The sequence below is a fragment of the Gambusia affinis genome, linkage group LG20 (genome assembly GCF_019740435.1).
Source record: "Gambusia affinis linkage group LG20, SWU_Gaff_1.0, whole genome shotgun sequence".
Classification (NCBI taxonomy): domain Eukaryota; kingdom Metazoa; phylum Chordata; class Actinopteri; order Cyprinodontiformes; family Poeciliidae; genus Gambusia; species Gambusia affinis.
The window spans coordinates 4,616,984-4,832,258 of NC_057887.1; the positions used below are offsets into that span (position 1 = coordinate 4,616,984).

A 215,275-nucleotide genomic window follows, 5' to 3' on the forward strand; every position below is an offset into this window, starting at 1 on the left:
TCACCCTTTCTACTGCAGATAACTCTTCTGTTGAGTGTCTTCTAAAGACGGTTTAGTGCCGCCCTCCCTTCAAACAGTTCCCCCCCCTCTCTCCATTCAGGGTACAGAGAAGGGTTTCTATGGAAACGAGGAAGAGACAACGGCCAGTTCCTCAGTCGAAAGTTTGTCCTGTCGGAAAGGGAGGGAGCGCTTAAGTACTTCAACAAGCAGGACGTAAGCGATGTCAAAGTTGTGACTTGGCAGTAAATTTTTGAAAAAGCGGTGCTTGTATAAAACCTTTGCAAACTGTTCCTGCCTCCATCAAGGCCAGAGATCCTAAGGCAGTGATGAAAATCGAAACGCTCAACGCGACCTTCCAGCCGGCCAAGATAGGGAATCCCTGCGGCCTGCAGATCACCTACCTGAAAGACAACAGCACAAGAAACATCTTTGTCTACCACAGTGACGCTAAGGTACAGTCTTATAATCTCACTCTGATATACTTGTGTCCGGTGAGTGAGTAATGTACTAGAACTGCATTGATTGGCTTTTCAAAGGCTCTGGAAAATCTTGAAGAGCAAAATGGGGAGAACATAAATGTTGTCTGCTTCATGAAAAACACTGAGTCATCAGCGTAACGACAAATTTTGGGTCCAGTCTTTTCCGCCATGGTCTAGTAGGAAAATGAACTAGTTGTGAAATGTTTTTGTCTTGAGCCAAAGGTTTTTACAATATTCTGCTGAAGTTCCAATTGTTTTATTTGTAAATGAATCACATTTATAGTCAATATTTAAATATTTATGTGAGCATTCCCATTTAATTTACCTTACTAACTACCACATTCTGGTCTAAATCCTGACTGATGGTGATCCACTGACACAGGTGTTAAGGACAGTTTCTTTGTTTCTTGACCACAAGTTCTCGGTCTGGAGAGTTATCTGACCATTGGTCCAAAATGCAAAAGAAACTACTACTACTCTTGTCAGCACAATTAAAATAAAAACAAAGCTGGACAAAACGAAATATCTCGACAGATTAAAGTCGGAGCAAGAAGAATGCTTGAGATAATTTATTCCTGGCAAAGGTGTTGTTCCCTGCAGGGTTGTTAATAGCGGATGCAATTTCCGGTATGCTTCATCGAGTTAACGCATTACAAAAGTCACAGACAATTGTTAACGATTGGGTAAAATTCAACAGAGTCCATGCCTCCGTCTAGCAATCGTTTCTCAATAGATGAAGGTCCAGACTCTCCGTGTGAGGCAAAGTGTAAACCAAGCAGATGGTTTTTACTAAGCTACCAAAGTGCACCATAAAGTAAATGTTGCGTTCTAAACATGAGCGACACTGAGATTTATAAGAGCCAGGAATAAATAGTGAGAATATTAGTCAACAAAAATAATAATACTCTGTGATCAACACAACAAAGAAAGTTTCAAACTTATTTGTTAGCTTTAGCAAACACTATGCTGGATGAGAGACTTGAATCCTGAAGCTTTTGCACCTAGACTGAATTAATTTTACTCGAGGAGTCAGAGTTTAGAGAAAACAAGGAAGGACAGACATAGGAAACATGTTGGGTCCAAAATGTTCAAACTGATATATTTGAGCCAGAATATAACTCTAACTTGTTTGCTCTAAACATTTTTAGCGTTTATTAGCATCTGTTCTGCTCTGTTTGAAAGTAATCCCTAAATAAAGCATGATTAAAATTGATTATTGAAGGTTTTCAAGTGATTGATCTCCTTTCATGTTTGCCGCTTGTAAACGGCGCATTCTGCTGGTGTTTCCTCAGCTTGTTATATGGCATACCAGCCCAGCTGTCGTATAAGTGACACATAAATCCAATGTAATAAAAAAATAAAACATTCTCCAAAGTCCATAAACAGATTAGAGGATTTTGTTTTGTGACTTGTTCAGAGCAGAATCTAAACGGGAAATGTATTTGCTGCTGTTTTTATTGTGTCTCACTGCTGGTTTTGACTAAAATCATGGCGATGGTAAAGCTTGTACTACTGGTAAAGACTTTTTCTGGAGCTTAACAAACTATTAGAACACTAATCCATTGGAGAAAGTAACTATTCTAACTGAAAAATATATTTTTCTTAAGCTTTCCTTCAATTTATTACGATACTCAGGGATCCTTTAGACTAGCCAGCAGCAATTAGCAAAGACCTGTTGGAACTGCGTATCTGCTGAGCTCATAATACGAGCTACTTCTCGCTGAAAAGCTGGTAAAAACATAATTAAAGGGTTAGCAGAAGAGTAACGATGTGACGACTTCCTGACGGCGGAGTTTCAGAAAGAGCGGGAGTTTCTTAAAGAGACAGATGCCCAATTTCAAAGCGTTCAATCGTGAAGTAAAATTAATTTTATTTCATATATTAGCTGAAGTTAACAGAGATACTTGATTATGCTATAAAATGGCACTATGTGCCTGGAAAACGTATAATACTGCGCCTTTTATAAACATGATGTTGAGCCAAAGTTATGAAGAGACATTTTGTAAGATCCAAAGAGACACTTGCAGCTCCGGAAGATCACTTTATATGAGATGGCGGTGAAATACGGTTGGTTTTTCTGCTCAACATCAACCCTTTTGGAGCAGAACTTTAAAATGCCAGGCTAACTCTTGTTATAGGAATCCCATGACGTCCGTGAAACCGATTTGAAAACGTCTTGCCAAATGTGCTCTGAATTGTGTGGAAAATAAATTGCAGAGTCATGTAAGCCAGTGAGGTTATGAGCTTGCAGACTTTTGCAACATTTATGAAAAGGACAGACAGCTTTCCTAATGTATGAACATGTATTAGTTTCAAATGTCCTTCATAGAATTAGCTGAATCCTGTTAAAACTCATCTACATAACAGCAAGGCGACCTAATGATGGTGTGTGCTTGGTGTAGAAAAATCAGAGTAGTTCATAATAAGTATGCACAGTTATAAAGATAAATCTGAAAAGTTTCTGCGCCAATGATTAACAGATTTGGAACATCAATTTTGTTTTGCTGAGACTTCATAAACCGTTTTATGTAGTTTATTTCTCTGGGATATTTAAAATGTCTTCCAGCTCCCGTGTGAAATGTTCTTTGGAAATGAAACGTTATTGATCTTTGTGAGGACCATCTTGCATTTTTAGGTCATTATTGTAAATTGTTTTTGAAGAAAAATTCATCTTCACCCTGTTCTCATTGCTGAGAAAAGCCTATCACATTAAGGGCCCAAAAATAATATGCATTTCTTTAAATGAGGCTAAGAGACGAGTCTGATCGAACCTGAACTGCAGATCCGACTACTTCATTTCCTCTCTTAAAATATTTCATCTTTACGTAATCGTTAAGCATCTAGAACAAACTAAGAATTCCAGTGGAAGTAGTTTTCATATTTTTGTTTAATAGTGAATTTACTACTTAGTTGAGTACGTTCAACTGCACAGCTTCGGCCTGGATGGCGAAACATTTGCACACCACTGGTCTTAATTAGATCATACATTTTATCTTCAGGAAATGAAAACATCACTCTGACTCTGTGATTATTCATCATCAATATGTGAAGAGAAATCTTGAAAATTACATAAAATTTTCACTTCTGTTGCAGCTTCTGGTTTAATCTTATAAATGTATCAGCTATTAAAAGATCACTGACTAGAAAAATGAATTTCAGAGTGAATGGGGAAAAAAAAGCACTGCCCCCTCTGCTGGTAGAGTAGGAGTACTGAGGGGTTGAGATAGGAAGAGTTCACTGAGTTCAGTCTGTCTCAGTCTGTGGTGGAGCTACTGATGGAGACAAGAAGTCAAAACTCGTATTTTTACATCAGAAACAAAAAAACAAACAACAAAAATAAGTCCTCGTTGGACTGGTGGAATGTGCTGTCGTGTCGTGCAGGTCGTGTTCCTAATGAGAGCGTTTGTTTGTTTGGCAGGAGATGGTGGATTGGTTCAACGCCATCAGAGCGGCCCGGTTCCACTACCTGCAGGTGGCCTTCCCTGGAGCGAGTGACGAGGAGGTGAGAAAGACGCACTTTAATCCAACACGTTTCTGGGAGCCAGACTCGTGGCTCCGGTCGCTGCCTCGGTGATGTTGGTTCATGTTTTAAATTCAGACTGAGTTCCCTGTTAAACCTAAAATGAGATGATTTTTCCTTGACACACATTTTCTCTACCAGTTTCATCGTCTGTTTCTAATCCTTCAGAAACATTCCAGTTGGGCATCTTTGTTTGGTTGTTGATATCTAGATTAATTTGCTTATCTTAAATAAAAATTGTGTATTAATATAATAATTATTATTTTTAAGACCACCTACCATTATATGACTTTAAAGTTACTCATACTGTTGTTGGTATTAGTTGGTAGGTGTTAAAAAAACCCCAAAAAAACCCACACACGCACACTAAAAAAACGCATCCACAAGCATGATTTACAGCGCTAGAACCCTCCTCCTGGCTCTGATTGGTTGTTTCTGGGAGAGGTGTATGTCTGCAGATGGCAATATAACCACAGGGAAAAGGCAGAGGAGCTCAATTTTTCATAGACTATCTTTCTCATACTTTACTCTCAGGACATAGTGACAGCTTTAATATGTAAAATAATATTTTTTATAAAAGATGGGTTAAACCTAATTCAGTTTAGGTTTTTTTTTATTATGATACTTCATTTGCGCTTTCTAATATTTCATGCAAATCTTGAATGTTTTTTGTTGGTTCTTGTTGTAGCTGGTCCCCAAACTAACACGGAACTTTATGAAAGAAGGCTTCATGGAGAAAACCGGCCCAAAGGTTTGTATTGAACCCACTGAAGAATAAATAAAGTAAAACTGAAAGTAAATCAATAATTTCTATTCAAGACTGTGTTTATGGGTGCATATAATTGTATATGCACCCCAAGAAAAACTGCCTAGAACATAACTCCCTTCAACTGAACTCTAGGAGAACCAATCTTCTATTTCTCAACCTGGAGAGCATGGCTCCTCTGATCAGATGGATCAAGTTTCTCATCGAGCCAAATCCAAACATTTTCCATTGTTTTCAGCCACCAATGTCCCTTGAAGGTCCCTCAAAACAAGTAATCCAATACTTAAATTTTTGGATCATTTTAGAAATAGTTAATGTCAAAACAGGAACTTGAGATGGTTATTCATGCTTTTCATTCTCCTTGGTCTAGACTTGTTAATTTTCTTACTAATTTACTCACTCATTGCCTTTCCTTTATTCTCTTCTGCCAAGCATAGCTGAAATTACTATTTTTCATGTTGGGTCCAAACTGCAGTTCAAAAAATGATTTTTCCCTCCGTTTCCCTCTGTAATTTCTCCGTCTCGCTCTCCTGCAGCACACAGAAGGCTTTAAGAAGAGGTGGTTCACCATGGACGACCGGCGGCTAATGTACTTCAAAGACCCTCTGGTGAGAAGAGACCAGATTCCATCCCGATCCTCTAGAGGCCTGATATGTTGGACTAACGCGACCCTCTCTGTCCCCCACAGGACGCCTACGCCAGGGGCGAAGTGTTCATTGGCAGCAAGGAGAACAGCTACACCGTCCTGGCCGGCTTGCCCCCGTCCACGCAGGGCTACCACTGGAACCACGGCATCACCATTGTCACGCCCGACAGGAAGTTCCTCTTTGCCTGCGAGACGGAGGCCGAGCAGCGCGACTGGATCGCGGCTTTCCAGAGAGTCATCAATCGACCGATGAGGCCACAGGAATACGCAGGTTTTTATTTGGAATGTTGGGACAGGTGCAGATAGGGAAGCGGACCGAAACTGATTCTGATTGATTACATCATCAAGTCCATCTACAGTGGCACATTGTTTCATTTGCTTCCATTTCCTGTGGTTGCATAATTTATTCCTTCATATTTCTTTAGTTAATTGTAGGTTTTGCTTGTTTTTTTTTTCTGATTGCAGCATTTTTTGTTTGCATCGTTTTGGTATATTTAGAAGTTTGCCTCTCAGCCGCCGTAACATTCACGCACTAAGGAAGGCTAAATGTGCATCGGTTTGTGTCCATACCTAATTTCTGTCTCCTTCATTGTTTTTTTTTTAGTGGAGGCCCATTTTAAACACAAGCCTTGAAGCCTACAGCAAGTCTAAAGTCATCTGGACCGGCCCAGTCAGAAAGGTCAAAGACAGCCCCCCACCCCTCACAGCACAACTAATGGGGAGGCATTGGGGTCCCGTCTGGGTAAGGAGTAATTTTTTGGAATGGGCCAACATTGGAAAAGAAAAGGAGAACAGAGGACTCCAGTCTATGTTAAAGATGATGGTTGGTATGATCTAAGGTGGAAGGGTAGAGATGATGTCTTTTAATACTGCTCTTACCAACTTTGTGCTGTACATTGTCATACCAGACCCCACCCCCTCTCCCTGTTCTCCTGCCCCTCAGCAATGTGGACCCCTAATCTGCATTAAGCTACCCTTACACCCTTGGATCTCATCTTGTGAATGGTTCTTTCTGCCTGTGATCTAATGTAGCTATGTAACCTGGTCGCTTAACGAAGACTAACGCGTTGTTAATTTATTGAATGTACAGTTTTAGACCACAGTGTCTTAATCGTGCGTGTGGAATTGTCATGTTTTCATCGAGGACTCTTGCGAGGTCCAACCTCTGGCGCTGAAACCCTGGGAAACCTGAATTCTACAAAGTGCTGTTAACAACAACCATGCCTACAAACGAAACTTGCACACAAACGCTCAGTGAACTCCACCTGCTGTTAACGATGGCGGAGCATGCTGATCCTCCGCGTCCAACCAGGGTCCCTTTTAGAAAACCTCCACCCCAAACAGAAGCCGCGCCCTTATTTATTTGTACTGTCGAACATACCATGTCATCGTGGGATGCTATTTTTTTGCTGCTTTCTTGGATTGTAATGTGACGGGATTGTAATTTGTAGAACACTTCTACAAATGTTCAATTTGTTCTTTGTATCTTGATTCAAAGGCACACTGTTTTGTTGATTCTTGCATCGTCGTGGGAAATAAATTTGAAAAATTAAAATGGAGGAACCAGAGACAAGATTACAATATTTATATGTTCTGTGTCTCATTTGTTGTTTGTATGGTGGCCCAGAAGGGACAACAACAGGCAAAAGTCACAACGGAAGTTATGTTAAATATGCTAGCATGATTTCTGTTTTAGTCTAAAACAGAGCTGCTAGCCAGTTTAGCATAGCTTCCTTTGTGGTTTCTGCTTTTTACTGACCCTTGTGGGCCACCGCATATTTGACAGTAGAAGTGTGTAATACTCCATATTTTAATATTGATGTAGATTTTTTTCTTTAAAGTATTTTGTTAAAACTACTGGAATCAACTGGAACGCCCTCCGTAGTCGAATTTCCGAGATTTAACATTCGGAAGGCGTATTTCGTGTTTCAATATGGTCACTCCGCATAACTGTAGTAAGTTATGATCAGTGACGTGCGGTGAGGTTCATAGCTGGTGAGGCACTGACGTCATCAGAATCAGATTTGCAAATAGATGCATAGATTGACAGCAGTTTACAGGTTATGTTTCACTTCTGCATCCTTACACATACAAACTGTAGCTCACAAAACACACATTTCCTTAAAAAACAAAACAAAATAAATGTCAAAAGTCGGGATAAGCGAGAGGGAAAAAAATCACTATCTCTATTATAATCTACCGCTGCACTTGACTTGCTTCCCGAATCGTTTAGCCTAGCTCGCTGTCACTTACTCGGCAGTTGAGGAGTGAACAAGACGAACGTCTGGGATCTTGAGCGCCCCCTGCCATGAGGCAAGAGAACTGCCTGCCTCACCTCGAACCTGTTCTCTGCCGTTTATAATCGCTCATTACACGAAACACGTTACACAAACACAGTTGGTGACAAAAAGCACTGTACATTATATACATAAGCTAAATTATTGGAAATAAGTTCACATATTAAATTTGTTTAAACCATTTTATTGACGCCGTACAGCAACATGCTCTCTCCGCTTAGCAGCCAGCGCAGAGCCAGGGGTTGCGCAATCCAAGGTGAGGCAGAGCTCGCTGCTGCCTCACCGGCATCGCTTCCAAGCATTTGAATGAGAAAATAAGAAAATTCAGCGATTTTGAACAAATAAAAATCGAAATTGGTGAAGCTACATGAAAAATAAATATTTTTTAGTACAAACCACCGGATGAATATAACAATTTAAATTACTTTATGATTATATATTTTCTTTCTTTCCATGATGGCTGGTGAGGCACTGCCTCACCTGCCTCCCCTGACCGCACGTCACTGGTTATGATGATGACGGGTTTACAAGACATGTAAGCATGTTTAAAATAAATGTTACGTGTAGCGCCTGAAACTAGTGTTTGCTTGTGGAAAGTAAAGCTTAAAATGAGGTTTGTAATACAATGTTTATGCGCGTCGCCATGTTAAAATCCTGACTTCTAAACTGTAACGCCGTTACCTCGGGTCTGACGTCAAACCCAGCTCCCACGACCAGTGCGGTATGGCCTACTATCTACTGTCTGCAATTGTAAATTGTTATTTGTAAATAAAGTAAAAAAAAGAAAAAAAAAAGGTATGGCCTCCTTATACCGCTGGTTCTGACTTCCGGGTTAAATAGATGGCAGCATCACACTCACGATGGCTGTGATGACCAGGCCTATCACCATCACAGAACCCCATTTCTGCAGTTAAAATTAAAATTCACCCTTTATTCAGGTATTGGCATTTTTGAGAAATGATTCCGAGGACATTCTGAATGTTAGGTTAATCCTTAATTTGTCCAGCAGATGGCGCCATTAGACTGTTTACGCAGTTACTCCTCTAGTTTTAGAGGAGTAACTGTCCTTAAAACATCGCTTACAATGGTGTCCGAATTACATTGCTGTAATTGTCACAAACAATTTTGCTGTATAAAAATCAGAATTTCAATGTTTAAAGTTGGAAACATTAAGTGCATTGTCCCCTGAAGTTAGAAAGTTAGTAGATTACAAGAACCCAGACATATTCATTTATCTAGGTGTTTTGAGACGATGGGTTTGCAATAGATCCACCAACCCCCTATTAAGGATCACTTGATCTGTTGACATCTTCTAAGTAGATCTTCGAAGATCACAGACCATTTTCAGGTCATGCAGCTGGTGTTGTGGAACCGAAGGTGCTGCAGCTCTTACAATTCATAGGTGTAGCATGCATTAGATTTGAGCAATGGGTTTCTAACCCATATATTTGGTTGAGCTTTGTGTTGTGATCCTTATACAAAGTAGTCTTGAGTTAATTTGGTGTTTTAAAGCGAGTCTTAAAACCGAGACATACCACACCATTCCTGGACCCGTTTCAGTTGTAGGCTTATACAACCTGCATTGTATAGACTTACAACTGTGTGCGACAAGCACAAGATACACTAATCCTCATGTTTGTCGTCGCAATAGTATGGAGAAATGTTAGCAGGTCGGGTTTCACCCTATCTCACCAACGAGAGTCCAACTGGCAGTGGAATTGCTTTCCTGAGTACATTGGACCATAAATAGTGTGCCAAACAGCATCAAACTGTGCCGTACTGCTCAGTGGAAATGAGCCAATAGGGACACCCACTCTCCACAAGTGTGATAACATAACAAAAAGCAGTAACTCAAAGCAAGTGAAATATATCTATTTTTCAGCTGAGAGCCATTGATAGATAATTACCTTGGACGGTGAGGCATAATATCCATCACTAACCCTAACTCATTTCTCATCAACAGCTATTTGGTTGAAAACTGTCTGGCAAATTTCTGGGTTTCAAGTTGCAAAGACCCGTCATCTCATAGTGGGAAATCTACTAGACGGTGGTCAATGTTCTTTTTCTTAAAGTCATGATGATTTGGATGTTTTCCAATAGAAAGAAAAGTGGGCTAAATAACTGCCAGTGTACCTGCAACCTGATGATCTCCCTCTCTGACATAACCTTCCACAGGATTCCAGCCATTGCAAACATAAATTTGTCAATGCTTCTTCTGTCTGGCTGCGCTGTTGTTGTTGGCTGCCAGGTTCTCATGGTAAACTGCTGAGACAGAGAGCCAGTGAGCAGTACGTGACAGGCAACAGGAAGTGTTTAAAAGAAGGTGGGACCTTTGGGTTCCAGCATGAACCCCAGGGTTCATACTGGAAGTAATATGTCCAGTCGGTCATTGGAACACTGAACAAACATCTGTTACCAGGCAGACGAACCTTGGTGCAAGAGTATGCAACCAAAAAGGGGACATAGACTTTTTTTTTTTTTTCAAATGCAAAAGTAGGTACTTGACCAAAGAGACCAAAATCTGAAAACATAATCAAGCATTTTTTCTATCCACATAAACATTATTATTAGATGTGCTCAATCATATCGCTGAACTGCTCCATTTAAACCTCATAAGAAATTCTAAACAAATTGTTTCTTTTAGTGCTTTTATTTGTTGCCCCCAGTTGTAAACAGATCTTCCGAGCTAAAATCTACTGTGTCTGCACACCATACAAAATACACTATAAAATGTCTTGTATCTGTAGAATGACTTTAACAATAATATGTGATTAAAGCCTTTTGGATGCATAATACTTTGCAATAAGCCACACCCTCTACAATCAACCAGAACCATTTTATTCAGCTCAGGTCCCACATTAGATAAATCATCTCACAAATTGCGCAAGTTACAAAAAATAAACTCTCAGATTATTTTTTGTGCAAACTGGGAAACCTTATAAGCAAAAGAGCAAGACACAGTAGACAAGAGTAATTAAAACATTAATTCGATAAATACCATGAGATTACAGCAGGCTTACAGAGACTCTTGTGGGACTGTCACCAGGCAGCTTGTGGATTCAAACTTGCTTTGAGTTTGAATGTTTTCACAACGGTAGGTTGAGTTCCCTCTGCATAGGTTTCTTTCCGCAGTCCAAAACATTCATGGTAGTTTACCTGGGCAGTTAATATACATATAATTAATTTAAAAATACCTGCAAACAGGTCAATTTGTAGTGAATGTTTCACTTTTAGAGATGTGGAAATTGTTGGGAGCCACGTCCCAACCGACAGATGGTTTTGTTGCTCAAGTACATTTAAGAAACTGTCCTAAACTACTGCCACCTGGACTGGGTTAAACTCTTCATTTGTTCTCCCCATTTTGTACCCACACTATGCTGTTTTGTTGCTTCCTGTCTCAATTTTATAACCCATAAACAAAGTTGGTGCCCATCAGGGATAGAAGTCTCGAGACCGGTCTCAACCTGCTTTTCCTGATCTTGAGCTCGGTCTCAGATCGTTATGTCTTAGTCTTGGCTCAGAAGATCTGCTCTTGCTCTTGGTCTTGTAGGATGCGATCTTGGTCTAGCAAGAACCCTCCTTGGTACCCATGTACTTAAATCATGGCATATCTGAGATATTTTCATGAATTTTTCAATAAAATTGTCTTTAAAAAGCTTCAATCTTACATATAATTTCATTGTACATTGTACAGTACTTTAGACCACCTATTTGTATGTATTTTACTTTTAAACTCCATTTGAACCAGTTGACTCTTATCAAATATGTCATACTATGGCTATTGATAAATTAATATAACTATGAGCTACCTCCATTTGGCAGATATTATTTATTAGAATGACATCATCACATTGCCAAGGCCGGTTGTCAGAGCTGATATGAAACATCCCTGGTGCATGGTGGGTGGTAGCAGATGTCTTGACTGTAAGGATTTTTTTAAGGTTCAGCTAAAACTAGAAAGACATGGAATGCCAAATGAATTTGAGTTTGGAGAATTTTATTGATTTGCCCTTTCAAGATGTCCAATTTTAAACATATTTCTAAGTCCTTGTCAGTCTTGAGATTTCTTCTGCATGACAACACAGGCCCGTGATGTTTTCTCACAGAAACAGATGAGATTTTGTTTACTGTCTGTCAGCTGTGGTTGAGTCTGAAGGCAGACTTCAGCCCCTGTCAAGGCCTGGAGAGTGACGCGTAGACGGGCTGCTCCCAGACAGAGGGAGGACTGCGTGGAGGCGGCGCCAAGGCCAGGCTGTTGATGAGCGGAGCGGCGTACGACCTGCGAGATGAGTGAAGGTACGGATATTGGTACAGGCCGGCGGGGTAACCTGAAAACGCGCCGTAGAGGCTGGCGTTCTGAAGGTCAGTGTAGTCCGGTGCATTAGGAGGAGACGAGGAGGTGGAGGAGCTAAGAGAGGTGTACTGAGGTTGGTATGAAGGCGAAGGAGGTGAAGTAGAAGAGGAAGCTGACGAGCTGCAATGGCCCGGGCTCATCTGCTCCATTTTGATCTGAGGTTTTTGGCCAGTGTCCTCCTGCGGTACCTCCGCTGATGTCCCTTCAGGTGTTTTGAGGGAACAGTTGACTGTGCTGTTGGAGTGTGCTTGGGCGCTTTGGGGGACGTATGATCCATTCAGGCTGCTGGGTTCCATCTGGGCTGGAAGAATTGTGCTGTGGCTGTTCAGGGGCAGGTACTGGTCCAGCTCGTGCACATCAAAGCCAGCTATGGTGCCGATGACCTCGGTGCTAAGCTCTGAAATGTCCATGTTGCTGAAGTCGATGTTTCGGTTGGAATGAATAGCGGAGCTACTGTCAACAGGACGATGGGCATCATGCTTGTTAACAGCGTGGAGCTCAGTTTTGGGGGTAGTCGGGGGTGTTGGAGGACTGTGTGGTTGACCTAAAAGCAAACAAACAAACAAACAAACAAAAAAAATTCAGTTTTTTTCACTTTACATAAACATTTGTAATTGCTGAGATTTTGTAATCTTGTCACCTGGATTGTAATGCTTGGGGACCTCTCTTATACCACCTAGCCGGGTCAACCCAGCTTCCGTCTTATAAAAGCCCTGCTGGGCCTGGTGCTGGTGTTGTGGTCTCGGGTCCCCTTGGCCCGGTTTAGCACTTTTGCGTCTTCGAGGTTGGTATTTGTAGTCTGGATAGTCTCTCTTGTGTTGCAGTCTCAGCTTTTCAGCCTCCTCTACAAATGGCCGCCTTTCTGTTTCAGAGAGAAGTCTGGAACAAAAGGCAGGAAGAAGTGACTGGACAGAGGCATTCTCTCTTCAGTGTGGGCTAAGCATTACCTCTTATTTAGAAAAGGCAGAGACTGGTATCAGCACTAGTGTTTGTGATTTAAAGGTTGGAACATTTTCCCATCATACCGTTCGAATGGTTTAAATCCTATAACCGAGGTGCTAAGAATAAACTCCAAAGTATTTCTGTTTTTATTTTTTTCATCTGTACGTAGCATTGAGTAGTCCTGCGCAACCCCCAACTCACTTGTTGCTGTGCACTGCTAGTTAGCGGTTTTATGTAAAGTTAGTACATTGTTCCCTAGCTTAACACAAACATCTTGGAGCAACACCAATGCCTCTTATCAAGCTAACATTATAGCCTGATAATGTTAGCCTGATAAGATGGCAACGAGCGACATGACTGTTAAAAAGTAGAGTGCAGAGTCTACCACAGTAGCATTACTAATTAACTCTGGGTTAATTCACTTGCCTTGATTTATTAAAAAAACACTGAAAGACTGTGACTCAAAAACAGCTGAAAAGAGCAGAATATTAAAATTTGCAAGTAGTTGTAAAATGTTCCACATATAATCGTTGTGGCTCCTTATTGGTTGGTGAGAAAATAGAGTCTTTCATTTGTAATAGTGCTTTTATTTCAGCAAAACCTATGTCACATAGGAAAAAGCTTAAAAACAGAGACTGAAACACTAGACTGGGGTTATTTTTCAATTGAAACCTTATAGTTAAATTCTGACATTAAGATATAAATTACACAACCATTTGATGGAATGACCTCACAGGAATCATGCCCTCATATATGAAATTGGTTTTTAAAATGTGAAAAACAGACTATTGAAAGAAATGTTTTTTTTCCTTTCTTTCTTTTTTTTTTTTTTACATTGCTTTAGTTTGATCTCAGACATATTGTTATATATTAAATAGGGATAGTTATTTATGTAAATCTTAATCAGCTGCCGTGTAAAATACAGCTCAATGCAAATGTCACAACAATTCAAAGGCCCATAAAATAGCATTTACATAAACAGCAAATATGTCTTTTTAGATTTAGATTTTAGGTGGTAGAGATCCATTTATGTCTTGATCTCCATGATTGTGTCTTCCTGCTGGCTTCAGCCTCTGGGTCTAACTAATCTAAATTAATGAAAAATGAAGGAACCGGGAAAGTAATCGATTAAATTTAAGACATCAACGGACTATAATCTTTTAAAAGAACCTCACTTCAAAAATTCTAATCTAGCTTTTCTCATTGTTGTGTTTTACTGTAGCCTACTGTGAATCTTACCCTCCTTATATTTTTGCTCTGTCTATAAAATCAGCCACTCACCTCCACAGCTTCCCCAGCGTCTTGCTCAGCTCCGCGTTGTGGAGGTGCGGGTACTGGTCCGCCAGCTTCCTCCGCGCCGCCTGCGCCCACACCATGAAGGCGTTCATCGGCCTCTTTACGTGCGGTTTGCTCTTAACCCCCCTCTCCCCGTGATTCGGCACGGGCACCAGCGACCAGTCGTACCCTTTCAGCACCTGCGACACCGCGTCCCGGATGCAGGCGGGGAACCGCTCGTCCTCCGGGGAGCTCTCCGCTCCTGCTAGGGGACATGCCGCCGCCAGCGACTCAGGTCTGGCGGGAGAGTTCCCGAGCTCCCGGTCCGGTTCGTGAAGGGGCGTAGAGCCGCCGCTGCTCTGTGGACTGCACGGATCCTCAGTAAGTAAGCTGTGCGCTTCTGCCATAGTTTGTTACTGGGCTTATTTTAGCGCCTCCAAAGTTTGCGAAAAGCTCTCCAAATGCGTAAAAGCGCGCGGGTGTGACTGGATCGCCACGAAAATAAATGAAGTTCTCTCACTGGAAAGATCTGGCACGGGGCTGCCATTCCCCTTCACATTCTCCCCAATGTATGACAACTTTGACAAGCTCATCGAAAAGTAAACTCTGCAGTCTCTCCACCTCCATCTGCTATTGGCTTGCACGAAATAAAAAAATAAGAACATTGGGGACCTCCTTCCCCAATTAATTGGAAAATTCAACGTCAGATAGAATTCCAAGTTTAGAAAGTCTGTAATTTTGAAAAGTGTTAAGTAAAAACAAATAAAAATAATTGCAGTCAACTTGGACCCTTATTCTCTACTAGCCTGAAGATGCTAGCCTTTCTATTGAGATCCAAACGTGCCTCAAAACAATTTTGGACCTTCAGATGTAGAGACTCAACATGCATTAGGACCTGTATATCACTAATAATATTTTTCTAAAGAAGAACAAATGGACATTTTGTAAAATATGTGATAGTAATTATTATTATAAACACATTTCTGCCACATTTTTTTTCTTCCACTGAATTTTACCTTATTTGCTTTGTATTCAGGATCCTGCAAACAGCCTGCATCATTAAACATATCAAAACAATTTGGTACAAAACGACATATATAAGCACTTAAATGAATTCTAAATCAAAGCAAATGGGCAGTTTGTGAAATGTATGGTAGTAATTATTGTTATTACTATTGTAAAAAAAAGTTCTGTCACACTATTTCTTCCTAACCTTAGCTTATTTGCTTTGGATACAGAACTCTGCAAATAATGAGCTTCTTTAGCAATAGACCTTAGTTGATTATTCTCCTTGAGGAAGGTGTCAATGCCTGTCCTCTGGAAAATTGTCAAGTCGGCAGTTTTCCCCATCAAAACTCTTTGTGGTGCACTGCAGCAGCACAGGAACCATAAGTGAATTGCACTGACATAATTATGAAATGTAGATTTAGCAATATAACTACTGAATTTCACACTTACAGTTGTATTTTATACACGACTTGTCTAAATAACTTGTGACACTTTTAGCAGTCAGTGTACTTCAATTTAACCTTTTGTAACGATCTGCCACCAGAGATCTGCTACCATCTGTATATTTCTATATCCTGCTATAAGGATATACAAACACACAACTTAAAATGATTTTTCAAAATCAGTTTTCTCTTTTATTTCACAGATACCTTATTGTTTCCTTTTTTTTCTTTATTTAAAATATTTTTTCTTGACTTTTTTATGACGTAGGTCTGTTAATTGTCTTATTATTGTCTTTGTTTTTATGGTTTACCTGTCCAAATAATTTATATTAAATTTACAGTTTTGAGGATAATGTTATTTATTTATTTCTACTACTACTACTACTACTACTACTACTACTACTACTACTACTACTACTACTACTACTACTAATAATAATAATAATAATAATAATAATAATAATAATAATAATAAAGCATTTTGTCTTGTTTTACTTAGATATATTTTTCAGAAAACACGTTGTTTTTTTTGTTTTTTTTAAGTCATTGTTATTCACTTCCGGATATGTTTTTGTCACGTGACGGAGAGCTCCGTAAACATGGCGGCCAATGCTGCAGCTGCAGAGAGCTCCGTGAGGAAGAGGCGCGTGGACAGCAGGAGGACGGAGACGGAGAGAGTCCCTGGCGGCTCTTCAGACGGAACTGCCACCAATGGAAACTCGGAGAAAAAGAAGCAGTTCGTGTCCCTACAACCCGGAACTTACTGGCTCACTCGTATTGTGCTGCTGCGCTCAGTCTCTTTCATTTACTGTGAGTTTCTCTGACTTCTCCAGAACCGAACCGTGTTCGCTGTTTCAGTACTTCCTTTTCCAACCCAAAGCTGCTCAATAAATATCTTCTACCTATTAGAACCACGAGCTCTGTAGTTTTAAATCCTACTGTATTCTGGCCTCAATATCACAGCTGTCAGCATCTGTGTTGACTATGATGAACACAGAACCCTGATTACTCCGCAGTTAATGTGTGCGGGTTGTAACATTGTGATACACTTATTGTGGTCATGTTGCTAATGGTGTATCTTTGAAATACTAAATTCATAGTTTACAGTTTTGGCAGCAACACTGGTGTTTTCTATTGTAGCCTACATATTGCGGGGTCATTGTACTTAAGGACGATCCATATTGCTTTTAGAGAGATTTAATGTGTATTAAAACATTTCTGCACTGGAACAAAATCGATCAGCTAACTTAATGTCAGTGCAATGATATCATCCCCATAGGTGAAATTGTGAAACTCCAGCTTGAATGAATTGATTGATTGTGAAAAGCATGAAACACACGTGCTTGGGTTGGAGATGGGTCAACACTGCAAATATTGACTCTACACACAAAAGACATTAATGCTAAGGTTTTTCTTTTTTATTCTAGTTGTGGCCTTCATGGTTGCCTACAACCAGAACAAGCAGCTGATTGGAGAGAACGGGCTAATGCCTTGCAAGAACTATCTGAACAGCGTCAAGCGCTACGTCGGAGGAAAGATCGGCATGTCGGCCCTGGCATACACACCTTCCGTCCTCTGGTTCTTAGACTGGACCAGCATGGACGCCAACCTTGACTGCATTGCCTTGCTTGGGATGGCGTTGTCAGGGTTCGTCCTGGTGACAGGGATGGCCAATATGGTGATCATGGTGACTCTGTGGGTGCTTTACCACTCTTTGGTCAACGTGGGACAGCTGTGGTGAGTGTATACGCACACAGCGGAGCCTTTATTATCTAAAAAAACAAATATTTTTCTCTGAATGTGGCTAATAGACTTGACTGTAAATGAGACGGGGGTGTGATAAAGTCTGCTGGACTTGAACCACATTGAAGTGCTGCTGCCAAAAGTGGGTAAGCTTTGCACTGGTGGCAGCAGGATTGTGTCTACAGATAAGTGTAGGGTTGCTTTTTGTAATATATTAAATTATATGTCTTGATTCATTTTAGAAGGTTGCTTTGTTAAGGTTTATGGTTTACTTGATCTACCATTTAAAATGGGCTATGATTTAGTGCCATCTAGTGGCAAAACCTCAGATGACATCCAACTAAGTGTGGTCCAGTTCCTCCTCCTGATGTGGTTCATCTAATCGGGTGTAGAACATACATGTGTGTGGGATGAAGTAAGAACACAAACAGAATTACACTAAAAGAAACAACAGTTTTGAGGATGTAAGGCATTTTGTCAATGGAAAGCTCATCAGTTAACTGTGTATTCACAGTTCCCTCCATAGGAAAAAAAAAAACACATTTGGTTATTTCAACACATTAAAATTTTACACATTTTTCAAAAATGAGAGCAAATTCTGATGTTCTTGTTTGTATTTTTTCTTTCTAGGTACTCCTTTGGTAAGTGAACGTCATACTAATTCGACCAGCGCTACCTTTGTTTTTCCTTCTCCAAACAAAGACGTGGATTGGAAGCATGAGAAGGAAGGTCCTGATATAATTTATAATCTAAACATCATAATGGCAAAAATGTGCATACCTAAAAAGAACCCCTTCCTTTTAAATACAGTAATATTTGTTCTGCCTTTTTTGTGCATCTCTTCAACTGCTTCATATTTTCTCAAACTTACCAAATATTCAGTCTCTTTTTAGAAGTTTAACTCTTTAAATTGCAGCTTGGTTGTTTCTGTTTTAAGTTATTATATTATTTATTGCACAAAAAAATCATAATAATTGAGATTTGCTTCATTTACTGTACTCCGTTACTTTAAAGTTCTCTTCCTCGTTGTAGTCCGGTTCATTAAAGTCTTGGATTTCCCCTGGAGGAACCATATGAGACCAAAAAAAAAAAAAACTTGAGGTCTGATACAGTAGCAGGTTTTAAAATGTGGATATTTTTGGTGCGAAGGTGTTTAGAGGATGCAAATTCCATCACTTAAAACGTTGGATTTCTAAAAATTGAAAAAGGTGGAAAGAAAAGTTCTTATAAAAAAGTTAAAAACCAAATACAAAATTATATATATATTTTTTAATGAGCAAAAATTGCCTGGTGGGTATAGGGGCTAAATCATTACATTTTTGTAAGCTAACTGCTATTGGAAACAGATGTTAATAATTATTTCCTTGTTTCATTAAATTTGTAGTGGCGTTCAGCCTTTTTTTTCTTCCTTTCTTTCCTTTTTTTTAATACCCAATTATTTTGTAAAAATCTTGCACCCAATTTCTTACGAACAGCTGATTTTATGGTAAAATACTAAACTGAGAAGAATATACTTGCTAAGGATTAGTGTTTCAGTTAACCGTGTCTCTCTAGGGTAGAACGGGTTCATGCTTGTATTTTGTAGCAAAAACAAATGCAACAATTCAAAAGTTGTGTTCAATTCTCAATGGAAAAATACTCCTCTCCAGTAGAGAGTTAACAATCGTGAGAACCTGTCAGATAGGAGTGTAAACTACAGACCATGGAGTCTGTGGCGCAGCCGAACCAAAGAAATAACACAAACACGACCAGGTTTGCATCGGTGGCTCTGATTTCTGTCCTAAGTGTTTAAAAGAAAAATCAAGACTTCAGTATAAAAAATAAATAACACTGTGGTAAATTTCTTCACCGCCTGCATAAAAAAAAAAGTGACATCACAACCAGGCCTGGGCAGCGTCGTCTGCTTTACTGCATGAATGTGCTTGTCTGTGTAGGTTGGGAGAGCCAGCTGTTGGAGACGGGCTTCCTGGCTGTCTTCCTGTGTCCGGCGTGGACTCTGTCCCAGGTTCCCAGCAGCTGTCCCCCCTCCCTCGTCTGCATCTGGACCTTCAGGTGGCTCATTGTTCGCATCATGCTGGGAGCTGTGAGTCAAAGTCACAACTATTCAGTCCTTCAAATCGATCGATCACGTGGAGCTCCGATAGAAATCGATAAAGTTTGTGTTTTCAATTAGATTAAAATATGGGAAAAAGCTCATGCAAACGGTGAGCAGATGGAATCCTTCTGGTGTTTGTCCTCCTAATTTTAAAGCGAGACTTCTGAACCGCTGTCCTGCTCTGGCACTCTGCCGGTGTTTGGTAAAGCCAAACCAAATATGTGATCGACTCAACAACACAGCACCTCGTTTGTCAGATTTCACGGGGGATTACAGAGCACAGGGCTGGGGTTTATTTGACAAGTCGCCACCGGCCGAGTGGATCTCCTCCCAGCAGGAGCATGGAGAAAACTCAACACACCTCCACTACGCTGAAACACACAATCTATTTCACATATAAACTCATCGGTATATTTAGGGTTCTCTTCCAGCCCAACCCTGCTGAAGTCATGTCATATTTTAATGACATGGTGATGTACTCTATAATATCTACGGGGTTTGCCTTGAAACTGTTCAGACTGCAAAGAAAGCGTTTGCAACAAAGTATCTGAAACAGCTTGTTGCATCAGCAGCAGGCTGGGATGGTAGCAAAAGTATAGCGAAATGGCTTACTGAGTAATACTGCAAATATGTGTGGTATGTTCTCAGACTAATGCTGAATTGCGACACGTCAGGTTCCACGTTTTACACGTTTCCTTTTCTTTTCTCTGTTTTTAGATTTTAAAGACGCGCTTAGCTTTGTTTTCAATACAGCCGGCTGGTCCAGATACAGTATTCGTCCCATTTAGAGTCTATAGTTGGTGTTTTTATAGATGGATGCAAACGTTTAATTGAGCTAATCTACTGAAAGGCTACTAGATGATTATTTTTTTAAAAATAAAAATGCTAGCTGATTATAAAAAGTCTTGATTAAATATATACTGTACCTGGAAAATGTAGTGTTGCAACCCAAGGCTTCATTGTAACTCAAAGCCATTTTCCCTGACAGAGTTACACAAATATTTTGTGCTTGTGAATAGGAACAAAAAGCAATCAAAACATAAAACAATACAACATTTTGAAAGGTATGGTGTGAATTTTTATGCAGCTGCCTTTCCTTTACTCTGTTAGCCATTAGGGGTTCACTGATTGATCGTCCCCAAGTTCCTTCATTTTGGTTGATTAGTGATCAGCCTTAAACACACACCTTGAGCTGTACAGGAAAGGCTTAAAGGTGACGTACACCCCTAAATCTAATGGAGAATCTATGATTATAGTGGAGCCAGGCTCATGTTAGTAGCTTTATTATAATTGAACAGCATCATGTTGGTAGAGGTTGAAACCTCAGAGTGTAAATGCAGCAGTTTCCATCGCTCCATGCGGTTTCTTTAAAGGCCCGTTGTTCCATTGAAAATGAGACTAAATGTTTTTTTGGAAGGTGGTACAATCCTTATTTTAGTACTTCTGAAAGCTCCTGCCATGGTGCCCTATTGGTGTCACATGCTGACAGATGAGATTATTCCATTAGTGACATTTCTAAGTCTTTTATAGCTTCTAACGGGCTTCCTGCCAACATCGCCCGGGGTTGAACTTTATCCATCTTCCCAAAATAAACTCAGGTGAACTTTTGTGTCTCTTTTGAAGAAAATAATGTTAGGGTGATGCTATGCTAATGTGTCCCTGGTGTTTTCAGAGAGAGGTTCAGTAGTATTCCACTGTTAGTGGTTAGTTAGGTTTAGGTCCAGCTATCTGTCTACCTGGTGCTCCATTTTTTTCAATCCAGTTGTAATTGGTGAATCGTCTGCGTCTCATGACTGAAGAGGATAAACAGCATGGTATTGGACCTCATCACCTCCACAGCCAAGCTCCTAATCAGAGAGAGATGTTCTGCTTTTTCCTAAATTCAATCAAACAGGTTAGCCGGCGCCTTACTGTGCGTTCATGCTCAGCCACATGACCAGCTGATGTGTCAATATCGGCGGTCTCATGTTTTGGATAAGACGTTATTCCCTTATCTGTTTGGATGGAAAACAGCCACACAAGTGAAGATGCCTTTATGTATCCCTAATTTGTTCATACAGCGTGAATCTCGCAAACTGGTATGGGGTGTTTTGCAGATAAGATAAGAAAAGATTTATTTGTCATCATCATCAACAGATTACAACGAGATTGAGACCGTGCTTGACTCGAGTTAAAGTGCAGGTTATATACACAGACACAACACACAATTTAAATATACATACATTAAAAGATGAAGAAACAAACAGCACAAAACGAGAAATAAATAGACATCAGAAGATGGTTGCAGCGCCTGGAGGTGTCGCAGAGTAAACAGAATTTACATTTTTAACAGAGTGGTGTGAAGAGCAGAAGTTCCTTTGAATTTAGTGCCATGATTGCCATCAGGTAGAAACTGTTTTTTAGGCGATTTGTCCTGGTTTTTATTGCTCTGTATCTCTTGCCTGATGGCAGCAGCTGGAAGAGACCATGGCCAGGGTGTGAAGAGTCATTTAAAATGTCCAGAACTTTCTTGCGGAGCCTGGAAGTGTAAATCTGTTCCAAGGTGGGGAGGGGGGCAGCCTATGGTTCTCTCTGCTGCCCTGACAACCCTCTGGAGCGCCTTCTTGTCCGAGGACGTGCTGCTGCCGTACCAGACACACAGACTGTACGTGAGCACACTCTCTATGGAGCAGTGGTAGAAGGCCTGCAGCAGATATTAGATGAGATCTGATGAGAATCTGTCCCATTGAAGATTGTATTGTCAGAGTGGTGAGATGTCCTTTGTCTTGTGGTAGTGATGTCTCTTCCTACTGATGTGACTACAATCCACTTTTCTGTGGTGAAACAGTTTCATTTGGTGGGTACTTACAAAGTCACATGTTTTGGTATTTTGGAACTGCCCTTTTGGGTGTTTGTCATGGAGCTCAACCATGAAATCCTGACTGTGGAAACTGAAACCTTAGTAGTTCCTGCCGTCAAGTGTTTTTGCAATCAGTCAAGGGTTTTTACCACATGTGTCCTCAGGAATATGGCAGCAGTTGTTAATGGAGTCTTTGTTCTCCCCCCAGGTGGTGTAGCCACTGTTATCTCTTAGAAGATTTAAGCCATTTGCCATCTTTTTTTTTCTTGGTTTTGTAAGACAATGAGCTCATCTTTGAAATTTTTGGATAATTTTCTTTGCTTAGAAAGGAAACTCTGACGCAGACCAGAAAAAAACAAAACTCTGCCTACAAGCCTTGGTTTTGGCTTAGTAAAATTGAACTCTGGCGTGGTTCGATTGCCAAGCGGACCAGGAAGTTGTCCAAAAGCAGGAAGAAAAGTATAGCACAGGGCATTCTGGGTAAATGCTACCAAATTCAATGCTAGAGTCTAATACTAGTGGGAGAAATAGCTCATGATCTTTTGCTAAAAACAAAAGAGAAATCCTATCCACTATATTTTGTAAAGAAGAAAGTTGTGATCAGTGTCTACTTTGGAGGTTTTTGTGTCATTTCCATCTGTGGTTCTTTAAATAGCGCCACCACTGGTGAAGAGGTGAACAAGTTTTTCAAGGGGTTTGCTTTGTTTGACAGAGGCAGTGTGAAAGCAAAACACACCAACTGATAATGTAACAATTTTGGTCCACAATCAAACAGAGTCTACCAGACTATCAGGTGTGAAAACACTTCCAGTGTTTAATTTGAATAAAGCCCATGTAACATTAGTTTTTATTACGTATTCAAACCCCCAACTGTGACTTTGCACATTGAGTTCAGTGCTTGTTTTCTCTCTTTGTTCAGGGCCTCATTAAAATCCGAGGAGACCAGTGCTGGAGAGACCTGACCTGCATGGACTACCACTATGAGGTGACTCTTTATTTGTTCCATTAACTCATTGCACAGCAGTGTATATAACATGGTGATGAGACTTGAATGCATGCTTTTACTTATTAAAATAATTCAATCAATATTTAAAAAAAAATCATATTTGGTTTCATTTTGTGTTTAAAATATTTTCTAACGTGCATAAGAAGATATAAAATTGTTTCCTGGGCTTTTAGTCACACCCAGGCTGCTCACATTTCTGCCCAGTCATGATCTGGCCCACACCATTCTGTATGATAAGGTCTCAGATGGAGGCAGGGTGCCTTCTGTAATGATCACATACACACAAGGCCAAAGTCATGATACCACTTGTATCATTATGAAAGATTGTTGCTTTATTGAACATGTTAATTAGATTAAATGTATCTCAGTTAAAATACCCGTGCTTGTTTTTCTGCAAGCCTTGATGTACTATAATGCATGAATGTTTTGCAGTTCAACTCTCTGGGGATTCCGCATTTTTAGGCCAGAAGTCAATGATGAGTGAAGATTTCTAAAACTTGTAATTGTATTCAAAGCAACACGGTCAGAACCTGTGATGAACAGTTCCACTGGTTCCTTCTGAGTGAAACAGAATGAATCTTTTATATCTGTCACGTAGCAGTAAACATTTTGAACGACCTCATTGCTTTGTGGATTTTACGTCTTGCTGGGTCAGTTTCCCTGGTCCAACTTCAGCTTTCGACGCCCTCAGTGCTAATGTTGATTTACACACACACACCCGCACACACACTCATTCTAAGACCGGAAGGCCATGGCGCCAGTTGACGCCGCGTTAACCCCTTTGACACACTGCTTCCTTTCAGACCTGCAGTGGGACTGCAGAGTTCCTCCTGTCACGACTCTCAGGGGTTACCGTGGCGATGCATTGCAGGACAGTTAGTACTTTGTTCATTCAGGGTGGGTTGTCGTTAACGCACCATATGTAGATTTAGGTCCCCCACCTGTTAAATAATCTAAATTTTCCTTGTGTTTTATTCAAAAATACAATAAAAGTATTGATCTGTTTGACAGCTGCATTTTTTTTTCTCCCTTTCCACCTATATTTGTGCTATATTTATTTTTCCTGACCTACCCTGCGTCTGTTTGCCTGTTCAGCCAAAGCACATTTTGCATGGACAAACACTGAGAAACCTCTGAGTGTTTGCCTGGGTGAAGGTGCGGCCGCCTTCATTAAAATAAGGTTCCATCTTTATTTAGTCTCGGAAAAGTTCTCCTCGAGGTGTGGTGCAGAAATGACTCCCCTGACTCACTCTCAGATGAGCGCCAAAGCAAAGCAGTGAAAACGTTCATCCTTAGCGTCAGTACTCCTCACAACTTGAACATGTTGGCTGTAAACTTTCTATTGATCATGCACTGATTCACCATGACTGATTCTTGTAGCGTTCTGACCTACCAGTATAATTTTTTTTTCTAATCATTAGCTCAGTAAATCTTACAGATACATGTCTGATTGCCTCATAAATATCTCTAAATGTCTTTGGACAACATAAATTAGGCTCTCTCCTTCGGTCCTTTACAAGACCGGATTGTAGCTTACCGTTGTTATAATGGAGACCTAAGCAGTTTCCCTGTGATTGATCATAGTTTATTCACATTGGGACCAGAGGCGACGTCACACTGTGTGAGCAGCAAAATAGAATTTCTCTGTTCTTGAAGTTAAAATGATCAAACAACATTGTAAACTGTCTTTAGCATCTTTCATTAGCATTTAGCACATTTAGGACTAATCTCAAACATTAGTTGACATTAGATTAGTTTATTCCTTGTAAGATGAGTAAACCTGAGATTTCCAAAGAAAAATGGCCAATATTTTCTCACCCAACTTGTCTTGTGACAGATAGTTGGAGGATACAATGGAGAGACTTCCTGTTGTTTGCTTGAGGCATGAGACTGTCATACAGTAACTGTCACAAGAACATTTAATTTCACTCTGAGATAAAGCATGATTGAGCCTACGTTTATTGAATTGAATTGAAATGTGTCTCCAGACCCAGCCAGTGCCAAACCCCATGTCCTATTACATGCACCGCTCTCCGTGGTGGTTCCACCGCTTCGAGACTCTGTCCAACCACTTCATTGAGCTCATTGCTCCCTTCTTCACCTTCCTGGGCCGGCGGCTGTGCATGGTGAACGGAGCCATCCAGATTCTCTTTCAGGTAGCTCTGTGGAAGACTAGCAAACACAATCAGTGTTTTTTTGTTTTTTATTTTATTTTTTTCACTGAACATTGTACCCACTCTGTTCTGGGGCTTTTGTTTCCTCTGTCACTCCTTCCTGGCCTGCAGGTGGTCTTGATCATCAGCGGCAACCTGAGTTTCCTCAACTGGCTGACCATTGTTCCTAGTTTGGCCTGCTTCGACGACGCATCTCTAAGCTTTCTGTTTCGCTGCGGCTCCAGAGCTAAGGAAGCAGCGCTGGAGATCCAGAACAAGGAGGTGACCGGACAAGCCCCCAAACCCACAAAAGGTATCTTTACGCTTCTTTTTTAAAATTATTATTTTGTATAATATCCAATAGATGCCAGAAAAGGCAGTGTGTTTGACCATGGTGGAAAGAGAGCTACAGTAAAATACAGTACAAATAAGTAAAAGGGATTAACACTACAAAAAATAATTTAAATTTGAAGGATTTTCTTATAACCCAGGCTGTCATGTATGTAAGAAAACCCCACTCTTCTATAATTAGACTTATTGTAGGTTTACTGCTTTTACTTCACTCAGTTTAAAATAAGCCTATATCTGTAGGTTTGAACTTGCTTTAATAACTCAAGCAGAACCAGAGTGGGATTTTGTAGGAATAAAACCAGTTTCTGTGGATTATACAGAGGAGTTGAACATGCAGGAGAGGGAAAGAACCAACATAAATTTGACTACTGCATTGTGTCTCTGTAACATCCTGCCAGGCTGTCAAGATTCAGACCCAGCAACAATAAATGTGCCCGTTTTCCATTGTTGGACTATCATTCCCACATATCCCACAAGACACCCTTATTGATTCATCCTGTTCCTGTGTGTGTGTGTGTGTGTGTGTGTGTGTGTTAGGCATGTTGATACGGCGGGTGGTGAACATTTCTTTGGGTGTTCTCATTGGCGTCCTGAGTGTGCCAGTGGTGATGAACCTGTTGAGTCCGCGGCAGGTGATGAACACTTCCTTTGACCCGTTGCGCATCGTCAACACCTACGGGGCTTTTGGAAGGTAGAGCTTGGAGGATTTCATTACATGAACACTCCAACTTGAAGAGAGGCCACGTTTATTTGTGTGGAACATCTTAGCAACAAGGCATTTCAAAGTTTGTTATACCGTAGAAATATCATACAGTCACCAATCATGAAACAAGAAATAAACATTAGTTTGTGAAATGCCATTATCAAGCAAATATACATCAAATATATTGATCAATGTTCCAGTTATGAATCAAAGGTAACTCTAAACAGGTGTGTTTTTTTATTTAAATGAACTCAGTGTTTTGGGAGTTTTGAAGTTTTCTAGACATTTGCTCCAGATTAGTGGAGTGTAAAAACATAATGTTTGGTTCTGGTCGTGGTGATGCAGAGTGAACTAAAACGAGGAGACCTGAGTGATCTGGAAGGTTGCTACGACAACATGTCTTTAATGTAATTTGGTGCCGTTAAAGTATGCCCTGTTAAAGAAAAACTCATCTTTATCTCATTTAATCTTTTTGTTTCTCTGTCCTCTGGGAAGCATAACCAAAGAACGGACTGAGGTGATCTTCCAGGGAACTCTGAGCCCAGACCCCAAAGACCCTGAGGCGGTTTGGGAGGAGTACCAGTTCAGGTGTAAGCCAGGAGACGTGTACCGACGGCCCTGCCTCATTTCGCCCTACCACTACCGGCTGGACTGGCTCATGTGGTTCGCTGCCTTCCAGGTGCATTAACAACTTCTACCTTTCAATAGTAGGTATTTTTCTGTGCTGAGTCTGGAATAACCTTGTGTTTGCGCAGACTTACGAGCAGAGCGAGTGGGTCATCCACGTAGCAGGACGCCTGCTGGCCAACGACAGCACTGTCCTCTCACTGCTCGACCACAACCCCTTCCAGGGCAGAGACCCCCCCAGGTAAACACACACACTGAGCATCACCAGCTTTGCTTTCAAAATTCACTTGTAAGTCAAACTACCTCTGCTGAGCAGAGCACTTTTTGTCGTAGGGCTCCCCCTGGTGGAACAAATAGCAATTATTTAAAAAAATATGGATTTATAATAAAAACCCTGGGAATTTGTCTTTATCCTAACAAAAGGCAAATCATTACAAGGTGTGAGAGTTAAACTGCCCTCCCCAGTTTATTTCAAATGTATTAAGATTTCTTAAACTATTTGGTGTTCTGCATTTTTGAGATGTAGTTACAGCCGTTTTCTTTGCCAACGGAGTTAACATTGTAACATAGTATAGCTTAATGTTAACTGCAAAAATATCCATACCTCTTGAACTATTTTCAAGTTACTCACGTAACATTCACACAGTCATCTGTGTTTTATTTGGATTGTATGCGATTTACCTGTAGAAAGTAGCATTGTTGTAAAGTGGAAGGAAAATGACACATGCAGTTGAATTCAATTCAGAAATACTTTATTTAGCCCAAAAGGAATTTAAATGTTGTTTGCAGTTATTGCTAATCCACCTAATTTGCTTTTGCAGCTCCTCTTAAAATCTTTATCTTTGATGTGGGGTCAAAGTTCAGCTGTTATTTGAGCTTTTGAGATTCTAATGAGCTGATTCCAGTTATAAAAACAAAAAAACATCACTTGGTGACATGGTTGCACAACAGAACTATCAGTAAGAGCAAAACTCCTTCCAACTGTCCAGCATCCAAAACCAGAGGGAATAATCATCCATACAATCAATTCCTCAACCACAAAAATTATTAAAAGTCTATAAATCAGAACTCAAGTAACAGAGAAATTGCAACGGCAACTTTCTAGACGTGAATAAAATACTGATATGATAACTCCAGCAGGTATTATCATATTGCAAACAATTTTTGGGGAAGATGGAATGTTACCTGTTTGCGCCACAGCAGGACTCAAAAACATGACTACATCGGTGACCGTTCTATGCTTCTACTTTGTCAGATGGGTTCGGGGAGAACACTTCAGGTATAAATTCTCTCAGCCGGGCAGCACCAGCGCAGCACAGGGCAAATGGTGGCTGAGAAAACGCATCGGACCCTACTTCCCTGCTGTAGACCTGGAAGGACTCAGAGGCTACTTCCAGTCCAGGAACTGGCCTCACCCACACATCCCACCAAGCAGGAGCTGAAGTCATTTCAAAGCAGTTTGGAGCCAAGGTTACACTCTATGCAGATGACATCAAGTTTCTCAAGAACTGCTTGATAAAACGTCTCATTATTCAGAACACCAGTACAACCATTCCCAATCAATGTGAAGGTTTTGAAGCTGTCAGTTTTGAACGATTAAGCTCTAAAAACATGCTGAGGACACCTGAAAGTAAACGTACTAACCAGATGAAAATGTAAAAAAATGAAAATTGCCACCATGACAGCTGTCAACTTGTATAATTTTCTCACCAAGTCTCTGTGGCTTCCTGTGTGTGTCTGTGTGTGTTTTTCAAAACTAGCTTTAGCTTGGCTGGATTTTGAGAGCCGAGTCACGTTAGCATGCTATCTGGGGCTGGAATACAGTGTCCAAACAAGCTCACTTTCACTGGAGCACATGTGTAAATATAAAAAAAAACAACAAAAAAACAAAACACTAAGGAGGTCTTCTTTGTCAAGACATTGTCGAATCTAAATATTTTTCTTTAAAAAATCTCTATCAGGGGTGCTGTGGTGGCGCAGGGGCAATGCATGACCCACATATTGAGGCCTTATTTGTCGTGCCGGTGGTCGCAGGTTCGATTCCCAGCCTGGCAATATTTGCCGCATGTCTTCACTCTCTATCATTACCCACTTTCCTGTCAGACTACTTTAAAATAAAGGCCTCTAGAGCCAACAAAATATTTTAAATTAAAAAAATCTCAAATTCACAGGAGAAATACTTGGTAGACTGAAAAACCTATTTTGAATACATTTGGACTAAACAGTGTTTAAAGAAGGCAAATGGGCAAAATTATTTTCTCTGATGAATCAGAGAAGATTAACTTTTTCTTCTTCTCAAGCACTTCCAAAGAGTGAGATCTAAATGCATACCAAAAGTATTTTCCAGCATGGTGGAGCACATGCTCCAAATGTGAAAACTATGTTTCCAAGAGCCTTCCCAGATCATAACAATTCTGAAAATGTGTTGTCAGTAGCAGGTTAACCAAAAGTATCCAACAAACCTGATCAACTCTGAGCTCTGATGACAAGAATAAGTCCTTATAAGTCAATAGTTGGTCCAGAACCTGCAGCAGGGAAAACATGAGTTTTAAAGAAGAAACATAAGCACTGTAAGTGTTAATTATTTGCATACATTTTAATAATTTACACATGAAATCCTTAAAACGTTTGATAAGTTTGAATCATCCACCATTAATCCACAGAGACATGGAGAAGAAACTTAAAAGCCACAGAACAGACAGCGCAATACCAAAGAAAGACCTGTAGATGGTGCTGTTACTCCAAACAACCCGTCTTATCTGACCCCAGCTGAACCTCTACAAATAAAAATATGTGGTTAGAATATTTTTCAGGAACAGCTCAAGTACAACCATGGGTGTCATAAAATGGAAGATGTTGGACAACCAATTTTGGACTTCTTAATCTGGATGAGAAAAAGAACGAGATGGGTGTGAATGCAGCTGTAAAGCACGGTTGGGGAGCTTCATGCTGAGGAATTGTTTCACTGGGACTTAATTACAAAAAATAAAAGTATTAACAGTGGACTTTGTTGAATCCTCTTCATTCCTTGCCTCCCTCCCTTAGTTTGGTCCGTCTTAACTCTTTCTGTTGCCCTTCTTTTTACCTTCCAAAAAGGAAGGCAACAACATATATTTATGTCTTTGCCTTGTATCTTTCCCTCCCTATTTCCTTGTGTCCTTCTCCTTTCCTTCATTGCGTCCTACCACTGTTCTTCCTTTCTCCCTTGTGTCTTCCTTTCTTCCTAAATATTCCTTGTGCCATCTCGTTCCCCTTGTGGCATGCCTCGTTTCTTCTACCATAACTTTATATCCTTACTTCCTTCTTTTCCTCTCCCTCCTTTTTCCCCTTATTCCTACTTTGTATCATTCTCTCCTCGTTGCATTCCTACCCCCCTTCATTTCTTTCTTCTACCCTTGCGTCTTTGTTCTACATTGCGTCTTCCTAATCCTAACATTATTTTCCACCTCCCCTCCATTAATGGCCCTTCTTTTCTTCCTTCCTTTGGGATCCCCCTTCCTTCCTTGCACAAACATTTACTATGTATTTATAGAGATTTTTATCATTTTATATTTTATGGTGAATGCAAAGACTGTGATTTCTGGAAAGCTGACCTGCTCTGGAGCAGGTCAGCTTTCTCAGAAAAGATTTCAAGCTCCACATGTTTACGTTAGTGATGGTAGGTCATGAAAGGCTTTATTTGCTTAACCAATTAGCATGTGGGTGGTGTCTAATGGTTGATGCCCAGAAGATAGTTATGGTCCACTAATTAGAGTTGACACATTCTGATCAACTTCAAGTATAAATAAATAAATTTTAAGGGATACAACCATGTATTTTTCTTTTAAATGTTATTTGAGCTACTGCTATCAATAAAATGACACATTTTTCTTTCCGTAAAAGAGTCAAGTGAGAAAAATTTATATACACCAAAGCTAAACAGGCAGCGTTCCTCGGTCCGTTTGCTTGGAAGTCCGTCTTTCTTACAGCAGCAGTCATGGATGGGCTCCACCTCGTGTTTTGAAGCTCATTGGTTTTGATACATCAGTCGCACAGCAAGGGTGTTTTTAATAGCCTCGCCTCTGCATGCTTGTTCGCTGCAATCCCCGCCTCCAGACTGCAAATCAATTTCCTTGTAGCCTTTCTGTCAGGTTTTTCCTTTATGGGGACTTTGATGGTTTTGCTTACAGATTGCACCCTCTGTCACACCACTATCTATTCCAGGCCCCCACCAACTGTGTAGTGTGTCGCAGACATTTCTCACCGTCCACCAATTTAGTTTTGAGATATTTCCAGTTGGGTTGATGTTAAAGCAAACTTGCCAAGATTAGGAAAGATTACAGGAAAGGGTCCCACAAGGAAACTCTGTCCTCAAGAATAAATATTAAACTGCATCAAAGGTTTTTAAAGAAAATGATGTTCTGCAGATTTTGGTTTAAAGTAGCAATAATACATACACACACTGTAGATGTCAGAAGAATGAGTCTGCCATGCTGTGGACAGCACATCCCTTGTGCTCATGGTTACAAAAATGGCATGTGCAGCATGCATTAATGGGTTCCTAAGAGATGTGAGCCATTGACTAAAACGTGGTGACATATGCTATATTTTCATCCAGGCTGGAAGTTGGTCCAAGGCCTTTATAGACAGAGAATTTTTTTTTTCTCCACATTTTGTCACATTTTGTCATTTTTCCACCCCCTTTTAGTCAATACTTTCTTGTAGTGGAAGTCTTTTGGGGGTATTTCTGCACATATAGAAACTAAAACCTTTACCCATAAAATAGCTCAAGCTCGGTCAGTCTGGATGGAGAGTTAGACTAACCCGTTAAGTTTATTATCTTAAAAATTTATCTCTGCAATCAGAAAAGTGTGCAAAATGTCAGGTATTTTTTCTTATCTTCATAAGGTGGCTTTTTATTTTTTGTTTAATTTTAGTTGCTCAAAACAAACACTGGAGAAGTAGTGTCAAAAAAGAGAAATCGTTTGAAACCAAAAACTGTGGAGAAATTGTTGTTTCTTAATAAAAATGAATGAAATCATCCAAGTTACACAAGCATTAGCCTATTCACTACACCCTCCCTAGTTCCACAAGCACTTTCACTGTCCTCTGCCTGATTAAGCTCATGCCATTTTTCTAGAGTTACAGAAAAACATTATTACACAACATGCCATATCACAACACTACTATTTTGGGAATAATTACACACAGAGAATACATTCAAACAATATTTTATTATACACATATGTGTATACATAATTTATGTGGACAAATGATTTCGTCCTACACCTTTTGTGAAATCATTCCCAAGAGCCATATTAGATAAAAATTCAATGCATCACATGTGTTAAGATACAGCTGGCTGTGATTATACACCTGGCCAGTAGGTGGTTTCGTGTGCACATGAAGCCTCAAGAAATGAACCCTTTCTCGAACCATTTGGCTCAAGTGGTACAATGCCTCATGAGGCTTCATCTCACCATCACTAATTGTTATGCACTGATAAATGCCTAATTTAGTTAAAAAGGTTGAAGTCATTTTTATATTCATTAGACAGAAATATACACACAAATATATAATGTTAGTTTTGATAATTTTGGCTCATTGTATTTTCTACCATTTTTTTTCTTCCACTCAACTTTCCATAGCGCTTGGATACACAGTCGACTTTTTTCAGTGGGTTAATGACCTACTTTCTCTGCTTTGGAATCTGTTGGACAGCTGTCAAGTCAGTAGACTTCTACCTGACCTTGTAGCCCTTAGCTTAACATTTCATTTAGAAAGTCTTATTTAATTTGATATGAAATGTTCTATTTTTCTGGAAAACTGGATTTTAGATTTTCGCTAAGCCTCAATAAAATAAAAAATGAAGGAGTTCAGACGTTAAGCTGAATTACGAAAGTAAAGGCAAGTCTCACTCAGGGCGCTATTAATGACAGAACTACCTGCTTTGATGATGAATAGGATTGATTTCGGTATTCCGAACTGCATTCATCGGTTTTCTTAAAAAGCCGAGACATACAGTATTCTTGCCTTTATGTAATGTCAATGCGATTTATTAACATTGAGTTGTTCTATTGTTTTATTATTATTATTTTAAGTCTTTCGCATCGAGGCGATGAAGCAACACACTGCGAGACAGCGCGAGCGTAAACAGTCCTCAGCTTTCTCACATCCAGCTGCACCAGCGGGACAACAGCCGCCCCTCCTCAGAGCCAGAGCGCTGACGCTTTTCTTCTTCTTCTTTTTTTAATTTTACGCACAGCCATGATTCTGACGCACAGGTGAACTTCTCTTCCCTCAACCGCGCAGCAACAACAACTTAACGTGGAGTAAAGTGTTCTCCCGTCTAACCAACCCGAAACTTCACGCGCTCCTCACTTGAGAAGCTTTAAAGTTTAACCCAGAGCCATGTCCAGGAAGAAGGCAGCGAAGGGCAAAGGGACCTCCAAGAGCCCAAAGGCGTCTCCGAGCAGCGGGCGGACGGCGAAGGGTCTGGCCGCAGCCGGCGCTCCGTCCTCGGCTCTGGTCTACCCGAGCAGACCGTCCATCAGTAACAGCGGCGAGTTTTACGACATCGCTTTCAAGGTAAGCAAAGCTGGTATTTTTGAACGCCTCCCGAAACGCTCGCGCGGGTGAACCTGTCAGTCAAGGAAAGCACGTGCAAGTTTTCCCAGCTGCAAATCCCACTAATTCGGCTTCACGCGCGCTGCTTTAATTCTAATGCTTCTTATTCCTAAAAAAAAGTGAACTAAAGCGCCTCAGTGAGATTTTATTAGCTATTATTTGAAACCTTTACAGTATTTTGGTGACATATGGGAGCGTATGTGTTGTACACAAAAGTAAAATACGAAGAGTTTTGAAAATGCACAAAAACAAGTTGCATTCATTCAACCACATTACTTCTATGTGGTTGAAGTAATGTGTTTTGAAGAAATACCGTAAATTAGTTGTTTTCACATCCTTTGAATGCCATTCATGGTGCTTGTAAACCTAAAACGGTCAGTATTCTTTCTTTTGGATGCGGCTTGTCTATATAGTTTAATCTTTGAGTAGTGCGCCACAGTCCAGTGCAATAACCCAGAGGAGATGATGGAGACAGGTTTCTATAATTAATGAGATCAATTAACTGCAGAGCAGGAGGAGGCTTTTGCTGGAGCAGGAGTCCAGCTGATAAAATATGTTTATTGCACCTACACACCCTGCAGTAGTAGAACATAATCATATATCTTTGAAGTTGTCATCATTAAAGCATATATACACAAATTAGATGCAATATTTTAATGCAGTGAGTGAGGTTCATGAATGGATTTTATATTTCAACTTTGACCTGAAATGAGACATTTAGCAATGCATTATATATTGTTTAACAAAAATAATAACAAGAAAAATAAAATGGTCAGTATTTTTTTTCTTTTTTTTTTTTTGGTTAAATGGTGATTTGGACCAAAGATGAGTTGACCTGGATTGTTTCTAATCCAAATAGATGTTTTCAGTCTTTAAATGCGTAAAAGAAGAGCAAACATTGTGGACATTCATGCAAAATCTAACGATCCCATGCTTTTTTTTTTTTTTCGCTATTGCATAATAGTGAGATTATAAATTTAATATATTGGGTTTAAGTGACAACTATCTGCAGGTAGCAGTGTTTCCCACTTCTTATTTCACAAAAACATTGTGCCAATGGAGCTCAGTGCTGCCCCCTATCAGCACTGATAGGGCACAGTACTTTCTTCCTCACCATGCACATTTTCACTATGTTTTTATGGCCAATCAGAAGATTGACTCAGTTTATTCATATAGTGCCAATTTACAACACATCATCTGAGGGCACTTTTCAAAAATCAACTCAATCATGCACACTGTCACTCACGTTCATTCAGGAGTGGATTAAAAGTGTAATCAAACATACATATTGGCAATACAAAGAGAAATGGCAATGGCCGTGCGTGACACAGAGCCACAAGAGATGAGGTAAAGCCCACCATTGCCTCGCCTCGCACTGCTTCCAAATATTTGAACGAGCAAAATCAGCAATTTTGACCACAAAAATGTTTCATTCATGAAGCAAATTTCTAGAACAGTCAAATGGACATATTGATTCTTCTCTTGTCACTGTTGGCATTTGACTTGTCATAGTGACTCACCTGCCTCCCCTCACTGCACGTCACTGCACAATGGAAAGCCAAATCAGAGGCTGGTGATGAATTATGTCCAGTTCCTGAATAACCTGGATTCCTTTTAATTCTTTGGAAATGCTGGCACCATGTGTGGATTAGCTTTATCGTCACAGTGTCTTGCTAGGGAGGTTTTTTGCCTCTTAATTTTTGTTTTGTTATTTTGTTTTTAACTCTTGAGGCATAAGGATTAATAATGGTTATTGATGTGTGTTTCTTCCAGAAAACCTGACAAGCCCAGTGGTAAGGGCTTTAGGGCAGTCTACCGCTGCGTTTTTGTGTTCAAAAATATGAAAAGTTACAAAAATATGAAGGTGCATCATAATTTGGAAGAAAAAGCGTGTGAGGCCAACGGGCAAGTGCAAGGACGAGACAATTCATTGCATCAACTACAAACCTAACTTAATCTGTTTTTACTGTTACTGATGAATAAAAAAAAAAAAAAAACCTATTTAAAAGTATATAAATGACACTTAGCCTGGTGGAGGGCAAGTAAAACCTAGTGGCCCGCCAGGCTTAAATTACTCTGTGGCTCTACATAAATCACTTCATAGGCCGACACAGACGAAGAAAAGCTGAATGGAAATGCAACAGTTTCAGAATTTTGTTTGCAAAAGTTTTACACCACCTACCATTTCCCTTCCACTATAAAATTACAAACTACTTTGTGTTGAAATCCCAGTTAATCACATCAAAGTTTGTGGGCTGACATCATGACAAAATGTGGACATTTTCAAGCGTCAGGGTACTTAAATAATTGTAAACGGTTATTACTTGAGGGCCAGTTTTATGCTAATGCTAATGCTCTGCTGCACTCAGTCTCCACATGCTTTAGACCGAGTCGTGCATAAGGTGATGTAATTACTGTTAAATGCATGCTGGTAATTCAGCAGTTCACAGTAGCTTTCCAGTGAGATGCAGAGATATGTTGAACATATGAGTGCTCGTTATATTTAGGTTTTTAGAATTTATATTGGACTCTACAGGGCTTCCATTCAAACATTTATGTAAATGTTTCACGCAAAGCCACAGTCGGTTTCCTTTTTATGACAAAAGCTGTTGAGTTGAACAGTGCCTACTAGGTCACACCTAACAGTAAACATATTCTTGTGATCCATGCCACCATTACTGTTTTAATAGGCAGAGTGTTTCTTTTGGTGTTTGTTTGTTTTGGGTTTTTTTTTTTTTTACACCAAGAGAAACATGTTTAAACTTTCTTTTGAAAATCCAAAATGTCAGTCATATGACACGAGGAACAACTGAGATGTGGACTGCATGTGAACAAAGTGAGATCTGGGAACTTTATCGACCGATGAAGTTGTCGGTGTTATTTCCAATATCTGAGCAGGGCTTAAGAGATTTAAATATTAAACACTTAATAGATTAAGCGATGGATTATCAGGGACGACGGACCACAGATGGAGAACGGGGAGGTAATTAGAATTGTAAAAATGCAAATGGAAGACTTAATCATAACCTGCGCTGAGGAAATGTCAACCCAATCTTCCATCGCTCATGTACTGATTTGAACTCTGTCATGGACAGCCCATCTCTGCATTAAAGCGACACATTTTGAAACTGTTCACTGTTTTAAATGCTGCATCTAGTTGCTGAAAATGAATGATTACATTTAAATTTCATCAGGTGGGTAAACCATATGCTGTATTGTTTCTGCTTTAGGTGATGCTGGTGGGGGATTCAGGTGTGGGAAAGACCTGTCTGCTGGTCCGCTTTAAAGACGGAGCCTTTTTAGCCGGCAGCTTCATCTCCACCGTCGGCATCGATTTCAGGGTATGCACTCACACACGCTCACATGAAGACATTCTGAAGGTCAATGTGTTCAGAGGTCAACACCTTGGGATTCTTGTTTTACAATGCCATAAAAAACAACTAATAGATTTTGAAGGTTTCTGTATTTTGTCATGTTACAACCACAAACTGTCATGGATTCTATGTGACAGACCAACGTGGTTTTCAATTTTTTTATTTTTTTTTTTACAAAGACGGATCTGAAAATTACAGCAGGCTTTGTTTTACTTTCAAGTTTTGCCACATTGTAGTTCTTGCTGTTTGTTGAGGGTCCTGCTGGAAGGTTGATCTCTACCTCGGTCTCAATCGTTTTGCAGCTTCTGACAGTTTTTTTCTGGGAATGGCCTTATTTGACTCCGATCAGCTTCCCTGTTGAAGCATTCCCACAGTATGATGCTGCTACCCCCGTGTTTCACTGTGGAGACGGCGTGATGTGCTATAGTAGATTACTGTCACACATTGCAAGTTCAGTTTTTTTTCTTCTAATGCTATCCCCTCATCAAAAACATCCCGGGATTGGTGCTTTGATTCTTCCTTGCATGTTTTGAGAAATCCTTTAACTTCCTGTGGTACCCATTCAGCTCTGCTAAACGCCTGGGTAGACATGGCTCTGCCTTCGAGAGCTGCAATTTCAAAGCGACTCCCTTACTCAACGCCTTCAGACTAGTGGATCTGCACATATTTAAACATTGTTAAAGGGTTAATAGAAGAGCGATGTTGTGATGACTTTCTGAAAGCGGAGCTTCAGGAAGAGGAGGAGTTTTTAAAGAGATAGAGGCCCAATTTGAAGGCGTTAAATTAGGAAGTAAAATTTCTCTTGAAACCATATTTGATATACATAGCCCTTTTGTAACAAAGTTAACAGTTAGTTGATTATTTTACAAAGTGGCACTATGTGCCTGGAAAACGCACAATACTGCCTCTTTAAATATAAAAATAAAAGCTTGGATTCGTCTGATTTTCCGTTTTTGTTGTGGCTGCAGAAAGAACATGGCAGTCAGGAAAAATAAGAACTTGAACATCAAAGCATATGAGTTGTGCTTCATGAATCCCTCTCTGTGTTAAATATTTCTGCTGTATTATGACTGAGATTCCCTTTCCTCTAAGGTGTCACAGATGAATATTATAATGACATCCTCAGAACTATTTATAATTACCTTCCTTCAGAAAAGAACCGACCCTTAAATCTAGAATCCGTTAAAGTCTGAACATTTCCTAACATCATTAGTAGTTAATCAAGAGTCTTTCCCTTGAACCAGATGTTTTCCACACCCAGCAACACGTTTGACCTGAATAAAGCAAACATATTAACAATAGTTTAAAAAGACTCTGTTTTGATGGGTGAATGGATTGTTATTTGTTTTACTGCTCGTGGCAAACCAAAGTACTGGCTACAGTGCCTTGAGGGATAATTACAGAGCGGTGTCACAATGGCAATAAAAAAAACTAACCACCCATTAATCGTGGCTGCTGATGACTAGGAGAGGTGACCGGTCTCTGTCTTTTACTGCCTTGCTGCTCCCTGAAGCAGGACAGCCACAGAATCTGACACAGCGCTTTAGAGAAACCCACCCCAACACCACCACCACCACCCAGGAGGTTTCTGAGCCCCGATTCACTGATGCTGTCAAGCAGAGCTGCTTCTGGGGGAATAATAGAGTAGAAAGATGATCAAATCAGGTCAGTAAACACAGAACTGAAAGGTGGGATTCAGCAGCGCAGCAGACTGCTTCAGGATATGTAATAATTGACATGTATAAGTTTGGTTAATCACAACTAAAGAAAGGTTCTGGCATCTCTGTTAAAGTCATCTTATAGCAGTATTTCAGTAGAACATTGTTTTGTCTCAATATGTCAGGGAGACTGATTACCCAAGTGTAGTTTTGTGTTCCTGCTCACACCATTGATTGCTTCCTATTTTAGATCCAAACTCCTCTAAATATATTCTTTTTCATCTGCAGAATTTGAAAGTTCTTTGATTCTTAGTTGTTTTTTTCCAGGCTGGAGTTGCTACACTCCCACTCACTCGCTGTAACCGAGTCAGCCTCCGTTGCTACGGCTGCGTACCAGTTCTCTATTCCCAACGAGTTCAGCTGAACAAAAATGGAGTTTGCTATCGCACACGGTGGCCCTCGGGTAACAGAGACAAGAAATGCTTTGTCAGGGTTGAACAGTTAGTCCTGACTGAGATTTCATGTTGACTAGCAAAAATATGGAACATTTTTATGTTATTTTTTATCGTTTTTATTAGTTTTGCGTTTTTACAAACAGAAAAAATAGAAAATTGTAAACTGTGCTGCCAGTCACCTTACATGAGTATGGGATACGGAACAGAAAGGAAAAAAAAAAAAAGCATAAAAAAAAAGAAAATAATTGAAAAAAGAAGCTTTTCCACCTTTAAGGGAGGTGATGGCTACTCTGACTTCTTTCTGAGAGACTGGAGCACCTTAGACTTCTTGTTGTTATATGGAAGATTTTAAAGCTGTGGCCTAAAGGCAGGTCACTGCATAACAACCCAATGGCAAATATTATGCAAAGAGGAAAGGTCAAAGGTTCCTTTCTCTCCATCCTCCAACCTAATGAAAGGGTGTAACAGTAGGGGATGATGTGGCAGTAGTGGTGCCCAAAGTCGGCCCTTAAGGGCCAACATCCTGCTTGTTTCAGTTCTCTCCCTGAACTGGGAGGGAGAGAACAGGGAGAGAACTGAAACAGCAAGTCAATGTTCTTCTTAGGCCTGTAATGAGCCATCATTGGATCCAGGTGCGTTAAACCAGGGAGCAAACTAAAACATGCAGGATGCCGACCCTCCAGGACCGACCTTGGGCACCCCTGAGTCAGAGGGTCCTGTGCCACTGGTGACTTTGTTAAAAACTAGGCAGCTTGTTTTTTTTCCCCAACACCAAAAACATGCAGACATTTCCCACACAAAGAACAGAACATTCAGTCTGTTACAGTTTTATGTTTTCAGGCCTGATGTTTATCTTACAGTTATTAATAAGTGACTGCTGTGGTAGATTAGCTACCACCTCATTTAAACCTGCTGTACTGATGATCTGCCAGAGAGTTGGTGTGTGGGTTGCCTTTTTTTAGTTTTATCTGAACTCAAACACCGAATTCTGCAGCACTTTACATGTTAAGGTTGTCAAAGTCAAGTTAGCATAACCAACCTACTTCCTTCTTCCTCACTAATTATTTTTTAATTGAAACTTTTTTATGATCTGGTTATCTAGTTGTTGTAATGCTGACAATTAGTAGCAAAGTACTGTGTCCCTTTTTCTTTTATATTTCAGGGATTCATTTAAGATTTAAGGTGTTGTGTTGAGAACTTGGCAGCTAAAACCAATGGCTGTCATTGACAGTGAGCAGCTTTTTTTTAATCCGTCATCAAATAGCTAGTGACGTCACGCTGCATTGTGTCTATAACCACTTAACTGAGATGTTTTCATATTTCATCCACGATACTAACGATCATCGTCAGCCATCAATGGAGATGTTGACATTTTATTCACCCAAAATCTTTCAAGTTTCCATCACTTTGCGGCCGGTTTCATTCATTATCAGCAGACTGAATGTTTCTAATTCTTGTCAGGCCCACATTCATACATGTAGACAAAGTAATAGTGTGTGATGTGTTTTGTAAGGACGTTTTCTCTAATATGTGACAGATTGAATACGGTTTTTAAAGCTGCTTTGTTTTGACTTTAAAATCACACAAAACATTTAAATGGTCCTTCCATTATGACTATTCTAAATCTTTCCTGATACATCTTGCGTCTCTCCAGATCATTGCAGTGTCAGGTGTTGGTGTAGAGCATTTGTAATTTAGTACTTTTATGTATGTGCTTTATAAAAAGAGCAAATACATAAGTCAATTTAACTCAATTCAGCTCTGTTTTTTTCAGTATCAGTCAATATTAAATCTCAGATATTGATACCAGCAGTGAAAAAAATGGATTGTTCCATCCCTGCTTTATTTTTTTAATATGTTCAATTTTAGTGAGTTTTGCGCTGATCAGTTTTGGCAAGTGGAACCGAACACAAAGAGTTTTGTGACGCGCATTTAAATTGTACTTTAACAAGGCAGGCAGTTATTTTAAATAAAGACTGTTTATAGCTTTTATTTCCTTTTTAAAATATAAAATTATCTTTCAAAAACTACACTTTGAATTTACTTGGATTATGTTTGACACCAAACCCTAATCGGATGCTTGTGAAAGTGACAAAATCAAAGACAAAAGAAATGTTGGCGTGAAAGTATTTCTTTCTAATCCAAGTATGGTAAGCAGTCAATATTTATAGCAACTAGGGCTGGGACTTTAACACATTAATTTCAATTAATCAGTGTCATTAGTTTGAACATGTTGGAATGCTTGTTTATTTTGTATTTATTTATTTTACATAGCAGAGCCTCTAGCAGGAACCTTAGCGTTGTGTTTCTGGTACGCCCTGCAAATCTGACGCACAAGCAACATGCGCAAACAGTGATGGATGATAAAGCTGCTTCCACTGGGGGATAAATTTTGATTGAAAAATGGCCTGATGAGGCGCTGGACAAGACCTTCAAATGATCCTGAAACACTTGAAAGGTGAATAGGTATAATAGTACTTTGCAATCTGATGGTTTAATAACCCACACAACAGTTAAAAAAAAAACAACAATCAATATCTGTTATGTCTATCAATTTAATAATGTGGCAACAAAAATTAATTTTTGAATTGAAAATGTTGCTTATTTAGTCAATATGCAGTCTTTAAGTTGTGGTTAATTAATTACAGAGCCTTCAATTAACTCAAGTAGAATTTTTAATGGCGTCTCGGCACTAATATTAATTTCAAATGAGATGTTGCTCAACTAGTTGTGAGAGGGCAGTCCAGGTTAAATGAAGCTCTGTTTCCAAATCCATCAACATACTGTGGTATCAAAAAAATCTATTTAAATATCATGTAAATTGAAAAAGTACATTGTTTTATCTAGAGGGAAACAAAGAGCTACTTCTCTCATCTTTTGGAAATGTATTCCGGTCTTTGTGCCCATCAGGCACTGAAGTGTAGTAAAGCAACTCCTCTTTAGTTAATATATGCAGTTAATGCAGGAGTCGGAGTTAAAAAGCAGCACTTTTCAGCACCGTCAGGGATGTGCTCCGGTGACCTTTGCGATAATGAGGTGAAGGTGTCAGAAACCTCGAAGCAGAGGGAACGTTTTTCTGGAAAAGAGGGTGGACTTGTGAAAACCTTCTGTGCTGTTTATATTTTTCCTGACAGAAAGAGATGACGCACCAGAAATCAAACTTCAAACGTCGCCCTCAGTCCGTATTGTTTTCTCTCAGTTAGAATTGCTGATGAGTTTCATCTGTTTCCACACTGGAAGATGTTTTATTTTTACTAACACCCCTTCACCTCTGAGCCTTAGATATAAATATCTGCCCCTTATTTTTTTTATTCATTTTTTTAGTCCTTTTAGGTAGAGTTGCAATTCACCGGATAGGTCAACTTATCTAAATAGCTACAATTCTGTCATCTTGAGGCACTTTTACCACAAAAAGTAATTTGAGTTCAATTATACATACAATCTAACAATCCCTCTTAGTGAGCATGCATGTGGCGACAGTGGAGAGGAAAATCCCTCCTTTAACAGGAAGGAAACTCCAGCAGAAACGGAACCTGGCTCAGATTGACATTACGTTAGTGTATACTTGTTCCTTCATACACTAATAGTTGTTACTTTACCTTTTAGCTTAGCTAAGTTATAACTGAAACACACAGCTAAATGGTTGAATAGTTGTATCTTTGTTGCATGTACAGGTGCAAGTGTTGTTTTTGTTTTTTTTGTTGCTTCTTTCTACTTTAAAAGTTGAAATATCCTCTAATCCTTTGCTGCCTTTTTCTTTACAAGAACAATATAATGAATAGAATTTTATTTAAAAGCACTTAAAAACAAGTACACTAAAGCAAATAAAAGAACAATCAAGAGTTACAACTTGTTCACTCCATAAACCATGGCGTCAACATACCAATTTACAACAAAATGCACTTGCGTACAGCATTAGAGGCATAGTTTGATGCCATTTTTTTTTTTCTTTGATTGGAAAGTGGTTGGATATGGAAAAGCACTCTAGAGTAGAGCGTTCTAAAAACTTTATCTTGAACTTTTTTAACTTGTCAGCTTACATGGGATACAGAGAAACCAGGTTTTAGACGATTCATGATGGATAACTTGATTATGACACTCAAGACATTTAAATTCTCAATGGAAAAGAAAGAGTTGACCAGCAAACATTAGAAACATTTCTCCTATTCATTGCATCGCCCGACTGTCTGGTTTCATCCGTAGCCTCTCCAAGGTCATGCTCCTCCTGGTTTAATGCAACAGCTTCTGATCACTGGACTCAGTTTCTTTTGATTCTTCTGGGAAAATCAGCTTAACTTCCCACTCCAACTCCTGCATACTGATGGTCTGGACTGCTGCCAAATTTAAGAGCCACTCTTTTGCTGTTTTTCATCGTTGCTTGTCTTTTAGTCGAACACTGACCTGAAGTTTACAGCCTGCTGATGCTGGTTCTGGTCCATTCTGTGTTTTTCTGTCTGATTTGGTTTTAAGGAAGTGATGAACCAAAACAGCAATTAATTATTAGGATAATTTGTCCTTAACAAACCCTGTCAGTTATCTGTGGTACACAACGCTGGAACTAATGAATAATATAGCAGTTGAGTCATTTTTTTGATTAATTTCTTGATTAAATAATCAAATAAATGCAGGTTTTCTCTCAAAACCTGCATTTTCCTGAAATGTCCCCCGCCTGCCTTTTACAGTCTGACTGGGAACATTGTTTCAGTTTATACAATTAGCTTTCTAGATGCATTGTGAAAAAAATAAAATAAATGTAGCTTGTTACATGGTTTCAATGGTTTTGTTAGTGGGTATTTGTTTGCAATAAAATCTTTCTGTATTGATCTTGATAAATATATATACAGTAAGAAGAGAAAGAATAAACTGAAGCATACCATTTGTTTCTATTTGTAACATTGCACTTGATCTTATTTGTACTTGTTGCAAGGCAACAGTGCTACCAACTGCGCCACTGTGGAGCCCTCACATTAGAAGTATTTTTTTCTTGAAAATAATCTTTTTCACTAAGCCCACGTTTAACACTCCTGTCTCAAATGTCATGTTTTCATCAGCTGTAAGCAGGAAATCATCATAGTTAACAGAAATAGACTTGACGTTCACAATGTTGTCAAAATCACTGTGTGCAAGAAGCAGAGTTTAACTTAAAGTATCGAATCATCATCCAAAAACTGGACAAAAGTTTGTGTCAACATATAATAAATTATTGCAGCTGTCATGGCACACCTTATCATTTCCATTATAATATATGAGGTTAGATTATTGTCTGTGGTGTATTTATTTTTGACAGAGGGCTCCTAACAGAGATCAGATAAATGCTTTGAAAATTCACCCAAATGCTCCATTTGTACAGTTTTAGACAATAGAGGCTGTGAATTCCTTCTCTTCTTATTCTCATCATCTTTAGCTTCTGAAGCAGTTTGGCTTCTGTCTCTGGTGGTTCCTCAGCAGCTGTTTTCAGAGTGAAATGTTGCTGGGAACATTAAGCATGAGATTACAGTAAGCTGTCTTTCCTAAGCGCGTAAGGCAGCGTGTTCATGAGAAACGTGTTCATTTGAGAGGAGAACTGCTCAGAGAAACATGCTGGATCTCCTGACTGTTATCTCTGTAATTAAATGAGTAAATTAGATGGTTGTTTACTGGCACACTGAGGAGCACGTTGCCTTCCAAAAGTATTGAGGCACCGTAATCTTGCGTTTTTGTCATTCTGAAGCCATTTTATTGGGATGTTGAGCACAAGCACAAAAGAAATGGTGAATTGGTGAATTGGAAGAAAAAACATTTTTTTTTAAGTAATCATTGCAATATTGTGTGTACAAAGGACAGTTTGGAGCGGAATATTTGTTGACAAATGTATTCAATGTGTTTTAAACCTGCGTTTTTCATACGAACATAACATTCAGCCAGAGAGTCTTATGGCAAATGAGGAGGAAGGAAGAAAGTAGGCATGTATGACAACTCAATTTGTGATCACAATATGTACCATAATGAAAGATCTTCTAATCTCTTGCTGCCCTAATAAGAATAATCCTCAAAAACAGATGAAGAAAAACCATACTTGAAAATTTCACACAAAATGCAGGTTAACTGTCAACAAGATTGCAGAAGACGAGCATAACTTGAGGTCATCTATTGATAATTCCTGTGGGGTTTTGTTTTTCTTCGTAATGTTATATGTATCGCACGGTTGAAAAATTGCAATGTGACACCACCCCCTTTACTCTAATGCTCCTAAATAGAATAAGTAAATATCCACCTGAGTGTAATTTTCTCAGTACAAATCCAGCTGTTGTGTGGGGAGCTGAGATGTTTGCTAAAGAACATTAGTTAAAAAGTTGCCTTAAAAAAGAAAAAGAAGTTGCCAAGATTATATAATATTTTGAAGATACTTTAAAGATCACAGAAAGGTGATCTATCCAGGTGAGACAAAATGAAACGTATTGGTTTGGATTCCAAACAAAAATGTCTGCAGCTCATCACCGTAAACACACCGTTCCTATGGTGAAATGAAAAGTATTGCAGAGATCACAGATTTTGTTTGAAATACGTGATGTTTGCTGCGTTACCAAGACAAACCTGAAGCTGATTTTATTACTCTGCCTTGGGCAGAAGTGAAGACAAATGATCTGGGTTGTTGTAGTTTCTGTTTTGGACCTGATTAATTGATTCCTGGTGTGTGATGGGCCTGAAGTCATAAACACACACACTCTCACAGTCCAGCCTGCTTGTCTGCTCCGTTTTACCTTTTTCTGTTTTGCATCACATGACTCCTCAAGTACTTGTTGTACTCCCAGGAGACCGTTGTTATGGGCTAGTAACCATGACAACATAGCAACTGTGTGGCCACTGCTTCTATCAAATTCTGCCCGTTTAGCAAGGCAGATGGCTCTCGGGCTTGTTTTGCCTCAGGTTTGCCTGAGGTGGAGATGTCGACTGTTTGGATGTTGCCGTACCAGCTGAGTAACCGTGACAACATCTGGAGACGGTGGCAGATTTTCAGATGGGTCTGTCCACGCACCGTTTTGATTCTTGCCACGCTGGATGTTGGAAAGCTTTACCTCACACTCGCAGCTGACTTGTGTTCTCTGAGAGCTGGAAGCCTCCCAAGTCAATCAGAGTGGTTCAGTGAAGGCTGCTGAACAGCTCCACTGGAGGGAGACGAGGTTAAAGCGTTGCTCTGCTCCCCACGCAAGGCTGCACATGGAGAATTGATTTCTTCTAGTGAGAAAATAATTATTTTCTGCTCGCAGCATGACGGAGTGGTTGATTGTATCCGAACTGCTCATGAAAACACAACGCACGTTTTTGGCGTTGTCGGTGGGTTTTTGTTGGAAATGTTAACATTTTCAACAAAACTTGGAATCTGGTCTCAACTTTTGGATAAAATAAAAAATATTGAAACTAGTTTAGGTTTCACCCACATCATGCGTCAAAGGACAGTTATCCCTGATGCTGGCAAATGCGTGAAAACTTATGAATTGGAAGAAAGTTACAAAAAAAAAAATCTTTAAAAATTGTCCTCTCTATGTTTTCTGTCATTTATCAAATAGAAATAATTTAGGTAATTCTGACCTAAAACAAGACAATTTTGGTCTAGCCTTTTCCTTGGAAAGAGGCATGCATGTCTTTTTATTCAGTGCATGTAAACATCTTCAAGAAAAAAAAAAAAAGGGTCCAGCTCCAGATGGTGATGTCTGAAGCTTCAACACTCACACCCTTTCTACAACAGATGTTTTGCAGAACAGGAATTTTCTTTCCACTTTATCCATCGGTATGTAAAGATTTTTCCACTTATCGACCACTTGCAAAAATATATAAATGTCCACAAAAGTTTACACATACTCTGCAAGCTGGGAGTAATCAAGCCACTTCTACTTCTGTTTCTGAACCTTTCTACCGACTAATCTACACATAGTCTGAGGGACGGCATTTCACATTTGATCGTAGTCACTCCATCATTTATAACTAGAAATATTGTAGGAAGGAGGTCAAGTTGTTACATAAATCAAAGGAACAGGTCTCCCTTAAAACACAATGCTGAGTCATTCAGTTTGCTGCCGCTCACGGGATGTAAAATATGGTTGTCTGATTAATTATTTTACATGGGTGAATGAATTTTTAGTTGGCTGGAAAGAGCAGGCTGTTAGCAAACGGCCTCATCGCGCGAGGAAAAGATTTGTCTCTGATTTATCGCAGTCGTGAGAAATCACAACACAGCTGCTAAAACTTCTGTTCCCTCCATATGGAGCGCCGTCTCATCTTCATTGTTATTTTTCACACGACTGCAACTTCACACAGGCTGCGCGTTTGCTTTGAGCAGTTTGTTCCAAGGAAATAATTTTAGCAAAAATATTATCACTGAAAAAAATCCGTGATTTTTAGATTTTTTTATGTATTTTTTAAAATTTTTATTTCTATTTTGGTCTGGCTAAAATTGTAGGAATTAAAAATAACTTTTTATTTATGACCCAACAGTTTAAGTTAATTTAAAAGGACCAGCCAGTTGTAGTGCAAAAGCAAAGAAATCCCAGGCTGCTTAGGAAGCTCGTACTTTCACCATATTTTAACTCCAAGCACACATTTCATACTAATTCAATAGAATCTACAGTGTAGGTTAAATTCCAATTTCTTATTTTTCACCACACAAATTTGACCATTTGTTTTTCTCTGTTCAGCCTTGCTGTTATCTGGTAAAAATATAAAGAAACAGAAAAGTACATAGAAAGTACAGTTTCTTTTTTTAAAAAGTTCACAGACCATCTGACTTTCTTTTAAGCATGAGATGAAATGAGAAGTCAGTTCAGCCGCCTTAGCCAGGAAATCTTCTTACAGTCTTATATTTAAGACATGCAGGACAGGATTCCTACAACCAAACATCACATAATTGGCTTTTAGGCCAATTATGTGAATGTTGTAGGTAATGTTGCTGAATGTTGTAGGTAATTTTATGCTTTTTACACAGGCAAAATTTCAAATGTGGAGACCTTACAGATTACATTATTTTAGTATTGAAAGGTACAAAAAGATGCCATCAAGCACTTAATTTATCTTCATCCATTGGTAGAGATGAAGGATAATAACGCTGCAGCTGCTTGTCTTTCACCTCCTTAGATGATCTGAGCTAATCATGTTTTTCTTTAGCTCTTTTTGTAATGTCAGATCACTCTATATGTTATTATGTTATTGTTGTGTGCCAGTGAATCCAGCTAGCTCTTTGCATTCAAATGAGATTCATAGTTTTTGTAATACTTGTCATCACTTTCTTAGGCCACTCTGGGTGATATGTACATTTTGTTTGAGGTAAAATATTGTTCTTTTTTGTTGTTTTTGGCTTAAAACATTAAAATAAACGGTACACGTATGCAATTCATCACTCTTATTATTACAACACAGTTTTTAAATAACAGTTAATTAACTATGAGGCATGTCTGTAGCAAGATGGCTGCAGGTTGGTTACCTGAACAGCCTACAACAATTCACACACAGCTCATTAATTAAGCTAATCAACCAAGCCATGTTTTTTTTCAAGCCATGGAGAACATGCCAGCTTCATGCAGGAAGCCACGGCCGGGCATAGTAACCAGGGTTTTCTTGCTGCTTTTGATCAACATCTTTTTTCAGATTTTTGCGTCACTAATGTGAAATAGTAACTGTGTTTCCACCAACAGTTTTTGCATGGTTTATTGTTTTTCTCTTTTCTCGCTTTCCACTAAAAACTGGATGGTAAAAGTCTTCAGTCTGGTGCGTTGGTGTCAACTAGGCCTTTTCAAAGCATAATTTTGTTTAGACTTGATTATTCATGTTGTTGTTTGTTCTCTTGTGTATTTATTTTGGATATTTAATATGTCTCCCAGTTCCAGTGTTGAATGTTCATTAGGATTTAGAGTTTATTGATAGTTGAGAATGTGCTCTTGCATTATTGTGCCATTATCATTATATTACTCAGATTATCTCAAAACAACAGTATTATCATTTGTCGCAGTAACTTCTGGAACAATTTATCATCCAGCAAAATTTGTCATCGAGACACAGACCGCCATCAGATGGTGGGTCTGTGCTTTCCCAGAGACACAAAGATTATAAAAAGTGTCAAACCTGTACAGAGGAGGGAACTCTCCATTTGAGTGGTTCATGCTGCTTCCTACAGCAATGCATACCGTCAACATCTGACAAAATTACGCATTGCTCGGCCTTGGTGATTGGCACCAAACCAACCGATGGTTTGGGAATCCGTCTAATTTGCATCTCTGTTCTTATTTGCAACATTGTTAAAAGTTCTCTCAAAATTCACATGACAATTGGATGGAAACAGTTTGTAGCTTTACTCAAAGTTGGCACATTGTGAGGATCTCGTAAGGTTTCTCGTAAGGATCTCGCAATAGTAGATTTTAAAAACTGGTCTCCGTTTAACATTTTACACACAATATACTCCAGTTAAAGTTCGCTGGCATTTTATCTAACATCTTTAAGCTTTCCTGACCTAAAAACATTCCCAATAACAACATTTTCTGTTTGGATGAAAAAGGCCAATGTTGCACTAGGAAGACTGATCTCTTAGGAGTTGAATTTATGAACACAAGTGATAGACTGTTTTATCTGCTAATTGCGATTTGGAGCAGAAGAGTAGAAGAACAAATTGTTCCTCTGATTAGAAAGTAAGAAGTAAACACTATTGGCATTCCAAAATTAAAGATTTGGAAAGTTATTGTGTCGCAAAGGATCTCACAATTGAGAGAAAATCAACAGAACCTTCAACAATAATCTGCATATTCAGAGCCTGGCTTTAAAACAGAAATAGAAACAAGAAGATGCAGCAGTCGGCAAATTTCCATCTCAGATGATTCTTCTGCATCCTTAACAAGTTCCATTTAGAACAATCGTGATAAAAGTATGACGTTGTGGGTCATGTGTTGTAGCCCATTGAAAAACAATCAAGAATCAACTGCCTCATGTTTAATTCCCATTATCTGAAGGGCATGATGATACCTGGATGATTAGTTAATGTTTCTTCAGTGTCCTTCATGGAAATAACGTTGTCTCCTCTCCGCCTGTACGTCCCCGCTGCAGTAAATCAACATTAATCAGATACTGGTGATGCTCGGAAATCCTGGATTAATAGAAACGGCACCAAACACAGCAGTGTAGCTATATTTCACTTTAATGTGCCGAGTATTTGAGCTATATTCCAGATTAAATTTTTTTTCCTACCGCCTTGAAAACAAATGAATACATTACCCCAGTGACGTGCGGTCAGGGGAACCAGCCATCATGGAAAGAAAGAAAATATATAATCATAAAGTAATTTAAATTGTTATATTCATCCGGTGGTTTGTACTAAAAAATATTTATTTTTCATGTAGCTTCACCAATTTCGATTTTTATTTGTTCAAAATCGCTGAATTTTCTTATTTTCCCATTCAAATGCTTGGAAGCGATGCCGGTGAGGCAGCAGCGAGCTCTGCCTCACCTTGGATTGCGCAACCCCTGGCTCTGCGCTGGCTGCTAAGCGGAGAGAGCATGTTGCTGTACGGCGTCAATAAAATGGTTTAAACAAATTTAATATGTGAACTTATTTCCAATAATTTAGCTTATGTATATAATGTACAGTGCTTTTTGTCACCAACTGTGTTTGTGTAACGTGTTTCGTGTAATGAGCGATTATAAACGGCAGAGAACAGGTTCGAGGTGAGGCAGGCAGTTCTCTTGCCTCATGGCAGGGGGCGCTCAAGATCCCAGACGTTCGTCTTGTTCACTCCTCGACTGCCGAGTAAGTGACAGCGAGCTAGGCTAAACGATTCGGGAAGCAAGTCAAGTGCAGCGATAGATTATAATAGAGATAGTGAGTTTTTGTTTTGTTTTTTAAGGAAATGTGTGTTTTGTGAGCTACAGTTTGTATGTGTAAGGATGCAGAAGTGAAACATAACCTGTAAACTGCTGTCAATCTATGCATCTATTTGCAAATCTGATTCTGATGACGTCAGTGCCTCACCAGCTATGAACCTCACCGCACGTCACTGCATTACCCAATAGGTGGTATATCATAAAGATAATGATGAACACATAGATAAGGATCATCACAAAGTTAACTGATCCCTTAACTGATCCTCATGACTGCATAAAATGAAATTTGATTATAAACTGGTGGTAGGGCAATGACGGGCATGCCATGGTGGTGTAGGGGATGGCGCGACCCATGTTTGAAGGCCTTGAGTCCTCGACGCGGCCGTCGCGGGTTCGATTCCCGGACCCGGCGATATTTACCGCATGTCTTGCCCCTTTTTTAGCTTCATCATTCTCCCATAGCTGCGCCATTTGTAAATTGCAGATATAAATAACTTTTCACCTGATTCTACCACCTGAGGTATGAATCTTTGCAGCTCTTCCAAAGTTACCATGGTCAGATTAAGTGGGCGGCCATGCTTCTCTAGGTCTGCCAATGTCTGCTTTATCCCTGACCTGTCTGGTGTCATGTGGGGGGAAAAAGTGTGAATACTTTAGCGAAAGCGCAGTAATATTATCAGAGTGTAAATATTCCCAGCTGCTGTGTGAGTGAGTCTCAAGGAAATAGCTAAAAAAAAGAAAAAAAAAAAAGAACTGAGGCTGTTGGATCTGATCTCAGGAGAAGAACTGAAAGCTTTGATGAACAAACTATTTTCAACATTTTGCTGAAAATAGTTTGCCCTCTGTTGCTATTTTGAATCGAGTAAAACAAACGCTCCTAAAGGCTCTGCAAACGTACAGCTAATCTGCTCTGTATCTATAGCAACATGCATATGCATCATACAGTATGAGTCATACATTAGGAGGGAGCAATGTTATTTAAACTAATGGCTGGTCAGGTAAGTAATGATTATCTTTCCCCTGAGAATCGTTTTTTAAAGCTATGATTTGTCAGAAGTGGCAAATGTAGATGAAAATTCACAGTTATTAGCTTTTTAAAAGGGCTAAGACTGCCATGAATAAAGAAGGTAAAATAAACATTGTAACTAATAGGCTAGCAATGACTTTTTCCACTAGCTGGCTACAGGTCACCAAGACCCAATATAAACATGTTGGGAAGAAACAGACCGTACTGCAGCTTCTTGAAAAGTCACAGAGGTCATAGTATCAGTATGAGCGAAATACATTCAAATTATGGATAAGCAATATGGGCTTAAAAGTTTGTACTGACATTTTGTGGTGGTCTATATTGAGAATGATAAAAGGTGATCGTAAAAAGGGATTTTATTAAATCCCTCTTGGTGATTTTGGCAGTAATCTGTTGAGAAAAAATAATTCTGTTTTCTTCCCTTTTGGCTATTTGCATGCTTTTATTCACATACATGCATTCACATAGACCAGTTGCATGCAAAGCTAAAGGAAATTGCATGTTGGGAAACACCCTCATAGCTAATGTTAAAGGAAATGACACCCCAGGGAACGCTCTCTTTAGCGTGTGGCTTGGGCAGAGGCTAACAAAAGGAATTACCAAATGTTGTTTGATGCCATTTTGCTCTGTTAGGCCATAAGAACAGCATGAGCAAAGGGACCAGCTGTATTTTAGTCTTAATAAGTGGAATTCATGAATTCCACTCACTGATTTGTCTTCAACCTCATACATCATGAACCTAATGGAGGAAGGATAATTCTCTACATCTAGAAATGTCAAATCTCCACAGTGGGACCATCTACCAATTTATGAAACTAAGGGTGCATTCATACTAGCTCTGTTTAGTCTGCTTTAATCAAACTCTGCTTCGTTTGCCTAGAAAGTCTGGTTTGTTTGGGGAGGTGTGAACGCGTACTCAAACTGATGTGGACCACAAAACCTACGTCTCGGTGTGGTTGAAGTGAACTCTGGCGCGGTTTGAATACATATGTGAATGCCAAGTGGACTGGAGACAACTCTAAAAGCAGGAAGTGGATTATACTGTAGGGCTTTCTGGGAAATTCAACCAAAATCAATGCATTAGTCCAGCACTAGTGGGAGAAATGGCTTGTATTTTTTTGCTAAAGGGAAAAAAAACAGTCGCTAAAATCTGACGCCACTCCAGTTTTGTTTACATTTCCTGAAGAAGCAAATTGCGCTCATGTCATCGTCAGAGGAGTTTATGTCTTTTCGTTCAGTGGTTCTTGGTGCAGCGCCACCACAGGCGAGGGAGTAAACAGGTTTTTCAAAGGTTTTTTATTAATTTGACACAGTGCAGTGTGAAAGAGAACTGTACCAGCTGAAAATGCAACAAATGTTGCAATTTTTGTCTCCAAACAAACCAAGTCTACCGGACTATCAGGTGTGAAAACACCCTAATTTAGTCTTCAGATTTTGTTAGTCAAACAAAGCACGGTTTCTATGAAACAGCCCCTTGGAAAGCTGTCTGAACTTTGTAAACCATTGTCTATTGAACAATCTGTCTGCATACTGTCTTTACTTTAGGACATTTCAACAGGATGTTGGACTATTTAATCAGAGAATGTTTTGACATTTTTTGCAAATCTGCTCTCAGTAACACCTCTGGATATTGTAAGATATGTCATGGGCTTGGACATGAGTTTTAAGCCTGGTAAGATTTAAAATAAGACGACCACATGACCTAATAGGATTCCCGGCCTATTGTTTGGATAATACTATCATGTCTGGGAAAGGATTGAGTGGTTTAGATGGGCTTAGCATGCTCCTCGCCTCGTAATAGGAATTTTTTCTAAAGTCTCTCTTGTGGGGTAAAAAATGGGAGCAACCTTACACGTCTACGTAAGACGTGTTCAGGCTTTTATTTGAAAATATGTATATATTGTGCCACTGTAAAACGCTGCATTCCTATTCATTGGCTGATGTGAGATTCTTGCAGCCTAACCTTGAGCATAAATAGTATCGCTGCAATCGTGAGTGGAAATTAACTCCCGCCTCTGGCTAAATGTAGGGAAATTTGTTCAGTGGAGGATAAATGGGATCAACCCACAAGCCAAAGTGGGAGGTTTGCAATCTAAACAAGCGAAAGTGCTCCATATTTTTTAAACTAGCCTGTTGGGGGACCCGAGCTGTTCTATATATCTGTTTGATGTGACTGGAGCTCATCTCTGCCTCACACCAACAGCTGGGGAATGGAGGCTAAACATTATGAATGACGATGCTCAAATCGCTCCACCTGTACGGGAAGGCTGCACAAGGTCAAATATGTCCACTCAAATCCTCACCGTTACCGTGAGCAACTTTAGTAAAACATAATCATAATCAATGCTCCTACTGGTATAATCTTACATTCTTGGACTTGTTCCTTTTGTCCATAGTAATGTGTGCTGGTTTGTTTTAATCACCAAGCTGTTAAGCTGCAGTACAAGTAGAAATTCTCTGTTGTGAGAGTAGAAGTTTGTCCCCTAGGGTTGAAAAAGAGGCATTAGGTGGAAATGTGAGCCCGACTCCGGTCGACTACCCGTCGTTTGAAATCTGTGTTGACTTTTGACAGGACGGCCAAGACGGAGAGGGTAAGCGCTTTCATGGATCTGTAGCTTTTATGTCCATAAGCCAGACTTCTTCTATCAGACACAGCTGCACCAGCCCACAGGGAATTAAATAACAAGAATAGAAAAACTGTAGATAAGGGTAAAGAAAGAAATAAAGGGAAAAATCTCGTTTCAGCAGTTTGTTTGAAAGGAAACTCGGGGATACAAATTGGAAGGCATGGTCGTCGTTCAGAAAGCAGAGGTCAAAGCTGATGTGAACAAGAGTCCAACGGGACGGATGAGCTGGCTTGTTTACGTGGTAGAAAAATCAAAATGGCTTCCTTATAGATTAGTTTACAGTCCTCAGGCTTCAGAAGCAGCAGCATCGGAGGCTTTTTAGACTCTAGAAGGAAGGCAGAGTCATTTCTATCAAAACAAACAAACCATAAATAGAATCGGATGAGGTGTGAAAGAGAGAGTCATGGAGGATGACAAATCTAGGATTAGCTGGTCTTATTACCAGATGTTGTACATTAGCATGTCCTCATTAAAGAGGGTAACACATAAAAAATACAATTATCAGTCATCCAAACGTGTGATCTAATGATGCGAATAATCAATTATTTCAACTCTTAATTCCCCTCAGTACAAAACAGAAACATAGTAACTTTGACTAAGCAGCCGGCTAGAACCAACCTTAACTATAATTAGTGAGTCTGACTGCAGCAATGGCTGTAGCTTTCTCTATTATTTATTTAAGGTCTGTTTAGAATATTAAGCTGATATTGAAAGGTTTTCATTTTAATGTCATAGTTGAACAAGATAAAACATTGATATTCAAGGTCAGTATTTGGCTTTTTCAGAAAGTAGATGTGAATAAAGCTTTTTAAATTAGACAGAGAGCTATTTGTTTAAGGAATTTTTGCATGATATGTTTTGGTTATTTTCCAGTATTACTTTTTTCTTATTCTGGTATTAAAAAATGGCTCTGAATCAGTATTTATCTTCTCTGAGAAATATATCAGTTTTATTGTTTATTAACGCTTGAAAAACTACTGAACGGTTACACAAATTAATATTCTGTTCTTTATGTCTTACAATATCAAAGTTCCCGTAATGATCCCAGCTTATTCCAATGTTTTCAGCATCTTTCATGTTTTAGTTTGTCCACAAAAATGACATTACTATATTTTTAAAATGGTATTAATCAGACGCAGTCAGGTGGAATCAAACGTCTTGAAGGAGCAGCAAGGATTTCCTCTGGTGTATTATAAGCATGGCGGGCTGCCAGGCTTTACTTGCCTCACCAGGCTACGCATTGTTTATGGGCGATATCGCCCCAGCTTTTTTCAGACAGCATTCTCTATGAACGACGACGTTGCAATTTCCATCTAGGAGTTTTTAGCCATTTGACTATCTAGTTATTTAATGAAGAATCAGCCAAATGCACATAATTTCACATCCTCAAAAGAACTCATGTCTCCTTCAGATATAAAAACCCAATAGTGAAAGCGGACTCGTTGAAGTGAAATATCAGCGTTGCTGTCCGAGTTCACTTTTTTTTTTTTTTTTTTTGCAAAAAACATGACAAATTTCTGATTAATCACCCAGCAGAGTTCTGTTGAAATAGTTCGACCCGGGCCTGGTGTCAAGAAGGGACGGGAACAAAATCACACAATTTCTGTTCCGCAACTACGTCAATGAGAGCCCATTTAGTTGCTTTGGATGAAGTGTGGGAGAGCCTTTAATATCTAACAATGTAACTTATTCTTGACTGTCTTTTATTTTCCGATTTTACCAGATTTACCACGTTTTAGATGCTAAAACAACTCAAAATGCAGCTGAGCGACTAATTAGACATCCAGAGCAGTTTTTTTTCCCCATTCTTACTCAGCAGATCACATTATGTTGATTACAGTCCACACAAAACCATGTGTTTGTTGCCTTTGGTTCCCTCCAGTCGTAGAAGACGGTCTTTCATTTCACTCAGACAGCAGCAGGGCAAAGCAGATGTTCATGCCACATTGGGTTATTTGGACCCAAGGCTGGTAAAAAGGAAATTACTTTTCGTATTTCTTCTTCCTCGGTTGGATTGAGTAACAGATATATTTGTCAGTGCCAACCAAGTGCCTACAGTAGCTCTTGTAATTGTCTTGTTTTCGGAGCACACCGGTCTTCCTCAAACCCACGCTCTGAAAACTTGAGGAGCCAGCAAGTTGGAACTATTAACTCTCATTAAGTCCCCATTAATTGGACAGAGCACTGTCGACACCTGCATCGCTGAAGCCCAGCTGTTTGTTGTTTTAAGCTTTTTGTTGTTTACTTTCCAGCAGTGAATCATGTAGATGCGGTGGAAGAAATTAGCAGCAGCTGAAAGCCAAATGCTGACAGTTTAGTTTGTGTCCCTGAAGTTTTTTGTTATCTGCTTCGCTGACAGGTTTTCCTTCTTCCTTTTTTAAATGTCTGGCTGAGCTACTTGGTGTGAAAACTTGGAAGCTTAACAAGCTCCCTTGCCTGCAGGTTGACTCTTTAGAGATTAAAATTGCATTAGCACAGGTCAGAGTTAATCATTTCAAAATTCATAATTTTTACATGAGCATAGTGGTGTAAAATTTATCAGATTATTTCATATAGAAATAAAATTCAACCTTGAATATGCTTATATGTGGAGCTGTATGTTTTTTATTAAATTATCGCATGAACAAACATTTCAAGATTGTTTTTCCGACTTTATCAACAAAGTTTTACAGACATTTGTAAGGGAAACACTAGAGGCTGCATTTCTTTCTTCCCATGACTCGTGGTTCTGGTGGCTTCTGGTTTGCAGATTCTGCTCAGTGTGATGCATGTCGTTTCTAAGAGGTTTTAAAAATTCCCTCTCTAAATGCAGACCTTGAGCTCTACGTTTCCTGTCTCAGCTGAAGGACTTCCTGCAGATTGATTGTTCATATATATTAAGAGCAGACTCTGGTCTGACCGGCATATTGATTGGCATGGCTGTCCTATGGCGGCTGTTGAATCTTAATGTTCATTTGTGTGTAGTTGTTTGTCATTGTGCATCGTTTTGTCTTATTTGTTATAATATTTTTTCTTTACTATATTCTATATTTGAGTAATTGAAATGTTCTGCTTGTGTAAAACATGCCATCCTCTCTGTTTGATAGCCTGTCCTCTTGGTGTGGATTTATGTGGGAGTGTGTGGGCGGCTACACAGCCCAGTATACTGAAAATGTGTCTGTCTTTTCAAATAGCCCATTCCAAAATCTGCTGCGTTCCAGTTGCTATGCATTTCAGAGCTGCCTCTGTGGTTTACTCACTCAAACTGACCAAAGAGTTGTTTGTGCCAGCTTTCAGCATTCTGCTTTAGTCTTCGTGTGCCACAGATAAAGGAGCATAGTGGTGACCAGTTTAATTTCAAATCTAGAGACCGGAGTTATCAGCAGTGAAATGTGTTTTTACCACTGTTTCTGGACAATAGCCAGTGTTTTCTGTACTGTAAAGACTGCAGCTGTAAAGACGACAAATGAAAATAGTGTAGAATTAGAAAACCACCCATGGGGTAATCAGAAGTAGAGCTACAATATTTTGACTTGTACTGAAGTGATTAACAATAAAAATAAAAACAAAACTCCATCACCTATAATTCCTTTCATCTCACTTTTTTTTTATTTATTGTTTTTCCTCAGCTACGGACCACGTCTCCGAGGAGAGACGTGGCGGCAATTAGGGGTTGGAAACTCCACACAACTGCTCTGATCTTTTGCAATCAGTATAAAATTGAACTTCACACAGAAACTCCTTCCATATATTTATCATGACTGTGATCTCGTTTTTTAATTAACATTTTATTATAAAGTTGTGATTTTAATTTACATTAGTATATATTTAATCATGTAGAAACCTATTTTGATATGGGCAAAAAGAAAAAAATCAATTGTTCTTGGGTTCCCCCTAGTGGCTGCGGTAGGTAATGTTTCACCGGTGATTTGAGCTGCCGTTCAGCGCGTATTCAAACCTCCAAAGCATCGGTGGAAGATAAGCAAGCAAACCAATGTCGCCAAAAATAACTTATTCTTCAGGGAGAGAGAAAAAGAGGAAGAATAGAAAAAAGCCAAGATAAAGGTATGTTTGCATGTCTCTTGGTAGAAGAGACAAGAAAATTAGCATCATAGCAACTTTGAACGTCCCATTCAACAGCCAAACATTTATGCTAACGTCCTTGTATTTGTGTGAAAATGGGTTTGAGTTGATTCTAGAGCTTGGCCCTGTATATTTCTGAGTTTTTTTTTTTTTTTTTTCTTTTGGCTCCATAATGTTTGATAACAAACATGCAGGGCAGGGGGTCGTGAGGACTGGAATTGAGAAACACTGCCTTGGAGGCCTGGGCCACTGGCCCCGATGCCAACATCTCCAGAACAATTAAGGCTGTGAAAACTTTTGGATGACACGAGTAAAATGCGAGGAGTCAGCAGATAATCGGGTAAATTGGGAAGAAAGGCACTACATGCACAGAATGTGAGGCGTCCCGTGGCGCAGTGGAAATCTGGGGCACCCAGCTGTCCTGAGTCACCATCCCATCCTCGGTTCTTTCCCTTCAGATTACTGCCAAAACAAAGACACTATAGTGCCGAAAAAGCCTTAAAGAAATATAAACAAAAAGCAATATTTTATTGCTCCTTATAGCAATAAAATATGTCTGCTGATAAAGAGAACAGAGCTGCAACTTAAAAAAAAGAATTTAATTTGTTACAAGTAATTGAAATAAGTTTATCAAGCTTAATTTTTGTTTGACAATTTATTAAACTCTATATTTACGTGGATAAAACGTATTTGATCAGTTGCACAAATGAACATTTTTTATTTTTTTTTATAAAGTTAGTTCACCTGTTTTCTTCTTTAAGTGTATGAAGGTGAGATGCTCCCATCTGTTATTTGGACACCATGTTCCAAATAATTATAAAAGTGATATTTTCCTAAATGGTCAAAGCATATGATGGTCAGTATAATTTTCAAGTCATGAACTATTACAGTATAAGTCAAATTTTACTAAACAAAGCTCCAAATGAGAACAGTATTTTTTTTTCAAAAATAAAAAACTCAAAATGTTCCAGATTATTATGCACAGCAGATTTTCTAAACGTTTTATGGATTATAAAGAACTGCAAACAAGAAGGTCATTCTTTGAATGTGCAGCATTAAGTGGTCACATTTACTAAAATCAAAAGCTGTTTCAATCAAAAACATCTTAACAGACGAGTTACATGTTAACATAGAACCTTCTTTGATATCACAGCACAATTCTTGATCCATTGAACTTGTGAGTTTGTGGAAAGTTTCTGCTTGAATTTCTTTGCAGGATGTCAGAAAACCTTCTCAGAGCTGCTGTTTGATATGAACTGCATTCTGCTTGAGGAAACTCCAGAGGCTCTCAATAGGGTTGAGGTCAGAGGTCAGAGGAGGATGGTGACCTCACCATGAGTTTCTCCTCTTTTATGCTCTGAAGGGCCGACCAATGATTCTCTGCCCATGATTTGAGCCCACAGTATGACTCCACCACGTCAAAGCATGGTGGAGTCAGAATATATTATTCATATTTTCCAAGCTACATAATTGAGCCATCGGCACAAATAAAACTTTATGGAATAAATTTATGTTTTATGGCAATTTTAGATTTTACTCAAGTTGTAGCTCACTGCCTTTATTCATTTATTTATCTTTTAACTTCACTGTCCACTAAACATTAGTTATTCATGTTAGAGCAGACATCCCACAGTGTGTGAGAGTAAATGGTTAATCTTACTCATTGTTCACTTATTACAAAACAAACGCAAAATTATTACACTTAACATTTTGATTAACGTTAGCATCTTATATTAGCATTTAGCATAGTTAAAATGAGTTCCCTTTAGCATTAACTCTTTGAAAAATGCAGGTATTCCAGTTAGGAAAATGTTTTATCAACTATTAAACTCACTTCTTCTTCTTCCTCTTCTTTTTCTTCTTCTTCCTCTTATTATTATTACATTCCTTGACAAACACAGGACTGTACAATGTCAGAAAAATATTGTGATACAGCTGGTAAAAATTGTAGTAATATAAATTACAATTAAGCCAGTTTTTCCACATGCTTTCATTTTATTTCTACTATACGATGAGTTTTAGTATCTCGGTTCCTAAACATAAACCTCTAGATCGGGCATACAAAGGCAGATAAAGACCATCCAATTGGCCGAGTACATAATCAACAGACAAAGCGTGAAGAAACTGAAAATGTATGAAAATAACAATATTGTGCATCTCCAGTTTATGTTTTAGCGGGAGGTTTGCTGTCTTCTGAGTTAGTTGACAGATGGAGACTTTCCATGTTCCTGTCCTCAGATTTCTCACAGTTGGTTCTAAAAGTGCAAGACAACCAACAGGAGATGCTCTGAGAAGACATTAATCTAATGGAGACGAATGAACGACAAGTTCCATTAATCACAGTAAATTTCAGTTTTACACCTTTTAACTTTAGCCAAAGAAATGCCATGTCTGGTCATGTGGAACCTGTATTTTTGCTTTAGTTTCTACAGTGTGCAGCTTGGACACAAACCACATTAAAGAACAGAGCAATAAACCAATGAGTGACGGGATCTGGGGAACAATGAGAAAACAGACTAAATGACGGGAGAGGAGATTGAATTGGAGCCCCAGGTTGTTGGAAAGTCATTACTAATGCAGTCATGCAGAGTATTGCTGAAATGTGAAGGAGAAGCAGCATGTGTGGGCGTGTGTGTGTGTGTGTGTGTGTGTTGTAGTAGTTTAATTTAATCCAAGTTCTTCCTGGGTTATTGTCCCCAAGATGGAAGGTCAGATGTTTTTGGTCATGGAGAAAGTTTGGACGTTGGTACAAATGTTGGCTGAACGATTCATGAGGACTGTTTATTACCAAGTCAGGTGAGCGGATATTAAAAGCTGGAAGCGATTCCTAACTGATTGTTTTACTCATTAGCAAAAGTTGTTTCTGGTTTGGAGAATGCTCTCAAATTACATATCAGAGCCTCCGGATCCAGCAGGATGGAGTTCACACAGTTTAACAGCCGTCCTACACACAGAGCTGCCAACATCTTCACAGCTAAACAATGTAGTAACACTGAGTCACAGTTCTACTTTATTTGCTAATAGTCCTGCTCTCACCACATACTACTAGGAGAGGAACTAAATATAGAAGAATAAAATTCAAGAGAACTTGAAACATCCTTCAAGCTTTCTCTTAACACTGGAAGAAGATTGGGGTAGATTCATGAAGCTGGCACCGGAGAACATCTGCTGTTCTGGAGCTGAGACTTTTTGGCTTCTGGGTAAAAAGACCTTGTATTTTTACCCATCTCGGTGTTCAACGCCATGGTACACCCAATTATTAACAGCTATACAGATTAAAAACCAAGAGGTCTATTATTAAGTTTCTATATTTACCGTGGCATGACGCTGCACATGGTGATTCAAGTCGAGGAATCTATTTCTGCTGAATGGATGAAGGAGAGAATCAGAACCCTTCAGTGATTCGTCACATCTTTTAGAGAAGCACGTTTCTTTCCAACTTCTAGAAATTTGAGACAGTAAAAATGTAGAGCTGGACATACAGATACATTAAGGTTGTTCCATGACATTTAGGTATGTAGTGGTGTTAGAAACTGGTTTAAATGTTCTATTTATTGATCTATCACTCTGTCTCATTGTAATATAGTCCAAATGCAGAAATCAACAAAAACTACAATAAAGATCTATAATCTGATTTATAAAACTGTAAGGCATTAGTTTGAAAGGGAAAATGATCCAATGCTGAAAATTAAATATTGAAATTGAAATATTTAAATTGGCTTAAATTATGTTTTGATTTTATTGAAAGTAATTGATTATAGAAAATTTTAAAAAACATGAAAAAAAAGATTTTTTTAAAGTATTGATGTACACTGTACGATTACTTTGTAAATTTATGACTGAAGTTTGACTAATTTGTATTAGTTCAGTAACCAACATTTGTATACATGCTGTTTATTTTCCCAACTGACTGCAGAGCTAGCAAGAACAGAGCTTGTTAGCTGTACAGGAGCTAACAAGAACAAAGCAGTAGACATGCTAGCTTCTTTAGAGTTAGCTTGTTTGTTAGCTTCTCTATGTTCAATCTGTACAGAGAAGGACCCACGTTGTTTCTGGCATCCCTTCAAAAGTAGTTATAGCTGTTGTAAGAAGTTGCTTATCTGACTAAAATATAATTATGATTATTATATATGTTGAAACCAAAGCCAGGTGGTTTCCTACCGGTAAGGTAAATCCTTACAATTTCTTCCTTGTCCGTTGTCTTACTTCTTTCAGAGCCTGCTTAAGCTTGGCAACAAAATAAGCACATACAAGATGAAAAGTGTTTTAGACTAAACCAAACCTCCATATCCCATGAAATATGAATGAAATGCATTAAAAATGAAGGAGGAATGATGTTGGTGACTGGTGGAATTGCTCCCTGGAGGTTTCACACTCAGAAAAACAGCATCTGGGTGGGCTGTTGGTAAAGAAAGAAAAACATTTTGGAAATTGAAATGATAATAGTGAAAAACTAGAAGGGGAGACTCGAGTTATGTGAATTTAAAAATACCCAATTATTTTATGTTAATATTTAAATGAAAAGTACAAACCAATAACATTTCAACTAGATAAAGTTAAAACACTTGTTTTAAGTTGATAATTATTGAATGAAGATTATAAAAAAGTACTAATCACAATGGCATTTAAAAAAAAACAGATTGAAAAAAAACATGCCATGTAATTGAATATAATCTATATTCAATAATTATTTACATAAATCTATCTTTTTGAAAAAATACACCATTGCAAAAACTTTTTATTAGAACTAGAACAAAAGTTAAGGGTGATGCAGTTTAAGAATGATGAACATAAGACGTTATTTTGATTTGAATATTATATCAAAGTTCAAAAAATAAATACAATGCGTAAGCAGGTTACATGTAACTCAGCTTTTACAGTGTTTGCCTTTGATTTTAATAAACATCCCAGGCTGAGAAATGCTATAATCATCTGTTTGTTATGATGAATAAATTTTAATAAATAATCTGAAGCTGCCAGTCATCGCTGTATAAACAGTCCTTTTCTACAAAAAGAATCCTATTCTGCTTTTTCAGTAGAACTCTCTAAGGTCTGACCTGAGAGAGAGACCTCAGTCTGTCAGTGAATACCAAATACTCTCACAGCAACTCTACCTTCTGCTTCTTCTGTCTTCAGGGGACAAATATGTAGTGATTGTAAGAATGGTTGCAATACACCAGGGCTATGATTCAGCCTCCAAAGCCAGCAGGATAAAAAAAACTAAAAAATTTCTCAAGCGTTGCAGCTTTGTGTCTTCCTTGCGTGTTTTTCTTTGCAGCTCTAATAATCTGTTTAGATCCCGATATTCCCACAGTCTCCTGACCGAGTCTGTGAGTGAGCCCATCCATTTTATTTGCCAGCGCTATCACAAACCTTGTAATGATCGATGGCTCAGTTAGTTCCATTCTTGTTTCATGGAGCCAGAATCATTCCTCATGAGGTGACACTGCAGACGAATGGAAATGCTTTTGTGTATTTTCGTGGATTATGCAAACCGGCTTACGGGTGTGGTGTTTGTAAATGATGCAACACTCTGAAACCAAGCCGACATTGAGCAAAGCCGAGGATTTGTGTCTGTGACCTGCAGATAGTACAGTGTGGTGACAGCATTACAGCTGTAAAGGAGGGCCTCCCTGGAGAGGCCAGTCATTTTACAACAAATGTTTTTCTACATACATCAAAATCAACTCTTTCTGCCTACTTGTTCCTCTGTGTATGTACGCACATTTAAGTCATTGAAGTATTGATTTTCTTTTGTCTTTCAGAATAAAGTCATGACCATCGACAGTGTGAAGGTCAAACTGCAGGTGAGACAGAAGAGCTGTGGATTTAAAAAGATCAAGAATCTTGTTTTATTCTTCTCTGTGTGTGTGAGGGTTTTTTTTTACAGGGTGTCTGTGAATCCTTAAAGACTTAAATTAATGTATATATTAAAGCCTTAAAATGTCATAAATTCTGTTACTTTATTATGTAATTTGGCCATAACACATTAATCACAAGTCTTAAATTTTCTTGTGGCAGGACTACTTAATCTCAAACATTCTATGTAGTTTTTTGTTTTTTTCTCTCACTGGACTTGATACCCTCCACCACCAAGTCATAGTACACAATAAGGTTTTCACTGGTAAAGCTGCCATTATGCCCTAACTAGCAAGGTAAACTATCTAAATAAATACCTTAGCCAGATAGGTTAGCTAACTTGATAAATGCCCCATCAAGTTAGCTAGTAAGGTTAGCTAGATAACTAGATGTCCCATATGGTTAGCAAGTTAGGTTAGCTAACTAGACAGATGCCCTATTTAATTAGTTAACTTAGTTGGGTAGCTAGCTAGATGTAACCGGATCCCTTCTGCGTTGTGCAGGTTATTAGATGTTAGTCAGGCCGTGACTCTGTTTGGCTTTCAACGATTTATTCTGACGAAAATATCCAACAGAAAAACAATTGTTACAAGCTGCCCGCTCCAAGTCCTCTCCCGCAGGACAACATGACAAAAGGGGCGGGATCATGTCTCACATTAAATAAAATAAATCTTTTTTATACAACATACCTGACGAAAATATCCAACAGAAAAACAATTGTTACAAGCTGCCCGCTCCAAGTCCTACACAAACAAAAATACATAACAGAAATTAACTTAATAAATCTACAAATAAACTGGAAGTATTTAGATAGAAAATAAATAGGACACACCTCTCCCGCAGGACAACATGACAAAAGGGGAGGGGCTAAGGGACGCAAACATTTTAAAGTCAAAACCATAGAAGAAGAAATAAAAAGGAGGGGCTACCGTTCTTAAAGTAACACATTCAAAACAATGACAGCTTTTCGGTCAGGTAGAGAACAATACAAACAATAACAAAAAAAGACATTTTGTGTAATTATAACAACCAGGTTACATTCACCCCCCTAGAATTACACAAAATAAAAAACAGTGATAAAGACACTTAGTAGCAGTAAAATTTTATTTTATTTTATTATTTTTGCAACAATGTAACACATCAGCCAAACAGCTACCCTACAATAGGGTCAGGAGACTAGAGATCGCTCGACGCCCAGCAAAATCTCACAGTATTCCATGGACAACAAGAGGTGCCTTTTACACCTCCCCATACAGAGTAAACACATAAATGGTACTGAAGCTTATGCAAACCAAGACAAAGACAATCCTAGCCAATGGCAGGAATCATATGAGAATTTGGAAACTCACACGTCAATAACAGTTTGAACATTATCCTTATCATAAAGCGCCTCAATGACGGCCATGGACTCTATCAGGCGACAAACTGGTTTAATAACCCTCCCAAAGCGTGAAGTTAGGCGGCGAACAACATCCTCACCCACCCTGTCTGGAGGATGAACAGAGCCAGCAGCATCAGGAAGAGGAGGTAAGGAACCAGCAGTCGCCAGTACTCCTGTTTCCATGGAGGAGTCCTCAGAGTCATGAGACAGGTCACTGTTCCCAACTGATGGAGCCAAGGACACGTCCTGAACCCATGAAGCAGTACGGTCATCCCCATCACTGCAGGACAGGGAGTCAGGTAGGGAAGGCTCAGCAGGAACAGCACTAGGAGCCTCACTAAATCTTCCTGTTCCATGTGAATCAGGAACCGGGGGGACTCGAACCACACTATCAACCTGGCGGTTCACATTTCCATCCAAGGTCATCCCCACAGGTAAAAAGTTCACGTCAAGAAGGAGGTTGCGATGCACCACACGCTCGTTGCCATGACGATCTCTAACACAATAAATATGGAGAGCAGGTTTGGAGGCAACCACCGTGTACATCACAGGCTCCCATTTATCAGAAAGCTTTCGCTTTCCTCTGGCTCCCTTGTTTGCCACCAGGACCTGATCTCCAACTGACAGAGGGTGACCCTTGACTCTCTTGTTGTACTGGTCACATTGATGTTTCTGCTCTGCACTGGTGTTCTTCTCAGCCATTAGCATGGCAGAACGTAAATCTTCAACCAGTGATTTGACATAAGTGTGGTAGTCACAAATAGCATCATCATGAAGAACGTTCCGAAAAACAAGGTCAACAGGCAACCTGGGAATCCTCCCAAACATCAGATAGAACGGTGCAAAGCCTGTGGTCTCATGAACTGTGCAGTTGTAGGCAAAAGTCAGAGACTGGACCATCTGAGGCCATTTATGCTTCGAACGTGGAGGCAGAGATCTCAACATGTTGCCCAGAGTGCGATTGAATCTCTCTGCAGTCCCATTACCCATTGGGTGGTAGGGTGAGGTGTGTGATTTACTGACACCACTCAACTCCAAAAGCTCAGCCAGCAGCTCACTCTCAAAATTTGCACCCTGATCTGAGTGAATGCGCTGTGGGAAGCCATAAACACAGAAAAACCCATCCCATAACTTTTTTGCAACTCGTTTAGCAGTTTGATCCTGACACGGGAAAGCATGTGCTAACTTTGTGAAGTGATCAGTGATCACCAGAACATCCACAGACTTGTTGTTACTGTCCTCAGCTGACCAGAAATCAATACACACCAGCTCCATCGGAGCACTGGTCCTGATGTTCTCCAGAGGGGCTCTCACAGCAGGCTCTGGGGTTTTACTGAGGACACATCTGGGACATTTTCTCACATAATCTCGCACATCTCTTTCCATGTCATGCCAGAAGAAACGACGACGAGCCAAGGAGAATGTTCGTGGCTGGCCCTGATGACCTGCATTATCATGGACACCAGTCAGAACCACAGACTTCAAAGCATCAGGGACCACAAACTGGAAGCGTTTACCTTTTGTCAGAGGGTCTTTTATGACACGGTAAAGAACGCCATTCAGCAATGTTAGTTTATCCCACTGCTTCAGAATTTTTAGAGCCAGTTGATTTTCACCAAAGCGTTCCCGCCTTGATGGACGGCGTCCCCGCTCAACATACAGGACAACTCTGGAAACAACAGGATCGTTTTTCTGGTGAGAGACCAGGTCAGTTAGACAAAGAGCTGTTGATGGACCTGTGGTGTGTGGGATTATCATGCCCAGATGATCAGCTAAAGATGCTGCATGCTGAGTCTGACCAGCATCTCCACTGCAGGCAGATGACAAAAGAGAGGAGACTTCGTCACAGGTCATGGACGTGTCAGCTGTAATGGAGGAAGAGCTGTCCACTGATTGAAGCTGACAGGTCAAACGGAAAACATCCTGCACAGCATGATCGGGGACCTCACAGACATGCTCCAAAAGTTCCTGACAAGGTTCTGACAGAAGGCGATCAGCCAAAGGCTTCACAAAAGGAGCTCTGCTCAGAGCATCTGCCACCACATTCTGTCTCCCTGGAACATACCTGATTTCAAAGGTGTATGGAGCAAGCTTAGAGACCCAGCGCTGTTCACAGGCATCCAGTTTGGGCTTGGTCAGGATATATGTGAGAGGGTTATTATCCGTCCACACAGTAAACCTGTGACCCTTCAGCCAATGGCTGAACTTATCACATACAGCCCACTTTAAGGCTAGGAACTCGAGCCTGTGTGCAGGATAGTTGGCCTGGCTGCGGCTGAGAGTCTTGCTGGCAAAAGCAACAGGTCTAGCAATCTCTCCATCAGCTGGGACCTGCGACAAAACAGCACCGAGCCCATCCAATGAAGCATCGGTTGAGAGAATAAATGGCTTCTCAAAATCAGGATGCGCCAGCACCACACAGTTGAGAAGTGCAGTTTTAAGGTCTCCAAACGCTTTCTCACAAGCTGGAGTCCAGTCCTGGGGAGTCAGAACACGAAAGGTTCCAGCTTTCCCGTGTCCTTTGCTCTTTACTTTACGTTTCTGACCTGCAGTGAGGGCATAAAGAGGTTTTGCGATGCGGGAACAAGCTGGAATAAAGTGCTGATAGAATAGCACCATGCCCAAGAATGACCTCACCTTCTTCTGGCACGGAGTACAGCCATCCTCCTTCATGAGGTCCTTTTGTTCAAACCCTGAGATGACCCTTACCTTCTCTTGATCAACAGAAACACCACCAGCCTCCACGACATGGCCCAAGAACCTCACAGACCTCCTGAGAAAGTGACACTTTTTCTGGGCCAGCTTCAAGTTGTTTGCTCTCAGGCGACAGAAAACAACCTCCAGCCTCTTTAGCGACTCCTCCTCAGGCGACGTGCAAACACTAAGAGGTCGTCTAGATAGCAGAGGAGGCTGGAAAAGTTCAAGTCACCAAAAACGTTAAGCATCATTCTCATGAAGGAAGCTGGGCTGTTGCATAAACCTTGGGGGAGACGGTTGTACTCATAAAGTCCAAGCGGCGTGGTAAAAGCAGTGTAATGTTTGTCGGACTCATGGAGAGGGATGTTGTAGAAACCAGAGGTCAAGTCCATGGTGCTGAACAGCGCATTCCCACCAAGAGCAGCAAGGCAGTCAGACTGATGGGGCAATGGATGGGCATCCTTAACGGTCTTAGCATTAAGCCAGCGGAAGTCAGTGCATATCCTCATGTCCCCAGACTTTTTCCACACCATAACAAGCGGGGAGGCATATTCACTAATAGACTTCCTTATGATACCCTTCATCTCCATCTCAGACAAGACCTCCCTCAACTGCTGATAATGTGCTGGTGGTATGCGTCGATAAGGCAAGCGAAATGGCTGGTCATCAGTCAAGTGAATGCAATTAACAAAATCCCTCGCCTCACCACAATCCAGTTTTCCCCTGGAGAACACATCCTGGTAAGAAACCACGAGTTCAGCCAGCCTTCTTTTAGACTCATCTGACACCTCACAGCTCTCTATGTCAATGTCATGCAGACCACAGTCTCTCAGCATCTGCACTGGATCAGCACTGTGATGTGATGAACCTGTTGAAACAGCTGAATGGTTGCAGTACAGTTCCGATCTCCCCTGACTAAACGCAAAGTCCTCCACAGCGACACATGGAAAGACATCAGCGATTTTAGCATTGCGGCGCAGTATGAGAGGTTTTTCTGTTGGGTTGAGGACCTTCATAGGGACCCAACGATCCCCCCACATGGGTGTGACTACACGACCCACCAAAATGTTTTTTGGAGTGGAACGAGCAGATGACGGCTCGACAACCACAGTGCCTCCCAATGACAGTGGTGCAGTGGATGGGAGCTTACCCCAAACCACATACTCCTGACGAGGAAGGAGGGTAACAGCCTGTCTGAGCCTAACTGTTCCAATCTTGTCAGATGAAGTAGAGTTTGACCACCGAGAAACACAACTCAGAAGCTGCAAAAACTCCTCACACTCTGGGTTTGCAGTGTTAGATGTAATGAGTTCCCAGTACCTCGAATCAGTTTTCATTCTTTGAATAAGGGGCCGGAGCACATTGCTACCAATGATGAATTCATCATGTTGGCCAGGTATCAAAAATGTCGGTACTGTAAATCTGAAGCCATAGATCTCAATGTTCAACTCATAGATGTATCGAGGCTGCGTGAGAAGGCCACACCCACGAGCACCACATTCTCTGGGACCGCAAGAGGGATCAAATCAACACCCGCAGCTCTTAGCTTGCTCTCTGCCTCCACGCTCAATGTGCACGACATACTCCCAGAGTCCAACATACCCCTCAGTGTAGTCCGGTCACTAACTGAAACTGAGGCATAAAACAAATCACTAGCCCTCTGAACTCTCTGTGACCCCAAGAAAATCACTACACTGTTCTCAGGTGAAGTATTGCAACACTCAGTATAAACAGAGCATGCATCCATGAGGGTATTATCCACTCTGCCCATGCTTCCCCTCTCATCACACGGGCTCTCTAGTTTAAATTAGGATGCTGGGAGGACAGCTGCGTGTGTGATGAGCAGGCTGAGGACAATCCCTTTTAATGTGTCCTGAGCAAGCAGTTGAGACACAGTCTGAACAATCTGCAGTGTGAGTGTGTGGTATGCTCCTCTGAGCAACAAACCCTGCATGGTGCATGCTGAGGACGTTTAGAACCACGTGTGTAACTCCTCACATGTTGACCACTTTGTTTTGTAGCAAGAGAAGCTGCACACAGAGACAGAACTTTATCGAACATCTCTGTCATCTGAGAAGGCGGTTCAACTCCTGAACTGGAGGAAAAAGGTGGCTGGGGTGGACCTGTATTCTGAAAGGATGTAGATCGTGGAGCAACATGCTGCTGTGGCTGCTGATTCAAGGGACCTGAAGCTGAGGAATGATCACATGCCAAAGCAGCTTGGGGAAAACGGACAGCAAATGGCGTAGCATCAGCTGACAACGCAGCACTAGGCAATTGAGCACCAAACTGAGGAAGACAGGAGAGAACAGGCCCTGCAGACGAACCAAGAGTCCTATTTGTAATGACCATCGGCTTCCTAAGACTTGCAACACGGTTATCAAGGCGGCTCTGGACCTCAGCAGTAGTCCACTCCTCCACAGGTTTCAGCTGGAAGGAAAGAGCTAGACCAGGATCAGGACAATGGTTGATGAACATTGTAACAACTTCAGCTCCTGGATCCTCCACCTGCTTCCCCCTCCTACGCAAACACTCATCAGCTGCTTCAATAGACTTGTTCAGTCGAATCCAGTAGTCCATGGCTGTCTCTCCATCAGCTGGCAGGATGTTATAGAAGTCTCTCATTGGCAAACTGGAGAAGATCAGCTCAAGTTAGCTTTTCTCAAGCTAACTTAACTAGTCTACCCTACCTTTCTATGTACCTAAGTATATTAGCTAGATAACTAGTTAAAGTTTCCTTTGCACTGTCTGTCTAGTTTGGGTACATTAACAGCTACATTACCAGCTAATGTAATAGCAGCATATTAGTTGGCTAGCTGGCTAGCTAATGTACTGTAATATTGGCTATTATTAGCTAGCCAGCTAATATACTGCTAACTAGTTTTTTTGTGTGTTTATTATGGGTAAGTGCAAATTGTCAGTGGTTGGCTTGACAATGTTCATCTTTGCCATTGCCTCATTTCTGTTTAAAACCGTGTTTCTGCAGGTTTCACCTACTCTAATTGAAATAACTAATGAAAGGTAAAAACATCCAGTGGCGTAAATACATTCTGTACGTCTTTGTTGCCTTCAATTTGAGGGCAAAGAGGCAAAAGCAACGAGTTAATGAGGCGTGGGTTTATCCATCAATTAGGCAGCCGCTCTGCCAGACTGAAGGGAGCATCAGGAGACACAGAGGGGAAGGGAGGTGGATGGATGTCAGTCAAATTCCTTTTCTCAATTACACAATCGTTCTCATCGCTCTTTCTCTGCCTTGTTTTCTCTTGTTTAATTCATTCATCTGTCAGCCTGTGAAACCTGGTATTTCAGGTGATATTTCAAAGATGGGCTCAATTATCACTATTTCTTTAATTGGCGCACCACTTTACGGTTTGAGAGAGCTGACTAGTTTGAGGAGAAATGACCTTGCTACATTGTGGTCAACTGAGCTGAAATACTGAATCTTTCCTCTCGTTAAATTTAGTAATTGTGGCCAGAGATTAGTTGTCAGTCCAGTTTTTATATATCTGCCCCTTTTATGTGAGTTTAAAGCAAGTTTATTTTTATGCTCCTCTTTTAATTAGATGGTAATGAAATGAAAATTAATGAGTCTGAAACGGAAAATAAAAATAAGCTTTTTCAAAGTCTAATTACTTGTAAAACACTGTCTAAAAAAAATTACGGCAAAAGCAAACATGTTTTGAGCCTTCAAATAAAAATCTACATTAAACGACGTGTTGTGAAATTGAAGTTCTTCGAACAAATTCGAATCAGTCTAAGTAGTCTTGTGTAGTTGGAGACAAGATAACCAAAAATACTGTAAGTGTTTTGGATTTATATGGATAAAGTCCTGCACAAATATATGTTTTTAAAAAAGTATATTTTCCTATTGCCATTTCAGCCATGTTTTTGTTTAAAAAAAAAAAAGTATTATGTATTATACATATTTGGTAATGATCTATATATTGAACTGCTGATCAAAGTGTGGTTTTCAAATAAGCCTAATAGATAAAAATAATTAAAGAACAAATTAAAACATTTAACAGCTAATTTTCCAAACAAATTAAACAGAATTCCCTGAGAATTGCAGTTCTTCGTGGATTAACAGTGGCACTTACTCAACTTTGCAGCCGTTTTACTCGTGCACTCAGCAGCCATAGTGATGTGCTACAATGGCATATGGCATGCTTTTTTTTGTTTTGTCTTTTCTTTTTAATAAGCTTTTATTTGGCAAAGATTTCAGGAATGTTTTTAATAGTCACCTAAAACCTTTTCTCCCATCTATCCCTCTCAGATTTGGGACACAGCTGGTCAGGAGCGCTTCCGCAGCGTCACACACGCCTATTACCGTGATGCCAATGGTATGTGTCGTACCGCTGTGTGTGTGTGTGTGTGTGTGTGTGTGTGTGTGCGCCTCAGCTGTCATGACTGACAACACAGCTTTAATTTTCTCCTGTCTGAACTAAACCGCCCTGACATTTTGTTGTGCTCTTGCCTTCAAAATGTTGGCTGACATCCGATAGCTCATCGTAGCTCCCTCACTACGAAGAGGCACAAAAACTCTGATTATTGTGGGCAATAAAATGTGTTTTGACAGTTGCACCCACTATTATTTTACCGATCTACTGGGTACAAAATACGTTAGGTTACGGTGAGTACTTACAATTTAGTAACCTCAGTTGAAACCTTCAAACAGAAGGATGAATGCGTCTTTGTGCAGAACGTTTTTTTTTATTGTTGTTTTTATTTTGTCACAGTTAAACAGCAAAATTACTTTAATATGTTTTATTGGGAATTTGTGTTGTTTGAAAAGATTGAACTTAACATCTACATCTGTTGTAAATAATCTAAAATTATAAATGCGTGTATGTGTGTATAAAATATATCATTAGTGTATTTTCCAGACACATTGTGTCATTTTAAAGTACAACTAAGTAACTTCAGTTATAAAGAATGCTGTAAATATCAAACTTAAATGATATTTGACATTGTATTTAGACACCTTGAAATTGGGCTCCTGAAGAAGAGAATGATATGCAAAGCTGCAGGTTTACCGTCTCTAAGATACTTCGACTGCAACTATTATATCTATGGTGGCCAACAGGTGCAAATGCGCAGCAAAAGAGAAAACATGCAAACAAAAAATAGACACGCGCACAAATTAAATGCGGCAAACAAAAAGCAAATAAAATGCAGCAAACAAAAAAGAAAACACCCCTGAATGAAATGCAGCAAACAAAAAGTGTTGAAAACGGAAGTGCTCCAGACCACTAGGGGGAGTCAAAGAAAATAGTAATCATTTCTACGGGACCAGATGCAAGATTCTGTGCTGTTATTAAAAGTAGCATATAAATAGTCTACTCTACAAAACTATGTGCAGTTAGGCATCATAATTTAAAAAAATATTTTTTTAAAAATAGAATAAAACCATATTTATTGAGATAATGTTATGTTGTTGCTTTGAAATCGGGACAGATGATCAAAATAGTTCCTGTTTTCCCAGCAACAACATACGCATCTCCCTCCTCCCCGTAGCCTATTGTTTATGTTTCTGTCGCCTCGGATAACTGTCACATGTAAACGGCGGTCGTTCCCCAAGACGTACATAGGGATTAAATTAAATTACAAAAGAAAATAGCAACGCACAGTGATTTGGATAAGTAACTTTAATATGGTCTACTGGATTTGAATTAGCAACGCGTTTGATTACTCGTTACTAAAAACAGTGGTCCCACGTCGCACATATTCATGAAGTACTTTTGGTTTAACAAGCCACACTTTTTTTTTAGATATATATCTCAGCTGTTTATCTCAATAAATATGGTTTTATTCTATTTTTTTATATATATATTTTAAAATTATCATGCCTAACTGCACATAGTTTTGTAGAGTAGACTTATTTATATGCTACTTTTAATAACAGCACAGAATCTTGCATCTGGTCCCATAGAAATGAATACTATTTTCTTTGACTCCCCCTAGTGGTCTGGAGCACTTCCGTTTTCAACACTTTTTGTTTGCTGCATTTCATTCGGGGGCGTCTTCTTTTTTGTTTGCTGCATTTTATTTGCTTTTTGTTTGCCGCATTTAATTTGTACGCGTCTTTTTTTTTGTTTGCATGTTTTCTCTTTTGCTGCGCATTTGCACCTGTCGGCCACCGTATATATCAAAGCAAAGACAACATTACAGTGCACATTAAATTGAGATAATATCTAACATTACATTGAGATAATATCTAACATTACATTGAGATAACATCTAACATTACAGTGCACATTACATTGAGATAATATCTAACATTAAATTGAGATAATATCTAACATTATAGTGCACATTACATTGAGATAATATCTAACATTAAATTGAGATAACATCCTGTAGATTGTCACAAGATAAATTCCATCTGTCAGTTAAGACAAAAGCTATAAAGTTAAATTTAATTAATATGTCCATTAAAAAAATTTTTTATTTGCGTCTCTGGATACAGATTAGTTCAGTGGTACAATACGTACGCTATACAATCTTCTGGGCCATCAATAATAGATATATGTAATTACCTAGTGGGCCTTATACAAGTGTATTCCCATTATTACTGTTGGAGCCTGAGCCTGGACTATAACCATCAATCCAGGTAAAATACACTCCAGCTTATTATGTACAAATACTTTCAGAAGTATCTGTAGATTTCAAACAACCCCAATATAGTTCACATTCCAGCGTGATAATCTGGTTAATAAATTACAAACCGACAAATTTGTTTTGGTTCCCACCTTTAATTATTAGCCCGTGTTTGATTTCACACATGGTCAGCTCCCATTCCACTGGATGTCAGGTTATTCATAACGACATGAGAGAGGAGGGGTGACGTCTCTGAGCTCCTCTGGCCCATCGCCTGTTGTTCTGATCTGTGAATTCTTCAGTTTACCCTCACTGATCTTTAACAAGACACCCGGGGAGCCTCGGATCAGAGCCTCTGAGCCGTCCGTCTGTTCCTGACTTTTAAATAAAACTCATTCAGCCTGACAGGCTGGAGCGGGGGAGAGGACGCAAACGCAGCTAATTCCATCACTGCCTTCAACTACCGGACGGCGCTTCATGACTTGAAAAGATCCGGCTGTCAGAAGATTCTGCCCAATTGGAAAACATCAATAAGTTAAACTGAGCGAGTTCTAAAACGCCTTTGGGTCTCGGCTCAAAGTAAAAACTTAAAAAGAGTGCTGTGAATAGTGTGTGCACCCTTACAAATTCCTCACACATAAAAGTTTCAGACCACCAAACAAATTTAAAATGGGACAAAGGTGACCTGAAGGATTGGAAAAGGCTGTTTTCAAATGATGGTTTCACTAAACTGTCCAATAGAACACAGACACAATAAAATTTCCATGTTTCATTTAAACAAATTTGTTTTTGAAATGCCAAGTCGTGCAATTCTATGGTCAACAGAAACGCAGCTATACAGTGATTTTCAAGACTCCTAAACAACTGTGGGGCTCTTGAACGTCTCATACTTCCTCGATGATTACTGCCTGAGCTGAGCAATCCAGGACCTACATGACGACATGAAGCAGGCTAAACGGCATCAGAAAACTACACATCCTGCCCCGCCCCTAAAGAAACAGCATATTGGCACCGGGGCTGAAACCATTAATCAGATTAATCAATTGTTGAATAAAATCAACTAATTTAGAAATCGATTAATTGTTAACTGGAGCATACAGACTCTCTCTCTCTCTCAAAAAAGAAAAGAGCGACAGTCAGTGCAAAACAAAAAATATAGCCAATAAAATGTTTATTTTCTTATTTGAAAAGGAATTTCAGAGTTTTGTTTGTCTTTTACTAAACATCCTATCTTGTATTTAAAAAGACGTCCGTGCTTAAAGGATAAATCTGCCACTTTTATTTCTCCTATCAAAGGTGGGCTGATGATGCCCTGCTGCAGATGACGGAAATATGATTTTCTGCTTTAAACCAAAATATCCTGAACAAGAATTTTCAGCCGTTTGTTCATGACCTTAATAAGAAGCACAGTCAGGCTGTGATGATGGTAATAATCCAAAGCACACCACCAAATCCACCTCTGACTGGCTCATTAAAAACAGAAGACATTAGGCTTCCTGAGGTCCAGACTTCAATCTGATTGTCTATGTGACAATGAGATTCTTGAAATTCATCCAATCTGTCTGAATTAAAACATCCTATAAAGAAAAACTGGCCAAAATTCCTTCACAAAAAATGAGAGACTTTCCCACTTATTAAAACCATTTGATGCCAGTGGCTGCTGCCAATAAATGTTTCATATTATGAAGTGCTCACAGTGTTGGAGGATGAAATGTAGTTCCATATTCTGTCTCTGTAACTATGGGTTTTGTCTAGCCATAAAACTCAGAATGAGCTGAGTTCTTGCAGCTCATTCCTGACACACTATGGTCAGAACTTACAGTATTTCCTGTGCGGTGTCTAGTATTGAGTGTTTTTCTGCAGCGGAAAAGGCAAAAAGAGTTCTTTTGAGTTGTGCTCTGCAGCTCCTGTTAAGCATGAAATGACCTGGCTACCAAGAGATTTGTTCCTGTTCTTGGAGGATCGCGTAAAGGAACTAATTTCTTTGTTCTAGTGGGGTGTGAACAGAGCCTTAAAGTTAGTGTGAGTTAAAAATCAGGAAATTACCTCCGACATTCTGTTACGTTTTGTGACAGATCAACACAGTTGACATTCAGATCCTCCAATCATGTTCAAAGGCTTCACTATGGCCGTTTTCTTTTAAATTTTACACAAGAAGTTGTTGAGATTTTTACCAATAGCTTTTTCTGAACAAGTATCTATGAAATTCCTCATTACTAAATCACTTTTGACAATATAGAGAATATCATTAGCATCTTTGTGACTAGTTTAAAACTCATTTCTCAAGATCTTTTTTTTATATTGGCTCATATTAGCTAGCGAAGTCTCAGGGTCTTGAAAAGTCCATCTGATTAGGGATGTGAATTGACACATGGGTTTGCGATATGATGCGGTGGATGGCCCAATTTGTTGTCTGGCAAAAGTTGAGAATCTCTAAAACTGCAAAAATATGAAAAGACAAAGTGGTAAAATGACCAGCAGCAGTGGCAGCACTTGGAAAAGAAAATAGGCAGTTCCTTAATTATATTGTGAGAACTCTTGGGATTCTGATGCAGACACAGATCAAAAATTCATAATTTAAAAGATTTGTTAATCAGCTGTGTCTCCACTGACCAGCAGCACAAAAAATGGCACAAAAACTGCAGGAAATGTAAAGGGGCAGCATTATGTAAAATCAACTTTTATGAGTTTTACATGATGTTATAATGTTATTCCCATCAAAAATACATGTGGAATGTTTCCTTGGTTTTTTCACGCATGTTTGAGAAAACCTTAAATCTCCCATGGCAACCATTCAGCTGTGCAAAACACCCGGCTAGACCTAGCCCCGCCTATTTCCACAAAGCTCCTCCTCGGATCTGCAGTTTCCAAGCTTCTAAACTTCTTCCTCACAAAGCAGCCCTCCCCTTTCACTCCTCTACTCAGCTCCTTCAGACTAGCCAGCAGCAATTAGCAAAAACCTGGTGGAGCTGCACATCAGCTGAGCTCATTATAGGAGCAACTTCTCAGAGCAACGTTGGTAAAACCGTTGGTAAAGGGTTAACAGAGGAGAGATGTTGTGATGACTTCCTGGAGGCGGAGTGTTGGACTGAGCCTAATTTAAAAGCATCAAATTGCAAAGTCAATTTTCTTTTAAAATCAAAATCAAATTTTATTTGTATAGCACATTTCAGCAGCAAGGCATTTCAAAGTGCTTTACATCATAACAAACACAAAAACACAAAGTCATGCAACATAGAATCAGCAATCAAAGCATTACATTAAGTCAAGTGGCATCTTTAAATTCGTAATTGATCATGTTTCAAAAGCAACTCTAAACAATTTTTAGGTCACGTTTGATATATACAGCACTTCTATAACAGTTGAAGATAACATAGTTACTTGATTGATTGAGCTATAAAATGCTACTTAGAAATACACAATACTGCACTTTAAACCGAGTAATTTGTTAAGAAATAACAGTGACTGGAATTTATTGAATATATATGCACTCTGCATTTAAATAGACAGTAGTTTCACTTAAATCGGCAAATTCTTTTGGTCAAAATAATTGGTCAAAATAATGTTTCTCTCTCATGTGACTCGTGGGCGTTTTGAATTTCACACTAAAATGTAGTATTTCATCTTAAAGTACACTTTTGTTGTTTTTTTTTCTTCTATAAATTCAGACATTTGAACAAGTAAGAGATTACTTTTGTTGAAAAGTTAATTTAACAGATAGGAGATTAATCCAGCAGAGAAGATCATGTTTTGAGATTCATCAAATCTTCTCTCCTAACAGACCCTCAAAGGGCCACTCTTGCCCCACGGAGTTCACTGGGTGTATTTTTAGCACAGATTTATGCTACAGCGTAATATTCATTAAGCCCGTAATGTGAGAGCAGGAAGATCCTGGCTGTCTGCGTCTGGAGTCAGCCCAGCGCAATCTGCCAGGCCCATCTGGTGTATGGCACCAGCGAGGTCTGGACGGGTCCAGAACCCAGCTGCACACCTGCAGCCCTCTCCCCGCCCAACTCCACCGCTCCTCTCTGACTGAACCTGACAGTTTGTCATTTCCACAGCGTGAACTGAAACCACAGGCTGCGAAATATGAGCAGAGGAAGCACGCTCTGTAGATGGAGCGAGTGAGGAGGAGCTGCGTTACCTGGGAACGATTTGGGGCCAAAATCCGAGAACGGAGAAGGGAAATCTTGGAGGAAACGGTTTCAGTCATTGTTTTAAAGAGAACAATGGTGACGTTGTAGAAGAATTTAAATATGAAACTGTCTACCTTTTTAACTGCGTGATTGGAATATAATTGTCTAACACAAAGGAACAAAGTATTCTGTGAAAAGCACTAAATGTTCCTCTTTGAATGATTTTCAACTTTTCCTTTAGTAAAAAGAAATTACATCTAAATAACAGTTAGCATTTTAGAATAATGATTTAATATTTTCCCTTCAGATTAATTATTCCTTAAGTTTAGACTCTAAAGAATGGAAAAAGCACAAACTACATTAAGATTCAAAAACACTTTGTGGCCTAAATATCTCCTTTCCAAACGAGACGCTGGAAGAAGCTCTCATCACTAAAAAGATAACGAGTTAGGAGAAATGGAGTGCGAAAATTGATTTTTGTGAAACAGGTAATGACTGCATTACAAATTATGCCTCCAAATGGCGCTTCACGATTGAGCATTTTAGGCAATATTGAGAACGAGGATTCCTGCTGCTTCGTTTTGCGGTAATGGCCCCACTGCTCTCTCTTTGTTCCCCGTGTTGTACAGAAACTAATGGCTCTCTAAATACATCTCAACCAGACGTCGCTTTCATTGTAATCCTGCCGAGTTGGGACCATTTCATATTGTTAAGTGTGTTGTAGGACTCTAATTTTTAATTAAAAAAGACATTAGAAATCATGTTCCTGTTTTAATTGCATATCTAACAGTGTATTTCTGCAGTTCCAGGGTTATAAAAGGTCATAAAAGGGAATCAAGGAGACCTCTCTTGGGTTTGGTGTCTGAGTGGGAATCGGGCTGGTTGGAATGGATTTTAGAGATTTCATCAGCGCACAATGTCAACTCAACAGACATGTCAGAATAAGATTAGATTAACATCTTGTACAGAGTTCAGGAGGGGGAAAGAAATCCTGAAGTAATTCTGTTACACCATGATTTGATGTTGACCTATCTTGTCCATCTAATGGGAATCCTTCCTTTTCAGACAACCTTACATTTCAGGCTGTCAGAAAAAAAACAAGTAGATGTTTTTAATCAACAGATGAACATTTGTAACAGACTACTTTCTTTGTTTTAAGCTTTATTCGTTACATCTTTCAGTGATTTGGATCAGTTTAACAAGCCAAGGTTTTCAAGTATATCTGATAAAGGTAAAGAATTGATACCTCATTAATTAACATCAATCCCCGTTTAGTTCGCTTTCATCAAGCTGTAGTTCATTTGCCCAGAAAGTCCGATTTCATTTGGGGAGGTGTCGATGAATCAAACTCTGATGCAGACCCAAAAGAGCGAGCTCAAAGAACTGGTTGAAGTGAACTCTGGAGCAGTTCGAATGCCAAGTAGACCAGAAACCGCTCCAAAAGCAGGAAGCAGTTTAAAAAGCAAGGTTTTCTGGATAAATACAACAAAACCATACACATGTGTCCAATTCTAGAGGGATAAATTCTCAGGGTCTTTTACCAAAGACAAATCTGAGGCCACTCAATTTTTGTTTCCATTTTGTGAAGGAAGTTCAGCTCAGTGTTTGACGTTTTTGTGTTGTTTCCTTCAGTGGTTCTTGGTGCAGCGCCACCACAGGTGAAGGAGGGTAACAGTTTGAAATGAATCCATTCGGAAATCTAACAGCGTTGTAAGGTAGAACAAGTTGAGCATCTAACCTTGAGGTTCACAGGCTCCCCCTCAGGGGTCTTTGGTTTTGTTTTGTTTTTTTAAATAAATCCATAAAAACAGACAGATTTGAATAGTTCTTCAATCTAATTTCTTAAGTAAGAGAAACCTTCTAAATTTCTGTCTGAAACTATAAACTGTCATCTTTTCCCTGTGACTCCTACAGTACCAGTGTCCTCTAAAGATGACAGCAATTACTCAAATTTTTTGTTTATGTATTTTTTTGTGTGATCAAGGTCAAAAATGTCAGGAGCCATTTGTCCATCAATATGTCATGACTTTGTTTCTGGCTCTCTACCCTTTCAGTCTCTGAAGACGCATAATCCAGTGACTCTGACATTTTATCTTTAGTTGACAAAATGAAACCATCTGCCTGTCCTAACGACATCCTCCATATGGTGATTATAAAGCTTTTTCCTGCTATTGGTCCTTGTATTGTAGAAATTTGCAATCTCCAGTCCTTTCAAGCACGCTGATGGGGAACCAATGGTAAAAAAAATATCCGTAAAATCCACACCATAGAAACTGTTCTACTCTTTTACCTACGACTTGATATCTAGAGCATCTGTTTGAATGGTTCTCATGGATTTCTCATCTGCTCTGACACCATTTACCACTCGGCCGATGAAGCTGCCAGCAGTTCTGTAAATGTTAAGGCATGAAGTACAGACCAAATCAAACATTCATCCCAGGCTGGCATTTCAGACATGCTTCTTCCACAGCAGCAGTGTCAAATGTCAGCTTCCCTTTGGCGCAGTCAATTACATTTTAATTGATGTGACAATAAAATGACAGAAAATTATGACTTGTAATTCCACCGAGGCCCCAATAAAACGCTTCCAACCTTCAAACGAGTGAACTGGTGTCAAACGTCTGTTTATTTTTCATTTGTTACGAGCTGCACGACGGTAACGATCCCACAAAAATGCTGTGAGAAGCTGATACTTTCATCCATGTCGATTTGTGTTACATTCATCTATGTTCTGCTGACCAGCCAAAAGAAAGGACCGTGTCCGCATATAGAGAAGCATCAAAGATGTTGACGCTCTTGAAGGACTCGGTTTTAAAATCCAGTCAATACCTTAATTTATGCAACTTCAATTCAGAAATACTTTATTGATCCCAAAGGGAAATTAAATGTTGTTGTAGCTCATCAACTCAAAGTCGTCAAAGAGTTATTGTAAATGGTGATGGCAACCGATTGAGTTGATTAACTTTAACTGGGCAGGTACGTTATTTCTGGACAGTACTATTTGTCTCTTACACCTCTGTCCTTTCTTTCCCGATTGTCTCAATATCACAAAAGGTCAAATGTCGAACCACTCCATGTAAACTTTCCAAATAGAAAAAAAGTAATGCATTATTACTATTATCACTACATTTAGCAAATTGAATGGCTTTTGTATTCCTAGCTTATCAAGGTCTCTAAATGTTTAGAGGGATTGAATGACAGACAATCTCATTTCAGTTTTATATATCTGGTTCAACACCCCTGAAATAATTGGGTCATTAGGAGGAATGTGTAGAGTTCAGCTTTACTCTTGGGTGTGTTGATGGCAGGGAGGAATTAAGAAATGCGAATAATTTAGAAACGAGGTGAAGAGTGATGGGGGAAGCAAAACATTAGAGACAAATGGAAAAGAGTTGGATATAAATAGGACAAGGCAAAGCTTCATCTTCATCATCCAAAAGACACCGGGTTGCAGAAAACACGAGAAAAAACATCCGACTTCTCCTTTATTAAAGGAAAATGGAAAGTTAGAGTTTAACACGATGTCTGAACACACATCATGGAACCAAGTTTCATAGTGTAACACTTTGAACCTCGGTAATGCATTGAGCTGCAGCTGTGAGGGGAGTTTTAACTCTATTATGATTGATCCACTGTTCTGTAAAAACTGACATGGCAGGATGAAGACTCGCCGCCCACTGTTAAACAGGAGACTGCAGAAATGACAACAGCAGCAGGAACGATGAGGGGGCAAAGGGTGAAAACCACGTCGGTCACCAGTCAACATCACTCTGTTTGCTGTGGATTTATTAAGGGAGTGGTTGTTCTTTCAGGCATTTCTTCTCGTGTTTACCTCTCCACATGTTCACGCCCAGATCAGACACACAGATCACTGTCCTGAACTCAATATGTAAACACTCTGCCTGGACGTCTGCTCAACGTCCCATTTTTGGTCTTTTGTATTGGCTCAGCGTTCAGTATCAAGTATCATAGTAGCTACGAAACAGAGTCAGCACATTACTGGCTTTCATACGTTTGACCAATGATAAAGCACATCTGTACAAAGATGTGCTTTATAGAAAAGGCTTCAGACTAAACAGAAAATTTTAAGCAATTAAGTCTTTATATCTCTGAGTGTCATTTAGAAGCAAGTCATGAGTGTTTTAGATATGACACCTATTTAGGGTTTCTTTGGTTTGTCCTTAAGCACAATCTCAGGGACGTTTATACCTTTGGATAAAAATCTGTAACTTTATACATTGATCAACCGCCAAAACCAGAAAGGTAAAAGTAATGCCATCTCAGACATTAGATATGTTTTTATTCAGCTTCATTTTCGGCCTATGTAAAGTTCATCTCAGCTACATGCAAAAAAGTTATACCATCCCAAATGAGTAAACCCAATCAGGCCTATTGTCTGAATGAATTACCGCATGGCCTTTGTTTGGGGACAAGCACGCTGAAGATGCTCCTTGAACAATAGTTGCCAAATTTCTCGTCCAGCTCAAAACTCGCTGCATCCAAACTGATTGGCTGAGAACAAAATGGGTAGATATGATTGTATTTCCTTTCTTTTGGGCAATAAATGTAAAAACTAAAACAGCAAAGCTTTGTTTTTGTTTGATATAGTATTTAAACAAATTGCACAGCAATCAAAACGACCGCCTTGGCCAGTTTATTTACACTGGACCTTTGCACAGAGACTGCCGGTATTCTTGGATGTTGATTGGGGATAATTTCTGTGTTTAGACGGCTCTGCATCACTGTGTAGATGAGTCCGCCAAGACTCCTTGAGTCTGTTGTAGGGCTTGTTGTGTCAGGATACTGTGATTCTAGCATGTTCTTCACCTCACAGGTCCGTTCTGCATCCAACGCAATTTCTGTCTCCGACAAACCGTCTCTGTCTCATCCATGTTCCATAACAGACGTGTTAAACTGAAAGGTTAAGTGGTTTTACCGTAGAACAAATTCTGCAGCAGTGCGTTCTGGCATGTGCGCTTTCACAACTGCGGAGTATTTCACACTTACTTTAGCTGTGTACAATTTTTTTTCTCCTTACATGCCTTTGTCTCCAAATACGCTCCAGTCAACTTGTTTAGTCGACGTCTGTTGTAAAGCTGAATTGACTTAAATGACTCCCAGTCCAGACCACTTTGGTTCTTCAGCAGGTTTAGACAGATTCTCACTGGTAGCTCGTACTTCTCAGGGTCTCGATTAAATTTCACATGCTGCATTTAGCTGACTCTGTTAGGTCAGGCGTTCTTTTCTTAAACACCCCTACTTACACAGCTTTTTTTGCATGTTGCTGTTTGGTGTGTTTTCAGCACCGGGTTTGCAGACTCAGTAATTGGCAGATGGAGAGTTCACAAGAGACACTCGGCCATTATTTAGGAATAATTATCCAGGCTCCGATCTGGCACGGTTTACAGATAAAACATCACAACACCTTCTGAAACCAAGAAATATGCTTGATTAAAACCAAAGTCCCACGTTGTGAAATAATGACTCATTCCCACAGGAGAAAACTGTTGACCGGCTAAAGTAAAGCCTTTGAATTGAAGGTGTTGGGGCTTTATTTTTGACAATGTTTTCTCCTTCCTTTTGTCTTCCTAATTGGATTTTGTGTGTACGCATGTGTGTGTATGGACTCCTTGTGGTTTGCTGTGATCGCCTTACAGTGGCAGACCAGCAATGAGAGAGGAAATTAACTCGTCGGTCACATCTTCCCGCTCCTTCTGGGTGCTTTCCACTGTCCTCCTCATCTGGCGTTTCTTGGTTTGACACGCTCAGACAGCACTCAGTGATTACAACTCATTAAACGCCCTTCACAGACATGCCTGGCTGGAATACGCAAGCCAAACTTTTAATTCAATTTGGATCTGGAGACGTAGCAGCTACGGCTGAGATGTAGAAGGGTCGAGTACGGAGGGGAAAAGTGAAAAAACAAAACAGGACGGGACAGTGACACATATATAACGGAGACGAGGACTGTGGGGATTACATGTGGCAGGAAGTGGTGAAGTGTTGTGGAGGTAATAGCCTAAGGGCACATTTTCCAGTCGAAGGTTAAGCCATCTGTGAAAATGAGGTAAAATGGGCCTTGTAGGTGTAATGATTTTCCTCCTGTCCTGCAGAGCCTCATAATGCCCACATCTCTCCACTAAAAACACGCCTGAGGTGATATTATTCTCTGTGGCGGCGCGAAGCTGCTGGAGCTCATTAGGATTCACATGTGCAGTTATGTTGTCAGCGAGCAGACGAATGCTGCGCTAAAGAGCAGAGTTCAGCACTTTCCTGAGCCAACACTGTAATCCATTTACATTTTTTATTTTTTTTCCCCCTGCATTTTACCTTTGCAAATTTCTGCAAATTGTTATCCAGAAGGCGGGTTATAGACTGTTCTTTTTTTCTTTTCTTATATGCAGATAGCTACTTTAAAATATAAATGACTAAAAAACATGAGCTATAAACATGTTAAGATGTCGACGTTTAATGAGTAGCAGATCCGATAAAAGAAACTGAAGGTAAACAGTTCCAGAGTCACTCGTCATGTCTTGTTTAATCTTTGTTCTCTCATTTAATAAATCCTCTCCCAGTGGTGCGATGTCCCTGTTTGACCATCACTTTTTAACATCTGCACTGAGATGAATTAGTGGCCATCTGGCAGAAACTAAAGCTGAATTAAAGCCTGACAGGAGTTCCTCTGCAGGGTTTGTTGGGTTTTTAAAGATAAAATAAAGCTAAATATAAAACAGTTTTTCTTTTTTGTCTTGTCTCTTTCCTCCCAGCTCTGCTGCTTCTGTATGACGTCACCAACAGAGCGTCCTTTGACAACATCAGGGTAAGATCAATCACCTTGAAAGATGTTCGTCTTTGGGGTTTTTTCTCTCTCCCTCTCTGATGCAGTGTTGGTAGCGTTCTATATCAGAATGGTTTTAAATCCACAAGCCTGAACGTCACGTCGTGTTATTTGGGCAAAGCTCGTTATTTACCAGCAGACTGTTTTCTTTCTCTTTGGCGTAGAGTTCATGAGGTTAATAGCAGATTAACTTCACAGTAGGTAAGCTGTATGCCTGATCAAAAACAGCAGGGAGATCTGCTGTGTGAAATTCCACATCTCTTTAAAAATGGACTCGTCAGTCATTGCAGCATCTCTGACCATCAGTCTACCATCAGTCCTTCCTCTTTTGTAAATTGTTTCCTTGACGCCTCCAAAGCCGAAGTATAATTTACATCCACCATATTTTAACGTGTGCAACAGTTTTTTCCCCTCCGATCCGTTTGCAAGTGCGCTGAAACTCCCCCGCCAGCGTCAGATAATGAACAACAAGGCCACTGAGTGAGGATCACAACAACGGCAGCAAATGAGGGAGGTGACGAAAGTGAGCAGCATGGGCCGCGCAGATAAGAGCTCGCGCTGTTGCTAATAGACGGATCTCTTTGTAGTCCCAATTTCTGGTGTGTGAAGTTTCCTCCGTTATTCTGCAGCCATTTCCTGTCCCATTTGGTGCTGCTCTCCTCTCTGCTCGCCGCATTTCTCTCCTTTGATGAACACGGAGCAGAGATGAGAGCTGGACATGGTCGTTGTAGGAGAGTCTCGCGTGTAAATAAGTGTGTGTTTGTGTGATACCGCGGTGTCCATGGATGCTCGTTATACAGTATGTGTTCACACGCCTGAACTTTTCCACATTCACACCTGTCGCCATCACAAATTTTGCTGCCTGATAAATTGTCCCAGAATTAATCGCGATAAACGATAATATTGTTTTAAGACCATTTTCAAGTAATATGATGATAAAGCCCATCCTCTCAGAGATCAATAGACTTTAATTTTGTTAAGAACACGTACCACTGGAACTTTAAGGTATTTTGGATTTTCAAACTGTCTAAAAGAAAAATACAAAAAATGATAAAACTGAAGTAAAACCACTTACAGCTGAACCCATAAATAGGATGGATTATGAAGTCGGTAAACAAAACTGCCCTTCAAAAACTATTGATCAGCACAATGGAAATGATCAAACATTTTAATGTATTGTGTGATTGATTTATTGTGAAAGCTTTAGTCAGACTTTGTCGCATCATAACTCCAAACCTCAGAGTATCTTATTGGGAGTTTATGTGATTGAACAAAAAAAAAAGCACACAAACAAATCCTATTTTCTACAAAATATTTTCCGCTCTGTCAGATTGGATGGGGATCATCAGTTATTTCCAACTTTTGCCTCAGATCATCAGTTCTGTTTAGGTCTGGACTTTGACTGGGACATTCCAACGAGTGGCTATGGTTTGATCTCAACTATTTAGCAAAGGATTGCTATTTATTTAGTTAACTCCTTCATTCCGTCCATTCCAGCCAGCTTTCCTGTTCCTGATTTAAAAAACAAAAAAAAACAAAAACCCACAGCATGATACTGCCACCACATTTACCCAACCAGATGATGTGTTCAGAATGATGGTGCCTGATAATTTTCCATTCCATTTTGAGTTTGGCATTAAGCTAAAAGTTTAATATTGGAGCCGAGCGCCATGTTCCACATGTTTGCTTTGTTCCACATAAAGTTTCTGACAAACTCATGGCTTTCTGTCCATAGTGCTGTTCCTCTTGCCACCCTTAGATGGAGCCAGTTCTGTTGAGTGCATGACTCCTGCAGCAACCAGAGAACACATAAGCGGGAAAACGTTTCTTTGAACCTTGAATTCAATTCTGGGATGAAAAACAAACATGTGAAGCAAATTTAATCCATCTTAATTCAAATTTAGGAAGCAGCGTCGCTTCAATTTTCATTTACTTCCCTTCAGCAGACTAATCCTTTGTTCTCCCTCGTGTCAGGGAACAGCTCTGATACGGCTTCAGTGAGACGCATTGAGGTTTCCACTGTTAGGCAGTGAGTGTGTTTAGTTCCCATCATCAGGACAAAACAGCCCCAATGGCCAGAGCAGTTGCAAACCCAGTAGGAGGCTGATGAACAGTGTGCGTGTGTGTGTGTGTGTGTGTGATTGTTGACCAGGCTGGATTTGTTTCCGGGGCGTTCAGAGACAACACCTGTTCAACGCAGAGCTTGGAAACAGATTCAAAGTACATTATACAAAATGTCTGACTGGTGTTGCATATATTTTATGGAGAAGAAGAACAGTAGAGTGATGGTGAAGTTTGGTTCCTGTTGTCAACACATCTCCACACATGGTGTCTTCTGTTGAGTATTCAGTACCCAACCAATGTGTGCAGTATGATACCTTTTTGAAATCTGTACCCAAAACATTTACCAACGTGTGGAAAAAGTAAAACTACTAAACCAATTAAAACTCTAAAAACAAAGACCTTTCCAATAGTCGTGTCCATGTATTAAAATTACATTGTTAAAATTAGCACAATTCTAATTATCTAACGCTTTTAAGTGGACATTATTCTACCACCTCTTACTTCTGCATGCATAAATACATCATGGTTTAAATGTACTGCGCATAAATCCCATTAAACCATGCGGCTTTTACTCTCGTATGCTAAGCTAATACAAAATTCATGTTAATTCTTGCTTGTTAGAGAGAAATATAGCAGTGTGCCTCAGCAGGGGGAGAACCTTGCACCAAGTGGATTAACAGATGAGTTTATTTTAAACTCATGTTGACTACACAGCTTTCCAAGGCCGCTGCACAAAGCTGCCTCCTATAGTGTGAATCCATTAGCAGCTGAGGCTGGAGGTGAAGGCTGAAGGGCAGCGAAATGATGGCGAGATAAAGAAGCGGGTCTTGCTGCTGTCCATCTCCCACTGTCTGCCGGTGAACTGCACCCATGCTTTCCTTTTCTCTCTCTCGCTCTTCTTTTCACTGCTGCCAACAAGCACACCCAAGGCCCTCTTCCATCTGCCTTTCTTTGCTGTTTTTATCACTGCTGCTGCATCTCTAGCCTGTTAGGTCGTCTAATTGAACAGCCAACTTTTTTACATTTGCTCTAATGCGTAACATTTGAAAAGGTTTTATGCAGAATGCAAAATGCTTTGGCCTCTTTGCATTTGTCTGAGACCCTTTTTAAGTAAGTTTTTTTGACGTTGAGGATTATTCCACGGATAAATACTAAGGATAAACATTTACGATCACTGACTGCTAATGTTAACCCTGCAGATTATCATTTAAAATGTTATTAAATTGCACTTTTTTGTTCACTAGAAATCCTGTTGTTTCGAAGCGATGAGACTCTCACAAGCACGAACCTGGTGGCTAGATTTCTTTTTGCATGAATTACTTCTTGTAATCTTTGCCATTACATAGTGAATTTACATAGTGAATGTAATGGCAAAGATTATGTAATATTCATATTGCTCTGCTTAATAAAGCTGAGGTTTAGAATGGATTTTGGCATATTGTTGCCAAAATCCTTATACAGCAACTCAAAACGGGCGGCACAAAAAAGTAAGATATTATGTTCAAAACACTTTTAGTTTTATTGAAGTTTGCAATATTTTTGCATACTTTTCATTGAATGATTACTCTTAAGACAAGTTCAGGTACATTTTATTTTGGGATTTAATCTACTCCCATAGTGAATGTTTCCTTTTATGGTCACCAAGGTTAATAAATTTTGTTTCATTAAAGTGGAAAAATTGCATTTTTGAGGTTTACCTTTTTGTCAACAATATTTCTACAATAATTTTCCAGTCACAAAAAATAGCATCTGTTGAAATACAGATTCTGTCCCGACACTTCAATGACTTTTAGACTTAAACTAAAAAGTTGGCGTCTCAACACTGAACCTTGTGGGATTCCCCCTTTTTTTTTGGTTATTTACAGTGTGATACTTCATCATCTAATGGTACCGTCCTTGTTTCTGTTTGTTCAATAAATGCTCATGCTAAAATAAGATATAAACAACTCTTCTACATCTCAAACATCTTGTCTATTGGCACATTCAGCTTTCCTTACTGTAAATCTGTAACACAAAAATCTCCCACACGTGTTCTGTGACAGGCAAACATCAAACGGGATAAAACAAAGCGGTAACATCTTTAGCTTTGTTTCATTCTGGGAATCTCCACAAATCGATGACATCACACGTGAACTGCACGCGTCTAAATGTGCACAGGTAAATATGATTATATTATATAGTGACTCGATGCTTTTCAGCACATGCTTTAATAGCTACATAAGACAGTTTGTTAAACTGACACATTTCGGTTTAATTAAGAGTGAAAGCATTATTGTTATTATCACACAGATAATGTACCATGTTTTATTTGCCTCCACAGCTGAAACTTCTAAACACGCTAAGATTAATGTGCTTTCAACTAGTTTAATGATACACAGGCAAAAAATCATGGTTGTCTTTCTGATTATATAAAAGCTATAATTACATCCATCCACATAAGGGACTTAATGGATAACTTACTGTCGTCCTGTGATTGTTGTCATGCCAACTACTTCTTGAGCAATACTTTCTTTTCTCTGCCATCCCTGCTGACATTTAATTGGAGCGTTATTGTCTCCCACAATGGTGGGTGTGTCCAGTTTTCAATGCTAATTATGCTAAAATGTTCCGAGCTTGTTTGGTCTTTCGGTGTAATTATAGCCGTCTGCGGCTTAATTTGAATAATCAGAACAAATAAAACAAATCACTGCATGGAAAGTGCTAGAAGCAGCCAAATAACATCAACCTCAGGCTGCTGCCGAATCTCTAAAAGACACATCATCAGCTGTGTGGAGCGGCAGCATTTCAGCAAGCTGAAGGTTTTAAAGTGCTCGTATCGAGGCTGTACAGCTGCTGCCATGGCACCAGGACACCCTGTTGGGTTAGGATTTCTGCTTAAATGCCAGCAAAGGGAAAAAAAAAAAACTCAAGAAGTGCGGCAGGAAGCACAAACATACAGCGGGCCTTCTACTGACCAACATGCGGCCGCTCAAAGGCCACGAGGGGAGGGAGATCACTAAATCTTTAAATCAATGGAAACCTTCCTGCAGCAGGAGAGATTTGTTTTTCTGAGACAGAGTAGAAATCAATGTGATGCACCTGGTGTCTGCTGGCACACGACTAGATAAATGTTTATGCAGAATGGGGGGCAGTGGGGAAGAAAAATGGCGGACCAAATTGCACAATAAAAAATAAACAACAATATTCTGGTTTATTTAGAGAGAGAAAAATAATGTGTTGTTCATGTGCGTCCAGCAAGGTTCATGTAGAAGTCTGCAAAAATCCAGCTTTTATTTTGATACTCCACTTCTGCTTAACAATGAGCTAATTAGCAAATTAGCTAAATATTTAGCATGGACCTAAGCATTTAGTTATGGGCAAAATATTTAGCTAACAACCTAAATAATTTGATAACCAGCCGTGTGTTTAGCCTGCTTGCTAAATATTTAGTTTTGAGCAAAAATATTTAGTTTGAAAAATACATTTTTAGTTTGAGAATTAAATGTTTAGTTTGGAAAATGTTTATTTTGTTTGGGGAAAAATATTTAGTTAAAATAAATATTTAATTTGTACAAAATATTCACAACTATATTAAATGTTTAGTTCACAAACTAAGTACTTGTTTAATTTGTAACCTAAATATGAATGAATATAACACTAAACTAAATATTTAGCTCGTGAAATAAAGGTATAATTTTGAAAATGAACACCCACATTTTTTTCAGCCTAAAAATCCCAAATTATGTTGTTCATTTTTTTCTGTGTAACTTTCCAAATGGTGGCCCATATATTTCCAGCTATAATAGTAATAATTAAATTATTGCCAAAGTTTTATATGTTTTGTTTCTCGTTTCAGTAAATTGACGTCTTATGTTACGATTTTAAATCTGTCTCGTTTTCTTCTGCCTGTGCTGCTTTTTCCCTGAAGCTCCTTGCCCTTCGCCTCCATGGTAACCACGGTGGGGTTTATTTTGTGTTTTTTCCTAAAAAGCCCCACTGTTAGCTGGCTTATCAGTGGCGGATGGAAGCAGCATGAAAAGGCCAGCCTGTGTCCCATCATTATGCAAAGTGCAAAGAATAGACAATTAAGCTGGGAAAGGGTTTTTTAAACCCAATGTTAATTCAGGTTTCTAGCCCTGCCAGGAGAAACTGTAATAGCTTCATTCCTGGTTTGCTTAAATTATGAACAATGTATTCTCACTTGAATTCTTCAGAACAGCCTGTATTTTGAAAGAAAATTTTAATTTAAAAAGTTTCAATCTCAATTTCTACAAACCTAACCCTAATCCCTGATAAAATATAATTTCTGAAATGGAGATAAAATTGAATGAAGTTGACATAAATCCCACAAGTTTGCTGATTATGGCTAATCAAACATTCTTAAATGAGGCATAGTAGAATCTGATAAAAAGGCTATTTTTACATATTTATGTGTTGCTACTTGACGATGGAATGAATATCAAAACTTACTTCATTGTCACTGTGTGAAGTATTAATATTGACCATCTGTATGAAACAGTCCTAAACACAGTGTGTTATTAAAGTGTATGATTGACTGTCGGATTACTCTGAGACTAGACTGCCACACACTGACGAAGAAATCTGACAAATGTTTCAGAAGAACCTGTACTGACATTTCTACAACATTTTGACATATGTCACCTATAGAGGAACTTATATGAATGTCTAAAATCAAAATCCTGCAGCTAGAAATGTTCAGCATTTCACAGAACCTCTCAGCGAGCTGTAACAGGGATAATGAGGTGGGATCAGGTTCAGAGTGTCTAGTCTTGATGCTAACCTTGTTTTTTTCCTGCCTTTTCTTGACTCTACTGCCAAACCAAGCAGAGAAGTTTGAACACCCACATATGCAAACTTGTGCAGATATTGGGTAAACAAATTCTGACACAATGCTCACATGATGTGCCGTCACACGCTCATGTGGACTAATAAGCGTCAGCGTGTTCAGCGTGTTCAGCCCGTGCTGCTCACCCCGCCGGGTGGAAGAAGATTTCCTCCTCTCCCGCTTTACGTCTCGTCATCTCTTCTCGGACTCCATCTGTCCGGCTCACTCACACTTTTTTTTTAAGTTTTGGTTATTTATTTGAAATCAATTCCCATGAAATTTTCTAGAATAGATTCACTTCAGCTTCATGGTAAGTCTTGCTTATGAAAAGTTGTGCACCTTATGTAGGAATATTTACTAAAGCTGTCACTATGTCGTGATAGAGTAACATGAGAGGGATAATTTGTGAAAACATAAGGTTCCTCTGCCTCCTACCTGCTACTGTTCACATCCTCCTCCTGGCTCTCCGCTACGCTACAGCTAGCTCCACACAACCGAGCCTGCCGTGAATGCTAGGGCTAGTTAGTATAGCCACAGATGATGATGATGAATGGAAGCAGTTTTCCTGTAACGGTAAGTTGTTAGCACATTTGGCAGTGAATACATGAGGATGATTGACAGTCGTAAGACCCTCCTCCTGCCTCTGATTGGTTGGTTTTGGTCAGGAGCGGTTCATGAAGATAGGAGATATCAGTCTTATGACAGATTATTCGTCTCATCTTATCCAGTCACAACATAGTGACAATTTTAACAACTATGTGAAAAAAAACAACACATTTTTATTAAAAGTTACATACTGTAGATGTAATGGGATATGTGTTTAACTCTGCAGACTTCTCCCTGACCTGTCTGCTGTGTTTTTCATTTAGTATCTTAATAGAACAGCAGTATTTATAATGAGAATATTCTGTTTTTTGTTACTTCTGAAAGCAACTGGATTGAAAATAATTTTATTTATCAAGGCTATCAAGGCACAGACAGCAGAATACAAATGCTGGCTATATCTTTTCCCCATTAAGCATTAATTCTGCAAGCTGAACATCATAATACGTTAAAGTGTTAAGTTGCATATTTTCCTGGTGGTTTAATTTGAAACAAAAGCAAAAACACAACATAAATTCACAGAAAAAAACATTGTAAAATGCATTTGACCTTAAATTTATTTGTACATGTAGAATCATGCTGACAGCGACGGAGCCACTGTCTTGCTATGTTTCATTTCTGGTTTTTTATTTAGTTTTTTTAGAGGCAGGCTGCAGTGACAGGCACTGACAGCAAAAATTGCTACTTTTTTTTATGCCAAGACACCTGGAAAAGAAGGACTGCATGACATGTCACATACTGTGAAGCCACATTTTGGGTCACCAGCATCTATATGTGGGGAAAACAGGGCAATCTTCCATCTCTGATGTCTCGCCTGAGAATAACACTCTATTTTCTAAAATGAATAAACTCATTTATTCCAGGGTTCTAACTTCAGATACCTGGCTTCCTCTGTATCCGGGGTTCTCATACTTAATGTTCAAACTTCTAATCTTATTTCCAGATAAGATCTAAGGTACATAATTAGCTAATACATTTTGATTTGACTGAATCTGCTTACAAAGCAATAGATGGAAGGCTTTATGTTGAACAGCATAATGGGAGCTTCAATTGGATAAAAAATGTAAACTTAAAACATTACAACATAAAGTGGCTTTCTTTACACACAAGAATAAAGAAAGTAAATTGAGCATAAAGTGCTAAAAGCAGCAACATCAGAAAAATGGAAAACTTTCCACGAATCACTGCCTTTGTTAAGCTAATGCTAATTAGCTGAAGCAAACAGCTTTAAATGGAAAATGTACTGCTCAATGTGCTAATAGCAGAGGAAGAACTTACCATTCCAGGAAAACGTTTAATCAGCAGTCTTGGTTTCAACGCTAACTTGCCTTAGCATTCATGGCAGGCTCTGTTTTCTGGAGTAGCTGTAGTATAAAATGGCAAGTTGCTGAGGCTAGTTAGCATTCACAACAGGCTCTGTTAGCTGCAGCGTAGCAGAGAACAAGGGGGTGGAAAGAGAAGTTGGAATGAGCAGGTCACACGGAGGATGATTGACAGCGCTAAGACCCGCCTCCTGGCTCTGATTGGTTATTTCTAATTGGCAGAAGAGCACTTTTTCAACACTTTTCATTCATTCTTTTCACAGATTATCTGTCATAACGTAATGTTGACATAGTGACAATTTCAACAAATAATTATTAATTTTTTTAATAAAAGTTGCATACTGCAGCTTCAAAATACATTAAAGTTTGCAGTTGTAACAAAACAAAATTGAGAATCCTTAACTGGGAGTTTATACTTTAACCTGATACTGATCAATTATGTTCAGATGTGTAATTGTTTTTTATGAATATTCAGATTTTATTTTTAATTTAAAATAAACATGGAAGGAATCATGAAACGGCAGAAATGTCTCTGGATGAATCAATCTATGGCAGCTTCTTGGGACGGCTGTCTGCTGTGTTTTTCATTCTACTGGCCCCTTTACTGATTTTACATTGTTAGGATGCTGTGCTACCTCTCAGTGATTGCTGACGATACCTGTGGCTCTTTCTGACATCTGTTCTCATTTGTAATCATGGCAAAAATACTTCCTTTTTTTTTTTTTTATTTAGCATGCAAGTGCAGCTGGCTGAGCCTTTAAAATGATCCCACAGACAGCTGGGATAGGATCGAGTTCCCTGGCAAGTTAAGTAGCAGGAGTGAAACGAAAAAGGAAGGAGGAGAAATTTGAAACTATTTCTTCACATGATTGTCATGGTAATTAAGGTGTCTGGGAAGTAAATTAGTCCTCGAAGCGCCAACAATGAGAAGTGACAGTGCGGTATGATTTTGAATGAACAGCAGAACCTCCTCACTTGGCTTTCAGACTGCAGACAGAGCAGCATGTTGATTGGAGTCTGCAGGAAGTGATGCAGAGCATGAAGCATCTGTTTGGCCTCTGCAGGTCAAAAAATGCATTTAAACCTTAAATCTCAGACTCCCAGTGCATTCATATCAGTATCTGGAGAATTCAACATCACCTCTTTTTGTCAACTCTTATTTTGAATGAATTTTTCCATTTTCCTGATGTCAATTCCTTTTGAGGATTAATATTGTATTAAACAATAGAGTTCAAAACTAAGCCTCTCCCACACGTATTTCTTCTTCAGTCAGTCAATCAGTTTATTCACTCGACTTTACAGATTCCATCATTAATTTACTAATACACTTATGAAAAGGAAGCAGGGAGAAGAACAATGTTATACAAACCAGTCTCTTATAACAAAGTAAAGGGCCGTATAGATGAAATTAACTATAAAAGCTGCAAACAGTATATCATTCTCCTCTTTAACTCAAAATGTATTAGAGTTAATCAATTTTTTCATGTAAAGTGTTTTAAATGGATTTATAGTAAAGCATTTTTCCTACTCCTTATCCAAAATATTCCATAATTTTACTTCATGCACAGAAATGCACATTTATTTTAAAGTAGTACACAGTTTTACTTTTGAAATTGTATTTCCTTCTATTTTTGTTACTTGAGCTTAAGAAAATGAACTTTTGTAAATATTTGTTTCCAGCCTGTTCTGTATCTTTCTGATTGAATTTTGGTTTTTCGGTATCTGTGAGCCATAAAGATCGAAATTAGAAGAAAGAAATGTCAGTGTGTGACGAATCCATATGCTTTAAACCTTTAATTTAATGTCTTCTAGCTCTACCTGGTCATTTGTTGTAACATCAGGATGAGTCGAATGCAAATCATCTGGGTGTGTGTCTGATAGGAGTTTAGTCACACTCTGCATCTTAACTTCTGCACATTACTTCCTTTCTTTACTTCCTCAGCACGTTAAACTACCTACACCTCTGTTTAAACTAAAATAAGTAGATCAACTTAACTCTGTATTGTCCATCCTCCTCTTGGTTGGTTATGTGACAGTGATGCAGCGTGGGATTGTGGAGAGTTTGTCTGAAGCAGTGATGAAGTTAGTGTTATGATTGTTTTTTAAAGGGTAGTGAAATATTTATAAAATGTATGCATCAGTTAATATTGGTTATTAATAATAATATTGGATATTAATCTAATGTTAATTCATATTGGATTAATATCCAATATTAATTTTGGATATTGATATCAGCTCATATTTTCTTATCGCTGCATCCTTGGTAACGTTGGTGAGACATCCGGTCCTGGGAAGGTTCACCACTGTTCCATGTTTTTTTTCCACACCAATGAAAGCTACAAAAATTTGGTGACGAGGCTGAAAAGGGAAGGAAATCTTTCTGGCTTCTCTTTAAAGCTTCAATATGTAGCATGATATTTAGGTAGAGACAGATGTTTCTGTCAGAGTGGAGGTTTTGAACTTAACCGCCTCTGAAGCTTGTTTAAAGTTTCATTGTCACTTTCTGAGGAAGCCGCGGGGCAACAGACAGCTTCATACGCTTATTAACAACTTTCTTCTCCCTAAAACGGTTCTTTACAATCTTATCACCCACTCTGGGTTAGTGGGTCCTGGATGTACGGGAATTAAAGTGTAGATGAGGATTAATGTGTTAATAACATTTAGGTGGTTATCTACACCTCCCAGAGTTATTACACTGTGAAGAAAAATGTTATCCCTCTAGGAAGTGCAAAGTCAAATTTATTGTTAACTCGGGTTGTGCACATTAGGATTTAGTTTGAAATCTTATTCATAAAAAGCTAATTTTTGCTGGATAATTTCAGCATTCTCATATTGTTCCATATTGTTTTTAATGATAAAGGGAATCTGCGGTGTTTTTCACACACATAATCTGACATGTCTACAAACAGTAGTTAAATCATGACGCCTCATTATCTTTATTTCAGACTTTTTGTTCAACTCAGATGAGGTAATTGCATATAAACAAACAAATTTGACTAAGTTTAATTCAAAAGTAATTGCATACCTGGGCTTGTACAAACAGTTTCAGTCACACCAATAATTTTCACAAACAAAACATAGACTGCAATTGCAAGAAGGCACAGATGCTTTAGGGGGGCAAAAAAAGTAAAATATTGCAGTAATGACACAATTTTGGCTTCAACAGTTTCAGCAATATTAATCCTTAGAGCATAAAACCATAAAAAAGGAAAACTTGACTGAACTTGTCTTCGGGGACAGTTTGTTCTCTCGGCTTTACACCCTGTGGTCGTAATTTGTGAAGCTGAGGAGGAGACTCTTCAGTTATCTCCTCACATTTCACAGCCGGGGAAGCGTGGGGTTCACCTGTTCCTGTTGCAGATGTTATCAAGATGCAGCTCGGCTGAAAGAAAGTTAATGCGGTTAGCACCGATTTCAAGTGTTAGGCCCGTCTCTTTCTTCTCTCCACATCCTAATGAAAATCACTGAAAGTTAATCAGAAAGTTAAGAACACTCTGGGCTGTCCACTTTGTTATGAGGGCAAACTGCAAAAACTGCCTCATGCATCATTTATTTATTTATTTTTTTTAAATAAGTTGACTTTATAGGATAATGTGATGTTTGTGGGGCGAGTAAACTGACATTAAACTTCCAAAATTGGATCAGCGTCTTCAAATTTTCAACTCGCACTGAAAAATGGATTTAAAGCGGCTTTCTCAGTGTGTATTTTACAATAAATATTCTTCTTCATTCAGAAGTTTAACTCAGAGGGTTTACTGATTGTTCCACAGGTGTCAAACTCCAGTCCTCAAGGGTTGGTGTCCTGCAACTTTTAGATGTGCCTCTGCTGCTGCAGTCAACCAGAATAAAATAATTAGGTCATTAGCAAGGCTCTGGAGAACTGATCTACACAAAGAGGTAATGAAGCCATTTCATTCCAGTGTTTTGTACCTGTGGCACATCTAAAAACTGCAGGACGGCGACTGGAGGACTGGAGTTTGACACCCCTGGATTATGCAGTCCTCCTCAAAGTAAAACACCTCATACCTTCCTACAACCCTCATAAATGTGACCGATTGACCTGAAATTATAGAATATTTCAGAATTAAATGGTTAAAAAAAGAGAAATATTTTTCACAGACATGTTTAAGAATGAACAATTGCAGTCAGTTTGTAGAAAAATGGGGAAATTCTCTAAAAGGTTGAAAAAGTTCTACATATTGTGCTTTTCTAGGTCTCCGTACTGAAGGACTAACATATTTTTTATACCTAAATCAAATGAAATTCTAATTACGGGGTTTCTGCAGAGCTAAATGACTGCTAATTTGATACCAGCATTGGAGCAGAAGGGAATCTAAAAGTTACATGATGAACTGGACTTGGGCAACATTCTCTCATACAAACACAGATGTTTCTTCAACTGAGAAAACGGTGACCAACCTAATGCTATTTTACGAAATTGTATTAACAAAACATCATATTTATCTTGCTGAAATGAGCTAAAACTGTTGGCCTTCCAGCACACTTAGGATTTTGTCACATTTTTTTTATATCCATTATGTCATCTTTCAACCAAGTTTTTGCAGTGCACCTCTTGCTGGATTGCTTGATTAATAAATAATGTACTAAGCTTTAGGTGACAAATTTCATCCTTTACAAGATTGTAAAAGTTGATTTCTATGAGCGACTCACCCATTTTTGTGGCACACATGTTGTTATGGCCGTTATTCTGCCAGTGTTCAGACGTTGGCTTCATTGCAGTGATCTTGTTGATGTTGGCTGTAACTGGCCTGTCAGGCTTCCTTGAACAAGCAATCAGCTGGGCTATTTTCCTGGCCATGGCTGTCTTCTCTGGGACAGAGGGCGGTATTTTCCGGGGTGAAGCAGTCACCCTTCCCTGGCTTTGACCCGGCTCATCAAAGACGTCGTCCGATTCATCGGAAAGGCTAACTCGCCGGAGATGCACAGCATGGAGCTGCTCAAGAGTCACCACAGGCAGAGTCTTTCCGAGCGATTTCAGGAAGGCAGAGGACTCGGAGTGGTGGCGGCGGGAAGGTTTGGGTTTCAGTTGAGGTTTGGTTTGAGATGAAGGTTCCAGGTTTGGAGAGCTGGGAGTAGGGAGAGTAGGAAGAGGGATTTGCAGAGACAGCCTCTTGGTGCGGTTCTGAGAGGAGTTAGACCTGAATTTGGGTTGTATTTTCCATCCTAAAGGATCTGGGCCGATGATGACGGATGTGGGAACAGAAGTTGGGGAACAACAGGAGGAGGTGGAGGAAGAAGAGGAAGATGTCGATGAAAAGATCCCAATGGGGGGGCATGAGTATCGCTTGAAAGACGAATGCGAGGATGTGTCTAGTCGCAGAAGGGAAGCAGTGCGCTGAGGAGGGTCAGGTTCCTTCTTGTTCTTCCTCACCATGATGACAGGCAGTGTCTGGCATTTAATGAGGTCAACTGACCAGCGTCTCTGATGAGAGCACAAGCTCACGTTGGATGTCAAGTTCAGTCGCTCTCTGGGGACGTGGCTGCGTGTTGTTGGACATCTGGGCCCTGGTCTCTCTCTGCTCTGTGCTCTGATGCTGACGGTATTTACATGACACACTTTTTCTCTCATTTTAACAGAGCTGTGAAAAGCAGAGGCTATATCTCCATTACCATTAATAGGAGTGGAGCATTTCTTCATCTTGCTTGGTTAAGTGGAACCTGGGTGTGTAAAGAACTCTCTAAGGAGAAACATGTAGAGAAGAAGGAAGGGGTGTGTTCAGGATGTTTTACATCTAAAAAGAGGAACAGCACATACCCATCTGGACTTTTTAAAATAAAGTTTCAAAACCACTGAATTTTCACAACAGAGACTCTTCCAGGAGCGGCAACACATGTCCTAAACATTGTACATCAGACAAACAACATTAGGAATGTCATTTCCTAATGAGGACTGACATTCTGAAGATAAACACTTTCCTTTAATTGTTCATGATGACAAATCCTTCTTATCCAAAGTTTAAATTTGAGAAGAACATTTTAGAACCCTTTTAATAAAAGGTTCACTGTGGCTTTTGAAGTCCACAGAGAAACAATAAGTCAAAAAAGATTTACTATGTACTCTGAAATGGTTTTAAAGGAATCCATTTGATTTATTACATTACCTTTGTTGATGCTGATCTTTCCTTAAAGTTTGTTCTTTCTTACATTTTACAAATGTATGACACTTCTCCTGATTAAGAAAAAAACTGGTGTAGCAGAATTGATCAGTGGAAACATGTTCTACAAATATTCTGAAAAATGTGATGGCATTTTAGTGAGCACTTACTTCTTTCACAGTTGTCAAATATTAAGGTTTTTATCAAGCTATGAAATGTAAAATATCAGACGTGAGAAGCTCTTTACCTGCAGCGCTGTCCTGATCTCAGTCTCGACTAATCTCTTCAGAACGTTTGTCAGTAACATCCCCTCTCCGTCTTGGTCTCATAGCGGTCCACCCAAATCTTACCACAACTTCCTGAAAGTAACACCCTGAGAACCACAGATGTCTCGGTTCTCACTCTGCCATGCAATCACATCTCTCAAACACGGTTGGCAAACAGCTGTTGCTATCGTACCATGAAGCAAGTGTGTGAAGACTTTTAAGAAAGACATTTCCCAGGGTTGTTGTGAGGTATACAGACGTGATCATGGTCTCACCATAACCACTATGAATCAGTTCTTTTCTAACTCACTAGCAGTTTTACATTCTGTGTTGAAAAGCCATTACAAAGAACTAAATGTCCTCTCAGTCTGTGGGGCTTATTGGCATCGGTTTGGCTGCTTTACATTTTAAATGTCTTCTCCTCATGGTGTTTACATTTAAGTGCTCCCTGTCTTAAGATTAAACAGCCTAAATGATTACAGACATTTGCTTTCACGCATTTCGTAACTACTTTCTGCTGCACAAACTCTGCTCCAACTGTAGGCAGAAATGTTTACACCACCAGCAGGGCGTCTCCTAGGGAGGTGATATTGCCAATTAGTTGCGATGTTTACGTAATTTTTGGTCCAGATTTTTATTTTTTATTTTTTTTTTGCAAGAAGTCAAAAGATTGTTTTGATGTAACTTTACAAATGACCTATCATACCACCCATCTGCCGGTGCAGTCTTTGGTCATCTCCCACCATGACTACCACCAGGCTCTCCTAACTGGTCTGTGAAGACCAGCCTGTGCTTTGATATTTCTGCCAATGGCACATCGGGTCTTCAGTCAGCCTAAAAGAGAATAGCTGTGTTCCTTGAGCTGCACTTTCTACCTTTGGCTATCCGTACGTATTTCAAGTAACTAGTGTTAGCCTGCAAAGTGGTTAATGGAAAAGATTCTCTCAACCTGACTGTTCTCACAAAGGTTAGTGTCATGACTTACTTCAGTTGTCAAGGGTTTGAAAGCTAGCAGTGTCTTTGCTACACTCAAAACACCCCAGACTCTGTCATGCAGTATTAATACAAAGTTGTCAGAACTGGGGGGTCACTGACTGTCTATCGACAAGAAACTCTTACAGATCTAGCTGAATATGGAAGTAAATATGTGCCATCAGGATTTGAATAAAAAATAGCTCTGACGTTACCTACATTGTTCCATCCTCACCTGCAAGTCGCCTTGGATAAAAACATCTGCCAAATGTAAAAACATAACCAGCTTTCTTCTTATATCATAAATGCTCATTTTAAGATATTCAAAACAAAATCTTAAATTGTTGCCTATTTATAATATTTCAGGCCTATTTGTATGACTTATGGAAAAACTTGAAGTGCGTTCCTGATTAATCATTTTTTGTGTTCCTTTTCTTGTGTTTGAACCTCGACATGAAAGATTCTTGGTGGTGGTCAGTTAAAAATGGGATAGCTGTTAGCATTTTATTGCTTACAACTATTGGGAATGCAAGCCCATATTAACATATTTTCATCTGCTTCATTCATTTGAATGATGAGCCTTTTCTGAGTTGCCATAAAATCTCAGTCAATACGTTTGTCTAGTAAAGAGACTGAGTTAACCACTCAAAGCCTGGGTAACTCCATTGTCGACGTGACGATGTTAAGTTGATGGCAGCAGTAGCTGACATGATGACCCCTTCAGTGAAGGAATTTGGATATTAATGTAAAACAAGTGGTAGTTTAACTCAATCGCTAAACAGTGAAAATCATCTTTAGGAGTCCACTTCTGAATTTTTTTGCTTTTGGATTTGGTGTCATTTTCTATATTGATTCTTTAACAGTCATTTAGGAGGAGATCATGTGCAACACTTCAACCATATTTGGCTAGTTGATGAATGCAGTGTGAGGTTGGGTCCTACTTCAGTACCAAACTGGGCTCAAAAAGGGTTCTAATTGAACAGGGTGAACATTGAGCGAGATCCCATTTTAGTAATTTGAACCATAAAGGATGAAGGATTTGTAGCAATATATACATTTCTGGCTTCTAGAAACTCCTGAAATCTCTGTCTGGCCAGCAATAACTTTTTAATTAGTCAAACTGAATTTTTCTTCAACACCTGAAAGCCTTTTTAGGTCACTCATAATCAGGCCTTGCAGCAAGGTAGCCAACTACTGGCAGCCCTTTGATTGCGTCTGGCCATTCCTCTCTCTCTCTCTCTCTGTTTCTCTCTTTCCTTCTCTTTTTTTGTTTGGTCTGTCTGTGCACAAAAGTCAACGTGTCGAACTGGAAGCTGTGCAAACGTTCCAAATCTGACAGTGAGTCACAAAGCATCACATGTAAACCCGGCCGAACACGTGTCCTCGGCGCGTCCCGCCTCATACCGTATACATTCTGACTCCGCGTGTCAACAGCTAGTCCTTTTGAAGTCGGATCACTTTCAGCTCCCAAACTGGGGTTCCTTCCCCCTCCACTCCTCACCTAATCCACCCCCAGGCTGCCGGGATCTTTAAAGGCTACGTGAGTAATTGGCAGGTTTGTGTGTTGTTGGGGGAGCGTGGGGTCAGGCTCTGCACCATTGATCTTAGTGTAATGAAACGATGTAAAGCTCTCGGGATACTGTAAGCCTGCACACGGGGGGAGGGATTACTGCTGATCTGAGAGCTCTTCTTCTGATGATTCACACACTGAACACTAGAGGAAGACAAGTGGGGGTGTGTTTGCGTGTGTGCACTATACAGAATCTGTGTTTAACAGAAAGCTCTGACCTTTTTTCCTGTTTATTTCAACAGCAATGAAATATGTTTGCGTCTGCTCCCTGCTAGCAAGAGTCAATATGTGCTTATTGATGCTTGAAATGGTAACGGCAGCCCTCTGTTCAGCTCACCGTCTCCACTTGAGTTGAGTGTTTCTTTCATTTTAGTGGACTGCACATCATCCAGGAGAGTGGTTTGCTTTCAATGTACTTAAAGATGGAGGAGATGGAGAGAACAACAGGCCCAGAGCAAACTTAGCACTCAAATCCGGTAGAGAGTCGTTGTGTTTGAAGCTTTGTGTTCATGGTGTTAGAACTCAGAGACAGGCGGAGCTGAAACGGAGAACACAGATTCGAGGTCTGTTCCCCTGTCGTTTGGTTGGTAGAATAAAGGATCTCAGATTTTTATTTGTGGAAGGGAAGCTTGAAAGGTGGAAGGCTGTCAGGATGGAGAACCTTCTGTGGGAATAAAAACGGTTCTTTCAACTGTGTGGTAGATGTGAGCTGGGTGATTACATCCAAACATTTACCAGAGAAGGCTCAGCTTCCATGTTTCAGAGTGTGTTCAATTCAGTTGATTTATGTCTCACCTATTTGCAACAAATGTCGTCTCATGCGTTCCAGTCGATCCGAGTTGTCAATCAGAACACTTCCTGTTTTTCCACATCCTGATCGGACTCCAACTTGACTTTTACACAAACCCACACTTAAACACTTAACTGGTTCTGCTCACACATCATCAGGATTAACAGGATAATGACAGAAAATCCAACTATTCATCATCATCATCCATAAGCAGAAAATTACACAAGATTGAAAGTTAATGAAGTCCTTAGCAGGGCACTCTTGGATCTCGTTGGACTCATTATTTAGTATCTTGTCCTTCAGAAAGTTTTAACTAGAAAAAGCCCATCTTTCAAGGAACACAAAATAACAAATTAAGCCCATTTCCTCTTGTTAAGCAGCTTCTACAAGTGTGGAGAGGAAATGATTGTATTTCCATTCATCCACCCAACCAGCAGGGAGCCCATCACCAGGGAGGCGTCCTGAATAGAACCAAACGGTTCCTCACAGACAGTTTAAAGTTGTCCTGCTGGAAGGAGAATATTTGCTGATTTCTTGGTTCATAATCGATATCTGGTTTGAACTTTGTCAATGACTCCGTTACAAATATTTCAGTTGGAAAAGAAAACTGTTCAGCAATTTTCATGGCAGTAAAATCTTTCAACTCCTTTCAGAATCCAGTATTAAATTGTTCCCTTGACATAAACTGGATATTTTTCTTCACTCCTGAATAAAGATGTTAAATGACGCCAGATTGTTCTGTGTTCACTTCATGTTTTTTTTTATGTTGGTTGGCTGGTTCAAGGTTTTAGATTTTTATTTCTACGTAGCAAAAAACTAAAAATCTTACCGAGTAATTTTGCTCTGGTTTCTTGTGCAAATAACCTACATGTGAGTTTTCAGGATGCTATAGAAGGTTGTTGTAAGTTTGCTATATTTTGCTGAAAAGTCACTTGTAAGTTAGTTTTGTCTTATTTTATGCGTACTAAGATATATTTAATTAGAAACTAGACCAAAACATACTTGGTAAAACTGTCAGTGTAAAACATTTTAAAGGACTTTATATGACTTCCTCTTACTACACAGGGTGGGCCATAAGTTTCCATACATAGAAAAAATAAACATTTTATATTGGACAACCGTTTTTATTTTTGTGGGACTCTGTGTAATCGCTGCACGTTTCGGATCACTTTGTGGTTGATTTGCAACATTTCCAGTTTTCTGAAACTTTCAAATAAGTTTGGCCACAGTGTTGTGTGTGTGTGTGTGTGTGTGTGTGTGTGATGCTCGTTCCATGTTTTCTGTTAAAGTTTCGTGCAACCATGCGGCTGCTTCCCGATCCAGCCATCAGTATGATTTCAGTTCTTTGCTCTTTTGTCAAACGCATCTTCTTGAGTATCTGAAATATGAAAGAAACGTTTTACATTCTTACAGCCCACCCTGTAGATTCTAGCACTGTTTTGTATTCATCTATCTATCACTATCTATTATCTATCACATAAAATCCATTGAAGTTTTTGTGGTTGGATTATTTTTCCAAGGCACTAAATGGTGTCTTGGAAACGCTGAGCTGAGGAAAGGTTTTGCACATTTCTCTTTTCTCTTCAGAGTCCACGTCTGTCCTTTCAGACATCACTAAAGTTTAAAAAGATATTTTAGTTTTTCCTCGGTACTCTGCGATAAAAGCTCAGGATAGCTATTTAAAGGAAATGGCACATGTTTTTGTCAGAGTAATTGGCATCCTGAGGAAGAGTTTTTTTGTTTTTTTTGTTGTTTTTTTTCTCTTTCTGGGTTTAATTTTGCTGCATCTCTCGCCACCGTGCCAACAAACTGTCAAATTGCTCCCCAATCAGCTTCAGGTAAACCTGGAATCGTGGGCTGGATGTGAACCCAAACCTAAACACACTGCCGCCTCCTCCTCATCAGTAGAGAGGGCTGACCTATTAAAATACACATTGTTCACCCAAGGCTGCTGGTGAAAAAGTATTAAAAAAAAATCTCTTCCAGGAAATCTTTTTTTGGTTCTTATCCACTGCTGCCAAACCTTAATGTCATATTTTTTTATTTGCATCTGGCTCGAACTGCTTATGCAAGCAGAAAGCAATTACACAATGAACAAACAGCAGATAATGTGAAGTTTTTAGTGTTTCTACCATTTTGCATATTACAAATAGAATTATTGGACACCCAGAAATTGTAATCAAGATAGCAAAAATACTAATTGTTGACACAAAGGTTAAAACAAAGGAGAAAAGGTGTTTAATCTCAGATTAAACACCTTTTTAGATTTGTGAAAGTAGGGAGAAAAACATGTAAAATCTTCCACTGTATTGTTTTCCATGATCAAACACACCAAAGACATTTTTACCGTCTTACACTTCAAAACACGTCGTGTATAACTGAGGTGAGATGACTGCGTCTTTAATTGGTAAATATTCTGCCAGCTTTAGCTTTCTGGCTTTTATTTTCTAGAAACAATTGAATGTTACCCTGCAGTCATGATGGAAACTACCTGCACTCTAAAAGTCTAAAATAGCTTTGCTATATGACTTTATGAATCTATCTCAGGGCTTTCATCCACTCTTCCAGACAACTTTAAGTTATAACTTTGGAGACGTTCTCTTAAGGTTCCACCACAGAATGATGCAGTAGATTGGTCACTCTGATCAACTGATTGTTTTCTTTTAGATGGATAATGACTTTCAGAATTTGCAGCTGATTCTGTAGCTTAAGAGTCAGATATATGTATTGAAATAGTCTATTAAACAGATGCCCAAGTCTGTTCCTCAAAATCTACCATCCTGCAACTTTTACATGCATCCCTGCTTCAACACACCCCTGGTATATTTCATCACCTGCAATAAAATCCAGCCTTTTTTGTTTGACTGTAATACAGCCTGGCCATCAGTAATATATCAAGTACAGAAAATAAACGCTGAAAGAAAGCATGAAGTTTTTACGATTCCAGAAGCCATTGGCTCAAACTCAACTTTTCATGTTGCCAAAACTTCAAACATAGAAAGTATTATTATTTTTGAAAGCCCCTTAAGCCAGAGTGATGGGGTGGTATTTCCTAACTGACCAGAACCCTGCTGCAAGTCCCCCTGAGCAGAAACAAATCTCCTACCGCAGTAGGAGGGATCAATCTCTGAATGTCTGTCTTTAGTCAGTAGCTGGAAGCGTTGCAGAGGCAGAGTGGGCTTCATGTCGACTGCACTGCCTCTTATTGTTGTTTTGGATTTTCAGATAGTTTTAGGTCTCACGGTTTGGTCCAAAACAAGTTTGATAACGTCCCTAAGATTGTTTCACATTGGAAATGAACGTCGGCAGTACTTGGATTGGAGTTGAGGGTGTTTTCACACCCAATAGTCTGGTAGATTGGATTCAATTGGGTTCCATAACAGCAACATTTTCAGCTGGTGTGGTTCGCTTTTGGAGTGGTTTCCAGTCCGCTTGCAATTTGAACTGCATCAGAGTTCACTTCAATCAGACAGACCTCGGTTTGTAGGCGAAACCGAGTTCACTTTGTTGGCCGGTATCAGAGTTCGCTTGCTTGTTCATACCTCCCCCAACGAACCAGACTTTCTAGGCAAACAAACTAGAGTTTGATTGAAGCAGACTAAACAGGGCTGGTGTAAACGCACCCTAAGTCTTCAATAATCTCCACACTAAGGAGTCTCCAAACCTGATGAGAAGGAAAAAAAAAAGCAGAAAATAGTATTTAAAAAAGTTGGTAGAGCTGTTGCCTTGCAGCAAGAAGGTCCTTGGTTCGATTCCCGGCCCGGGGTCTTTCTGCATGGAGTTTGCATGTTCTCCCTGTGCATGGTGGGTTCTCTCCGGGTTCTCCGGCTTCCTCCCACAGTCCAAAAACATGACTGTCAGGTTAATTGGTCTCTCTAAATTCTCCCTAGGTGTGTGTGTGTGAATGGTTGTGTGTCTTGTATGTCTTTGTGTTGCCCTGCGACAGACTGGCGACCTGTCCAGGGTGAACCCCGCCTCTCGCCCAGAATGTTAGCTGGGGATTGGAACCAGCAACCCTCCTGACCCCATTAGGGACAAAGGGTGAACAGAAAATGGATGGATGGATAGTATTAAAAAAAATAAAGGGTCAACACATGAAGCACGATTTAAGCAGAATATAAGTTCAAGAGAAAACACAAGATTCCATTGAGGCTGAAACTACTTGGACATGCTAGTTGCCATAGCTACTCATCTCTTTGCATTGCCATCCTGTTCTGTCTCATCTCTTAAACCAAAACATACAAAACACACTTCACCCGTCCCTTAATTGGTGCAGTGGAGTATTTCCAAGTGCATTTATTCATTTTTCCATGTGAATTTAATTATCTCATAGAAGCTGAAAAACCGTCTTACACTTCAAGACCCAGTACTAATTAGATCTGGAGATAAAGACTGCAATAGTTTGTCTTTGTCTTTGCTAGTCCTGTTAGAATTAAATCCTTACTTTCTGCGGGTTAGAAGTACGTGGTTATGTTACTCTTCTTATCGCATTTCAAAAGGTTGCACCTAAAGTTTGAACGCAGCCCACAAATAAATGAGAAGCTTTCTAGAGAGAGCTGTGAGTGAGTGGAAACCAAAGACTCTAACGAGAGCAAAGGAACTCTGTAATTGGAAGGAGATGGATGGACTGAGATACAAGAAGAAAGCACACGAGTTGCTGATGATCAGAGAACAACAAATGCGTCTTTCCCTTCATGAAACAATCCATCTTCTCTCACCCAAGCCTTCATCCCCGACTCTCCTCTTCATCACCGCTCTCTCCGTCTGTCTTCCCCCGTTCGTCTTTTTGTTCCCTTTTTCATTTCTTTCCCTAATCTGTGCTCTGTTTTCACCCGCAGGCGTGGCTGACAGAAATCCACGAGTACGCCCAGCAGGACGTGGTGGTCATGCTGCTGGGCAACAAGGTGAGGCCTTGTTGGCAACACTGGGAGGTGGATGGGCAGATGGACTCGGAGGGTGGCCGGGAAGGCTCATGGAGGAGAGAATGGGAGCGCCAAGGCGGACCCGTGAATGCAAACGGGTGACCAAACGGTGCAATAGGCGCAACAACACAGCGACTGAGGATTTCTTGATAAAACTCTATTACATTCCAGGTTATCGTACAGAACTGGGGACAGGTGAACAAAAAAAAAATTAGATTCCTATACTGGTTTATTGGTCAGATAAACGTGGATCACAATAAATAGGAAAATCATGAAGTTCATCTAGTTTGGTTGAAAGAAATATTTTATAGTAGGGCTGAACGAGATGGTCTTAAATGTTTTAGCACAATATTTTGTGGTACTATTGTGATAACGATAAAAGAGACAAGAAAAAAACATCCGTTTTTAATACGCTATAAAAAGTGTCATTTGTATCACTAAGTTGTATATAGTAACTGAATTTAGTCATCTTTTTTAATATATATTTACATAAACTATTAATAGAATAGGAAACTTTATTTTGGACTCAAGAACCAGCTTAAAAAAAAAAAAAAAGAAAGCCAACTAAACAAATATGCTTATCTGTAATCGTCTAAAAATAAAATTGCATAACATGTAATGACTGAAAAACAAGGAAAAAACAGTAAAAATAAATACAAACAGCTTATTTATTTTTTTAATTCCTTAATTGCAGTTCATTGTGGCGATAAATTAAATTCATATCATGATAAGAAGCGTGTCACGATGAATGATAAACAGTACGATAAACGTCCACCTCTACTTTACACTATATTCACTCAGGAATTGGTACTTTAAGCAAAGTGAGCAGGTACAGCTGGAAAATGAAAGCTTGTCAACAGAACAAAGCATCCGGTTCTCTACAGTGTCTGCACTCATTTTGAATTTGATCAAACTCAGTGGAGCGTCACCAGCAGAGGGCGCCATAAACCATCTCCTGCTGTGGAAACGTCACTCTGGGCCTAGAGAAAGTCGGTTCTGTGCCTCTCCGCTCTAAAGATCTGGAACATTGATTTGAAAAAGAGATGGAAATTTGACCTTTACTCAAAAATGGACAAACAGCAACAGAGCAACCTGAGCCTAGAGACGCCGTCCTGGAGACACCTGTGGGTAGCAGCTACAAATAGCAACAAATACAATTAAAATAAATTCTTGATGATAACCAAGAAATTGTAGTGATAAACAATAATATATTGTTTTATAATATTTTCAACTAATAATTACGGCTTAATAATGCAGGTTAACTCTCAAAAACCAGTTAACCTTAATTTTGTACAGGACACGCCACACTGGAGCTGGAAGACATTTTAATAACTAAAATTAAACCACCAGAAACCATAAATAAAATGGTTAGGAAGTCTCTACACAAAATATCCCTTCAAAAAAATAGGAATCATCAGAATGGAAATTATTATTATGTATCATGTGATATTATTATGATGGCTCCTGAAGCTCTAACTGTTGCTGCATTCACATCTTTCTCAAGTGTTTTTTCCTTCCACTGAACTTTTCACAAGCTGACCAGACAGCTCTGAACACCTATCTTCTTCAGTGATTATCTTTCGTGGCTTGGAAATTGAAAGAGAAATTTAAATGCTAGTATTCTATAAGCTAAAATATTCCCCCCCAAAAAAAAACAAAACCATATCCATGTGAAATACAATTTTTGACTTCTACTATTAGAGACAAATTCTTGAAATAAAATGCTGCGTTTGGTGATATTCAAATGTATTTATCTGCACCAGTTACACATACAGAATGTTGTTTGGTATTTTCTAAAATAAAATAAAAAGATGACTGTATGATTCCATATTATTCTCACGCCATGTCAGCGCTGAGACTATCGGAGCAACCAGATGTTGTCGTGTTTTCCAGGCCGACTCCACACATGACAGGATGGTGAAGCGAGAGGAAGGAGAGAAACTGGCCAAGGTGAGTCTTCTCCAATTCACACAAGAGCTTTCTGGCACAAACACCCTCCGTCCTTAGTCTGTGTGTCATTTCTTGATTATTCTGTTAAATTACACAGTTGGTAGCCCTGCATAATGTTGTTATTATCATAAACGGTTGCGCCTTGCTAAATGAATTACCCCGGCCGTTTCACTCAGAGAACCTCTGAGGATAAATTTGAATTCACGGGGAGAAAATCTGGCCGAGACGTCAGGATGTCGTTCTCAGCTGGAATATTAAGACTGTTGTCGCTTCCACAAAATCATATTTTTGTACCTAAGAGCACTTTTCATCAACTGTGCTTGGAAAAAAAAAAAGAAAGCGAAAAATGGCTTGAGGCCAGAAATATCGACATGTTTTCAAAAAGAGGTCGAGTTATTGCCGCTGATTTCCAACTCCATCATGCCTCTGCAGGTATTTTAAACCCCAACGTCAAACGAAGTGTGCATTAATAAAAGACCTAATCGTTTCCAGGGTTATTTTCTCCCCTCACTAGATTTCCGTCAGCATGCTAAAAGCAGTCGTGTGTCCTGTGCAGGAGTTTGGAGTGCCCTTCATGGAGACGAGCGCCAGATCTGGACTGAATGTGGAGTTGGCCTTCACCGCTGCGGCCAAGTGAGTCACACAAGTACAGAATCCCAGCATGAGCCGCACCAAGTCAAACGGTATCGCGAGTTTCATAGAAAACGCTCGCTTGTTGCCTTAGAGCGGTTGTACAGGTATTTATTCCAGTTCATCTGAAGCAAAACCATGGAAATCATCCTGCTGTTTCCTCCTGGCTCAGAGAAAATAAAGGAGCTTTAGTGATTAGGGACTTCATGTGAGTAGTGACCAGAAAACACCTCCCACCACCAGGGGGCAGCACGAGAACTGCTGGGATTCTTACCAGTCTTTAAAGTCGTATTTCCTCCTCCGTCAGAACACTTTGGTGCCCGTTAATATGCCTGGACGGCTTTTCACAGAAACGCTAAAATTTAAAGAACACCAGGACAGGATGTGGAAGTTATGTTATGCTAAAATAGCATCTCAGTTCTGCTGTTGCAGCAGCACATGCTAATGTTAGCATCCACAGTTCATATTTCTAAAAACAGATTTTCTCAAAAAAAAGTTCCACGACTCATATGTTTTTCAGTTTTCAGAGGTGGGCGGTTCTGAATATTTTGGTATTGATCCAATACCAAGTAAATACAGGCCCGTATCGCCAATACTGATACTTTTTTATTTCTGTGTAATAAATCATCAAACTTCGGATCAATCAGTGGGGATTTTTATGGTGATTTATTTTCTTTGAAGGATTTTGTTCCAATCTATAATGAAATTTGGACAGTTTATAGGCGTCATATTAATATGACAAACAGTAGCGATGTAAAAACTAAATTATAAACAAAGTGCAAAACAATTTTGAGAAACCAACTTTATTTTTCAGATTAACTGAACAAGACAAATCAAACTGTCTGGAAAAATAAGTCAAAAGCACAGAGGGTACTATTTCAACTGTGTGTGTTTTTTTTCTTAATGTATAATGTCAGGCAGTTTGTGTGGGAGCTGTTTCCCTTTTATAGCCTCGTTATGGTAACAGGCTGGCATGCTGAGACGTTGCCAATAATAGACTCGCTGTCTGGTACACAATCCTTCTGCAAATACAGAATATCAAATCTGATCCGTTCATCTCCTCGTCCTCTAGCTCATGTTTGCTGCTTCATATCTTTCCATCGGTCATCTGTTTTGTCACAGTTAAATCTCCACTTTGTCCCTTTTTGTTATTCGCTCCGATCGCGTTAGGGTTGGGAAAGCAACCAAAACAGAGCGGGGGAATGTAACGTGTATATTAGTGAGAATAAAGAACCCATTTTTTATTCAAATATTTAGCTAATATACTGCTCTAATATCAAAGCAGTAATCAAAACATTCATTTCTGTGTCGACTGAAGCATCCTGCACTCCTTTTTGATATTAGGTTAAAAACTCATCAAGCTCCTGGTTTCTGCGTCTTAATGAGCTAATTTCCACGGTAACCACAGGTGGGTTGCTGGCACGCGCTGCCAAATACAGACCCGGAGGGCTCAAAGGTTCAGGAGGTGGTGGCATATTAGCTCCATTAGTTTGAAATTATTACTTTTTTTATGGCAGGTCAATAAAGGAAGTGTGGAGGCTCCTAATGAGACACAAATCTAGCATGAAAGAAGCTCAAAATGACAACAAAGCAGCTCACAGGAGACGCAGATGGCTACAAAGAGAGGCAAACAGAGGAGAAAAGTTTTCTGTTATAATAACCAAATCGCTATTATGCCTCAGAATTATGAGGGAAATTTTCATGCAAGCCGCATGTGTTTGTGTTTCTTCTACACAAAGAACGACACAGCCTGCAGAACGTCGCTGTTACATTCTGTTATTTACCGCTAAAGAACAAACCACTTCAATGTTTTAACTAACTTTGGCTGCATTCACACCGCAGACTGAAATGACCCAATTCCGACATTTTATCAAGTTGGATTTTTTTCGCCGGGGCCGTTCACACTGTCACACTTAGGCGACCCGTATGTGTTCTGCAGTCTGAACGGGCAAAGAACCTGAAAGTGTCCTGCATGCGCAGTAGAGGGCGCAATAGCGTCATTGTTCTCAGTGTTCTGCCAACCGCCATGAAAAGAAGAAGTGCTCAGTGTTTGCTGAAGTAAAAATGGAGGCAAACGGTGCAGCATAGCTTATATTCTTAAAGTTGTGTTAGCATGATGAGACAAAACAAATGAGTGGTCCAGACGAAGTACAGACTTCCTTTGAACAAACAGTCCAAGATGTTGTTCCAGAAACCTTCACACAGGTCATGGTTGGAGACAAATGAGCAGATTTTACATATAAAATGTTCATGTAGTCAAGTTAGGTTAAAGTGTCCATCTTTGACTGATTCCAAATGAAATTGACTGAGTGTGTTAAGAAGAAATGTGGAAAAGCGTTTAGTATTTTTTTCTAACTTAATATACTTGTCTGAAAAGGAGTGATAAGAAGCTTATATTTTTTGTTTTTTAATTCCCACCCCTTTATGCTATTCTTCAGTATATCGTTGTATCAAAAATACATACGACAGTATATATTAAACCAATATCTTGCATACAAAACATAAATTTGAAGTAAATATGTGTATATTTATCTGAATCATCTAAGAGTATCCCGTATTATTTTACTGTTTGTGTAGCAAATTGTTCAGAAGTATTTGTTTCAACCTTTATTTTTCAATATTTTTAATTACTTTAGTCATACAATTCTATATGTGCTTTTATTCCTTTTAAAACTCATATTTCCCCTTAAATCACATACTCTGTCAACGTTCTGCTTTTCCACTAACTTGTGATTATTGAAAATGTACAATTGATCAAGATCTTTGCAGAAAACCTACGAACATGTGATCATGTTCACTCTGGCTCCATTTGTCTGTGTGTGCGTGTGTGTGTGTGTGTGTGTGTGTGATCACCAGAGAGCTGAAGCACCGGTCCATGAAGGAACCAGACGAACCAAAGTTCCAGCTGCAGGAGTACGTGGACAAAGAAATGAGGGTCGCTGGCTGCTGCCGGACCTAGACCGCACTGGGTGTGTTGATCATGTCGGTACTGAACGCAGCGAAAGAAAGCAGGGATCTTATTATTATTATCGATAATATTATTATCATTAAACTACACAATAAGCTAGAGTATGCGTGTGCCTGGGAATGACCCTCTCACTTTCTCAGTGATTATAAGGCCAACATGCTCTCACATAACTAAACCCATGTGCTGCAACTGTGAATGTAAATTAACTTGTGCATGTCCACGCCCACATACACACACACACACACACACACACACACACACGCCCACACACACACACACGTTTCAGCTCAGTTCACTGCCTGCAGAATCTATGTTGCTCAGATTTTCATATTTTGATGTACATATTTTTAAAATGACGACTAATTTTGTCTTATGGGAGCTTTGTGGTTTGTTAGAGCAGAACTCAGTGGTCATGATGTTGTAGTTCATCAAAACAACAGAATCGGATCAAACTCACTGATGCAGCTAATCAGACGTTTCTAAAGTCACTGTGTCCTCTTCTTGTACAGTATCTAACCTGTTTTATTGATATGTGTGAAACTTGATCTGAGCCTTCGTCCGTATATATGTGCTCTTCATGTCATATTTGAAGACGTGTGATGAGATTCGACACTAAAAGACATTCACTTCTTATGTAATTTTGACCCCATATGAAATGTAAAGAAGCGCATCATCAGCAAAATACTGTACTCTGCACTTTATCCCAACAACACAGAGGATTTTCAGGAGATATCCAACTTATTCATGATGGCTTCAAAGGCTTTGAGTGTATTTTTATGGCCATAAAGTTCGCCACTGCAAAGTAAATGACTGGGTATTCTGTGGATATTCACTGTAATAAAAAATGTCTGATTTCAAACCCCTTTCATTAACCTCTGTGGAAATGACTTTAATATTTCACTTAGTCTACTTTACATGTAACCTGTAGAATAGACTGGAATAGAGTCAGCATCACCTTAAAGTTTAGGCCACGTTCACACAGCAGGTACTGATGATCAATTCAGATTTTTGTTTTTTTTTTTAGGTTTTTTTTTTTTTTTTTTTGCGAAAAAGAACTGATACCACAAATTAATTACGACCGCAATCAGACTTCAGTGTGAACGGTTTGTGACCCCGAAGCGACAGAAAAGGAACGTCCAACTAAGACGTCCAACAGCAGCGCACCGTTTACGGAGGTAATAATAAATGGCGCCATCTACGGATCAATGAATTTAAAATGATTCTGCAAAGGGAGATGACAGCATTGTCACAGAATCATAATAGGATGAAGTAAGCTAATAAAAAATCACAACTAAAAGCAACGGCGTTTAGCAGAGCATTGAGTGCGACGTCTGTGGAGGAATCTGCTTGGATGTGGAGTCAGAGATAAGAGTGATGAGGTTGAGATGCACTTCACTGATACACACGTCTTTCATAATAGAATTAGAATCTTCCATCACTGTTTACATCGACGTTTGCCACGTCTGGCGTCTTCTGGTGCAGAATTAAGACACCAGGATGACATCGGAGGTGGATAAAATGCCACGTGACCGTTCAGTCTGTAGATGCCGCGAAAAATACCATCTGATGCATATCTGATTTAGTGCCACATGTGGAACAGATCAAATTTTTTTTGTAGGATAACAGTATCTGAATTGGACTGTTCCGAAGGCGTCTTCGACATGGGTCGCATACGGGCAAAAAAAAGTCTGATTTGGGTTGGATCAGGCTGCTGTCTGAATGTAGCCTTGAAGTGCTGTGGGATTTTATCAGTACAAAGCTCATGGAAATACTTCAAAAATATCTATATTTTTGAATGACAGATCCTCTATCAGAGGAGGTTTCTTCTACATTCCTCCTAGAGTCCAATAGCAGACCTCTTACTCATCAGATGTGGCTACAACTCATGGCATATGCCAATATCCGTCCTAAAACAAAAATTACTCACTTTTAGTGAATCAGATCCCAATTCAAATTTGACTCCTGATGCTGCGCAGCTGAAATGGAAGCCAAGGTATTTGGTGGCTCCTTTCAGACTGGCTTTAAGAATTGTTAATGTCTGTTACCATAGTTTCTAGATTCTTTCAGTTTTTATACAATGTTCCTCTTAGTGGATGAGATGAACCTGTAACCAGAATCACTATTTTTCATGGATGAAGTCGATCTTTGTAAAATCAGTGCTGGATGACGGTTGATTTCAAGTTGAAAGACACTTGGCTTTGTTTTTCAGATGCATCAAAAAGATGCCTTCACGATTATTCTTTTCAGATGATTAAAACACTTTTTGTGTACAGGACAATTTTTTTTTTCTGAAGGGACACCAATAACTTAACTTGTGCTCTTGTAATTTGTATCTTTCAATTATTTATATTGTAAATTGTGTTCAAGAATAAATTCTGTCAGATTCTTCCTGTGAATCGTTGGTGCCATCTTCTGGTAGCAGACCGGAATTACAGACTTTTCTGGGACAAATTGTGTTTCTGCATCCTGTAGAAAAATAGATGATTAATTGATTTTATGGTACCAGCAGAGTGAAAAACCAACCTACTACATCACTGGTGTAAACCCAAATATAAATGCTAATATTAAGCTGCACTGGAGAAAGGTGAAAATGTACTCTTCTGAAAGCTGAAAGTTTTGGAGGGTTTTACGTCAAGAACAATAAAAAAAAAATCATGTTTTATTCCTGCTGACAGATATCATTCGTAGCTAATTTAAAAGATATTTGTACTCATAACTGAACTAATCTCACTGGTTATCAAAAATAGGACCAGTCTTGGCTTGCCAACAATTTATTTTCATCTAAAGATTTGTTTTTAATCTTTTCAGCGACTTTAATGCTGCATTTAAAGTAGATGACACACTATGGAATTTAGATTAATTAATATAATAAAGTAAAACAGTAGAAATGGTTTTTAAAAACTTGCAGAGGACAAACAACATGGACCAGTGACTGTCAACTTTCAACTAATGTAGAACATAAACTATTCTGCCTCTAAACACACTCGCTTGTTTCCATCCAACTGTGATGCAAGTTCACTTATCGCGTGAATAAACTGATTTATTTTATTTCTTTTGACATTAGCGGAATATTGACAAAGTTTTGCACATATTTGTAATGGAAGTGCAGCTAAAGTGTAATTATGTGCGATGTTGATACTTCCCAAGGATCTGACAAACAGGAAGTGGAAACATTTTGTGCCTCTGGTAAGGCACATACCCAGAACATATTCAGCAGATGTGTTTCCATCTCCCCTTTTGTGCATTGACTCTTTTTCGGGAAGATCCTAAAATCACCTCAAAGAAGCATCAACTGTTTTTGCAAAATTTAGGAAGTTTTTTTTCTAACCTTTTCAAAATGCGCATAAAAAACCTTGATGGAACGCATGGCTACTGAGAAACTAAAAGACAGAAGCTCTTTTGTATCAGAACTAAGCTGAATTTCAGTGCTGTCAGTAAGGCATCTTTCTTTTAATCCTGTCTTGATGTAATTTAGCTAACAACCTGCCATAGCCTCAGATTCTCACTCATATTCCTGCAGTTCTCTAACGTCAGATCGTCCACAGAGCCACAGACGGCTGATGTTGAGAACGATGCAGCGTAGAGAGCCAGAAGGACGGACACGACGATGCACCAAAGAGCCAACCGAGACACCAGGAACAACGTTCAGTCGAGTCGGCCAACGAGTTTGACCCGCTTGTTTAAAAGCTCGATTGCTTTCTTTAATTCACTCTGAACGTCTTCAATCAGTTTATTAACTGTGGCCTGAAATTGCCACAGTTAATATTCAGAGTACTGCACATTATGCAATCAGTTCCCAGAAATCTTGTTCTGATGTGGGAAATTTCCGCTTACAATTACTGTGATGTGCAACAACAACGTGGACATCAGAGCTAGAGCGTACAATGAACACTTCAGCTACACACTTGGCGCTCCCCTTCCTTTAATTGAGGTTATTTCCACCTGAACCTCTGTCTTAGTGTTGATAAATTCTGTTCAAAAATACATCCAAATGTTGAACTTGATCAGGAGTACGTAGGTACACCCCAATTAAGTTTTTAGAGTGCTGGTTATTTCTATTTTTTGTATTTTTCGAAGCTGCCAATGTTCCCTTGCTAGCCGGCTAGGTGCTGTTTTTTAAATCCATCATGGGTAAGTGCAAATTTATATCCAATTTATCATGTTTTGTACATTTCTGTCCTCATACATGTCTTAAATTTCATTCATAATTGTCTTAAAAAGTTTTAAATTTGAGTAGGTCGAACCTGTAGAATCCCCCTGCTAACCAGACAAAACTCTCATACCCAGAGTTCAGAAGCTTTGAAATTGTTGGTTTGTTGTTTAGGGCACTTTTGGTTTTAATGTATAATTTTCTCACAACCGAGATGAGATAAATATCTCATTATGAGATGTAAAATCATTATCATATAATCGTATCATAATGATTATATGATAAAGCAGAACATTGACATTGTATAAATTATAGGCTCTGTTGTAGGTCTAAGCCATGCAGGTGCATCAATCAGCTGGTTCGTTCATCCCTGTGTGCTCTGTCTCCAGAAAAAACACCCGACTCATAATCCATGCAGGCATGCAGGAGGAGCCGCGTCCGTCCATGGGCACCGGCTGTTGGGTTGAGTTGACCCGGAGCGATGATGAATAAACAAACCGCAAGAGCAGGAACCTTTTCACCCGACAGCCTTTCCTTTCGATTGGCTTAAAACTGTTTGCAACACCGTGACATTCTGCTAAACCGGGCTGGAACACAGCGGAGAGGTCCAGCTCCATCAGTAACAGGAGGGGGAGGGGCGAGGTCAACACGGAGCAGAAAGGAAGTCGATACGAGCGAGCAGCTGAGAGAGCGGCCAAGCAGGAAGCGAAACCAGGGTAACGCTGATATTTTGTGCTTCTAGTTTTAAAAAGTGAAATGGAAATGTTCACTCTGTAAGACTGTTGGTCTGCTTCGCCTTTTTTAAAGTTTGAGTGTGAACAAGAATTTTGCATTCTTCTAAATAAAATTGTCTGAGTGTTTCCCTTTTTCAGGATCAAGCCAAAACAAAACCCTCCAGGTAATAAAGGAGGGAAATCAAGACATCATCAGTATCCCCTTCTTCACACAGGGTGAGGCAATTATCTTAACTCATATTTTATAATGATTGAAAAACAATGATAAAAACAATTATGGTTCCAAAATTAAAAAAAATATTTTTTTTTTATTCTCATCTGTCCAGTTTTCAGAGGCCCAGTGGTCAAACCATTTTTGAAAAATACTGACCTAGTGGTCATTAACAGATGCCTACCATATATATAATGTGTGTGTTGCGTACAACAACGTATTAAAACAGGACAAAAAAGCAAAACTCCTTGACATTAAAAGTCTCTTACCAGACTGTCCTGGCAAGTGACAGCAGCACAATTACAAGCAGTTACGGATACACACACTTTCATAAATCATCTTAAAAACAATGACGGACTGCGATTCTGTAAGTTCTTTTAAAATCCCCTTAACAAAAAAAAAGTTTTGCCAAATCCATGTATTCATCCTGAACAAGGCACATTTTCAAACATCAGCTCCTCTCTAACTAAATTATTCCATTTAAACTAGCTTGAATTGTCACTGTTTACTTTATAGTTGCTTCCTAAGACAGTGAACGTTTCCTCCGTGTTATTTTTGCCCAAACACCTTTTCCTGCTGCTATTGATGAAGATAAAGTCCTCTCTACATGACTTTCTCTCCGTTTTTATTTTTATGTAACCCGATCCGTGTCCTCTGCTGCATCCAGAGAATATGTTTCCATGCATCCATGCGATCAGAGCCGTGTGTGTGTGTGTGTGTGTGTGTGGGTGTTCGGACGAGCCGTGACTCACGTTCTGACTCATTATTAACTTTCCTTCAAACCGTCCCAGTCTGGAGCAGCGTGACAGAGACATGTCCCCCCTCTTGCTTCTTTAATAGCATCTGAAGCATGTCACTGTGACATACGACAGCATCATCACAGCTTATTTCAGCATAAGACGAATTGGATTATACGGCCAAACCTGGTGTGTTTTCATGTGCCGGAACTAAGTCAATCATTGTCTGGATACTCGTGACAAAATGCTTAAATTTTCTTTTATTTTATTTTTATTCTACGTGCATATTTTATTTTACGTCACTTTATACTTTGATCCTTTCCAGACATGGTGTTTGTCTGCCTATGATTTCCATACCAGTAAATACACACCAATGCACGACTCCTTCAGCTGCAATTCCCCATCTCTGTGAATGAGGGTTAATATTGGAACTAGTTGTAGTTCCTTTAATAATCAGCAGGTGTCTCCCTTGTAACATAGATTGTCATCGAGGCATTCAGGAGCTTTGTAAGGTCGCTGTTCGGTTTCATTTGCTGAGTGGTGAAATAAAAAGGTGCTGTAAATCTTTCTTTTGTCTCCTTCTTTTTCTTTCTCATTTTCTCTCCTCGTTTCTCTCTTCAAAATTCTGATCATACAAGTTGTCGCAAATCTCAATCTAAAGGGTATAGCTTTTTTTTTTGCTGCTAATCCTAAATAGGTCTGTAGCCAATCCTTATCATAACAATGTAGTTATGTTGCTAATCCTAATCCTGTAGTTATGTTGGTAATTTCAACCATTCATTTTTGTTGCCAAACCGAACATTGTAGTTCGTAATCTCCATCATACCTGTTTATAAACTTATTTGTGTACATCTACAACCTGTTGCTTTTCTATCCAACATGTTGTATGTTGGTTCATTTCTGTCCTTTAGCTCATGATCCTAATCTTGCTCTATAAACTTCAACTGTTTTTTGTCAAAACCTAAGCTAGAAACATTTTGAGGTGAATCTATTTCAATGTTTGCTCTGAAAAAAAGAAAAACTGAAATCATATGATTACAATGAACAAATGCAAACTGCAAATTAGAATGTCTTAGTCCTTACAGCAGAAAAGTATCTCTGTTTGTGGATTTCTTGTTCCGTTTGGACGAACCAAAATGTGTTTTTCTCTGAGAACTTTCCAATTGTTCCCCCACATTTAGGTCATGATATGGAAAAAAAACTGTGCAGAAAGCATCTTCAAGTGATAAGTGCTGCCCGACTGTGTGTAAATATGTGCAATGGTGTGAATAAGTAAACAAGAGCGAGTCATTGACATCCCACTTGCTAACAGGGGCCTTTGCATGGCTTCTTATAGCTTAGCGACAGCCATCTGTTGCAGCGGTTACACTCCGTGTCATTAGCCCTTCCTGAGGGCGCCATAACCTCGATGGCTCCTCTGCAGAGGTGTGTGTTTACGTCCAGCTGTGTGTGTTCATCCTCAGCCAGTTGCCAAGCAGTCCTCTCGACTTGACTAAAGTCAGCAGGATCCCCAAACAAAGCCATGTGGTGTGTGCATTCGTGTTTGTAGAAATGCTGCTTTCGGAGTGTTGGTGTCCGTCCATACACCAACTGTGTACACTCACCACTGTACACACACACACACACACGTAGAAACCAACCTAACTGGATTATATTAGATGATTCCTGCTCAACGTCAGCATATTAACCTTTGGTAGTCACACTGTGTATTATTCTGTTTCTGGGATGAAGATTTTGTGTTTTGTTTTTTTAATTGCTTCTATTTTTGTGTGCTGGAGAACTCAAGAATGAAGCTTCTCATTTTAAAGCTACAAGAAACAGCTAAACATAGCCCACTTAAATGTTACTACCTGGTTTATAAAGGGCTGATTTAAAGCACATCAACAAATTCAGGATCTGGTCTCTGTCATGCGAGACGCCGAGGCGGCTATATTTGGACACAACAGTGGAGCTCCAGATTTCCACAAGCAGCCAGAGGGAATTCAGCTTCCAGCTTCTGTTATTGTGGGTGAGACGTTTCTTAAGTTTGTACCTGCTGTACCAGTATGACTGGCACATTTGAAGGCACTTGTACTTAAATTTTTACACTGAATTTAAAAATGTCCCCAGGAGATATTTAGTGAGGCATGAATGTATTCTGTGACAGAAAAGCTTCCTTCCTTCAGCCCTGACTGAGTTCTAAACCTCTGAAACCTTTCTACCAATGTTGACTTTAGCTTAAGGATACTTCTTTAATACTTCATGGTCACCAGATTATTTATATTACTATTATTTATGGTTAATCTCATTTTCTGGAATTTAACTCAGGAAGACCTAAGCAAAGCAGCCAATCTAGGAGCGCCATTCATTTTCCTTGGTGCTGAGTACCTGAACCGCCAAGTGCAGAGGAAAGGAAGTCTATTGAGTCTGTTAAGTGGTAGTGCTAAGACAGTCTCCACCCTGCGTGTTAATGCATATTGATATATAATTGCAGTTCGAAAGATTAAAATGGGCAGTTGTAAGCATTTTTCAAGTGGGTTTCAAGGATTTATGGATTTCAGGCAGCAACAGTTCCTAACCCTATGAAAGCCGGCTGCGTGTTCTGATGTTCACACGCATCAGAACATAGCCTCAATAACTATTTGACTGTTATTGAGGCTTTCAGAAGTGCAGAGTGATCACCCTAAGCCACTTTGAAGCCCCAAAAACAACACTTCACAGTTCATATCCTAGGTGCTTGAATAGATGGCAAGAGGACTTCTTCCCTTGTTTCATTAAGAGATTTCTCCTCTCATCCAAAAGATTTTTCCAGTTCTAATCATGGGTCGAAAATATTAGGCTTGTAAGTTGCCAGGACCCGGCATCATCGTACCAAAGTCAGACTGTCGATGCGTGGTCACATGGTTGCAGGACATTCGTTTTCACACACACCCTTCAAAGTCCACGAGACACACCAAATTGTGTTCATGTGAAACCCCTCCCACTGCACTATATGTCCTGGTCTTACAAATTCACAAGTTTGGAGGAGAAGGAAATGATTGACAACCTGCAACATCTCATTTTCTATGTTATCAGGGGGAAAAAAAGAGCAGAAGGAGTCTGTGGGACGTTCACCCGCAGCATCGGACAGAAACTGAGCAGTGTGATGTTAGTGTTTTGGTCCAACAGTATGTACTTCTTCTCAATCTCTGACACTTGTGCCTGTCCATCTCTGTGTGAAAGGACGTCCCCAGGAAATTGAGTAGTTGGAACTGTTTTCAGCACAAACAAACACACCCACAAAATTCTGACCAATCGTACAATAGTTGTGCATAGAGAGGGGAGCAAAAATTTTACAAGAATGGGGGGAGGACAAGAGAATGAGGACAAAATGGGACAATTTCCGTCACGTAACTGTAATAATGACAATGTTTTTGCCCCTTTGGCTGGACAATGCAGAGCCCTGTAATCAGAACAATCACACTAATAGGGCTATTAAGGCCACTTACCCTCCCTCTGGTTCAGTGTTTGGGTTTTTATCACTTGACTATCCAGACATGTCAGTTAAGGATTCAACGTGCAAGTTGTTTTGGTGTCCTTTGTCATAGTGTCGATGTCTCCAAACTGATATGGAGAGATAAGTCAAGGCTCCAGCTGTTGAGGAGATGAAACCTGAAACAATGTCCTCTAGTGTTTCTTAATCCACTTCTGAATTATGTATTGTGACATTTTTTTATAGGTAATGCTGAAGAAGACCTTCCTTCTTCAGCAGTTTAAACTTGTCCGTCGGATCCGACCTTACAGGCCGATGGTCACTTCCCAGACACACACTGACCCAGTCATCCTACTGTCTGTTTTTCACACAGCTCATTATTCCTGCCTCTAACGCACAGGTATCAAACTCCAGTCCTTGAGGGCCGCTGTCCCTCTGCTGCACCACTTGAATAGAATAATTAGGTCATTAAGGCTCTGGAGAACTGATCTACACAAGGAGGAGGTAATTAAGCCATTTCCTTCCAGTGGTTTGTACCTGTGGAACATTTAAAAACTGCAGGACAGCGTCCCTCCTGACAGCCCTGCTCTAATGCAACTACTTGGAGGAAAAAAAGCGTCAACTTGCTGCCCAAGCAATCCCACCCCTATCAGGGGAAGTGGCCATGCGTCATGCCTATTCGGGGTACATTACTTATTGTTGAAGGCAGAGTTAAATCTAGTAACAAAGAGGACTAATTCAGTCTGGAGACGTCTTTGAGTCTCCATGATTGCTTGGTTGGAACTGATGGAGCTCCGTCCTGCGTAAACATCATTGATTTCTTGAATTCTGCTCACGTCATCTTGAAATATAGTTGGACTTAAGAATAATGGCAAGATATACAACCTCTCCCCCTCCTCCTCAATACAACCCAAATCTGATATTGATCCAGCTTTGTTCCACCTATGAGTCACCCATTTTAACTTGTCAATGAAATCCTCTAAGAAATTTGGTCTTTCTGTGTTTTCCATCTCTTAGCTTTATGAATCATACCCAGGGCTTTTCTTAATATATTCTCTGTCTTTGACCATGTTACTGAGACATGCCTGCTTGTACTTTTGTGCCCTCCAGAAAGGATAATGTATGTCTGATAGCTTCAATTTTAATATATTTGTCAAAGTGTATGGAGAAGGCCTCTCAAAGGATTAGATGACACTGGATTTCTCTTTGTGTTAGAACTGATCTTTTTTTGTGTGTGTGGTCCTTCATGCTACTAATGAAATGCCACCACAACAATCAGCCACACAAAGCGACCCGCGAAGAAAAACATAGACGTCACACAGCAGACGTTACTCCCATACTACTTTACGAAAGTAACAACGAATGCTGCTACCCATAAACCAACTTTAGAGTTTTTCAGAGCTACTGTATTGTCACAAGATCATAACAACATGAGAGAAGCTGACAAAAAGTTTGCACAACTAATAGCAACGGCCTTTGTGGAGCATTGACTCCAACTTCTGTAGAGACGTTTGTTTGGATGCGTAGAGTTTTGGGATTGTGACTTGATGTGCCCCACTGACAGACTCCTTTCATAATTATAAAGCCATTGTTCACAGCGCCCGGCTTCTTCTGCTGCAGAATCATGATGCATGTCTCACATCAGTGACGTACACGTTGGATGAAATTAGAGGTGATCATTCAGACTGCAGACGCTTTGAAAACCATTGGATACTAAATTGGATATGTATCCAATTTAGTTCATTGTATAAAAGTGACATAATTTGGATTTTTGGGAGATGAAAAGATTGGAATTGGACTGCTCAGACAACCATGGAAAATTCAAATATTGGTCACATATGGGCAAAAAATAAATAAATCAGACATGGATCACATTAGCCTAATATCCTTAAACAAACTCCGGTGCTGCAAAATGATTTCAGAGGTCAACTAACCAGGAAATACCAGTGTGCAATTTAACATTAACATAAACTCAGTTGATCTGCTAAAAGCCCCGCAGGGTAAGTAGAGAAAACAGAAAGAAAACGGCATCATAACGGTAAAGAACACCGCAGGGCGTTTAAAGCAGGGTCATGTTTGAACATTCTGCAGTTTAACACATCATTGAAAGAGTGTGGCACACCAAGCAGACCTGGCAAAACATGGCCAGCCACCCCGAGCATAAATCATTAATCATGTTCTCCACAAATCTGAAACTGGTTGGATGGAGCTGAATGTATTTACATTTAGATTCATTTCCCTTCTTATGATCAGTAAAATATTTTTAAATTGAAATAGATGAAGCCTGTGTTTGAAGGTTCAACTCTTATCACCAAACATTTCGTCCAGTCTAGTGAATTTGTTTGAATAGCCCTTGTGTCTTACATGAGGTCAACCCACAAACCTTCTGTTTCCACCTGCCTTTGATTCAGATCTTTGCCCTGTTTATTTGTGGAGTGGATGGTAAATGTCTCCCAATGTTTACAGATAAAAAATAAAATAAAAAAAAATCAATGTTCTTGGAAAGCAAATGTATTTGCATATCAATACTGGAAGTCAGCAGTTATTTAATGTTTGTCAGCATGTGACTCGGCTTACAGTAATATGGATTATTCAGCTTCAGTTCACACACTGGACGTGGAAAACATCAGTGTGTTTTCTATTTACTTCGACATCCAGCTTTCCATCTATTAAGATAAACGTCCTCTCCACTCAGCCGAGTGAACGACAATAAACAGAGGAAAACCTCCGGCGGCCAGACTCACATGCTACGTTTGGTTTGTTTACTGCGCCGAAGCGTCGCTGAAACCGATCACGTGTTTCTACTCTACTGTACGTCTGGAGCCTCGGACACCAACCTGCTTGACTCCACCATGTTTTATTTTCACGTGAACATTCTTGACAGCTCGTTGAGTCGAGCAGATTCAGTCTACGAGTATTTCTGTACGTCTCATCTTGTCGAGGCGACAGACACGACAGGTCTCGAGTATGACAAAGGAGGAACGGTGGAGGTGGAGAGAGGGGGCGTGATACTTGCACAATGAAAAGCAAACATAAAATATATTTGTATAATATAGTCCCAGAAGTATTGAGTCGCTTTGTATTACATACACAAGCTCTGATGACATGCCTGTTATAGTACAAAGAAATAGTAGTTTAAAATCATTTCCACATCTGCAGTTTGTTTACTTTGGTCTGAATCAGTTAATGGGTTTAACTTTTTCGGTTTATTTTCATAGAGAAATTTCAAGTGACCAAAACTTGTCACGACGAACCGCATGAGAACGTTCAGTGTTTTTGTTGCTCTGGTGTGTCCGAGTCAAGAATACCAAATGCAAAGACAGGTTGTTGTCGTTGTTTGTTAGTTTGTTGAGTCTACAGCAAACTTGTCTACCGGAAGGTGTTTGGCTCAAGGTTGCAGCGGTTACATGGCAACCACGTCTGATCGGGGCTAGATCACATTTACGCCATAAACAAACCACTCTAGAGTTCATTTGGAACCGAACCGAGACCAATTCCTCCAAACGGTTATAGTACGATCACTGTATTCACAAAGCGAATCATAGCAAAGAGGGGAAATGAACCAGTTCATTTTAAGCCAACTGAACCCCCTAGGTGTGACAACACCCCACGGGTTTCCTTCACTGGAACCAGGGGGCAAGCAGAACCAGTCCTCTATCCTCTCTGCGCCAAAAATTTACACTTGACCCAGTCGAGTTCAGTGAACTGCCGTTCTCCTGCCAACAACCAGGAGTCACCTCAAACAACTTCCAGGTTCCACTGTATCACTCTAAATCCAAATGTAGCTTAGCCAACAACAGAGCCAAGGACGGAATTTTACACTAGACTTTCTATTGCTTGTACTGTTCTTTAATATTCATATCTTCATGTTGTTAAAGTTGCAGGAACACCAATGAACCATAGACTGGATGTTCCAGATTTCTGTTTTGTGTTTCTCTAAAGCCCCACTGCCCTAAAAGCGGGGATGGAGTAATGCAGGAGTTTGGAGAGTTTTGTGTTTCTGTGGGACTCGGCTCCACAGGGATAATTCAGATGCCAAGCCAGTGGGGCATAATTTCACAAGTACTATTTTTATCTTTGTGTATGCCACAGATCATATGCGCTATATGCCTTTATAGACATCTTTTGGTCTGTTAATGGATCAGATGGCCGAGTGGTCCCTACAGGGGGCTGATTGGTCCCACTTGGCCCAAAATGACTCAGAAAACAGGGACTTGTGGAGACTTCTTGTGAATTTGTGGCAGCAATAGTTAATGCAATTCAGATATGACAGCCATCTTCTAGAGCAGCCGAAAAATATGTTTTAATGTTCAGGTGAAGAAAGGAATCACTCGTACATTATTCTGTTTGATCCAATGCTGAATTCTTTTACTACAACTAGAGAACTTGTACGGTTAGACTACAGTCAGTTTAGAGAAAGTAGTAGAGAAAGGGGCGAATGAGTTAAATAATAAAGGACTTCAGTAACAGCATAATGGCACAACAAACTAATTAAAAGCACCAATAGCGTCATTCTGTTGTGGGAAACAGAAAAGCTTTTCTTAGGGATTCTTATAAACTCCATAAAGAAAACTGATAATCAGACATGGAAACTTTGAATCTATCTTATTAGCCTGGCAATAAGATAGATTGCTGGGTCTATATTAGACTTGACAATCAAAGATGGACTTGGATCCCAGGTCCAAGACTAATATGTTTGTGACTCAGCAAAACGCTGCTGAGTCACAAACAGTTTTATGACTCAGCAGCTAAACTTACACTGAGACAAGTACCATGGTAGTACACAACATTTCCAAGGTAAGTTAGCCCTATCTGTCATATGGGATGCATCGTGACTTCGATTTAAACACAACCGTCGGACCGCGTGAGTCAAAGGTTATATTTTAAAACCTTTGCCTTTCAGATCCACACTGCCGGTAACTAGAATCTCGTCAGCTTGGACGGCTCATGAGTCCTCTGAGGTCATCAATAGCTTCATAAATTCTGACTAAGTTCCCACAGGAGCACATTGGCAGTTGTTCCACATCAATATAAACAACACAAATGAATAAATATTGAAATTTGATTATTTATGGTGGCATGTTGCAGGCTGCATGGAAAATTTTTCGAGAACTAGGCCTGGAAAATCTCAAGTCATCTTCAGACATTTCTGTGATACATTTACATTCTTTAAGGAGCAAGTTTATTTGCCAAAGAGGTAATCACTAAGGATACCATGCACATACTTTATTTATTTAAAATGTAATTATATTTTCCTTGAAACTCTCCATGTAAATTAGCACTGACAGCTTCCCTGAGTGAGATAGAAAGGTCAAAGTTCAAAATAAAGCCTCAAAAATCCTCAATTTTATTTAAAGTTGGAGCTTCATGTTTCTGTAGCTTCATATTAGCTCTTTGTTTAAACTGCAATTTGCTTGTATCACACTAATACTAGTATGTTTCTGCAGCACATCAGATGTGTCACACTATTCATTTTTCAGATGATGGATTAAACAGTTGTCCATGCGTTAAAAACTTGGAGTATTGCTTCATCAATTTAAAATTTCTCAGCCTTATTCCTGACCTGTCTTCTGTCTTCTGAACCCCGGATGCAGTTTAAAAGGAATTAGCTGTGCAGCATTTTATTTAAAGGCATCAGACATAACAAGGTTAGGTTAAAGGGAGAACTTAGTAACAGGATAATATAAAGTGTTTTTTGTTATCCTTAAATTACTTTTTTTTTTTTTTTTGAACAATACAATATTTATTTATTGACCTGCCATAGGAGTGCATTGGCAGACCAGAGGCAGAGATGTAGAGAACTACAGAGATGCCAGAACATTCAGTTCCTACAGAGGAGGGCAGGACATCTAGAATGATTATATAAAGATATAATTATTATTATTATTATTTTATTTGGGGTTTATTCTCCAACTGGTTAAGTAGTGGAAGATAAATTAGTATCTCAAAAGAGCAGAAGAAATCTCATGTTTTTTGAACAATAACAATATTTGTTGTTTATCTGTTGCTAAGAGATGAGAGTGCTTTCTGGTAACCAAGTGCCACGAAGTAAACATCTGATTTTTACTTTTGCAAAATTTACCAAGTGTAAATTTCTTGTGTCTAAGAAGGTAAGCGGTTTTTCAAAAAAAATTATGCTTTATAAACAATAATGAATTTATTGTTAAGAGATGAGCATTTTTTTCTAGTAATGAACTGCCACAAATATAAATCAGATCTTTACTTTTGCGTTGAAAGTGCACAACTGTTAAGTAGTAAGTAGTGCAACATCAGTTGTATTTCAAAACAGAAGAAAAAATCTTATGTTTTTTGAACAATAACTATTTGTTGTTTATTTGTTGCTACGAGATGAGCATTGATTACTTCAATGCCATGAAGTAATCATCTGATTTTTACTTTTTAAAATTAAAATATGTTAATTTTTTGCGTCTGAGCAGATAAGCAGTATTTCAAAAGAGCTTATGTTTTATAAACAGTAACATTTGAGTATTTTTCTAGTAACGAACTGTCACAAAGTATAAATCAGATTTTTACATTTGTGTTGAATGTCTGTTTTACAATTTATTCACCACCAATGACAAAAAAAAAAAAATATTTTCACTTTTCTGAAATGTTCACCAACTCCACAATTCTGGTTAAGTAGAAAGTCGTGCAACATAAGTAGTATTTCAAAAGAGTGGAATAAATCGTATGTTTTTTGAACAATATCAATATTTGTTGTTAATCTTGTTGCTAGGAGATGAGCGTGTTTGCTGGTAACCAAGAGCCACGAAGTAAACGTCTCATTTTTACTTTTATATCAAACGAGACTATGCTTAAACAATAATTAATTTGGTGTTAAGAGACAAGCTTTTTCTTTTCTGTTAACGAACTGTCACGAAGTGAACATCTGATTTTTATTTTTGCAATAGTAAAACTCAGAATGAAGTGCATTAACATTAGCACAAACATAAACAGTGCCCTGCCCACATTAGCAGAAGCATTTTCCCTAAAATAAGCTTTTCAACTATTTTGTTTATTAATTAGCCATGTTTAGCACACTGAATGGAGGAAGTCAATGTAAGACAACATGCTAGTTATACCCCACATGCCACTTTCAGCATTTAGGCTAATGTTAGCATTTTGGATGAATACACTAATTTTAACATGCTGAATGGAATAAGTCCATGTTGCTCAACCATATAGCATGTGGAGAACACATGCTATTGAGCATGTGTTCAATAGCATGTGTTCTCCACATGCTGTTGAGAACATTGTAGCTTACTTTGGCAGTGATGCTAAGTTTTAGCATCAGAATGCTGGGTTCCATCCACACTTTGGCAGGCCCCATTTAAATTTCTTTAAACATTTTCTAGTTTAGTTATCAACTTATATATAATCTTTCTCTCTCTCTCTTTTCCACTTCTATCCAAAGTGTCTGTGACCCTGGATTAATCAAGGGATATTAGACAACAAGAAAATAATAGTGCAAATCAAAACTAACTCCCAAGATTAAACAAAATAAATGTACATTTTCTAACCCACGCTTGTTAAACAATTTTTTTGTTTTTGCTGTGACTCCATTTGATTATGTTCTGCGTTTTGTCTTTGTACTGAATGTATGTTTGTTTATTTTATTATTCTCTTATTCTGTGATTTTGCAGTAATTTGTTGGTCAGTAATGTTTTTTTTCTGTGTGCCTTAAAAAAAACATTGACTAAATAATAACAAAAAAAAGACGAAATAATTAGTTTAAAAAAAAAAAAAGACATAATGGTCGGTACATATGCATGCCTCATTTTTTATATTATTATTTTTGAAACTACTACGGTAATTACTATTCCATTGATTTTATCCGTGTCTTTCTGACATCACATCCTAATAAACAACAGATGTTTTAATTGTATGGGGGGCAAAAGGAGGAAAAAAAGTGGCATGAAAACCTTGACAAGACATATTTTTTCATGTTAATATTCAAAATATTTAACGATAAAACCTGTCAATGGAACATCTTTGGCAGAAAGAAATATCAAGATCTAGATTTTTTTGACTGAAAGTCACACACTTACAGCTGCAAACATTCAGAATACAGATTCCCATTTAACTGCCTACCCAACATTTAAACGTGAAGTAGACCAAAGTGGCGTTGTAAGTGAAAGGGTGAAAAATCCTCCCAGAGGATCACAGATAGTGAATTGCCGTTGCTCTTTCTCTGTGGTTTTAGCAGAACACAAGCAGCCGCTTCGCATTGAATGTCTCCTGTGATTCTGCTTCTGAGCCACCCGAGAACGTGTGGGATTACACAGTAGACCTGTTCACCCCGAAAGCATCACTGTCTCTATTCATGTGTTCCGCCGCTGCCCTGAATATAAATCGCACTTTTGCGGCGGCGTTTTCGCGCTCTCTCACGTTGCATCATGGCAGAGTCTTGATTTCAAAGATCAACGAGTGCAAACCACCCGAATAAAGAAACCGATCCCTTTTCTTGTGACGCTCCGTCTGCACATGAGCCACGCTGTTCCCGAAAGAAGACTAGGTTAGTGAAAAGAACAAACGAACACTTAATCCCTTTGACCCTCATTGGAGAGGTTTCCTGTAATTAATTCATATCTGTTTGCTTAGATAAATAATTTAATGGTAAGGGGTTTTAAATGCAGAGTTAACTATTGAATAGAAAAGAATCAAAAAGTGCATCATGGCACAATTTCATCTGAAACAATTGCTTGTTAACACATATAGTGAGTCATCACAAGGCTTCCCCAGTCATACGCAATATCAGGCTAAAATCACTCTGACATGGTGTTGCCCCTATGCCATGATGGATTAAGGTACATCTGGAGGCCGAAGGACCTCCAACCTCGAGCTGCTAATGGCTAAAGAAATGGCCGAAGAGTGTAGAGCTAAGCAAAATAAAAATAAAGAAATTCAAACTCTTTGGACTTTACTGGGCAACACGGCTGGTTGCTTCTACCGCTCAGGGTGGAAATGTGTAGGAAGAAACAGGCATCTGCCAGCTTTCAAGTCCAAGGAGCCATTTTCCTTACAAAACATTATATGTACGGGGCCATAAACCTGACGTAACTCTTGGAGAAATAGGTGGGAGAGATTATTGGTGGAACAGCGATTAAGCCAGGGGTGTCCAAACTTTTTGCCTGGTGGGCTCAAAAATAATCTAAAACCATAAATAAAGTATTTAGACATTTAGTGTAGACAAAGGACCAAATTTCCACCAAATTTGGTGGAATTTTATTTTATTTTTTTTGGGTGGGGGGGAATTTCAAAAAAAATTTTTTTATTTTTTTTGATTAATCTGGAATTTTCTAGAAAATGTTTCAAAAAAATTGTCAACCTTTGAAATTCCATTTTTGTAGAAAATTTCTCTTAATCGAAACATTAGAATTTTTTTTTCTACCAAATTTCCTCGTGTTTCTCCAGAAAATTTGAGATTGCTCAAAATTTCAGAGTTTTGTGGCAGAAATGTACAACTTACTACTTAAAACTTTTCGCATGTTTGCTGTGTTAAGAGAAAGACATCTATGTTCAGTTTCTTTTGGCCTCGACTGAATAAATTTATTTTCAGGAGTAGGAACAGGATTTGCATCGAAATGCTCACTATCCTGAGCCAAGTTTACTAAAGAATAAAAGCTGACTTGGGTGCAGCAAAGTTGGCTTTTCAGTAAAAGTCTCTTGGTTTTAACTTTTGTTCAAATTTGGTTATAAAAACACAAATACTTTGTGTTGTACTTTACATTTTCCTGCATAGGAAAACTATGTTGGAAACAATTTTTTTACAAATTAAAGTCTCCATTTGCATCTACGGGCCAAATTGGAATTATTTTAATTGCAGTTGGAGGCCGCACAAAGTCAGTTCAAGGGCCACAGCTTGGATTAAGCTGAAAACACACCAGGTCCATTTAGGCATCCGTTCTGCTAGATGATCGGGTTGTGTGATGTGTGCATTAATCACAACACATTCATGTCAATGGAGCCTCGCAGATCACAATACTTCCCTGTGACAGCTTCTCTGACTGTGCAACCAAGACAGACCTGAAAGGCTGCTGGTTCAGAGCTGTGCAGCATTGACGGGATTGTCACGAATGTCACGGATCCTCAATTTCGGGAGTCCAAAGAGGGACTGTCGTGTCTGAAAACAACAGTTGAAAGCCATAAGAAATTCTGTTTGCTGTTCCCCACAAGACATATGTGACAGTAAACATGGAAGAATTTGTCCTGTCCAGGTGAGAAGTTAGTGGACCAGTTTGACCCACAGGCACAATACTATGTGTGTTGGAAAGTAAGTAGAATAATGCACATCACTCTAAACACAAACCTCCAGCAGTAAGGTGAAATATGGTGCAATAATAAATGAATTCACATTATTCTTTTCAAAGTAAGAAAAAAAAAAAACATTGGCTTGTTATTGTAACTTGCCATGTTAAACTAAAGATCAAGGAACTCATGACTCATTATTGTTTTGATGTTTAAAAGATGTGCTGTGCCTGTGAGCCTTTCAAAGAAAGTGTTCACTTGCTAATACCTTTTTCTTTCAGTCGATGCGCAACGGGATCAATCATTCGTAACCATCATAACGTTCAAGCACCTACATGGTTATGGGTCCCATCGGTCACGTCAGTAACTGATTTATAGAACCCACTGCTTTCCCTCGCTGACATGTTTTGAGCTACAGGAATAGCTCCTCGTGAGCCCGCGGGCCGCTGTGGGAAAACGAAATCAGCGTCGCAAAGGAAATGACAGATGAGTTCATGGTCTGCTTATTGCTAACATCTACCCCAGCGATGAAAAATAATGAAAACTGAGAAAGTAAACAAATTCAGCAGCTGAGAAAGCATACTTAATTTTGCATGCATGAGCATTACTCCAAATATTATACGGAGCTGATCTAGTTATCAAAACACGGAATCAAATTTCTTTGCGCGATGTTGAGCTGTCTGCATGAAGCAGGAAATGGCCAATTTGCTAAAGCCTGGGAATTTGAATAAGACAAACCATGACATCTCTGGTTTGGATGAATCTTAATGGTGTGGACTGGAGGAAAGGCACTGACAATGCCTCACATCTCTGAATATAGCGGTACTGACTGACTTCAGTGTGTGTACTTGTGAGATACTGGTGGAGGAAATTTGAACTTTATTTGTAAAAAAAAAAAGAAAAAAAAGGAACTAGGCATCAAATTCCAGCCTGAGTTTTTCTACATGAAGTTTACATGTTCTCCTTATGCATGAGTGGGTTCTCTCTAGGTACTCCAGCTTCCTCCCACAAACCAAAAACATGACTGTTCGCATAATTGGTGTGGGTGTGCATGGTTGTTTGCTTCTTGCTCACTGACTACTAGAGATGGGGACCTGTGATCCACCCTTGAATGCAGAAGGTGAGCAAAAACACATTTTTGAATAAGAAGGAAAAATGTGTGACTGGAGACGCTCTTTTCCCTGAAAAGGTCCAGGAGGTGCCTGGTGGAGAAGAGGAAAGTTGGCTGCAGGTTTGTGAGGTGATTACATAGTTTGCTTGTATGCGTTGCAGGAGGTAAGACGGGTTTGGAGGTGGCAACCTGGAGCCTGAATCCTGGACAGGTTGTAGGTTCGAAGATCTGAGGAGTGGGACGATGGAACAGAGGAGAGTGAAGTCCTGGGGATGCTTGAGCGGCAGTGGATCGACCCAAAGAGTGGAGGTAAGTTTAACTCAAGATGTTTTACCAGAGGGAACACTGGAGACCGCTAGTGGACCAGAGATCACCATGAACGGTGATCATCCAGCAAAAGGCCTGGTCCCGTCGCTCCTTATATCCACAGCGGCTTGATGAAGGAATCAGCAGCAGGTCTGCAGGCTGCTTGGAGTCAGGAACACCGTCTGCAGAGATCCTCTCTAGAAAGTGTGACTCACACTCAGACCAAAACACCCCTTCACACCCAGGAAGCAAATCATAGCAAGGGCGTTCTGGTTAAACACAATCAAAACAAACACATGTGAGTGGGAGAAACAGCTTGAGGTCTTTTTTGTTGTTGTTGTTGTTTTTTTTTTTATCAGATTCAAAAGAGAAATTCTACAATGGCTAAAATCTCCATTTTTGTTTAGATTTAGTAAAGAAGGAAGTTGTTCTCAGTGTCTTCTTCAGAGGTTTTTGTGTCGTTTCCCTTCAGTGGTTCCTGATGCAGCTTCACCACAGGTGAGGAGAGGAACAGCCGTTTTAGAGGGTTTGGATTGATGGAGTACAAAGTTTGCCCCAGTGGATAATAAGCCAGGCGGGCCACCAGGCTTTACTTCCCCCCACACTGCCTCCCCACCAGGCTTAGCATTGTTTGATCATTGGCTTTTTTATACACCAGTAACAGTGAATAAGTTTGTAGTTGGCGTATGACAAAAACTGGACACTAGGGAATGCACACCTGCCCATTGGTCTAAAACGCCAAATGACGATGCCTTCAGGCACAACATAGTAACATTTCATCTCTCTCTGTTCTGTCTGAGCACACTGTAGCTACTGTGTGATTCTTTTGATGGAAAGCCCAGAAACAACACACGGGGCATCTTCCCTGCAGAAATGTGGACTCAGAGTCAACAGTCTGCGCTACTTCTTCTGCAAGAAGAAAGAAAGACCCAAACACAACCAGCGGTCTATGATCTACTGACGCAGGATACCAACATGCAGCTTCTGCCCTCAGGAGTCATATGTTTAGAGAGGAATTCACCACGGAGGCTCGTTGCATAATTGAAGCAAAGTGTTTCTTTGTGCGCTCATTTGGCCGTATCCCCGGGATACGGGGATCCACTGAGCACAGAGGATCGTATGAGAATGAAAGCGTGCTTGAGTGAGGAAGAAACTCGGAGGGGACATGTTTAGAGATGGAATTTTACACAATAGTTTGTTTTTTTTTATTATTGTAAGTCAGCAAAGTTTGGTCAAGGCAACAGATTTTAGCTGAAAATAGTGTGTCATAGGTGTAGATCACTCTCAAGTTTGCATCACAACAATGGAAGAAGGCTAGACAGAAGGACTCGAGATAAAACTAGCTTGGTTATGTCAAGATGAGAGAATAGTGAAGTATTTACAAGAAGGAAGGCAGTTTTGAAAGAGAAACTGAGTTTGAGGTATTTTGCAAAGGAGAATGAGGAGAAGTTTCTTCCTCTGACTGTACACATCTGGCAGAGACATGCTCCCGGACTAAAATATTTATTTATTGAATTGGGATTTGATTTTATTTTTTTCCTGTTTCATCTGTATGACAAAGGCACAAGTGGCCTGATTCTGCTTAGAACATAGAAAACATGTTTTTCTTTTGCTCAAAAATATGAAATAGAGATTAAAATGTTTATTTTCACCAAAAAGACCCATTGTTAAACATTTTAAATGTTAGACTTTCTAAGGGTTCATATTCAAATGATTAGTTCAGATGTATTTTCAGTGCGTCAGACAGTGAATACTGTACCAATACTTAGGCAAAAAATACAGCAGATATTTTTTTGAAACTAAACATGCAGCTGAAAGCTGACATTCACATACACCAAATAAAATGACTTTTTTTCTCTCTCTGTCTGGCAGTACATTATCTATATATAATAAATGCCAGAAAACTTACAAGATTTTTTTTTCTTCTTCCAAGATTTCTTTGTAACTTTCTCCACATTCAGAAGCGTATGCAGACTTCTGGTTTCAACCGGAGCTGTTGCTACAGATTTCCCTCTAGATTATATTATTATCTGAAGTATCAGACTGAAAGGGGTTGAATACAGATCCGTGCCACACTTTTCAGATAAAAATCAAGAATTGCAGTCATATTCGATGAATTCAATTCATCGAATTGAATTCCTTTGGCGGAATAAATCTATAGAATGTTTCATTTAGTGAAATAAATGAAATTATCAATAATATTCAGATTTATTGAATGGCTCTGAACTGCTTCCAGAATCTTTTATTTTTATTTTATTAATCTGACGTGTGAAGACATTCAGCTTGTATCATTTTTGCGTTAACAAAAACTAACCACAACATTGACCTGAGGTCATTAAGGTCATCGGCTCCGAGGGCCCTCGGCAGGATTTCCACTTGAACCCCTTGTTCAAGTCTCATCTTGTTGTCAATGTTTACCTACTTTTGCTTCAATAAGTCGCTTCCCCGCTTCCCAGCGCAAACTGGAAAAATCTCAGCGCCGAGCTGATTAAAGAGGAGTCTGAATTATTAGCGGGGATTGACGGGGTGGGGGGTCAGGGGGCAACAATCGAGTGCTCGAGTAAATGAATACATAAATTATTGAGGAGCTGGTGGGCTAAGTGAGAAGGGGCCGCCACGCTTACGTCAGCAACATGTCATTAGACACAATAAATGTGCGGCTGGTGAAAGACTGGAGGGTAACGGGCAGCGAGTGGAAAAACCCAGGAAGGGTCTGAGGGAAGAAAGGAGCAGCTGACAAATATAACAACAACAAAAAACTTAATTGGAGGATCAAGATGAATGACTTATTTTTTTTTCTTACATAACTAAACAAGTGACAGAATGAATCAGGGTTTCTCTCGGCTTTCACAACAAATTTATGCCTGATTCGTTCTCTATTCTGAAACTTTCTGTCAAAATTAAAGCCCACTTTACCCCCGTCCTCCTCTGACAGCATCATAATTAAATAAGAAAAGCGTGTTAACCTCGTCTAAAAAGAGCCTCCTGCCGAGAGGTGACGCATGTTTCCCGGTGACGATGTGGGGGGGGGAAAGGCCAGAGCCAATGAGCTTCCTCCTCTGTCAAGCTCACTTTTAATACGGAGGTATTTATTCGCTGATATGTCGCTAAAGTAGGGACGCTGTGTAATATTTTTAATGGGAACTGTCGATGTTAAAGGTCAAATTCAAAGCCGGTGTCATGGCATAACAAGGACTGGTGACAACTTCTCTCCGGGATCTATTTATAGATCATTCACGATTAAATTTCCTTCGATTAAACCTTCGGCAGACAGCTATATTAAGTTACTGCTAGTAATTAAGAAGTGGCCTCTTCTTCATTATCGCACTGGTATCTCTCTTTCTTTCTTTCTTTCTCTCTCTCTCTCTCCTTTTTTTTTCCATCTTTGTGGCACAGTTAATGATCTGCACGAGAATGCCGTTTCCCATCAACCTGCAGCGACGCTCACGCGGGAATCATCACCAGTATCGATCCGCTACCATGGCAACCCAGTGTTTACACGTGGCGTTTAATCGTCGCGCGCCTCATTTGCGCCGTATTGGCAGGATGGGAGGCAAAGAGGGAAACTGTCTTAGGCGGGAACGGAAGATAGGAAGAGGTGTGACTGTGCAGAAAATTAGCTGAGCCTTTTAGGCTGGTGAAAACTTCAAGAACATTGTTCCATCTTTAATAGTAGTAGTTGTAAAATAGGACAAGGGTCAATCAAGGGGAACAACGCAACAACACAGGAACTAAACACAAAAGCACACATCCCTACAGTAATATGAATTTTAGTGGTCGTAGGGTTTCTCATTAGATTTTTGCAAAAGACGATGATTCATTTTTGCCGCTAGCTCTAGAATTGCACGTTTGTTTTAGTTGTATTTACCCACAATGCCTTCCAATGTAGCCCTCTTCCTGCTTGACGTTCACATGTTCAAACCGTGCCAGAATTCACTTCACCCGAACCAAGGCCAAAGTTTTTTTGGCGGACTAGAGTTTGCTTTTTTTTTTTCTTTGCTCTGCATCGGAGTTGGACCACACATTCGAAACAAACATTGCCTTTAGACAATCAAATGCTTTGATTAATGTGAAGTAAACAGGGCTGGTCAATATCAATTTAATTCATAACGTGCTTCAGAAACAGCTATTAACTCCACCAACGTTCTGTACAGTATTCATAGAACCAGCAGCAGTAATGCACCCTTAATTACATACAGGTTTATTGTTCACTTATTGAGTTCTGAAGACAGTCGCTTGTCTGAATCTTATTACTGGGTATCAGAGTAAACAGGACTGAAAATGAGTGGATGTTCACCTGCTTGTCTTTGACTGACCTTATTAATTCAACAATTGTACTCAAATAAACCGTTCTTCCAATTCAAGTCCTTTCTCTTACACAGTTCACCTGGGTGCGTAAGTAGTTCTTTATTGACTGGATTTTTTGTTTCCTCAGTATTTGCAACTTTATTTTGCTCTATTAAAAAAAATTTTTTAAAAACTGGAGCTCCAATCTTGCATCATTCTTGGAATTGTTAGCGTCCTCGTTTATGAGAATCTCGTCACTGCTGCTGTCCTGCCCCAGTCCCGGGCCTTATCGCAAACATAATTAAGCACTTTTAATATATTTTATCACAGTACGACTGGGCCATACCAGCTCAAACCTGATCCTGCTCCGTCTGTTTGGTAACCTGCAGGGTACAAGGTTGTGCTCATGTACCGGCACAACAACGTCAGGACTCCGCTGACGCCCGTGATGCCCGTCCTCCTGTGCAACAGAACACGCCCGCTGCATCAGGACATCTTGTTGCCTGGCGTGACTGTTAGTCTGCGTGTGCAAGTCAAGAGGGGGAAGACGGGGAAGGCTGATGCGTCGATTACAGTCAGTTCAGCACATGATTGCAACAAATTAATGGACGAGGTGTACAGTACTGAAACTCTGGCGCTGACGACAGCAGTGGTAGGAATGACTGGGACGCAGAGTTGGACTATTATTGGTTTTGTTTGCTCCAGATTTACAGCACTGGCCAATTTCCTGTCCCGCGTTATCTGATCGCCTGCGCCGGGCGATCGGGCAGGACGTCGCTCAGCAGACCGATCAGTAGGGGGAAAAAAAACTAGTCATGATGTGTGAGTGAATTATGAAACACATGAATGTCTTATTGGTAGTTCTGTAACCGGGTGGATGATTGGATAAGGAGGAAGAAAATAGATTTATGCAGCTAAATATGGCTGCATGGATGAATGACCTCACTAAGATGTGCTCTACATATCCACGACTTGTATGAAACTATTAGTAGAGAATATAAACCACTCTGATGGAGAAATGATGGCAGCTGTAATTTTTTTTAATTCTTGGCCTCTTGCAGAAACATAAACAGCTTAAAGAGGAAAACCAACTATAACTATAGAAACCAGTTATTTCCAGCTCAACTACTTTCCGGAGTGAATTGTTAAAAACATTTCACTCTTTTATTATTTCTTTATAACTGTTACACAAATGTGGAGACATTGATGCCCTATGGCTAAAATTGGATAAAAAAGGACTCTTCACTTTTTAATTTTCAAACCACCATTCATCCAGTGTAGAATCATGTCACTAAAAATAACCGCGTTGACCTCAATTGCTGTGATTTTACTTAAGTTTTTTAAGTTGATTTGCGCTCATGACACAGAGGCCAATTTCTTTGTTTATTTTGCCACCATTCACTAGCCATGTTTCACGTTATCATAAAATGTTATTGGGTTGATGTAAATGTTTTGGACCAGTGATCCGGCTCTTTGGATATTCAACACGGTGCTGTAATTTTGTGATAACTCCACATTATTTTCTGTTTTAGTCTTGTACTTGTATTATTATTATTGCTATTATCATTGTTATTGTTATAATTGGTTTTTACAAGTTTTTATGTTATTTTTGTGTGAACCTTTATACCTGATCCTGCTGTTGAATTTCCCCTCCGCGGGACAATAAAGGTTGTTTTTAAATTCTGATGTAGTGAATTCACTCATCCATTGGTGGGTCTGTCATTTTATAATGTTTCTAACAGTGTAGATTACACGTCTACATTGAAGCCACAGCATTTGTATAGTAACATTGTCATTTAACTCTATACCATGGAGACACTTCCCTCTCCTCAAGATGCTGGTTGCTTGAAAGCTAAAGGAAAACATATGGGAAATTTTACTTTCTAATCAATTTAACAAAGTAAAATCATCCAGTCATTTAGTGTTTGTTCACACCCACAGATTAATGCACATAGCTATAGTAAAAAAAAAAAAAACCTTCATGCCTTTAAACCTTTGTCTATATACTTTGTAAAATATTTTACAAAATAGATACATTTCCAAGCGACTTATACCACACACCACCAATTTCATCATGTTATTTTTGATTCATAAAAGATGAAGCCAAGAAGGAACAGTTTGTAAAATAAAATAAGTACACCGTGAAGTACTTAAGGTATGTATTGTTGAGAATAAACAATTCTGTGTTTTTCCTCTATCTCTTTTAGCTAGTTGCAAAGCTAAAGCTAAAGGAAATGACATGTTAGGAAACGCCCTCAAAGCTAAGGTTAGAGGATATGACACACTAGGGAACGCCCTCTTTAGGGCACATTTTACATAGAGGCTGACGAAGGAGATCACAAACTGTTCTTTGATGCCATTTTGTCCTGCTAGCTCCTAAAGGTAGCATGAGGAATGGACCAGCTGTATGTTGGTATTAAAAAATGGAATTCATAAATTCATCTCACTGACCTCAACTTCATACATCAAGAACTTAGCATGTAGAAGGGATAAATTCTCCACAGTATTTTGTATGTTTTGAACTCCTCTATCATGTGCAAAGTGTGATAGATTGGACGTTTTGGACATTTTACACATCTCTTCCAAATTTAAAAAAGATATGAAATTTGCTAACTGTAAATTTAGTGTTTGTCTGCAGATGTTACTTTCAAATAAATTAATATCCCACACTTAAATACCAACCTTGTCTCTCAACATGCAAATTAATTGGAGCATATTTACTAGTTTGCCACTCTAGTAAGGTTAAAACCAATAGCCACTATTATGAAACATCTGGCATTGACATGTTGGTATGGCGAGGGGGCCCGGAATTTAAAATCTGCGTAGGGCCCCAAAAAAGGTTTTGGCCAGCCCCGGGTTGCTCTGAAAATTTCTTCTGGGCTAATGGCATCAAGTGGCAAAACACGGCCTAAGTAAACTTCACTTCAGATGTTATAGGAAGGAGATATTGTAGGCATATTTTTCTTCTTTATTCAACACTTTCCCCTTGCATTTAATTATGTAATCACCATGACTAATGTTTGTCATTTGAAGTCGAAAGCTAATCGGCTCTCAGTGACGCATTGTACAGGCATAAGACTGGAAAAATGTCTCTGTATGTTGTTGTTGTCGTCGATGTGTTTGCATCCAAGCTGCACCAAAGAAAGAAAGGAGACCAAATCTCCATATAAGTTCATAATCTTCATGTGATCCTTGTTTTTTTGTTTTTTTTGTTGTTTTCAGATCAGATACCCTGATGAACAAACATTATGCTGGGTCACAATGTAAGGAGGGTTTCAGAGTCTGCCACTGTTCCTGCCTCCACATGAGGTGTCTTCTACTCATCCGACTCGCTCCAAACCAATGGTAGGGGGCTGCAGAGGGGGAAGGTCGGAGCAAAATAACAGCTGACAACAGGAGAGCAATTAATGTGATAGACAGGAAATAATCAGTGAGGAAAAGACAAAGAGGCAACAAATTAATTTTTATTGGGAGGGAAAAAACATGGAATGATTGAAATGAAGCGTTAGAAGAAAAATAAGTGGAAATTGAGAGGAAAAATAACGCCATTAAAGATGGAAAAAGGAGTGAGGTAACAGATGGAACGACAAATTATGGCGACGGAAACGGGAAGATAAACCATGAAAAGTGGACGAGAAAAAATAGGATGACTAAGAAGGAAAAATGAGGAGAGGAGAAAATGTAAATGTAGGACATGAGTCCACATCATCATCGTCATGAAAACAACAAAACAGACTGAGACCTGGAAGATTGAGACTATAAAACATTTTCCGTCTACTGTGACACATTTGCTTCGTACGATGCGTCTGAATCAAAAGCAAAGGTTAACTATATAACTTAAGTGGACTTCCTGTGGCTGGTGGAGAAAATGTTTAACTTCCACCCCTGGATGCACTGTAGAATTCAGAGAAGATGATCTGCATCACCAAATGTCCAACTTTATGCTTCACAGTTGCAGCAACAATCTTATTTTTGAAGGCCTCGGATGGTTTTTTCAGTCTCACTGTGGCTTAACAGTCGCAAAATATCTGAAAGATTATTTAAAATGGTAAGGAACACTTCTGATGACATGCGTCTGCTACATATGCATGTCTGTCTTTATACTCCATCCATCCATTCATCCATCCATTTTCTTACATCCTTGTCCCTAATGGGGTCAGGAGGGTTGCTGGTTCCTAACTCCAGCTAACGTTCTGGGCGAGAGGCGGGGTTCACCCTGGACAGGTCGCCAGTGTGTCGTAGGACAACACAGAGACAGACAGGACAAACAGCCATACACACACACACACACACACACACACACGCACACACACACCCCTACACACCTGGGGAGAATTCAGAGAGACCAATTAACCTGACAGTCATGTTTTTGGACTGTGGGAGGAAACTGGAGAACCAGAGAGTACACACGCATGGTCAGGGAGGACATGCATAAGCTACTTTAAGTGGGAAAATATTTAAAAGTGTTCAAATTTATTCCTCACCAGAAATAGATTAGATTTATTCCATTTTCCGAAATATTTTTTTCTTTGGTTTTTCATTGTTTACTAATGCAACCTGAATCCTTCAGTTTTATTAAAATTTGCAATAAATATCAATAATATTTTTTAAAAAAAGAAACAAGCTTTAATCGGGCCATATGCATAGATATAACGCATTAAGAAAAAGAAGGGGGAAAAAAAAACGAAAATAAATTTGAACCACATTACCCAGAATGCACCAAGCGGGGTTAGAGGTTATTTAGACATGAATAGCATAACAGCTAGGCCACGAGCCTCTTCTTACAGTTTACATTGGACCCTTTCCCTATTTATTGAGTAACATTTGTTATCTCTTTCACACGGCTGATAGCGCGGCTTTCTGCCACGTATCTGGGGGAGTGAATGAGCGACGGCGACGCTGCAGCTGCTGCTGAGCGGGACACACGACCTGCTGCCGAACAGAACAAACAGCCGGTCCCGCTCGACTGCTGCGGAGGTCTGAACAACGTCGACTATTCCAAGGTAAAGCTAGGCAGGCAGGCTGAGACGCAGCACTGCCTTCAGTTTTGTTTTCTGTCTGACCGGAACACAGCTGGTGGGAGGCCCTTTCCAAAATAAAAGCATGATTCTGAAAACAAGCTTGACAGCTTTCACACTAATTTCAAACGTGGAATAACGATACTCCCACATTGTTATATATAATGTGACATATCACCATTCGTGAAACAGGTGTCACCCTTCTGTAAAATGTGCAATATTTTATCTGGACAATATATGAAGTTATCATATTCTATTATTCTTCGATAGTGCTTGTATATTTTATATGTTTTGCTCTTTTTAATATTCTGTTTTTCCTTCCCGGAACTGTTGACTGAGAGAACACTGCACAAGCGTTGGTAGGCCTGTATTGTAGGTTTTATGCAAAAATGGCCAAGAAGTAACATTGAAGAATTTCAGAATTTTTTTTTTACTAATGCAAAAATATACACTCGTAAATTTGACATCTTTGGCAGTTCTAGTGCTCTTGGGTCCGTAAGGAGCTTCTTACGTCATCTTGGCCTCAGAATGGCTTCGTATTGGCTTTATTTTACATAATAACATTGAAACTGTAAAAAAAAAGTAAAAGAAAAGGGCATTTATGTAAAACTGTTAGTTATTGATATGACCAAACTGTTTAGCATAACTTGTTGTCCTGTAAGGTTATTTTTTAGCTTGATTAATTGGACAATTGCGATTATTTACTTGAGCTTTAAAGTATTTTAAATTTTTTTCTCATTCACTTTCCTGCTTGCTGTCTACAGGCAACTTAACTGATTTTACATGATGTTATTATACAGCTTTTTAGCTTTACAGCTTTTCAGTCATGCCAGAGAGAAATTACAAGTCCTTGTTGAGCTTGCAGTAGCTTTGATAGTGCTACTCTTCTTTCCCTGACATTGTGCAGTAAAACATGATTCACCCTGGAGTCAAAGTCACTACACTCAACTTAAAGCATTTATGTTTTTGTTCTCACTATGTCTCAACTGTAGATCATCCTTTATGTAGCCCCGAATCTCATTGAATAGACCAGCTAATTAGGTCATTTTAAACCATATAAATCTAATTTCTTCCTATTTTCTTCTTGGCCGATAGCCGCAAAATGTTGCAAATGAGTTTGATTTAGAAAATCCAACTTTACATTCGGAGCATCAGATGGAAAGTCTAAATCAGACGGGTTGAAAGTCTGTTGCCTTTACATTACATTACTCAGTGGATTAGCATTAATTTTTCTCTTTAAAACATGTAGCAATCAAATTCATCTTTAATGAAGCTTACTAATGAATCGAGGGCTTTAGGGAAAAATATATTCATTAAGTGAAAGCAACTGTGAGCAGGTAAAAATTGGCAGGTTTATCTTATCTTTATAAGTTAAATTGTAGCTTTGTACATCTGTTATGGTTCTTAGTCATTAGGCTTTTGTAATGGAAGAAAATGTACTTGTACAGTCCCAAAACTGTAATATGTGTCCTGTTCCACATCCTCTTCCTTTATGCCAGGCAAATTGAATAGCCTTGTGTGTAAACGGGGCTACACAAATAAACCTTGCCTTGAATTAATAAAGTGCAATGGGGAAAAATCATGGCATGAAATAAATGGCCACCGAGGTTTTCTGGCAGCTGGGTGCTGCTAGCAACCCAGCTGCTTAATGTCGTTTCTAGCAAGAACATTACGCTACATCTAGCCATTTGGTCCATGGTAAAAAAAATAAAAATAAAAAAAAAGTTTGGTCGCTTTTTATGATTCCGTTATTTGTGTTTTGTTTTTTTCAGATGGACTTGATGCCGATTGAAGAATTCTTAAGACACATTAACTTTCACGACCCAAACCTTTCCATCGCAGCGATTGCCATCGTATTCAACCCTCTCTTCTGGAATGTGGTAAGAATTTGTTGTCGATGTTGAAGCTTAAGGAGAGCGTTCTGCTGTACTTACCCATTTATAATAAGTAGCAAAAAAATAAAAAATCAGTACTGTGTTACAGTAAAATCCCAATCTCTAAATGCTAATGACATTTCTTCTATATGCAAACATTGTTTTGTAGAAAAAAACAGGTAAGACAGAAGAACATTACTGTTTTCACAAATTCACTGACTTGTGATGAGCACAGCTTATGTTTAACAAGTATGTATTATACTGTACAGAATTAAATGTAATTAAAATTTTTAAAATAAAGCCTCCACCCAAGTAGTATAAAAATATACCGCAATGATACAATCCTTCTTCAGTTGATCATACTTTTATGAAATACAATCATATAGAAAAAATGAAACATCCACAAATTTTTAAATAAAATATGTAACAATGTAACATTATCTTTTTTTATTTAGATTTTATTGAAAAGTGCTTGTCAAAAGCAATGTAATGTGTTACAATCGTGGTTGGTATCAAACTCGTCTTAAAATGGCTGACCAGCTTTTCATATGTCTGCTCTGTTACTTTAGGATTTAACCATGATGATTTGACAGGCGGAAGCCTCCTAACCATCGCCCTAATCTTTAGTCAAGTTCTCAAAGTATTATGTGTTATCTAAATACTATAGCTTGTTGTTGAGTTTTCTCTTCCCACCCAGTAAATTAGTGCATATCCTCTGGAAACACTTTTGACAAACTTGATCCTTTCCACATTTTGCCATGTTACAAACATTAACATCTTTTTTTCAACTTAATATGAAATTAGTGTAAACTGTGTACGAGTAGAAAAAAGTAATGGAAACCCCCAGCAGTCAATAATAGCTGAAAATTGTGGAGTTGCAAAATGTGGAAACTTGTGTAGGCACTGCATATATTAAAGTGAAAATGCCTGTAAAGGCTAGGGTTATATAGGATGTTCTCTATTCTGTTTGAATGTGGATGCCTCTGTGTACTTATTGTTCTTTTTTTAATGGAACCAGTTTAGATCTGAGGCAAATCGAGGTGAAAAAGCCTTTCGAAACAAAATCCCGCTGATTGAAAATTGCTCGTGCTGAGCAATCTCTGTGATAAACGACTCGGCTTTTAAAAACCCCTGACCTTTTCTACCAGAAATCAAACGGGAATATTTTCACGATGAGCAAAAATACTTTTTACAAGTGGTAGCAGTCATAAGACTCGTAATTTTCTTTCTTTGGTTTGACAAAATACGACCAACTGAGTCGTTGTTTTTGTCTTTAACTATAGTAAGTTATAGTTAGAGGGCTGTAGAAGTTGCATTATAGAGAGGGAAAAGGTGAACATGGTTTTCTTCTGGATTGGCAGCATTTTGAATCAAGGCAGTCTGTGAAAAATACATTTGATTAATCCGACCTCATGATCATCCAGAGTTGCTAAACTACGCTTACAGGACTCTTTTTTTAAAAAAAAAAAAATTATTTTATTTCTTTGTTTAAAAAATCTTTCACAAATATTATAAAAATTGGAACTTTTCTTAAATCCCAAGACTGATTCTGGATTTACGGATTCATGTTAAGGATAATATGATTAGAGTGTCGTTTAAATAACTCTTTTTATCTTCTTTTCATTTACCGCAATATCTTCAATACATAAAACTAAGGGCTGCAAAAAGTATGACTGCATTCTTTGTTTGGGAGCCTTTTTGCATCTCAGCCATTGAAATTACAAGCACAAGCGTAGTCGTTTGCAGTTCTATTTGCTTGCGTAAATTAATTTTAGATTTTCTTACCAAATATTGTATCTGAGCAGTCCTTTACGGATGTTTAAATGTTCATAGACATTAAGATGTCAATTGCAATTTGAGGGCTTTTGTTGAACAGCAACTGCTTTTCAATTACAGTACAAGTCAGCTAGTGAGCAAATCACGCAAAATCGCCAACAGCTTCCTAACTTAGACTGTCATGAAGGCAAAATAAACCACTCCACATGTAAGGCATTAATTGCTCCGGTTCTTCAATTTAGCACACTTGCGGTGTATACCGTACTCACATTGCTAATTAATGAAAGAGAGCAGAAATAATGTCCTTTAATACTGATGAGAGGGGAGAAGATTTTAGAAAAATCAAGCCTAAGTTAAGAAGTTAAGAAGGTGTGCTGTGGTTTGATTATTCTCATATGATTCATAACTCGCCTCTTACTGAGTCATAATTACAAGCTAATTATTTAATGTTCTCTTGAACCGATATTTTATTTTCTATGGGTGGTCGCAGGCTGACATGACAGTAATTTGCCAAGTTCTTTTAAACCCAGTTTCACCCTCTTTAACAGCCGATTCATTCAAAGGTGGTCACTTGATGTACCTCTTAGTGATTACTCGCAGTCCGCTGACTCAGCCCACCATTGTCTACAATGAGCCAATGAGGAGAGAGAATGGAGCCAGAGAGCTTTTGGCCTTGCACATTACTCCAATTGCTCCTTTTTTCTACATTGTGCAGAAACAGGGTATGCATGGGCGTAAATGGACATAATAAGGGTTATACAACCAAAGACTTGAAGAAGTGATGAAACATGTTCACACACGACGGTTATAAATGGATCTTTTAGCCTTTTTGAAATTTGAGAACATTTTATCCAGAAGAGATACATCCCTTGTCAAGAAATATATAGGTACTGTACATATTTATTAATATATAGAAAATTTCAAAATCTCCATTGGAACCAGACTTGATTTCTTTACTGTCAGTACTTTAAACAACCAATGGGGGTCTACCTTCATGTTATCCTACAACCCTTTTCAAGGTTGCAGCCATCGAGCCTCTTGGCTCTACTTGGGCTCTTTAGGATTAGGTTTGGTGACTGACATGTTTATGGAAGAAAGTCAGTTTTGTGTTCGCTGACCCATTTTGTGTTGATTAGGGCAGGTGTCTTAACCCTGGAGAATCAGCAGACAAACATTTTTTGTTTACTACTAGTTGAGTCCGTGGCTTCTTCTCAGCCTTTGAGATAGGGAGAAGAGCTTCATCGGGCGATGGGGAGGTCAGAGTCACTGCTCTAAGCATCAGAAGGACTCAACTGAGGGGATTTTAGTATTAGAGCAAGATGCCTCTTGAGTACCCCATTAGGTGTAAGGATTTGGTTTTTCTCTGTGTTAAGTTAGGTTTTTGTGTGTCGTTTTCAGTTAATTGAGTCTCTGTTTTGTCCTGTCTAAGCCTTGATTGTAGACAGGCTTTGATTGTTTCCTAATCTGAGAGTAATTTGTTCCCTGATTACTCTCTATGTATATATACCCACCTGAGTTTCTTGTTCTTTGTTGGGTCCTTGTCAAAACTGTCTGGTTCTAGTCGGATGGTCTTGTTTGTTTTGTCCACCTTGTTTTCCAGTTGCTACCAGTTGAGGAGCCTTGGCCTTCTGCTCTCTCTCTGTGCTGCCTGGATTATTGGACTTTATATTCCTGAAATTCTTCATTAAAATCTTCATTTCAACCTGGGTCCTCAGCATCTGCCTGATCACCCCACCGCATATCGTGACATTAGGAAGTTGTCTGGGTTCATCTCATTGGGAGCAGACCCAGTGTATGCTGGGAGATAGATTTCTGGCTTTCCCTGAGGGCGCTTATAGGACGTGCAAAAGACGGTATATGGATGGATAGTTTACTAATGGACCTCTAGCGATCTACTCTAACAATGTCCATAGACTTTCCTTACAACGTGTGGTTTGTTCGGGAAGCTGTGAATGCGTAATTGAACTCTGATGTGGACCAACAAAGTGAAATCTGGTCTGCCTGCAAACTTGGGTTGACGTGAACTCTAGTTCTGCTCAAATGCATGTGTGGATACAGTGGACCGGAGACCGCTCCAAAAGAAGTAAGCCCACAAAAGCGCAGTGCATTCTGGGTAAATACAACCAAAACAAGCACTAGCAGGAGAAATGGCTCGTGGTCTTTTACCGAAGAGAAAAGAGAGATCTTACAGCTTATGAAATCTCACACCACTCCATTTTTATTTACATTTTGTGAAGAAGGAAATGGCGCCGATTGTCTCCTTCAGTGGTTCTTGGTGCTTTGCCACCACAGGCAAGGAGGGGGCTTAGGTTCCTCAAAGGGTCTCTCACCAGCTGAAAATGTAACATGTTGCAATTTTGGTCCCAGTCGAACCAAGGCTATCAGGTGTGATATTATTATTATGGGGGCTGGTAAAAGACTGACTTTGCTTTTCGAGTGGTTTTGGCTTTGATTGTTTTCTAAAACAATAAAAAAATAAAAGACCTACACCCCACAAATTTAGCTAACATTTCTGCAAAATTTCCTCAAAACTCGGCTGAGACTTTAATCAGCGATTAGGTAAGGGTCTCTGCTAGTGTTTGTTTGTAACAGGAGCTTCCTGGTCCCCTGTGTGATGTGATCACAACAAGTTGGACGCGCTCCTTTTGTATTTACCAACTGTGGTTTCTCACAGCGAGGCCCTGAAACTGACTGCAACCACCCACAGTGTTAAAAAGACCCAACAGATTGATTTAAAAACTGTATCACTTTCAGTGGTTTATTTTTCCAGTAAAAGAAAGTGGTGTAACCTAGACTCAGTAGTTCTTTCATAACTTTCCGGTTGAATTATTGTAGCTTTCTGAAAAGGAACTAGCCAGATCGCTGTCACACCCTAATTTAACCCTAAACACAGCAGGACAATTATTTACATGTACCAAGCAACAAGAATAGATCCCTCTGGTGTTAGCCATCCTTTATTTCAAGGTCCAACTTGGCTTCTGAACATCGTAAATGTACAACTTGCTGCACCGCTATGTCCCATGTTATTCCCCGACGTCAAAGCAGATAAAGAAGTGACCAAGCTTTTAAAATTTGTCCAGATTCTAGTTTTGAAAGTAGGTGTGCTTTCTTCTTTAACATAACTCTTCCAGTATACTGTGATGTTTATGATTATATTTCAGTGGACATCAGAAAAAACCCTGTAATGTCTCTGTATTTTACCTACTTAGTAGCAGAAACTCATTGTATTCTCCTTACCTAAAGGTATTTTAGCTCTGATATATCTGTGAGCTCAGATGTGCAGATTTAGGTCACATTGCACAATCAGTAACATAAAATGTACTAATTATAAAGCTTTTAACATGTTGTAAGAAAGGACCCTTTGAAGAAAGACTGGAAGAAAGCATAGAGGCAGATCTGCTCTGCTTCACATATCTTTGTCTCTGCTGACTGACTGCGAATGAATTGGGTGAAATTTGTATTGAAACGCAGTTCATCAACAGCTGGTGCTTTTTAACAACTTGGAGCTCCTCTAATTAAACTCCTGATTTTATTTTGACACAACATCAATTGATGAAACTGCTACTGATGTAATCTATGAACATCATTTGCACGGCCAATTTCTCTGCTTTTTAATTCTGCCTGGAGGCTTTTATCTAAACTAGATGATGCTCCTATGGACCTTGTAAGCAGGTATTGAAAAGGATGGATGGATCTTAATGGACTTTAAAGGTTGCTCTCTGATTTGAGCTTGCGTCTCTTTTGATGCAAATGTGTTTTTTGTTGGGATGAATAAAACTTTCTGCTGAGATTTGAGTGAGTCCATATTAAAATGGACAAAAGTTTCCCTTTTTTAGAGGAAAAACTAAAGTTGTGGAATAACCTCTCCAGTTTCAGAGCTAAACTAAAGAAGGTTCTTAGTAAGTGATGTTCTTCCAGCCCGATTGATTTGGAAAACTATGACAAGGTGGAGTTAGGGAATATTATTGGGTCAAGATGTTTGATGGACTTTTACCAAAGAAGACTGAATGCTGAGTCAAAATGTATTTTCATTTAAACACAGTTCAGTGAAGTAATCAGGTCACTAGCAGGACTTGACTGCATATTGAGGAGGTAATTCAGCCATCTGATCAAGGTGTGTAGGATCAGGGACACATGTATAAGTTGCAGGACACCGACGCTCCAGGACCTGGATTTGAGAACCCCTGCTGTGGATTTTAGAGAGCCAAACTTAACATTGTCTACATGCTGGGTTCTGCATGCACTCTATGTAAGCAGATTACAGTCTAGATCTTGAGTAGCATAAGAAAAAGAAAGCAGCTGGAAGATGATAGGCACAGCTCCCCCACAGACTGCAAGGAGAAGCAGGTGTAAACAATGGATAGATGGAGAAAAGAAGTGGCCAAGCTTTTAAAATTTGTCAATATTCTAGTTTTGAAAGAATTTGGATACATTCTTTCAAAATTTGCCCAAAATGTTGAATTTTAGAAAACTTCTACTTCCCTTTTGAAAACGTCCTCTGAACCATGCGGCTTGTAGCCCGATGCAGCTTTTCTGTGGATTTTTCTTTAACCACAGGGGGCTCTTTAACAGGAAGTGAATTTTTGGAAGTCAAAATTGGAAATCAAAGAAGAAAGTAGCTCATTTTCATTTAGAACAAGCACCTGCTGGCAGCAGGCTTGTCAGAGAAATTTCTTCAAACTCATGATGCAGTTTTTAAGTTGAGGGCTATCGATCTGGCAGTTCAGGAGGGAAATAGAGCCGCTACATGTAAGCTTGGCGTGAATAAAACCATGCTTGGGTGTCGGAAACGGAGAGCTGCGCCTTAATAAATCCAGCAGATTTATTAGGATGCAGCCCTGCGCGTCCCTCTTCTGCATCCTTATGAAAAACTGAGAGCGGCGGAGATACCAGCGGCTTATAGCCCGCTGCGGCTTATATATGTAAGTTTCCAGTTTAAAAAAAAAAAAATTGTAGGTGCAGCTTATAGTATGGTGCACTCTATAGTCCGGAAAATACGGTACGTGCTGTTTCTGAGCTTAGTTTTTCTGTGGCGACCTTTTGTGTGTGTGCTGGTGTGTGTGTGTGTGTGTGTGTGTGTGTGTGCGTGTGCGTGTGTGTGTTAACACTGTCGCTTTCAACTTGAAGCCATCAGTCTTGAAGTTACAATCTTCAGGTGTCAAATGTTAGTTTTTAACATAAAGTTCAACCTTTCAAAAGTCAGTCGTGAATCGGCAGGTGGAGGTGGGCGGAGTGTTACATAAAACCTAAACAAAAACTGTTCTGTCAAATTTCAAATAACGGTTTGTACACAGAAAAAAGTGGGTAAAAATTCCCTCTGCAATAATATTTACCTGAATTCATGTTTTATATTGTAATTTGTTAGAGTTGAAGTGATTAAAATTTGGACTTCACTGGATATCCTTTTCACCTTTTTCCAGTTTTTGTTGCATCAACCAAATATTCTCCATACATCATCTGTTACACAAACTCAGACCTTAATTAAGCCTTTGTGATTTGGAAATGTAAGATTTTAAACAGTTGCTGCAGGTCTACTAATCAGACCTGCATCTTTGTAGCTTGAAGGACATTCACATCTAGTGGAGATTTTAGGGTTTTTTTCTTTTCTTCCAGTCCACCTGCTCCATAGGAAAATTATGTCTTGTTAAGCCTGCAAAAGTGCTGTGTTGTTAAAATAAATAAGCTGCTTTTAGGGCTTCACTCATTGAAATTCTCTGAATAATGAACATCTACTTACAGTGTCTGGGAGCCATTTCGTAGAAAGCTCTTAAGTGTGAGTCACTCATCTTATCAAATTATACGTTTTGAGGCAAACACAGGCCTTGCATAATAACTCAGATCTTGGAGCTTTAACTTCATCTTTGGGCTGCTCAAACTCACACAGGCCAATCCTTTCTCTTGTCAACTATCAAACCTCTGATCCCGATTTCTATAGCAAAATTCTTCATATACAGTGGATATGAAGGCTGCTTCAGTTTTTTGGCACAGTTTGCCATTCTTTTTAATCACCAACACAAAGTAGTGCGTAGACTTGAAGTAAAAAGAATCATTTGGAAGTAGGCGATGTGGTTAGAAAGAGACCAAATCAAACCTTTTGGCTTACAAGTGGCATCTTAGGAGTGAAAACCTTAGGAACTAGACACACTGGGGAGCGACGAACGAAAAAAGGAAAGGCGAAGGTTTTCCACCACTCAGAAGTGAACCCAACACTTCCCTGTCGTGATAGCTACGACAGGGACAAAAATTCAGTATTTTCAAACTTTGTTTTACGTCCGCTAGCCTGCATTTGCACCCATACGTGTATGAACTCGCTCGGCAGGCAATTGTCGCCCCACCGTGCAACTTCATAGGAAATGAATGGAGAGGGAGCGACGTCTCAGAGTTGTAACGTGGCCAAAAAGGTACGAATGCTTTCTTTGTGTTTTTTTTTTTTCTCAATCACTTGTTCATTTTATGAATTCGAACCCTGTGACAGCTTTAAATGTTCCACTTGTGTTGCATTTGATTTGTCAATTAGGGAAAAAGGACTTCTCGGATGTTCTTTAATAATGTGGTATACTTTCCATTGGCTCTGTACACAGTGTACCACAGGGAACAAATACACCGCAAGGTCTTTGAGTTCTTCTGTTTGGTAACAGATCAGGACATACCATACCCTTGGCGGCCATTATGTGATTTCTTTTTATATTTTTACATTGACTTAAATGCTATCCATTAGTGAAAATACAGTCAAACATGTTGAAATGAAAGTAAATTCTTCCCTCTAAAAGGAAGATTCCTGTTTGTCTTATGTAAAAGCTGCAATCGGAGGCACAACTGGAGCTGGCGATGAATCACAAGTGGGGAGCAGAGTGGATCTGGGTTAGGCCCAGCTGCTCAGCAGGGCTAGGAGGTCAGTGTGCCACACTGCCGCTGTGACACATTGACCTCACATTGAAAACAGGCCCGGTCCTGGAGTCAGGGCCCAGGGACTCTCACAACACAATTAAGGCTTTGGCACTCTTTATTTGTTGGGAACGTTGGCATCTCTGCAGGCTTAACCCAACTCAGCAACACCTGCACAGTGTGGGCTAATAGCGAGTGTGTATACCTGTGTGTAGGTGAGCTGTGATGTGACTCATACATGGACTGAACAGAGCCTCCAAAGGCCTCAGGGAAAGCTCACATTGTTTTCTTTTTGTCTTCACGTAGCTATTCTGAATGCCAGCCAATGTGGTGCTGCGGTTTCATTAGAGTCTGATGCTAATAACAACCTGTTCTCTGATTGCAGTGCTATCATCAGGTGCCATTACGTCAGTGTTGTGTACCACGTGAGGACTAAAGCACAATCCTAGGAGCCGTGTAAAACCATTAACCATTGCTTGGAGAGTCAGATCTTGATGTTCTGACTGGTAACATTTTAATACAGTTTTTTTTTTTTTCACCCGTGGTGTGCATTTGTATACAGCCCCTCTGAGTCAATACTTTGTAAAATTACCTTTCACTACAGTTACACATCCAGTCCTTCAGGGGTATGTGGTATGAGACAGAAAACGTTCGCCTTTTGTCTTTTCAAAGAGATCAGGGTTTTGTTTTCTGTAGCTATTGTACCTGACATGAGTTTCCAAACAATATTGTTTGGTTATGTTGAATTACATTGTTCCTTTGACTTTGACGGCCAGTGCAAAGAACACATGCAGATGGGGTGATGGGTGTGATACCTTACCACAGGGGTTTGCAACCTGCAGCTATGGAGCTTGCACTTTAGCTCTTACTGACTGTTATTGAAGAGCGTCCAAAAATGCAAAAGATTTTTAGCGTGTTTAAAAATGTAAAGGTTACCTTTATATCTATTGCTGCAAATATCGCAGAGAATAAAGGCTGTTTCTATGCTATTCTATGAAAAAAAAATTAGCTTTATTAATTTATACTTGGCTTTTTCATAAAATTTACAAGCATAACATTCTGGAAAGAATGAAACTTGTAGTGCAAAGAGTGTTCTTTTTATGAAGTAAATTTTTGTCATTTCCAAAAAGTGTTGAATGCCATATTGAAGAAAATGTATTAAAACTAAAACTAAAAATATAATTAAAATATGTGGAACGTTAGATTCTTTTGACATTCCTGTTAGGAAGGTCTTTTTTGTATAAAAGAATAGGCAATTGTAGTGTGAGATTCTTCCGAATTATCTGTTGTTTTTTTAGACATGTGCTTCTCCAAAGGGTACTTATGGGTCAGAAAAGTTTGTTACAGAAAATTTCAAGGCCAATTCTAACTTGCCTACAATATGTTGTTTACTGTTTACGTTTTCTGACTATATATTTACTGCTTGTAAAATAATCTGATGAAACTGCATATTCTCTATCTTTATAAACGAGAACAATCAAGATGAAACTTGAGATTCTTGCCAAACATAAGCTAAAGTCAGCATTTGTGCACACTTCATGTAGCCTTATGTTCATATTTATAGACACTTCTTCTTGTGTTGTATCTTTAAATCATCTAGGCTTGCTGCTGCCTCTTCATCTTGGCAACATGATGTGCTGGACAAGTAAAACATATTTCAGTCACTTACCATAAGAGGTACATGACTACGACATATCTAAATTTGTCACAACTTGAGTTTGCTCATCATTATATGGCCTTGAGTACTGAAATAATTGGACTCGATTCTGCATCGATAAACAAGTACCTCTACCATCCAGAAGAGCCCACACTTGGAGTAGTCCTCTAATCTCGTTTGGCTGTTACTTCACTTCCTGCTGACTCACTTTTGGCATCGCACAGTTCCAGAAGCAGGTTACAGGAGCAAGTCTTTATTCCGAATACATTACTAATGCTTCAAATGTTTCATTATGTATTCTCAAAAGTTATCTTTGGCAATTTTCACCTTGTGCCTTTTCTGTTTTTTTGCTCCGTTTTGTTTATTTCCTATGGGTATCATGCATGCATTATTTTTCTCTCCATACCCCCTGCTGTTTTTTTTCTTTCAGTCTGTTCTTCTGCTCTGTTATTTCAATAATTTCATCAAAAGGAAAATTGATGAATCACAGTAGTAGCTCTCTTTCTTCCATGTATGACTAGGTTTTGTATTACCAATCACCCAAAGAGCCCAGTGATTTTTCTTGGCTTTGTATTTGGTAATGATTTGGGCCCTGCTCTCCTTTTATGGTAGTTGCACTTTTCCTCCCTTCTGTCTCTTTAAGGTAATATGGTTTGTTAAAAGGTACATCCACTGAGCCATTCATTATCTTCTTCCTAATGTGTGTGTTTGATTCTTGAGATTAACAGTTATTTATTTCTGCATTGGTCTTTATATCCCACCTCAGTGTCAACAAAGCTGAAGCTGGACTTTGAGAGACCATTGCAACTCCTTAGTTCTTTTCTTTTGTTATCTTTCTGTAGTTGATTTGCTGCTGTGACGGGGAATATTGTCCTATTCCTTGCCCCAAGTTCATGTACAGTAATTCGTTGTACTGAAGGCCTCCCATTTGACTCTAGAAGATATTGGCATTCTGAAAAGTCTTTGGTTGACTTAGTGGCATTACACTGATCCTTTGGTTGCAAAACAAGATGAAATCATCACTCCTCCACCTCCATGCTTAACAGTTTGTATGTGGTGTTTGTGGTTATAGCCAAGCAACATGCAGAGCATTGTAGCCAAGCATTTTTATTAGGTAACTGGTCATTTATGAGCCAGACCCAGAACTCGGACCACAACCCAAAAAAGGTTAAACCTTTTTTGTTTTTTTTGTTTGTTTTTTCTTTACAATTATAAGAAAGGGCAGAATGGAAGGGAGTTTCTTTTTCGGATTGGATCTCAGATCAGACTCTGTGAAACAGACAGGAAGTGAGTATCTGGGAGGACAAACAGTATGTGCAAACAGAAAGGAATGGATTACAAAGCAGATTTTGTTTCCCTCAAGTTTCCCTTTGGAGACTTGGACCTCAACAAAGTCATATCCTTGTGGATGTAACAGTAGACGATATTGGTGTGTTTGTTTACTGGGGATTGTTTCACCCACAGAACTGTATAGACTTTAAATGCTAGAAACCAGAACTGAGGACATCAGAGTGCCTCAGTTCTGGAGGACAGACACTCTGAGGACTCTGTCCTCAGAGTGCGGAGACCAGCAGGAGGGATAAGTCGATATAGACACACAGATCATCTTCACATACCATGGACTAATTAGGTCCAATGTCCAAAATCCAAATGTCAATGGATTGTCTAGATTAGCAGTAGGAACAGCAGAACAGTCCATGAGACAGTAATCAGGGTCCAGGTACGTGAAGTGAGGTTCAGAAACAAAATTAGATTAACTCTCAGGGCAGCCAGGGAGCAGAAAACAGGTAAATCAGAAACAAGGACATGGAACCTTGTTCCCAAAGCCTTTGGTTCATCTAGACTTTGTAAACTTTTGCTACTCCATTCCTTTGAGGGAAGATACTTCTTTCTGGCCTTCCTGTCAAGGAAACTGCAAAGATGTTTGTAACTACAGACTTTAGTGTGTTAAATACTGTGTCACGTTAAGGACTGAGATGTATCTCTTGGATTGTTGCAAACCAAGCTTTGAAGGGTCTGATCTTGGGAATGCATGGACATCCTCTTCTGGGAAAACTGCCTCCTGTCTTCTTAGTTGCAAGTAACTGAATCTGCATGGTTTGGAAATAGCCTAAAGGCCCTTTTCAGGCTGGTGGTCTTTCCTCCTTAACTGTGTGTCAACACACGTCCGACTGCCAAAATACCTGCTGCTGTAGAGCTGCTTGCACTTGCTGGTGATCCATGAATCAAGTGCATTTGATAAGCATCTTCTGGCTGCTAAGTAAACTCTAAAATCTTGATGCAGATCATTTTCCCCGTGACAGTTAGCCATACTTGTTTTGCATTTGAAAATCGCATCATGGTAAGAGAATCAATATAATGTTTTTGAAATTAAGGGAAATTTTAGTGCAACAAATCTTTTTGTCTGATGTTCGTAAGCATCTTTTACTCCACAGCTAGCAGTTACTAGGGCAACAGGCATGTGTATTACTGTGAGTGCTCAGTAACTGGAGGGACGTCTAATCAAGTGTGTATCCTGCTTGTATTTATAAGACTTTCTATTGCAGCGACGCTGTAAGCAGGAGGTCTCATTTAGATTGAATTTTCTCTTCTTGCAGTATCATAGCAAGCTGCCTTAGTCCAAGATGCCCTTTCACTCAAGTTGAATAAGGTCCTAAATGAGATTAGATTAAAGCAGCACTAGGTTCATGTCCTGGTGACACGCGTTATGCTCTGTAAGAGTTGTGGTCAGCGTGTTCTGTCTTGTTTCGTTTTTTTCTGCCGTAGCCTGACATCTTACTTGGAAGTGCATGAGCATGACATGAGGCTAAAGATCCCTGGATGGGAAGGCAAGTTTAAAAAAGGATATTTTTTACTTCAATTAATTTGATTATGAGCAGTCAGTAGACCGGTTCGATTCGGTTTGGAGAATGAGGTCAGGGCCAAGCTAAACCCCTTTTAATGTAACACGTTATGTAAATCTAACCGTAAAATAGCCAAATCTGTTGGAGGGAAAAATGGAAAATTAGTTTGTATTCTTAAAATAACACTTTTGAGTCAGTTCCAGCATGGTCTTATGAAAACAAACCTAAGCTTTTGGCTAAGGCTCTAAAGTTATGCATTTTGTAACGTATCAGTATTAGCCTGATAAATATAACTGGGCCACCATCAAAAAACAATATTTATTTTCATCTTGTGACCATTTGTTTCTGGAGGAGGGTAGTCATTTCTTCGGTCATGTGACGGATATAATGATACAGCAAAGGATTGTGGCCACTACAGCAATAGTAATATTGGATGTCGATGTCCCAAATTTTTGTATCAATGCATCCCTAATTAATATGACAAAGAATTGGAACGCAGTGTCTGCTGGCTAATATATTGGAAGTCTTCATGCCAATAGGATATTCAGCCTGCATGATGTCTCTACACTGATTGCCCATTTTTATACAGAGAACAGAAAAGTCACAAAGTGTTGAAAGCACACGCCATGAGAATGAAAATATGGATTTATTCACAACAATATAGTAAAAGAATAATGGGAATTACATTTTTTAGCCTCACTACAAGTCCAAGCACTCCTCTAGAAAAACAATAGAACAACTTAAACTACTAAAGAAAAGCAGGTATGACCTAAAAAGAATCCACAAGGTCTGCAGAGAGTAGGCAGATATTGGCAAAATGTCAAATTTGGGCTGTGTTGACTGGTATCAACACAGCACAAATTTGACATTTTGTGCTGTGTTTGTTCAATATGCACAAACTCAGATTTGATCAATTCTGGATTCAGGTTTAATATTCCAGCGACACATTTGATGATGTACAGGTTTACTGTTTGGGCAGTCAAGGACGACATCCAGCTGCTGCAGAGGCGCCAGCGGTGTGATTGGTCCGGCTTTAAATGCATAAACTATAATCCTGTCTTCTATAAACATATTTCTTAGGAATAAATCTGCTCCACCAGTGAAACGCTCAGAGCAACAGAGGTGCTTGCAATCCGCCTTAAAAAACAAAAAAGAAGCAATTTTTTTATTTATTATTATTTTTTTTAAAACATAAACAAGAAAGGCTTAGCCTGGCGGTGGGGCTAGTAAAGCATGGCAGGCCACCAAACCCTTACTGATGAATAATTTTGAATAATACTTATCTGCTCAGCCCAGCTAAGGACAGACATTGGAAATGAATCGGGTTACAAAATAAAGTACAGGGCATGGGCTCATACTTAACAATTGTCCATAGGCATATAAATTAATTCAGCTCAATTTGAAACGATCAGTTCCAAGACACTTGATCGAAGTTTAATTTCTCTACATCATTAAGTCCCAATAGTCTTATCTTTTTCTGTAGGAGACCTGGTGGCTTCTGGTACAAAGAAATTGCTGTGTCCCTTTCCTCCTGTGTGGCGCCATTCCTGACTGCATTAAGTATGAAAAAGTTTTCTTTGTTAGTTGACATCCATTTTTCCTAGACATTTATTAATTTGGTCATCAAACTCACCACCAGTCGGTCTAAAATTTTACTTTATCTGGTTTGCAAATATTTTTGTAATATGTTTGCTGAACGGGTTTGCTTGGAAACGTAGTTTTTCTGTTTGTAATTAATAGATCTTGTTTCTGGGAGTATTAATTACACTGTTATCACAAACGAACAGTTGATTTTCAAAGGAAATCTAAGCAATTCTGTGGAAGCTGCTGTGTTGCACTCATTTATTCTGAGAGTTTTGTGGTTCTCTGAATCTAACTTGACTTAAGACTAATGTTGCTGACATTTTCCTTCTTCTGTCATATTTTTATTCAACTTTTAGCATCCAGCCAAGTTATTTTTGAGATCTGACGTACAAGACTTGAGTACATGGAGGCACAATGTTGGTTTTGGAAGACAAACTTAATGGCAGGATAATTATTAGTGGCACCGTGTCTGCCAAGGACTGTGCATTAAAGTGTCAGCTAGCATGGTGCTGATTGTGCGGGTGGGTGTGTGTGTGTGTGTGTGTCTGCTAGTTTGTGTTACTGTATGAGTGTGTCTACCTTGATCAGTACTGCCAGACCTTTAATATTCTCCTGCTGTGCTCAGAGTTTAGTGCATTTTCTCCGATGTACGCTGCATGGAAGTGGCTGTGTGTTAATTTGAATAGCTCATTCTAATTTGCTGCTCTTTCATTATACCGTTACTGTATGATTAACTGTTTAAGGAGCCAAAAGCTGCTCTTAGTAGCTGATATTGGAGGTAGCTACAGATGACGATTAGGGCCACTCAAAACAAAACAATTTTGACATTTTTTTCAGAATTCTGAGAGAAAAGTCAGGATTTAGAGGAAGAACGTCTTGAAAAGGAGCTTTCAACATTAATCTCAATGTTGAAGGATTTTATGACGCATAGGTAAACTTTTCCGTGCATAGATGCGCGAAGCTGATAGACGCATCCCACATTACCTTCAGCCGAAAATAAGTTATATAAAATATTGACTGAGTGACTTTGACCATAAAAGATTTCCAGTCCTTTTTTTTTTCCTCTCCCACTGTGCAATATCTTAACAGCTATTTCATCTGACCCTAAATGTAGTACGGCAAATACCTTGTTCAGTTACCGTATTTCTGGTCACTTTGCATCGTATTTTCTTTGGGTTCTTTGGTGCGTTATGGCGAAGTAGAAACTGGTTTCTGGTCCACTTTTTCTTTTTTGGTTTAGCTCCTCAAAAATCCCAGCGAAACTGTTTTTAGACCCAACATTGAAACGAGAAGCATGTCTAACAGAGTTTATTTTTAACAGTTTTGTCATTAGCCATAGCGCATAGTGGGTTGGAGAAGTCTTTGGTTATATCTGCCCGACACTGGACATTTTGAACTGATCAGGCATCAGTTTTCACCCACCATGGAGACAGAACTCTAATAGTGTAATATTAGCAACTTGTCTTGTGACAAGTTGCTAATATTTCAGCATATTACTATATGCATCTGGAATGATTAATATCTCACTGTTGCGCTTAGCATTTTACCTCCTTTTTTACCTTGATAATAATAAAAAATATCTGGTTTGGCGATTTTCTAAAGGTATTTTTTTCCACATCAGTATTGCTGTTCTCCACCCCATAACATTGGTTCAAGCTTTAGACTGCATTTCCAATTAGTGAGACTTTTTTAAATATGTAATTAATTATGCATAGTACTTTACCCTCCCAAGCAGAGTTCAGCCTCAACTGAACAAACTCGATTCATGCATTTTTAACCAATCCATCTGCGGAGGTCAGGCTGACGGCGCAAACAGCGTATTTAACAGCATATTAAACATCATTTGATCTTGTCCCTACATATGGAGATGATTCCACTCATCAGTTACCTGAGACTGATCCTCCCACTGACCTACATATAAGGGGAACAAAGGGAAAGGCAGTCGTAAAATTTATTTGGCAGATGCATGAATTTTTGGGGGGCTTCACAGGAAGTTCTGTATGAATGTTAGTGAAAGTCAACATTGTTTCATGAATGGTACCACATTCATGTCTTATAATGGCCCAGGCCAAGCCCAGTTAAAAATATTAATTCTTTTAATTCACATAGAAATGTCAATTTCTATTTCTAGACATAGACATTGTAATGTCTATGTCTACACATTTCTATGTCTGTACATAGAAATGTATGTTCACTCCATTTGACCTGACAGAGCATGACATTTTATGACTATAAATGTGCTAAGCTAGTACAGAAATACCTCCTAAGGACTTGAAGCTGCAGGGTTTCCTCCAGTGTATTATATGGCCTGGCAGGCCACCAGGCTGTACTTCCTCCCCACCAAGCATTGTTTGTTTATTTTAACAGTGACAGTAAAGACTGATTAAGATAGGGTTATTGTTGACTCAGACGAAGGTGGTATGCACTAACTTTCAAACTATAATTCCTGCTTGCACCCCTCCAAATGTTTGTTACTTTTAGCATTTTTTTAAACCCAAAACCACAGAAGCCTAGTCCCCACCAGGCGGAACCTGTAGTGCTTGTACAATGTTTAGACTCAAAGCACGTTTCACCTTTTTATTTGTGAAATTGAAATAATCCAATTTGTTTTGGTATATCTCAAAAGAAATCCCATATAATAGTTTGAAGTTGTTGACAATATGAAAAAAAGTATTGCTTTTGTAGTCACAGTGGAAACTCAAAAGATTTCTTTCACCGTAGAAGAATCTCCCTGCCTGTTTACACGGAGCTGCTCTTCAGGAAAACCGTAACATTTTTGTTATGATCCGGTAGCTCGTTTACGCCGCACCGGTGACCAGAGTCTCTCACTCCGGCACTTCTCTTTTGAAACCAGGTCAGGGTGAAAGTTTCCTGTAAGTGAAGTACTCCGCAGGTGTGAAAGTGCAGAACACACGACTGTAGGGTTTATTCTACACACGAACTGGCAGCTAACAACAAAAACAATGGCGAATAGCATTGTGCTACTTACCCTGTTCAGTTTAGCGCAATTTCTGATAAGTAATATGTGTTACAAGAGCCCTTTTTTCATGGGAAATGGAGACGAGTTACTGTTTGCAATGAGGTGGAATCTAAGGGTCAAAAGCACATGCAGATGTGATGACATGTTAAAATCACAGCGCCATCTGGTGGCCCGGCATGACGGCCGATTCAAATGGCGGCACAGTCTAAATGAGGAACCTTTTCCCAATTAAAATCTGAAAGTACCAGTACGTTCCAGGCAGCGATCTCATGTAAAGGTAGCCTCAGTTTTAACAGGAAGAGACTTCTGTCAGAAGAAGTGGTGGGAAAGCAAGAAGACAGGAAGAGAAAGCCAACTCAGACAACTTGAGGAATCATCCGTTTAGTCATTGTCAGTTCTTGGTAGTGTGTATTTTTCTTGAACCCAACTGATGACAAATTATCCGTTGAACCCAAGGTGCGTTATTATTAAAGTGTTATTAATGCATGTAAGCATGTGATCCGTCCATGTTCTTGTTCTCGTTCCCTTATTACCCGTATTACTAGGCTGTGCCTGTGTGCAAAGTGTTCTCCATCAAACACAGCCACACATTAATACAGTCAATAAACCATCAGCTGCTGATCAGGTGGAGAGAATCATCATAATCCACTGTTGGGTCCCCTGGGGCTCCGCAAATTTGCACAACTAGCGTTGCTTTAAAAGAACCACAGTCACACTGTTTTGTTTTTTTTACATTACATAACTTCTACTTGGGTTCAATTCTATGTGTGGTTTTGGTTTTCTTCTTTTTTTGGTGTAAACGATGTCTGGGCTGAGGCTTAAGCTCTGGTTTCGCCATTTCTGCCGTCTCGCCTCACATAACCGATGTCTTTGGAGCACCTGGATGTGAGACAGAAGTGGGCTGATGGTACAAGAGGAGCTTGTTAAACCCCCTATTGAATTAGTCTCGAAGGGCTCCCAGTTCTGCCGCTCTGGCGCCACTCCCTGTACTCTCCCTGCCCATGCCTTGTGTTACTCTTCCAGATTGCTTCAATCACATCATCTGCTTTCTGTTCATGGAACACCTGAGTATTTTTAGCACACTCCACCGACCACTGGAGTGGCTGCAAATGATTTCTGACTGATGATGTGTGAAGCCGCCGTTCTATCGCTGACTGAGAAGAGACATTCTGGCCACAAATGCCACCCCGCAGTAACTTTGGCTGAAGGTGCCAGCTGTGATTCCTGCCGTGTTCTCGGGCTTGAAGAGGAGGCTACGCGGAAAGCTTCTTATGTGGCTCTTAAGGAGAGTTGAGAAAATAACGGGATAGCTTCTGTCCAATTTCAGTTTCAGTCAGATTTCAGTTTGTTGAGTTGCTTTTCATTCCGTTTGGTGGCCTTTGGTAGAGTTTAAAGAAATCTGCCAAAGACAAAATTTCGAGGATCTGCAGAAAGTGATCCATACCTTTTATGTCATCATTTTAAAAATATATTCATTCTTTTTATTTTTGTAATCATGCTGTACTTTAATCTCTTTTCAGTTCAGTTGACACTCTATTTTTTTTCATTACTCTGTCTGCCCTGGTCAGTTTGACCCACACCCAGAGTCATCACTATTTGGTTTATATTTGCTGAACAGCTTTTATTGATTACTCTTGTCAGCTTTTGTTGTTTTTTTATGAAGAGCCAAAAGGGACAACATTAAATAAATAAATAAGGAAGCAATTAATTACACGTGCCACTAAATGACTAAATGTTATAAGTTTTAATGATTTATTGGCATAGTAAATAAATCATTTAAACATTTGATTCAACATGTGTTTATTCCATGGTACATTTACTTATTGATTTACTTTATGTATTTTAATTTACCTTAGTTGCATTTACATTGTGAAGCACTTTGTGCAGTTCAAGCTTTTTGAAATGTGCTACATAAATAAATTTGACATTGAATAAATAATGGACTTACTCATTCAGTTTTGTCCTGTTTGGGCTTCCATAATTTTTAAAGTGCCCCATTTATGAATGCTGATTTAACTTAAGTAGGAAAATTGAAATGCTCGGCTCTTATTTTTAGAATTCATTGCGGTTTTATGTTTCACCCTCAACGTTATCCTCTTCTCCTTGAGGAGCGCTCTGTTTTCTGTGTATAATGTTAATAATTCACCAAAATAAAGTGAAATTGAAACTGAAACATGCTGAAAATGGACTCTTAAAGCCTTTCCAGTGTTTAGTTGGTTCCAAAGTTGCTCTGCTTAAAAATATAGACGTAAAGAAAAGATTTATTAATTGGTTTGGGATTCCAGAGAGAAGTCATGCAACTGACAGCTGATTCTACTCTAGAAGAAGGAAGTGATGCTCGGTGTCTTCTTCAGAGATTTTCCTGTCGTTTCCTTCAGATTCAGTGATTTTATTTTATTTTATTTTATTTATTTATTTATTTATTTATTTATTTTTTTTTTTTTCGAATATTTTGGTATGTTTGACACAGTTTGGAGTGAAAGCAAACCACACCAGCTGAAAATGTAGCAAATGTTGCAAATTTGGTTTAATCTGTAATTAAATGTTCCAGTATTAATCCTAAATAATAGCTCTGTAGAGTTGAGTCAATCCGTGCTGCTAGGTGCAGTGGAAAAGAGCAATCCATGTTTAACTCTGGATTAATTGCTTTATTGGTTTTAGAGACATTGTTTACTTGCATGTTCACCAATGTCAACATGGGGCTATTTGGACTTCTTTATGACTTCTCTTGTCATAGAAATGATTCAACTCTGGTCAGATTTGCAAAATCCAGTAAAAACGCACTTGTGACCTTACCCTTATTAGCCTTGAGGAGATAACGACATACATACTATTAGCAGTGATGGCATAGTTACTTTGAAAAAGTAACTTTAATCGGACTACTGATTACTCCTTGAAAAGGTAACTTAGTTAGATTACTGACTACTTGATTTAGAAAGTAACTAAGTTAGATTAAAAGTAACTTTTTTAGTTACTTTCAGCAGTTGTTAACAACAACGCTCCACCTACTGTGAAAATCACATTGAGCTTTGTCAATACTTAATTGTAAGCTATTTTATAATGGTAACATCAACAATGTGTCTCCACTGATGAGGTTGAACTGAAGAGGAGATTGTACAAAAAAAATGTGAATAATTTGTGTGGTCCACTGTTGTCTGGAAAACTCTAAGAAGGATTTTAAAGCCCCCTTACCCCAGCCTCCAGGTTCTGCGTTACGGCCCTGCACAGATTTGTGACACTTATCTTAATATTAATAATTATAACTGTGTTAAGTTGCCATTATAATTATTGGCAACTACGGACACGTTTATTCGTGGCTGTTTTCACGTTTATTGCGCTGTTTATATTGGTCTCGATGTTTGCAGTTTTCTGGAGCGCAAAATAATGACGTAATTCAGAGGTAATACATTAACTTGACATTAAAAACACAGCGGGACGGATCATCCGGAAAATGATGAACAGGGAGAGACGGACTAAAACTACCTTAATGACGGACAAATTCTGGGATTTATTATGAGTCTCTGCTTATTTCCAAGCCCAAATGAGCAACTTCACGTTCAAAAACGAGCCCAAAAAGGCGCAACCCGCCGCTCATTAAATCTGCAAGCGACTTTAAAAAATGAAGCCCAAAGCCGCTTATAATAATCGGACTTGGTGACAGAAACTCAAAAATATTCCAGTTTTTCCACCAACAAAATGCGCATCTCCCTCCATTGTTTACATTTCTGTCGCATAGAGACGTCGGTCACTCGACAAGACGAGTAGAGGAAATACGATTAAATAACAAAAGAAGATAGTAACGCAAAAATGATTTTGATAAGTAACTGTAGTCTGACTACTGGATTTGAAATAGCAACACGTTAGATTACTGGTTACTGAAAAAAGTGGTCCGACGTCAGTAACGCATTACAAATTAACGTGTTACTGACATCACTGACTATTAGCATATAACAACACTTGGGTTTCTCTGACTTGTTCTCTGACATGTCAGTGTGTGTGTGTGTGTGTGTGTGTGTGTGTGTGAGCATTTAATCGGCATGTTAAACCAGTTCTTCTGTGTTCGAGTCTCGGTGCCAAAACCTTTTGTCGTTTAACACAAAAGAATGCTGTTACATAATGCCTCCAGGCCTAAAATGCCACACAGCGAAGTTATAATACACGCCATCATAAATGTAACTTTCCCCAAACGTACTATCTGGAAATAAGGAAGTCATTAATTCTTCTCTCTTTTATAATCGCCTTTGTTGTGCTTTGTGGTGCACTGTTGTGTCTCAGCGCCCCACAGAGCAGCCTCTGATGTAATCAGCATGTGGATGTGAAGCATGAGTCCGGACCAAGCTTTGAGGCCTAATTATACAACCACATTCTGCTGAAAAGAAGAGGTTAGAGAACAATGAGCTGGAGTTGGCTGGCAGCCAGGATTTAAAGAGAACATAAAGGAAACTGGAGGCTTTGTTCTGTCACTTGTTGTCTGGTGATTCTAAATTAATTACTTTCTTATTGTGTAAAAGTTGTCTCCTCTAACTTGTACCTGTTTTTCATGTTGTTTTCCAGCTTGACTAGCTCTAAACATAGAAAAGATGTTTCCATAGAAACACTTTTATTCTGTCTGCTTTGTCTGATTCGCATCTACGTACTTCCTCAGCCCACAGTTTGAAAATTATTTGACTTTTGCCATTTCTTAAAGAACTCTTAACTATAACTGGTCAAGTAAATGCATTTTATCCTGCAGAGCTGATAGAATTTGTTTTCTGTAAATTAGTGTGCTATGACAGACTGACATGAAGGAGCCAGCAGCATTCATAAAACAAAAATGTTGATGACATCACAGCTGCTGCCCTGAATCCTGCCTTGATAGGTCAAAATGTATTGACAGTAAACGTCTTTTGTCAATTTAGAAACAGTGGAATTATTGATGAAGAGGGACATTTCCTGAGTGGAAAGAACTCAACTCGAAAAAACTCAACGGTCAATAGACTGGACTTTGCTTATTCATTTTCTGTGAGACATAACGCCAAATAATTGGTGGGAAATTCCGACTTTTCGCAGATTTTCCTTTAGAGTATATCCAAAATACAGTATACAAAAGAAAATGTAGCAATGCTACTTAGCTCAATATTGGCTGGTGTTTATGAGGCAGCCAATCCAGGACCACCATTTATTTCCCTTTTCATTGATTGGGTGCAGTCCCATGAGTGAAAATGAAGCTAAGCCTGAATGTTAGCATTTCCACTGTGGGTATTAAGGTTGAAATTTGTCACTTTTATTAAAAAAATGTTTTTACATGTTAAAATGGTCACTATGTCATGACAAAGTTGTCAATATGAGACAGATAAGATGTGAGAAAATCAGACTTCTCCACTTCCTTCCACTCCTACTATTGCAGTTTGCATTGCTTCTTGTAAAACACAGCCAATCAGAGCCAGGAGGAAGGTCTTTGAGTTGTCAATCAACTTTGTGTATGTGCTGCTTAATGTGTCAATGCCAAGAGAAAATAAATCTTACCATTGCAGCAAAGCTTTTTATTTTTTACTGTTTAGGCTGCCACTTTTTCAGTGGGCTCTCAGAACGGAATAGTGCTGGAATGTTTTTCTTGAGAGAAATATTGAGGTTTCTTTCCTTGACCCTTTGTTTCTGCAGCCTACACACAAAAAATTGGAAAGAAATGCAATGAAATAGTCAGGCTTAATAGTCTCAAATTATTTCATTTAAAAAGTACTTACCTGTGGCATCTCCTGTCTACACATTAGTAAAATAAAACTCAAGTACACACACACACACGCACATATACCTTAAATGTGTCAAGGTCTTTGAATTAGAATAGCTCCTAATCAAAAGTAATCCAGAGCAGACACTTTATATTGTGATCTATGAATTAAAAAAATCTAAATTATATAGACCAGTGGTCCCCAACCACCGGGCCGCGGACCAATTGGTACCGGTCCGTGGACCTCGTTTAGAGAGCCAGGCTTTCACATAGGTGCCTTTTGCATCAATTTTTTTTTTTTTTGTTACCATTTGTTTTAATTTTTGGGACTTGTTTTTTTATACGTTGAAAGGAGGTAAATGAATGTGAAGGGTTTCTGAACTGTAGGTAACTGCTGTCTCCTGATGATCGTTTTGCTTTGCAGGTGGCACGATGGGAGCATCGCACTCGGGGACTCTCCAGGCTCTTTGGTGGCCCCTATGTGGCCTGTTGTGTTCTGGGACTCGTCATCATTCTGCTCAACGTTTTCCGGAGCCACAGGTAAAACGAAGAAGAAGCAAAAAAGATCAGGATTTGATGGCTATCAAAATTCAACAAGATACAAAAATAATCACAAAATTTGGTATATTTGGTCGTTGTGGCAACCAAAATTCAACAATACATCCATTATGGTCTAATACTTTCAGCCTTTTATTAATTTACACACACATTCACACACTGATGGATGTAAGTTACATTGTAGGTCCAAAGACTCAAACAAAGTTCCTGAGGAAAAACATGCTACACCATGATCCTCCAACCACTTCCTGTCGTTGTCTTCTTCGTGGTTTGTGCCAGTGGCAGCATCCTGTTGTTGGTCCCATGACTTGTGTGATGCTAAAAGACCATTTCTGTTGAAGTTTTGCAGAAATGAACCAGTTTCATTAAAAAACCCACTTCGTCCCAGTGCCAAAGCGTTTCATCTAAAAACAAGGTTTTTTTTGTTGTTATTTTTTTAATTGCCATGTTTCCATTTAGGGCTGCACAGTGGCGCAGTTGGTAGAGCTGTTGCCTTGCAGCAAGGAGGTCCTGGGTTCGATTCCCGGCCGGGGATCTTTCTGCATGGAGTTTGCATGTTCTCCCTGTGCATGGTGGGTTCTCTCCGGGTTCTCCGGCTTCCTCCCACAGTCAAAAACATGACTGTCAGGTTAATTGGTTTCTCTAAATTCTCCCTAGGTGTGAGTGTGTGTGCAGGGTTGTTTGTCTTGTATGTCTTTGTGTTGCCCTGCGACAGACTGGCGACCTGTCCAGGGTGAACCCCGCCTCTCGCCCGGGACGCAGCTGGAGATAGGCACCAGCAACCCTCCCGACCCCATTAGGGAAGAAGGGTGTAAAGAAAATGGATGGATGGATGGATGTTTCCATTTAGCAAATTTATTTTCTAAATGTCAAACTGCAATTATGTTCAATGGATGATTTGTGCATCCTTGACAATATAAGTAGGCATTTCATAGCTCATTTCATCTCCAAATAAGGATTTAATCAAGCTCTATAATTTCTTGGGGTCATTAAACTTCAATGTAGTTTTCTCAATATAAAGCTGGAATTTATTCTTCTTAACAAGGGAAGTAAAGCCTTTTGTAAGATGTTTGAATACCAGCCAGTCACTGTGATTTAGAGTGCCTGGCCTTACACCAGGTGTTATCTTGATCTTTTCAAGGACTATACAACTCAGCAGTAAACTAGAGGTTATTTCTATCCTACATTAGAGATTTGCGAGGAGGGATATGTTTGTTGGGGCTGCACAGTGGCGCAGTTGGTAGAGCTGTTGCCTTGCAGCAAGAAGGTCCTGGGTTCGATTCCCGGCCCGGGATCTTTCTGCATGGAGTTTGCATGTTCTCCCTGTGCATGGTGGGTTCTCTCCGGGTTATTCGGCTTCCTCCCACAGTCCAAAAACATGACTGTCAGGTTAATTGGTTTCTCTAAATTCTCCCTAGGTCTGTGTGTGTGTGAATGGTTGTTTGTCCTCTATGTCTCTGTGTTGCCCTGCGACAGACTGGCGACCTGTCCAGGGTGAACCCGCCTCTCACCCGGAACATAGCTGGGGATTGGAACCAGCAACCCTCCAGACCCCATTAGGGACAAAGGGCATATAGAAAATGGATGGATGGATGGATGGATATGTTTGTTAATAAAAAAGTTAAAATCACCATGGAAGTATTTCTAAGCCAATCCTGTGTCATTGACCAGTCAAAGAGCCGTCGATCTTAATGGGAAGCCTGCTCACAGAAATGCTTCACATCTTTTTTCAGGATTTGAAGAGTTTAGTTTGTCTGAAAAATCCCAATAGCACAATAAATACCTTTATCATTTGAAAGTTCTCCGCTGTTTGAATACTGATGCAGAAAACCGGCGTACACAGAATTCCCCTGCAAGACGTTTGACAGCATGCTGTTGAGAAACAACAGGCTTTTCATATATTGTCATTGCAGTTTTATTTGTGCTACTCAAGGGAATAATCCTGCCCACAGTGAAACTAAATATAGATAAGTGTTACACATTTTTCACATGTTCAAGGACAAAAAGCGTGAGTGAAGAGAAGAATAGCTTTATCCGAGTTATCCGAGACGATTTTTAGTTTTTCTAGTTTTTTAAGACACGATTTGTCTGTAAGGGAAACATTGCCAGGACCTCGCTTAAACAAAATTGACCAATTATGTTTTCAGACCGGATTGCTAAAAACTGATTACCCTAAAATGCCCCCTTACTACTATGTAATGGAGTATAATATATAGTAATGCAAATTATGATCACCTCAGTGCCTGATAATGTCAAACGCATGTTTGGGAATTTAAAAAGAATTAAGGGCCTTTTCACAAAACGTTTGTGGTGTATAGTTACAAATTTAGGGATATAAAATTTAGAGCAATAATGGGATCCAATATTAATCATGCTGTTGTGGCCAATAACTGATATTTATAAGTAGTTAAATATCAGTTACGCTTTTAACACTTTGAACCAACCTAACATCTCTATCCTACACTCACTACAGACACTCACAGCACTCAGGTGACTCATTTGGGAGACAAGCAGCACCAATTGCCTGAATCTTGATTGAATTAAGTCAGTCATCTTAAAGGGGATGAATATTCATAAAGTCGGTTATTTTATCTTTAATAGTTTTATTTAATTACCCTTGTTTTGTAGAAATGCACTTTGTGTTTTGAGCACAGGAGAAGAAGTCTTTTCTGAGGAAGCACTACACTGGTATTTAATCACACAGACAGAAGATGTGCAAATTGTGCCTCCACTTGCCTTACCAAATGCCACATGCACAAAGTTTTACAAGAAGGATACGAGCAATCCAATCTGAGCTACACAGTTGCTGCTTTTACAGCAGCCGTTATGTTTTATCCCTCAAGGGCCTGCATTTCCCAGTGTGAGTCAGTACTGTGTTCATTCATTTCTCTCTGAGGTAATTGACATCTACTATCACATCCTTTTACTATAACTGACACATTCCTCTCTGCTCTCTCAATTTCAATAGACTTTTTCATTTCGGATGTGGTTTTGTTTTGTTTTCTTTCCTCTGAAAAGGTTTTTCTTTTCAAGAATACATTTCTTGTTTAAGTGTGATGAACCAGTTTGTTTACTTTTAGTCAGTGTGTGTTGTCTTGCTTGGATGACTAATTGAACGATCCAGTAAACAAGCCAGTAAACAAGCCTCCTATGAGGCTCATTCCTTCCTTCTTTCCATCATTCCTTCCTTTAAAAAAAACAAAAACAGAACAGCTATGTTTCTGCACTTGTCTAACCCTAACGTCCAAACAACTAAAACCCTCTCTTAACTTGGTCAGTGTTCATGTATGTTTGTATGAATCCAACTGTGAAAAACACGCAAACCAGAATGCTACTGGTTTTTGTGGGAAGAGCTGCTAAAAGGCCACTTATTGAGAAAGAATCAGTTTTTTCAAAAGCAGCATAAAATGACAGACTACACTTTGGCAAAGATCTAGGACAAAGATCTAGATACATTTCATCAGACCACCTGCTGTGGTCTGCTGAGACATTGATGATAATGGACGTTTTTTTAATGCGGTAGAAACGGGGGGGGGACACTGCCGTAACTGCAGCAGAAAAGGTTTGGAGGTGGCAGCATTATTTGTTGGTATTTTTGCTGCAGGAGGGACGATGCACTTCACAAATAGATGGCGTCGTGAGAAAAGAACATTATGTAAAAATATGGTAGCATCTCAAGTCCATTGGCATTAAAGGCTTGGTGACGAATTGGTCTTCCATTGGAATAATTACTCTAACCAACAAATTGGCTTAAGAACAACAGAGTTAATGTTTTGGCTTACAGAAACTCACATATCAGTCACATAGAAATTTTGTGAGCAGAGTTGAAAAGGTTTATGCGAGGAAGGTGATGTACAAATATGAATCAGTTACACAAGTCTATAGAAAGAACTGAAATACCTGCATACTCCACTACTCTTCACTACTCTGTGAAGCTTGTGGAAGGCAGTTACTTCAAATGGATAAGTAGATACAGCTTATTTTGGCACTCATCAAATGGATACTTTCTACAATCCTATCAGACCAAATATTTTACATCTTATGACTTCAACTATGTGTCAAAAATGTGCATTTGTGTGACGTTGGAGGTCTTCAGATCCTTTGAGGCTCTTTCAAAGTCAGTAGTTTGAGGGAGAACTTCTGTGTAACCCAAAGCAGTGGTCCCCAACCTTTTTAGTTCAGCGGACCGGTCAACCCTTTGTAAATTTTCTGCGGACCGGGGGTGGGGTGGGGGCGTCACATTCTGGCTTGTGAGGATCGACGCCGTTGTTTCTTACTCGTTCTGCTGCATGTTGGCGCGCAAAACGTAACCGACAGCATCCGGTTTAGGATTTTCAAAATAAAAGCTCCTCCAGACTCAATACATAGAACGGACACATTTAAGTTTTTTTCTTGCGCGGCCCGGTACCAATTGGTCCACGGACGGTACCGGTCCGCGGCCCGCTAGTTGGGAACCACTGACCCAAAGGACTGGGTTCTTTTGATTAAAACGCAAAATTACCATACAGTCAAAACATTGAAACCAGGTTTATTCACCGATCTGATCAATGGAGGTATTTAGTAAAATCATTCAAAATGTTGAAGTAACTGCTTAAATGTAGGACAAATAAACATAGTCAGTGAGGCTAAATACATTGGACCCTGCTTAGCCAGAAGCAGAAATGTTCTGTTCTGTTTATGCTTCACTATTGCCTCTCATTAGTGTAATTATAAGGCTTCAGGGAGATGAACTCACTCAATGCTATTATTAACAGCCCTAATCAAATTTGTAATATAGGGCTTGCCACATTTAGTAGCACTAAATGTAAACATAGAATATCCTTTTATCGACTGTTGTTGTTTGCAAAGTCTGTGCTTAAAAAAATAACTCAGAAAAATGCAAATAGATTGTAAATTGGTTGTCTTTTATCTATTTATGCTGCACAGATATTTATAGCATGTTTTATCTAAAGTTGTAGTTGTACTGATTTGACTGCAGTGGAGAATGTTTTTATGTCATTTCATGAACATGTTCTACAAATCTTATGCATTCTGATTAGTCTTGATATCAAAGTGTGTGAAGTACTGTGCTGTAAGGCAATGTAGGAGTTCTTAGAGCGCCATTGAAACATAAGGAAGGTAAGCGTCAGTGGGGCAGGCATTACACAAAAGAGTCAGGCGACAAGTGAAGATCAGTGGTGGTGGTATTTTTTTGCAAATGTTTTTTTTATTATTATTATTTCTGCTAAGTCTCCCATTGATGTCTCCTCCTTGTGTTTAAATCATGTAATTGTTTGTGCTCTCTTGGAGTAATTTTGGTAAGCTGGACTCACTCTCACCACCGTTTCATGTTTTCTTTATTGGTGGATAATAGTTTTCTGATCACCTAAAGCCTTTTTAGCATTTTCTAAAACTGACAGATATCAGTAACTTTCTTTCTCAATTGTTATTGATGCTCCTCCGTAATTTGGGGAATAATGTGTTGATTTTTAAGATCTTTAAGCTTACTTTCTTTTTATACAGGTTCAATCTACATAACTTTTAAAAAAAATCTACAGGTAAAATTGAGTGAATGTTTCTATTTAGTGTTAATAATCTCTTTCTACTAAGCCTATTTCTTTCTGAAACTAAAAGTGGGTTGATGACCTGAAACATTTATATGCAAAGGACAAAAGAAATCTGAAGGAAGACAAATATTCACTGTAGCGCAGTAATTTAAATAATAACATTTTTATATATTTGATAGTTACATTTTTTTTTTTCTATTGAAAAGTTGGTCCCCATTTTCATCCAAAGAAATTGGCTATGGAGGTTTTCCAGAATGGTTGTTGAAACCTTGAAAAGACAGAAAATGTTTCACAGCAACACAACGTTCCTTTATTTCTGTGTTTTAAAGACAACTGACTCGCAAACCAAAGCTTTCTACCTTGGCCTTCCCACACCTCCTCCTCTTCCTCCTCGGCCCTCTATTTATTTCTACAACTAGACTTTTTTTTTTTCCTCTCTCTCTTCCTGAATGGTTCAAAAACAGCATTGAATATGTTTAGCCTTTTTTGTAATTTGCCATAATCTGGTGGAACTGCTGTGGTTACATGAATACTTGTCTGAAATTTTTCTTACATTAGAACTGACTCATTGTCCGCTGTTATGGTGGTTCATCCATTTACGACCGCTGACCACCTGCCCACCGCCCCCATCCTACCAGACCCCTTTTCCCCCCGTCTCTTTTCTAATCTAAATCCCAGCAGTGCACCTGTCCAGAACGTGTTATTCAACAGTCTGCCCAGCAGTGGCTCTTTGTGTCTGACGTGGTACAACAACATGCGCCACATCACATTTCACTTCCTGGTCACCTTTAACAAAGGAAGCGCGCCATAAGAGTCACAGCACAGACCCCATAACCCAGTTTTCTCCACTTAACCCCAAACCTAGTTTTCACTCGGGAGCCATTTTAGGCCCCCCAAGTAAAATGCTGCTCACTGCTCTCCACATATGAATGTGGACTCACAACTGTACAACCTGTTCAGTTTTGCGTAATCTAAAAGTGCTAAAAGCGGCGGGCTACTTGCGTTTGTAAAGCAGATTCCGAAAAGCTCAGGGAAGTGTCGACATAAATAAGCAACAATTGACTATATTTAGGTGATAAAGCAAAAGAGACACTTTAAACCAAGCAGAAAGTGAAACAGAGTCTATTTAGATTAAAAGTATTTAATTACGTTGATTCAAGATATTGAGGAGAATATCTGAAAAGTTGTAATAAAATCTGTTGGTCTGTTTACCAGAAGTAGTCAGGAATAATAATTAGTGTTGTAAAACTATTATAAAACTTTTTTTAATTATTTTTATTTTGGCTCTAATACGATTTCTCTACACTGTTTCCCTTGATACTACTTTTAATTTGTGTAGCTCATTCTTTTGTTGTAAAAGCTTCTAAATAAAATAATTTTATTTTTAAGTCATCAGTGTTTCTAGTTTAAAATTCTGGAGCCTGCCAGCTGCAGTATTACAGATGTGTTTGTGGAATTGTAAGTAAGGTCATTATTAAACAAGCCGCTTCATAACAGGAGCTGATTAATATGTCAGTTCACAGACCAGACTCAGTCATTTCTGTTCTCTGTTCACCACTTGAATGTTCACAGCCACAAACTGTCCGAGCAAAAAATCCAGACACCGTTAAATATTTATAGTTTTCTTACAAAAATTTCACAAGTTGTCGAATCAATTTTTTTTTTATCTTTGGAAAATAGTCTGAAAATTGCCATTGAACACTTAGAAATAAACTTTGGTTCTCCAATTAAACAAAACAGATACAAACACCATCAATAAACAAAACGCTAAGCAGGAATGTAATAAGAGTCATACCAGTTACCATTCTTGTCACTGCTTTTTTAAACTTTAGAGCCTTAAAGTGAACTGTTGCAAAATATTACTAATTAATATTTTAGTAATCTATCGATTATTCATATGATTAATCGAGTAATCGGCAGTGTTGTAGTCAAGACCACCTAACCCGAGACCAAGACCTGACCAAGACTTTTAGGGTCCGAGACCAATCAAGATCAATAACTGAGGGAAGTCGAGACCGAGTCAAGACCAAGACCAGCGCCCCATCCTACATGACACAGTAAAATATGAAATATGATCAAAATTGCTAATCAAATTGATCTGAAAGATTCGCATTCCCATCAACACACCAAGATATTAAATATTTCGAACTGAAATACATTTAACCAAAATTACAAGCAGAACAAACTCTTGGTTCTGCTTGTCTAAAGAGATAATGCCCTGGGCATTTACCCATATCATTCATGTCTGCACCATTAATCATAACAGTTGAGCCAACGCTCAACTATGAACACTGACCAAGGAGCAACAAGCAAGAAGTAACCAAGCACAAGATGCTCACCATCACTGTTCTCACCCTCTCTCCACTGCATGAAGTCAGGCAGCACAATGCTGCAATGTCTACCATCATGGGAGACATTACAGCTCTGAACCAGCAGCTCCCGGAGGAGAAAGACTACCGTACTCCAGGCATCACGCCAGTCATTTTAAGGATGTTTATTGGTCCCCAAAAACAAGAAAAACCCAGGCTTTATCGTCAATCAATAAAATCTCCAAGGGCCGAACTTGAAAATTGGACGCTATGCCGCTAACACTTAGCTTTCGTCAACAACTCAGAGGTGGAAGTGAGAGCTCCACGCAACCCAAGTAATGTTCCGGCCGGAACACGGTGCGCTAAATATTAAGACATAAATTAACGAAGCTTCAAGGCAGGTACAGCTGACTAATAAGAAATGCACATCTTGTCAGTTACTTCAAAATTTCTTCATCACTACAGTGTTGTGTTGCTCTGAGCTCCAAAACAAACTAAATCCCAGCAGCAAAACCTCCAGAGTTTAGTGCTTAATACGTTCTGAGGTAACATGTTTTCAAAAAGGTATCGCCAAATCCAAACAGAGCCCCTTTTAAAGCAGTCACCGACCCCTCTGTGCGCTTTCGATCCGAGCACCAGATAGAAAATGAAAATGCTTTTACTGCATGACTGCACTTACACAACGCACGACCCTCGCATCATCCGGAGAGAGCAATCGAGAGTGACGTCAGGCAACTTTAAAATGCACTCCAGTAAACAAGCACTCTCTTTTTCCCTCCGAATTCAGCAAACACACTTTCACGCACAAAACAGAACACGCATTAAGAGGAGACTGTGGAGAGTCATGGAAATATAGCTCTGGTCTTTTGGCAGGTTGTGCACCTGCTGCAGGTGTGCAACTGGTTTGTTCTTCGCATCAAAGAGACAGATTCCACTTGTTCAGTTAAGAAATAGCGGCGTGTGTTTGATCTGCAGTGCAGTGCTTCTGCGGTGTTCAATCTGATGTCAATTCATTATTTTAGAGGTGGGTGTTTATTGAGTGGATTTGCAGTGATGGAACAAGGTGCACCTGCTTCATTTCTGAGGGTCTTTAAAGAGGCAGTATCATGCAAAATTGACTTTTTTCAGCTTTGCAAGTTATAATGTTATTCTGTCATCAAAAACGTACCTGTAATGTTGCCTTGATTCTTTCATGGATATTTGAGTAATTCTTGAATCCCCCGTGACCCACCTCAGTCAGCTCCTTCAGACTAGACAGCAGCAATTAGCACATACCCGGTGTAATTGCACATCTGCTGAGCTCATAATACAAGCTGCTTCTCAGTGCAGCACTGTTAAAAACATTGTTAAAGGGTTAACAGAGGAGCCATGTTGCAATGACTTCCTGGAGGCTGAGTTTCAGAATGGGCAGGAGTTTCTTAAAGACACGGAGGCCCAATTTCAAGGCATTAAGTTAAGAAGTCAAATTTCTTTTAAGTCATATTTCATATGTAGAGCATTTTTATAACAACCGATGATTACTTAGCTACTTGTACTATAAAATGGCATCATGTGTCTGGAAAATACATAATGTTCCGTCTTTTAAATGGACTGGGAGAAGGAAATTTATTATTTCCTACATGAAAATGTAATTTTACCTTCAGTAACTTCCTAAATATAGACTTGGACAATGAAAACTGCTTGCAATGGCTTGATTTGACTGTGTTTCAGTGTATGAGATGGACTTCCACAGTTATATTAAAATGACTTTCCATACATCGTTTACCAAATAGAGGTATTGAATCTTCCTAACGATTTGGGGCTTCGTGGACACTTTACGGTGGCCCACAAGGATCAACGAAATGGAAAAGTCACAACACAACAGCTTTCTTCCTTTTGGCTCCAAAACTTGTTTACCAAAGCAACTATTCCCTGGTGCTTGCTATGGGGAATTTATCATAATAAGAGTAGGGATGTAATTGGCTACAACAAAATCATGAACAAGTCTTTCTGGGGGGGGTATTTTAAAGTTATATACCGAGTCTGAAAGTGCAGGTTGTAAGCTTCCTAATGATGTCAAAGACATGGAAATTGAAAATAAAATGAAGAAGACATTTGGCACATTGCAGTTAACATGAGGGAGAGGACAACCCTTAAAGTACCAAAAGAATTTCCCCCAAACCTGCCGAGCAACCTGGGGTATGCTAACTAGTCTAGTAGTTATAAATTTCTGGTCATCACTGTGAGTACTTCACTGGTGACAAATACACTGTGAGAGGCTATGGTGTAAAAATAGTGTTTATGACCCCAGGAAAATTGAGTGCTTTAGCAATATTGAAGCAAAAAAGAAAAGAATCAAAATGAATCTAAAGTAGCTAATGAGCAAGTCGTTTATTTTGTTCCACTTCATGCCGGATGTGTCGGTTTGAGAGGAAGTCGAATCCCTTCAGTGTTTAAGACCCTGAGGAAAAGTTGGGCGAAATGAGCATCCTGGAAAGTACACTTGCATATAAAATATCCTGTTTTATTGATCCTTAAAACTTGCATACAAACTGCAAGGTATTACTGAAAACATATGAATAGTGCCGTATGAAATAATTTTTGTAAATAAAGTAAAAAGGATAAATGTAAAGTAAATTAGGAGGATGGCTTTCTGCTTATTTTTGCAAATTACAAAGAGAACATCTTTACAAACCACTTCTATTAGAAATCTTGAAAGTGTGAGCTATTACTTATAATCTCACTTTGCCTTAACAGGCATGTTGTCTTTTGGCAGCGTTGGCAGATGGTCACACTAGTCATTTTCTCCTTAATTTTCACAACTTTGCTAACTTCTAGTCCAATGATATCACTCTAAATCATGTTATCACATTGCTGATCTTTATTTATTTGGTTAGTTACATTTCACCAAAACCATTGGGGATTGACCTTGGCATCGGCAGTATTCGATTGAAAAAAGCTCTTCAAATGAATACATTCAGGACTTCGCTTTGAGTTTTTGATTCTTTGAACTAAGCCATGATGTACTTGATGTAAGCACACCTGATCATGTGTTTCAGTCGGGATCAGAAGATGTGCATGGCATTTTTACAAAAGCAAACTTTGGATATATTATCCAGAAAACAGCCAAACAAGGACAGCTTGGGTCTAGCTCTGTCTTTATATTGGCCAGTTACTTATATCTTCTTGCTCTAACCCCAAAGTATTGTAGGTTTAGTAATTATATATATTTAGTATTATACCACATTAAAATTTGAATGCAATTATTGTTATTATTTTATTTATTTATTTTACATACAAAGGTACCGGCCAGAACCTTTGTAGTTGCGCGTTTCTGGTGTGCCTGTGAATCTGATGCACAAGCAACATCCACAAACTGCAACGGACGACAAAGCTGCTTCTCTTTACGTAAAGAGAAGCAAAGAGGTAAATGAAGTAAAGAGAAAAACTTCATTTTTGCTTCAATAGACAATCTTAACGATCGGTTCTTAAATAGAAAATGTTGTTTATTGCGATACTTCTTTTGCATTCTCTGATTGTCTATTGTAAGTTTTGTAAACTGTTTTATGTGGTTCACACCAAATTGCATAGCTTTCCCCTTTTTTTTCAGTTTTACCTGACTGGTTATTTCTTTCAATGTTAATATTCAACAAAGGAGACTAAAACATGGTACACTGTGTCAGTGTAGAACTTTAAATAAAGTTATGCCTCATCTGTGTTGCTGTACAGGATGACAGTGGTGATGAAGACCCAGGCCAGATGGGAGCTGATGGAGCGGACGGATGTTTTCTACGTCGGGATCTCCTTTATAGTGATGGGAACGGTTCTGGTGGTCAGCAGTTTTCTCGCTCTGGGCTTCACTGGAACATTTTTAGGTAAATTTCGAGTCGTTTCTGACAGTAAATGTAGAGTGTATCGGTACACATATTTATATACAAAATATCCATATGGACCTGGTGGTCCATATGTAAGCTCAGAGAATGCAGTGCAACGTTCTGTAGCACAACTTTTAGACGTGATACCAAAACTAACACAGTGGACTCCCATCCATCACTAACTTCCACTCCTTAGAAAAATGAAGATTTTAGCTAGTTTTTATTTTATTTTATTTTATTTTATTTAAAAACCACAACAATAATCTTCATAGCCTCCATTTTTAATCAACATTAACGAAACAAAAGTAGGTAATAATTAACTGTATGCCTTAAGAGCTCTAATATTTATTTCCAGCTTGATTTTTGAATGTACTTTCACTTATTATTCTCCCTATTACTATTCATGTATTCCATTTTCTTTCCCAATTACTAATTAGCTTCTTTCTATTCCAAGAAAATCCCCTTTGTTTTAGTTTGACAAATGCATGTCAGTGTGTTCAGTGCGAGTCCTTGCTCATTGGGATGACCGTCTGTCTTGTCCTGCTGAAAACATTCTGGCATCATTGCAAACAAACACGAGCGCTGCAGCACTGACCGCTCGCTAATTCTTGAGATGTAGATTGTAGGTCAGGGACCTGAGTGGGAGAGACTCATAAATGACCCAGACTGACTGTCCCATGCTTTTCCTGCCTCGCTCATGTCCACCACTGGGTTCAGACAGAAGAACCAACAGGAGGGGACAGGAGTCCTCCATGTTTGCATCTCTGGAGCGCACCATTTAAAATGGAGATTGGAAGAAGTGGGGCAGTGGATGGCACAAGAGAAGATGTCGCAATTATGCACTGCAGCGATCATTTAAATATCTATAGAAACAAGTGATTGTGAATGAAAGAACAGCAGAAAGCAGTTTGTTTTTTTGGTTTTTTTAAATGGTTGTATTTGTTCTGGTGTAATCATGGCGATTTTAGGAGTAGAAAACTACGTCCCCAGTAAAAGGTGGCACATGTGGAAAGACAACTGGTCCAGCCTTTTAGCTAGAAGCATGATGTCTTGTACTCCAAATGATGAGTCATTCACGGATAAAAAGGCTCTGTAATTTCAGAAACACACGTGTGTCAAGTCAAAGTATAACAGACAAGGTAGGGCTGAAACCAGAAGTTTCCCTACAGAGAACCAAGGAGCAACACGTTTCCAAATAACTGAGGAAAGTGGACAAGTCGGAACAAAAAGTTTCCATAAGCGATGACTCAGATTCTTTCAACGGACAATTCATTTGACAGCAAGTCGCAATAGAAACAACAACGCACCAACAATTAATTTTTATCTGTAGGTCATGGTACTAAATTCCTCAGCTTCAGCCAATGGTGGTCAACAGACAAAAGCTGTTGATACTGCTGAGTCTGCACCTTTATTCTGAAGAAAATTTTACTTGAAAAGATAAACACGAAGGTTTCTGTCTGTTGGCAAAATGAACATAACATATATGTTTTTCTGTTTTTATCATTTTATGTGAGGAAAAAGTCCAAACTACGAGATGGAAGAAAAAAAAATTCTGAGATTGAAATCTGAAGTCTCAGATTAAAGTCCCAGGATAGTGTGGAGAAATTCTAAATTATGAGGAAAACAGTCTGAAATCTGAGATGGGTGGGGGGAAGTAAAAAAAAAATCTGACATTAAAGACACAATTCAGAGATTAAAATCTCAGATTTGAGAACTGAGATTAAAGTCTGAATTCTGAGATAAAAGTTTACTTCAACCCCAGAATTGTGTGGAAAAAGTCTCATTTCTGAGATGGAAAAAAGTAAAAATTCAGAGAAAATTAAAAATCACAATTCTGATATAAAAATCTGAAATTGGATAATAAAGTCAGAATTCAGAAATAAAAGTCTGACTTTCACTCAGAATTTGTGGGGAATGAAATCAGAATTGGGAGAAAGAAATCATAATTCTAAGATGGATAAAAAAGTAACAATTCTCAAATTGAAGTCTGGACACTTAAATTTGAGAATTGTGATGTTAAGCCCAGTATTGCGAGACAACACTTGACGGAGTGCTTTATGGTTTATGTCCATTATATTCTCATTTGTGAACGAATTAGGATGCAAAATGTTCTTTTGCAGCCACATTTGATACAAGGTAATCAAGTGTCTGATCGTCACAGGCTGTCACCCATTCCATCTAAATCCTGTTAGCAAATGGGCTTCCATTTACCAGCTTACCAATCCACCGCTCGGTTCTGCTCGGTTCTGCTCGGTTCTGCTCGGTTCTGCTCGGTGTGAGCCTGCGCTTCGTCTGAAGGTTTCTTTTCAGGACATGTTCTTCATTAAACGAGTGACCTGAAGATTTAAACTGCCTGGCTCAGGAGCAAAGGCAACTTTACAGTTTAATTGAAGTCATGATGCTTTTTTTTATATGCGTATAGAACAGTAAAGCAGCAAAAAAAAAAAAAAAAAAAAAAACATCGTTAAAGTCACGATTGGCTCCCAGGTCTGAGTGAAATGCCAGTCGCCGCTTTGCGGGTCAGAACAATCGAGGCTGATTATATTGTGGGAACGCCAGCTGAATCTGGGCGTCCGCCTAATGCCAAGCAGTTCCACTTATATAATCACCTTTCTTTTGTGCGCTTTCTGTGCTGTTAAGAAAGAGCATACATAATGAAAAGGCGTTATGTAATTCGGACATTACCGGCCTCCATTTGACAGAAAACGGGGCCAGCAGCAACAAATGCGTAATTCAGTGGCTTTTCACCTGCTGCGTGTGTATTTGTGTGTGAATGTGAATATTTCTACGTAGGTGGGCAGGGGAGGCATAAGAGAAATAATCAAATGTGCACATCCTGTTGCTCTTATCACACCAACTGGGTCAGATAACATTTGTGTTTGCCGGGGCACCACACTGGGAACTTACTGCATAGCAAAATGTGTTGGACGTACGAGCCGCAGTGAGGAGTGTCCTAGTTCAGCTGACCTCATGTCCAACGACGCTAACCGCAAATAAACATCTTAACTACCTTTATCTTCACATGACTGACTTAGAAAAACAATCTCTGCCGTTCAAGCTTTTCATTCTTTCTCTTTATTTTGACTTTCAATGAAGATATTAGCAACCAAACGAATTGTGTAAAATATCAGGTGAGACGCAAAACATGGCAGATTAGTGTTTTGTTTTTTAATAAAAACGTTACCTTGTCACAGCTGAAGGGTTACAGCAACACCTTTAGGTTAGGCTATGTCTGAAAGCAATTTTGAATAATGTACCTAAAGTATGAAAACGTGCAGTAAGTCTTAAGTGAAATTTCCAAAGATGAGCCACATTTTTAAAGTGCAGCCCTTTCCGTAACCGATAGAAGAAAACACAAAAGGATAAAACGCAGCAACTTTACTGCCTTCTTTTGAACTTCTTTGAATGCCTGTGCAGGTTGGCAGCAGATAATGTCTCCATACTAGAATAGCTGCCTTTTTTTAGAAGCCTTCCTGCTGAACACTTTCCAGCTGACTGGTCACTGGGAAAGCCAGCCAGACTTAAAATGGGTCATAATTTCCCAATACATCTGTAATTAGTGTCAAGTAGAGATGGAACGTATACACACACACACACACGCTCACACACACACACACACACACACACACATGCCAACAAACGCATAAGAGAACATAATGTTTCCAGAGTGCTGCTAGCGTAATGAATGTAAAACTGTTTTTACGTTATCATCGCCATTACAAATACATTTGACGGAACTCAACGTTCTGTCAAAACATCGAAAATCCAGTCGAACTTTGTTGTCATTTACCTGTTTCATACATTTGTGGCTTTGTTTGTCTTAAAGAAATTCTTTAATCCAATGTTTCTGTGTTTTTTGTGTAGGTGACTATTTTGGCATACTGATGGATGAGAAGGTGACCGGTTTCCCCTTCAGCGTCGTAGAGAACCCGATGTATTGGGGCAGCACAGCCAACTACCTCGGCCTGGCGCTCATGTAAGTAAATGTTGCCAGTTTTCTACCGATGGACAAACAGTTCGCTGTTAATCACCACCTTGAAGGTTTGTCGCCCCGAGACGATGAAACTCCATCAGAATTGATGCGTTTGGCCGGGCAGAACGGCACCGGCGTACGTCAAACGGCGTTCTAAATGAGGAGAGTGCGCGCATAATTGATGAACTCCCGACCTAAAAATGGAACATGTTGTTGTTCTCAGAGTTGCAAGTCTCGGCTGAAAAACGCAGCAAGGTAAAATAAGTTTTACGTGTGCCCACAGTCTCCATGGCAACTGTGACAACACGGCTCGACGATTAGAGTGTGTGGTTGCTAGGCAAGCTTTTATGGAGTTGATGAACCAGACTAATAAAATCTGTGAGTCTCCTTTCTTTTTTTCCCCCCTCTCTCTCTTCTTCATCACTTTTTTTCCCCTCTTTGCTGATAAAACTAGTCTGGATTAGGGACGCTTTCTTACACCTCTACTTGATTTTGCTATGTTCAAATGTCTCTTCTTTTTCTTGCGTGGTCAGTTTTAAATGCCGTTGACTTCATATTTAGTAGCTTCGTTGTCAAATGTACTGAAACCCTCGCAAATTTTCTTTTTCATCGTGGGCATAGTCAAACCAAAACTTGAATTTGAGTCGAGCAAGAACAATGAATCAAATAACAATGATTTAAAGTAATTTGGTTAAATGTGTAAACTTCAGGTAATAGGTAATATTATTTTGCAAATATTTCCCAAGATGCTAAGCAATATGGCCTAAGCTTTCATTTAAAAAACAGTGAAAAGGTTAAACTGCCATGAGAGTGAAAACATTTTGGAGGTTTTGTAGGTAAGAGGGCTGTAATGGGCTTAGATAAAATGTAAAGTTGGATATCATTTGTGTCAAAAATTTAATTTGATCTTTCATTTATGGAAGGCATCACCGACAGGAAGTAGATGATCAACAAAACAGGACAGAGGAAGAACACCTGCAGTACATGAACATATTGACGTATACTAGTCCCAGAACTTTAACGTGTTAGTTTCCATTAATTAATTACATAGATTTTAAGGCACAAAAAATATAAAAGCAATTAATCACGTTTTTTCTTCTCAAACATACTAAAGTCCTGAGTTGGAATCTTTGTATTCACGTTTCTGGTGTGGCCATAAATCTAGTGCACAAGCTAACAGTGCTAGACGAAGAAGCTACATCGATCTGGTGGAGTGACAATTACAACAGAAGGTTTTTTTTGTGTTTGTGGATTTTTAAGCATCATCATATTGAGTTTGTTGTTGCTACAATGAATCTTAATTCTTATAATGGTAACCAAAGTAACGGGCAACGACAGGATAAATGGCTATTCAAATGATGCTTCATGTTTTCACTTTGGTTGGAAAGATGTACTTTCTGTAATACAACATTGGCCGGTTTTTAAGTTTAGCGAATTACCTCATTTGGTGATTTTAGACATCTTTTTAATTCTGTAAAGAAATTGTGGCTGCACAGTTTTGTGGTTGGTAGCACGGTTGCCTTGCAACAAGAAGGTCCTGGGTTTGCATTGTCTTTCTGAATGGAGTTTGCATGTTCTTCATACACGTTTTTTTTTATCACAACTTAAATTTCTCATTGAATTAATTTTCTAATCATGTTATCACTAACAAAGAATAACCGTAGGAGCGTTTTTGTTTACTTTGAGCGAATGGCCTCAGGCTGTAGACAGATAAAAGCCTCTCTGTTAGCCCTCGAAACCCATCAGCTTTTTCTCTCCTGTTTGTGTGAACTGGCCACTAAATGAGCCCACACCTGTTAGAAAATGTTCTGAAAATGTTGCACTAAGACAAGCTGAACAGAGCGGTGGATATAAAATGGAATCTAAATAAAGCTCCGTCATGTTTTTCCAGTTAATGACCAAATGTTGGATTTTTATTTTTTTTTAGATCATGTCAACAAACTGGTGAAGTAGAGTTTTATTTTTTTAACCAACAGCTATTAATACCAACATATCCAGTAAACAATAATTCTGAGAACTATATTTGCGATAATCTAATTTTATTTTCAAAATGTAGGAACATTTAAGTTGAAATAATTCATTTGTAAACAGAAGCGTTTTGCAATTGATCTGTTTTGTGGTGACATTTTGAAATGTGGAGCATCTGGCGAAGCCTTACTTTATAATGTCAAACAGACATCACTGCTGATGGAATGCCTCTAATTGAAATAGATTTGTTATTAAAAGCCTAATTCACAGCAGACTCTCAAACTATAACACAATGAAGTACATTCTAAATTGGCCCATAGTTCGTACAAGTAAGTCCATAATCACTCAGTTTTCCAAAAGATTTATGTTAATGTCTGGGCTGCCCTGTGATAGACTAGTGAGCATTACCCTTTGACTGTCGTCTGTACCTGCTTGTTCATGCAGGTACAGACGATGGACGAATGAATAATGGATTCAGGAGGTCGCAAATGAGAGCTCTGGTATAAAGAGGCAAATTAAGCATAAAAACATAAGAGAACATTGCTTTATAGTATTCAGATGTTGAGTGATGGTGTGGAAATTCTACAATCACCTTGGTTTTTAGTTGTCGTGCACCTTCCCCTACCCTTCTCTCTGCTTTGCTCCTTTTTGAAAGGTTTGTTTTTATTAAAACCATCTTCGCCGAGTGCATTACAACTGCGGTCAGGTATATTAGAGACATTCATCATGTGGTGGGGCGTGGGGTCTCTCAGAGAGACGGAACAAAGATGCTCCCAGTCTGAGAAGATCACTCTGCGCTCTGGGCCACATCGAGCCCTCAAACGCTGGGCTGCCATGTTGGTGTGCAGCTACATAAGCGCTGGCTTGATTGGGAATCTGATTGGCTGGAGAAAAAGGAGTGTTTTGTAGTATTGATAGTGTTGATCAGAGCTAGTAAATCACTGTCATTCTGACATCAATGGCAGTTGCCTTTTTGGTGTTAAAATGTCACTCCAGGTATAGTTGTTTTTCTTGTTGGTGGAAATTTTCCACTTGTTTCCCAATAACTAAAGTAACAAGCAATGAGTAAAGATCATTTTGCTCCACTTGCCATTTTGCGCCGTTGTAGTTTTGCTTGACTCTTATCCAACTTCTGCTTCTCCAGGTGTAGTCGGCTGCACAGGCAAAAATTCTGAAACAAAAACAGAAATGTCAGAAAACTCATGTTCATCGACTGGTCGACGTATTCAGACACAATGTGTCGTCACATTCTTTAAATAATGGCCTAAGTCTCTTTTTTTTTTCCTTGGTAAAAGTGTGATTTTGAAGGAAAAAAATTACCACCTCTGTCTTTCTGAAAAATATTTTAGGCAAGAAAAAAAAAATCACTATTGGCTAAAAATAACTGACCATTGTTTTGGGATGGTGATGTCTGTATGTTCATTTATGTTCTAAGACATTCTTTTCTATAAAAGAGTTTTATATAAGATCACTTAGGCCAAAAATAACGGGATAAAGGGAGAATAATAAAACTTTAATGTCACGTTTTGTTAATTTGCCTTTCCCCAAAGTGTGAGCTGTGCTGTTTCTGGATCAGGTGATAATGAGCTTGTACTGAGAATCACTCTGAGTCACACAGCGTGAAAGAAAATGAAAGGGGCAACTTTTAAATAGCAATCCCCCATTGTCAGTTCCTCGCCACTTTCCAAGCAGAAGCGTAAATGGAGGGAGTGTTTCTGTCAACTAAATGGACATAAGGTGGCACAAGCAAGTCAACCGGCAGCGACCAGGTTTGGTCATAATACTTGAAGTTACGAGGGTTTGGAAGTGGGTCAGTAGCACAAAGAAACCATGAAATGAGGTCCGCTGACTCATGGCGTCAGATTGGTCTGTCTGAATATGTGGGAGGCGAATGTTGTGCATCACATCTGAAGCTGTTTGAAGCCATGAGAGGAATGTATTCGCAGCTGTTCCATCGCTGTCATAGAAATCAAAGTCATGAGAAAACACTTTAAATGCAAATGTATTGTACCACTGTCTGCATTGATTGTGTAGAGTTTTCTGGAGTGTGTGTTTCATGAGAAAAAAAAATCTTTGTGTTTCACAGCACAGAGACAAGGCAGATAGTCAAAGTCCTAATTCATTGACCGATCACCTGTATGTCACAGGGCTTGTGTATTTAGATTTATACAACATTGTCGATTTTATCTGTACAGGTGTAGGGACAAGTTAGAGCATTTTTTTTCAATGAAAAACATTTAAATTACACAGACATTAAATTCACACAAATGTCATCTTCCAGTTTTGCAGTGATTCATCACAGATCACAAACTCCTTGAAGAACGTGATTTTTCATAAGAATTGAAACTTTTCCTTTCACTGGCAAATCACTTCTTGCTCCTTGTTTTTTCTTTTTTCCCCACCAGGGGGTCTTTTGTGTGCTCTAGTGTCCCTTATTTGAAAGTAGGGGGGAAGACATGCGGCAAACGTCCGGGAATCGAACCCGCGACGGCCGCGTCGAGGACTGAAGGCCTCCAAATGTGGGTCACGCTATCCCCTACGCCACTACAGCACGCCCTGCTCCATGTTTTTTCAATGGCCACCTTGTTGCTCGAAATCGTTCCAGAAGTTTTGGGTGAAAATGATTTTACAAAATAGGAAGCATACTTACATTTTTCTTTTTGTCATTTATTCAAAAACTTTGCTTTTCAAATTACATCACCTCTCTCCACAAAAAGCTATTTACTTTGGCTCATATAATGCTGTTTTAGAACTAATGGTTTTTGCACTTCAGTCACACCTGTCCATTATGAGTTATAGATTTTTTTTTTTTAATCTCTGAATGATTTTTTTTTTTACACGGCTGCATTCTGATCACTTCCACATACACATAAAGACCTCGTCGTTCCATCTAAATCTGTGTCACACTTCTCATCTGCAACATGTAGGACAGGAAGTTCTTGGTCTTTTCTTGTCTCTGTGTCCCAGTGAAGTTAAATAGTGATCTCCTTTTGTCTCAGTGATGTCGTCATGCCCTCTTATCTTACTTCTGTGTTTCTCTCTGGTTCTGTCTCCAGTGGTGCCAGTCCTGTTGGGTTAGTCCTTACTGCCATAGTGGCCCTGGCTTACAAAGTGGCCATAAGATTCGAAGGGTAAGTCTCAAAAGCCTTGTCGTCATTTCTCACAAATGTATTAGAGTTATTAATATTTGTATCGGTTCTGATATTGAAAAAACAAAAAAATTCCAGATGGGGTTTTGTGACAATGTGCCTGATCCATAAGGGCAGAACAGGCTATATTTGTGTTCCTATATTAATCATAATCAGAGCTTGACATTAATTTAAATGTCATGAAATGTTAAAATTGACTTTATTTTGAAAAAGCAACACCGTCGGTGCATTTTCTGGCATAACACCGGCATCCACCTGTTTAGCTGCACTGTTTCAGGAGATGTGGAGGAAAAAACCCCAGCTGATTATCACACCGGGCGTTACTGGGTGTTCACACGTGTTTATTTTGGTTTTGGACAACGAATTGAAAGTTTTAAAGTAGGAACTTGGCACACTAACATCTCCCAACACATCACTCAACCCACGCCGACAAAGTGAGAGGGGATAAAAGATACTTCAATAAAGACATTCACCACAAAAATACAGGTGGGGGAAAAAAACAATGTTCTGTTGTTCCAACATATGATTCATGAGTATTTTGAAATCATTTTAAAGTTCGTCTCCTCAGAAAATAAGCAGCAAGAAAACTGGAACAAACCAGCCAGACAATATTTCTAGAAGTGGTATGAGGTTGTGGGTGTATGTAAGGCTTGCTGTAGGTTTTCATTTATTTTTTTATTTTGCAGTCCTTGAGACGGAGACGTCTCAAGGACTGACGTGGGTTGGCAGGCTTCTAAATTTTCTGTTGGCTGAAGAAAATTCCCTGCTGTACCGAAACTGTTGCTTTAGGTTACTGAGTGCTTGTGAGAAGAGGCTGTATCCGTCGATTCAAACACGGACGGACCTGCATGTTTTCAGTCTCGCAAAAGCATCTACACCTCTAGGACATTAAAAAAAAGCAAACCTCAGTAAAACACAATGAAGTTTGCAGTTTACAGAAATTTAAGGGACTCGAATTAACTCAGAAGAGGAAATTTGTGTAACGTTTTGCTCCCTTTTTGTATTTCTGTTCCCCCCGTGGCTAATTTAAGTTCTTCATATCTCAAAACCAAGACATAAGGAGTTTGATTTTCTGTGTTATTTGCTGCAACATGCAAACTGAAGATGTGCAGGTACCAGATTTAAGCACACGCTGCGATGATGAAGGGGAGCCGTGTGCTATATCTGTCTTCTTTGTGTGCATGTGTGGCTACGGGAACATTACCTCACACAGTGATTCGAGTTGGTAAGAATCACCAGTGTGATCGAGGCAGGAACCCAGCAAAGAACAGGTGGTGATGAAGTGAACGCCGTGCAGCCTAGTCAGCTCACAACCTTCATGAATCTAGTAGAAAAGATGTGATGATTAGTCAAATACCGGTTAAAAAAATCTGTTTTTATACCTCAGGAATTTAAAGAGCAAACATTTCTGCATGTATGTGGGTGGCAAAAGTAGGTCAGTGTTTGTGTTTAGTTCAGAGTGACCTTATCAACCAACAGAGCCACAGAAACGGGCAAAGTTTTCTCATTTAGTCCTGAATGTCAGCTGGAAGGATATGTTCTCTTGTTGTATTCTTTTGCTCGAGGTTAAAATTTCATTTCTCAACTCCTGGTTGTATTTTTCCAGAACTAATAAAGAAATATCCCAAACTGCGTCTAAAACCAAATATATTACATTTTTTAATCTTTTGTCCTAATAAAACATTTTGTCTTGTCCATTGCAGAGTAATTTTATTCATAAATCTAAAATCATGCTGAAGTCCTTAAACCAAAATTGTTTCCAAAGTAGTTCTGCGATTAAATAACTCTTCACAGATTACATTCGGCAGGGTAAAAATGGGCTTTCTGTTTTCAGAATTGAATTTTAAAACACCTTTAATTCTCTTGACTGAACTCCTGCAGCTTCAGTGCAACATTGTTGGATGGAAACAGTACATTTCCATTTAACCAGTGTAGATCAGGGGTCACCGACCTTTTAGAGACTGGGAGCTACTTCATGGGTCCAGAGCAACACGAAGGGCTACTTGTTTGATACAGACATAAATAATCGTGGCTCAGCCTTTATAACAATAATACATATATGTATATATGATTACATGCTGCCTGATCATATTAATGTTAGGGACTACTGACAATAGTTATCAGTAATAATTTACCATGGCAGATATGGTTAATTACTTTTATGTGATCAGAAGTTCTTAGTTCAGAGTTTTAAGTTTGATTCCCTTTTGAAGATTTTCTGTGTGATTCTAAATGGATTGTTGCAGCTGAACAGCTGGACGCACTGAGAGATTTTCCTTCAAATAAATAAAAAAAGTTTTTTGTGTATTTTATTATCCAACCCTCTTTACTATTAACAAAATTGTACAGAGAAGAAAAAGTTATTTTGTGCCAAAACGTCTTGTATGTAGCGCACATCAGTGTGAGTCTGTGGGGGTCAAAGGGCAACCAAAGCCTAAATCTTATTGGTCAGTTTGCTTTTTCTGTGAGCTAAAAATGATGAGTGGAGTTTGAACCTCTCGTAGTTCCAAGATCCCGCCTGAGCTTTTTACTGTGCGCGGTTCTGGCGGGTCGCCGGTTTATTAGCTTTTTTTTTTTTGTGGTTTCATAAACTTAAAAGCTGACGGGTCACCTGTTGGCTGACACCAGCAGATGTCGAAAAAAAAAGTGTTTTCTGATTTCATAAGTAGTGGTTTTCATTAGCTGATGTTGTCAAAATAAAATCAGGAGTTTAATTAGAGGAGCTCTTAGTTGTTAAAAAGCACCAGCTGTTGATGAACTGCGTTTCAGTCCAAATTTCACCCGATTCATTCGCAATCTGTCAGTAGAGACAAAGATATGTGAAGCAGAGCGGCTCGCTTTAGAGATCTGCCTCTATGCTTTTGAAGCTTTTTGCGAACGTTAAAAGTTTTCTAGTTAGTAAATCTTATGTTACTGGTTGTTCAATGTGACCTAAATCTGCCTTGACCTACTTCTGCACATCTGAGCTCACAGAAAAAAGTTAAAATAGGAACCTTTAGGTAAGGAGAAATACAATGGGTTTCTGCCACTCAGCAGGTGACATACAGACACATCACATCCAGCTGTTTGACGTAAATCACAAACCGAGATAAAATGCAGGCGCAGCCGTGATATAAAGAAAGCACCTTGAAAAACTCAGTGGGGACAGATTTGAAATGGGTCTAGATTTAAGTCAGGTCTGGTGTGTAAACCTAGTTACTCTGCCTGACTAAATCTGACCTGCACATCTTCCCACATTGCTTTAGGGGAGTGATTTTGGTTTGTTGAGGTCTACAGACGATCCTCAGTCTCTCTTGAGGGCCCAACAAAGCATTTTAACTGAGGTTAGGGTCTGGATTTCGACTGGACTGCTGCAACAACTTCAGTCTTCATTCTGTTATGGCTCTGTTGATGTGAGTACGGTCATTGATGACTCTGTTTTGGCTCTGCTTCTTCCGTCAGATAGATTGGTTCACATGCGGCTCTGGATTACTTTGGTACACACTTACTAGTGAACAGACCCAGCTTATCGTCTGTACAACACCAGGCTTGACACTTTGGATGAGGTGTTTGTGTTTAGTTTTACACCAAACCTGGCATTTTGTATTAAAACCAAACATCTCTACTTTGGTTTTACCTGTACCAAGCTCTACCACCAGAACCAATAGGAAAGTTCGACTGCTTAGGGACTATTTGACCTATGGGGGCCAGCACTGACATGGTTTTAGGCAAAATACTACAGAACCAAACAAATTTACATAAAAATGTCACAATTCACACAGAAAACCTATATAGAACCTTCTATAACCTAGTTACAGTTTATCAACTAAAAGACTTTGACTTTGAGTTTAGCTACATTTTAACTTTTGTAAATCTGAAGCTCTACAGGAGTGGTCTTTTTTTTCTTTTTTTTTTAACATTTTTACTATGACTGTATATTTACTACTACATTCTAACTCATATATGCATATTGTCTGATAATCACAAGCACATATTCACATGTCAGAATATATGGGTGTGTGCCCAGTGTACCATTCAACGCTACGCTAGTCTTCGTGCTGGTTAAAGCAATCCATGTATAAGAGGATTTAATATTGGGCAACAGGAGCGGGTCACGACTGCAGCGCCGGTCAGCCATGGTGTCATTTATCGTCCACTTGGGAACTAAAGATTTAACTACACGCTGCGCTGATTATGAGAGTCGAGTGCTATATTTGTCTAACGTGTCTGTCTGATTCTCAGTAGTGCTATTAGTTAAGATGTATGAGTGTGTGTGTGTGTGTGTGTGTGTGTGTGTGTGTGTGTGTGTGTGTGTGTGTGTGTGTGTGGCTACGGGAACATTACCTCACACAGTGATTCGAGTTGGTAAGAGTCACCAGTGTGATCGAGGCAGGAACCCAGCAAAGAACAGGTGGTGATGAAGTGAACGCCGTGCAGCCTAGTCAGCTCACAACCTTCATGAATCTAGTAGAAAAGAGGTGGAGATAAGTGAAATGTTGGTTAAAAAAACACTTTGTGAATATTAAAATTAACTTTTTATTCATACTTATTCATCTTTTGGTTTCTGTTCTAACGTTTTCTGCTAATTAGATGTAATAAGCAAAGGCAAGGAAAATTCTGATTAATTGATTATTCTTTAACGAGAAGTTACAATTTAATTTCTAAAGCCGTGGTTTTATTTTTCTTGAAGTAATCAAAAATTCTACAAATTGTGTGCTCTGAGGAGTTTTTTGCGTTCTCATTTAGAAGTTGGATTTTCTGATCTTTGCTATGAAATTTGCTAGTTTGTTGTTTGTTTGATGTTCCTGCAAGAATGTTCCAGTAATAATTTTTTTTCTTTATTCAAACAGTTTCATTTCTGACCCTAAAGAAACGGTTTTGTCTCTAAAGCCTATGTTTAGATTTTTAGGGGGACCAGAAGCTAATACTGTTTGGGAACAGATTATCTGAGTTCCCTTTTACTAAACTAAGAGCTACATGGGTACTCTTACTTGCTAGTATTATTTCCTCATATTTTGTTGTGTCCAATATCCCTTCAAAAGAATAAAATATATGCGAATGTGACTGAGATTTATAGTAAGACAATACGTCTGTAGATCAAACGAAACCATGAGTCTCCCACACATTCTCCAAATGTGTCAAGTTCTTCAGAAGTCCGGTGCGGGTGTGTCAGCGACGTGCCACGGAAATGACATCTTGCACACATATTGTCCCTGTCAGTGAGGGAAACCCGGAGACATCTTCCTATCATGCACTCCCTCACCCTTGAGCGCCGCCACGGTTCGCTACACACATACAAGCTCCTGGCACCGTGTGGTACAGCGTTCCCTTCCCACATTTATTGTCCTACTACATGTTTGTTTTCCTGTATTTGCAGACCATTCACGGAGCAGATCTATCTGCAGAGAAATCAACGCCGCAAACATGAGTGATTGCATCCCTCACCTGCTGGTGGGGCGGCTGAGGATTCCCATCCGGGCGCGTGGACGGACGCACACCGGCTGTAGTCGTTAATGGACCACTTGAGCGGAAACGCAGGGAAATGTGTGCGGATGCAACTTATTTCTTAAAACGAATCAGGAAGCTTAAAGCTGCACAATGTAACGCTTATAGCTTTTAATTCCAACTCTGGAAAAAATGAAGAGACCACTGAAAGAGTCCCATTGAAAACCTCCTTGTTACTCCACAAAATATTGATTTCTGAACTCTTCCTGAGTTAAAACATGACTATTGTTGTTTGTAAATAAAAATCTCCTTTTTTTTGTCTTTGCATTATATATGTTCTTGAAGCGATGCATGTAAAATGCTACTTGGGCATGAGTACTTACCACGGCACTGTAGCTGCTTTGTTGAAGCAAATCACTTTGAATCCAACAATAGAAGAGACACAATGCCAGCGCGGTGACATCACCTCGTTCCCCACAAAAGGAAACTTCCAGACGATAAAACCGCCACGTCTCTCTGTGATTCTTTGATTTCTTCCATCTGTATTCCTCTCCTGCGTCCTCTCAGCACTGACACTGTGAAATCCATTATCGCTCTGTACCTGGGCTTTTTTTTTAACAGCAGGCTAATAGTGAATGGCTTCTAGGAAAAGACAGATTTTTAGGGAAATGATGATTTTTTAAAAAAGAGACATATTTGACGTTATGCAACAGTTTCCGCTCAGGTTGTTTCCACTGACTTCTAACAGCAACTAGAAAAGGTCACCTCTAACAAGGACCAGCAAAGTTCAGGTGCTTTCACCTACAGTGCTGTATTAGGGCCGTTGGAGATAAGAGAAGAAAAAATACATTTCTTCCAAATATTTCTAGATTATTTTCCCATATTTACAAGAAAAATTATGAATTCCAAAGAAGAAATTTTGGGGGTTTTTTATAACGTAAAGGCATAAATTTATGACTTTAGAATTAAGATATTATCAGAGATTGTAAAACCAGAAATGTGCGTGGCGTTTTGATGCTTTGAAATTGGGCCTTTGTCTCTTTAAGAAGCTTCTACTCTTTCTGAGACTCCGCCTTCAGGAAGTCATCTGTTATGTTGTTAGGAGCGTTGGACTCAGAATTGGTCTGTATAATGAGCTCAGCAGACACTTATATCCATCAGACTAAATTTTCTTCCTTTAGCTTAGTTGGCTAAAATTTAAATTTGGAATTTAAATTTTAAGAAATTAAATTGCCTTGTTTACTTGAACAAGGTAAAGCAGATACCGCCTTGTTGGGTCTCCATTTCAATGAATCGAGGGGGAAAGAAAAGATTATTTTTGAATGATTTCACCAACCAACTTTATGTGTTTGTGTGCCGCCCGTGACATCTAATGTGTTTCATTAGATGTCAATAAATCTGACGAAAAGCCCTTCCTGTTCCCACTGGACCAGTTTGATCATTTCTTTCATATAAATTGTTGTTACGTCATAAACTGCTTTTTGTACATTTGTTCTCTTCATGCCCCTGGTAAAAAGTCAGGAGTTTGTAAGACAGAAAATGAGACAAAAATATTCAAACACCTTTTCTATGTATAATTTGAGATTCATCGTGAACAATTCAACTGAAAAGGATGATGTAAGACTCTGAGGGAATCCATGCCTATGCATCCAAGTTATTGAAATTCTTTGTTTTTAATTTTTCCAACTTGTTTTTTTTGTGTGTGTGTGTGTTCCTGTCCATTCAAATGGTTTATTAAACATGTTGTAGAGTCATCGTTGACCCAATCAGTGTGTGCACACCAGTTTAGCTTTGGGTGAAAATATCAGATAAAGTCGTCCCAGCTGCTAAGTTTTCAACAAAAAAAAATTTTCCTTACTTTTAAAGTGCCTCAGACCTGTTTCCGCTACATTTCTTCCTCCTCTCCTCTGTATTTCCTGTTTTTCTCAGTTGCTTTGTCGGTTTCCCGCCGCGTTACGGCCCCCCTCGCCCCGCTTTCATTTTCTCCCAGCCCTTGGATGTGGTTGTGATGGAACTAATGGCTTGATAATGTCTGAAACAGCGCCGGCAATCACCCCATTTCAGCGCCTCCATCAGACTCTCATCTCTAATGAGCAGATTTTCATTTTCTGCTGCTCTGTCCCGACGTCTTTCTGCCTCCCTGAGCGGTTCGCGGGTGAAAGTACAGATTTCCTCTCTTGCACAGAGACGGCGGACCACATTACATCTCACGCTGTGAAGTCAGCCTAAGACACATTCTCTGTGGAAACTGGGTCATGACTCAGACAAACAGCAGACTCCCACAGGTAGCTGGGTCATGGGACACAGGAGGGTCAGCGTGGTTTAGTTTCCACACCAAAACCGGCAGAGAAACGGACGACCTGAGCTGGAAGTTGTGAAACGTAGTCAGGTTTATCAGTCATTTATCAATATCCTATTAGTTTCATTGATCAAAAATGTATCTGAAGGGTAATTATTTTACTTAATGAGTTATTGAAAAAATAAATAAATCATTTCACTCATGGAAGTTACAGTACATCAGGTCTATTCACCCATGTGAGATGGTTCCATGTTGGTCCCACAAAGACGGAAAACGACTTCAGAATTTTCAACTGTTTGACTATTGAATACATTCACAAAAATGTAACTTGACAAAATGTCACTTCTTTCAGGACTTTGAGTTTTATATAAGACTCAACGTTTGTAAAACATGTACTCATTACAAAGACATGCTAAATGTTTGGGGCTCCCCCACCCACTCACACAAAACCTGCCGCCCCGGGCTACTGCCCAGGTTTGCCCTAACTGAAGTCTGGCCCAGGAGGCAGCATCTGTTTTCATCTGGATGTTCGTGGTTCCTCTGCTTGTAGAGTTCCTCTCTCTACCGTAGATAAACAAGAAGGTGAAAAAACCAAACTAAACTGAGCTAGCTGGAACTTTAAAGATTAGATAGTGAACAAAACAAGTAAAAAACAACTTCAGAATCCAATTTGGAGACCCCAAAAATAAGACATGGTTATGTTAAATGGTTTGAGAAAAATGGATTCGACTATTTATTCTTATTCAGAAGTCCATTTATTTCAAGAGCTTTTGCAAGCGAAACACATTATATAAATAGCCTGTGTTTTCTAGACTTTAGTTCTGTTACTTATGAGAATTTTCCTGCTACAACTAATGAAAACATATTTAAAATTAGAATATCACACCAGACCACTAAACAAAAAACCTTTTATAATACGGAAATGTTGGTTTGACACCGTACCAGCTTAAAGGTTGTTTTTTGTTTTTCTTTAAAAGGTATTTTTAGATTGACAATTGAGCCTCATCAGGAAGAATATTCACATTTATTAAATATAACTATTAGAAGCTGGGACCAACAACAATGGATTTATTTTTGAGAGCTTATACGAGTTAAAAGTGGCAGATGAAGAGTAATAATGCTAATAAACTGATAATTTTGACAATCTCAGTAGGATTCATCCGTAAAAATAATAATGGTAATAATAAAAGACGACAACTGAAGGTGTGTAAACGGCGCAGCATGTTGAACATCGGAGTGATCTGGGTGGACATCTCGGGCAGACGCCTTCCCAAGTGTCCGAATCAACAATCACATGCCGCCGTCGCCGACCTTTGTCACTAGCCATTTCTGATGACGGCTCAGTCAGTCAAAACAAAATCCAGATCCTCTCCACCACCAGAGCAGATGAGCCACGAACTCCATCAGAACTGTAGTCGGTCAGTTCGGACTGAGTGTTCACCGCTCGGCGCGCTTATCTGAGCGGATAGAGATTCAGACAACTGGACGTGTGCACCGCTCTCCGGGCCAGGCTGCGCTCTGACTCACTGCTGCTTTTTTTATTTATTTATTTATTTTTATTTATGTCTTTTGCAAATAAATAAAAATCGGGAGCTCTCAGACGCGTCCGGCCTCGTTTCTGTTCAGAATAATTGGCAACAGAGGATGCAAATTACTGCGTTTCCCACCTCCTGCTGTTATGTGGATACGAGCAGCTGAGTGGTTCGAGACGGAATAGAAAACAGACGAGGAAAATACAGGCTTTAAATTTCCTTTCTGAGCCTTTTAGTCCCATTTCTTTCCCCTTTCTTCGTCAATGTCGCGGCTTATTTCACACTTTAAGGATGTTCAGGGTTGTTTTACCCCTTAGACATTTTACTTTGCATTTTGTCGTGTTGTAACCACAAACTTTTGACAGACGCGGTGCATAAGTTTAAAGCGGAAGGAAAATTATTCTTGATTTTGTTCATTTTTTTTCAAAGGGGAAAATCTGAAAAGTGCAGCGTGCTTTTGAATTCATCGCCCTCGAGTCCATGCTTAATAGAAGTCTACATTTAGGGCTAGGTCTTCAAGAATGTTGCAAGTTTGAGGCCCTTTTTATTGAAAAACAAAAGTGATTTTGCTTTAAGAAAAATCTGAAAAAGAAAACTGAAATAAAAATAATAAATAAATCACCACTTCCTTCTTAAGATGTTTCAGGCAAGAAAAAATGTTTTTGGCAAAAAATGACAGGCCAGTATTTTGTAAAGGGGACAATAACAGTAAACCATTTTTTCTAGAAAATATGTCATAAACATTTCACAATATCTGATTTTTTTTCTTGCAATTTTTTGATTTTAAGAGCTCAGAAATGTTCCGATTTTTTCTAGAAAATCTCAGATCTCAGTTTTTTGTTTTTTTTTGTGGAAATTTACTACTTTTTTAAATGCAATGGCTTCAACTCTACTGCAAGAAACTGTAGTTGAATTTGTCAAACCATTAAATTACAAAAAAGGGGGGAAAAACCCCACCTTTTTTTAACCTCAGGATTTCATGTTTGAAACTATTTCTGAATTCGGGGAGTTTAACCTCACAACAGCAAACTGTTACAAACTCATTGTTCCTGCAGATATTGGGGTCGCATCCCATTGACCCGCAGGTGCCAGTGTGTGCTGCCAGCTTCCTGGTGCTGTTCGTCAGCAGCAGCCTGGTTGCTGTTTAACCCGCTCTCTCCTGCAGCTGTCTCTCTGAAGCATCTCCTCTGTTCAGCTCAGGTGATTAACTGGGGGAATAAACAACTGAGATGAAATAATCTGCTGAAGAGAGAAGGTAAACAAGAAGATGGAACCATTTTTTTTTGTCTTGCCACGTGCACGCAATAAGTAAAGCACGCGCTCAGAAGCAGCACCACACATTGTTGATAACCGCAGATTCGAGCGCCCTCTATTGGGCTTTTTGTTTTTTCTTAAACCCCCGTTCAGTTTCACCAAGCAGCTGCTAAAGTCACATTGAATGAATAAATCAGTGTGTTTGGTTTTGGAGTACAACGTGGCATTTTGATTATTCTGCATCATTTATATTTCTTCATCAAATATTCATTTCTTTTTTCAAATTGGTTTTACAACATAATTCGTAAGTCATTTGGGAACATGAATCTGGTAGTAAACTAGTGAACTACTGCGGGTTTACGCACATCAGCCGGGCCCCTGACCCATCCATCTTTATTATGTCCTGTTTTTTTATTTATTTATTTTTATTTTATTTATTTATTGCGCTCCTGTTCGGTCTTCATTGGAACTGTCAGACTGACGCACCAGTGGGAGTTCTGTCCACTTCCCGCCTCCCCTCCTCTCTCCTGGTTCACACACAGCAGCGGGTGTCTACTCACTGAGCCGTGACGCTCACACGGGGGGGCGGGGTCCGCAGCTCGCATAAATACCCTACTCCTGACCGCGGTTGAGACAGAACCGCAAGCGGAAACCGACAGTTTCCTTTTCTTTTTACGCACAATCCAAGCCATCGGGAATAAACTATGATCAAGAAAATGTCTCCGTCCGAGAGCGACTTTGACATCCCCGCCAAGAACTGCTACAGGATGGTGATTTTGGGCTCCACCAAAGTTGGGAAAACGGCCATCGTGTCCCGGTTCCTGAACGGCCGCTTCGAGGAGCAGTACACGCCGACCATCGAGGACTTTCACAGGAAACTGTACAACATCAAAGGGGACGTTTATCAACTGGACATACTGGACACGTCAGGGAATCACCCTTTCCCCGCGATGAGGAGACTCTCTATACTGACAGGTACTTTACTCGTTGGTTTTGTTTTTGCAGCTTTCGTGCGTATTTACGCACGCCTGATTTCCCAGTGCATGGCGTTGCGAGTTCGTGCAAATGCAAAACGCATTTTCAGCAAATTTAGTGCATTAGCAAACAAAAAAAGAAAAAAATGTTAACCAACTCATCCTTTCCCCCTCCCCACCCCACCAATTTTCTCTCCAGGTGACGTGTTCATTCTCGTCTTCAGCTTGGACAACCGCGAGTCGTTCCAGGAGGTGCAGCGGCTCAAGAAGCAGATCTACGAGACCAAGTCGTGCCTGAAGAACAAGATCAAGGAGAACATCGACGTGCCTCTGGTGATCTGCGGGAACAAGGGCGACCGGGAGTTCCACCGGGAGGTGCAGCAGGAGGAGATCGAGCAGCTGGTGGCCGGCGACGACAAGTGCGCCTACTTCGAGATCTCGGCCAAGCGCAACGAGAACGTGGACAAGATGTTTCAGACGCTATTTACCCTGGCGAAGCTACCTCACGAGATGAGCCCCGACCTGCACCGGAAGGTGTCCGTGCAGTACTGCGACATACTGCACAGGAAGTCGCTCAAGCACAAGAAGATGAAGGACATTGGGGAGGCGTACGGCGTGGTCACTCCGTGCGCGCGGAGGCCGAGCGTCCACAGCGACCTCATGTACATTAAGGAGAAGGCCGTCGGAGGCGGCCACGGCAAGGACAAAGAGAGGTGCGTAGTAAGCTAAGGGGGAGAGAGCACGAGGCACAAACTTGCGCAAACAAACACACACAAAAAAATCTTTTAAAAGAAGAAGGAGCCTGGCGTGTGCAGGGCGGCCGGCTGCCGCTCGGACGTAGAGCGGAGCTTTGAGGATGCCGCCGCTGCTGCTGCTGATGATGCCGCTGTCGCGCGCGCGCGCTCAAACGCAGTACTGTTTCAAAAGGACACTGACCGGATAACCGAGTCCGAGGTCTTCTTCTTTTTTTTTTTTTTTTTCAAAAGAAAAAAAAACCCACTGCCAACAAGACGTATGAGAATGTTAGCTTGTTCTGTCAATCAGAGCCTAATCTGTGACGTGGCTTAATAACTTGTGAAACTCGCGCGCGCCGATGCGCAAGTTGTTGCTTTGTTGACGTTTCGCCGTTTGGACAACTGCCAGAGACTCACACGGCTCAGGAGGTGCGATGTTAGCGGAGAGAAGGCTGTTTACATTTTACTTTAGGCTTTTATAAAGGCTAAGTACATTTGAATGTTTACTCTAAATCTGCATTATTTTTATTGTTGAATGTATTATTTATTGTTGGTGTTAATTTGTTTTTTCTTTTTGCAATGAAGTCAAAGAAATTTTAAAAATCCAATAAAAAAACAACATAAAATCAAAAATTTATCGTTGTTCTTTCTTATTTATTCATGGGGGGGGGGGGGGGGTAGATTAAATTTGCAGACATTGCAACAGCAAGAGTGAAGATATCTTAGTGAGAATCCTAAACAGAAATGCAACAATTGTCTTACTGAGATTCTACTTGTTAAACGTAATTCCATTGGCCTATTGACAAAAATAAAAAAAATACACTGAGAAACAAACAAAATATTAAAGCTGCGGAGCAGCGTCGTGCGGCCCTCGCAGCAAGCGCCGCTCCGGCTCACTGGCCACCGCGGAGTTCCAGCCGCCGCGAAAGCTCTCGCACCGGCGCCCGCTCGCCGCAGCAGGAGCTGTCACGAACCTTCCCGCCCGATCGCCCGCCAGACGACACACACATGAAAGCGTTCGGCGCTCCCGACAACTCACAAAAAATCTGGCAGATCGGTCCATTTACGTCGGATATATAGCTGATGGTTTAACCGAGGGGGCGCTGTGGTGTCAAATTAGATTTCAAAACTTTTGATCTATTTAAAGGTTACCACAGGTCTTACATTTCAAGTTTGGTTCCAATCGGCTCATCCATGTGTGATTTAAAGACAATCGTATGAATATGGCGAGGGTCTGATATTCGCCATTTTGCCACGCCAACACTGTTCAACCAGCATTGACAGATGTCATCACCTTATCATTTTAAGTGAGTTTGCACTGGATTAAATCCATATGCTCGGTCTGATATTGTATTTTATCAGACCCGAGCGTTAGAGGTCACTGGCATGCCGCCACGCCCACCTGCTCCATCAAAGCCGGTCGGGCTGGAATCCAAAATACACCAGAAAGTCTTCTGTGTCTGGAAAACTTTCAAGTTGATTAGGTCAAAGGTGTAAGATAGCGACTGCTCCCAGTAAAACATGACACTTCCTGTTCTCAGGGGCGTGGCCTGAGTGTCATCATTTGACCACAGGGTCTTTTGGGTCAACCCATGATGATCAATCACTGAAAGTTTGGTTCCTCTGAGAGTTTTACTGTAGGAGTTATAAGAGTTTTATGTTTCATGGCGAATAGTCAAAGTTTGACACATAGCCACGCCCACATACTTTGAAGTACGACAATTCCTTTGATAACTTTTCACCTTTCATGCCTCAAGTGTGTGCTGAGCGATTTTGAAGTCTGTATCAGAAAAACTGTAGGAGGAGTTCGATCAAATACAAAGGCTGTAAACATCAAAATGGGGTCAATTTTGGAACTTTATTCCAAAATGGCCGACTTCCTGTTGGGTTGAGACCATGGATCCAAGAGACTTTTTGTACATCAGGACAATATACAGATGTGTAAGAAGTTTTGTAATTATAGGTAAACGCATGGCTTCGGGCCGGTCATTTAAAATTTTCTAGCGGGCGCTATAGAGAAATTAGGCCACGCCCACCAACATTTATTATGGATTCATGTCTTGGTGTGGATAAAGATTCATCCTAGTGAGTTTGGAGAAGTTTGGCCCAAAACTGTGGAATTCAGAGCCAAACGTATGACAGCGGGCGTTAGAGGTCACTTCGCGCCGCCACGCCCACCTGCTCCATCAAAGCCGGTCGGGCTGGAATCTTATAGAGCCACATGTTTCCTGTCTGTTAACACAGTTTCATGTTGATTAGGTCAAAGGTGTAATATAGGGACCGCTCCCAGTAAAAACATGACACTTCCTGTTCTCAGGGGCGTGGCCTTAGTGATGTCATCATTTGACCCCAGGGTATTTTAGGTCAACCCATGATGCTCAATCACTGAAAGTTTGGTTCCTCTGAGAGTTTTAGTGTAGGAGTTATAACTGTTTAGAGTTTCGTGGCGAGTTGGTGAACTTTGACCCCTGCTAGCCCCCTTCAGCATACTCAAAAGTCACCGTTTTGATAACTTTTAATCGGCCATGCCTTATGATCAGACTGACCGAAGTTTGAAGCCGATCAATCGAAATCCCTAGGAGGAGTTAACGGCAAAAATCGGGTCAAAATGTGACCTTCGATCCAAAATGGCCGACTTCCTGTGATACTTGGACTATGACAATAATTGTAAATTCTGAGCGTCTTGGGGAGCTCTACAACTGTACCAAATTTCAAGTCTCTACGACAAAGTAAGTGAATAGAAAAGGGTCTTTTGAAAATTTCTAGGTGGCGCTGTTGAGCCATTTTTGTTGCGATTTTAAAATACGTAAATTTTAAACAGTCTCTGTCCGCCAAATTTGGTGAGTTTTGAATATGTTAAAGCCCAAAAAGGCAATTCATTTGGGTGGAAGAATAATAAAGAATTAAAGCTGCAAGCGCAGCAAGCGTGGAGTTACAGCAGGCGAAGCTCAGAGCCGCCACGCCACACGAGCGCTTCCGACGACTCACAAAAATCTGGCGCAGATCGGTCCAGGAGATATAGCGGATGGATTGACCTAGAGTGGAGTCAAACATTTCAAAACATTTGAGCTCTTTAAAGGTTACCACAGGTCTTACATTTCAAGTTTGGTTCCAATCGGATCATCCATGTGTGATTTAAAGACAATCGTATGAATATTCTGACATTCGCCATCTGGCCACGCCCACACTGTTCAGCCAGCATTGACAGATGTCATCACCTTATCATTTTAAGTGGGTTTGCACTGGATTAAATCCATATAAAAAACAGAGAAAAGTTAGACATACTGCAGGAAAAATGGTGACTTTCTGTGGGTAGTGGGTGGGGCTAATGAACTAATCATTCTATCCAGGTGCAGCAGGCACATCTAAAGTCACCAGGTTACTCAGAACCCATCCAAACACAGAACAGATGCTTAGAACAGATAATGTGCCAAAACTTTCTCTATCTGAACAGAAACAAAACTAACGTTTTTATCTTTGGACCTAAAGAGGAACGATCTAGAGTCAGTGCAAAGCTTCAGTTATTACAACTAAAATCAGCAATCAGGCCCAAATCCTGGGAGTAGTGATGGACACTGACCTGAACCTTCATAGCCACATAAAGACAGTAACAAAGATGGCCTACTATAACCTGAAGAACATTTCCAGGATTAAAGGACTAATGTCTCAGCCAGATCTAGAGAAACTCATCCATGCGCTTATCTTCAGCCACATTGATTATTACAACTGCGTTTCACAGGTCTGTCCAACCAATCAAACAGCTGCAGCTGATCCATAATGCTGCTGCTCGTGTTCTCACTAAAACCAGGAAGATAGAGCATAACACCAGTTTTAAAGTCCCTCCACTGGCTCCTGTAGCTCAAACAATAGACTTTAAAATACTGTTGTTAGTTTATAAATCACTGAATGGTTTAGCACCACAATACATTAAAGATTTGCTGCTGTTGTATCAACCTTCCAGACCTCTCAGGTCTTCTGGTTCTGGTCTGCTCTGCATCCCCAGAACCAAATGAGGAGAAGCAGCATTTAGCATCTATGCACCACAAATCTGGAACAAACTTCAAGAAAATTGTAAAAGAGCTGAAACACTGACTTCCTTTAAATCTAAATTAAAACCCACTTGTTTAGAGTTGTATTTGAAATGTAATAAATTGCAAATGTATTGACAAAACCTGACTTGATGTTTTGTTTTGATTGTTGATTCTATGTTGCATTGTGTTTTTGTCTTTGATTTGGTGTAAAGCACTTTTAAATGCCTTGCTGCTGAAATGTGCTTTCTTTAACTAGGAAGAAAGTAAACAGATCTCAAAGCAAAATTAATCCCTTAAAGCTCACATAAATGCTGAAGAGCCATGGCATTAAAATTAAAATTAATTTAAACTCTAATTTAAACTCTAAGAATGAGTTTAAAGTTCATTCAAATCATTGATTTTTATTTGATTTGATCAAAATCAAAACAAATTTTGTTTTGATTTCAAACAAAATCCGATTTGAAAAATAAATAAAAATTCACTGTGAAAATGTCAAATATTTACAAAAATATTTTTATAATTTAGAATTACAATATATACTGTAAATTTCTTAAACTGATGTAAAAATATTGCAAACAACAGTTTTACAACATTATTAGCATGAAAATTAAGGCAATTCTTCATTCGTTTCTATGCAATTTTTGAAAAAACATCATAAGTCAAAACAAGGAGCTGCTAGCTTGACTGTCAACCGTCATATTCAACCCTTCGAGGGTGGGGGATGGAGGATGCGTGCGCGTGTGTGCTAAAGATCGAGCCAGAACCCCACACAGTAAAAATCTCTGCTGGGATCCAAACCGCTCTTAGAACTGGAGGTTCAAATTCTGCTTATTCATTTTTAGCTTACAGAAAAAGCACCAAATAAACAAAACCGAACTGAGAAATAAGATTTAAGCTTTATGCGGCGCTTATACAAGATGTTTACTCTGGGATGCAAACCGCTCTTAGAAGTACCGGAGGTTCAAATAAAAAGCGAACTGAGAAATAAGATTTAAGCTCATGGCGCCACGCATACAAGATGTTTTGACAGAGAATCTTTTTTTTCTCCACAATTTTGTTAATTATAAAGATGATTCAATAATAAAAATATCAGAAATTCTTCTTTTCTTACTTCAGGAAAATTAATAAGCAGAGTGCAGCTGCAGGCGCTGCCTCTCCGATAAAATCCTGCATGCTTCTGTGCACGAGATAGCTTAGCTAGCGTTAGCTTGACTGTGAACCGTCATATTCATATTCTGTTCTCTAGTGCTAATAAGTGATATAAACGCAAATATAGGAGATGGAAATGTATATACATAATAATAAAACGCATATGCAGACGGGATTAAGGAAGGATTGATCGTTAATGTTATCCGTGGAGGCTATTTTTATCCCAACGAGCCAGCAGAAGTATCGAAAACAACGTAACTGTGGAACTACAAAATACACAGATGCATCTTTGGGAATTGCAGTGGTAAAAATGTACACATAGTCATGTATGGCGTGATAGTGACACCAAGTGGTTAATATCGCCATTACAGCACCTCTCTCATACTGTGTAATTTCGCCTTATATTCATGTGTGGAGTAACAGTGACACCAAGAGGACTTAATGGGAATAACATATTTTTTTTTTCTAAAAAATCTAAAATTACAGAAAATCCGTTGAATTTAGAATATGGCTCCAAGAGACTTTTTTGTTCGTCCTGAAAAAATACACATATGTACCAAGTTTCATCATTGTAGGTTAAAGCATCGCTTGGGGCTAATCATTTAAAATTTTCTAGGAAGCGCCATAAATACATTAGAGCACGCCCACCAAATTTTATTATGGATTTCTTTCAGGGGGTGGATAAGGATCCATCCTAGTGAGTTTGGAACAGCTCGGCCCAAAACTGTGGAAATCAGAGCCAAACGAATGACAGCAGCGTTAGAGGTCACTTCGGCATGCCGCCACGCCCACCTGCTCCATCAAAGCCGGTCGGGGCTGGAATCCAAAATACACCAGAATGTCTTCTGTGTCTGGAAAAACTTTCAAGTTGATTAGGTCAAAGGTGTAAGATAGCGACCGTTCCCAGTAAAACATGACACTTCCTGTTCTCAGGGGACGTGGCCTGAGTGATGTCATCATTTGACCACAGGGTCTTTTGGGTCAATCCATGATGATCAATCACTGAAAGTTTGGTTCCTCTGAGAGTTTTACTGTAGGAGTTATAAGAGTTTTATGTTTCACGGCGAATAGTCAAAGTTTGACACATAGCCACGCCCACATACTTTGAAGTACGAGAATTCCTTTGATAACTTTTGACCTTTGATGCCTCAAGTGTGTGCTGAGCGATTTTGAAGTCTGTATCTGAAAAACTGTAGGAGGAGTTCGATCAAATACGAAGGCTGTAAACATCAAAAATGGGGTCAATTTTAGAACTTCATTCCAAAATGGCCGACTTCCTGTTGGGTTGAGACCATGACTCCAAGAGACTTTTTTGTACATCAGGACAATATACAGATGTGTAACAAGTTTCATAATTCTATGTTAGAGTATGGCTTGGGGCTGATCATTTAAAATCTTCTAGGGGGCGCTATAGAAAAATTAGGCCACGCCCACCAAATTTTATTATGGATTCCTGTCTTGGGGTGGATAAAGATCCATCCTAGTGAGTTTGGAGAAGTTTGGCCCAAACTGTGGAAATCAGAGCCAAACGCATGACAGCGGCGTTAGAGGTCACTGCCACGCCGCCACGCCCACCTGCTCCATCAAAGCCGGTCGGGCTGGAATCTTTATAGAGCCACATGTTTCCTGTCTGTTAACACAGTTTCATGTTGATTATTTCAAAGGTGTAACATAGGGACCGTTCCCAGTAAAACATGACACTTCCCTGTTCTCAGGGGCGTAGCCTTAGTGATGTCATCATTTGACCCCAGGGTATTTTAGGTCAACCCATGATGCTCAATCACTGAAAGTTTGGGTCCTCTGAGAGTTTTAGTGTAGGAGTTATAACTGTTTAGAGTTTCGTGGCGAGTTGGTGAACTTTGACCCCTGCTAACCCCCTTCAGCACTCAAAAAGTCACCGTTTTGATAACTTTTAATCGCCATGCCTTATGATCAGACTGAGTTTGAAGCCGATCAATCGAAATCCCTAGGAGGAGTTCGATCAAATACCAATGCTGTAAAGCGGCAAAAATCGGGTCAAAATGTGACCTTCGATCCAAAATGGCCGACTTCCTGTGATACTTGGACTATGACAATAATTGTAAATTCTGAGCGTCTTGGGGAGCTCTACAACTGTACCAAATTTCAAGTCTCTACGACAAAGTAAGTGAATAGAAAAGGGTCTTTTGAAAATTGCTAGGTGGCGCTCTTGAGCCATTTTTTTGCGATTTTTGCGACGACCTTAAAATTCAAAATTTTTCACCAGTCTCTATGCTTCCGCCAAGTTTGGTGAGTTTTTGAATATGATAAATCCCCCAAAAAGGCCCCTCTTTTGGGGGGCAGAATAATAAGAAGAAGAATAATAAACAGTACAAAAACAATAGGCCTTCGCAGCGCTTTGCTGCTCGGGCCTAATTAAAGCTGCAAGCAGCCTCGTGCGGCCCTCGCAGCAAGCGCTGCTCCGGCTCGCCGGCCACCGCGGAGTTACAGCAGCCGCGGAAGCTCTCGCACCGTTTCCAGAGCCGGCGCCGCCATAGCGGGAGCCGTCGCGAACCTTTCCCGCCCGATCGCCCGCCACACGCGAATGCGTTCGGCAGCGCTTCCCGACGACTCACAAAAAATCTGGCGCAGATCGGTCCATTTACGGCGGAGATATAGCGGATGGATTGACCTAGGGGGCGCAGTGGAGTCAAATTACATTTCAAAACATTTGAGCTCTTTAAAGGTTACCACAGGTCTTACATTTCAAGTTTGGTTCCAATCGGATCATCCATGTGTGATTTAAAGACAATCGTATGAATATGGCGAGGGTCTGACATTCGCCATCTGGCCACGCCCACACTGTTCAGCCAGCATTGACAGATGTCATCACCTTATCATTTTAAGTGGGTTTGCACTGGATTAAATCCATATAAAAAACAGAGAAAAGTTAGACATACTGCAGGAAAAAATGGTGACTTTCTGTGGGTAGTGGGTGGGGCTAATGAACTAATCATTCTATCCAGGTGGTGCAGCGGCACATCTAAAGTCACCAGGTTACTCAGAACCCATCCAAACACAGAACAGATGCTTAGAACAGATAATGTGCCAAACTTTCTCCAGCTGAACAGAAACAAAACTGAAGTTATTATCTTTGGACCTAAAGAGGAACAATCTAGAGTCAGTGCAAAGCTTCAGTTATTACAACTAAAATCAGCAATCAGGCCCGAATCCTGGGAGTAGTGATGGACACTGACCTGAACCTTCATAGCCACATAAAAAGACAGTCAAAGATGGCCTACTATAACCTGAAGAACATTTCCAGGATTAAAGGACTAATGTCTCAGCCAGATCTAGAGAAACTCATCCATGCGTTTATCTTCAGCCACATTGATTATTACAACTGCCTTCACAGGTCTGTCCAACCAATCAAACAGCTGCAGCTGATCCATAATGCTGCTGCTCGTGTTCTCACTAAAACCAGGAAGATAGAGCACATAAAGTCCCTCCACTGGCTCCCTGTAGCTCAAACAATAGACTTTAAAATACTGTTGTTAGTTTATAAATCACTGAATGGTTTAGCACCACAATACATTAAAGATTTGCTGCTGTTGTATCAACCTTCCAGACCTCTCAGGTCTTCTGGTTCTGGTCTGCTCTACATCCCCAGAACCAAATGAGGAGAAGCAGCATTTAGCATCTATGCACCACAAATCTGGAACAAACTTCCAGAAAATTGTAAAAGAGCTGAAACACTGACTTCCTTTAAATCTAAATTAAAAACCCACTTGTTTAGAGTTGTATTTGAAATGTAATAAATTGCAAATGTATTGACAAAACCTGACTTGATGTTTTGTTTTGATTGTTGATTCTATGTTGCATTGTGTTTTTGTCTTTGATTTGGTGTAAAGCACTTTTAAATGCCTTGCTGCTGAAATGTGCTTTCTTTAACTAGGAAGAAAGTAAACAGATCTCAAAGCAAAAATTAATCCCTTAAAGCTCACATAAATGCTGAAGAGCCATGGCATTAAAATTAAAATTAATTTAAACTCTAAGAATGAGTTTAAAGTTCATTCAAATCATTGATTTTTATTTGATTTGATCAAAATCAAAACAAATTTTGTTTTGATTTCAAACAAAATCCGATTTGAAAAAATAAATAAAAAATTCACTGTGAAAATGTCAAATATTTACAAAAATATTTTTTATAATTTAGAATTACAATATATACTGTAAATTTCTTAAACTGATGTAAAAATATTGCAAACAACAGTTTTACAACATTATTAGCATGAAAATTAAGGCAATTCTTCATTCGTTTCTATGCAATTTTTGAAAAAAACATAATAAGTCAAAACAAGGGAGCTGCGTTAGCTTGACTGTCAACCGTCATATTCAACCCTTCGAGGGTGGGGGATGGAGGCGGTGTGTGCTAAAGATCGAGCCAGAACCGCACAGTAAAATCTCTGCTGGGATCCAAACCGCTCTTAGAACTACGGAGGTTCAAATTCTGCTTATTCATTTTAGCTTACAGAAAAGCACCAAATAAACAAAAACCGAACTGAGAAATAAGATTTAAGCTTTGGCGTGCGCTACGTACAAGATGTTTTTGCTGGGATGCAAACCGCTCTTAGAAGTACCGGAGGTTCAAATAAAAAAAGCGAACTGAGAAATAAGATTTAAGCTTTGGCGTGCGCTACGTACAACATGTTTTGACAGAGAATCTTTTTTTTTTCTCCACAATTTTGTTAATTATAAAGATGATTCAATAATAAAATATCAGAAATTCTTCTTTTCTTACTTCAGGGAAAATTAATAAGCAGAGTGCAGCTGCAGGCGCTGCTCTCTCCGATAAAATCCTGCATGCTTCTGTGCACGTAGATAGCTTAGCTGCGTTAGCTTGACTGTGAACCGTCATATTCATATTCTGTTCTCTAGTGCTAATAAGTGATATAAACGCAAATATAGGAGATGGAAATGTATACTTACATAATAAAATCGCACATGCAGACGGGATTAAGGAAGGATTGATCGTTAATGTTATCCGTGGAGGCTATTTTTATCCCAACGAGCCAGCAGAAGTATCGAAAACAACGTAACTGTGGAACTACAAAATACACAGATGCATCTTTGGGAATTGCAGTGGTAACAATGTACACATAGTCATGTATGGCGTGATAGTGACACCAAGTGGTTAATATCGCCATTACAGCACCTCTCTCATACTGTGTAATTCTCGCCTTATTCATGTGTGGAGTAACAGTGACACCAAGAGGACTTAATGGGAATAACATATGTTTTTTTCTAAAAAATCTAAAATTACAGAAAATCCGTTGAATTTAGAATATGGATCCAAGAGACTATTTTGTTCGTCCTTAAAAGATACACATATGTACCAAGTTTGGTAATTCTAGGTTAAAGCATGACTTGGGGCTTGATCATTTAAAATTTTCTAGCCAGCGCCATAAATACATTAGGCCACGCCCACCAAATTTTATTATGGATTTCTTTCAGGAGGTGGATAAAGATCCATCCTAATGAGTTTGGAGAAGCTTGGCCCAAAACTGTGGAATTCAGAGCCAAACGAATGACAGCGGCGTTAGA

At 39.4% G+C, this 215,275-nt stretch overlaps 7 protein-coding genes and 1 long non-coding RNA gene across 13 annotated transcripts in view; 6 read left to right on the plus strand and 2 right to left on the minus strand.

Moving 5' to 3' along the window:
* LOC122823735 (arf-GAP with dual PH domain-containing protein 1) overlaps positions 1–6,994 on the plus strand; it is a 30,108-nt gene extending 23,114 nt beyond the window's left edge. Inside the window, exons 5-11 of the mRNA XM_044103665.1 lie at positions 101–213; positions 306–452; positions 3,898–3,981; positions 4,688–4,750; positions 5,302–5,373; positions 5,454–5,682; positions 6,016–6,994. Of these exons, the coding sequence (XP_043959600.1) occupies positions 101–213; positions 306–452; positions 3,898–3,981; positions 4,688–4,750; positions 5,302–5,373; positions 5,454–5,682; positions 6,016–6,044 (737 nt within the window). The 3' untranslated portion in view covers positions 6,045–6,994. The remainder of the gene's footprint in view (positions 1–100; positions 214–305; positions 453–3,897; positions 3,982–4,687; positions 4,751–5,301; positions 5,374–5,453; positions 5,683–6,015) is intronic.
* Positions 6,995–10,525: 3,531 nt separating this feature from the next.
* Positions 10,526–14,950, minus strand: LOC122823736 (transcription factor SOX-8-like). The gene is made up of 3 exons (XM_044103666.1): positions 14,286–14,950; positions 12,703–12,941; positions 10,526–12,606 (listed from the first exon to the last, which is right to left on the minus strand). The coding sequence occupies exons 1-3, from the start codon at positions 14,684–14,686 to the stop codon at positions 11,882–11,884; spliced, it is 1,365 nt and encodes a 454-aa protein (XP_043959601.1). The 5' UTR covers positions 14,687–14,950; the 3' UTR covers positions 10,526–11,881.
* A 1,359-nt stretch (positions 14,951–16,309) lies between these two features.
* Positions 16,310–30,252, plus strand: lmf1 (lipase maturation factor 1). 2 transcript variants are annotated; one of them, XM_044103667.1, is made up of 11 exons: positions 16,310–16,540; positions 17,158–17,467; positions 18,104–18,114; positions 19,408–19,556; positions 23,327–23,392; positions 25,402–25,569; positions 25,699–25,879; positions 26,455–26,608; positions 27,116–27,299; positions 27,376–27,488; positions 28,503–30,252. In XM_044103667.1, the coding sequence occupies exons 1-11, from the start codon at positions 16,330–16,332 to the stop codon at positions 28,687–28,689; spliced, it is 1,734 nt and encodes a 577-aa protein (XP_043959602.1). In that variant the 5' UTR covers positions 16,310–16,329; the 3' UTR covers positions 28,690–30,252. The 2 variants fall into 2 exon arrangements, with proteins under 2 accessions (XP_043959602.1, XP_043959603.1); XM_044103668.1 differs by lacking the exons at positions 16,310–16,540; positions 17,158–17,467 and having other exon boundaries at positions 18,104–18,202.
* A 2,931-nt stretch (positions 30,253–33,183) lies between these two features.
* On the plus strand, positions 33,184–117,788 carry LOC122823739 (ras-related protein Rab-26). Its single transcript, XM_044103673.1, has 9 exons — positions 33,184–33,814; positions 37,084–37,194; positions 64,660–64,701; positions 73,105–73,171; positions 86,332–86,384; positions 109,769–109,834; positions 111,746–111,802; positions 112,359–112,435; positions 115,289–117,788. The coding sequence occupies exons 1-9, from the start codon at positions 33,638–33,640 to the stop codon at positions 115,389–115,391; spliced, it is 753 nt and encodes a 250-aa protein (XP_043959608.1). The 5' UTR covers positions 33,184–33,637; the 3' UTR covers positions 115,392–117,788.
* On the minus strand, positions 97,450–101,618 carry LOC122823738 (NHS-like protein 2). 3 transcript variants are annotated; one of them, XM_044103669.1, is made up of 3 exons: positions 101,580–101,618; positions 99,888–100,915; positions 97,450–98,598 (listed from the first exon to the last, which is right to left on the minus strand). In XM_044103669.1, the coding sequence occupies exons 2-3, from the start codon at positions 100,873–100,875 to the stop codon at positions 98,558–98,560; spliced, it is 1,029 nt and encodes a 342-aa protein (XP_043959604.1). In that variant the 5' UTR covers positions 100,876–100,915; positions 101,580–101,618; the 3' UTR covers positions 97,450–98,557. The 3 variants fall into 3 exon arrangements, with proteins under 3 accessions (XP_043959604.1, XP_043959607.1, XP_043959606.1); XM_044103672.1 differs by lacking the exon at positions 101,580–101,618 and having other exon boundaries at positions 99,888–100,771; positions 100,848–100,870; XM_044103671.1 differs by lacking the exon at positions 101,580–101,618 and having other exon boundaries at positions 99,888–101,145.
* A 16,242-nt stretch (positions 117,789–134,030) lies between the features above and the next one.
* LOC122823228 lies at positions 134,031–142,348 on the plus strand. Its single transcript, XR_006369306.1, has 3 exons — positions 134,031–136,051; positions 136,204–136,351; positions 141,025–142,348. It is a non-coding gene; the product is annotated as an uncharacterized LOC122823228 (long non-coding RNA).
* A 1,509-nt stretch (positions 142,349–143,857) lies between these two features.
* Positions 143,858–199,493, plus strand: pemt (phosphatidylethanolamine N-methyltransferase). Of its 3 annotated transcripts, none has more exons than XM_044102636.1 (8): positions 143,858–143,980; positions 145,487–145,638; positions 147,426–147,533; positions 171,384–171,499; positions 183,081–183,226; positions 187,091–187,202; positions 192,224–192,298; positions 197,673–199,493. In XM_044102636.1, exons 2-8 carry the CDS (start codon positions 145,519–145,521, stop codon positions 197,725–197,727), a joined length of 732 nt encoding a protein of 243 aa, XP_043958571.1. In that variant the 5' UTR covers positions 143,858–143,980; positions 145,487–145,518; the 3' UTR covers positions 197,728–199,493. The 3 variants fall into 3 exon arrangements, with proteins under 3 accessions (XP_043958571.1, XP_043958572.1, XP_043958570.1); XM_044102637.1 differs by lacking the exon at positions 143,858–143,980 and adding an exon at positions 144,569–144,683; XM_044102635.1 differs by lacking the exon at positions 143,858–143,980 and having other exon boundaries at positions 145,340–145,638.
* Positions 199,494–203,443: 3,950 nt separating this feature from the next.
* Positions 203,444–205,166, plus strand: rasd1 (RAS, dexamethasone-induced 1). The gene is made up of 2 exons (XM_044102025.1): positions 203,444–203,800; positions 203,999–205,166. Exons 1-2 carry the CDS (start codon positions 203,530–203,532, stop codon positions 204,526–204,528), a joined length of 801 nt encoding a protein of 266 aa, XP_043957960.1. The 5' UTR covers positions 203,444–203,529; the 3' UTR covers positions 204,529–205,166.
* Positions 205,167–215,275: the final 10,109 nt, after the last annotated feature.

Excerpts from the sequence above, each read along its gene's own strand:
- LOC122823736 (XM_044103666.1), bottom strand. The coding sequence starts at position 14,686 with ATGGCAGAAGCGCACAGCTTACTTACTGAGGATCCGTGCAGTCCACAG. Across the intron at positions 12,942-14,285 it reads ACGCTGGGGAAGCTGTGGAG|ACTTCTCTCTGAAACAGAAA; the intron begins GTGAGTGGCTGA and ends CTTTTGTTCCAG. Across the intron at positions 12,607-12,702 it reads CCCCAAGCATTACAATCCAG|GTCAACCACACAGTCCTCCA; the intron begins GTGACAAGATTA and ends GTTTGCTTTTAG.
- lmf1 (XM_044103667.1), top strand. The coding sequence starts at position 16,330 with ATGGCGGCCAATGCTGCAGCTGCAGAGAGCTCCGTGAGGAAGAGGCGC. Across the intron at positions 19,557-23,326 it reads TTCGCATCATGCTGGGAGCT|GGCCTCATTAAAATCCGAGG; the intron begins GTGAGTCAAAGT and ends CTCTTTGTTCAG. Across the intron at positions 27,300-27,375 it reads TGTGGTTCGCTGCCTTCCAG|ACTTACGAGCAGAGCGAGTG; the intron begins GTGCATTAACAA and ends GTGTTTGCGCAG.
- LOC122823739 (XM_044103673.1), top strand. The coding sequence starts at position 33,638 with ATGTCCAGGAAGAAGGCAGCGAAGGGCAAAGGGACCTCCAAGAGCCCA. Across the intron at positions 37,195-64,659 it reads CCGTCGGCATCGATTTCAGG|AATAAAGTCATGACCATCGA; the intron begins GTATGCACTCAC and ends TTTGTCTTTCAG. Across the intron at positions 86,385-109,768 it reads CGTCCTTTGACAACATCAGG|GCGTGGCTGACAGAAATCCA; the intron begins GTAAGATCAATC and ends TTTCACCCGCAG.
- LOC122823738 (XM_044103669.1), bottom strand. The coding sequence starts at position 100,875 with ATGAAGAAATGCTCCACTCCTATTAATGGTAATGGAGATATAGCCTCT. Across the intron at positions 98,599-99,887 it reads CATGTGTGCCACAAAAATGG|CCGAGCTGCATCTTGATAAC; the intron begins GTGAGTCGCTCA and ends ACTTTCTTTCAG.
- pemt (XM_044102636.1), top strand. The coding sequence starts at position 145,519 with ATGAGCGACGGCGACGCTGCAGCTGCTGCTGAGCGGGACACACGACCT. Across the intron at positions 171,500-183,080 it reads AACGTTTTCCGGAGCCACAG|GATGACAGTGGTGATGAAGA; the intron begins GTAAAACGAAGA and ends GTTGCTGTACAG. Across the intron at positions 183,227-187,090 it reads CTTCACTGGAACATTTTTAG|GTGACTATTTTGGCATACTG; the intron begins GTAAATTTCGAG and ends TTTTTTGTGTAG.
- rasd1 (XM_044102025.1), top strand. The coding sequence starts at position 203,530 with ATGATCAAGAAAATGTCTCCGTCCGAGAGCGACTTTGACATCCCCGCC. Across the intron at positions 203,801-203,998 it reads GAGACTCTCTATACTGACAG|GTGACGTGTTCATTCTCGTC; the intron begins GTACTTTACTCG and ends TTTTCTCTCCAG.